General features: G+C 38.0%; 1 protein-coding gene across 2 annotated transcripts; it reads left to right on the top strand.

Annotated features, from left to right (window-relative positions):
- Nucleotides 1-115731: 115731 nt before the first annotated feature.
- ATPCL (ATP-citrate synthase) lies at nt 115732-279618 on the top strand. 2 transcript variants are annotated; one of them, XM_083136053.1, is made up of 22 exons: nt 115732-115938; nt 215741-215916; nt 218919-219041; nt 219667-219729; nt 225268-225458; nt 229549-229807; nt 232590-232802; nt 233774-233931; nt 235549-235717; nt 239655-239837; nt 242029-242152; nt 244050-244165; nt 246275-246471; nt 247430-247589; nt 260405-260525; nt 261354-261592; nt 263032-263127; nt 264723-264932; nt 269164-269307; nt 272977-273173; nt 276858-276934; nt 278459-279618. In XM_083136053.1, the coding sequence occupies exons 2-22, from the start codon at nt 215764-215766 to the stop codon at nt 278551-278553; spliced, it is 3288 nt and encodes a 1095-aa protein (XP_082992179.1). In that variant the 5' UTR covers nt 115732-115938; nt 215741-215763; the 3' UTR covers nt 278554-279618. The 2 variants fall into 2 exon arrangements, with proteins under 2 accessions (XP_082992179.1, XP_082992181.1); XM_083136055.1 differs by lacking the exon at nt 115732-115938 and adding an exon at nt 204034-204255.
- Nucleotides 279619-288358: the final 8740 nt, after the last annotated feature.

The raw sequence follows: 288358 nt of genomic DNA, 5'->3' as shown, positions 1-288358 counted from the left end.
TGTGTCTCCGGTATACCGAACTTTTACCTTTCGTTTTTTTTTCTTTTTTAATTTTGCTCGATCATAATCTGGTATAACAAAAACTATCGAGAACACAACTTTATGCTAGAATAGGTGCTTGAATTTAGAGCAACAGAAATACGGCAAACAAGTTCGACATCTTAGTGCAATAATCATACAACCTTAATATAGTTGTCACGTTCAGTGCTTCATGGTGTGTTCTGCTGACCGCTTTGACAAAGGAACCCATTAAACTTCAGTTCTTTTTGTTCTTTCTAGATGAATCGAAGGACTACATAATACATAATGACATGACAGTGACAGCCAACTTGGCTGAGCCAATTTATTTATTTACATTTTACTTGGGATGATCGCTAAGCAGTTTTTCCCATATCTATTTGGCTAAGCCTATGGGCTGAGCCAAGCCAAAATTCAAACCAAACTTCTTCTTCTTTTTCTTCTTCGTGACCCTTACCGCCGGGTATATGGCAGTTTTGGTCAAAGATCTGGGATGTAGAACACTGGTGAGTAGAGGTACCGTTGAATCGAAGTCATATTAATAGATGTGGTCGTAAAGAAATCGTAATATTACACTTCACTGTACTTTAACACTGATCAGAAGCTTGCACATGCACACAAATTTCAAAATTTAATACCACTCTGTCGGGCAAAACTATATATTAACATAGAATAGTTAGGGTATAGAAGATTACCCTACATTTAAACCTCGCTGCGCTTGGAAATTGCAGTTCCGTCGGTGGCCAATAGATGGCGAGGCCGTCTTCTTTTGCTGATCGCAGTAAATAGGGGGGACATTCATTGTCCCATTGGAGTTTCCTTCACCACAGAAAGAACAGGGGTGGGTTGTGAAACAGGTTTTCTGAAATCGAGGGGGGAATATATTTCTTTTTCTGATTTCATGCAGTTCGTGAATTTACGGAATGAGGACTTTGCCAGGCAGCTACATACCCTACCAGGGCGCGAAATCATTGAAGATTGATGTTTTTTTGGGGGGGCAAGAAGATTGTGGTCTACACAGACATACACAAACTATACATATATATTATGTATGTGCATGAAATTTTTCAAATTTCTACCAAGCAACTGAGAAGAAAGAGCCTATATGATTAATATTTATAATGTTATTAAATATAAAATTAAATTACTAAATATGTAAAAATACATTAGTATTAAATACATATAAGGGAATTTATTTGATATTTTTTTATGTATCAGAGATATTTATAATTGCCTTCTCGATTGCGCAGTGAATACGTTTTCGCCTTGTAATCAAGGAGTCCCGAGTTCCATACCTGGTTGAGGCACATAGTGGTTCGGATCCCACTTTAAACTATCGTTTGATTGACTTGTTATTGATTTTTAGTTTTGGTTATTATGTATAGGTTTTCTACCTACCTGTGGGTGATCGCAGCGATAGGGTTGAAATAAAACATTATCTCTTATGCCTTTAGAATCAGTTTGGATGGAAGGGGGAAGGGTGTGTGGTATTCACATTAACACAAGTCGAGCAACTGTGCAGATTAAGGTTGACTAACAATGGCAGTGAGAACGGGTCGCCAAAGGACAATTTTCAAGAAAAAAGTGTAGTGGCAGATCGCGAAAAAAACTGGGTCACCAAAAGACAGGTCTTTAAAAGAAGAAATCACCGTAGGACACACCGTTAAGAGAACGGGTCACCATAGGAAAGACTGTTAAAAGACTGGGTCGCAGAAGGACAAGTCTCACAAACACCTTGTTCTATATGGACAGGTCGTAAAAATAGTCTGTAGCATATCCAAAGGCCGAAAAAAGACCGGCCAGCATAAGGACAGGTCGCTAAAAGAACGGGTCGCCAAAGCACAAGTCTCAAAAACAAATTGTAAAGTCAACGGCAAAGAAAATGAAAGGCAAATTGTCCATTACAATTTTCATTGCGCTTTATACCACACCCTTTCTTGCTTTAAGGAATGAATTTATCATCATACATAGAAGATGTTGCCATTCTGGAAAATGGACTGAACGAAAATAGTGATGGAACATTTGCCTTTTTTTTCTTTCGCCATTGGGTATACCATATGGACAAGTCTTAAAAATAGCTTGTACCATATGGGTAGTTCGTAAAAATAGCTTGTAACATAAGAACATGTTGCAAAAAAAACTGGTCGCCAAAGGACAAGTCTCAAAAGCAATGAGTAGCATATGGGCAGGTTGAAAAGAGACTGCGTAGCATATAGAGAGATCGCTAAAAGAACGGGTCACCAAAGGACAAGTCTCAAAAATACTTTGTGCCATTTGGACAGTTCGTAAAAAGAGTGGGTAGCATGTGGACAGGTCACTAAAAGAACTGGTATCCAAAGTACAACTCTCAAAAACACTTTGTACCATATGGACAGGTCGTAAAAATAGTCTGTAGCATAAGTCATATTGCTAACAAAAACGGGTCGCCAAGGTCAAGTCTCAAAAACAATGAGTAGCATATGGACAGGTTGAAAAAAGACTAGTTGGAATAGCGAGAGATCGCTAAATGAACGGGTCGGCAAAGGACAAATATCAAAAAAACTGTGTAGCATATGAAAAGGCCGCAAAAAGACCGGGCAGCATAACGATAGGTCGCTGAGAGAACGGTTTGCCAGAGAACAAGTTTCAAGAAAACAGTGTTGTGGCAGGTCGCAAAAAAACTGAGTCAACGAAAGACAGGCCATAGGACAGACTGTTAAAACTGGTCGCCGTAGGACAGACCGTTAAAACAACAGTCGCTGTAATACAGGCCGTTAAAACAACGGTTGCCGTAAGACAGTCCGTTAAAACAACGGTCGCCGTAAGACAGGCCGTTAAAACAACGGTGCCGTAAGACAGACCGTTAAAAAAAGGTCGCCGTAAGACAGACCGTTAAAACAACGGTCGCCGTAAGACAGACCGTTAAAACAACAGTCGCCGTAAATCAGACCGTTAAAACAACGGTCGCTGTAGGACAGACCGTTAAACAATGGTCGCCGTAGGACAGACCGTTAAACAACGGTCGCCGATGGACAGACCGTTAAGAGAATGGTCGCCGTAGGCAGACCGTTAAAACAACGAGTCGCGATTTTGGCAGATCGTTAAAACAACGAGTCGCCGAGTATTCTCATAAAAACTGTAGCATAAAGGCAAATCGCTAAAGAAGGGTCGCCAAAGAACAAGACTCATAAAGACTGTGTAGAATACCGAAAGGCCACAAATAGACCAGGTAGCATAAGGACAGTTCCTAAAAGAACGGGTCAACAAAGGACAAGTCTCAAAAACTCTTTGTACGATATGGACAGTTCGTAAAAAGACTGGATATCATGTTGACAAGTCGCAAAACGAACAGCGGGCCAAAGAACAAGTCTCAATAACACTTCGTACCATATGGACGGGTTGTAGAAAGACTGGGTAGCATAGGGCCAGATCGCTAAAAGAACGACTGCCCAAAGGACAAGTCTGAAAAACACATTGTACCATATGGACATATCATTAAAAGAACGGGTCGCCAAGGAACAAGTCTCAGAAAGACTGTCTAGAATACGGAAAGGTCACAAATAGATCAGGTAGGATAAGGACAATTCCAAAAAAAAAAAGGGTCACCAAAGGACAAGTCTCAAAAATACTTTGTACGATATGAACAGATCGCTAAAAGGAAGGGTCACCAAAGGACAAGTCTCATGAATACTCTGTACTATATGAACAGATCGCTAAAAGAAAGCGTCACCAAAGGACAAGTCTCAAAAGCAGTTTGTATGATATGGACAAATCGATAAAAGAACAGGTGGCAAAAGTACAAGTCACAAAAACACTTTGTACCATATGGGCAGGTCGTAAAAATAGCTTGTAGCATAAGAATATGTTGCAAAAAAATCTGGTCGATAAAGGACAAGTCTCAAAAACAATGAGTAGCATATGGACAGGTTGAAAAAAAAACTGGGTATCATATGGACACATCGCTAAAAAAATTGGTCGCCAAAGGACAAATCTCAAAAATACTGTGTAGTATACAAAAAGGCCGCAAAGAGACTGGGTTCCAGAAGGACAAGTCTCACAAATAATTTGTACCATATGGACAATCGTAAAGATAGTCTAATACATAAGGACACGTTGCTAAAACAATGGGTTGCCAAGGGACAAGTATCAAAAATACTTTGTAACATATGGACTGTTCGTAAAAACACTGAATAGCATGTGGACAGGTCGCTAAAGAACGGATCGTCAAAGTACAAGTCTCAAAAAGACTGTGTAGCATAAGAACAGGTCACTTAAAGAACGGGTCGTTAAAGGATAAGTCTCAAAATTAAATTGAACAGTCAACGGCAAAGAAAATGAAAAGCAAATTGTACATTATAAATTTTCAATGCGCTTTATACCACACCCTTTTTTGTTTTATGCTAAAACAAGGGGTTGCCAAAGGACAAGTCACGAAAAATACCTTGCACCATATGGACTTTTCGTAAAAAAGACTAAATAGCATGTGGACAGGTCGCTAAAAGAACGGGTGGTCAGAGTACAAGTCTCAAGAACACTTTGTACCATATGGACAATATCAAACATAGTCTGTAGCATAAAGTCACCTTGCTAAAAGTCCAGGTTTCCGAACAACAAGTCTCAAAAACACTTTTTACCAGATGGACAATCGTAAAAATAGTCTGTAGAATAAAAACACATTGCCAAAAGACGGGTTTTCTAAAGGACAAGTCTCAAAAACACATTGTACCATATGGACAGATCGGTAAAAGAATGGGTCGCCAAAGAACAAGTCTCAAAAACACTTTGTACCACATGGGCAGGTCTTAAAAATAGGTTGTACCATATGGACAGATTGGTAAAAGAACGGGTCGCCAAAGGACAAATCTCAAAAATACTGTGTAGCATATAGAAATGCCGCAAAGAGACTGGGTTGCACAAGGACAAGTCTCACAAACACTTTGTACCATATGGACAATCGTAAAGATAGTCGAAAGCATAAGGACACATTGCTAAAACAACCTGTTGCCAAAGGACAAGTCTCAAAAATACTTTGTACCATATGGACAGGTCGTAAAAATAGTTTGTAGCATAAGGACATGTTGATAAAAGAACGGGTCGCCAAAGGACAAGTCTCGAAAATAACTTGTACCACATAGACAGGTCGTAAAACTAGTCGGTAGTATAAGCAAACGTTGCTAAAAGAATGGGAAAGCAAAGGACAAGTCTCAAAAACAATGAATAGCATTTGGACATGTAGAAAACAGATTGGGTAGCATAAAGATAGGTTGCTAAGAGAACGGTCACCAAAGGACAATTTTCAAGAAAAAAGTGTAGTGGCAGATCGCGAAAAAACTGGGTCACCAAAAGACAGGTCTTTAAACGAAGAAGTCACCGTAGGACACACCGTTAAGAGAACGGGTCACCATAGGAAAGACCGTTAAAAGACTGGGTCGCAGAAGGACAAGTCTCACAAACATTTTGTTCTATATGGACAGGTCGTAAAAATAGTCTGTAGCATATCCAAAGGCCGAAAAAAGACCGGACAGCATAAGGACAGGTCGCTAAAAGAACGGGTCGCCAAAGCACAAGTCTCAAAAACAAATTGTAAAGTCAATGGCAAAGAAAATGAAAGGCAAATTGTCCATTACAATTTTCATTGCGCTTTATACCACACCCTTTCTTGCTTTAAGGAATGAATTTATCATCATTCATAGCAGATGTTGCCTTCTGCCTAATGATATTTTCATGATCATCACATTCTGGAAAATGGACTGAACGAAAATAGTGATGGAACATTTGCCTTTTTTTTCTTTCGCCATTGGGTATACCATATGGACAGGGCGTAAAAATAGTTTGTACCATATGGGCAGGTCGTAAAAATAGCTTGTAACATAAGAACATGTTGCAAAAAAAACTGGTCGCCAAAGGACAAGTCTCAAAAGCAATGAGTAGCATATGGGCAGGTTGAAAAGAGACTGGGTATCATATGGAGAGATCGCTATAAAAATGGGTCGCCAAAGGACAAATCTCAAAAATACAGTGTAGCATATAGAAATTCCGCAAAGAGACTGGGTCGCATAAGGACAAGTCTCACAAACACATTGTACCATATGGACAATTGTAAAAAGAGTAGGAAGCATAATTACATTTGCTAAAACAACAGGTTGCCAAAGGACAAGCCTCACAAACACCTCGTACCATAAAGACAGTTTATAGAAAGACTGAATAGCATGTGGACAGGTTGTTAAAACAACGGGTCGCCAAAGGACAAGTCTAGAAAACACTTTGTACCACATAGACAGGTCGTAAAACTAAACGGTAGAATAAGCAAACTTTGCTAAAAGAACAGGTAGCCAGAAACAAGTCTCAAAAAGATTTTGTAGCATAAGGATAGGTCGCTAAGAGAACGGGTCGCAAAAGGACAAATATCAAGAAAACAGTGTAGTGGCAGGTCGCGAAAGAACTGCGTCTCCGAAAGACAGGCCGCTAAAAGATGAGATCGCTGTAGGACAGGCCTTTAAAAGACTGAGTCGCAGTAGGACAATTCTCACAAACACCTTGAACCATATGGACAATCGCAAAAATAGTCGGAAGCATAAGGACATGTTGCTAAAACGAGTTGCCAAAGGACAAGTTTCAAAAATACTTTGTGCCATATGGACAGTTCGTAAAAAGACTGCATAGCATGTGGACAGGTCGCTAAAAGAACGGGTGGCCTAAGAACAAGTCTAAAAAACACTCTGTACCATATGGAAATGTAAAAATAGTCTGTAGCATAATGACATGTTGCTAAAATAACTGGACGCCAAGGGAAAAATCTCAAAAATACTCCGTAGCATATGGAATGGTCGCCAAAGTACAAGTCACGAAAAGACTGTACGGCATAAGAACATGTCACTAAAAGAATGGGTCACCAGAAGACAAATCTCAAAAACACTGTGTATCATATGGAAGGCTCCAAAAAGACTGCATCGCAGAAGAACTGGTTGATAAAAGTACGGGTCGCCAAAGGACAAGTCTCATAAACACATTGTACCATATCGACAGATCGCAAAAATACTGTGTAACATGAGGAAAGGCCACAAAAACAATGAGTAGCATAAGGACAGGTAGCTAAAGGAGAAGTTTTAAAAACACTTTCTACCATATGGTCAATCGTAAAAATAGTCTGTAGCATAGAGACACCTTGTTAAAAGACAAAGTTTCCTAAAAAAACAGTCTCAAAAACACTTTGAACAATATGGACAGTTTGTAAAAATAGTCCGTAGCGTAAGGACATGTTGCTAAAAAAAAGGGTCGCCAAAGGACAAATCTCAAAAACAAAGAATTGCATCTGGACAGGTTGAAAAAAAGACTAGGCAGCATATTGAGTCATCGCTAAAAGAACGGGTCACCAAAGAACAAGTCTCGAAAACACTTTGTAATACATGGACAGGTCATAAAACTAGTCGGAAGCATAAGCACACGTTGCTAGAAGAACGGGTCGCCAAAGGACAAGTCTCAAAAATCATGAATAGCATTTGGACAGGAAGAAAAGAGACTGGGTAGCATATGAAGAGATCGCTAAAAGAAAGGGTCGCCAAAGGACAAGTCTCAAAAATGCTTTGTGCCATACAGACAGTTCGTAAAAAGACTGGGTAGCATGTGGACAGGTCGCTAAAAGAACGGGAGGCCAAAGTACAAGTCTCAAAAACACTTTGCGCTATATGGACAGGTCGTAAACATAGTCTCTAGCATAAGGTCAAGTTGCTAAAAGAACGGGTCACCAAAGCACAAGATTCAAAAACAATGAGTACCATATGGACAGGTTGAAAACAGACTGGGTAGCATACGAAGAGATCGCTAAAAGAACGGGTCGCCAAAGGACAAGTCTCAAAAATACTTTGTGCCATATGGACAGTTCGTAAAAAGACTGGGTAGCATGCGGACAGTTCGAAAAGAGACTGGGTAGCTTGTGGACAGGTCACTAAACAAACGGGTGGCTAAAGTACAAGTCTCAAAAACACTTTGTACTATATGCACAAGTCGTGAAAATAGTCTGTAACATAAGGACGTGTTGCTAAAGAAACGGGTCGCCAAAGGACAGGTCTCAAAAAATAATGAGTATCATATCGACAGGGTGAAAAGAGGCTGGGTAGCATATGGAGAGATCGGTAAAAGAATGGGTCGCCAAAGGACAAGACTCGAAAACAACTTGTACCACATAGGCAAGTCGTAAAACTAGTCGGTAGCATAAGCACACGTTACTAAAAGAATGGGAAAGCAAAGGACAAGTCTCAAAAACAATTAATAGCATTTCGACATGTAGAAAAAAGATTGGCTGGCATAAGGATAGGTCGCTAAGAGAACGGGTCGCCAAAGGACAATTTTCAAGAAAAAAGTGTAGTGGCAGATCGCGAAAAAAACTGGGTCACCAAAAGTCAGGTCTTTAAAAGAAGAAGTCACCGTAGGACACACCGTTAAGAGAACGGGTCACCATAGGAAAGACTGTTAAAAGACTGGGTCGCAGAAGGACAAGTCTCACAAACACCTTGTTCTATATGGACAGGTCGTAAAAATAGTCTGTAGCATATCCAAAGGCCGAAAAAAGACCGGCCAGCATAAGGACAGGTCGCTAAAAGAACGGGTCGCCAAAGCACAAGTCTCAAAAACAAATTGTAAAGTCAACGGCAAAGAAAATGAAAGGCAAATTGTCCATTACAATTTTCATTGCGCTTTATACCACACCCTTTCTTGCTTTAAGGAATGAATTTATCATCATACATAGAAGATGTTGCCATTCTGGAAAATGGACTGAACGAAAATAGTGATGGAACATTTGCCTTTTTTTTCTTTCGCCATTGGGTATACCATATGGACAAGTCTTAAAAATAGCTTGTACCATATGGGTAGTTCGTAAAAATAGCTTGTAACATAAGAACATGTTGCAAAAAAAACTGGTCGCCAAAGGACAAGTCTCAAAAGCAATGAGTAGCATATGCGCAGGTTCAAAAGAGACTGGGTAGCATATGGAAAGATCGCTATAAAAATGGGTCGCCAAAGGACAAATCTTAAAAATACAGTGTAGCATATAAAAAGGCCGCAAAGAGACTGGGTCGCAGAAGGACAAGTCTCACAAACACTTTGTACCATATGGACAATCGTAAAAAGAGTAGGAAGCATAATTACATTTGCTAAAACAACAGGTTGCCAAAGGACAAGTCTCACGAACACCTCGTATAGACAGTTCGCAGAAAGACTGAATAGCATGTGGACAAGGTTGCTAAAACAACGAGTCTCCAAAGGACAAGTCTAGAAAACACTTTGTACCACATAGACAGGTCGTAACACTAGGCGATAGGATAAGCAAACTTTGCTAAATGAACAGGTAGCCAAAAACAATTCTCAAAAAGACTTTGTAGCATAAGGATAGGTCGCTAAGAGAACGGGTCGCAAAAGGACAAATATCAAGAAAACATTGTAGTGGCAGGTCGCGAAAGAACTGCGTCTCCGAAAGACAGGCCGCTAAAAGATGAGATCGCTGTAGGACAGGCCTTTAAAAGACTGGGTCGCAGTAGGACAATTCTCACAAACACCTTGAACCATATGGACAATAGTAAAAATAGTCGGAAGCATAAGGACATGTTCCTAAAACGAGTTGCCAAAGGACAAGTTTCAAAAATACTTTGTGCCATATGGACAGTTCGTAAAAAGACTGCATAGCATGTGGACAGGTCGCTAAAAGAACGGGTGGCCTAAGAACAAGTCTCAAAAACACTCTGTACCATATGGACATGTAAAAATAGTCTGAAGCATAATGACATGTTGCTAAAATAACTGGACGCCAAGGGAAAAATCTCAAAAATACTCCGTAGCATATGGAAAGGCCGCAAAAAAACCGGGCAGAATAAGGACAGGTCACTAAAAGAACGGGTCGCCAAAGTACAAGTCACGAAAAGATTGTGCGACATAAGAACATGTCACTAAAAGAATGGGTCACCAAGGGACAAATCTCAAAAACACTGTGTATCATATGGAAGGCTGCAAAAAGACTGCATCGCCGAAGAACAGGTTGCTAAAAGTACGGGTCGCCAAAGGACAAGTCTCACAAACACATTGCACCATATGGACAATCGTAAAAATAGTCTATAGCATAAAGACACCTTGTTAAAAGACAAAGTTTCCTAAAAGAACAAAGAATAGCATATGGACAGGTTGAAAAAAGACTAGGCAGCATATGGAGTCATCGCTAAAAGAACGGGTCACCAAAGAACAAGTCTCGAAAACACGTTGTAATACATGGACAGGTCATAAAACTAGTCGGAAGCATAAGCACACGTTGCTAGAAGAACGGGTCGCCAAAGGACAAGTCTCAAAAACCATGAATAGCATTTGGACAGGAAGAAAAGAGACTGGGTAGCATATGAAGAGATCGCAAAATGAACGGGTCGCCAAAGGACAAGTCTCAAAAATACTTTGTGCCATATGGAATGTTCGTAAAAAGACTGGGTAGCATGTGGACAGGTCGCTAAAAGAACGGGAGGCCAAAGTACAACTTTCAAAAACACTTTGCACTATATGGACAGGTCGTAAACATAGTATCTAGCATAAGGTCATGTTGCTAAAAGAACGGGTCACCAAAGCACAAGATTCAAAAACAATGAGTAGCATATGGACAGGTTGAAAACAGACTGGGTAGCATATGGAGAGATCGCTAAAAGAACGGGTCGCCAAAGGACAAGTCTCAAAAATACTTTGTGCCATATGGACAGTTCGTAAAAAGACTGGGTAGCATGCGGACAGTTCGAAAGAAGACTGGGTAGCTGGTGGAAAGGTCACTAAAAAAACGGGTGGCTAAAGTACAAGTCTAAAAAACACTTTGTACTATATGGACAGGTCGTGAAAATAGTCTGTAGCATAAGGACATGTTGCTAAAGGAAAGAGTCGCCAAAGGACAAGTCTCAAAAACAATGAATAGCATATGGACAGGTTGAAAAAAGACTGGGTAGCATATGGAGAGATTGCTAAAAGAATGGATCGCCAAAGGACAATTCTCGAAAGCACTTTGTACCACATTGACAGGTCGTAAAACTAGTCTGTAGCATAAGCACATGATGCTAAAAAAGGGGTGGTCAAAGTACAAGTCTTAAAAATAATGAATATCATATGGACAGGTTGAAAAAAGACTGGGTAGCATATGGAGAGATCGCTAAAAAGATGGGTCGCCAAAGGACAAATCGCAAAAATTCTGTTTAGCATATAGAAAGGATGCAAGAAAACAGGGTCGCAGAGGGCCAAGTCTCACAAACACATTGTACCAAATGGACAATCATAAAAATAGTCGGAAGCATAAGGACACATTGCTAAAACAACAGATTGCAATAGAACAAGTCTCAAAAATACTTTGTACCATAAGGCAGTAAGTTACAAAAAATAATTGCATGTGGAGAGATCGCTATAAGGTCCAGTGGCCAGAGTACAAGTCTCAAAACGCATTGTACCAAATATCAGGTCATAAAAATAGTCTGTAGCATAAGGACATGTTGCTAAAAGAACGGGTCGCCAAAGGACAAGTCTCAAAAACAATGAATAGCATATCGACAGGTTGAAAAAATCTGGGTTGCATATGCAGAGATCGCTAAAAGAATCGGTCGCCAAAGGACAAGTCTCAGAAACAATTTGTAAGACATAGACAGGTCGTAAAACTAGTCTGTAGCATAAGCACACTTTGCTAAAAGAACATGTAGCCAAAAACAAGTCTCAAAAAGACGTAGCATAAGGAGAGGTCGCTAAGAGAACTGGTCGCCAAAGTACAAGTCTCGTAAAGAATGTGCACAATACGGAAAGGGCACAAATAGACCAGGTAGCATAAGGACAGTTGCTAAAAGAGCGGTTCAACAAAAGACAAATGTCAAAGACAATGAATAGCATATCGACAGGTTGAAAAAATCTGGGTAGCATATGGAGAGATCACTGAAAAAAATGGGTCGCCAAAGGAAAGATCTCAAAAATACTGTGTAGCATATAGAGAGGCCGCAAAGAGACTAGGTCGCAGAAGGGCAAGTCTCAAAAATAAATTGTACCATATGGACAGTTCGTAAAAAGACTGAATAGCAAGGGCAGGTCACTAAAAGAAGGGTGGCCAGAGTACAAGTCTCAAAAACACTTTGTACCATATGGACAGGTCGAAAAAATAGTCTGTAGCATAAGGACATGTTGCTAAAAGAACGGGTCGCCAAAGGACAAATCTCAAAAACAAAGAATAGCATATGGACAGATTGAAAAAAGACTAGGTAGCGTATGGAGACATTGCTAAAAGAACGGCTTTCCAAAGACTGTATAGAATATTGAAAGGCCACACATAGACCAGGTAGCATAAGGACAGTTGCTAAAAGAACGGGTCACCAAAGGACAAGTCTCAAAAACACATTGTACGATATGGACAGATCGCTAGAAGAACAGGTGGCCAAACTACAAGACTTAAAAACACACTGTACCATATTGACAGGTCAAGATGTCACATTAAAAGATAGTCCTCAAATAACAGGACCCCAGTGTTGTCGCTGGAATTTGGAAATGTGACTCACATCCCTGAAAGGTTATTGGTTAGTGAAATGGTGGGTACTCTCTATCTTAGCAAACAGTAAACCTACAACGATATGACCAGACGAAGTAGGCTATTTTTTAATGCTGACACAAAGAATGGGGAAAATGAAGCATACAACTTGAGACGAACAACTACATCGAAAATATGCCTTTATGTCCAATATAAAACTTTACCAAAAGAACTCACATCAAGCAAAATGGATAAATCCGTTGAGAGCATATGAATTCTCCTTAAAGAAAAGAACATGCAAATATGCAAAAATCCGCCCCATAATCATCACAATAAGTGTAAATGACAATTAAAGCAAATGTCATCTGTTAAGTGACCAGGAACTGAACCACAACCTTTCAACTAACTTTAATCTCTCACAGCATCCTAAATTATCAAGCAAGCAACCTTACAACTATAACACATTATAATCTAATCAATAAATGCAGTGACCACCATACATGAAATTTGGCATTTCTAGTCCCAAGCCACCAAAAGCCTTCCTCAAAACTCCCGAAAAGCTGTAGATGTCATTTGAAACTTCCATCTACTGAGGACATCTGCACATGGTTATCAAAATCTATGAATGAAACAGGAAGTTCACCATTTCACCTGAAATGAAAATAAGAATTGCTTAATATTCTTACAATAATGTGTATTTATATTTAAAAATATATAAAAATATATCCAGTCAATTTCCATTTTTCGAAAAGTAAAATTGCCGCATTGTTATTTCTATTAATTTTACGTAGCTTCTCTACTTGCTGTGTTGATCACAATAATGACGAAATGGATGGTGGAATAAACATTGACTAGATTTCAAACTTACCATTCTACCATGGACATAAGCAGTTAATATTTTAAACTGTCTAAGCTGAGAAATATAATAATAATAATAATAAGGTTATCATTGTATAAAACTAAGAGAAAAGGTCCGATACTAAAGCTCTACTAAAGATGCAGCAATTAAAACATCTCCAGTAGGTTTACATATTCCATCATGTACTAATTTCGAACATACAAACTGCTGAAGCCTTAACTGTAATTAAAACAGAAGCTCTGAACATAAAGCATTTCAAAATTTTATCAAAATTAATGTCACAAACCCTGTCAGATTATCCTTTTTGGTATGCAATACCTTGCCATAACACCGTGCTATTCCATCTTCGCAACACACAAGAGAGCTCCAGTGAAGAATTCTTTGCATCGTCATTGAACATACATATGTCCTAGAAAAATAATTGCACTTGTTGACAAGCTTCAGAATAAACAATTTAATGTGTACATAATCAAGTTTTGTAAAAAAAACTGATTTGGATGAAATTATTAATTACTAAACAACGGGTCGCCAAAGGATAAATCTCAAAAACACTCTCTACCATATGGACAGGTCGCAAAAACACTGGGTCGCTGGAGAACAGGCTGCTAAAAGAACGGGTCGCCAAAGAACAAGTGTCGTAAACACTGTGTAGAATACGGAAAGGCCACAAATAGACCAGGTATCATAAGGACAGTTCCTAAAAGAACGGGTCAACAAAGGACAAGTCTCAAAAACACTTTGTACGATATGGACAAATCGCTAAAGGAAGAGGTGGCCAAAGTACAAGTCTCAAAAACACTTTGTACCAAATGGACAGGATGTCTAAATAGTCTGTAGCATAAGGACATGTTGCTAAAAGAACGGGTCGCCAAAGGACAAATCTCAAAAACAATGAATAGCATATCGACAGGTTGAAAAAAGACTGGGTAGAATATGGACAGATTGTTAAAAGAATGGTTCGTCAAAGAATAAGTCTCGAGAACCCTTTGTGCCACATAGACAGGTTGCAAAACTAGTCGGTAGCATAAGTACAGTTTGCTAAAAGAACAGGTGGCCAAAGACAAGTCTCAAAAAGGCTGTGTAGCTTACGGGCAGGTCGCTAAAGGAACGGGCCCACAAAGACGAAGTCTCAAAAAATATGGGAGTGACAAGTCGCTAAAAGAACGGATCACCAAAAAACAAGTGTCAGAAATATTGTTTTGCATAAAGACAGGTCGCTTAAAGAACGGGTTGAAAAAGGACAATATGTGAGACGCAATCACAGGTTGCTAAAGGAACGGTTGGCAAAAGGTCAAAACTCAAAAACACTTTCTACCATATGGACAATCGTAAACAAAGTCTGTAGCATAACGACACCTTACTAAAAGACAAGGTTTCCAAAGAACAAGTCTTAAAAACACTTTGTACCATACGGACAGGTTGTAAAAAGATGTTTTCATGATCATCACATTGTGGAAAACGGACTGGGTGAAAATGGTGATGGACAATTTGCTTACTATTTCCTTCGCCGTTGGGAATAGCATATGAGCACGTCGTGAAAATAGCTTATAGAATAAGATCATGTTACAAAATAAACTGGTCGATAAAGGACAAGTCTCAAAAACACTGTGTAGCATGTAGAAAGGAAAGAAAGAGACTGGTCGCAGGAGAACAAGTCTCACAAGCACTTTATACCTTATGGAAAATCGTAAAAATAGTCTGAAGCATAAGGACACAATGCTAAAAAACGGGTTGCCAAAGGATTAAGTCTCGAAAACACTTTGTAATACATCGACAGGTCGTGAAAACAGTCAGTAGCATACGGACACATTGCTAAAAGAAGCAAAGGACATGTCTCAGGTTGAAAAAAGACTGGGTAGCATATGGAGAGATCACTAAAAAAATGGGTCGCCAAAGGACAAATCTCAAAACTACTGTGTAGCATATAGAAAGGATGCAAAAAAACAGGGTCGCAGAGGGACAAGTCTCAAAAATACTGCGTAGCATATGGAAAGGCTGCAAAAAGAATGGGCAGCATAAGAAGACGTCGCTAAAAGAAAGGGTCGCCAAAGTACAAGTCTCAAAAACACTGTGTAGCATATAACAAGGCTACGGGTCACCAAAGGACAAGTCTCAAAAACAAAGAGTAGCATATGGACAGGTTGAAAAACGACTGCGTAGCATATAGAGAGATCGCTAAAAGAACCAAAGGGTCGCCAAAGAACAAGTCTCAAAAAAATTTGTGCCATATGGACAGTTCGTAAAAAGAGTGGGTAGCATGTGAACAGGTCACTAAAAGAACTGGTGGCCAAAGTACAACTCTCAAAAACACTTTGTATCATATAGACAGGTCGTAAAAACAGTCTGTAGCATAAGGTCATATTGCTAACAAAAACGGGTCGCCAAAGTCAAGTCTCAAAAACAATGAGTAGCATATGGACAGGTTGAAAAAAGACTGGTTGGAATAGCGAGAGATCGCTAAAAGAACTGGTCGGCAAAGGACAAATATCAAAAATACTGTGTAGCATATGAAAAGGCCGCAAAAAGACCGGGCAGCATAACGATAGGTCGCTAAGACAACGGTTAGCCAGAGAACAAGTTTCAAGAAAAGAGTGTTGTGGCAGGTCGCAAAAAAACTGAGTCAACGAAAGACAGGCCATAGGGCAGACTGTTAAAACTGGTCGCCGTAGGACAGACCGTTAAAACAACAGTCGCTGTAATACAGGCCGTTAAAACAACGGTTGCCGTAAGACAGGCCGTTAAAACAACGGTCGCCGTAAGACAGGCCGTTAACACAACGGTCGCCATAAGACAGACCGTTAAAAAAACGGTCGCCGTAAGACAGACCGTTAAAACAACGGTCGCCGTAAGACAGACCGTTAAAACAACAGTCGCCGTAAATCAGACCGTTAAAACAACGGTCGCTGTAGGACAGACCGTTAAACAACGGTCGCCGTTGGACAGACCGTTAAGAGAATGGTCGCCGTAGGGCAGACCGTCAAAACAACGAGTCGCCATTTTGGCAGACCGTTAAAACAACGAGTCGCCGAGTATTCTCATAAAGACTGTAGCATAAAGGCAAATCGCTAAAGAAGGGTCGCCAAAGAACAAGACTCATAAAGACTGTGTAGAATACGGAAAGGCCACAAATAGACCACGTAGAATAAGAACAGTTCCTAAAAGAACGGGTCAACAAGGGACAAGTCTCAAAAACTCTTTGTACGATATGGACAGTTCGTAAAAAGACTGGATATCATGTTGACAGGTCGCAAAAAGAACAGCGGGCCAAAGAACAAGTCTCAATAACACTTCGTACCATATGGACGGGTTGTAGAAAGACTGGGTAGCATAGGGCCAGATCGCTAAAAGAACAACTGCCCAAAGGACAAGACTGAAAAACACATTGTACCATATGGACAGATCATTAAAAGAACGGGTCGCCAAGGAACAAGTCTCAGAAAGACTGTCTAGAATACGGAAAGGTCACAAATAGATCAGGTAGCATAAGGACAATTCAAAAAAAAACGGGTCACCAAAGGACAAGTCTCAAAAATACTTTGTACGATATGAACAGATCGCTAAAAGGAAGGGTCACCAAAGGACAAGTCTCAAGAATACTTTGTACGATATGAACAGATCGATAAAAGAAAGGGTCACCAAAGGACAAGTCTCAAAAGCAGTTTGTATGATATGGACAAACCGTTAAAAGAACAGGTGGCAAAAGTACAAGTCTCAAAAACACTTTGTACCATATGGGCAGGTCGTAAAAATAGCTTGTAGCATAAGAATATGTTGCAAAAAAAACTGGTCGATAAAGGAAAAGTCTCAAAAACAATGAGTAGCATATGGACAGGTTGAAAAAAAAACTGGGTATCAATGGACACATCGCTAAAAAAATTGGTCGCCAAAGGACAAATCTCAAAAATACTGTGTAGTATACAAAAAGGCCGCAAAGAGACTGGGTAGCAGAAGGACAAGTCTCACAAACAATTTGTACCATATAGACAATCGTAAAGATAGTCTAATACATAAGGACACGTTGCTAAAACAATGGGTTGCCAAAGAGCAAGTATCAAAAATACTTTGTAACATATGGACTGTTCGTAAAAACACTGAATAGCATGTGGACAGGTCGCTAAAAGAACGGATCGTCAAAGTACAAATCTCAAAAAGACTGTGTAGCATAAGAACAGGTCACTTAAAGAACGGGTCGTTAAAGGATAAGTCTCAAAATTAAATTGAACGGTCAACGGCAAAGAAAATGAAAAGCAAATTGTACATTATAAATTTTCAATGCGCTTTATACCACACCCTTTTTTGTTTTATGCTAAAACAAGGGATTGCCAAAGGACAAGTCACGAAAAATACCTTGTACCATATGGACTTTTCGTAAAAAGACTAAATAGCATGTGGACAGGTCGCTAAAAGAACGGGTGGTCAGAGTACAAGTCTCAAGAACACTTTGTACCATATGGACAATATTAAACATAGTCTGTAGCATAAAGTCACCTTGCTAAACGTCCAGGTTTCAGAACAACAAGTCTAAAAACACTTTTTACCAGATGGACAATCGTAAAAATAGTCTGTAGAATAAAAACACATTGCCAAAAGACGGGTTTTCTAAAGGACAGTCTCAAAAACACATTGTACCATATGGACAGATCGGTAAAAGAATGGGTCGCCAAAGAACAAGTCTCAAAAACACTTTGTACCACATGGGCAGGTCGTAAAAATAGCTTGTACCTTATGGACAGATTGTTAAAAGAACGGGTCGCCAAAGTACAAATCTCAAAAATACTGTGTAGCATATAGAAATGCCGCAAAGAGACTGGGTTGCACAAGGACAAGTCTCACAAACACTTTGTACCATATGGACAATCGTAAAGATAGTCGGAAGCATAAGGACACATTGCTAAAACAACCTGTTGCCAAAGGACAAGTCTCGAAAACAACTTGTACCACATAGACAGGTCGTAAAACTAGTCGGTAGCATAAGCACACGTTACTAAAAGAATGGGAAAGCAAAGGACAAGTCTCAAAAACAATGAATAGCATTTGGACATGTAGAAAACAGATTGGGTAGCATAACGATAGGTCGCTAAGAGAACGGGTCACCAAAGGACAATTTTCAAGAAAAAAGTGTAGTGGCAGATCTCGAAAAAACTGGGTCACCAAAAGACAGGCCTTTAGAAGAAGAAGTCACCGTAGGACACACCGTTAAGAGAACGGGTCACCATAGGAAAGACCGTTAAAAGACTGGGTCGCAGAAGGACAAGTCTCACAAACATTTTGTTCTATATGGACAGGTCGTAAAAATAGTCTGTAGCATATCCAAAGGCCGAAAAAAGACCGGACAGCATAAGGACAGGTCGCTAGAAGAACGGTTCGCCAAAGCACAAGTCTCAAAAACAAATTGTAAAATGAAAGGCAAATTGTCCATTACAATTTTCATTGCGCTTGATACCACACCCTTTCTTGCTTTAAGGAATGAATTTATCTTCATACATAGCAGATGTTGCCTTCTGCCTAATGATGTTTTTCATGATCATCACATTCTGGAAAATGGACTGAACGAAAATAGTGATGGAAAATTTGCCTTTTATTTCTTTCGCCATTGGGTATACCATATGGACAAGTCTTTAAAATAGCTTGTACCATATGGGCAGGTCGTAAAAATAGCTTGTAACATAAGAACATGTTGCAAAAAAAACTGGTCGCCAAAGGACAAGTCTCAAAGCAATGAGTAGCATATGGGCAGGTTGAAAAGAGACTGGGTATTATATGGAGAGATCGCTATAAAAATGGGTCGCCAAAGGACAAATCTCAAAAATACAGTGTAGCATATAGAAAGGCCGAAAAGAGACTGGGTCGCATAAGGACAAGTCTCACAAACTCTTTGTACCATATGGACAATCGTTAAAAGAGTAGGAAGCATAATTACATTTGCTAAAACAACAGGTTGCCAAAGGACAAGCCTCACGAACACCTCGTATAGACAGTTCGCAGAAAGACTGAATAGCATGTGGACAGGTTGCTAAAACAACGGGTCGCCAAAGGACAAGTCTAGAAAACACTTTGTACTACATAGACAGGTCGTAAAACTAAACGGTAGAATAAGCAAACTTTGCTAAAAGAACAGGTAGCCAAAAACAAGTCTCAAAAAGACTTTGTAGCATAAGGATAGGTCGCTAAGAGAACGGGTCGCAAAAGGACAAATATCAAGAAAACAGTGTAGTGGCAGGTCGAAAAAGAACTGCGTCTCCGAAAGACAGGCCGCTAAAAGATGAGATCGCTGTAGGACAGGCCTTTAAAAGACTGGGTCGCAGTAGGACAATTCTCACAAACACCTTGAACCATATGGACAATCGTAAAAATAGTCGGAAGCATAAGGACATGTTGCTAAAACGAGTTGCCAAAGGACAAGTTTCAAAAATACTTTGTGCCATATGGACAGTTCGTAAAAAGACTGCATAGCATGTGGACAGGTCGCTAAAAGAACGGGTGGCCTAAGAACAAGTCTCAAAAACACTCTGTACCATATGGACATGTAAAAATAGTCTGTAGCATAATGACATGTTGCTAAAATAACGGGACGCCAAGGGAAAAATCTCAAAAATACTCCGTAGCATATGGAAAAAAACCGGGCAGAATAAGGACAGGTCACTAAAAGAACGGGTCGCCAAAGTACAAGTCACGAAAAGACTGTGCGGCATAAGAACATGTCACTAAGAGAATGGGTCACCAAAGGACAAACCTCAAAAACACTGTGTATCATATGGAAGGCTGCAAAAAGACTGCATCGCAGAAGAACAGGTTCCTAAAAGTACGGGTCGCCAAAGGACAAGTCTCACAAACACATTGTACCATACGGACAATCGTAAAAAGTCTGTAGCATAAAGACACCTTGTTAAAAGACAAAGTTTCTTTAAAAAAACAAAGTATAGCATATGGAGAGATCGCTATAAAAATGGGTCACCAAAGAACAAGTCTCGAAAACACTTTGTAATACATGGACACGTCATAAAACTAGTCGGAAGCATAAGCATACGTTACTAGAAGAACGGGTCGCCAAATTAAAAGTCTCAAAAACCATGAAGAGCATTTGGACAGGAAGAAAGAGACTGGGTAGGATATGAAGAGATCGCTAAAAGAACTGGTCGCCAAACGACAAGTCTCAAAAATACTTTGTGCAATATGGAAATTTCGTAAAAAGACTGGGTAGCATGTGGACAGGTCGCTAAAAGAACGGGAGGCCAAAGTACAAGTTTCAAAAACACTTTGCACTATATGGACAGGTCGTAAACATAGTCTCTAGCATAAGGTCATGTTGCTAAAAGAACGGGTCATCAAAGCACAAGATTCAAATCAATGAGTAGCATATGGACAGGTTGAAAACAGACTGGGTAGCATATGGAGAGATCGCTAAAAGAACGGGTCGCCAAAGGACAATATGTGAGTCACAATCACAGGTTGCTAAAAGAACGGTTGGCCAAAGGTCAAGATTCAAAAACACTTTCTACCATATGGACAATCATAAACATAGTCTGTAGCATAACGATACCCTGCTAAATGACCAGGTTTCCAAAGAACAAGTCTCAAAAACACTTTGTACCATATGGACAGGTTGTAAAAAGACTGGATAGCATGTGGACAAGTTCCTAAAAGAACGTGTGGCCAAAGAACAAGTCTCAAAAACACTTTGTACCATAAGGACATGTCGTAAAAATAGTCTGTAGCATAACGACATGTTGCTAAAATAACGGGTCGCCAAGGGACAAATATCAAAAATACTGTGTAGCATATGGAAAGGCTGCAAAAAGACCGGGCAGCATAAGGAGAGTTCGGTAAAAGAATGGGTCCCCAAAGTACAAGTCTCAAAAACACTGTGCAGGATAAGAACATGTCGTTCAAAGAATGGGTCACGAAAGGAGATGTCTCGAAAACACTGTAGCATATGTAAAGGCTGCAAAAAGACTGCATAGCAGAAGGACAGGTTGCTGAAAGAATTGGTCGGCAAAGGACAAGTCTCAAAAACACTTTGTACCATTTGGACATGTCGTACAATGGTCTGTAGCATAAGAACACGAAGCTAAAACAACGGGTCGCCAAAGGACAAATCTCAAAAACACTCTGTACCATATGGACAGGTCGCAAAAACACTGGGTCTCCGGAGAACAGGCAGCTAAAAGAACGGGTCGCTAAAAAACTAGTCTCAAAAATACTGTGTAGCATGAGAAAATGCCACAAAAAGACTGGGTAGCATAAGGATTGTTAGCTAAAGGAAAAGTCTTAAAAACACTTTCTACCATATGGACAATCATCAAAACAGTCTGTAGCATAAAGACACCTTGTTAAAAGCCCGGGTATCCAAAGAAAAAATCTCAAAAACACCTTGTACCATATGGACAGGTTGTCAAAAGATTGTATAGCATTAGCACATATCGCTAAAAGAAAGGGTCGTTAAAGTGCAAGTCTCAAAAACAATTTGTACAGTCAACAACAAAGAAAATGAAAGCAAATTCTCCATTACAATTTTCATTGCGCTTTATACAACACCACTTCTTGTTTTAAGCATTGAATTTATGTTCATACATAGCAGATGTTGCCCTCTGCCTATTAATGTTTTTCATGATCATCGCATTCTGGAAAACGGACTGAATGAAAATAGTGATGGACAACTTGTCAATTATTTCTTTCGCCGTTGGGTATACCATATGGACAGGTCGTAGAAATAGCTTGTAAAAATAAGGACATGTTGCTAAAAAAAACTGGTCACCAAAGAACAAGTCTCAAAAACAATGAATAGTGTATGGACAGGTTGAAACGAGAATGGCAGACATATGGAGAGATCGCTAAAAACACGGGTCCCAAAGGACAATTCTCAAAAATACTTTGTGCCATATGGAGAGTTCGTAAAAATACCGGGTTACATCTGGACAGTTCGAAAAAAGACTGGGTAGCATGTGGACAGGTTGCTAAAAGAACGGGTGGCCAAAGAACAAGTCTCAAAAACACCTTGTACAATATGGACATGTTGAAAAAATACTCTTTAACATAAGGACATGTTGCTAAAATAACGGGTCGCCAAGGGACAAATCTCAAAAATACTGCATAGCATATGGAAAGGCCGCAAAAAGAGCGGGCAGCATAAGGTCAGGTTGCTAAAAGAACGGGTCGCCAAAGGACGAAATTGAAGAAAACAGTGTAGGGGCAGGTCGCGAAAAACTGGGTCACCAAAAGACAGGCCATTAAAAGAAGAAGTCGCCGTGGGACACGCCCTTAAAACACTGGGTTGCAGAAAGACCCCTCTCACAAACACATTGTATAATATGGACAATCGTAAAAATACTGGGAAGCATAAGGACACATTGCTAAAACAACGGGTTGTCAAAGGACAAGTCTCAAAAATAATTTGTATCATATGGAGCAGGTCACTAAAAGAATGGGTGGCCAAAGAACAAATCTCAAAAGCACCATGTACATGCACATGTTGAAATAATAGTCTGTAGCATAAGGACAACTTGCTAAAACAACGGGTCGCCAAGGGACAAATCTTAAAAATACTGCGTAGCATATGGAAAGGCCACAAAAAGACCGTGCAGCATAAGGACAGGTCGCTAAAAGAATGGGTCGCCAAACACCAAGTCTAAAAAAATATGGGAGTCACAATCACAGGTCGCTAAAAGAACGGGTGACCAAAGGACAAGACTCAAAAACACTTTCTACCATATGGACAATTGTAAACATAGTCTGTAGTATAGCGATACCTTACTAAAAGACCAGGTTTCCGAAGAACAAGTTTTAAAAACACTTTGTACCATATGGACAGGATGTAAAAAGTTGTTTTTCATGATCATCACATTGTGGAAAACTGACTGAGTGGAAATGGTGATGGACAATTTGCCTACTATTACCTTCGCCGTTGGGTAGAGCATATCAGCACGTCGTGAAAATAGCTTGTAGGATAAGGGCATGTTGCCATATGTAGCATATGGACAGATCGGTAAAAGAATGGGTCACCAAAGGACAAGTCTCAAAAACACTCTGTACGATATGGACAGATCGCTAAAAGAACAGGTGGCCAAAGTACAAGTTTAAAAACACTTTCTACCATATGGGCAGTTCGTAAAAATAGCTTGTAACATAAGACCATGTTGCGAAAAAAACTGGTCGGCAAACGACAAGTCTCAAAAACACTTTGTACTATATGGACAGGTCTTAAACTAGTCGGAAGCATAAAAACACGTTGCTAAAATAACAGGTCGCCAAAGGACATGTCTCAAAAACCATGAATAGCATTTGGACAGGCAGAAAAGAAACTGGGTAACAGATGGAGACATCGCTAAAAGAACGGGGCGAAAAAGGACAAGTCTCAAAAATACTATGTGCCATATGGACAGTTCGTAAACAGACTGGGTAGCATGTGGACAGGTCACTAAAATAACAGGTGGCCAAAGTACAAGTCTCAAAAACGCTTTGTACCATATGGACAGGTCGTGAAAACAGTCGGTAGCATAAGGACCCTTTGCTAAAAGAAGCAAAGGACATGTCTCAAAAACACTTTGGACAATATGGACAGGTCGCAAAAAAACTGGGTCGCCGAAGGAGAAGTATCAAAAATACTGTGTAGCATATGGAAAGGCTGCCAAAACAATGGGCCGCCAAATGAGAAGTCTCAAAAATACTGTGTAGCATATGGAAAAGCTGCAAAAACAGTGGGTTTGCCAAAGGACAGTCCGCCAAAAGAATGAGTCACCAAAGGAAAAGTCTCAGAATGATTGTGTAGCATATGGACACCGCTAAAAGAACGGGTCATTAAAAGACAAGTCTCAAAAACAAATTGTACAGTCAATGGCAAAGAAAATTAAAGGCAAATTGTCCATTACAATTTTCATTCCGCTTTATACTACACATTTTGTTGTTATAAGGAATGAATTTATGTTCATACATAGCAGATGTTGTCCTCTGCCAATTGATGTTTTCATGATCACCACATTCTGAAAATGGACTGAATGAAAATGGTGATGGACAATTTGACTATTATATCTTTCGGCGTTGGGTATACTATATGGACAGGTTGTAAAAATAGCTTCTAACATAAGGACATGTTGCTAAAAAAAAATTGTGGCCAGAGGACAAGTCTCAAAAACAATGAGTAGAATATGGACAGGTTGAAAAAAGACTGGGTAGCATATGGAGAGATCGCTAAAAGAACGGGTGGCCAAAGAACAGATCTCAAAAATACTGTGTAGCATATGGAAAGGCCACAAAAAGACCAGGCAGCATATGGATAAGTCGCTAAAAGAACGGGTCGCCAGAGGACAAGTTTCAAGAAAACAGTGTAGCGGCAGGTTGCGAAAAAGCTGGGTCACCGAAAGACAGGCCGTAAGACAGCCCGTTAACAGAACGGTAACTGTAGGACAGCCCATTAAAAAAACTGTAACCGTGGGAAAGCCCGTTAAAGAACTGTCACCGTGGGACAGCCCGTTAAAAACTGTCACCGTGGAACAGCCCGTTAAAAAACTGTCACAGTGGGACAGCCCGTTAAAAAAGTGTCACCGTGGGACAGCCCGTTCAAAAAAACGGTCACCGTGGGACAGCCCATTTAAAAAACGGTCGCCGTAGCGCAGGCCGTTAAAAAAACGGTCGCCGATGGACAGGCCGTTAAAACGGTCGCCGTAGGGCAAGCCGTTAAAACAACGGTCGCCGATGGACAGGCCGTTAAAACGGTCGCCGTAGGGCAAGCCGTTAAAACAACGGTCGCCGTAGGGCAGACCAATAAAAGAATGGTGGCCTTAGGGCAGACCGTTAAAACCTAACCATGTGGACAATCGTAAACATAGTCTATGGCATAACGACACCTTGCTAAAAACCGAGAAATTATAGATGTCCGGGAGGTACTAGTTTACTATCCTTCGGACACATTTATTTATTTTTACAGAAGAAACTACTTACCGTAATAAGTTCCTGTAGCATTGTCGAACATTGGGAAGGTGTTTTGTGTGATGTGGGAATGTTTCATAGCTGAAATTCATGTTGTTTGTTGAAAATTAATTCTCTGACGGAGAATAGCTAGCCCCACGAACCATTGGCGCGTGAATAGGTTAGTTCTGTTAGGTTAGGAAACATAGTTAAAATTTGGTGTCGTGTTAGTATCAGGATCTAGAAATTTGAAATAATTGCGAACCATTGACGCTAGCCCCACGAACCATTGGCGCTAGCCCCACGAACCATTGGCGCTAGCCCCACGAACCATTGACGCTAGCCCCACGAACCATTGGCGCTAGCCCCACGAACCATTGACGCTAGCCCCACGAACCATTGGCGCTAGCCCCACGAACCAATGGTGCTAGCCCCACGAACCATTGACGCTAGCCCCACGAACCATTGACGCTAGCCCGACGAACCATTGGCACGTGGTTAGGTTAGGCAAACATAGTTAAAATTTGGTGTCGTGGTAGTATCAGGAATATACAGGGTGTATCAAAAAGAATCATCCGATTTCAAAAGGCTATAATTAGGAAACCAATGAACATAGAACCTTTCTGTAAATTGTAAAATACATGTTGGAATATAAAGTTTTATTTACATAATGTTTACAATTGCTCTATATGTCTACCTCTGGATGCACAGCATACAACCACACAATAGTGAAATTCATCCCATACTTGAGGGGGCATGTCTGGTGTTATTGCAGTCACTGCTGTTGTTATGTGATTTCACAGCTCATCCACAGTTCTTAAAGGGAGGGGGGAGACATATACGGGGTCTTTCATGAATCCCCCACAAGAAAAAATCACAGACAGTGAGATCTGGCGACCTCGGTGGCCAATGGTGTGAAGCCAAATTGGTAAGCTCCCTTTCATATTCCAACAGGATGGAGCACCACCACTGCCCCCTGGATGTTCATTCATTTCTTAACAATGAGCTAGCTTCCTCAACGATGGATAGGACGTAGGGAGCCTACCAATTTGGCTTCACACCATTGGCCACCGAGGTCGCCAGATCTCACTGTCTGTGATTTTTTCTTGTGGGGGATTCATGAAAGACCCCGTATATGTCCCCCCCCTCCCTTTAAGAACTGTGGATGAGCTGTGAAACCACATAACAACAGCAGTGACTGCAGTAACACCAGACATGCCCCCTCAAGTATGGGATGGATTTCACCATTGTGTGGTTGTATGCTGTGCATCCAGAGGTAGACATATAGAGCAATTGTAAACATTATGTAAATAAAACTTTATATTCCAACATGTATTTTACAATTTACAGCAAGGTTCTATGTTCATTGGTTTCCTAAATATAGCCTTTTGAAATCGGATGATTCTTTTTGATACACCCTGTATATATTTGGTTGTGAATCCAAAAAAAAATCGCGAAAATCGACAGTTTCCATTCCGAAAACTAACGCCTTATTTTCGCTTATTTTGCAATTTCTAGATGTTCTACTCCTTCAGGAATGTTCCGCGAAGCAGATACGTAAGCACGAATGTCAAAAATTGACGAAACGGAAAAATTAGAGGTGTCCGAAGGATAGTAAATTTTTACCGAACTATGTTCCGCAATACACACTTGGTAAGTACGAACCATGCGAAACACAAAATATCAGATTTTAATGTGTCTCCGGTATACCGAACTTTTACCTTTCGTTTTTTTTTCTTTTTTAATTTTGCTCGATCATAATCTGGTATAACAAAAACTATCGAGAACACAACTTTATGCTAGAATAGGTGCTTGAATTTAGAGCAACAGAAATACGGCAAACAAGTTCGACATCTTAGTGCAATAATCATACAACCTTAATATAGTTGTCACGTTCAGTGCTTCATGGTGTGTTCTGCTGACCGCTTTGACAAAGGAACCCATTAAACTTCAGTTCTTTTTGTTCTTTCTAGATGAATCGAAGGACTACATAATACATAATGACATGACAGTGACAGCCAACTTGGCTGAGCCAATTTATTTATTTACATTTTACTTGGGATGATCGCTAAGCAGTTTTTCCCATATCTATTTGGCTAAGCCTATGGGCTGAGCCAAGCCAAAATTCAAACCAAACTTCTTCTTCTTTTTCTTCTTCGTGACCCTTACCGCCGGGTATATGGCAGTTTTGGTCAAAGATCTGGGATGTAGAACACTGGTGAGTAGAGGTACCGTTGAATCGAAGTCATATTAATAGATGTGGTCGTAAAGAAATCGTAATATTACACTTCACTGTACTTTAACACTGATCAGAAGCTTGCACATGCACACAAATTTCAAAATTTAATACCACTCTGTCGGGCAAAACTATATATTAACATAGAATAGTTAGGGTATAGAAGATTACCCTACATTTAAAGCTCGCTGCGCTTGGAAATTGCAGTTCCGTCGGTGGCCAATAGATGGCGAGGCCGTCTTCTTTTGCTGATCGCAGTAAATAGGGGGGACATTCATTGTCCCACTGGAGTTTCCTTCACCACAGAAAGAACAGGGGTGGGTTGTGAAACAGGTTTTCTGAAATCGAGGAGGGAATATATTTCTTTTTCTGATTTCATGCAGTTCGTGAATTTACGGAATGAGGACTTTGCCAGGCAGCTACATACCCTACCAGGGCGCGAAATCATTGAAGATTGATGTTTTTTTGGGGGGGCAAGAAGATTGTGGTCTACACAGACATACACAAAAGTAGTGTCAATATGTACCTCTGACCGCAACTCTGATTTCTTGACCAAACGACCACAAAAAGTTGAAAAACTCACTTTCTCTCCCTGTTCCGCGCCTCATTTAGTGCACTGACGATGTTTCACGGGCGCAAAAAGGCAGTGATGAGTGAAAGATGAGCTCTCATTCTCTCATCCTTCTCATCCCTCTCATTCTTCTTATTCTCCTCTCATCCTCTTTTTATCCTCTTCTCATTCTCTCATCTTCCTCTGATCCTCTGATCCTCTGATCCTCTCATCCTCTCTATTTTTAGAATATTGTCGTCAATATTAGAGATGAAGTTGGAGTGCTGGAATCAACGGGACCAAATGTTTATATATATCGTGATCTTCCTAAACCTCTCCTCTCATCTTCTCATCCTCTTATTCTCTCATTCTCTCATCTTTTGAAAGATGAGTGCACCTTATCGTAATTTTCCAAGTCCGGGACCCAAATGTTTATATATATCGTGACCTTCGTAAACCTCTCTCTCGGGGGAAGGATGTGGCATATACACACACACATACATACACACACACACACACACACACACACACACACACACACACACACACGCACGCACACACACGCGCGCGCGCGCGCGTATGCCTCTTATTATTTCCGTATTGTAACACAAACAAACAAAATAATAATTGTTGTTTTTTAGGATACCTGGCCCCTATAACCTCGCCAGGGTGCGTGGTAACGGCGAAATCATCACGAGTTTAGATTTGTACTGCGAATGTTGTCAAAAATTCAATCAACGTTGTTTATTCTCGATGCTAGAATCTTACATAGATTATTCTCTAAAACGAAAATCGATAATCCTATGCAAAGCCCCCCCCCAAAGCATTCAGGCAATTTCTAATGTTTGCGTGGATAGCGACGCTCGGTAGAATTTTTCCTGTCCCTGTGGAGAAATTGTGTTTCGTCGCCCAATGTAACATTTTCATCACGGACCAAACTATCCACAGCAACCCCTCCCCGAACCCATTCACCTTGCATCCTCTTTCGCCCGAAGAGATTCTATTTTTTTTCAGCTTTCCCACGGTTCTGAATGAAGAATCCATCACATCCCCGATAACAATAGAATCAGAGGGGGATGTGGCGGAAGCAAACACAGCAGCATCTTCCGCTTTTTGAGTTTTATACTGGGAATTGTTTGTTTCACACACCACACCCTGACGGGGCGTGGAATAGAGGCCGAGGGGAAATGATCGACAATACATACATGGGTGGAACTATCAACGTCCCGTTTATTGTTATTTGTCCCCCACAGGATATTGTGCGCATCACAAAAATCTTTTGTTGAAAAAAAATATAGCATGAGTAAAATCAGTCAACAAGAGTTTTATTTGCTAGGACATTGACTATAGCGCTCATTGTGTTTTCACCAAAGAGAGTCGCGTGGAGTAGGAAGGAGAGAAGGAGAAAAAGGAGAGGAGTTCCTATATAACCTACCAGTTTCTTTTTGTACATTATTATCATAGTGAACGTCAATCGTGGCAGTTCAGTATTTTTTAATTTGTTTGTCTGGCAGTATACATATATATCATCGTGGAAGTTTTAGTGAGCTACAAGTTTTATTTTGAAGTTTCTCTATCTCTCTTGAAAGGTGAACGTCAATCGTGGCAGTTCAGTATTCTTAATTGTTTATCTGGCAGTATACATATATATCATCGTGGAAGTTTTAGTGAGCTACAAGTTTTTATTTTGAAGTCTCTCTCTATCTCTGTTGAAAGGTAAGTTTTTATTTTTTCATGATATATTAATATTTTTTGTTTTTGCGTCTGACACACACATATTCAGAGGAGTCATAAAAAATTGACACACACTTACATGTCGTATATTTTTAACCTCCTACAACAGTGCACACACACACACACATACATACATACATACATACATACATACATACTGTTTGCGTCTAATATATATATGTGGAAGGAAAAAATGTTTAACATTTTTCAACTTTTTTTCCTTCTGTTTCAGTGTGCTTTCTCCTACCACCACCGCCATCACCACAACCCCCCAAAAAATTTCTCTGTATATATATATAAATAACAGAAGGAAAAAATGGAATCGCAACCAGGTCCCTCCGGTCTTTGCGGGAAAGTGGCATGTCGCAACTGTGGAATATTAATTTCTAAACCTAACATTGCTAGGCATTTGAAAAAATGTCGTCTACCGGATCATGATGTCCTAGTCCCGCCGGCAAAGAAATCTCGCATTGATGCGCATGAAGACGGTGCTTTGAATAAAAGTGCACGCATCATGACCTATAAATCTGGAAGCGATGAAAAGTGTGACTCGAGCATCTTCCTCAACAATGTGAAATCTCTGGTAGTCGATAAATTACGTGATTGCCTCGTCAATGTTGCAATTAAAATTCATCTCGTCTTGACTCTGCTGTATGAGAAAGTTGTCTCGTCCGAGTCAAGCACTTTCAGCTTTTACGTAGGGTGTGAAAGCTTACACGATGACAATAACGAGGATCTTGACGAGATAGTGACACGGCTATTTGAGCACTTGACACAAAAACAAGAAGAGTTTGAAGGTAGAGGAAGTGGGTGGACTCTTTGCGGTCGCAGCCACATGTTAGAACTTCGAGTCTGCAATTTCAAACCATTACGCAGCGCTCAAAAAAAAACAAAAAAACAAAAAAAGCAAAATGCAGTGTTGAACATATAAAGTAATGATCAGAAGAGTTTCCTATGGTCTGTCATCGCTGCATTACACCCAGCAAATAATAATGACCCCCAACGCCTGTCCAATTACAGAGGATACGAGGGAAGATACGAGAATATGATGAGAGGAATTTCCTATCCTGTGCCCCCGAATAAGATCAATCAATTTTTAAAAAACTATAGAGAGGAAAAAGGAGAAGATATCGATATTTCTGTGTTTGGGGTTGGCGATTCCGACAATATTCGTGTGTTAAGACCTGCTAGAAGCCAGAATAATGTAATTCGACTCTTGCTTGTAGATGGGCGTTACAGTTTAATTCGGAATTTCTCAGGATTAGTAGGAAGACAGATCACCAAGCATCACGATAAGATCGAAATTTGCGATCGATGCTTGAGAATTTTTCGCGGGGGTAAGAAGATGAAAGAACAGCACAAGTGTTTTGGCTCCGTGAATGCAGAACCCGAAGATGTCATGCCGGAACCCGGAACCAAGATGAAATTTCAGAAACACCAGGCTCTTCTCCACCACCCCGTCGTCCTTTATGCCGACTTTGAAAGCTTCCAAGTTCCCATGACGTCTTGCAACCCTGATCCCTCTACCTCAAGCACGATCCAAATTTTTCACCACGAGCCTTGCAGTTTCTCCATCTACGGAGAAAAATTGAATGATGTCATCTTGTATTGCGGACCCGATGCGGCAAAACATTTTGTTGAGAAGATAGCGGAATGCGCGAGAGAACTTGCACCCGGCTTGAAAGGCTCTTACGTTTCTCCACCTGCTCTCACAACAGAACAACAACAGAGACATGACGCGGCGACAAGATGCGAGGAGTGTAACCAGGCTTTCACCCCCGAAAATTACAAGGTCGTCCACCATAACCACCAGAATGGATTATTTCTAAGCACCATCTGTAATTCGTGCAATCTTAAAATTAAGGAGTCGCATTTTGTTGCCGTGTTTCTGCACTACACGGAGAAGTACGACACACATCTCTTCGTCAAAGAGCTCCACAACATAACTTCTCGAATCAGCATCATTCCGAGAACGAGTGAGAAGTATATTACAGTGAGAGTGTGGATCCCTCTCGAAGAAGGAGGAAGTGTGGAAGTGCGAATCCTGGACTCTTACAATTTCCTGTCCTCCAGCCTCGCAAGCCTTGCATCTCAACTTGGCGACGAAGATCTTGTGGCCACCAAGCAAAAATGTTTTTCGGGGAGAGATGAGAATTTGAATCTGTTGCGTCGCAAGGGCGACTACCCCTACGAGTACGTCAACGATTTCGAGAAATTTGACGAGACGGAACTTCCACCCCGGGGGGTATTTTATTCTCATCTCATGGAGGACGTCTGTTCCGAAGAGGACTACGAACACGCTCGTAGTGTATGGACGGCATTCAATTGCCAAACTTTTCGCGATTATCACGATCTCTATCTCAAATTGGACGTAACACTTCTGATGGATATTTTCGAATCGTTTCGTAAGAGATGCATCGCGATATACAAGTTGGATCCTGCGTATTTCTTCACCACGCCGGGATTGACTTGGGAATCGATGATGAAATACACCAACGTGGAACTGGGCCTCATCGCAGAGAAGGAACAGTATGCTTTCATGGAGAGTGCGATACGGGGTGGCATCGTCCAATGTCCCCGACGCCATGCTCAGGCAAACAATCCTCATACGCCTGGTTACGATGCATCGAAGCCCAACACCTACATTGTCTACTGGGATGTCAACAACCTGTACGGCCACTCCATGTCCCAGTGTCTTCCCATCAGCGACTACGGGTGGATGACCGAAGAGGAACTCTCCTGCGAAGATTTTCTCAACTGGAGGGAAGATAATGAATGGGGTTGTTTCTTGGAAGTGGATCTCGATTATCCCGAAACGCTTCACGAGAAACATCACGGATTGGCCCTGGCCCCCACCAAGGAGAAGCCACCTGGAGGATCGGAGCCAAAACTCATACTAAGCATGGAGAACAAGCGGAATTACGTTCTGCACTACCGACTCCTCCAATTTTACATAAGTCACGGCTTGCAGTTGAAGAAAGTTCATAGAGGATTGAAGTTCCGACAGAGCAAGTGGCTCGAACCGTACATAGCCGAGAACACGCGACGCAGAGCGCAATCGACATCGCCTGCAGACAAGGATCTGTACAAACTGTTCAATAACGCCATCTACGGCAAGACGATGGAGAACGTGCGTAATTACATCGATGCAATGTTGGTCACGGACGAAAAGCAATTTGAGAAGATCGTCGCGTCACCCTACTTCAAAAACTTCACTATTTTCGACGAGAATCTAGTATTTGTTGAGAGGAACAAGAAGCAAGTGATGCTCAACAAGCCGATTGCCATAGGTGCCACTGTTCTTGAACTATCAAAATTGCACATGTACCAATCGTACTACGATCAGTTTCAACCCTTTTATGGAGATAACATCCAAATATGTTACATTGATACGGATAGCTTCATTTTTCTAATCCAAACACCAAGCCTCGAACATGATCTGACTAAGATGAAGCATCTGTTTGATTTTAGCAACTTACCATCAGGCCATCACTTGCATTCGACAGAAAACAAAATGACGATTGGAAAGTTCAAAGATGAAGTTGGAGGGGAGTACATCAGCGAATTTGCGGGGCTTCGTGCCAAAATGTACTGTGTAAAGATTGCAGAAGAAAAAGAGATCAAGAAAGCGAAGGGGGTGGGAAAAATAAGTACCAGCAAATTTAGCATGCAAGACTACAAGGAATGTCTTTTTCATGGTAAAAGGCAACTCAGCACCGATTATCGCATTGCAAGTAAATTGCATGATTTGTACACGACGCGCGTAACCAAGGTCGCATTGGATGCAACGGACAACAAGTTACGTGTTCTCGATTGTCAAATCCACACGCGAGAGTGGGGCCACTACAATGGAAGCGATAAATGTGACGTGTGTTAACCGTAACCTCATAGCCATGAAGTCCGCTGTGTTTTTGCCATTCTTCTTCAAAAAGCAGACGGAGGAAAAGAATGAAAGAGGGAGCCCTCGGGCGATGAAAAATAAGAGTTGAATTTAATGAGCCTCGGTTTGGAGCGGGCTTAACAACATAATAACAGGTTGCAACTTTTCATCGCCCGAGGGCTCCCCCTTTCATTCTTTTCCTCCGTATGTATGTTAAATAACTAACAAGGACAATGAATCTCTTTGGTTTTCGCAAACAAAGCAACATGGAGACTCCATCACCAAATTCCAATAACCTCTTACCTTCCGTGTTATCTAAACTCAATGGTCTACTAATTGTACATCTTAATAGTATATGGACGGAAATAAATAACGATGTGGGCAAGATGTTTTATGTTTTTAATAACAATTTACATTTCTATGAAATTCCGATCGACGGGAAACTTCAAATCACCGTGAATCCGGAGAACACAGGCGAAATCAAAATTTCTACCGGCAAGAACATTTTTCGAATGAAGCACGACAAGATACTTTCTAACATTACGTACGATGTGTCTGCAGGAGATTACCTGTACGTGGAACTCCTTGGAGACTACGACAAACTTATTCCTCTCTTCGTAGAATTACGAATCGTCTATCCTATTATAAATAACCGTTAACCAAAAATGCCTAACGACATTTTCGGCAACACCAAGCGTGTAGACCATGCAGAAGAGATTCTCATGTTGGACGTTCGTGTTAAGAAGTTGAGGACTGATTTGATCGCTTTGCAGGAAACCTTAAACAAAAGTTTAGAGTCGGAAATCGCTACGCTCCAAACGCAATGTCTCGACCCCATTCTGAAAATCGATTCCGAACTGAAAACGCTGATAAAAAATTATGTCGACGTACCTTCTTACGACAGCGTTCAAAATATACAGTTGAACGTGGATTCGCTTCAAAATGATTTGGCCAAATTACAGCAATTTCAATCGAAAAATGAAGATTTGGAAAAATTGAAACTCGAAATCGAAGAACGAACTTCCGCAATAGAAAAGAATTTCTCTGAACTTCAAACCGTGGTGAACGATATTGATGTAGAACGCTTGCATGTCGTCGTTTCCAAATTACAAGAAGAATTCACCGGCACGTTGGAAGAAATTAAATCCAAGTTGCAGACTTTGGAAGATACAATAACGAACCTACCATCGTCGGACGAACTGCAGGTCATCGGTAAAAGCGTCGCGAACATAAAAATTCAACTGGAGGCTTATCAAGATTTCGAACACATTCAAACCACCATCGCTACGCTTCAGGCGTCTCTGGAGTTGATCAACGAAGAAATTAAAAATATTCACGCTGAAGCAAGTGTATTGACGAGTATTCAGGACACGTTAATCACAGTTCAGCAGAAGATCCAATATTTGGAAAATTTGAACGTCGAATCCAATCTTGCTCATTTTCATCACGTACTGGACAACATACAGGGTGACTTGGAATCGTTACGAACGAGCGTGCCTTCGAGCGAAGATTTGGAAAAATTGAAAACGGCGGTGACGGCACTATCCGATTCGAGTGACATCAAAAGTTCGTTGAGCGATCTCGAGAGTAAAGTGGCCAATCTCCCCACCTCCAAAGAATTACATGCTTTGAAAAGGAACATATCACGTATGCTGAAACGACTGGAAACGGAAACGGCGAACGTGGAACAGATTCGAGACGAACTTGCTTCGCTGGTGTCGATGCTGCCCACTTCGCAGAGCGTCGCCGACCTTCACACGCAGTTTACAGACATGCGAATCATCGTGAACGATCTTACCGAGAAGAGCTCGAAATTGAATCAAATCGAGAACCTTCAGAACATTGTCGTCAACATCAGAGATCAAGTTGGAGTGCTGGAATCAACGCAGGAATCGACGCTGGCCTCTTTCGGTGCCAAGTTGCAAGAACTCAACGAAAGCTACAAGCAGTTGAACGTGGAAGTGAAAATCAAACCGTCATTTTCTACCGTAACGGATACCATAGTCGAACATTTGTTGCCCGTACAAAACACACTGGGTCAGCTTCACAGCAACCTCGTTAGCGTCGACACTATATTCGCTAAACTGCATTCTCTGCAAGCCATCGAAATCAACAGCGTACCCAATCAACAGAGAATCTCCACCTTCGTCGAAGGTAACAAACTGTACATGCTACATCCTTATCATCCGTACTACAAGTTTCTCCTCGATGGCACGATTCAGATAAACGAATTTTCGTACTGGTCTCACGGCAGAAAAGCTAGCGTTCCCACCATGACTTTGATATCGAATCGTGGTGTCCAGAAAGCAGGAAACATTCCTCTGGCGCGTTGGAACGAAACGCGCAACATATATGAAATACACGAAGACGAAGATCTTACTGTTTTCGACGTGAGTGCCGGCGATAAGCTGATCATTCAAAACACGAGCGAAGTGCCACCCTCTTTGAATCCCATCACGCTGGTGCTTCTCTTCAAACGTAATCTCTAAAAATAATAAAAATGTCTAGGCAAGCCATCGTCCAAGAATTGCATAAACCTGCACGCCGCAACTACAAACGTTTGGCTGTGGTAACCAAGGGAATCGACGACCTCTGGGAAAGTGACCTCGTGGAGACGAGTAGCGGCAAGTTAAAAAACGTACATAAATTGAACAAGGGCAACAAGTACCTCCTCACCGTCATAGACACATTTTCGAAATTCGCATGGGCTCTACCTTTGAAGGCAAAAACAGGAACGTGCGTCACGGAAGCATTCAAGACAATTTTTCGCGAAAGCGGCGGCAGACGACCTCGGTTTCTGCACACGGACAAAGGGAAGGAATTTTACAATGCCGTATTCCAAAAGTTTATTCGGAAACACAACGTTCAACATTACTCGACCTTCAGTGACGTCAAGGCCAGCATCGTGGAAAGATTCAATCGCACTCTGAAATCGCGCATGTGGTCACGCTTCACGCTTCAGGGAAGCTACAAGTGGGTCACTATTCTTCCGGAACTTGTTAACGACTATAATCACACACGGCACGCAACGATAGGCATGAAGCCAGCTGACGTTACCAGGTCTGACGAGCAACGTTTAATTTCTAGCGTTTACTGTCCAAAGTACACGCCCACGACAAAAAAAGCTAAATACAAAATTGGAGAACAGGTGAGGGTTAGTAAATTGAAGCGAACGTTCGACAGGGGTTTTACACGAAACTGGAGTACTGAACTTTTTACCGTGGTTCGAGTTCTACCCGGGAACCGTCACACGTATATAATAAAAGACAGTGGCGGTGAAATTTTATTGGGGCGCTTCTACGAGGAGGAACTCTCTAAAACTAAATACCCCGACACGTACCTTATCGAAAAAGTTTTGCGCAAGAGAGGCAACAAACTTTTGGTGAAATGGCTGGGACTTCCGGAAACAAGTTGGATCGATTCAAACGAAGTGATTCTATGAGTACGTGGAATGTTGTGAAACGTTTACCTAATTCGGAAAGTCAAACGAAGAAAAAGAACGGCGAATTGCTTCCCGACAGCATCCGCTGTCTGATCGTAGGTCCTTCGGGGTGTGGAAAAACGACACTGCTCGTGGACAATTTTCTCCTTGCACCGAATTGGTTAGATTGGAAGAACAGGCACCTGTACGTGTTCTCGAAAAGTTTAGAGCAATCCAAATACCAGCAACTGATGAAACTGTACGATGGTCTGGACATTGCAACGTTCGCCTCGGAAATAAAACCACTCGACGATTGTCGTGAAAATTCAGTTGTTGTGTTCGACGACGCCATCCTGGAAAATCAAAATGAAATTCGCAACTTTTTCACGCAAGGTCGTCACAAAGGAATGGATTGCTTCTACCTAGCTCAAACGTTTTCCAAAATTCCAAAACAGTTAGTACGCGACAACGCTAATTTCATATGTTTGTTTCGTCAAGATCACACCAACCTCAAGCATGCGTACGATGACTACGTAGGCGGAGACATGAACTACAATCAATTTTCGGAAGGCTGCTGCTCTACTTGCTGGAACGGTGACGATTTCGGATTCGCTACGATCGACATGACGAGGAAACCCAACAACGGAAAATACAGAAACAAAATCAACGACTTTCTAAACGTTGCAACGTTGTGAGAAACGACGTATATAAATAACGTCATGACGAAACGAAAAATCGAAGACGAAAATCTCAAGCTTCGCGATTACCTCGCGAAACGCTTCAAAGGTTGGAAATCCGAAAATCGCGGATTCTACGAAGAGAAGAAACGTCAGGATCAACCTGTGATCGATGCCATCAGCGGTCTAGGTAAAGAAATTAAAAGTGTCACGGAACAAAATAAAAATTTGATCAACGAACTCGTACCGCTCGCAGCTAAAAGTTACGCCGTACCCACGCCCATTTCAAGCATTCCTTCAACGCCGTTCGAACTGAAGGATGCACCGACACGACGTCGAGCCATAGGCAGCACGTCTTCGGATAAAATTGAGTTGGGACCTTTGGCACGAGACTACCTGAGCACGGGGAAATTCGACAAGGATGAAGTGTTCGGATTGTATCCCAGCATGGAAACCAACGAAGGCGGCGGTGTGGTGTGGAAGATTGGGAAATCGAAGGTGACCTTCGAAGGCAACGACATTAAAGTCAATTTAGGCGACAAGGATAGCTGGAACAGGTATCCGGGTACGGTGGGACTGTGGGAACTCGTTGCCAAAAAGCAGCCGAAAGATTACACCGACGAAGATTACCAGAGTTACAAGGAAATTCTGATCATGACGGATGCCTTGTACCAAAACAACGACGCCTCGCAGAATAGGGTGAAATCGAGCAGCGGCGAGAAGTACAGGAATCTCATCAAACCGATTTGGAACCAGGTCAAAACAGGCAGCGGGGTCAAACGCTACAACACGTTACCCAAAGAATTCGTTTGGGTGGACGACGTGAGGAAGCTCGTGGACCGATTGTTGGTGATAGCCGGCGAAGAGAATGCAGGCAACCGTAATTTCTACAACGAGAAGGTTGGCATCGTGGACATGATCAGCACGAAACTTTCCAACTTCATCGTGAACGACGACATGGGCATAGGTTACCTCATCAAAATCATCAACACGCTGCCTCCGAAATTCTGGAACGTGGCCGAAGGAAAGGGACTCGTAAACGACATCATCAACAAGTTACCTTTCGAGATGCATCTACCTGGCTACCAGTACTGCGGACCGGGTACCAAACTCGAGAAAAGATTGGAGAGAGGAGACAAGGGTGTGAATCCGTTGGACGCCGCATGCAAAGATCACGACATCGCTTACAACACCACGCAGACGGATCTGGATGCACGTCACGAAGCAGACAGAAAGTTAGAGCACGCAGCTTTCGAAAGGTTCGTGAGCAGAGACGCATCGCTGGGTGAACGGGTCGCCGCACTGGGTACCACCATCGCCATGAACACAAAACAAAAATTGGGGTGGGGTATATAAATAACATCCAGTAAAAAAAACAACATGGCTTGCATAACTGATTTGCCGCACGAACTACTATCTAAAATATTCAAAAAGGTAGTTAACGGAGATGTTAATAAACTAGTAATCATGGCAAGAACGACGCCGGAATTTCGCATCCCTTGTAAAATGGTTCTCAAGGACCATCTTCGGGAGATCAGCGGCCTGAGGTGTGGTGATCTCAACATTCTGCTTTCGGCTGCAGGGGAAAAATTAAACGATAGGTTGGACGAACTGCACGAGGCAATGCAGGGAAGAAGACGGTATACTGATGATTGGTACAAATCTATGCAGGAGAGGGAAGATATCATTACGCACATCATCGCGTTTTCCGAAGCACGAACTTTCTTCCTCTGTTAAAAAAATAATAATATATATACGTGTCAAAAAAACTTGATAACACACATCGTGAAAAAAATAATCTTCGGTATATATAAATAACACACATCGTGAAAAAAAAACAATTAAATTTCTCTAACACACACACTGAAAATTTTCTCTTCTTCGATATGACAACTGAAAAAATAAGTGATCTCCAAGCATTAAAACAAATGCTAAATTTGTCAGTCGAGTATGTAAAAATTCGGGAATTGGAAGTCGACAAATCTTACACGATAACTTCCGGTTCAATTGTTTCTACCCAGTATGGTCCCAAGGTACGCCTGTTGCTCAACGCACAATACAGTCTATTTTTACCAGATCGATACGCTAACATGTTATCCGACGAGAAGCTATCTATTTTAATCGAGAACAAAACTCGAATCGTGTACAAGGGGACAAAGGAACTTCTTGGCAAGAAAACGAAGCACGTAATAGAATTTGTGTAGCGACTGCGAGGCCTTGAAAATATATAAATAACATACCGTAAAAAAACTACACAAGAAAAAATCTCAGAATATATATAAATAACATACCGTGAAAATAACACATAGAGCATCAACATGAAGCCCAAGGGTGTCGTGTACCAGATACCATACTCCAATCTTAAAAATCTAGGTGCTCTCGATGGGTTACTCACCAAGAAACAACGCGAGAAGAAACGTTCTTGCTTGTCGAAAGGACATGGAATGAAATTACTGCTCAGCACACCTCAATTGAGACGGTTGCAGCGTTCGCGGAAACAGCAAAAGATCGGAGGTTTCATATTCAGCATCCCGGCCATCCAAGCAGCATTGGGGGCCGTTGGAAGTTTGGCTGGCGGAAGTGCCGCCATCGCGAAAACCGTCATCGACTCGAAGAAGAACAAAGCGGAATTGGAAGAACAGAAACGTCACAACCTGGCCATGGAGAAGAAAAAGGGGAAGGGCGTGATGAAGAAGTTTAAAAAAAAGAAACAGAAGCACTCACCAACCGAGACATTGAATCTCTGATCGAACCGTTACAAATCAAACACTTCAGAGGAGTTTTTATGTCCGACTCGTTACCTTCAAGCGTGAAAAGAAGAGAATGTGGAGTAGTCAACTTGGACGGTCAAGAAAATCCAGGCACGCATTGGATATGTTACCACAAAAATGATGATAAAGCATTCGTTTTCGATTCTTTCGGAGGTGTTCCACCTACAAATTTAATTCATTATCTGAAAACGAGCGAAACCTCTATATACTACAACGACGAACGCATTCAAGATTTCGGAGACGTGAACTGCGGTCATCTCTGCCTCTCCGTGCTCGCGTTTCTCTCTAAAATAAATAACCCTACGATCGAAGATTTCCAGAAAGTACTGTGGAACCTGAAACAGCATCACTAGGATGGGCGTGTTCCATCTCACGAGCGAATCTTCAATCTTGAAACTCACGCTGCACGACGACATTGTCTATCCTAAATCCGTGGCTCTGCGTGCATTCTACAGCATGTACCTCATACCTAATGTTACGCAGCACAACAACAAAATTAGCGTCGGAAGCGAACACATCGTCGTCACGCCAGGACAATACAATCTTTCCACTTTGCAAGCTCAGTTACCCAAAGGCACATACTTTTCTCAAAATTCGGTCACTCACAGAGTGGAAATCCTATCCGCGACGGAGACCGTGGACCTGGGCACCATAGGAGAACTTTTAGGTTTCGAGAACGACACCAAACTCGAAGCTGGCATCAAGCACGTAGCAACCAACATTCCTAAATTCTTGGCCATAGAGACTTTGAACGTACACTGTAACGTGGCGGAAGGAATGATCACGAAATCCTCGGACGGATTGTTAGGAAGTCACAAGCAGACGGGAATCATAGCCACTTTCAAACCAAGTTCCGAATTCATGGAACCGATCATCTACACGCCCTCTTCGCCGATCTATTTTCCAGTATGTCGCAACCGCATAGACGACATAGAGTTGGTGGTGACGAACGAGAAAGGAGACGTGGTGGATTTCGCAGGTGCCACTACGACGGCCATCGTGGAGATCAACGTATAATAAATAACCATACATGTAAAATGGAGCAAATCGAAAGTTACGAATTGCAATCTTTCCCTCCCAACCGTCGCACGTTCGCCAATCTGAACGAGGCGAACAGGGAGATCGAATACGACGTGGACGTAGGCGATGGGTTCATTCATCCTCACAGAGCGGACCTCTACCTTCAATTCGACGTGGTGAAGAAAGAAAGCGGAGACGCGTTTCCTGCAGCAGCAAACTTGATACTCGTGGACAACTTCGTGCCTCACCTGTTCTCGCAGGTGGAGGTGAGGAAACACAACACCGTCATCGACAGAATAGACTATCCAGGCATCACGTCGACGGCAGTGGGAACATTGAAATTATCCAAAACAGACGCAGCGTACTATCAGGCAGGAGGATTCGAAGCCGGGACCAAAATATCGACGAGAAGTCACACGGTGCTCTTTCCCATGCGTCTGCTTCCAGGATTCTTCTCGGACTACAAGGAGATCATGTGGAAGGGAGGACTAAGAGTCACGTTTCGAAGAGCGGCCAACGACAACGACGCACTGATGCGATACGCTACTTTGGGTCCGGACGGCACCACGCCGATAGCCAACACTCTACCCGAAGCAGCGAAATGCGTCATCCGAAGCATGGAATTGAGAATGCCGGTGGTGGAATACGAAACGAACTACGCCCTCAAGTACAAAGCGGAGATCTTGAAAAGTCCGCAGGTGCCGATTCACTTTCACGGTTACCAGTGCGTGCAGAAGATGGCGTCCGGAAGTCACATGGAATTCGACGTGACGACGCAGTTCAACAACATACAGTTCGACATGCCAGATTTCGTCGTAGTGCTTTTTCAGACCGGGAGGGACAAGAATCAGGAAAAAGATTCCAGCAAATTCGACGACTGCAAGATCAAGAACGTTTATCTGAAGAATGGCAGGAACGAAGTGTTCCCGCGCGAGAATTACAACCTCGACATGACCAAAAACAATTACCTCAAACTTTACGAAGCGTATTCGGCTTACAAACGCGTGACCGAGGGAAGTGTGGACATGTACTACACGCCCAGCGAGTTCAAAGCACGGAGACCCATGACCGTCATCAACACATGTAAGAGAAAAAAGGTTGTGGTCAACGATCGAACCAACATCAAGGTCGTCTGCGAGTTCCACGATGCCTTGCCCGAGGATACCCTATGCAGTGTCATCCTGATTGCAGAGAAGTCCTTCGCCTACGACGTGAAGAACGAGAGGGTCACAGAGCAGTTTTAACAAGTTTTTAACATCTATTTTCTTGCACAATAAGAAATTTTTAGTATTAGCACAATCAGTTATAATGGCACAATACGAATTTCACTAGTTCAGATCAGTTACAATGTTAATTTCATTAGTTATCAGTTACAATATCTTTTTCATCACTATAGCACGAGACAATCAGAAAATTTGCACAAAAAAATTTGTTGTTGTTTTTACACAAGAAAATTAACAATAAAATTCTTTCTTTTTTATCGTTTCAGATGCTGTCGAAACATCAAAAACACATACACACACACTAGAAAAAGCATGCAACTTTATTTGTAACACACACACACATACATTCTCCATTTTCATCAAGAAAATATTAATAATAAACATAATTATTTTTATCTATATCTCACAATAAAACTCTATATCCAAAAATATCACAACATCAAAATAACACTAGAGTCGTTAGTACACGTTGCATGCATTACGGAGGTCCTCTGTAGGGTTTCATGGAAGTTTGGGGGAAAAAAAAAACACGTGAAACTCTACAGAGGTGCGGTAATCTATAACCGCAGCCATTAGAAAACTTTTACATTTTTGGTTGGGCACCACGCACCCTGGCGAGGTTATAGGGGCCAGGTATCCTAAAAAACAACAATTATTATTTTGTTTGTTTGTTTGTGTTACAATACGGAAATAATAAGAGGCATACGCGCGCGTGTGTGTGTGTGTGTGTGTGTGTGTGTGTGTGTGTGTATGTATGTGTGTGTGTGTATATGCCACATCCTTCCCCCGAGAGAGAGGTTTACGAAGGTCACGATATATATAAACATTTGGGTCCCGGACTTGGAAAATTACGATAAGGTGCACTCATCTTTCAAAAGATGAGAGAATGAGAGAATAAGAGGATGAGAAGATGAGAGGAGAGGTTTAGGAAGATCACGATATATATAAACATTTGGTCCCGTTGATTCCAGCACTCCAACTTCATCTCTAATATTGACGACAATATTCTAAAAATAGAGAGGATGAGAGGATCAGAGGATCAGAGGATCAGAGGAAGATGAGAGAATGAGAAGAGGATAAAAAGAGGATGAGAGGAGAATAAGAAGAATGAGAGGGATGAGAAGGATGAGAGAATGAGAGCTCATCTTTCACTCATCACTGCCTTTTTGCGCCCGTGAAACATCGTCAGTGCACTAAATGAGGCGCGGAACAGGGAGAGAAAGTGAGTTTTTCAACTTTTTGTGGTCGTTTGGTCAAGAAATCAGAGTTGCGGTCAGAGGTACATATTGACACTACTCACAAACTATACATATATATTATGTATGTGCATGAAATTTTTCAAATTTCTACCAAGCAACTGAGAAGAAAGAGCCTATATGATTAATATTTATAATGTTATTAAATATAAAATTAAATTACTAAATATGTAAAAATACATTAGTATTAAATACATATAAGGGAATTTATTTGATATTTTTTTATGTATCAGAGATATTTATAATTGCCTTCTCGATTGCGCAGTGAATACGTTTTCGCCTTGTAATCAAGGAGTCCCGAGTTCCATACCTGGTGGAGGCACATAGTGGTTCGGATCCCACTTTAAACTATCGTTTGATTGACTTGTTATTGATTTTTAGTTTTGGTTATTATGTATAGGTTTTCTACCTACCTGTGGGTGATCGCAGCGATAGGGTTGAAATAAAACATTATCTCTTATGCCTTTAGAATCAGTTTGGATGGAAGGGGGAAGGGTGTGTGGTATTCACATTAACACAAGTCGAGCAACTGTGCAGATTAAGGTTGACTAACAATGGCAGTGAGCCTAAAGTATCCAAAGTAAACATATATTGCTTAAATATGTCTGCATTATACAGTGACTCAACTACAGGGGGGACAGGGGATCATTACGAGCAATTACCCCTTCGATTTCAAATTTTATGCAAATAAAAATTCATTTTGTAAAATTTTCTTGCTTGTTTCGCTCGCATTATCTGCTATTCTTGTCTTCATCAAGTTCAGAGGGGCGGCGGGAGTCAGCCATTGGGGCCGAATGATCTAAAAAAAGTTGTAAAAGAGAGAATGCCATAGCGTCCAGGGAAATTAATTGCGCACTATTAATTCATTGTTGTTTTCAATTGCACAAATTGGATCTAAAAATTTTTGAGGTATCTATCTGCATTTTTCCGGACCTTCTCATCGGACTAAAATGTATGATATAAAGTAATCCCCTCACATTAGCCTTCTAATACTAATAGTAACTAATGTATTCAACAAAGTGCTCATTTCTGTTTTGGGGGTTGAACTGGACCTCTAGATTTCCAGTGTTAACCCAGCATCACAAGATCAATTGGAATCTAGTAGACGGAAATATGGCGGACTCCAGCTTTGAAAGACGGGTAATAGGGCAGTGATGGGATTCATTCACTGAAAATCCGTCACTCAATGAAAGTCGATCGGAAAGACTGAATTCCGAAAAGGATTTCAATTTTTAATAATAGTGGACATTATTAATAATAATTTCAACAATAGCATTTTTTTTCGACATATTTCATGAAACAAGACCTTTTTATATTAATAGATCATCAGTGCTGGAGTTGTGGGTGTGGAGAAGGAGTGCAGAGGGGTGCTTTTCCCCCAGTTATGTAAATTTCCATTAACCATCCCCTCCTGCTAGGATAATTTGCATAAACATCCCCCACTTCTTCATTGTCTCCATGCTGATCTACACAAAGACCCTCCTCGACCAAGCATACCAGCTATACGAGTTTCCACTTCGAGCACTGTAGATCATAAAATAAAAACACACTGGAAAGAAGGAAATGCCCACAGAATTTCAATATGGAAGGAAAATGAACTTCATAAAATGCCCCCAAATAATGGTAACATTTAACCCATACGCTGTGAACCCTTAGGGCAAAGGGATAATTCGACTCCACATCCTACTGAGTTTTGGGACCACTTTGAAGTAACATGGAACAGGTGTAAACTATTTGAGAATTTTTTCAGCTCTTATTTGAATATAAAAAGGCTTAGAGCCATCTTGAAAGTATTTGATGTGAAGTTACATTCAAATACCACACGTAAAATTAAAATTAGTGATAAAAGTTCATGATTTATCAAATTTAATTCTTTATATTGTGCAGCAACAAAGCAACGACTGGTTGAGTAACTGAATCTTTCTATACTGGATTCATAACTGTAGACATTTTATGCATACGCTCACCACAAACTGAGTAGCTGCAAAGTTATAAGTAGACCTCGGATTTTAGGTTTATAACCTATTTTTCCTTCACAGGTATGCAAGAAATAATAAGTTATGTCAGCGTTTCGTTAAAAAACGCAACAACTGATGAAGTTTTATAGTGCCTAAAAAAACTATTTTGCTTGTTAGAACCTATTTTAGGTTCCACTGTTACCTGTGCAATACAAAGTGGTCTGATCTGTGTGGTCTTGCTCACTTTCGCGTCACTTCCATGCTTTGTGGCATTCACGCCTTGCAAACTAACATTTCAGCATTGAAGTTTGCACCACTCTCTATATTTTTGTTGAAAGATTTTCAGAATATAAGATGATCCTCACAGGCAAAACTGCAGAGTTTTACTGTGGATAACATGAAAACAGATTGGTGCGTAACTATACGGCGATAAGTGGATTTTAGTAGCAAATTTCCAATGTTAAGTTCTGCCATCGCCGTAGGGTTAGGCAACACACATAACGTTATGCAAGATAGTGCATATTTCAGGATATATGTGTCCCATTTTCATTGCCGGTGACTATACCTAATCAGCAGTATTCAGAAATTTTGAACTATTTTAAGTTTTTTTTAACCTACTTCAGGATTTTTAGAACCTATTTTAAGGTTTTTCGAACCTATTTTAGGATTTTTAGAGCCTATTTTAGGAACCTAAAAGCACAATTTTTAGAATCTAAAAATCCGAGGTCTACTTATGAGATATGGGATGTTTCCTATAGATGTCCATCTGCGAGCAAGGAAGTTAATTCTGCATTTCGGAGGGGACACATATGTTAAGTTAGCCGGGCCCCTCTGGCCGAACCAGAACGCCCCTGCTTATTATCGAAGATGTCGTATCATATGTTACTGGAAACCAGATTTCTGTCTCGTAAATTAAATTATTTCATAAGCGACACTTCCTGTTGAATTTCTAAGCTATATAAAATTTCAGAAGCAGAGAGAGAGAAAGAATATTGCGGCGCTGGTTCTACACCTTGCCACACCCTGCATTGCCGGGCGGCCACTACGCCACTGTCTCTAATTATCACGATCAATTGAGCTTTCGTGGCTCACTTCAGTAGCTGTTATGTCAATTTTCGCAGGTTTCAGTTTCAAATCTTCTGTGGAAAAATAGCGACGCATTGGCTTCGAGGAGGAGGAGGGGGGGGTAACCTTGAGTTAGGACTCACTCACTGTCATAATGTTCCCAAGTTTACGACCGCAACCATTACTCCGATGCCCAAACTGCTCGGGGATCTGATTAAGGTTTGGCCCGCTTTTGAAGGTCCTACAGGCCTTTCCCCCCCCCCCTCTCGTGTTTACAACACCGCCAGAGCCAGTTTCTCTGTGACGCAGGCCCGTAGCCAGGAATTTTTAGTAGGGGGGCGAAGTCAATCCTAGAGGGGGCAAATTTTTAATATATTGTGTTGCATTGGAAGATGCCCCCCTCCCCCTCCTCCAAAAGTGATAAGTAACAGGAAAGGGATGATATCTTGAAACTCCAACGAACAAAAAAAGTTCGAGCAACATCAAATAACAATATTTCGATAATGACCTTTCCGGACTACCAAAGAATACAAAGATAAAGTTTAACATAAATAGGCTAATCGGGACTGTATCTACTTTATATTTACAGGTCAATAATGTTAATAGACGATTAATATGTACCAACAGCTTTGGGCTTCTCTGCAGAACTGATTAAGGTAGACGTTTATAAATCGTGCTTCATAATGTTTCCCTCTAGTTCCCAGTATGCAAGATTTTTACGCACAAAGGAATCTAACGAGAATCCAAGAACACCATTCTGTTGTGTTAGGCAAGAAAAATAGAATTAATTAAATAATAATGATTACATATTATCTAGACTTTGATGAATTGTGTAAAAATATGTAATACATTTGTTGTAGGCCTACTTGCTAAAACATTAAAACATGGGTCCCTTACTCCACCATGGATTCCATTTGCTTCAAATGAAAGACTCTTGCATCACTTCAGACAATCTTTGCCTACGTTAACGATTTTGCAAAATATTGTGTTGACACCTGACAAACAAATAGGAATCGCTTGATTGATCAGCGACTTCTTGGATTACAGTGTCATCATTAATATTTCAAGTTTTATCAAGTTTTATAGAGGGAAATGCTGTATCCTCTTTACATTATGAAAAATACCTTCCTTAATGACTATGGTACGAAACCGAACGATATAAGGGGCCTCCTTCGTCTTACCCCATTTCCGCGGCACGAGGTCTTTGATTTGATTTGATTTGAAATTAAAATTTTGGGAGCGTCAGCACTTAGGCTATTTTGCTCCCGTCACATGATACGGGGGCCAGCCCCTTACCATTACAAATAACAACTCTAACGTTGCATAACTAAAAAATTTAAAATGTTCTGACTTCTGTTAAAAGCTGACGCTGTAAAGGGGCACTCAGCACACATAAGGACAACAGGACAATACAAACAAAATTATACTGGCCATGGGGCCAGTCGCCAGAGCCTCGTTAGTCTTCAGTCCAGGGTGCACTAACGTGGAAGTGAGGTTAACATTTGGGTGTACTACGTGGAAGGTCACCCCTTACACCCCGCGGCACGAGGTCTCTGGGCCGCTTATCGTCACCACTTTTTGAGCAGAAGAGTACAAATCCCAAATATCAGGGATTTTTATTCTGATACTAATTTCTGCCAGTCACACAATGGCTTAAGATATATGAATAAAATTAGGAGAATCCACTCCATAGCAGAAGAGTTGACATAATTATTTGTCAAAAAATTAGGTTGTGCCTGAGGTACTGTAACAGACAACGTCTGCTACAGACACAATGTAATATTATAAATATAAGAAAATAAATAGAACATAATTTGAGAGATTTTTAATCGTATTTATTTCACTGCAGCCTTTCTCCACTTGTCATTTTCTTGAACCTATATTCATAAGGTGCCTCCTGATAACATCGACAACTTTCACAGTGTGTGCAGGACATCAAGGCAAGCAACTTTTCTCAGTCACTATTTGCGCCTCTAATTCATCTTTCGATGTTACAAGCAATCAAAATAGGCATCTTCTGTCCTTAATGTATGCAATCCCATTGTAAGCTTCGTAGTTGCAAATGTCATTTATTTTTACTGCCGTTTAAAATTCTGAGAGCAATATATAACATGCTATTGAAACGATATCATTCAAACTTTTCTTTATAAAATGGATATCATAACACACACCTATGTTGCTTACCATATTTGATGCGTTTGCATAGAGAAATGATTCATAAGATTTGAAATTGATATTTACACTCCATAAGATGCTTAGTGTAACCCTATCGAACTACAAATTTTATCGCTTTCTAACCGAAATAATAATTGTGAAACACTATCACAATTTCATCGTGTTTGATAATAATTTGAGCCAGTAAGCTGTACTACATCTTTCACTAGCCGACCTACATGGTGGGATGGTTACATAACACACTACGAAGCCAGGCATTCCAGGTTCGAGCCTGGGCATGAGTCTTCTTTGTGAGCAGAGGCGAAACCACAATTATTTTTTATCTGAAGAGGGGGGGTCAAGTACCAGGACAAACGTGCCAATAATAATAATAGTAATATAGTGGTGGTAGTGGTAGTAATAATAGTAGCATTACAAGACGTTATTATCGACGTAAATCATGCAAAAGGGGGTAGAAGTCGGTGCTAAAGCATTTGTGTTTGAACAAATTATTTGAAATATTTTTCCAACACGTTCAATTTCATATTAGCTAATAATGGAAAACAGCACACAAACTGTATTTTTCAAGGACAGAATAAGGTCAAACATTATTATTTTGTACATATGCAACGTATAACTTTCATGTATACAACATATATTTTAAACATATGTAACATAGAGTGACATAAAATAAGAAAATACATATGCAACATGTTAACGCTAAATTGTGTACGTATTCAAAGTTTCTTTAATATATATATATGTGTATATATATATTATTTAAATACATTACATGATCAATTCATCCGCCAAATTGTCTCTCAAATGTGAACGCTCCATTTCCTCAAAATAATTGTTCATGCATTTAAGCAGCAACAGTCCGAAGTATATATCTGGCCTTACCTCTCTCTCGGGTAATTTAGAATGCATTACAGAAAATAATCATATTGGGATCGAAGCGAGCAGGAAAATCTTTAGAACCAAATATTTGCAAACTGAAAACAATATTTATTTAATAGGGCGCAACAAACATGGCATTTTCTTTAACATTTTTTTTTTTATTTAGATCGTTTTGGCTCCCAGGGCTGACTCCCGCCGCCCCCTAGCTATAGCTCTGAACTTGGGACTATAGGAATAGCAGATATTGCCCTTGCGAGCAAGAAAATTTTACGAAATGTACTTTTATTTGTAAAAAAAATTGAAATCGAGGGAGCAATTGCCCCTCTTTGTCCCCTGCAAGTGCCCTTAGCCGTCTGGAAGAAAATAGCAAGAAACACTTGAAAACTAATTCCATCTTGAGTATCCATTTTGTTCTACTATTCTTAGATTCTGCTAGTCATGTTTCTTTACTTCAATGTTTGGCCCCCTCCCAGATTGGACTTCCGTTCAAGATTGGGGCGAACAATGCCCCTGCCCCCTGTGGTTGCAGCACTGTTTGTGAGTATCTCTTCATCAATTTCACGTCACTCCCTCTCTCTATCACATGAATCGCTATTACCAAAAGGTAGACTTGTGAAACAAAAATTATGCTGTTCAAACTTCATAGCAACACATCCAAGAAAAACATCCAAATACATTAGGCACTCTCCTACCCCGGCGAAGGTTTGAGCAATTTTCCATGTAAGCTTATGGGCGTAACTTTAGTCACGATTATCTCGAGAACCAGTAGACAGATAATTTTCAAATTTTAACTGAACGCTGAGAAAGGATGTTTCTAGAGAACCACTGATCGATATTTTCATTTTCTGCATCAACGTCCCCATAATTAATTAATTCATTTTATTTGTGAAATATCAGACTTTTTTTCACTTTTCTTGACAGGGCAACCCTGTTGCCGGCCGGCAGATTCACTGCAGCTGCTCGCGGTCGCCTAATGACCTTGTAGAAAGAGGGTTTGGAACACGGTGGGTGGTTTCGCCCCAACACACAACAGGTTTAGAAGATGAAAAGAAAGCAACATGTCTTTTGGCTTTTAACTGGGTAGCTTTTAAATTATGGACTGGAAGTGGTGGCATGAAATTGGTGAAGTGTGTTCCGGACCAAGAAAAATATGAAGTTGGAATTTGGTCCGAGAGTTTGAGTCTGAGAGACAAATATGTTTCTAAAGCAGTGGCGTTTCCGTAACAGGGCTGGTTACTACATTATTTTTATTATTGTAAAACACACTATTCTTCCATTATAAAGGTAGATAACGGACCATATAGAGTTTGTTTTTAAATTTGTTTTATGCACAGAAAGGCTAGCCAGGGCTGGACCTACAGTTTAAAGTGGAGTCCGAACCACAATGTGCCTGCACCGGGTATCGACCTCGGGATTCCTTGATTACAAGACGACGACGTAACCACTACGGCATCGGGAAGATCCGCGTATAAATAATACATGATTACATACGTATATACTAGAGATGGCAAACAATATAAAGTTCGAATTAACCGGAACCGGGTACCTGGATCTGATCCTAGAACCGAGTGTCCGTTGATTGACTGATTAATTTTGTTATTATTCGTCGCTTTCTGATACTTGGATAATTGCAACAATAATGAAGAATGCGTATTAGATGAAATTGTTGAACGGCAACTCACAAAAAAAACTTCTAGGCCGTGGCCGGGATTCGAAACCAGGACACCCGGCGTTTTAGCACGCTATGCTAATCACTTCGCACGCAGGTCGGCCCGACTGTCCGGATTTCGGGTTGTGGATGTATGAATTTTACATAATGGCTACATTAGAACCAATTAACTATTAAATCAATCATTTCGAAAGCTCTTATCACTAATGCAATGAAACATTTCATGAACAAAATACAAGTAGCCTATTTATGCCAGTATAATATTTTAATATTTCAATTCCATTGCAAACACTATAAAAAGATAAAGTTACCTGTGCGTACCACTGTGGCATGAAGGCACATTTAGAGGATGTGGGGATAGGGCCCCACACATTCTCGAACTGGACCATTTTGAAGGTGGTGATCAGCCCCATACTACTGCAGCTTTTAGCCCCCCCCCCCCCAGGTACCCATTGATTTGAGGCTGGGGCAGCCCCAGAGCCGCTTTATACGGGTACAAGGCCGGAAAAACTGCAACCTTAGATCACCTACCCGGAAATCAAACCCGGGTCTTTCGCATGGCAGTCAGATCCTTTTTATTTTCTTTTTATTAAAGTGAAGCCCCTAAGGGGCAGCTTTCCTCACACAAAACTCATCTCAATTGATGTCAAATCTCGACTTGTTCATTGAGGACAAACAATCACAAACATCCATGTCCGAACTGGGATTTGAACCCGGGACTCTGGCGTCACAGCGCGCTGCATTCACAGGTTCGCGACGGGGGTAGACAAAATAGACCACTTTGGCTCTTGCAAGACTATAAAACATCAGAAATCCTTTTTCTCAACCTCGATCTGTTTTCTGCAGCTATTATTGTTTACTTCTGGCATTTTCCCTCCTACCACCAGATCGCCGGTTTCCAGCGGTGGAGAAACTGGAAGGGCCTGCCAGCTGGGGTCAAATTCCGAGAATCACCACCGAAGTATCATGTTTCTCCCGCCGAGTGCTTTCCAAAGGTTTGGAAGATGAATAAACGTAATCCGACACACACACAGAAACTAAAACTACAGACATATGTAAACTCGATGGTGCGACAGCTATGGGCCAGGGCCTGCCACATTGCCTTTTTAATTGGGTGACACATGATCAGCCAGACCATCAAATTCATCGCCTCTGTTTTCTGGTTCCGACACCCATAAATATCTGTGTGTGTCACAGCCTACATGACATAGTTCGGTTGGAATTGAACAGTTTGTGTAATCTATAAAATTCATTTTCAATTATTTACTTCATATAAATGTTCGTAAAACACACTATAACATGAAATAAACACAAGTATACATATTGAAGACTAGATGTCATAGTTCTGATGGAATTTAACAGTTTGTGTAGTCTATAAAATTCATTTTGAATTATTCACTTGACATAAAGGTTCCTAAAATAGGAAGAACTGAAAACTTGCAAGGTTCAGCTATTTTCTTGTCTCTTCTCAGTTTGTACTACATTCGTTTTTAGTTCGCGGATTTGTAATCCTCGTTCTACACGAGAATCTACAATTTCCGGCAGCAAGCATTCATTGTAGAATCTTTGCAACTTGTACATAATCTGTCGCATGAAATCTCTATCTCTAGTTATGGTCAGAACTTTCAAATCACTAGGGATATACAGCACTAAATCACATCTTTCCATGTTGCAACACTGTAACTGTGTTTGAATTCGGTAAAAATATTGATGGTTTCTGGGAAGATATAAATCACCACTGTTGTTAACAGATAGTGGAAAACTCTTGATGTTTTGGGCGGCCTCAGCAATGGTCTTACAATAACGGGCTGCATATGGACATTTTATTTCTATGAGATAGGAATTTTGATTGCATGTGACTACTCCATCGGGGGATGCTGCAAGAAATGGATGGAATTCGTCGATGCATAGGCCACAATTTTTTATGGAGACTGAAAACTTTTGTTCATATTGCTCTTTGGCAATTGGTTCGTTGGCTTTACCCCAAGCTATAGCATTACCAGAGAGGAATAGTGGATATAATAAATTTCTGACGAGTGGCGATGTTGAAGTGCCTGCTCGTCTACAAGCTATTTTCTTTACGTTTGAGGCAGTTACTCTGATCCGTCTTTCTGCTTTCCATTGTTTGCAAGTTGATTGTTCTCTGGTAAGTCGTTCAATATCCGTAATCTTGTCCTTTCCAATGTCAACCTTATTATTGTAATATTCTTCGCAAAGATTCCGTAACTGTTGTTCTGGAATGTCCGAGGCACCGTAATCTAAATCTCTCTCTGTGTTCTTTTTTAGCAAATTTTGTCTTGCACTAAAGTTACTGACAATGTCACTGGTGCCCTTCTGAAATAATGATCTTCTTGATGTGAAATGTTCCTTATTTCTCAAGAGCTTTTTTGCTTCTTTTAATAATAAGTCTCGCCATTGGAGATGAAGGGTTTTTCTTGTGCATTCTCTTGTACTGTTTTCTTTGCCATTCATTGCCCGGTGAACTGTGGGATAAGACAGCTGCCGATACTCTTCTGGTGTAGCTTTGACCTCGAGAAAAGTCAATTCTCTTTCCCCCGGTAAATTTTATAACTGTTGACATGAAGTTTTCGGCCGCATTGTTTGTGTTGTTATATATTAGCAAATCGCTTAATGCAATAAGTCGGATTATTGCTTCTTCAATTATTGTAAACATCCCAGCCTTCTCCAAAACTGGCACTGTGTGATCACCAAATACGTGATAAGGGAGAGCTTTCACAGAATTCTTGAAATTTTGCTGAATTTCATCCTCAGTCTTTTCTCCTTTCAGAACTTCTGAACCGGACTCGGTGATGATTTGACGTGCCTGAGATGATAAGTGTTCTATTTTTGATTTCAGTAATATCCTTCCCTTCAAGCCCTCTTTCCCCGGAAACATTTTCGTGTTGTCTGCAAATGCGTGCAACGTCCTTCGAAAATTTCTAATAGCATGATTTGAACACTCTATTTTCCTCAAATTTTCCAGTCTGGCGTATGGAACATTTTCTTGTATTTTAGTCATTACAGACGAATCTCCGTCTCCAATGATTCTATCGCATATTATGCCATGCTCCTTATGCAACCACGTCAAGCCTTCAACAATAATATCAGCTTCCATTGCTGACGAGGAAGAACTCCAATTAGCATTGCATGCGTGTTCCCTTGGCGACTCATTTTTCGTTTTTGCCAATTGGCAAATAACACAGTATTTGTTCCGTACGCTGGCAAAGAGCACTTTCTTCGTCTTCGCTCCAATCACCACAGCTACACCGCTCCGAGCATCGAATCCATGACCATAAGATCGTTTGGACCAACCACCATCAACAATAACGCTAATTTTTGGTTCACCCAACTCTGTGATGTCTTGACTCATTTTTGCTGCATTCTTTTCCTGTTCAATGTTTTTTATTATAGTTTCTAGTTTTAAATCACATATGAAATCACCTACTCGTTTTTCATATTTTCGATATGTTGCATTGGACATGTAGGGTGACTGCAGTACGGCGAGAAATTCTTCTGTTTGAGAAAATCCCATTCCCACACTAAGGCCTGCCCACACGGCGTCCATATTTACATCTGTTGGTTGTGCTGTAAAAATGATCGTACTCTTTCTTTTTACAAACAAATTTGAGCTCACTTGCCAGCCCCAAATTTTTCGTTGCACAGTGCACAAAGTAACCACCAAACTGACACTCCATGCTATGACGTTCCACTTTCCTAATATCTTCAACAAATGTCGCAAGATCCACTATTCTCCGGCTGCTAACTATTGGAACCTCCATCCGATTGTCTTCATGTTGTACAACCAATTGAGGAAGTTCTTCATCTTGCCCTTGAATTTCTGTTTGTCCCGTAGCAGAGGGCCTGAAACATTTATACATTTATATAACCCATAATACATATATATATTTTTTTCATAGAAACTGAGATTAATGCATATCTAATAAGATCGCCCTTTAGTGCAATTCTATTCTTTAATTATTATATTTATTTAATTAATAATAATTTTATGAATATCTGGTTTTTAAGTGCAATGTTTACACAAAAAGTCATTATTTTCAGTGCAATTTTATTCTTTGATTATTGCAAAGATACAATTTGTCAAATACAAAAACTTCTCATATTTTGAAAATCTCCACCAGCATATGTTTTTCTTTGTTCTGCGTGGTGAATTCTTTCGATTGTCTGGGCTTCCAGATCCAGAGTCAAGACTATTTTATTTGTGGCCAAGCACTCAACGCGCTGGGCAGTAGTTTCCAATGGCAGTAGATTATTCCAGAAGTTTACCAATAATTAATATATTCTATACAAATCGTTTTGCGTTTCCTGAGATAGATCTACAAATTCTTACCAAAGAGATATACGCTAGTCGATCGAGGATTAATTACACCAGAGGTGACGGAAAACATTTCGGTTCCGGATTACCCAGTTCCGAAAATAGCCGGATCCGAAACCTTAGAGAACCAGGTACTCAGAACGAAGTATCCCGATTTCGGATTGTGAACCTTGACAAATAATAGTCCCTTAGATCAATAGTTTCGCGTTTCGGTCTTATCATTTATCACTATTGAAATAAATCATTATACACAGGAAATGTTGTATTTACTCTAATATCATATTTCAATTAAATAAAACCTGTATTAGCCAAAAGAAAAGCTGTGGTGGTCTAGTCGGCCGGTCCAGTTTTCTCGTCTTCCGTGGCTTAGTGGTCAGCGCAGCGCGCTACGAAGCCAGAGGTACCGGGTTCGAATCCCAGACATGGATGTTTGTGTTTGTAAAAATGACTAAACAGAGAATTTGTTAAAATATGACATGTGTAAAACTGAGGAAAAAGTCAATAATGGTGTATTCTACCGCTTAGAGGTATGTATACCCTTTGAAAAAAAGTCTAATGTGCGTGTCACGTGGGAGACCCGGGTTCTATTGATCTATGGTCGAAATTTTTCGGGCCTATTCCGACAATGTCTTCGCAAAGAGAGACTCTGGTGATCTGGGTACCTGGTGGCAACACTGAGTAGGTGTAGGCGACCGGATCGTGATGCTGATCACATCACCCCCAAAATGGCCGAGATCAGGAATGTGTAGGCCCTACCCCCACATCCCCTACATGTGCCTTCACGGCACGGTACTATATGCAGGAGGAACTTTACCTGCTAGCCAAAATTGTTAGAAAATCCAATTACAAGAAAACAAATCAATCAATAACATTTGCATTCAACTACTGTCCATCTGTTCTCCGCCCAAGATTATTTTATTTTCTTGAAGTATTCCCGCGGCAATTTTCATGGGCACTTCGTGACATTTCTTCCTCCTGCCAGAAGCGCTTCCTCTCGCGGCTGCCTTTTAGACAGATTTCCACGAGTGGGAGGCGGGTGAGAGGAAGAAATGGGGGGTGTGGATGGAGTATGGCCGTGGGGTCAAGTTCCAGGAATCATCTGTGAAATATCAGGTTACGCGTAAGCAGTGGGTCACTTTCCTTACTCTAATTTGTTTACGAAAACGTTTTCACCATGCGAAATGTATGTATTGCACCAAGTTTTTCAGAGGACGAATCACGTAATTCGGTGTTTATGCTAAAACCAGAAAAAAGTTGTCGAGAAAAGTAGAATGAGGGGGGGGGGGGGTTACCAAGGACGTATTTAGAGAGGGAGTCCTGGGGGTCGGACCACCCAGAAAGATTTACTAAGTACTAGAATGAAACAACTAAGATTAAATAATGTAAATTTACTTGTTGTTTAATCAAGGTTTATTTATTTTCACCGAACTTGTTGGAAGGTAAGGATTATATTGGGATTACGATTTTGACAATACCAAAAGAGATTTATGCAAAATGTATCAATACTTATGTTAATTGCATAAAATATTACCAGGAACTTTATTTTTCGTCAACTGGATCTAACATCCTTTTTTGATAAATATTTTTATCTACTTGACATTAATTTTCTTAACAGGGCAGTTGTTTCTCTTTCAAATATTGCAGAGCTTAACTATCCGTAAGCTACATAATGAATACAAGCTGATATAAAAATATAGTATTAGTTAATTTGAATATTTTAATTATTACTATTTTTATTAATTTAATATAATTATAATTATTTTTGTTTTAATTCATTATTATTTTTAGGAACTTGGTTCAACCCCCTTCCCCCGAAATACATTTCTAGATACGTGCTCGGCCAGAACCTGGTTTCCAATGGTAGGTATCCGGATCCATTATTACCCGTGGTCTGGATCTGGTCATCCTTAGTTAATACTTGTGGTGATGATGATGTTCTTTTGGAACATTCCGAAAATTATAACGAAAAGGGGGCTTTTGTAAGAATAGTCAGAAGGTAGGTGATATGAGATTTACGACATTTTCCGCCGTAAACGAGTCCAAAAAACAGGGGGGAAAGTAGTCGACAGCACGGCGAAAACACTCTAATCTATTGTTAATTGTGTAATCCCGTCTGTTACTTCCCACGTTTTAATAATGCATGACAATTTGTTTTAGTCTTTCTGCAAATTAAAAAGTATTTGTAATAACATCGGACTTACATAAACTAATAACAATTTGCGCAAGGAACAGCGAAAAATAAACCTACAAATTGAACAGAAAATCATATATTTCGACTTATTTATACAAAGCAGTGATCGGCTGAGTACGTCCTTCTTGACCTTCAAAGCAGAAATGATCCCAATATAATCCTAAACACAAACAGCTAAAAGAATATTTTTTTTCATTATTTAATTTTAGTACTTCATAAATCTTTCGGGGGGTCCGGACCCCCTGGACCCCCCCCCCTAAATACGTCCTTGACAGGTAAGTCAAACGCTTTCCTAGATAAAATGGACTATGCTCTTTCTTTTTACCTCCCATCGCATGTCAACCTCTTTAGATTAATTGCAACCAGTGGCGAACATTCCCTTCGGAAGAGAGAGCTACAAAACACCCGCCCACCCCTTTCTATTCCAAGTATACATGTATGTATCTTCCTTTTTCACACTCGCTATTTTGACAAAAAATGTTCAATACCAAAAAATGTTCAAAATGTTGGCCTCCCACCCCTTGATTAGGTATATGGAGTGTTCGTCTTGATCGCAACAGTCGTAATAAATGGTGATGGTGAATTAAAGAATTAGATGAGGGACGAACACATAGAATCAAATCCCAGGATTTCTCAATTTTCATCCTGTTACACGTTCCATCAAGGAATTCAGTTTTATTGTAAATATTCTGTTCTTTAATTGCTGGGAATTCTTGCGGTGACTGTATATTCTCCGAATGAATTTAGTATAATTGTAATTCTGATACGTGATTGCACCATGCCATATTCTTAAAATGCTACAATTATAATAAATAAAAGTTTAACAATGTTCACTTACCTGTGGGTTTGCCAATATGCCCGAAGTAAAGAAGCTTGTCGGGATTTCTTTCTCGGGAGCCGGGAGTAGCACCGTTTCCTCTTTCTGCTGATATCGTCGCCACTTTTCATTTTACAAATCTTCGACAGACACTGCTTTCCGAAACACTTGTCTCAAAGGAAGATCACACACATTTGAACTGACACGAGGTGAAAGAACGCAGTGGACCATGCCGTGAAATATGATCGCTCAACAGGACAGCGCATCTGGTATGGCCTCTAGACCTAAACTATTTTTGGCGTGAATGACCGGCCGGGAATAAATGGTAGATGTCGATCTTTCCAAGAGAAAAAGCTCGGATTATCCTCATAAATTTTGTAGTATCAAATGAAAATATCGGTAGCAGTTGCTATATTGAGAGCGGCATGTTTGTCATGAACGTGGAAGACTAGGAAAGTGTTACATGGAATCTCGGTACATATCATAGTCACACGGAAAATCAGACCGAAGAGCGATCAATAGAGGGAAATCGTGATGAAAAGATTAGTATTAAAAGGGCTTTCAATTTGCATTTCAATACTAGATCTTTTCATCACAATTGCAGAACTATTATACCTATGCAGAATTAATCACTACGAAAATCTGTTTCAAATTTAAATCCTTCGAAATCATTCTTGCTACTTGTAATCAAATTCTACTATTCTTGAACCATATGACCTTTTCTACTACAATCTAATAGTGTGTTTCTGTCGTACACGTATATTCAAGGTTCCAAGAGAAAATTGATAGCTGAGGGGGTGTTGGTTGTGCCTTACGATAGCTGGTGCTATGTTTTAGCATAGGGACAACCGGACAGACATAACCCTGGCCATAACGGTTAGATACGTTACGTACATCGCTGTTATATATGTATTTCATGCGCAATAGGACATTCTGCTTGTCTTGGCAGGCCAGAAAGCGCAATAAAAACAAATGGTACGACTTTTGGCGAGTAAAAATCATGTTGTACGACAGTTTGTTCGGACATAGTGAGATGTGTAAGAAGATTTAAATGTACGTACTCCAGATTAGCTACTCGACGGAAGAACAGTGCTTCACGGAAAAACAACAACATGAAAACCCAATTTTACATCTTCTGAGAGAAGAAAATCTCGTAAATAATGATATTTCCTCGGGGTATATTGTATAATGCCTTACGTAATAAATAGAATTGTCGTATTCGTAGATAAACGTATTCTTGCATAGACATGGACTAGGGCAAAAAAACTTCCAGGTGGTGAAAAATGAAGGTTACCAGTACGTCCTGAAGCATGAAACATATTTACGGATCATTTTGATTTCTTGTTATTTCGCGTCGCTTTTAATCCAGTTTTGGCTAATCGCGAAAATGAGGATGAGTGATGATATTGTGAAATTGATGAAGGCACAATCACAAAGAACATCCATGCTCAGGCCGGGATTCGAACCCAGGACCCATGGCGTCGTAGAGCGCTGTGCCAACCACTCCGCCACGGTTGCAGGTCAATAACAGAAATATAAGTTAACACAGACATGCAGATACATAATACATAACACACTTATGGAGGTGCATGTATGTATGTGGAGTTAAAATAAATACAATTTTCGTATTTTATTTTCCACTTTACTGCTATTGTGTGATTATGCATACACGCGTATGTAATATTATTGTTAGTATGATATTTGGGGCATGAAAATCTGCTTTTAAACAAATTTTTCCGTGTTCCTCTTTTGAGAGTATTTTTTTTTTAATTTAGTAAAACTATTTAGGTTTTGGCCTAAAGTTGGAATGTGTAACGAAACCATGCATATGCCATTTCTATTTAAATGCTTTGAGAAGGTAACACTGTTAATTCAAGCTAAACGTTATATTTTATGTGACTCAGATGTTTTACACTCTTGCGACCATGAAACATTGATTTAATTGCATTTTATGCATAGTAAAGCTAATCGGGACTGGGCCTACAGCTTAAAGTGGGATCCGAACTACTATGTGTCTCCACCGGTTATTAAACCAGGGACGCCTTGATTACAAGGCGATGAAGCTAACAATGTGCCATCGGGCAGAATCCTCCACCACCGAACAAAACAATATATTGGTCGTTGTTAAAATATTTTTGAAATTTAAATTGATTTAGCGCAATTGATCTGTATTCTTGGGAATATGCCGCCGCCCGCAGCCCCTCCTTGCCGGAAGCACTGTTTGCAGCACAGTAATTTCATATTCCACACTAAACGAATATACACTATCTGCGATTATTCTGTTTCTATTCATCAAACGTTTGCTCCGAAACTTCCCGTCCACAATTTAGAAAAAGAAATACCAAGATTGATCTTGAGGGGTCTTTCCCCTGTTACATATACCCGAAACCGGTTGCATGCAGGTCGAGTGCATCTGGGTTTTATTCTCTTGGGTCTCCCCCTCCTCCCGGATTATTAGGCGCTTCGCGCGTGAGGGGATAATGACGCAGACCGCCCCATCTAAATTCTTGGTGAGGAATATTTTTCCTTTCACTATCATAAAATTCAATATATTTTTCTAAAATATATGTATAAAAAGGACATCGTTGTGCAATGTGTGCGATGAGGCGGAGAGGAACATACTTGATTAGTAATTAATTCAACTCACTATAATTGGTTCCAAGATGAAGAAAAGGAATAATTTGGAGAAGGGGCAGATCAAGTAAATCATTCAGTAAATCTTAAAAAATGACTTTCAGTAATAGGAGAGTGTCGCAATAAAATACTTTATGGGAATTATGGCATGATCTAAGGGGGGACACGCTATTGGTCATAGATGGGGTGGGAGACTGATCTATACAATTGTTAGAAGTTCATTATCCAGATATTCATGAACTACTTAACCTGCGCTTTATTTTTGCCGAAATATTCTTGAAATGGACATTGTGTAATTTATTTCTCTTCTTGACATCTGAGATACTGGGGAATATGCTGCCCTCAACCCCTCCTTGAGAACAGCAATGCTTTACAGCATACTTTCGCCATCCCGGTACTTCGAGAAATTTCATACTCCAGACTAAGTGAATATACAGGGTGTCATTTTAATGGCGCCCACGGACAACGGAAACGTATAGAGGACATAAAAACAAACAACTTTTCTCACTAACATTTTTCTCGTTGGTGCGTCGTTTCGACGCTACAGTCGTTCGAAAAAGCCTGTTTTGCCGCCTGAATGCTGGCAACCACACACAACATTTAATAGCATTTGTGACGTCATATCCCGTCGTGAAGCGATGCGTTCCAGGGTTGCCAGGAACACACATACTCTGTGAAAAAATGACATAGCTACAATCAGCCACATTATGTACCGTAACACAAAACGAGAAAACACGTTCTGTAACCTAACAGGAAGTAAACAAACGATACGAAAAATAGTAGAAAGAAAATAGAATTCAAGTGGAAGTGGTCATATCGAATTTTGTCTCAGCTTCCATGTCAAATATTTGCAAATCTAGTTACCAAGTTGGCATCTACAATTTAGTCTATCCACTTCGTCCTTCTGATACTAGTTGTCTGTGACACACTGAACAGATGACAAAATACAAATGAAAGAACTCAAAATTCCAAAGGTAAGCAACAGATAATATATTGTATATTCAGAGCATTATGAGGCAAGTGGCAAAAATGATTGAAAATACAGGGATATAAGTAGTAGTAATACAAGCTCTAAGACGACTATGTGCTTATCTATGCACCGGATACACATGTAATAGTTTGCAACTGTGAACAGCGCAGTATATTTGCTACTGATTCATCATTACATTGTTACTGTGGTTGTACGTGTTCTAGCCGTAATGTAACAACGTGAACCTCGGATACTTCCGTTATCAGCACAAAAGTACCGCATGGCATCTGGACACAAACCTGTAGATATCAACCTTGCAACGAGATTTGCGAATATTTGGCATGTAGTTGGGCGTAAACAGCCACGTGTAAGCTCTAAGTCCAATAAAATTTATTGTTGTTGATATTTTAGATGTAGGCTGAGACAAAATCCGACATTGACATTTCATTTTGAATACGTTTTTTACCATTTCTCATATCATTGGTTCACTTCGCCCTTCCCCTGAGATGATTGCTGATCTTCTGACTGGTAGGCTATGATGTTCGGTTTACTGGACGCGTTTCTCGCTTCGTTTTACAGCTAATAATGTGGTTGGTAGTTTGTAATTTTTCACAAAATTTGTGTGTTCCTTGCAACCCTCCCGTGCGCTGTTTCGCCGCAGGATATGACGTCACAGGTACGATCAAATGTTGTGTTGGGTTGCCAGCATCCAGGCGGCAAAATTGTCTTTTTTGAACGGCTGTAACATCGAATCGACGCACCAACGAGAAAAATGTTACTGGGAAAAGTTATTTGTTTTGATGTCCTCTATACGAATCTGTGGTCCGTTGGCGCCATTAAAATGACACCCTGTATATCTGTGCTGATTCTATTAACATTCCTGAACACTTTCTTTTGTCCATTTTCAAGTTAGCCCTATAATTTCAAAAATACTCAGTTAAATCGTCCGAGAGCTTTCCTCCCCGGATATTTATACCTGAAGCAGATTTCTACAGCTCGAAAACATCTGGTGAGTTATCCTCGGGCCTCCCTCCCTTCTCCTCCCGGCTCATTAGTCGTGAACGAGGGTCCGTGAAGAGCCAGGCGACTGGGCTCTGCAGGGTTGCTGTGTCAAGAAAAGTGAAAATAGAGTAAAATTAATTAATTAATTTTCGGGACGTTGATGCAAAAAATGAAAATATTAATCAGTGGGTCTCTAGAAACATCCTTTCTCAGTGTTCAATCAAAATTTGGAAAATGTTTGTCGACTGGTTCTCGAGATAATCGTGACCAAAATACCGAAAACATCCCATAAGCTTACATAGAAAATGCTCAGACCTTCGCCGGGGTAGGAGATCGCCTTAATACAAGACTACTCAAAATATCACAACTGTTCTACATACTGAAAATTGATAAATCATTTCCCGAAGTTTGAATCTGGAAGAGATTTTTCCCCCCCAAATCCTGATCCGACATTATACGGAATCCCACACACCTTCATAAATCACAAAATCAATAAATGTCTTTGTTATGTTGCTAGAGTAATACAGGATCAAATTGTAAAGATTAGTGAGAATTCCAGGTAGATATGTATTCTGTATTTTGTACAGGGGGGGCAAAGCAGGCTCTCAGGCGGGCAGTTGCCCCTCTGCCCCCCCTATAGCTACGGGCCTACTGTGACGTCACCTACGTAGGTGAAACTTCTTCCGAGGTCGCCATTTCAGCACTGAAAAACATGTTGATTTGAAGAAGGGGGGCCGTATGTCAGGCTCACACAAAGCATTTTGGGGGGGAGCAGATTCGAAAGTGTTGAATGCTCAATTGATTGAATTAGGTTATTTACGTCGTTTTCTGCCACTTTGGCTAATCACGGCGATGAGGATGAGTGATGATATGATGAAATTGATATGAGAACATTCACAATGAACATCCATGCCCAGGCCGGGCTTCGAAATACACGTACAACGAAACAATTTAATAATGATTGACTACTATAAATGAATGTGCAGCTGAAAAAAAGGAAGGGATGGGCTGACATCTGATTGGTGTCGTACTGTCCGAGTCACCAAATAGCTATCCAGGTTATTTACTCTGGTAGTGAGAAATTGGAATTTCAATAATATTACATCCGTTGTAATGTGATAACTAGGGCTAGGATTTTGATGCAAATGCATATTTTTTTTGGTAAGGCAGAAACATTGCATAAGTAGATAGGAACGTATTTTACACGTAAGTGAATAAATTGGGACGCCTTTGTTTGGGCATTTTTTTGCAATTCTTTGAACCTTTTTGGAATAAATGTCATTTTTTAGACTTTTTAAACCGTTTAAGTCATTTTTCGGCCTTTTTAAAGTCATTTTATGAATTTTCTACATTTTGGTGAAAGAAGGGATATTTTACATGCAAATGTAACCCTTTGAAGGAGAGAGGTTCCCGACTCTCGTCTCATTGTCTTCAGTGCAGTTCTGAAGGACTGTGTTTGAAGAAACAAATAAATTCTGTGCAGGATTGTTGACACAAGGTGTTGTATAACAATTCAGCTCAAACAATGTGATTTCCCCTCTATCATTAAATATATTGTCGCCAGAAAAAAAAAAAAGGTACAAAGTTTTGTGCTCTGTATCGGATACTTTGTCAGGGAGCAATTTGCACTCTATGGAATTGAAAGTGACTTAACAGCAAGTGATATTTTTCATTTCAAGTAAGCTACTCTTGTGTAGGTGGAAGACGAGAAAAAAATTTCCGTGTACAAGGCTCTCTTGTCCGAAAACCGACAATCATTCACTTTTGAAAATTTGCATATGATTTTCGTTGTGTACTGAAACTCAGTACTTAAAGTGTAAAAGATGACAAAAAGTGAACTTTCTTACTTGTACTACCACCATACGCAATGAGCATGTGATAGATACTGTAACGTTGATTTGTAATTTGAATTTCTCTTGGTAGTTTATAAATTTGTTTTACAAATCTTTCGGAATTTTTAGGTCATTTTTCTAAGTTTATAGGGCATTTTCTTGCATGTATTAGGTCATAAATGCATTTACAATGTACTTAAACCTGAGTTGAAGAAATAAAGATGAATAAAAAATAATAGAAAAATTGGTATTTTAGGCAATATTATATAATATGGGCCGGCCCGTACCCAGGGGAGGGGCCACGGGGGACATGCCCCTCCTCGAACTATGAAATATTTAAATGTGAACTTACAAAAAGCTACGAAAATAACATCGACGAGTTTTCAAATTTGTAAAATTCCAATTTTCTTCTTGCATAAATGAATGTGTTTGTTGTGTAGAGAGGCAGACATCAGAAGTTTGCAGTCTGCAATATTGTGTATTTTTAGTTCTATTTTACAATCATTGATGCAAGAGGGATTCTCTTCGAGATTCAGACTTCGGGAAATGATTTCGCAATTTTCAGTATCTAGAACAGTTGTGGCATTTTGAGTAGTGTCGTATTAAAGTTCCCTAATGTGTTCGGATGTTTTTCTTTGATGAGTTGGTATGAACTTGGAACTGCTTAAATTTTTGATTCCCAAGTCTACCTTTTGGTAATATTGATTCATATGGTAGAGAGTAGGGATGGCCAAACGGATCCGGATCCGAAAGTTTTGGATTTGGATCCGGATCCGGATCCGAGAGTTTCGTATCTCAAACCCATTATAATATTACCACACCTTAAAATGTATTATGATCTTCGATTACAAAGAAATTTTTCATTAGTTAGTACTACAAGAATTTTTTTCAACTGTTGTTCCTAAAATACTTTGCTACGCATCGGCTAACACACTCGTGCACAAAAATAATCTTACTTGTTTAACATAAAATGTCAGAGGTAATTTTGTAAATGCCATTGACACGAATATGTATTCATTCGAATGTATTGGAAATGAAAACACACATATATGTGAGACATTCCATTCCAGGATGAAACCTTTAACACATATAACAAGATAGAAATGTTATACAAAAATTACACAATTGTTCTACAGTTACAGTTTTACAAATTAAAATAAAACATTATAATATATCCAGTGTTATATAATTACAAAGTGTAAGACTAACAAGCGAGGTTATCTAAGTGTCCCTCTCCGATTTCCATGAAACTTGGCAGGTGTATAGTGGGGCCCAATGGAAGAAATACGTGTTTTTTTGTTTCAGCTAAAAAACTGTTTTAGGGGGCAAAACCACCTCAAATGTCAAGATGAGGACAAATTGAAGTGAGGATCTGACTCCTGTGTCCCCCTCCGATTTCCATGATACTTGGCAGGTGTGTGTATAAACGGGCCCAAAGGAAGAAATACGTGTTTTTTTGTTTCGGCTAAAAAAATGTTTTAGGGAGCAACCCCCCCTCAAATGTCAATATGAGGACAAATTTAAGTGGGCATTTGACCTCTGTGTCCCCCTCCGATTTCCATGACACTTGGCAGGTATATAGTGGGGCCTATAGGAAGAAATACGTGTTTTTTTGTTTCAGCTAAAAAACTGTTTTACGGGGCAAAACCCACTCAAATGTCAAGATGAGTAAAAATTGTAGTGGGGATCTGACCCCTGTGTCCCCCTCCGATTTCCATGAAACTTGGCAGGTGTGTGTATAAACGGGCCCAAATGAAGAAATGCGTGTTTTTTTTTGTTTCGGCTAAAAAACTGTTTTGGGGGCAACCCCCCTCAAATGTCAAGATGAGGACAAATTTAAGTAGGCATTTGACCCCTTTGTCCCCCTCCGATTTCCATGAAACTTGGCAGATTTATAGAGGGGCCCAAAGGAAGAAATATGTGTTTTTTGTTTTTTTGTTTCGGCTAAAAATCTGTTCTAGGGGGCAACCTCGCCTCAAATGTCAAGATGAGGACAAATTGAAGTAGGGATCTGACCCCTGTGTTCCCTTCCGATTTCCATGAAACGTGGCAGGTGTATAGAGGGGACCAAAGGAAGAAATACGTGTTTTCTTGTTTCAGCTAAAAACTGTTTTAGGGGCCAAAATCCCCTCAAATGTCAAGATGAGGACAAATTGAAGTAAAGATCAGACCCCTGTGTCCCCCTCCGATTTTCATGAAACTTCGCAGGTGTCTAGAGGGGCCCAAAGGAAGAAATACGTGTTTTTTTTTGTTTCGGCTAAAAAACTGTTTTAGGGGGCAAAACCCTCCTCAAATGTCAAGATGAGGACAAATTGAAGTAAAGATCTGACCCCTGTGTGCCCCTCCGATTTTCATGAAACTTCGCAGGTGTCTAGAGGGGCCCAAAGGAAGAAATACGTGTTTTTTCTTTGTTTCGGCTAAAAAACTGTTTTAGGGGGCAAAACCCTCCTCAATGTCAAGATGAGGAAAAATTGACGTGGGGATCATCTGACCACTGTGTTCCCCTCCGATTTCCATGAAATTTGGCAGGTGTATAGAGAGGCCCTATGCCCCCTGTTTCTTCCTATGCCATATTTACGTGGTTTCGGGGTCAGATCCCCACTTCAATTTCTCCTCATCTTGACATTTGAGGGGGGACCTCTATAAACCTGCCAAGATTCATGGAAATCGGAGGGGGAGATTTAGACCTCCCATGTAAGTGTATTAATCAATTACAAATCGCGCACGCGCGCGCACACACACACTATATATATATATATATATATAAAAGGGTTGGATAAAAAGTAATGACAACACTGCTGTCCCGTGAAAGGGGTGAGTCACAGCGCCACAAGCGTTTCGTGGCTGATAAAGGAATGTCAGACGAGGAAGTATAGTGAGTGGGAGAGATTGTATGTTATTCAGTCAAAAACAGCAGTGCTCTGAAGCAGAGGACGAGAGTGCAAGCGCCCTAACAATATGTTTAGGCAAGAAGAACAACGTCTCTCAGCCAGACGGTCAACGCAGCCTATTTCTGCACCTTCTTGCAACACCAACTTCGTCTCGCATTAAGAAGGAAGCGACGGCACGGTGTCCCATCATCCTGCTTGACAATGCAAGGTGTCACACTGCGAACAATGTGACGGCGCTCCTGCATAACTGGTAGTGGGAGGTACTGGAACATCCGCCGTATTCACCGGTATGAGACCGTGTGATTACGACTGTTTTGTCAAAATGAAGGAACCACTGGGCGGGAAGCACTATGACACGCACGAAGCCATCATACGTGCTATAGGGCGGTCACTGCGGGACATCGACAGAGATGGACGCGCTGACGGTGTACGACGCCTTCCATACGTGTGACAGAAGGTTGTAGAGATGAGGGGCGATTACTTTGAAGGAATGTAACACGTGCTCCTCTGCCAATACAGTCAAGTACCAATTATACCAGTGTTGCCATTACTTTTTATATATTAGCAGGTAACAATATGTTATAAACACATTCTTACTTTCCAAAGAAGCGCATGTGGGATGGCAAAACAGATCCGGATCCCGATCCAAAAGTACCGGATCCGGATCCGAAAGTTCTGGCCGGATCTGGCCATCCCTAGTAGAGAGAGGGAGTGGATATTTAATTTTTGTTACGTAGCTTTGCTTTTGTGCAACTTCTAGCTAATCGCAAAAATGAGTGATGACGTGAAATTGATAAAGAGACACTCACAAACAGTGCCACAACTACAGGGGCGAAGGGGGCATTGCCCCCCGCACCTCCCCGACCTTGGATTGTGTTCATTCTAGGGGAAGCAAACATTGAAGAAGAAAGAAAAACAAGGACAAATGGATACTCAAGATGGAATTAGTTTTCACGTGTTCCATGCATTTATCTTTCAGACGGCCAAGGGTACTTGCAGGAGGGCACAGAGGGGAAATTGCCCCCCTGGATTTCAAATATTATACAAATAAGAATGCATCTCGTAAAATTTTCTTGATCGCTTCGCTCGCAATATCTTCGCACTTATAGTCCAAATTCAGAGCCATACCAGTGGCGATTTCTCTGGGTGTGTAAGTCGTGTGTCAACGGCCAAAGGAAAATGAAATAAAGAAGAAAGTATCTGTACTTTTATAAATTACGATTTTGAGCGTTTTTCTTCAATTGTCAGTCTCGAGCGCCCGGTAGTTTTCGAACGCGGCGCAGCGCGCAGTGGTTGTCAGGCAGGCAGATCGGTCCCGCACTGCCAGGGCGTTGGAGAGCCACTGCCAAAACATAGGATGACCGCGCATGCGCACCCTGCCACCCACCAGCATCGTTACCTTCTCAAGGCGTTGTATTTGTTACCAACGATTTGGCTTTCATTCGCCCCGCGTTCCGCGTTGTTTTGCTCGTGATTGTTGTGCATTATTTTTTAAACGTGTGGTGTGAAGTGATGTGATTATTTTAGGATGGAGAATAGTGAAAGTGTCGTGCAAGAGTATTTAAATAATTCATTTTCTTCGCTTTCGTATTCAGAGAAGAAACAAGTGATTGACAATGGTCGACCATGTCCGAATCTCACGATGTCAACATGTGTTAAAGGAAAAAGTGGTGCTGGAAAAGGTTTTGAGAGACATTTTCGAAAAGAACTCTATGAAATTTCAGACTGGCTTTGCGGGTGTGATGTGGTGAATAAATTTTACTGTTGGACATGTTTATTATTCTAGACTAAAAAAGGTGTTGGGAATTATCAAGGGTATGCGGATTTGAATCATCTCAATACTGCAGTGAGAAAACACAGCGAGTCTGAATTGCATCTTTTTAGTTTCTTTAAATTTAGTAGTTTTGTTGCCACCCCTACTAGAATTGACGTTCTTTTGGATACTCAACGAAAACCTGAAATAGAGCTACACAATGAAAAAGTAAAAGAGAACAGGGAAATATTAAAGAGGTTGATTAACGCCGTCTGCTGTTTAGCAAAGCAAGAACTGCCGTTCCGAGGTCATGAGGAAAATGTAGCATCTCTAAATAAGGGCAATTACATGGAATTCCTTATTGCAAGTGCTGAGTTTGATCCCTCACTAAAAGAACATTTATTAAATTCTACAGTTTTTCGCGGTACTTCGGCAGGCATTCAAAATGATTTAATACATTCAGTTTCGGATGTTCTGAGAGATGAAATCTACAATGAAATTCAAAACACAGACGTTGTGGCTATCATGGTCGATGAAACATCAGACATTAGCAAAAAATCTCAGGTGTCAACAGTGTTACTTTTTTTTCGGCCTCACAGAGAAAAGTCATTGAAAGATTTCTTGGATTTCATGACATGAGCGCCGATAAAACTGCAGGAGCTCTTTTTAGTCACGTGTTACGTACCCAATAGGAACAAGTAATGTGAATAGTTTGCCAAAGACGAATAGAGATGGCAGCACCAGGCGTGCAAGGTTAAGAATTGGCATAATATATGTGAATAATTTTATAAATAAGAACAAAGCAAATTGGAAAGATGAAAAACAATAGAATATATTATAAGAAGACAAAGAATAAATATGAAAGAAGTAAATTAATATATATATTTTATAAATCAAATCAGTGATAACATGTAAGTTAATATGAAAATTAAGGAAGTCAAAGCACTGATACAAGTTTGTGTCTTTGAACAGATATTGCATCTGTCTGATTGATTTACCATTCCCATAGGGGAAATTTTGTTTACATCAGTGGCGAGCGCGTTCTGATCGACGCCCCACAGCACTTTTTGGTTGCGCGGTTTAACCGTAGCACCTACTTGGATGCGCGTGTAAATCGTTTGCACCAAGTATACACTCTGTTGTACCTAGTTAGTGGTGGCGCGTTCCAATTGCAGCCCTAAGGGAGGATATTAGTATTATTCCCAAAGCATAAAAGAAAAAGTTGGAAAAGGATAAAGGAATTCGTTAAGTAGTCAAAACCTAAATAAATTGAAATCCAGAGGGAAGTTCACAAAGAAGACAAGAAGGAAGTCCAGATCCAGAACGTCCATTAAGGGAAGTCCAGATCCTACATATTGAGAAGGAAGTCCAGATCCAGACCGTCCATTGAGAAGGAAGTCCCGATCCAGACCGTCCATTAAGAAGGAAGTCCAGATCCAGATCTGTCCATTGAGAAGGAAGTCCAGATAGAAGAATACACAAATAGAGAAAATAAAATAATAAAAAGCATAGAAGAAAGTAGCTTATCATGTAAATATTCTTACTCCATGTATCCTGTTTTTAAATAATATATTCGTTTAAACGTCTCCATTGGAAGGCATCCTGTCTAGTTTCGTTGTCTACAAAGAACCCTACCCTGTAGATAAGCTAGCTGAGTTTTAAGTTTAAGGTTTATGTACCTTTGCATCAAATGAAGGTAGCATAAATAAATGGCGACCAACTTTTGGGGCTAGAGAATTAGGAACCAGACAGCGAAGAGAGAAAGAATAATTGAAAATGGAGGAAAAGAATAAAGATGGAAATGAGAATGGAGAAGCTACAATGAAGGAACACGGGGAAAAAAGGGAAACTTTCATTTGTTGCGGAGAGGAAGGAAACAAGGAAGAAATTATTTTCTGTGTCACATGTAAGGAAATGAAATATTGGACGTGCGAAGGAATAAGAAAGGAGAAATATATATCAATAAGTAAAAGGGAAGAAGATTATACATGTAAGGAATGCAAGAAGGAAAAGCTAAAAGAAAAGCAGAAGAAGACAGAAGAAATAAACTTGATGGAAATGTTCCAAAAGCTGTCAATGCAGATAAATGAAAATAACAGAGAATTGAAGGAGAATATTGATGAGAGTAATAGAACAGTAGAAGAAAAGTTATAAGAAAGTAATAGAAAGGTAGAAGAAAAGTTAGAAGAAAATAACAAGGAAGTAAAAGAAAGGCTCGATGAAAATAGTAGAAAATTAGAAGCAGTAAGAAATGAAAGCAAGAAAATGTACGAGAAAATAACCGAGACATGTGAAGAAAATAGACGATCATTGGAAAGGAAGATAGAAGAAACAACACTGCTAATTGAAAACAAAAGCGTGGATATAAATAGGACGATCGAGGAAGAAGTTTCAAAACTTAGAGAGGAGAATATACACAGAAACAACAGTAGGAAAGAAAAATTGTTGAAAATAAATCGCAAATAGAAGCAGTATCTTCTAGAGTAGATGCAAATGAAAGCAAGATAGAGGAAGCAAAGGTCCTAATGGAAGATAGAAGCTGGGAAACACGCAATAGAATTGAAAAGGAAGTTCTAAAACTGAGAGAAGTAAGTACGCGGGAACTGCAAGAAGTTCAAGAAAAAACTAGCAGTATGGAGAAGGACATTGCGGAAAATCAAAATAAAATTAATGCAGCAGATAAGAAAGGAAAGGAATTAGACAGAAAATTAAATGGGGCAGTGTGAAAAATAGAGAAGACAGAAAAGAAAGTAGAAGAAGTGGAAAGAAAGTTAGGAAAGCTATTCATCAAAGAATGAAACATAAATCCTAAGTTTCGAGAAAGTGAAGAAACGAAGGTTAAGAAAGAGCTGAGAGAAGAGAGTTCAAGAGATGAATCGACGACGGAGGAAGAAGAGAAGCATAAGAGATATAGAATAGCGGGAGGTCACAAGAAAAGGAAATGGAAGAATAGCGAAAATGGAAGTAATAATGAAAGGCTCTTAGACATATTGGAAAATGAATTCCCAAGAGACGAGAACTATAGGACCAGGATACCTAGGCCACAAGAATTGCAGCATCTTCCAAAATTCAATGGGAATATATCTGATTAATGTCCCAGAAAGTTTTTAAGGGAACTAACAACAAATGTCAGACTTATGAGGATCCCCGAAGGAATGATTTTGAACGTCATAGAGACATGTTTTGAACAGTCGGCAGCAGGATGGTATCAACTAAATGAGCACAAATTTAGAAATTTTAAGGAGTTCAGCCGAAAATTCCTGAATTACTACTGCAGTGTACACATAAAGGAAAGGCAGCTAGAAGCATTAAAAAGAAGATATGTAGATTGGTCAAAAGTCGATAGCCTGGAAGAACATACATGGGAGACTCTTAGAAGCTTCAAAAACCTAAAGACAGGATGCAGTGAAGAGGAGCTGGTTAAACAAGTTGTCCAAACATTGCCATTAAGAATACAGAGAGCTATAGCAGCGGTTAAGATAAAAGCAGTTGATGATTTGTTTGAATATCTAAGAACCGAAGATGTGATAACAAAAACTCAGAATTCATGGAACGATAAGGAAGGAAGATTCTATGGAAAGAGGCAACATTCAGAAGAAGAAGGGCGCTCAAAACCAAAGTTCCGGAGACAAGAATTTGATGTAAGAAGAATAGAAGTTAGAAACCAGAGACCAAGTGCAGAAAGAAGAGACGCAGGAAGAAACAATGCAAGATATGAAAGAAACATAGACTCTGTGGAAGAAAGAGAGAGAAACGATGATAGATATCGAGGAAATTGGAGAAACTTGAGAGGCCGAAATAATTTCCGAAGATACGGAAGAGGAGGAAATCAGCGATGGAGGAACATGTATGAACAGAACGAAAGAAGATATCGAGTAAGTGTGCCCAATGAAGAAATGGAACGAAGAAATGCACTTCCGGATGTAGAAAGAGACGAAGCCATAGAATTAGCCAGAAATTATTGTAATGACGCAAGAAGATTCCAAGAGGGAATTACAGCAGATGAAGATTCAAGGAATGCAGAAGAGAATAGAGGGTCAAACATATAATGGTCTTGCAGCATCTCCCAGGTGTGAGAGCAAAAACAGAGAGAAATGTAAGGCAGGGAGAAATTGTAAATAGAAATGTACATAGTGAAAGGGAAAGTCTTGAATTATGTTTAATAGAAGAGCCGAATTTCAATGACCTGAAGCCAGGGAGAACTTTTTATGTAAAGGCAAAAATTATAGAATTAGAAGTAAAGTGCCTAATAGATTGTGGTAGTGTGGTAGAAGTAATGAGTTATGATTGTTGGAAACGGATAAAAGGAAAATATCCACAAGCTCGTCTAGATGCATCAGAAAGGGATAAAATAAGATTGGTCATGGCAGCAGGGAAAGAAGAATATAAAATACAGAGAACCGTCGGCGTAATGATGAACCTTCAAGGGTTAAATTTTCCTCTCAAATTCCTCGTAGTAAAAGGTCTGAGAAATGATATGATATTAGGAATACCATTATTGGAAAAATATGATGGTCATATTTATATCAAAGATAGAAGATTGAATCTACAGTCATTGGAAGAAGAAAGACTAGATGTTCCTATGGAAACTGTAAACAACGAAATGGAGAGAAAAGAATGCATTGGCAACCTCAATTTAATGTACGGACAGATGAAGGCAGTACCAAATGATATATGTGAAGAAATTGAAAGTGAAATGAATAAAGAAAATGATGAATACACTGCATCTGTTGAAGAGATAAAGAATAAGGTTGATGAGTGCAAAGATATCTCCAAAGAAGAGAGGAAGCAATTACAAGAAGTTTTGTTAGAGCATAGGAATTTGTTTAGCCAAAAGCCAGGACTCACCAGACGGTATTCCTACGAAATAGAAGTAGATACAGAAAGACTTATAGTATCTAAACAGTATCCGATACCTTTTGCGAAAAGAAAAGCTGTAGAAGAAGAACTTCAGAAATGGTTAAGATGGGAAATGATAGAAGATTCAAATAGCATACATGTAAGCCCGATGCATGTAGTTGACAAACCCAATGGAGGAGTTAGACCAGTCTTAGATCTGAGAGAACTAAACAAACACGTATCACTTCCAAGAAACCAGGTGGATAGAATAGATGAGATGCTACACTCATTTGCAGGAAGCAGACACTTTACTTCTTTTGATTTAACACTGGGATACTTTCAAGTTGAGATCGAGAAGAAGTCAAGAAAGTATACAGCATTCAGATATGGCTCAAGATTGTTTCAATTCAGAAGATTGCCATATGGTTTAAATTCATCTGTTTCGGCATTTATGACTGCGTTGAACAAGATATTTGGGATATAAACTAAGCATTGGTTAGCCATATATGTAGATGACATGTGCATTCACAGTAAAGACTGGGATTCACATATAAGAAGAATAGATTGGGTATTGAGCAAATTAGGAAAAGCAGGATTAACCGTCAAACTGGAGAAATGCTCTTTTGTCAGAAATTAAGTTTTTAGGCCATGTTATATCCGGTGGAGAAATTAAGCTATGTACAGATAAGGATGAAGCGATAAGACTTTTCCCTAAGCCAATTACCAAGAAACAATTACAGAGATTTCTTGGAATGTGTAATTGGAGAAGCAAGTTCATTAGAGATTTTGCACAAAAGGCAAGACCATTGTATGAGCTATTAAAGAAAACTAACAAGTGGAATTGGGGAGAAGTAGAAGATAAAGCTTTCGGTGTACTGAAAATCGATCTCATATCATCGCCTGCCATAAGCCAACCGAATTTTGAGAAAACATTTTGCTTGGGAACCGATGCATCTAATATAGGACTAGGGGCGTATCTATTCCAGAAGGACGGGAATGGAGAAGACCATGTCATCCAGTATGCCAGCCGTTCTCTCAAGACTTTTGAGAAATCCTATACTATAAGTGAACTCGAATGCCTAGCCATCCTATTTGGAATACAAAAGTTCTCACCATACCTCAAAGGATGGAGATTTAAGGTATTCAGCGATCACAAAAGCTTGGTCTGGCTAAATTCGGCAAAGCAGTGGAATCCTAGACTTACCAGATGGGCCCTGTTAATACAAGACTATAGCTTTGAAGTGATTGATATAAAGGGCAGGGATAATCAAATTGCCGATGCATTAAGCAGAGCTCCAATAAGACCCCAACAAGAACCAGAAGAGATAATCAAATTGTCCATAAATGCGATTGTGGAGGAAGAAATGAAAAGTATAGTAAAAGAAGAATGAATAAAAGAGATGAAAGAAGATGAAGAACTCAGTACTATATTTATAATATTAGAAGGAGAAACCATTGTTGGAGAAAGGAAGATGAGAAAAGCCAGAATCAAAAGGAATTACAGAATTATAGAAGGCATGATTTTCAAAGTGAACATTGAAAATCCACACCAAGTAAGGTTATGTGTACCCAAAACAATGATCTATAAGATCTTAACAACAGTACATGAAGAGTCAGGACATTTTGGGACAGACAAAACTTTGAGGATGGCACGTCGTTTTTATTTTTGGAAGACTCTGAAAAAGGATGTTGTGGACCATGTTAGAAACTGCGTTGTATGCATACAGACTAAGCCATCTAAATGGAAATTAAAAAAGGAAGAACTACACGTTATAGCTCGAAGGCCATTGGATTTAATATCCATAGACTTAATTGGACCATTGCCGAGATCAAAAGGATTCCAATACATCCTTACATGCGTGGATATAAGTAGTAAATTTGTAATGTGTTACAACATAAAAAAAGCAACATCAAAAGAGATAGTTAAATGTTTCGAAGACGGTTTCACTAAACACTATGGAATTCCTAGAAAGGTGTTAACAGATAATGGTACACAGTTTGTATCGGAGTATTTCATGGACTATATGCAATTCAAAGGAGTCAAAGTAATAAATGTAACGCGATACCACCCCAGCTCGAATCCCATAGAACGATACAATGGAGAAATAGTCAGACTGTTAAGAACATACTGCCACGATAACCATACACGATGTTCAACTGTTGTTAATAAAATAACTAAATTGTTAAATAACGCATTGTCAGAAGAAACAGGAAGAAGCCCTGCTGAATTATTTCTCGGATACACGGAGGAACCATATGTGTTTGAAGAATTGGAGTGGCCAGATATGATGGAGCAAAAGAGCGAAATGAAGAAAGTGATATCAGAGCTGTATAAAAAGAGAAATAGAAGAAAAACAAAGGACGAGAAGAAGGTTAAGAAAATAGATATCAAGAAAGGAGATCTGGTGTTTTGTAAAACACATCCGGTGAGCAAAGCTTCAGAGAAAGCTATCAAAAAGCTATTTTTCATATATGAAGGCCCATATGAAGTGATAAGTACTTTTAGAAGTACAGTTCTTCTAAAGCACATAAAAACAGATGTAGAAAGGAGAGAGAATTTAGACAACATTAGAAGATATAATTGTACAGAAGAGAAGAAAGAAAGCGTCAAGAAGAAATAATAGACTTGTACATATATAATTTGAGAAGAAAAGAAAATTGTATCTGCATATATATATATATATATATATATATATATATATATATATATTTTACGACAATTTTTTTTATGCCCAACGGGGGGAATATTGTGTTACGTACCCAAAAGGAACAAGTAATGTGAATAGTTTGCCAAAGACGAAGATAGATGGCAGCACCAGGCGTGCAAGGTTAAAAATTGGCATAATATGTGTGAATAATTTTATAAATAAGAACAAAGCAAATTGGAAAGATGAAAAACAATAGAATATATTATAAGAAAGTAGTGTAAAATACAATAATATAAACTCGATAAATGATGAGCCCCCTCAGGCAGATTTGGCTACACTTAAAACTAGCTCAAGATGTGCATATGAGCTTATTGCTCAAGTGTGGTACTCTGTCTAACCCAAGATTTTTGTAAAACTGCCCTCGGGAATTTCCCGTGAAATGATGAGCCCCCTCAGGCAGATTTGGCTACACTTACAAAAGCTACATCTGTAAGATTATTGTCCATAAGCTTGTCAAAAATATGCCCCTCTTGATATTTTTTTGGCTACACCTAAAACTAAGCCAAGATGCTCATTAGAGCTACCCACATACACCCACACCCACACATATTTACTTCCGGTCCACTTCCGGTCCACTTCCGGTTATACAGTATAACTTAGAATAGACAAGATTGGACAAGACAGGACAAGAATAGACAAGATTCAACAAGGCAGGACACAATATTACAGGTTAGGACCAGTCCAGACAAGATTCAACAAGACAGGACAAGAATAGACAAGATTGGACAAGACAGGACAAGAATATACAAGATTGGACAAGACAGGACAAGAATAGACAAGATTGGACAAGAATAGACAAGATTCAACAAGACAGGACAAGAATAGACAAGATTCAACAAGGCAGGACACAATATTACAGGTTAGGACCAGTCCAGACAAGATTGGACAAGACAGGACAAGAATAGACAAGATTCAACAAGACAGGACAAGAATAGGCAAGATTGGACAAGACAGGACAAGAATAGACAAGATTGGACAAGACAGGACAAGAATAGACAAGATTCAACAAGACAGGACAAGAATAGACAAGATTCAACAAGGCAGGACACAATATTACAGGTTAGGACCAGTCCAGACAAGATTGGACAAGACAGGACAAGAATAGACAAGATTCAACAAGACAGGACACAATATTACAGGTTAGGACCAGTCCAGACAAGATTGGACAAGACAGGACAAGAATAGACAAGATTGGACAGTTAATAAACAGAGGTTTTGATTGGCTAAAGCAAGCAAGGTTTTGATTGGTCCGACAAGACTATATAAGTCAGTGCACAGTGCTGTTTGTTACCATTGCTGGATCGGCAGTGGAACCCACAAGTGGGGGGCAGAATCTGAACAGGCTCTACCAGACTGTAGGAGACTTGAAGCATACAGTCTGGTAGAATAACCCAAGTAAGATCATAGGGACAGTATACACTGGTGCAGTAAAAGCCAATTTTTGGCAGGGGGGCCAAAGACCAAAGTGGTTCCTAAATATAAAATAATTAATATCTCAAGAACTAATTGACATAGAGCTATGCAGTTTTTTTCTCTGCATAAGAAACTGGGCAAGAGTAGTGCTGTTTTTACATGATATGCTGTTCAATCAGGTTCCTAGGCATGTAGTTGAAGGCAGAGCTATACCGGTGAATGACAGGTTTACAAATTTTTGGGATTTTATAGATACAAGACCTGTGCTCTCTGCAAAAGTTGCATGTTTTATAAGATCCTCAAGATTTACTAGGGAAACACTTACAGAATTTATAAATATGTGGTATCATATCCTATACAAGGATATATTTGAATCCCAAGAAATTTTATATAATAAACCAACAACAAAAATACCAAAGCCAAACATATTTACACACTAAGTATACACACTAGGTATACAAAGCACACTGCTGAACCCAACTGATATTTTTTATTAAGTATAGAATTTTGATTTGAACCCCAAGAAATTTTATATAATAAACCAACAACAAAAATGCCAAATCAAAAATATTGTAATCAATGCAATAAGAATATATCCAGCACCAATTGGGCTAGGCCAAAGGAATTGTGATCCAGAAAAATGCAGAACTCCCACAAAAATATGCCCAAAATGCCATAGAAAATATAGCATGGAATATTTCACATATACGTGTTCTGCACAGTCATCAACATTGCCCACCACAACCATCTTCATCTGGTCTGAAAAGGAAGCATGAAACACCTGTTAATTCTAGAGCAGCAAAGCAGCCACGCTATGAACCCATCCATAGCAGTTTTGCTGGCCAACTTAGGGATCACCGTTTTATATCAGAGCCAAGATGTGACATTAAGAATTTCTTGAACAGTATAAATCCTGATGTGCAGGCAATTCTAAATGCACAAAATGGCTCTTATAAGCTGTCCCTCAAATTGTTTACACAATATAAGAAACCAAATGGCACAAAATTTACACAGCCCCACATAACAGAAACTGTAGCTGTATATTCAAATGCAAATTTAGACAAAATAATAAGCAGTTTGATAGAGCAATTGAATATTAAACACTCTGAATTTGCAGCAAAAGAATCAGGATGGAGCCTATGCGGATCTCCACACAAGTTATATATTAATATTTCTGAATTCAGCCCATTACAAGGATCTACATATCTGCTATTACCTGCCAATATTAAAAAGAAAAGAGCCGTGGTTAACATAGAAAATAATGATGAGAAATGCTTTCTGTGGTGTATTTTAGCTGCTTTGTATCCAGTTTTAAGGAATCCTCAGAGATTAACTTATTATAAACAACTTGAACATGATTTTGATGATGCAATGGAGGGCTTAGAATATCCAATGTCTGTTCAGAATATTGATAAATTTGAAAAAAAGGCCAGAGATATCAATGGTAAACAATTATCTATTAATGTATTTATTTGTTCTACTGGCCATGGCAATTGCTTGATAGCACCTCTCAGAATCAGTACACTTGATGATGATTCTGCTGTCCCGATTGATCTGCTCTTAATTGAAGAGGAAGGCACACACCATTACACTCTGATACATAATCTTGAAGCTTTAGTTAGAACACAACTAGACAAATCTAAGACAATATTCAAGTTGTGTAGAAGATGTTTAACTGTATTTGATGGTCAAAAAATAATAAATGGGGTTCGTGAAGTGAATACAGAAATTGCTAAAAACAAGTTAATTGAGCATCTGAAATACTGTGGCAACCATAAACCTGTTCATATGGTGATGCCTAATCCAAGTGAAAATGCCAAATTCAAAAAATTTGAAGCCTTGTAGGAACACCCAGCATATATAGTCTGTGATTTTGAATCAAACCTCAAACCCCTTGCATTCTGCAGCCCAGATCCTGATGAATCTTCAATTACATCATACCAGTTACATGAACCTTCTAGTTTTTATTATGTTGTTGTACAGGATGGTGTGGTTAGTAAAGGATATTTATACATGGGAGCAGATGCCATCAAAAAATTTGCACATAGAATAGAAAATGAGTGCCTTGACATTGCATCTAATATCTTATTAAAATCAAAACCCATGTTGCCTTTAACAGAGGATCAGATTGAAAATTTCAACAATGCAGAAAAATGCCCGGTATGTGATTCTGAATTTTCAGATACAAATATCAAGATAAAACACCATTCTCATACAGATGGTAAATTCAAAATGGCCCTGTGTAATAGCTGTAATATTAAGATCCAGAGACCAAAATTTGTCCCTATGTTTTGCCATGGTGCATCCAATTATGATTTTCATCATCTGATCAGGTACGAGGGGTTTGACAAGCAGAATTTAAATATTTTAGCAGAAAATAATGAGAAATATATTGCCATTAGCAAGATAATTAAAGTTAATGGTGTTCCCATTCACTTAAGATTTCTTGATTCCTACAGAATTCTGTCCGCTAGCCTGGCTACACTGGCCAGTCAATTATCTGATGATCAATTCAAAATCACATGTGCTATGTTTCCAAATCAGGACCTGAAATTAATTAGGCGGAAGGGTGTATGTTACAGGTTTTTCTAAATTTGATGAGTGTTCTCTGCCACCACAACAAGAGTTCTACAGCAAACTCAGAGCATCTGGAATCACTGATGAAGATTATCACCATGCCCAGTTGATGTGGAACAATTTAAAATGCCAGACATTTGGTGATTATCACAAGGCATATTTAAAACTTGATGTCACTCTCTTAGCTGATATACTTCAGGCATTTAGAAAATCTTCCATGGAAAATTATAAACTGGATCCAATGTATTTCTACAGTGCTCCATGGTCTGCAATGTTTTTAAATACTAAAATGCAATTGGATCTGATCCAGGATCAGGACATGTATCTGTTTATGGAACAATGTATAAGAGTAGGCATGGTGCAATGTTCTCAGAGATATGCCAGAGCAAATAACAAGTATATTCTCAATTATGATCCAGCACTGCAATCAAATTATATACTGTATGTGGATGCCAACAGCCTGTATGGTTATGCTATGATGGATAAATTGCCATAGGCAGGGCTTGAGTGGGTTGAAGATTTCAATATTGAAGATCTTCAGGATTTTGATGACAGTAACTATGGCCTGTTCTTAGAGGTTGATCTGACAATTCCTGATGGTTTACACAAGACATTTTCTGATCTGCCCCCAATTCCTGAGGTTAAGTGTTCACCTGGCTCTAAACAGAAGAAGCTCATGATGACTCTAGAGCCAAAACAGGATTATGTCATATATTACAAAAACCTCCAGTTCCTAATGAATCATGGTGTTCAAGTGACCAAAGTTGGCAAAGTTTTGAGGTTCAGGCACTCAAGATGGTTGAAGCCATATATTGATACAAACACAGAGCTTCGAACATCTGCAATGAGCCAATTTGATAAGATCTTGTTTAAATTGATGGTAAATTCAGTGTATGGCAAAACCATAGAAAATGTCAGAAAATATACTGATGTTAAATTAATTACTGACCCCAGCCTGAGCAAAAAATTGATAGCAAAGCCTAATTTCAACTACAGAAGAATTTATGATGAGCATATGGCACTCTTCAACATGAAAAAAACAAAGATTAAGTTTGATAAGCCTATTTATGTAGGGGCTGTGATATTAGAATTGGCCAAATTACACATGCTGGAGCTCTATTATGATGTGCTCAAGCCTTTTTATTGTCATTGTGTAAAACTGATGTACATGGACACAGATAGTTTTATCCTTGATATTCAGACAGAAGATGTTTATCAAGATATATCACAACCTGAATTGTTTAAATATTTTGATACCAGTGAACATTCAAAAATTCAGCCCCACAACAAAAAGGTGCCTGGCAAGTTAAAAGATGAGACACTTGGTGATGTTATTGTGGCATTTGCTGGGTTAAGGGCCAAGATGTACAGTTTTGAAACATGTAGTGGTGCTGTTGCAAAAAAAGCCAAGGGCATTGGCAGAGTAACTGTAGACAAAGAGCTCCAATTTAAAGATTACAAAAATTGTCTCAAATCACAGAGTTCAATCAGAACTTCAGAATGCAGAATTCAGAGTGAGGATCACTTGTTGACTACAAATGTTGTAAGAAAAGTGGCTCTGGACCCACATGATGATAAGAGATGCATTTTTTCATGTTGTAATGGTATAGTGGGGTTAAGCCACGACCGCGCGAGATGTTTAAGAGGAAGCGGCTGTGCGACGATCGTAACTTCAAGGATAGAGCAAAAACCCACACTATATATTACAAATACCTTTTTTGTGTCGCCCTTCTCGCCCGACAACGCAGGAGTCTACAAGCAGCGTCGACGAGAAGCGCGAGACAAAGCCCTGTAATAAATGTACACCCTATATATATATGTATATAATGCACACACAAAATTAGAGGGTCCGTCAACGAATAGCACTCTGTGCCTTCTCCGTTGAATTCATTCACAATCTCAATTACTACGTATCATCCAATCTTATCTTTTGGTCTTGCCCTCATGTAAATACAATATTACTCAATAGTACCCTTGGTACAGATCTATCGTTACCTCGTGATGCGTATCTCGTGCGAGTTTATATCCGTTGGCGCGCGATAGTTTTGTGGTAAGACAAAATTTGCTATTTGCTACATTCAATCATCGACAACGTATTGCATTGCACAAATATCATGTATTTCAAAAAACGACAATCAAACAGCTAAAAATTGCCCAATATCAACAGGGCAAACATAAGCCCAATGCTAGTTTCACAACAGACGTGCGTCCACGTCGAAATTCCAAAAAATACGTCCTGCGTGTATAAATGTAATTGACTTCAACCATTCACTTCATTAACAACACGTATTCAGTATACTGACCTTTCCCTCGGCCCATTCAAACATTAAAGATTTAACAATTACAATACATCATAGCCCGTATGTTCACTACAAGCAAGTTTTCCTTTTGCATCACACTGTTTTTACTTTTACATTAACAAGTTTTTACATTGTAACAACATTACCCCCAATTCTCCTGATTCTTAATGCTACCGTGGAAAAGGGTGCAAAAGAGCAATTGGAACAAACATCCCGAATCAATTAACGAAGGGGGGGCAAAACGAAGGTTCGTAATTTAGCGTTAGCGACGAGGACTTCAACTCGACGCCCCTTTGTGACTTCCAGCCTACTATCAAGTAAGAATCAATCTGTTCTCTTCCCACTGGTTTTGACGTATAATTATATTTCATTAATTCACTTAAAGCGTTCAAGACGTCCAAAAGGCGACGCGCAACAAAAATGTGAGAAAGGGTGAGGACAACCAGAATGCAATAAAAGTTTTATGCGCAATGCTTACGCGTGGTTAAAGAGAAATACGACGTGGAACTTCGGCACAAAGATGTTAAGTTCATTATCACAGCAGAGAGAATTTACGTACCTACGCCAAACAAACTTCGACCTCAGAGTCCTCGTAAGGCCGCTGCCCTATTTAAGTCCTTGTCCTCTTTGATATCGACCCATTCCTCAAAAGGCAAACTGGGAGAACTTCCTTCCGTAGGTGCAGCACGCTGGGCACGTCTCTCGCTGGCTAAGTTGTGCAAAAGGAGTTTGACCTTCGCGTTCCCGTCGATTCAGAAGTCGTTGAAGCAACTGCCGAGGTGTTTTACGTCCTCAGCGCTTGTACCAAGTCTGCCGCAAGAGGCAGCACTGGTCACTGAGCCATCGAGGACGAACGGCCTCTGATGGCGGAAAATTAAACTAATATTATTACTTGAAATTTTCCCAATATGTAGCGTTTGTGATATGTGGATATAAAAACGTTACAATGTGGCATACATACTCTACCATGGGGTCATTGTGATTTGAAAAATGGTAATCAATGCCCAATTACAGAGAATGATTTGAAATAAATAAACATGCCTATGAACTTATTTGGGTTCAAAAAGCAAGCTATTATGGACCTGCCAACACCAGCACCCTCTTCTGATATAATATCTAAACTAAGTGCTTTGTTAATAGTAGATGTATTTACGGTAGGGACAGCGCGAGAAAGTACGAACCCCCCTCCAGCAGATTTGCTATACTTAAAACAGGCTCAACATGGCCATATGAGCTTTTTGCTCAAGTGTGGAACTCTGCATAATTCAAGATTTTTGTAAAAAATGCCCTCGGGAATTTTTCAGAAAGTACGAACCCCCTCAGAAAGTACGAAGCCCCTCAGATACCCATACCCACCCACACACACCCACACACACCCACCCACACCCACACATATTTACTTCCGGTCCACTTCCGGTCCACTTCCGGTCTACTTCCGGTCCACTTCCGGTTTACTTCCGGTCCACTTCCGGTTTACTTCCGGTTTACTTCCGGTCCACTTCCGGTCCACTTCCGGTTTACTTCCGGTTTAAGTTCAATTGGACACCAGCTTCAATTTGTATATCTAGTATTAAGATAATGTAATTCTTCTAGAATTGCTCCGTGACTCTCTCATTTCTTACATCATAAACATATGATTTTTCACCTATGAGAATGACACTGCATATGGTGTCATCTGGTAAAGCCTCGTGGAATTCACAGATAATTTTAATGTTTGTTCTGTCATTCACCACAACCTGTTTTCTTTTCGAAGTGTTAATTACAAACATGGGTCTCTGTGTCTTGAATTCATCTGGAGTGTAGTACATGTCAGTATTGCCAGTAGTGACACGCTTGAAAGCCGAAAAAGCTTCATATAATTTGAGAAAATCACCCTTGGACATGTCTAAATTATAATTTTCTCTAGGAAAAACCTTATTTCTGCCATTTTTAAGATATATGTTCTTGATGTTGCAGTTATCAAATTTGCTTGAATTTTTTTCCTGATTATTGTGTCTCCCAGTCTGAAACAGTACCACCACAAAATCAGGCATGTCAAATTGAATACTGGAGAATGAATTTGTGGCATCAAATTCATAATAAGTACCAGTGGCAACCTTCTGTACACATTGATATGTATAAAATTGTAAAGGAATCTGTGGATTTTTTATTATATCAGCTTTGTATTTAAGAGCATAGCCGGCCTCATATTCAACAACTGGGATTCTTAGCTCCATAGTCTGAATAATGCATTTGCCTGCATCAGGTAAGGTATTGGGCAGAGCTTCCCCTGCAGGGTTTATGGCACTGTACCTCATCAAAGCATTATCATCATTTGCAGCCCTTCTAAATGTAATTCTTAACCCCCCCTTCCACATAATTTCTTTGTAATCCGAGAAGAATCCTGGCAACAGGCGCATGGGGAACAGCACTGTGTGGCTCTTGGTTAATATCTTATCACCAGCTTCAAATCCACCGATTCTGTAGTATGAAGCCTCGGTTTTGGATAATTTTAATGTAGCCAAAGCCGTGGAGGTAATGCCTGGATAATCCACTCTGTTTATAACAACACCATGCTTTCTGATCTCGATTTCAGAGAACAGATGCGGCACAAAATTGTCCACCAATCTTATATTCGAATTTGCCGGATAATCTGTACCATCGAGCTTTACAACATCAAATTTGATGTATAGATCTGCTCTGTGGGGGTGTATAAAGCCATCCCCTACATCAAGATCAACCTCAATCTGTGTGTTGGGTTGATTTAAATTTGCAAATGTCCTCCTGTTTGGAGGGAACGATTGTAGCTCATAACTCTCAATATTTTCCATTGTATGTATTTTTATTTAAATGTTAATCTCTATGATTGCAGTTGTTGTGGCTCCAGCAAAATCAACTAATTCTTCTTTTTCATTAGTGACCATCAACTCAATGTAATCTATTCTATTATGGCACACAGGAAAATATAATGTTGGGGATGGAGTGTAGATGATTGGCTCCATAAATTCAGAATTAGGTTTAAATGTTGCAATGATGCCAGTTTGTTTGTGAGTGCCTATGCCATTTGATTTGGTGATCATACCCTCGGCCACATTACAGTGAATATTCAGAGTCTCTATGGCTAAGAATTTAGGTATATTCATAGCAGTGTGTTTGATGCCTGCTTCAAGTTTTGTGTTGTTCTCAAATCCTAACAGCTCTCCTATAGTACCCAGATCCACTGTTTCTGTAGCAGATACAATCTCTACTCTGTGAGTGACAGAATTTTGAGTTAACACTATACCTCTGGGTAATTGAGCATTTAGAGTGGACAGATTATACTGCCCTGGAGTGATGACAATTTTTTGATCCCCTACTGTAATTGTGTTGTTGTGGTGTGTAATATTAGGGATCAGGTACATGCCATAAAATGCTCTGAGAGCTATTGTTTTGGGATACACTATGTCATCATGCAATTTGAGTTTCAATATTGAATTTTGGCTGGTGAGATGGAATACCCCCATGATGTTTCAGATACCACAAGGCCTTTTGAAAATTTTCAATTGATGGTTTATTTATTTGAGACATATATCTGAGAACGGATAAACACAAATGTCCGCAATTAACATCTTTGAAGTTTTGAACACGGGCATTATTGTAATAAAGATTAGCTGAATTTAGATATTTTACTAAATTTTCAGGTGGAACACCTCCAAATGAATCAAACACAAATGCATCATCGTTTAAATATTTAAGATAACAGATCCAGTGAGTGCCCTGATTTTTGAACTCATCCAAATTAACAATGCCACACTCTTTGTTGAGTGGTTGTTCTGGCAAAGAATCAGACATGTACACACCCCTAAAATTTTTGATACCCAATGGCTTGATTAAAGCTTCAATATCTTGGTTTGTAAGCGGCTCTTGTTTTTTTTAAACTTATTCATGGCTCTCTTAACACCTTTGCCTTTTTTCTCCATGGCCAGGTTATGGCGCCTCTGCTCATCTAATTCTGCCCTATTCTTCTTGGCATCTATTACTGTTTTTGCTATGGCAGCTGATCCCCCGGCCAAGCTCCCAACAGCCCCGAGAGCAGCTAAGATGGCAGGGATGGTAAATATGAATCCCCCCACATGTGATTTTTTCCTGGATTGTTGTAATTTTTTTAATTGGGGGTACTAAGCAACAATTTCATACCATGTCCCTTTGCAAGACAAGAGCTTTTTTTCTTGCGCTGCTTTTTGGTTAAGAGACTGTCAATAGTTTTAAGAGATTTGAGACCTGCATAAGGTATTTGATACATAACACCCTTGGCCTTCATCGTAGGTTTATTATATACATGTTCACAGCCCCCACCCCAGTTTTTGTTTGGTGCTCATAGCTATGGTGGTTCCCAATGCTGCTATTTTTTCACTCAAAGAAGCATCTTTGCTTACAAATCTGCCAAATGCAGCCTCTTCTAATTTCTTGTCTGCAACATGTCTCTTGTCAAGATCAGAATGTGTGTTGTATGCTATGTCATGGTCTCTGCAAGCAGCATCTAGGGGATTAACACCAGGATCACCTCTGTTTAATCTATGATCCAATTTTGTACCGGGACCACAATACTGATAGCCTGGAATATGTAGTTCAAATGGCAGCTTGTTTATAATGTCATTAACCAAGCCCCGACCCTCAGAAATATTCCAAAATTTAGGTGGTAGAGTATTAATAATTTTTATGAGATATCCAATCCCCTTAGGGTCATTCACTATAAAATTAGACAATTTGGTGCTTATCATGTCCATAATTCCAACCTTTTCATTGTAAAAATTGTGGTTCCCAGCATTTTCCTCCCCAGCTATCACCAGCAACCTATCTACAAGTTTCCTGACATCATCAACCCACACAAATTCTTTAGGCAGGGTGTTGTATTGTTTGATTCCACTGCCTGTCTTGATCTGTGACCATATGGGCTTGATTAAATTGTTGTATTTTGCCCCACTGCTCGACTTGACTCTTTTTTGTGTGGGATCATTGTTCTGGTATAGAGCATCTGATTTTATTAATATTTCTTTGTAATGCTCATAATCTTGATCTGTATAGCTGCCAGGCCTTTTCCTAGTTATCAGTTCCCACAATCCAGGTGTTCCGGGGTACTTAACAAAAGCACCCTTTTCTCCGAGACGAGATTCTGAATAAACAATTATATCATCCCCCATAAAAGTTACTCTGAAATTACCAATTCTATGTATGATGCTACCATCAAGCTCTGTGTCGGCATATAAGCCAAAAACACCTCATCTTTGTTGTCTTTAGATGTGGTTAAATATTTTTGAGCAAGAAGACCCAATTCAATAGGATCCTGAGTAGCTTCAATTCTTCTAGGAGCAACAGGACTAGGTGTATGAATGCTGGAAAGTGGGGTGAATGGATAATCTAATATGTTCCTTGCAGCTACAGGCACAAGCTCTGTGATCAAATCTTGATTTTGCTCTGTAACAGTTTTGATATTCTTACCTAAATTATTAATAGCATCAATGACAGGCTGTTCTGTTTGTTTGTGTTTTTCATAAATTCCACGGTTCTCTGATTTCCATCCCTTAAATCTTTTTACAAGATAATCTCTTAACTTAAGATCATCAATGACTGGTCGTTTCATGGTTGTTTATTTATGTCTCAACGTCTAGAAAATCGTTGATTTTATTTCTGTATTTGCCAGTATTAGGTGTTCTTGTCATATCAATTGTGACAAACCCATAACTGTCCTGGCTCCAGCACTTGCTGCAAAACTTGGAAAAATCATTGTAGCTCAAGTCCCCACCTACATATTCATCATGTATGTGTTTGAGGTTGGTATGGTCTTGATGAAACACACATATAAAATTGCTGTTGTCTCGGATCAGTTGCTTCGGAATTTTAGAAAAAGTCTGTGCCAGGTAGAAGCAGTCAATGTTTTTGTGCCGGCCCTGTGTAAAGAAATTTCTAACCTTGTTTTGATTATCCAGTATAATGTCATCAAACACAACAACAGAATTATCGAGACATTCATCTAATGGCTTAACATCTGATTCAAAAGTGGCTATATCCAGTCCATCATATAGCTTCATCAGCTGCTGATATTTTAATTGTTCCAAGCTCTTAGAGAAGACATACAAGTGCCTGTTTTTCCAGTCTAACCAGTTGGGTGCCAATAAAAAATTATCAACCATTAGTGTAGTTTTACCACAAGCCGATAGCCCAACAATAAAACATCTAATATTTTCAGGCAGCAACTTGCCATTTCTCTTATTCTGTTGTTCAGGTTCTGGCAGCCTCTTTATAACATCCCAGGTGCTCATATTATCACTTTGTCTGCATCGATCCAGCTGTTTTCCGGATGACCCAGCCATTTGACAAATAACTTGTTGCCTTTTCTGCGGATGATTTTTTCTATGAGATATGTGTCAGGCTGTTTAGTTTTGCTGAGCTCTTGTTCATAGAATCGGCCTTTGAGAATTTCTCCTCGGTGATCTTTTATTATATATGTGTTAAGGGTCCCGGGTTTAACTTGAACCACTGTAAATAATTCAGTGCTCCAGTTTCTTGTAAAGCCTCTTTTGAATAAGTGCTTATATTTGCTGATTCTTACTTGATCGCCCACCCTGTATTTGGCCTTTCTTGTTGTTGGCTGGTATCTAGGATAATAAACAGTCCTGATCAATTTTTGCTCATCAGATGAAGTTACTTCAGAGGGTTTCATGTTGATTGTGGAATGGACCGAGTTGTTATATTTATGTAGAAGTTCTGGAAGAATATTAAGCCATTTATAATTACCTTGGAGGGTAAATTGTTTATACATAAGATTTTTTAAGGTTCTGTTGAATCTCTCTACAATTGAGGCCTTGAGATCACTGTAACTCGAGTAATGTTTTATTGCCTGGCTTTTAATAAATTGTTGAAACACAGAATTATAAAATTCTTTGCCATTATCTGTTTGCAAATAGCGCGGTGATCTTCCACTCTGATTGATGATTGTCCTGAAGGCTTCTGTAACACATTTTCCAGTCTTGGATTTGAGTGACACAGCCCAGGCAAATTTTGAAAATGTATCTATGACAGTGAGTAGATACTTGTAGCCCTTGTTGATTTTGTCTAAGTTTTTCAGCTCTCCACTTGCCAACTCAATCAAGTCGCTCTGCCATAAATCATCTATGCCTTTTGTAACCACTGGCAGTCTCTTATAATTATGTCTGGCTTGTCTGTGTAATTCATCAACAATAATTTGTCTAGACATAATATGTAAACAAGAATATTGCAACTATGGGGTGTTCAGCAGCTGAGACTGCAGGATTTTCTAAATATAATTTGTCCCCTATTTGTATTTTAAATTCCAAAGTGCCATCATCTTCAGCATAGGCTGTTTCTAATGTATTGGGATCTGTAAAATCCTCCAACTCCACACTGGTGATTTTTGGTTTGTTGTCAGCATTTGTTATTGATAAGGTAGGGTAGTGGTGTGCCTGTGGCTGATGCCAATATTTGATCTTGATTGGTCTCAGTGTGCCTCCAACAAAAAACTGGTAATAAAATTGTGCAGGGGACAGCATATATATTTTGCCACCTGGTGTAAATGGTGAATCATTTTCTTTGTTGGGGATGCTGTACAATTCAAGAATTACTGTATGTTTTGGATTCTCGATTATGCCTGTTATTTCCTTTTCTGCTGTAAGCAATCTGCTTGTTACAGATTCAAGGTGCTCATTGATGGTCCTAACAACATCATCGTGGCCTGGCTTGATTTTTATGTCCACAATGAGTTTCTTGTATTGTTGCACAATCTCTTGTAGCTGGGTGGCAAAAACAGACAGAGCATTTGCTTGATTGGATTCCATGGTCCCTAGCTGTTGCTTGATATTAGCTACAATTTGTTGCAAATTTTCAACAACTGCCAATTTTGAATTTTGAGCAGTAAGATCATGGACCTGTCTTCTGATATCCTCAAACAGGGCATGCAGTTCATTAATATGTTGATTGGTTGGAAGAGTGGCCACTGTCTGAGTGAGTTGTTTGATCTCTGCTTGGATATTCTTGATATCTTCTGATTTCAATATCCTATTCACAGCTCTCTTAATATTTTTAAGTTCCTGTGATGTGGGAAGATTTGATACTGTATTCTGCAAAAATTCAAGTGCCAATTTCACATTATTTAATTCAGATGCATCAGCCACATTTTGCATGGCATTTTGGAGCAGGGCTATATCTGCCTGAGAGGGTGTTGATTGTTGTAAAATTTCAAGCTTTGTTTGGATATCATCGATCAAGTGATGAAAATGAGATAGCTCAGATTCAGTGTTGAGGTTTTCAAGCTTTGTGATTTGTTGTTGGACACTAACAAGGGTATCTACAATCCCGGGCAGGCGAGATTCTAGTACATTTGCCAAATCATTTTGCACTGCTGCTATTGTACCTTCAAGATGGGTTATGGAACTTTGAATTTTTCCAAAATCTTCATATGTTTCAAGTTGCAGCTTAATATTTGCAACACTCCGAGTTATTGCACTCAAAGCATCAGAAGATGGCAAGTTGTTCATAAAATTTTCAAGTGTCTCAATTTTTTCTTTAACCTCGGCTATGGCATTGTTCAGAGGGTCCAGATTAGGTATTTGGAGTGACTGAATCTGTTCTTTTAGAGTGGAAATCACTAGATCAAAATCTTCTTGTGATTTTATGCTTTTGACAATTGTTTGGAGCTGTGTCTGGACATTATTTATCTGCTCTTCCAATTGCTGTTTCAATTGCTCAGAGTTGGTAGCCTGGGTCTTAAATTTGGCTTGAAGAGCTGCTACAGCCTCTTCTAAACTTTGAAAATTATCCAATGTTGCAAGGTCAGTATATTTCTGAAGCAGCAATTTGAGTTCAGAATCAATTTTAAGAAGAGGGTCCATGCATTGTGATTGTAAATTTGTAATTTCTAATTGAAGACTGGCATTGAGTGTGGTTTGTAAAGCTTGTAAATCACTTCTTAATTTCTTGACTCTGACATCAAGCATCAGAATCTCGTCACTGTGATCTTCATGTCTTGTATGGCCAAATATATCATTAGGCATTTTTGTTTTACTGGTTATTTATTATAGAGTATCTGATTCTTAATTCTATAAAAAAGGGTATAAGCTTGTCATATGACCCAGGGACCTCAATATATAAGCAGTCACCAGCAGAAACAGTATATACAGTGCCAGAAACCATGTTTGAGTGCTTAATTCTATAAATATTTCTCCCTACTGAAATTTTAACATCACCCTCAGGGGTTGTAATAAATTGCAATTGACCACCTACAGGTAATTGGTAATGATTTAAATTATTGTTAAATATGTACAATGTTTTGCCTGTTTCATCATCATTATCTGTAAGTATGCTGTTCAGATGAATAATTAACAAGCCACTCAGTTTAGACAGCATATCAGGAGAGGGTTGTGGTGTTGGCAGCTCCATAATAGCCTGTTTTTTGAACCCAAATAAGTTCATAGGCATGTTTATTTATTTCAAATCATGCTCTGTAATTGGGCATTGTTTGCCATTTTTCAAATCACAATGCCCCCAAGGTAAAGTATGTATGTCACATGATAAAATGCATCTCTTATCATCATGTGGGTCCAGGGCCACTTTTCTTACAATATTGCTAGTCAACAAGTGATCCTCACTCTGAATTCTATTTTCTGATGTTCTGATTGAACTCTGGGATTTGATGCAATTTTTATAATCTTCAAATACAAGATCTTTTTCCACAGTAACTCTGCCAATACCCTTGGCCTTTTTGACAACAGCACCACTACATGTCTCAAAAGTGTACATCTTGGCTCTTAACCCAGCAAATTCCACAATAACATCACCAAGCGTCTCATCTTTTAACTTGCCAGGCACCTTTTTGTTGTGGGGTTGAATTATTGTATGTTCACTGGTATCAAAGTATTGAAACAATTCAGACTGTGCAATATCTTGATAAACATCTTCTGTTTGAATATCAAGAATAAAACTATCCGTGTCCATGTACAATAATTTTACACGATCACCATAAAAAGGTTTCAGCACATCATAATACAATGTTAACATATGTAATTTGGACAATTCCAATATCACAGCCCCTACATAAATAGGTTTATCAAACTTGATCTTTGTTTTCGTCATGTTGAAAAGTGCCATGTGCTCATCATAAATTCTTCTGTAATTGAAGTTGGGCTTTGCAACCAATTTTTTGCTCAGGCTGGGGTCAGTAATTATTTTAACATCGGTATGTTTCCTGACATTTTCAATTGTTTTGCCATACACTGAATTCACCATCAATTTAAACAAGGCCTTATCAAATTGGCTCTTTGCAGATGTTCGAAGCTCCGTGTTTGTATCAATGTATGGTTTCAACCATCTTGAGTGCCTGAACCTTAAGACTTTGCCAATTTTGGTCACTTGAACACCATGTTTCATCAGGAACTGGAGGTTTTTGTAATATATAACATAACCCTGTTTTGGCTCCAGAGTCATCATGAGCTTCTTCTGTTTAGAGCCAGGTGAGCACTGAACCTCGGGAATTGGGGACAGATCAGAAAATTTGTTGTGCAAATGATCTGGAATTATCAGATCAACCTCTAAGAAGAGGCAATATTCACTGTCATCAAAATCCTGAAGATCCTCAATATTGAAATCTTCGACCCATTCAAGCCCTGCATATGGCAATTTATCCATCATAGCGTGACCATAGAGGTTGTTGGCATCTACATACAGTATATAATTTGATGGCCGTGCTGGATCATAATCAGGCATATGCTTGTTATTTGCTCTGGCATATCTCTGGGAACATTGCACCATCCCTCCTCTTATACCTTTCTCCATAAACAGATACATATCTTGATCGTGGATCAGATCCAATTGCATTTTGGTATTCAAAAACGTTGCGGCCCATGCTAGGCCCAGGGCACTGTAAAAATACACTGGGTCCAGTTTATAATTTTGCATGGAAGATTTTCTGAATGCTTGCAATATATCAGCTAAGAGAGTGACATCAAGTTTCAAATATGCCATGTGATAATCACCAAATGTCTTGCATTTTAAATTGTTCCACATCAACTGAGCATGGTGATAATCTTCATCAGTGATTCCAGATCCTCTGATTCTGCTGTAAAACTCTTCTTGTGGTGGCAGGGAACACTCATCAAATTTAGAAAAATCTGTAACATAGTCATATGGATATACACCCTTCCGCCTAATTAATTTCAGGTCCTGATTTGGAAACAATGCACGTGTGATTTTGAATTGATCATCAGATAATTGAGTGGCCAGTGTATCCAGGCTAGCTGATAAAAATCTGTAAGAATCAAGAAATCTTATGTGAATAGGAACACCATCAACTTTAATTATCTTGCTAATAGATATATATTTCTCATCATTTTCAGCTAAAATATTTAAATTCTGCTTCTCAAACCCCTCGTACCTGATCAGATGATGAAAATCATAATTGGATGCTCCATGGCAAAATATGGGGATAAATCTTGGTCTCTTGATCTTAATATTACAGCTATTACACAGGGCCATTAAGAATTTACCATCTGTATGAGAATGGTGATGAACCTTGATATTTGTATCTGAAAATTCACAATCACATACCGGGCATTTTTCTGCATTGTTGAAATCCTCAATCTGTTCCTCTGTTAAAGGCAACATAGGCTTTGATTTTAATAAGATGTTATATGCTATGTCACGGCACTCATTTTCTATTCTATGTGCAAATATTTTGATGGCATTTGGTCCCTTGTATGAATATTCTTTAATAACAACACCATCCTGTACAACCACATAACAAAAGCTGGAAGGTTCATGTTGCTGGTATGGTGTAATTGAAGATTCTTCTGGATCTGGATTGCAGGATGCAAGAGATTTGAGATTTGATTCAGAATCCCAGACAATATATGCTGGGTGTTCCAACAAGGCTTCAGACTTTTTGAATTTGCAATTTTCACTTGGATTGGGCATCACCATATGAACAGGTTTATGGTTGCCACAGTATTTCAGATGCTCAATTAACTTGTTTTTGGCAATTTCTGCACTCTCTTCCCGAACCCCCTTCACCATTTTTTGACCATCAAATACAGTTAAACATCTTCTGCACAACTTAAATATTTTATTGGATTTGTCTAGTTGTGTTCTCACCAAAGCTTCAAGATTATGTATCAGAGTGTAATGATATGTGCCATCCCCTTCAATTAAGAGCAGATCAATCGGAATAGCAGATTCATCATCAATTGTACTGATTCTGAGAGGTGCTATCGGGCAATTGCCAGTGGAACAAATAAATACATTAATAGATAATTGTTTGCCATTGATGTGCCTGGCCCTTTTTTCAAATTTATCAATATTCTGAACAGACATTGGATATTCTAAACCCTCCATTGCCTCGTCAAAATCGTGTTCATGCTGTTTGTAATAACTTATTCTCTGAGGATCCCTTGAAACTGGATACAGAGCAGCTAAAATACACCACAAAAAGCATTTCTGGTCATTATTTTTTATATTGACCACGGCTCTTTTGTTTTTGATATTAGCAGGTAATGGCAGATATGTAGAACCTTTTAATGGGCTGAATTCAGAAATATTAACATATAGCTTGTGCGGAGAGCCGCATAGGCTCCATCCTGACTCTTTTGCCGCAAATTCAGAGTGTTTCATATTCAATTGATCCATCAATCTGCTTATTATTTTGTCTAAATTTGCGTTTGAATATACCGATACAGTTTCTGTTAAGTGGGGATGTATAAATTTTGTGCCATTTGGTTTCTTATATTGTACAAACAATTTGAGGGAGAGCTTATAAGAGCCATTTTGTGCATTAAGAATTGCCTGCAGATTAGGATTTATACTGTTCAAGAAATTCTCAATGCCACATCTTGGCTCCGATACAAACCGATAATCCCTAAGTTGGGTATTAAAACTGCTACGGATGGGTGCATGGCATGGTTGCTTTGCTGCTCTGGCATTAACAGGTACTTCGTGCCTTCTTTTCAGGCCAGATGTGGATGGTTGAGGGGGCAATGTTGATGACTGTACAGAGCAAGTATCTTTATGTTTATATGTGAAATATTCCATGTTATATTTTCTATTGCATTTGGGGCAAATTTTTGTGGGAGTTTTGTATTTGTCTGGATTACAAATTTTTTGATGCTTGGCCCAATTAGAGCTGGATATATTCTTATTGCACTGATTACAATATTTTTGATTCGGCATTTTTGTTGTTGTTTATTATATACAATTTCCTGGGTTTCAATTCAAAACTTTATACTGAATAAAAAATATCAGTTGGGTTCAGCTGTGTGATTTGTATGTGTGTATATGTGTGTATGTGTGTATACACTTAATATTTTTGGCTTTGGTATTTATATACAATTTCTTGGGATTCAGATCAAAACTTTATGCTGGATAAAAATATCAGTTGGGTTCAACACTGTCCTTTGTGTGTGTGTGTGTAAGTGTATGTGTGTATACACTTAATATTTTTGGCTTTGGTATTTATATACAATTTCTTGGGATTCAGATCAAAACTTTATGCTGGATAAAAATATCAGAAATAGACCACAACTTGGCCACAAGTAGACCGGAAGTAGACCGGAAGTAGACAAACCGGAAGTAGACCGGAAGTGGACCGGAAGTAAACCGGAAGTGGACCGGAAGTAAACCGGAAGTGGACCGGAAGTAGACCGGAAGTGGACCGGAAGTGGACCGGAAGTAAATATGTGTGGGTGTGGGTGGGTGGGTGTGGGTGTGTGTGGGTGGGTATGGGTATCTGAGGGGCTTCGTACTTTCTGAGGGGGTTCGTACTTTCTGAAAAATTCCCGAGGGCATTTTTTACAAAAATCTTGAATTATGCAGAGTTCCACACTTGAGCAAAAAGCTCATATGGCCATGTTGAGCCTGTTTTAAGTATAGCAAATCTGCTGGAGGGGGGTTCGTACTTTCTCGCGCTGTCCCTACCGTAAATACATCTACTGTTAATTATTCATCTGAACAGCATACTTACAGATGTTGATGATGAAACAGGTAAAACATTGTACATATTTAACAATAATTTAAATTATTACCAATTACCTGTAGGTGGTCAATTACAATTTATTACAACCCCCGAGGGTAATGTCAAGGTTTCAATAGGCAAAAATATTTACAGGATAAAGCACTCAAACATGATTTCTGGCACTGTATATACTGTTTCTGCTGGTGATTGTTTATATATTGAGGTCCCGGGATCCTATGACAAGCTTATACCTTTTTTTATAGAATTAAGAATTAGATATTCAAAAATAAATAACCACTAAAAAAAAAATGCCTAATGATATATTTGGCCATACAAGACATGAAGATCACAGTGATGAGATTCTGATGCTTGATGTCAGAGTAAAAAAATTAAGAAGTGATTTACAAGCTTTACAAACCACACTCAATGCCAGTCTTCAACTAGAAATTACAAATTTACAATCACAAGGCATGGAACCTCTTCTTAAAATTGGCTCAGAACTCAAATTGCTGCTTCAAAAATATACTGATTTGGCCACATTGGATAATTTTCAAAGTTTAGAGGAGGCTGTAGCAGCTCTTCAAGCCAAATTTAAGACCCAGGCCACCAACTCTGAGCAATTGAAACAACAATTGGAAGAGCAGATTAATAATGTCCAGGCACAGCTCCAAACAATTGTCAAAAGCATAAAATCACAAGAAGATTTTGATCTAGTGATTTCCACTCTAAAAGAACAGATTCAATCACTGGTGATTCCTAATCTGGGCCCTCTAAACAATGCCATAGCCGAGGTTAAAGAAAAAATTGAGACACTTGAAAATTTTATGAACAACTTGCCATCTTCTGATGCTTTGAGTGCAATAACTCGGAGTGTTGCCAACATTAAGCTGCAACTTGAAACATATGAAGATTTTGGAAAAATTCAAAGTACCATACTTTGAGGGTACCATACCAATCTTGAGGGTACAATAGCAGCAGTGCAAAGTGATTTGACAAATGTACAAGAATCTCTAGAATCCCGCTTGCCTGGTATTGTAGACACCCTTGTCAGTGTCCAGCAACAGATCACAAAACTTGAAAACCTCAACACTGAATCTGAGCTATCTCATTTTCATCACTTGATCGATGATATCCAAACAAAGCTTGAAATTTTACAACAATCAACACCTACTCAGGCAGACATAACCCTGCTCCAAGATGCTATGCAAAGTGTGGCTGATGCTTCTGAATTAAATAATGTGAAATTGGCACTTGAATCTTTGCAGAATACTGTATCAAATCTGCCTACATCACAGGAACTTAAAAATATTAAGAGAGCTGTGAATCGCATATTGAAATCAGAAGATATCAAGAATATCCAGACAGAGATCAAACAACTTACTCAGACAGTGGCCACTCTACCAACTAATCAACATATTAATGAACTGCATGCCCTGTTTGAGGATATCAGAAGACAAGTCCATGATCTTACAGCCCAAATTCAAAATTGGCAGTTGTTGAAAATTTACAGCAAATTGTAGCCAACATCAAGCAACAGCTAGGGACCATGGAATCCAACCAAGCAAATGCTCTGTCTGTTTTTGCCACGCAGCTTCAAGAGATTGTGCAACAATACAAGAAACTTGTTGTGGACATAAAAATCAAGCCAGGCCATGATGATGTTGTTAGGACTATCAATGAGCACCTTGAATCTGTAACAAGTAGATTGCTTACAGCAGAAAAAGAAATAACTGGCATAATCGAGAATCCTAAACATACAGTAATTCTTGAATTGTACAGTATCCCCAACAAAGAATATGATTCACCATTTACACCAGGTGGCTAAATATATATGGTGTCCCCTGCACAATTTTATTACCAATTTTTTGTTGGGGGCACACTTAGACCAATCAAGATCAAATATTGGCTTCAACCACAGGCACACCACTACCCTACCTTATCAATAACAAATGCTGATAACAAAGCAAAAATCACCAGTGTAGAGTTAGAGGATTTTACAGACCCCAATACATTAGAAACATCTTATGCTGAAGATGATGGCTCTCTGGAATTTAATATACAAATAGGAGACAAACTGTATTTAGAAAATCCTGTAGTATCAGCTGCTGAACACCCCATAGTTGCAATATTCTTGTTTACATACTATGTCTAGACAAATTATTGTTGATGAATTACACAGACAAGCCAGACATAATTATAAGAGACTGCCAGTGGTTACAAAAGGCATAGATGATTTATGGCAGTGTGACTTGGTTGAGATGGCAAGTGGACAGCTGAAAAACTTAGACAAGATCAACAAGGGCTACAAGTATCTACTCACTGTCATAGATACATTTTCAAAATTTGCCTGGGCTGTGCCACTCAAATCCAAGACTGGAAAATGTGTTACAGAAGCCTTCAGGACAATCATCAATCAGAGTGGAAGATCACCGCGCTATTTGCAAACAGATAATGGCAAAGAATTCTATAATTCAGTGTTCCAACAATTTATTAAAAGCCAGTAAATACAACATTACTCGAGTTACAGTGATCTCAAGGCCTCTATTGTAGAAAGATTCAACAAAACCCTAAAAAATCATATGTATAAACAATTCACCATGCAAGGTAATTATAAATGGCTTACAATCCTACCAGAACTTTTAGATAAATATAACAACTCGGTCCATTCCACAATCAACATGAAGCCCTCTGAGGTAACTTCATCTGATGAGCAAAAATTGATCAGTACTGTTTATTATCCTAGATACCAGCCAACAACAAAAAAGCTAAATACAAGATTGGTGATCAAGTAAGAATCAGCAAATATAAGCACTTATTCAAAAGAGGCTTTACCAGAAACTGGAGCACTGAATTATTTATAGTGGTTCAAGTTAAACCTGGGACCCGATACACATATATAATAAAAGACCACCGAGGAGAAATTCTCAAAGGCAGGTTCTATGAAGAAGAACTCAGCAAAACTAAGCAGCCTGACACATATCTCATAGAAAAAATCATCCGTAGAAAAGTTAACAAGATACTTGTCAAATGGCTAGGACTTCCAGAACACAGCTGGATCGAGGCAGACAAAGTGATACTATGAACACCTGGGATGTTATAAAGAGACTGCCAGAGCCTGAACAGCAGATTAAGAGAAATGCAAGCTGCTGCCTGATAATATTAGATGTCTTATTGTTGGGCTATCGGCTTGTGGTAAAACTACACTAATGATTGATAATTTTTTATTGGCACCCAACTGGTTAGACTGGAAAAACAGGCATTTGTATGTTTTCTGTAAGAGCTTGGAACAATTAAAATATCAGCAGCTGATGAAGCTATATGATGGACTGGATATAGCCACTTTTGAACCAGATGTTAAGCCACTCCATGACAGTCTTGATAATTCTATTGTTGTGTTTGATGATATTATACTGGATAATCAAAACAAGGTTAGAAATTTCTTTACACAGGGCCGGCACAAAAACATTGATTGCTTCTACCTGGCACAGACTTTTTCTAAAATTCCGAAGCAGCTGATCCGAGACAACAGCAATTTTATATGTGTGTTTCATCAAGATCATACCAACCTCAAACACATACATGATGAATATGTAGGTGGTGACTTGAGCTACAATGATTTTTCCAAGTTTTTCAGTAGGTGCTGGAATCAGGACAGCTATGGGTTTGTCACAATTGATATTACAAGGAAACCCAATAGTGGTAAATACAGAAATAAAATCAACAATTTTCTAGACATTGAAACATATATAAATAACCATGAAATGGCCAATTATTGATGATCTTAAATTAAGAGATTATCTTGTAAAAAGATTTAAGGGATGGAAATCAGAGAACCGAGGAATCTATGAAAAACACAAGCAAACAGAACAGCCTATTATTGATGCTATTAGTGAATTAGGTAAAAATATCAAAACTGTTACAGAGCAAAATCAAAATTTGATCACAGAGCTTGTACCTGTAGCTGCTAGGAACATATTAGATTATCCAATCACCCCACTTTCTAGTATTCATACACCTAGTCCTGTTCCTCCTCGAAGAATTGAAGCTACTCAGGATCCTATTGAATTGGGTCTTCTTGCTCAAAAATATTTAAGCACACCTAATGACAACAAAGATGAGGATTTTGGCTTATATGCTGACACAGAGCGTGATGGTAGCATCATGCATAGAATTGGCAATTTTAGAGTAACATTTATGGGAGATGATATAATTGTATATTCAGAATCTCATCTTGGAGAAAGAGGTGGTTTTGTTAAGTATCTGGAACACCTGGATTGTGGGAACTGATGACTAGGAAAAGACCTGGCAGCTATACAGATCAAGATTATGAGCATTACAAAGAAATATTAATAAAATCAGATGCTCTATACCAGAACAATGATCCCACACAAAAAAGAGTCAAGTCTAGCAGTGGAGCAAAATACAACAACTTAATCAAGCCCATATGGTCACAGATCAAGACAGGTAGTGGAATCAAACATTACAACACCCTGCCTAAAGAATTTGTCTGGGTTGATGATGTCAGGAAACTTGTAGATAGGTTGCTGGTGATAGCTGGGGAGGAAAATGCTGGCAACCACAATTTTACAATGAAAAGGTTGGAATTATGGACATGATAAGCACAAAATTGTCTAATTTTATAGTGAATGACACTAAGGGGATTGGATATCTTATAAAAATTATTAATACTCTACCACCTAAATTTTGGAATATCTCTGAGGGTCGGGGGCTGGTTAATGACATCATAAACAAGCTGCCATTTGAACTACACATTCCAGGCTATCAGTATTGTGGTCCCGGTACAAAACTAGATCATAGACTAAACAGAGGTGATCCTGGTGTTAATCCTCTAGATGCTGCTTGTAGAGACCATGACATAGCATACAACACACATTCTGATCTTGATAGGCGACATGTTGCAGACAAGAAATTAGAAGAGGCTGCATTTGGTAGATTTGTAAGCAAAGATGCTTCTTTAAGTGAAAGAATAGCAGCATTGGGGACCACCATAGCTATGAACACCAAACAAAAACTGGGGTGGGGGTTGTGAATATATATATAATAAACCTAGGATGAAGGCCAAGGGTGTTATGTATCAGATACCTTATGCAGGTCTTAAATCTCTTAAAACTATTGATAGTCTTTTAACCAAAAAGCAGCGCAAGAAAAAAAGCTCTTGTCTTGCCAAGTGCCATGGTATGAAATTGTTACTTAGTACCCCCAATTAAAAAAAATTACAGCAATCTAGAAAAAAATTGCATACAGGTGGCTTTATATTTACTATCCCGGCCATCTTAGCAGCACTTGGGGCTGTGGGGAGCTTGGCTGGGGGATCAGCTGCCATAGCAAAAACAGTAATAGATGCTAAGAAGAATAGGGCAGAATTAGATGAATTGAAGCGCCATAATCTAGCTATGGAAAAACAAGGCAAAGGTGTTAAGAGAGCCATGAATAAGTTTAAAAAACAAGAGCCGCTTACAAACCAAGATATTGAAGCTTTAATCAAGCCACTGGGCATCAAAAATTTTAGAGGTGTGTACATGTCTGATTCTTTACCAGAACAACCACTCAACAAAGAGTGTGGCATAGTTAATTTGGATAAGTACAAAAATCAGGGCACTCACTGGATTTGTTATCTTAAATATTTAAACAATGAGGCATTTGTGTTTGATTCATTTGGAGGTGTTCCACCTGAAAATTTAGTAAAATATCTAAAATCAACTAATCTTTATTACAATAATGCCCGTGTTCAAAACTTCAAAGATGTTAATTGTGGACATCTGTGTTTATCTGTTCTTAGATATCTGTCTCAAATAAATAAACCATCAATTGAAGATTTTCAAAAGGCCCTGTGGTATCTGAAGCATCATGGGAGTATTCCATCTCACCAGCCAAAATTCAATATTGAAACTTAGATTACATGATGATATAGTGTATCCCAAAACAATAGCTCTCAGAGCATTTTATGGCATGTACTTGATCCCCAATATTACACACCACAACAACACAATTGCAGTTGGTGATCAAAAAATTGTCATCACTCCAGGGCAGTATAATCTATCTACTCTAAATGCTCAGTTACCCAGAGGTATAGTGTTAACTCAAAATTCTGTCACTCACAGAGTAGAAATTGTGTCTGCTACAGACAATAGAATTGGGTACTATAGGAGAGCTATTAGGCTTTGAGAACAACACAAAACTTGAACCAGCCATCAAACACACTGCTATTAATATACCTAAATTCTTAGCCATAGAGACTCTGAATATTCACTGTAATGTGGCCGAGGGTATGATCACCAAATCAGATGGCATAGGCACTCACAAACAAACTGGCATCATTGCAACATTCAAACCTAACTCTGAATTCATGGAGCCGATCATCTACACTCCATCACCAACATTATATTTTCCTGTGTGCCATAACAGAATAGATTACATTGAGTTGATGGTCACTAATGAAAAAGAAGAATTAGTTGATTTTGCTGGAGCCACAACAACTGCTATCATAGAAATTAATATTTAAATAAAAATACATACAAAAAAAATGGAAAATATTGAGAGTTATGAGCTACAATCATTCCCCCCAAACAGGAGGACATTTGCAAATTTAAATCAACCCAACACAGAGATTGAGGTTGATCTTGATGTAGGAGATGGCTTTATACACCCCCACAGAGCAGATCTATACATCAAATTTGATGTTGTAAAGCTCGATGGAACAGATTATCCGGCAAATTCAAATATAAGATTGGTAGACAATTTTGTGCCACATCTGTTCTCTGAAATTGAGATCAGAAAACATGGTGTTGTTATAAACAGAGTAGATTACCCTGGCATTACCTCTACAGCTTTGGCCACATTAAAATTATCCAAAACAGAGGCTTCTTACTACAAAATAGGTGGATTTGAGGCTGGTGATAAGACATTATCTAAGAACCACACAGTGTTGTTCCCTATGCGCCTGTTACCTGGATTCTTCTCAGATTACAAAGACATTATGTGGAAGGGTGGTTTAAGAATTACATTTAGAAGAGCTGCCAATGATAATAATGCTTTGATGAGGTAGAGTTCATTAAATTCTACAGGGGAAGCTCTGCCTAATACCCTACCTGATGAAGGCAAGTGCCTTATTCAGACTATGGAGCTAAGAATCCCGGTTGTTGAATATGAAGCCAGTTATGCTCTTAAATACAAAGCTGATATAATAAAAAATCCACAGGTGCCTTTACAATTTTATACATATCAATGTGTGCAGAAGCCTGCCACTGGTAGCTATTATGAGTTTGATGCTACAAATTCATTCTCCAGTATACAATATGACATGCCAGGTTTTGTGGTGGTACTGTTTCAGACTGGAAGACACAATAACCAAGAAAAAATTCAAGTAAGTTTGATAGCTGCAACATCAAAAACATATATCTTAAAAATGGCAGAAATGAGGTATTTCCTAGAGTAAATTATAATTTAAACATGTCCAAGGATGATTTCCTTAAATTATATGAAGCATTTACAGCATACAAAAGGGTCACTACTGGCAATATTGACATGTATTACTCACCAGATGAATTCAAAGCACAGAGACCCATGTTTGTCATCAACACCTCAAAATGGAAACAAGTTGTGGTTAATGACAGGACAAACATTAAAATTATCTGTGAATTCCATGATACACTCCCCGATGACACCATATGTAGTGTTATTCTTATAGGTGAAAAATCATATGTTTATGATGTAAGAAATGAGAGAGTCACAGAGCAATTCTAGAAGGCCTCTGCATATTACATTGTCTTTGTACTAGATATGCAAGTTGGGCCTGGTGTCCAATTAAAATATTCAGATTAACATATTAATTCTCTGAACTGACTGTCAAGTATTTAAGCACACTTGACAGAGTATTACACTAGAAGCAATAAGCTCTTATGAGCATTTTTGGCTTAGTTTTAAGTATGGCCAAAACAATATCAAGAGGGGCATATTTTTAACAAGCTTATGGACAACAATCTTACAGATGTGGCTTTTGTAATTGTAGGCAAATCAATCTGAGGGGGCTCATCATTTCACGGGAAATTCCCGAGGGCATTTTTACAAAAATCTTGGGTTAGACAGAGTACCACACTTGAGCAATAAGCTCATATGTACATCTTGAGTTAGTTTTAAGTGTAGCCAAATCTGCCTGAGGGGGGGCTCATCATTTCTCGAGTTTATATTATTGTATTTTACACTACTTAAGAAGACAAAGAATAAATATGAAAGAAGTAAATTAATATATATATTTTATAAATCAAATCAGTGATAACATGTAAGTTAATATGAAAATTAAGGAAGTCAAAGCACTGATACAAGTTTGTGTCTTTGAACAGATATTGCATCTGTCTGATTGATTTACCATTCCCATAGGGGAAATTTTGTTTACATCAGTGGCGAGCGCGTTCTGATCGACGCCCCACAGCACTTTTTGGTTGCGCGGTTTAACCGTAGCACCTACTTGGATGCGCGTGTAAATCGTTTGCACCAAGTATACACTCTGTTGTACCTAGTTAGTGGTGGCGCGTTCCAATTGCAGCCCCAAGGGAGGATATTAGTATTATTCCCAAAGCATAAAAGAAAAAGTTGGAAAAGGATAAGGGAATTCGTTAAGTAGTCAAAACCTAAATAAATTGAAATCCAGAGGGAAGTTCACAAAGAAGACAAGAAGGAAGTCCAGATCCAGAACGTCCATTAAGGGAAGTCCAGATCCTACATATTGAGAAGGAAGTCCAGATCCAGACCGTCCATTGAGAAGGAAGTCCCGATCCAGACCGTCCATTAAGAAGGAAGTCCAGATCCAGATCTGTCCATTGAGAAGGAAGTCCAGATAGAAGAATACACAAATAGAGAAAATAAAATAATAAAAAGCATAGAAGAAAGTAGCTTATCATGTAAATATTCTTACTCCATGTATCCTGTTTTTAAATAATATATTCGTTTAAACGTCTCCATTGGAAGGCATCCTGTCTGGTTTCGTTGTCTACAAAGAACCCTACCCTGTAGATAAGCTAGCTGAGTTTTAAGTTTAAGGTTTATGTACCTTTGCACCAAATGAAGGTAGCACACGTGACTGAAATAATGGATAAATATAAGTGTGGGGATAAATTAATTGCCCAGACATACGATGGATATTTTGTAATGAGTGGTCATTTGAATGGTCTTCAAAGTTTTGGAAAATTATCCGAAAGCTTTTTTTACGCATTGTTATGTTCATGTCATGAACTTGGTGCTGCAACAATCGTTAGAATGTAACAAAGAGCTTAAGGTGTTCTTTTGCGGTCTTAAATCACTTAAACCTCATTCTCCAAAGAGGTTACACGAACTTTCTGCTTTCATGTCCAGAAAGCTCCCGTCTTTAGCTCCTACCAGATGAAATTTTACCTCTAGGCTAGTGTGGACAGTCAATGACAACAGAGAAGCACTACTTATGTTTTTTGAACATGTTAGTGAAAGTGGAGACTTCGATCATTTGACGACAATGACTCCAAGAAGATTTTCTAGCTTCCTGAAGGATTTCGAAAATATATTTTTAAAAAAGGCTTTATCCAACTTGCTTGCCTTTTCAGACGTATTATTCAGTATATTGCAGTCTAAGAATGTTGATATTTTGTATTGCAGTAATAAAATAACTGAATTTCAGCAACAGCTGAAAAAGGAAAGTGAGAATTTCGAAACACTATGGTTCAGTAGAAGAGGAAGAGATTGTTGAAATGAAAAGGAGAAGACTGAAAAACGAATCACAGAAAGACCAACGGGGCTACTTGAATAAAAGAGAAAACTTTCCTCACCATCTCGTACATAAATTGCAGGAAATTTATGGCAGTGTGTTTAATTTAACCAAACTGCAGAATGAACTTTATGTTTGGTATGCTTCGACTGAAGGATCAGAGAAAACATCAATTGAGATTGTAAATTATCTACTGGACACGAATCTAGTGGGTGAGTTTACGGAAATATATAAATTAGCAGTGTTGATCGCAACAATTCCTTCCACGACGTCATCTGTCGAGAGATCGTTCTCATCACTGAAGAGGATCCACACATTCTGCCGATCTACTCAAACTCAGAACCGGATGACGAATTTAAGTCTTATCTCCATCCAGAAAGAATTACTTTCTAAGCTGCGAGAAGGGTATAAATCCAAATTTTATGAGGCGGTGATCAGCGCATTTCTCTCTAAAGAAAGAAGAATAGACTGGAATTCAAGTAACTAAAAGTAATGAGCAGTTGATTTTTCAAAATTTACTTTTTGGAAGGATAAATGAAGGGTAAGGGAAAAAACCGGGAATGTGCATATGCATTTTAGCGATTTTTCAATGAACGGGTCATTCTTATGTCCACGGTGATTTTTTATGGGTGATAGGTAGGAGTTCCACCAATCCCTCTGGTTGCAAACTCGTGCTTTAAAAATTAATTGTATGGCGAAGTATTGAACATATTAATTTTCTCCTTACCCTTCAAATATATTAATACTTTAAATGAAGTATTTACTTAATTTAAAATAATTTATGTAATTTAATGTTTTTCTAAATATTTATAAAATTACACCGAAAAGGTACGGAGAAAAATTGTAATATTGGTTCACAGAAATGAGAGGGGGGGGTTAACATTCCATCTTTGCCAACGCCTGGAGTTCAGGGTCAGGAGACGCCACTGAGCCATACCATGGGGCGGCGGGAGTCGGCCTTGGGAGCCAAATGATCTATGTGGGGGAAAAAATGTTAAAGAGAATGCCATGGAGCCCCGTAAAATTATTTGCACCCTATTAATTAAATTTCTCTCTATGAAACTTAATATGAAATATTAATGATGCCACTGTAATCCAAGAAGTAACTGATCAATCAAGGGATTCCAATTTGCTTGTTGGGTGTCAAACACATGTGTTTCAACAATAAAATAACGAAATTCACACAACATTTTGCAAAATTATTAACGTAACCAGGAGGCAAACATTGTCTGTTGTGATGCAAGAATCTCTGCCCTTTGAAGGAAATAGAAACCGTGATGGACTAAGGAATCCATGTTTTAGCAAGTACAAAAAAATATTACAAAGTTTTACACAATTTATCATCAAAGTGTAGATTAATATGTAACCATTATTATTTAATTAATTAGATTTTTCTTGCATAACACAACACAATGGTGTTGTTGGTTTCTCGTTAGATTCCTTTGTGAGTAAAGATCTTGCATACTGGAAACTAGTGGGAAACGTTATGAAGCACGATTTATAAAGGACTCCCTTAATCAGCTCTGCAGAGAGGCCCAAAGCTGGTGTTTTTCTGGCTTTGATTCTCGGGATGGGTTATCTAAGGTTGATACTTTTCCGGCCTTGTGCCTCCAACGTTCACCCACCCTTATATCAATGGGTACCCGAGAGTAAATCAGCGGGGTAAAGGCTGCAGGAGCGTAGTGATCACATCACCTCAAAATGGTCGAGATCGAGAATGTGTGGGCCCCACCCTTGCATATGCCTTTATGGCACGGTGTTATATGCACGGGGAAATTTACATTACTTTTACCTATGGAACTCACCAGAATACATGTTGCTAAATTCCACTGAGTCTATTTTTGCGTTCAAAAGTAAGTTTAAAAAATTCCAACGCATTAATCACTTCTAGGCTATTCAGAAAGCACTTCATCAACATTATTTAGTGATGTAGATGTAGATTCAGTACCACTTGAGAGTTCACAAGGGGATACGAAATCAATACCGGGAAGAACGTTCGCAATAACGCAAACCCAATGCGACGAGGCAAGGAATTTTCACAATTCTGGCAAGAGTCACCGCGTGACTTTGGGGTGGGGGGGGGGCGGGAATGCAAAATTTAATTTTGCGGTGGCGGTAGCTTACATGGTTTAGACATATCGAAAGTTCCTCACCTTTCGAGAAAACAGAATATTCAATTAAAATTTAACGACACTGTAAAGATTCGTGAGAAACCTCCAATACCGCTCTCAAAATTTTCCATTATATAATCAAAGCTCATTATATAATCAAGACTCTTCCTTGATTGTGATCGTTTACACCTGTTTGCAACGATGGCGATCAAGGAAGCTCGGCAATGTCTGACAAGACATTCTTTCCTTAGATGGTTCTAGCAATTTCCTGATTTGAAAGGTGATGGCTAAATGTCTGGGATTTTAGAGTTCGTTGTACGTTACATTTAAAAGATTCTACAGATCGTTACGATGCCCCTCTCCGGAAAATAATTCCTTTGAATTCGTCTTTATATGTGATCCAATCTTATAGGGGTATCGTTCATTACCAAAACATAAAATCCTACAGATCGTTACGCATTATTGAACAACGAAACATTACCTTTTCTTCAGTCTATCTAATGAGGATCAAAAGTTTAATAGAAAAATAGCTGCTTAGATATAAGCCAGTAACTAAGAGTCTGTGAATCCGATGCTTTGAGGGGAAGCACAGGGGAGAAGGGCGTGAACTTTTGAGATTATTTTCTTCTAGTAGAGGTCTAACAACTGACCAAAATCCATCTTTTACGGAATCATTCCCAACATTCGTCGTTTTCAACTTTTTTTTTTTTTTTTTTTGGCTAACACAGAAGTTTTCACAACACTCCCACATCTCGTCCCATGAACGCGGCTAAAAATATGAAATAAAATATATAAACTAGCAATAACAGCACAAAGTAAAGCCAATTATCAAGAGGAATATCATCTGTCCCTGAACAGTACGCATGTATATCCTCTAGCGCGACACAAATGAAAAGTCTCATTATAATAGCTCAGTTCATTGCTGATGCAGGACAAATTTCAAATTCATTTTTCTCTCTTATATAAAAAAAAAACACCTCGATAAAACTTTCTTAGTACGAAGAGGAAAGATCCTAGTTAAAAATATTCAAAAATGAAAAAAATCTATGGGGGATGTTTTGAGCTGTTCAAACTTGAAATTTGAACATTTGAACAGTGTGTTCAAATTTTATAACGTTTTAACATTTTATCATTGCATTTTAATATGCAACCGTTTTTCCTCTTTACAACGAGCTCAAGAACGCTTCTGTATCTTCGTTCGTTCCCGAGATATACTTAATTGAAAAGAGCATGTTGCTCAAAAATGACATTTTGAACAACCCTCATATAATTCGTAATAATCATATTTCAGCAAAATCCTTTCACAGGTTTTGGAGCAAAGCAAAGCTGTGTCCGAAATATCATCAACATCGTGACTATGAGGGTCAACTCTTGCCTGATTTGACGACAATTGTCACTCTTCAAAAAATAAAATAACATAACATAAAATAAAAAAGCAATAATTTTACAAGTGTTTAGGAGCATGGTGAATTAAAAATTTGTAGTGGTTGAGGAAAATACAAATATTGCTCGTAGGATTGCTCGTGGGTCGGGCCATTCATTCCATGTCAAATCAGGCAGGAGTTGACCCTCATAGTCACCGATTTTGATGATATTTCGTACACAACTTTGCTTTGCTCCAAAACCTGTGAAAGGTTTTTTTACTAATATTTATATATACATATATATATATATATATATATATATATATATATATAATGTCATTAAATGTCTCAAATTATTTTATAAAATATACAATATATTATATCGACTGTCTTTCATTCAAAATGTATAATTGAAAATAGATGAACAATGATTTGTATAAGGGAGGAGGGAAATGACAAGTCGGTCTAATTTCTGTGTTCTGGGGATTGCTGGGTTTAGTGTCCTTAGAGGTGAGGCTCTTTGTTGTCCGTTCTTTTTGTATGTTCTCGATATTATTCCAGTCATGTATATTCGAATCTCAAACTAATTGTTTATATTTGTTGTTAAAACAAAAACTCTCCCCCCCGGAAGAATTTTGTGGGGGGGAATTTCAAGATAAGATCGTTGGTGGGACGAATTCCCCCCGTCCCCCCGGGATTCCGCACCCTGGTTTGGAACATTTATGTTACATATTATGCTGTTCATTAGATCACATTTTTGTAATCTGTAATTTTAAGGCAGTATATTGTTTGAAATAAAATATTCCAAACCATTTCAAAGGTAGAATTACAAGTATTGTCAACTGACCCCGAACATATCGTCAACTCACTCCACATACAGGTTGAATTGACAATTGTCACTCTTCAAAAAATAAAATAACATAACATAAAATAAAAAAGCAATAATTTTACAAGTGTTTAGGAGCATGGTGAATTAAAAATTTGTAGTGGTTGAGGAAAATACAAATATTGCTCGTAGGATTTCATCAAGTATATCTTAATTTTTAAAAGCTGCAAAAATTTAAACATAAAAACATGGTCAAGTACGATTTGATGTTGCTCTTAAAATAGGGTGACCATAATATTTTGACCCAAAGGTCACTTTACTCCCCCCTGAAAAATTGGTTAGGCCTAATTAGCTATACAATTATTGTCATTAAGGTATTATTATTATTATTTATAGTAACCGCTGTAGCTCAGTCGGTGGTCGGCCTCCGTGGCGGAGTGGTTAGCATAGTGGTCCCGGGTTCGAATCCCGGCTAGGACTTGGATGTTTGTGTTGTCCGTAAATTTAGAAAACCGAGAATATAGAGAAAAACTAATATGTACGAATGTTGAGAAAATGTGTGTGAATGACGGGGGATACCACCGAATAGGGGTATTTCTTTATTTTATATATAAAAAAGTCGGTATGGCGTCTGACTACCATGCGAAAGGCCCGGGTTCGATCCCGGCGGAGAGAACCGGGACTTTTTTCACCTGTTTATGCGGCTCCGGCGTTCACCCAGCGTTGTATAAAGTGGATACCTGGAGGAAACTCTGGGAGGTAAATGCGGCCAGGGGCGTGGTGCTGATCACATCACTCCAAGCTTCGGCCGAGATACGCCTTCATGGCGTGGTGCAAAGCACAGGGGAGCACTTTACCTTTTTTTATTATTTATTATAGTATGGATAACATAAATGATACATCATGAACAATATCTATTTAAAATATGATCTCTCGTTGTCAAGAGCTATTAATTTTTATAATCTCGGTATGACTACATAGTGTTTCTGGCTTCTGATCAACCTTTGATGTTGGTCCTACGCTGAAGTTGACGAGTGCCAGAAGTATTTTGCAGAAGAACCAATCTTCTTGGGAACAACTTTATTCTTTACTAACCGTTAATAAAGCTCCCCGAAAAAGTTTCATCCCATATTAATATCTAACACAAAACGCGGGATTTGACATTTGAATTTCCGCCAAGACACAGAAATTCATTCTTTTTAAGAATCTCTCAAATTTAGACTTGGTTTTCAAGCTAATTCCTAGACTTTTAAAAAAGGGACAAATAGTGTTTCTGGTATAATATCGATGGGACAACTGGGACACGCCTATGAAACGGGACTCTCCCGGTCAAAACGAGACGAATGGTCACCCTATCTTAAAGAAACGATTTTATTTCGAGCAAAATGAAACAAAAATTATTTGAATTTCATGTTATTCACTTCATTTTCATTTCTTGTGCGGCGGGGTCGAGTAAAGATTGTTGCGCCGGTGCATGGAATTAGTCCTCCCCCAGTTTGTACTTCAGTTATGAGTTATTATTCTTTCTTTTTGCTCAGGCCAATCGGGACTAGACCTACAGTTTAAAGTGGGATCCGAACCACTTGTAGCTCCACCGGGTATCGAACCCGGAACCCCTTGATTACAAGGCGACGACGCTACCACTGTGCCATCGGGGAGGCCCACACACTGTACTCGTTATTTCAAAAGTGGTAATGGAAATTTCCACAAGCGAAGTTGAAATATTTTTATAAAAAAGTATTTTGAGAACTGAATTTGAAAATTCAGGCGCCAGTTGTAAATGCCTACATTTTACATTCCCAATTTCGCCTTCAAATAAACACTCAAAGAATCTGTTAACAATTGCATAGGAAAGGCAACCTTACTTTCGAGTAAAAGATTCCGAAGAACTTTGCGGTGGCGGAAACGCATCACCCATCCCATCTCTTCACCCCACCCCTAACAGCGATGCTTGGAAGGGAACCAGCGAAAAAGAAAGCCCTTGCCATTGGTAACAGCCTTACTGGGATACAAGAGGTCTGACCAATAAGGACGTTTGTGCTGGAAACAGCAAAAAGAAGACGGCCGCGCCATCTATTGGCCACCGATGGAACTGCAATTTCCAAGCGCAGCGAGGTTTAAATGTAGGGTAATCTTCTATGCCTTAACTATTCTATGGTAGTAGTAATTAATTTTACTTTCTTAGCAGGATTAAGGCAGTGTCTGCTGCCACGTTCTTTTTCTGCTGGAACCTCAAAAAAGATGCGCGTGGCAGTAGACTCGGTCTTTGTTTTATCGTGATTTCATGTATGCAATTATGTATGCAATTATGTCTGTAACACATACTGTAAAGTTGTAGCGATTAGTTTCACAAAAATGTTTTAAGATTAGGTCCGTGGCAGCAGCAAATTTGATGCTTATTCTTACTGCTGACACGTGCGTGGCAGCAGACTCGGCCCAGGATTAAACATCTTGTACAGTACGATCCACTAGTGTTGCTAGGCAAATTGTGTGCATGCCTATTTTCATCAATTTTCCTCTTACATCCCATGTTTTTTTTTTTGTTTTTTTTTTATACTGATGCAGAAGTTGTCAACAGCTTGTTTTGAGTTTTCTTTTAACTCTTGAAGCTCTCATTGGGTCAAATAAAGTGCACAAACATGGCGATGGACAATTTTCACGGTAATTCTCATGGATCCTACTGTACAATTAGTTGTAATGTACTGAGAAATCCATATTCAGGGCTTTTAACCGCCAGTTTTTCGCTTTTAGATGTCGGCGGCCGATAAGGGATGATCCAACCCGAAATGAAATTGTGGCTACAGGCGCCTGCCATCCCCAGTTTCGGCATCCAATAACCACTATTGACTTCCAATGTATGGGCATGGTATGGGCAATTTATTCTGCAAACACTTAGAGGTAACACAAGTAACGAATAAAGTAGCCTATGTGTGAGTGTTAATAACAAAATTAAAAGAAAATGCTAGAGAATGAAGTTGGGTAGTTCAATTATGTAGGAAATAATGCGCCCTTTCCGTAGCTGCTTGGAAGTTTCGACGGCTTCAAAATACTTATTTTTTTCAGAGCATAATATTATTTGACTACAGAGATTAGATTCATCTACACAAAATTTTTAAGTAAGAGTATGATGGGGGGCGACTGCCCCCTCTTGCACCCCCGTGCACACACCTATGGTTCGTTGCTATACCGATATCACTTGCAAAAGTTAGAACAAACTCTTCACCAGAACAATCCATCGTAAGTTGACTGGTAGGCGACAGAGCTACGCTGAAATGGGCAGCAGGTGCAGACGACAGAAATGCGCGGGAAACAAAATCCTCGCCTCTAATTGGATAATTCCGTAGATTCTCGCGTACGGGACAGAATTTTTTTGGTCGGGACGGGAAAATTTTTAATTCCCGACACTCTGGATGGGAAAATTAAAAAATCGAAATTTCCCGAATTTTATACGTCATTTTCACCTCAAGTGATTGCTTTCCATCTGGAATATACATTTCGGGATCCCGCACACCATAACACCCAGTTTGTTATGGCTAAGCGTTTATGAGCCGCTCTGGGCACCACGAAAAAGTAAAGACCCATGTGCAAAATGAACAGCGAGATTTGTCTAGTAGTCTTTTGGCCTTACCAAATGGAATTTCATAAAATTACTTGGTAACACTGAATAATTCGCATACAAATTGCTGAGTCTGTTCGCTGAGTCGTCGGTTTGTGCGAGATTTATGCATTTCTTCTGTCATCTGCTAGAGTAAAGTTGAAATTGTATGTGCATTATTTTTTCTTGGAACCAATAATATCGTGATCTTAAAACTAAAACTTGATGTGAATTGTGGAGCAGTCTTGTTTTCAATTGTTATTTTTCCTTTCAGGTAAGTACTTTTTTCTGTTTGTCAGATTTATTTTGCATTGCGGCCCAAGGTATTAATGAATTTTATTTGTTGTTGCCCCTTTTTATACAGTAGATAATCGATATATTCATTAAAAATGGGATAGTGAGTTTGTAAAAAGCCACGAGATAGTGTTGGTGATAAGCAGTGATCAGTGGCGTATGCTGGGTTTAAAACCTGTTCTATCTCTTTTTATCATAATGTTCCAATGGGAGGCTCTTTTTCGTTCAATTTATTGGATTTTAAGGTGATGTGACATTGCGATTAAGTTACATACATTACAATTTACTAATAATTATAAAAATATCACTTTCATTAATATAAAAACAATAAGAAAACATTTAAAATATTTCATGGTTATTTATAAAATATAGAGGCCCATATTGTGAAATATTTGGAACGAGTTGACAATACCGGAACACTCTCCAATTTCTTTGAAATTTCGCCTACTCACTAATTGTCAACTCGTAAGGAGCGATTTTACAATACCGGGAATTGCTCCATTTTGTTTGAAATTCGGCATACTCACTAATTGTGGCTCCCTTATCACGAATCTATTTACCCGAATCGGAAGTTAAAATTTGGCGCTCACGTGTCAAACTTGCAAAATAAGAGGGTCAGTCATCGCAACCGACAATGCACAATTGCTCATTATTTATCGCAAGATTTTCCGTTTCAAATACTTAAAGAACTAAATATATATATTCCTAATATTACTACGACCCTAAAATTTAACTATGTTTCCTAACCTAACCACACGCCAATGGTTTGTGGGGCTAGCGTCAATGGTTCGAAATTATTTTGCAATTTCTAAATCCTGATAATACCACGACACGAAATTTTAACTATGTTTGCCTAACCTAACTGAAACTAACCTAACCACGCGTCAATGGTTCGCAATTATTTTGCCATTTCTAGACGTTTCCGACAAATTTTAACTTTAGATTCGTTATTAGCAGGCCTCAATTAGTAAGTATGCCAAATATCAAGAAAATCAGAGAGGAAATGGCTTTTTCCAAAGCAAAACTTACGGAAAAATGGACATTACTTCCGTCCTTCAAAAGACACCATCTTCCTCACACGAACAACTGACGAACTGAAGGTCTCACTTATCGCACAACACTTTATCAACCTTCTTGTGTACTGGACGCTACATAGCGAATAATGGGTCTCACTTATCGCACTACACTTTAGCAACCTTCTGAATGTAGCGTAACGAGTTGCGAATGTCAGTTGTTCACGAGAAAAAATGGCTTCTTCGTTGTGTATGTATCGACAATCACCGTGGTAATTCACAATGCTATTTTACAACTTCTACACGTGACCACCAAATCTTAATTGCAGATACGTGATCAGGACTCCATAATTAGTGAGTATTAGAATTATTAACGAAATTATGCCTTTTTTTTGTGTTGTAAAATCACAACCTTCTACACGTTATTTTGAAAGTTCCACATGAGAGCGCCAAATTTTAACTGCAGATTCGTGATTAGGAGCCCTAAATTAGTCAGTATGCAAAATTTCAAACAAATCGGAGAAATTCCCTGTATTGTTAATTTATACCTTTTCTTAACGTAACACAACCGTACCATACGAACAGCAGCTCCACGGAACATGCCATTTTCCCCGAAAGGGTGTCACTTATTGCACAACACTTTAGCAACATTGTGTTCTGATGTCATGGGAGAGAGCTTTTTCATGTTAGGAAAGACATGGTAACGCGTCTCTTAGCGAAAATATTAATTTTTCTTTGTATTTATGCTAATGGAACCTAACCTAGCCTCGTAGCCATTCCTCATCTGACGTCAATATTCAAGGTAGCCAGATTGTTGTGCGTAAAGGAAAGATTGTTCCGAATTGCTGTGTATTATGGACAATCACCGTGGTAAATCGCAAGGTTATTTTACAAGTTCTACATGCAAATGTACAATTTTAACAAGTGACCGCCAAATATGAACTACAGATATGCAATCAGAACACCGAAATTAGTAAGTAGGCGAAATTTGATAGAAATTGGAGAGTGGTCCGATATTGTAAACTCATGCCAGATATTTATGTAGGCCTACGTGTGAGAATAAAATATATGCGTATAATAAACTTCTTACCTTGAATATTTAATTTGGACACTAACACCATTCTTCTCTTGGCAACCTCCATGGTAAAATGGCTATTAGCACAGTGCACTATGATGCCAGGGGTCCCGGGCTCAAATCCAGGCATGGACATGGGTATTCTTTGTGAATGACCCTTCATGAATTTCATCGTATCGTCACTCATTCTCATCGTCTCGATTAGCTAAAGTGGCAGAAGAGCAACACAAAATAACAAATCAAATCCATTCTTCTCTTCTTTGCGATGCCAGCGGCCTGCATATCTTCACGATTTGAAGTAGATTGTTTCAGAGTAAATTGTTTCGGCAATAGTTCGTTAATTATGTCATTCATTTTCGTTCACTACTTGACGCAGCACAGATCATTCAAACATATATACGTAATTCACTCACTCAATACACTTAAGAGACTCCACACAGTAAGAAACCTAATTTTCTTAAACTTCCTTCAATGCGATTTCCACTCGCAAAATGCCCTTTGTCATCTCGGGCCAGTCAGTCTACCCCAGCCAGTCATAAACAAAGCAGCAGAGGGGTTGAAAACATCGTAAAGCCTGCGAGTTCTGCATGTGTTCGATGGGACAGTGTTGTTTTGGCCTAGAGGACAAATTCCCTATCACATGTCAACCACTCTTTTCCCGTTTAGTTTCAAAATTTCCCTTACCTGTGAAAATCCCATGCTGGTTAGTGCATTGGCATCGCTGTAAGGTTTTACCGCCATTGTAAAATGAAGAGTTCCCTGTCTAAGAAGCCACTACAAATACGTCACCGACCGCCTCCAGGTGCTGGTCGAGGAAGAATTTAACCGCTGAAGTCTGGTGCTAGTTTTAAAGGAAACTAGTCCATCCCCATGTATAGAGCGAGCACAAGGAAAACAAACCTTGGGCGAAGACTCACCGTGCAGCCTCTTCTTTCCTCTCCTCGCGGGAGTACGGTGCACAGGAGTCACGGGTTTTATGCTATCATTTTTTCCCACGGTCGTTGTTTGAGAGTGAAGCATCAGTCACATTTGATAGTCTATTATTTTCTGTATTTAATCTGGGCTTCGGCGATCGCCTAGGTAGCCTAGAATATATGCACCTGGCAGTGATCAGAACACTGCATTTTAAAAGTAGTTTCGCTACAACTACTCTTTCAAAATTTAACTTAGCTGCAGCTATTAAAAAGCAGCTCAATATGCTACTCGCTACTTTTGCGCTACTTCTGCACAAAACAAACTTGAAACAACCACTTGGATATTCAAAAGAAGTCCCTAGTATGATAGTTGTACTTACTGGAACATTTAGATTTTGTTGTTATGAATCCCGTCATTCAATAATTTTGATAGCACTGTTACTTCAGTTACTTATTTTTACTGTAGTGCTCGAGATTAACATACCTATGTAAGTGGAATATCAGTTAAAGTTTGATATATATTATAATTTGCAATTAGGGTGTTACTGAAATTAATGATTACAGCTATCCACAAATAAAATTTGGTAGGATTATTTATGTTTATGTATCAAACATATTTTTCTTGAGAATAAATATATCATTTTTAGAAGACTGATATGAATGCATTATTTTGAATGAAAAATATATCTCTCTGTCTCTTTCAAGGATAATTATCGTGAACATGATGGATAACCAGATTCTCGGAATATCTAGATAATTATGACCAGTGGCCGCGATTTGGTTCCAAAACTGGGGGGGGGGGGGGGGGCAAGGGCAGTTTAATTTCCCTTGGTAGATAAGGTTTAAGTGCGGGAGCAAAAGTGGGAGGGGGGACAACTGCCCCTAATCGCCGCCAATGATTATGACTGATATCCATCTTTAAGGTAAAATAATTCTTCTATACCGGTAACTAACATTTCCACTAAAAGTTTGTGGAATAATTTTAACACTTTCGCTGCCACCTAAAAAATTGCATACCTTTGTCAGGAGCCAGTTTGTGCTGTTACGCAATTTTGCTCATATTAAGCATAAGTTGTATGGATTTTCATAAAATGCATTGTAAATTTACAATTTTCATGTAAATTTTACAATGACGCACATGTGCGTCCTCGGCATATAGTATGAGTTTGTGTTGCTCTGTGCCGCATGACGCACAAGTGCGTCATGTTTTATTCATATAGGTTATTTTTATTTTGCATTCTTCTCATTATTTTCACAATATTCATGTTCCTCATAACAAGAAAAATTATTATATTTCAATTTAATAACATTATTATTATTATACATACATGTTACAAATATTTATACATATTGTATTATTGTATAATGGAGCAAAATACAAAAATGGCTATATTGATTCTTTACTTTATAGATGTAATGTTACAAAATCGGTAATAAAATAAACATCACATTTGTACTTGTTACATTACGTTACTTGTAACGTATCACTAATACATTTCAAAAGGTCACATACTTTCATTTCACTTATGGTGCAGAGCGAAACAAGGTTCGATGCAGAGACCTGGTTTTCCTGGACATTCTAAACAACAAAAAGCAGTGTCTTTTCTCGTTCCCTTCTCATAGCAAATTTTGCATCTTTTCCTCAGGCACTTTCCCTTTTCATTAGTTGGCAGTTTTGATGGAAGATGGACATTCTCCTTCTTCTTCTTCCTGTTTGTTGGCTCATCATGTGCATCATTTACAGGTAGCAGTATCCTAATAATGTCCAGCCGAAAATCATAGACGCTCTTTCTGTCACCTGAGTACTTGTTGTACAACATGTGAGAATTGTGAACCATAATTTGGATCATGTGAATAGCTACTTTTTTGTACCATCTTATTGTTTTCCTTTCGCAGGGATAGTACGACAGCATTTGATCTTGAAAATCAACGCCATGCATGTATTGATTGTAGGATACAATAGCTTTAGGTTTACTTATAGTTCCTCCTTTTCCCTTCGGCACTTCAACCATTTCTTCCATAAATTCTGTGGAAATGTACATTACGTCTCTTTTGTCTCTCCACTTCCCAATTGCTACACCATCTGAATATTGGCATTTATGCTCATTCTTTTTTAGAGACAGCTGAACCACATTTTTGGGATTTTTTGTGGAACTTGATCGAATTGTTCCAGTGCAGTATGTACCTTCATCGAGAAGCTTTTTTGCCAGATCATAACTATTGTAAAAGTTGTCCATATAGAGAGAGTGACCTACATTTAATTTTCCTTCCATCAAGTTCAGAACAACTTTTCCTGCATGACCTTTCCCACCTGTAGCATCAGCCATCCCAGTGTAGACCAGCACTTTTAGGACAATTCCTGTTGAATCCGTCAGCATATAAATTTTTATCCCATATTTATGTCTTTTTCCTTTGATGTACTGGCGGAAAACAAGGCGGCCTCTCCACAACATCATTGATTCATCCAGTGCCAATTCCTTTTCTGGGTAATATATATTGTCCATGACATGGTTGAAGAAATCGATACGAGGTCTGACTTTGTATAGATGGTCAGTAGTGTCTGCAGTCTGATTGTGAGCCAGATGAAAGCACCTCAAGATAAGAAGGAAACGATTTCTACTCATATGGCACCTAAAGAAAGTCATTTCAAACAGGGGGTCAGTCTTCCAGTAATCTTGTAGTCGTGGCATTTTAACATTTCCCATGTGCAGCAGAATGAAGACTTAGAAAAATCTTCATTTCAGAATTAGTCACCGGTTTCCAATCCAAGATGCGTGTCATTGTACCCCGCGATACAATGGTTTCTGCATAAGAATTTGTTTCTTTTACCAATAAACTGAAGAAGTCGTCATTAGCAAATATATAAAAGAAATCAATAGGCTTCATTGAATGTAAATTTATTTGTAGTCCAGGGTTTCCAGTAAATGGTAATGTTTTCATGTTGGGAGGACCATCTGTCCACGGTGGATGTCCTGTCTTAGAAACTGCTACAGCGTTGTGATGAAGCAAATCGCCAATGATCACATCCTCACTTTCACTCTCACTATTACCACTTTCACTTTCTACTTCCCACTCACTGCAGCTGTCACTTAGTTCACTTAGTTGAAGTTCTTCTAATGACGCCAGAATATCATCTTGATTCGTATATGTTTTTTCTCTTCTTGGCCTTTTAGAGCGAGAAGGGCCAGCATTTATTCCTTCCGAGTCCTCCATTTCCCCTCAGATGAATAAAACACAACGAAATTGTAGCTCACTTTTCTTCTCTAGCCAATCGTGTCAGACCAAAGCTATTGGTGTAAACAATAACAATTGTGGTGCTGCATTTTAACAACCAAAAATGAAAAAGAAAACAACTTCTTTACCGCCAAACAATGTACCAACACACGAGTAAGAAAATAACAAAAATGAATTATGTTGTATTCCATTCAACAATGCAAAAAGAGAGACGCAAAAAAGAAACCAAGCTAAAGGTTATTTCAAACAATCCTTCAGCAATGTGCCATGAAAGAATTAAAAGCCTTCTTCGCAGTGCCACTGTTGGGCAAGCACTCGAAGAAGGATATGCAAATGACGCACATGTGCATCAAAGGCACACAGCTGCAGCCCCAAATGACGCACATGTGCGTCACCGGCAGCGAACGTGTTAAAAGCCACCATAGGAACATGACCCCTGCGCAATCTCACGTTTCTGTCTGTCCAATTTAAGGTAAAAACACGAGACATTCAAAGTTGCAAGGCCAGACTAAGAAAGACTCCTAGTTCGGAGGATAGGAACCTCCGTTCCCCACGCTGCTTATCATTCTTCCTCATTTTCACAATTAGCCAAAAGTGGCAGAAAGCGACTATAGGTAAAAGAATTACTAAATAAACCATTCATCCTCATTGTCATGATTAGCGAAATTTATAGTAAAGTGACGTAAAAGTAGGAAAATGCATAAACTTGGAAACTGTATATTAACTAATGAAAGTTGTTGTATCTGCACGAAAGTCAATAACTCGTACATACTTTTTACAATATCACAAAATATCTTGAGCAGACTGACGTGCAAACCTGAATGTTCTAAACGTGTTGTAGTTTTAAAATTTGTGAACAAATATTATGACGAAAATAATTGTAATACCAGAAAGTGTATGTCTATCATCCTGTAACAATAATTTCTTGCTGGTGAGATCGTTTTACACTGACAATGATCATTGCTGTTAACGTACTGAGCCATTGATTGCTGGCACTATTGCTTTGTCCTTGTAGTGGAAAATTGCTCGTTTTTGCACTTGAAGTTGCTTGATTGATTGATTGAGTTGGTGTTTTAAGTCCACTTTATGCACAGTAAGGTTAATCAGGACTGGAGCTACAGTTTAAAGTGGGGTCCGAACTACTGTGTGCCTCCACCGGGTATCAAACCTGGGACCCCTTCATTACAAGGCAACAACGCTACCGCTGAGCCATCAAGGAAGCCCACGCACTGCAAGTTGCATTTTACATAATAATTAATGACATTTTGCTGTCTTTTACACCATGGATGTCCACAGGATATATTTTTTCCCAGGGGTTCCACAAAAGAGGCATGTTTCTCCCCAAAATAGGGATACAGTTAAAAAAAATATAACATAGCTGTTAGCTGGAATATATTCATGTATGTCAGTTTGTTATGTGGATATTAGAATTGTTCAGATACTATTTAAATAAATTATGCAGATATCCATAATCTGCGATATCAAGATATTTAAAGTATAGATTATCCGTATTTCAATTAATAGAATTTATCTTTATGAACCTCCTGCAAAAGTAAGCGTTATTGTCGTTTTTTTTACACTGTTGCCACATTCAATGTTTACCTCAATATGCTGAGAAGAAAGGTAGCTGTAGCGAAATTTTCGCTACAACTACTGGACTTTTGTAACATCGCTAAGGCTAGAATTTTCAAAATGTAGCGCCACTACAGCTACAAATTTTGTAGCTAGCTACAGTAGCTACTTCCAAACACTGGGGAGGGGTATTATGAACAAAATTATTCAGAACCGAACTTATCCTGCAAATTTTTCAAGCATGTCATTATGTCTCTACATAATAAATGTATTGGGGGAGAAATGTGTTTTAGTAGTAAATGTATCGGAGGAGAACTGTTTGTTTTGGTAAGAAATATAATAAGTACCTTTTCGTATCAACGAATGGAGGGAGAGGGGATGAATTCTGAGAATGAGTGAATTCCAAGTATTTAGGGATGCATGATACATCTGTCCATCTTCGATTTACATGAAAAGTTCCTGCTAGAGACTTACTGATTTAGAATGACGAGACAGATAATAAGTTAGTCATATTTGTATTTCTACCAAAATAAGTAGTTATTCCTCTACAGTCTCCACCCCTTCATAATGAGCAATTCTAGGTCTGCTTCACGTAGTTGAAGTTGGTCATACATTACTAGGACATGGCACTACAGAAGCAATGCGTAACACATAATGCCACAGATTTAGTTCATCTCACATGGAGATGGCAACAATGAAAAAAATGTCATAAATAGTAGCATAAAAAGACTCTCATTACTCCACTATAATACATCTCTGTGAGCTAAAAACAACCGAAATCATTTGTATGGAACATAATCATCATAAATGACCCAGAAAATTATCACCTCGTGGGGATATGGGGGGGAGAGGGTAATGGCAATCATTGTCACACAAAATTTGAAACTTTCTTAAAGTAATGAGCACTATTTGGATTTCTGATAAAAGTTATTTATGTTGGAAATAAAACTTAAAAAATACTTAAAAATTACCTTACTCAAGCATGTGCGCTCCCCATGGACAAGGCATTCTCCATTGATAGAAGTGACAGCAAGTATAATAGAATAGTGGGAATGAATGTAGAAGTAATTTGGAACCTTCCTGAATCATATCAGCTCTGTGTTCATTTCGAGAAAGTCAATTTGTGGATGAAATAAGATGTTAGAGGTACCTTGCACAAAACTCCCTGTTTTGCAAGCTTGACGCATTGAATAGACTACCACCTAACCTAACTGCAAAAAGCATTTAAGGATATTAATGCTAACAGAACTAAACCTGACACTCATAACCTAACTACGAAAGCATGTATTGAACAAAATCTTCAAATATTTTGGCAGCAAGAATTATATGGAAGTGAAAAACCAGTGTCAAGGAAACATGCAGTATGTCAGGTGCCAGGAAACCACCTACTACAGTACGGACGCAATAAGAAGCGGCGTGCAATCAGAACGCAGAACGTGACCAAATTCTGTCTCCTCGTTGGCTGCCATGTGGCTGGGGGGTTTCTACGTTGCCACGTTCGCACAAACAGAAGGACAGGTTAGTCAGCTGTTGGCAAGCTCGGGAGAAAAACGTCACCCGAAATTAAGCATGTATGTATCAGTATGCTAATATATGTTATTTCCGTCGTAAAGTGATAATTTAACGAATCTAGAAGTTTGAATCTGAAGTTCCTTGTAGGTTGACGTTAACTTCCTGTGTGAATTTTACATTCTGGCAAGCATGAAACATTTTATCTTCCTGCTCGACACAGCAACCGAAAACCTTCACTGAAAGAACCTTTGTTGTGTTTTTATTATGGTACATTGCAAGCATCAGCTACCGGCATCTTTTTACTTATGTTGTATCGTATCACAATTACCAACAAAAGAAAATGCATCCTGTGTTATGAACAACACTGTGGCAAATCGTTCTCCTTTGATTTCATGCCGCCTCTCTTTGCCTTCTTTGTCACGCCGCGATTATTGAAGCTTCAGAACGTACAAATGAAATGTATTTCTTGAAAATTAGGGCAAATTACTTACAACTTCGTTTCGTTAACACGTTTCTAAATCATATTTTGAGGAACCTACAAATTTTCACCTCTAAAACAGAATTTTACAGAACTGAGTTACTGTATTACGGAGAAGAATTTATCAAGAACAAATCAATTGTGTGTGAATTGATTGATTGAGTTGGGTGTTTTAAAGTCCACTTTATGCACACTACGGCTAATCTGGAATGGACCTACAGTTGGAAGTGGGATCCGAACCACTATGTGCCTCGACAGGGTATCAAACCCAGGACTACTTGAGTACAAGGCGACAACACTTACCCTACCACTGTGCCATCGGGGATGCACATGTGGGTGTGTGAAGTGAGATAATTTGGGAAGCTATATGAGAATACAGGCTCTGGCAATACAGAGTTCAATAAATTACAACGAAACGCTTGGCAATTGCTCGATTTCCTTAACATTAATGATACATTTGGTACATGTGTTATTAATGCTTTGAGCTACCTGTATATAAAAACATAAAATGAATGAAAGAACAGAAGTAGTAATTAAAGAATCAGTTGTTTTTGCTTACCGGCTACCATTGCAGTGGCGCTATCCCAAGATCATCTTCATTGTTGGTTGGTAAAGGAACATCTTCATCTGAGCTACTACTGTCACTGCTGCCTTCCTGCCCAAGTGAAATTACAAAATCCTCCATTTGCTGCTCTTCAACTCCCTCCTTTTCCCATGCTTCGGAAATAATCTTCCTTGTGTGTTCTATACCTGAACGCCACCTATCTGCTGTCACATCCCCGATAGCTTGTTCTGTCAAATGCAAAATTTTAGACGGTGTAAAAGGTGGCAAAGTGTTTCTCTGTGCTACCAGCCCTTTGACCTGTGCCCAAATAAGTTCGATGAGAACAATGGAAGTGTCCCGTTGTTGACTGTTTAACCAGATGTTTAATCCTACACGTGTCTCTGTGGGCTCGCGAAAATCCTGAAGTAGGTCAATCCGGCAACAGCACGTCGCTACCAGAGTGGGTGGTTCCATGCCGCTTGCTAGCGCATCCCGACTGTAGCATTTGTGCATACTACAGAATGTTTCAAAAGTCGCGCAATCCAAACTTTGATAATGTATATCATGAAACCCGTAAGAGATATTTACACCTAGTTATCTGCTCTAAACTGATCAGGTAGGATATCACTGGGTTAATAAATTTATGTTAGCATTTATCCAAATAAAAGCAATTACATTATTTGAAAAAAAAAAACATTGTTGATTTGCTGAAAACATCTGAGACTTTATTTTCAATAATAAATACCAACTCTTAACAATTTGTGGAATCATTTGTTGGTGTTTGACTAGTCATAAAACAGTTGCTTTGTGTGGTACTGCAGAAGCAGGGTATCTTTCTTTGAAAACTTCTTGCACATGACTGTAAGAATTAGTACTATCGTACAATACTCTTCAGCAAAGCACACGTGCTGCTCCAATGTATACGCGATGCTGAATCAATTTAAAAGACAGGCACAGTAGGGGCGAAAGTGAGCGAAGAGAATTCAGGATAATCAGGGGCAGTCAAGGATTCTCTCAATAGTTCAATTTCGGCACAGAATCTTGAATTATGATTTTTCATGTAAATGTTTGGCCAATACTTAGGAAAATGTTGCGTGCATCTGTTGACAATATTTCGACCTGCTAGTGTTGCCATGTACGGTGATATGTCCCAAAAATGCAGGGTTCGCCAAGGTGAGCTTTTTCGAGTTGGGCCCACTTGGAAAAACCAATTTTAAAACCCAGTGGGTTTTTTCATTAACTTTATTATTTCAATGATTTCTGAAATGAAGGAAGGTCATAGAGGTGTATACTAATGAAGATTGCATTTTAGATTCTTAGAATGCAATCATGACTGTTATTATAACTCTAGATTAATTTTGCTATCTAAAATGCACAACACTTGTAATATTGTATGAAGTAGAAAGAAATATCAGAACTCAGTACACCAATACAAACGTTTAATCTTTATTAAGAAATTACATAGGCGTATATTAAGCTGTAGATTCTGCAGGTACTTGAGACAAAAGTTTCCAATATGTATGTTGAACAGCAACGTATTTATGTTTACCAAATAGCATAGAATTACATGATTACTACATTATTACAATAACAACTATTACATTCTACGTAACAGCGTATTTCTTTAAAAAAAAAACAGATCGATTACAAAATTTAGTATTAAAAAAAAAAACAATCAGTTCTGTTTCTGGCGGTCGCATATACCTTCCTTACCAATCAATATTTTGAGATTCTCTATCATTTGAACGTATAAACCTGTATACCTTCACCAACTTTACGGCCTTATCTACCCCGAGTCTATTGCGTACTTTATTCCAAAAGTTGAAAAAGATTCTTTCTGTTGAAGCTGGCGATGCTGGAACTAAATGAATGCAAGCAAAAAAAATTCACAGAACCCACTGGGCAATTTTGATGATTTCTCGGCTTTTACTTCCATGATTTTCCACCACTTTGCGGAAGAAAATTGCTGTATGATGCATCATTGACAATCGGAAGTATTCCGTATCCTTAATCCTGAAAGCCATAACACCGGGAAAGTATTCAGGGTGTCTTTCGGATATCCATTCTTCTGTTATTCTTTCTTGTTCAGGGCTTAGGCGACGTCCCATGTATTTCGGATCCATCATAGTGGCCAGTAAATGAAATGGTTGAACAGCCTGATCAAACCTCTTTTTGAAATGACTGTGGTAGGGTTGTAGCACTTCTTCATTTAACAAATCCAACCATACTTCAACAGCAAGTGATAATGAAGTACAGTCAAGTTGGAAAGTATGTAATGCAGAAGCAACAACAGATAGCTGTTTGTCCAAGTGCAAAGCTTCGGTGTAAATACCAACATTATTTAAAATTTTTGAAGTAGATTTATCAGTTTCATCTGTGTTCCAGAGCTATTTCCCTATATTTATGGTAATTAGCTAAAAACTTCTTCACACAATCAGGATGTGAATTCCATCGAGTGTCATTTGGAATTTTTTTCTTTTAATCACCCATGTGCTTGATGTGTATTTCGAAAATACTTCTGTACCTCAACAATGTAACTTAAAACCGATTGAGGTGAAAAATCTTTTTCAACCAAATTTAAGAGAAGAGATGAGATGAGCATTCATACATTAGTATATGAGGGTATTTTTCTTTTAAAAGTTGCCACATTTTTGTCATTTTGTTTTCATTGTCTGTTACCACTGCACAAATCTTACTTCCAAATTGCACTTCACACTCTGTAATTGCAGACTCGACTATAGCCGCACATTTTTGTGCTGTCTTTTTTTTTTTTTCAGATGATTCACACGCACTTAGTTAAAAACTTTTAGATCCTGTATGTATACTAACTGCCTGTATTTGATAATTTTGAAGACTGGACCAACCATCTAGTGTTAGGGTAATACTGCTGGACTTCAGTGATTCCTTCAATTGCTCTTCTGTTCTTTCTGCAGCACGATCTAACAGTTTCCCGCTAATAGCTTTTGCAGTAGGAGGTTTGTAACCGGGTCTCAATAGTTCTATCATTATCTTAAACTGATTTAATTCCGTAACATAGAAGGGAATGTTTGCAGCGTAAAAAAAAATTGCTATTGTTTGGTCTAATATGTGCTTTTGACTTTCGGTGGCCTTTACGACAAATTCAGCCATTGATTTTCGTACTTTGCTTGAAGAAAGAACTGATACACTAGAGAGAGTGGGGGGAGAAGCACTAGAACCAGATACTGTAGATACAGATGATGCCACTTCAAAGAATTCATCACTGGGTTCAGGTTCATCATTTGATGTTTCATTATTTCTTCTTCAAGCTTCACATTTACTCAGGTGGGATTTTATTCTCTCTATTTTACAACTGATTTCGCTGTTACAGTGTTTACATTTACACTTCGAGCTCCCTTCCACGTTTTATCACTTCAGTCCATTCACTGCAGGTTTTTCTACCACTTCCCACCACTTTCGGCATGCTGGATTACTTATTTACAGTGACTGAAATAACAAACATGAAATTATTACTATACTATAATTATTACAATATAAAATAAAATCACCTTCAAAATTAACTTCTAGATCCTAATAAATAATAGTCACTGAACTCGGATCTGAAGTCAGTTTCTTTGTAACTACTATTGTTGAGGTGCTAGCGTGAATTGTTAAATGAAGAAAGCTACGCAAATGAAAATATGGTGCTTTCAGTCGCCATATGAAATATATTCTAATAAATGAAAGTCACTGAAGTCAGTTTCTTTCGATCTACTATCGGGGAATACTGTGTATACTATTTATACTATCGCTATTTTATTATGCTTGTGACTGAAGATAATAGTACACACCTACAAATGATCTCTTGATGAGTCTGACAAAAGTCGTAATGTATCCATTATTGATACAACATCTGCTAATATCAATTCAAACATGCAAACTTGCTATCCACAAAGGCACAGAGGTAACCAGGAAATCGTAAGAGAATAAAGGATAAAAAAATAAACATTACTATGGTTTAGCAGTTTGTTGTGGCCTGCTGGTTGGTGCGCCAGGCAGCGAAGTGCAGTGGGTAGGTTGAGCGGCAATTACAAATGTGAATTACGAGCATATTACATGTATTCACATTTAATTTTAAAAGCTCAACAAAATCCGAAAAGAATCTATTAAACCTGAAAAAAAAACTGATTAGTGGGTTGGTTTTTTTCAAACCCTGCAAAAGTGTCACTTTTTCACTCAAACCATAAAATCGTCAGTCAAAAATCCATCGAATATTGCACATGACCAATATTGGTCGTAAATGACAGATTGACATGGCATCAGACATCTATATTATTTAAATACATTACATAATTAATTCATCCAACTCGTAACAAACCAACATTAATAGCAAATAATATCATTTCGAGAATGCATAACCTGCTTCGAATGTCATAATCGGTTTTCTTTTAAAGTCACCTGGCCAGGTTATATAAAAGCTATTTGGTCGACGATCCTCATTTACAAGTCTACATAGTTTCAGGAGAATTAAATAAAATTTTGCCAACTTTCTGTATCCTTCACAGTGGCGTGCCCAAGGGGGTGGGTTTATAGGGGTTATAATCCCCCTTTGGCCCAGTATTCCTAAAAAAGAAGAGCATCAAAAAGAGGAAAAGATGGCAAAATGAGGGCCGACTACCCAAAAAAAAGTGTACGTAACCCCTCCCTTTTGAAAATCCTGGGCACGCCACTGATCCTTCATGCCATTATTTATTAGTGGATGTTCTTTTTTTAAGATTTTGTTTCATTCAGATCTAGTTTACTGACAGAAATGGTAATTCTCTTAGTTAAAAAAGTTAATTTATCCTTAGACCTACATAGAGAACAAGAAAAGCGCACCTTTCGCAATAATTCAGTAATTTGCAAAGTTCTCAATTTTGTAATGGACCGTAATTCTTCGTTTCCTTAATTCACTTCTTCAATAGACAATTTCTTAATATCCGAAAGCATCATAATATTTAGAGCATTCCAGTTTAGTACACTTAATTTTTTAGAGTCCACATTATTTTGTTAAGAAGCATTTTTTGAGATATGTCGCAGCTCATTAAATGTTGGCAAAACTTATACGTTGCTGTTCATTTTTCTGAATCAACGAAACTTGAATGACTTTGATGTCTGTTAGATTAGATATTAAGCAATTAACGTCCAATTATAAGCATGCATAGTATATTGGTAAAATAGATCTGCGTGCTAGGTTTAAATGAATGGAAACTTATTAGAGCCTACTAAATAGTATTCTGTGGGAGATCTTTGCGAACATCTACAAGATTATTAAGATAGCAAAAACAAACTAAGTTCAACCCTTATCTCCCCTCTGATAAAATCATAAATCGCACCCTGGGTAGGTGTTCATTTTCAGTTGACATAGATTTATTACATACCTACGGAAGACTGCCAGTGTCTTCGGCTACAGCTGCAATGAGCATGGCCAAAGTCAACCAGGGGCAAGACAAATTTTCTTCCATATCACTGTTAAATATAGAAAGGGAAATTGCAGTTGACTGACAAGGATGTTTTCAGGAATTTATACAGATGAGCAAAAAAACAGTGCACTTCTATTGAAGTTTGAGATAAGACAAATACGTAATTTGAGTAATATCAAAGTTTTCTTCACAAATTTAGTGGCAAGTGGTTCTCAGTTGCAGTAAATTAGGATAAAGCGAAGTTTCATTGAATAGAAATTAACGGGAATTTAAATTTTTACTCTTCCATTACCTATGTAGATTGCTTTTAAATGCCTTGCAGCATTATAATTTGCTCAGTACCATGAACACAGGAGTACCCATTAATATTATCACACTGTAAAATTATGCATTCTTTATTCTAAAGAAGTAATGTGTTCTTTAATAAATTTACAACCATCTATAATAGCATATTTATTCCTTTTAACAATTCCATTTCTTTTGAATAAGATGATGTGGGATCACCTGTCTCCCAAGGAGAATGGCCGTCATGATTTTTGTAATGGATAAAAGCTTGAACAAAGTTAGTCCCAGCTAGCCCTCCCATGCGGACGGGCACAACTACGCCTATGTTGATTGATTGATTTGTTCTTGAAGTCCACTTTATGCACAGTAAGGCTAATCAGGACTGGACCTACAGTTTAAAGTGGGATCTGAACCACTATGTTCCTCCACCGGGTATCGAACCTGGGACCCCTTGATTACAAGGCAACAGGAGGCATACGTTGTAGTTACAGTAACCATTGGTAGTGGACTTGTTTGCCTTTGTTAAATAATCCTAGTCTTCTTTAAACATTGTTCTAGATTGTTACATTATTTGGATTAGAAATAAAACTTCATTTATATATGCCCAAGAAAATATACAATTTCACTGCAACATCAGTAGGGGTGAGAATTCTCAGTGTACAGTGGTGCCTAACATACAGGGGCGTAACTGGACTCACTGATGCCCCGGAGCAGACTACTCTAGTGGGACTCCCTAGTTACTGCTATTGTAGTGTTAGATCTACGAATAGAAAAATGCGTAATCTTAGCATATCGAATGGTAAACTAATATAATTCTCTTTATTATGATTAAAGTTGTGTTTGTTTTCGATAAATGCTAGAGACAAATAGTACAATATAACTAATAAAATAGATACTGTGAAATACATTCTTTACTCATTAACAAATTAAGATTATTAAATATTAATTATAATTACAATGCTTACATTATACATTAATTTATTTTTATTTATGCAAAAGCATCCATTACTTTGTTAAACTTGATTTTTTTGATTCTGTCATTTTCAGTAAAGCCAGACCACTGGTTACAAGTGCGCTGTAGAGACATTCTACAGCCGAATAGACAGTCCTTCGTGTATATTGTTTAGTTATTGTATAGTCCTTCGTATATGTGTATTGTAGATATTAAATGTATGTGTATATCGTCTTTGTGCGTCTGTTACTTAACCAGACACCGTGCAGGAACCAACGAATTTAGGATAATTCAGGCCAGGGTGGAGTTCAGCCAATAAAAATTGTACACCTAGATACTGAAATACTGGCTTCCCTGCAACGCGTTGTGTTGCCTAACTCTACGATGATAACAGAATTTTCTATGAAGAAGCTGCTATTGAAGTGACTGATCGCCGTAGAATTGGGCAAAACACACAATGCATTGCCAGTATTCCAGGATCTAGGTTTCCCATTTTTATTGCCGGTCACTCTACATGAAACAAGCCGTGCACACATCAGGATAACTGGAAATCAATTAACTATGTTGTATCACAAGATGACCAAGCTTTTTTACCTTATTCATGTCATTTATCTTATGAATATATTTGTGACTGAAATAAAGGTTTGGATATTTTCTGCAATATTTTCAGGTTCCTTGCGAAGCTCAGTGTCTATAGATTTTGACAAATAGGAGGTTGCAGTTTGGCAGGGGCGGGATTGGTGGGCGATCGTAACCCTCCTTTAGCTGATTAATCCTAATAAAAAATGATGTCAACAGCAAGAAAAGATAGCAAAATACAGGCTGAATACTGAAAAATATTTATATCGCCCCTTTCGAAAATCCTAGGCATTCCACTTGAAGGTTGTATAACTTTCTGTGAGGGTTTGAAAAAACCCAACCCACCTGGACCCAGATGGGTTTTTTCAGGTTTAATTGGGTTTTGTCGAGCTTTTATAAATAAAATGTGAATGCATTTAATAATTCACATTTGTAATTGCCACTCAACCTACCCACTGCAATGCGTGGGTTCTGTGAATTTTTTGCATGCCTTCATTCAGTTCCAGCCTTGTCAGCTTCAATAGAAAGAATCTTTTCAACTTTTGGAGTAATTTGGAATAAAGTAAGCAATAGACTTGGGGTAGATAAGGCCGTAAAGTTGGTGAAGGTATACAGGTTTATACGTTCAAATGATAGAGAATCTCAAAATATTGATTGGTAAGGTAGGTATACGTGACTGCCAGAAACAGAACTGATTGTTTTTTGTATTCCAAATTTTGTAATTGATAAATCGATCTGTTGTGTTTTGTTTTTGGTAGTTTTTTTCCAAGAAATATGCTGTTACGTAGAACGTAACAGCAAGTTTTTTCATGTTGGACCCACCTTGGTGAACCCTGCTTTCTGTGTCTACAGCTGCTTTCATGCTTTTAAAATGATTGTCCAGTTGTGAGCAAATTGTGTCTATAATCAGATAAAATACGTTGAATCAGCTCTCTCGGTTGACAAGTATTTGGACAGAGTTTGTCTACGTGATTCTTTATGTTTTTGATTCTTTTGCCAGATAATTCACATATTTTCATTTCAACAAGTGATTCAAATGATCCCCAAAGCTCAGTCAGTTCTGAAAGAGCGTTCGGTAAGATATCATTTGCAGCCATATCAAGGGATTATGCTTGTAATAACTTAGAACTGATATTCATTTGTTCCAAGACTTAACATAGAACAGTCAAACATGAAACTGAAAGATTCAAGACCCACTTTTTTTCATTTGGCTTCCTGCTTTTTAATATAATAGCTTGCAAAACATCAAAAAGTCTCTCTTTAAGAGCATACACAACTTCTTATCTTCCTGCCTGTCATGTAGGATTAAGTGTTCTGAGAGTTTGGTTCAGCTTATTTCTTGTTCTAGATTTCAATTCTTGACATCGCAGAATACTGTTATCAAAATATTATAGACATTCTGATCTTACAGAATGTCTATAATATTACCTCTTACCTCCCATCGGTGGATTGTTGAGATGGGTGATGCAACAAGATGTAGATATTAAAAACTAGAATAATTTGTCATCACTTTAAAGTTAACGGTAATAGCAGCCCCTCCCAACTTAACATTACCCTAGGAGGCACTTAATGGAGCCTTTGAAAATCTTAGCTCCTTGAAAGTCAGTTTTAACTCCATTTAATATGAAATTTAGCTCTTTTTATGTGCATCAGGTTTGGCAGTGCTGCTGCAGAGAGGAGTTGTGTGCTGGAGAAATACATTACGCTTATGGAAGTATTATTTTATTTGTTCTCTTGTGAATATCAAACTTCTGATTATGTAACAAAACACATGTATGGAAAGAGAGTAGGCTTAAGATTTTGTCACCAGTTGGAAAAGTCAAAATGTCCATTTGATTAGATGTACCGGTAACTTGAAGTTGCCTCTCCATAAGTAATATATGGGATCCTGTAAATACTTATGGCTGAATCCATCTCCAGACAGGCAGTGAAACTGAAAATGGGGAAATCATAGTCTCTTATTTTCCTGAAATTTTAATATGTGAAGCTGTGAGATAATCTGAGAATTACGTATTTTTTAAATTTTTTTATTTTATTTTAATTTTCACTCGAAATATAGCTGTTCAAATTTGACTGTGCAGCAGCCACTTTGGATCTGTCAAATTTTTTAAATTGCAATATCTTCTCAATAGATAGAGATAAATGGATGAATATTTTTTTTTGTTTTAAAATATTTATGTTTCTACATGTTATGAACAAATAATATCTGGAAAACCAACATTGGAACAGCTATTAAAAAATAAAACTTTTTTTTTTAATTGTTTATCTCAAAAACACTAATCTCAAAAATTCTAAAAATATTACAGGAGTTGTACAGGGTGTCCATAAATTATCTTTACAACTTTAGACTTGAATAACTTGAAAACTATACTAGATAATGACAAACAGTTTTCAACATGTGACAAGAAAACTCATAAAGTTTTTTTTAATTTTCCAGGTGATGCAGATTCGACGAAAAATGATGCCAAAGAAAAAAGCTCATGTGTAGCCTGGTTTATAGAGACGAAGTCCGATACCCAAGTGCAACGAAACTTTCGGACACAGTATGGAAGGGAACCACCATCCCGACCCAGCATTCGGGCTTGGCATACGTTAATCATGGAAATGGGTAGTGTTATCCATGAACAGGGGGCAGGTCGGCCGACAAAATCAGTGTGTACGGCAGCCAGAGAGTTGGCAATGCCACGAGCAACAGTACACAAAGTCTTGCATAAGAGATTATGTCTGTATGCTACAAGGTCCAGCTGCTTCAGGCACTTGGGTATCGGACTTTGTCTATAAACCAGGCTACACACTCAGATTTTTCCTGTGGCGTTCAAATTTTTCGTCAAATCTGCGTCACGTGGAAAATAAAAGAACTTTACGAGTTTTCTTGTCAAATGTTGACAACCGTTTGTCATTATCTAGTATAGTTTTCAAGTTATTAAAGTTTAAAGTTGTAAAGATAATTTATGGACACCCTGTATATCTAAGGGTACTACATATCCTGAAAAGGGGAGCATGCCATTTTGCTTCTCGAATTTTTAATGATTTTCTTCAGACAATTTTGGAACCAGGGAAATGTTCTGGAACAATCTCGAACCTTCCAGAATGTAACAGAACCTTCTAGAACTGTCTGGAACCTTCCAGATAACTGCAGAATGTAACAGAACTTTCTAGAACATTCTGCAACCTTCCAGATTGTAGCAGAACCTTCTTGAATTTTTCAGATAATTGTGGATGTTTGGCCTAGCATATAAAAGGGAGGATATATGAAATTCACAGTTCAGTTGTCAACAGGGAAACAAAGAGAGAGTAGTTCACCAAATTTGTGGGCCAGCAGTACTTGAATGCTTTTGTGCAAGGATTGCTCATTGTAGGTGATTACATAGGATCCCAATTCATAAGTTTTTGTAACTGGTCTGCTGAGAGGACAAAATGGCTTCACAATGGGGACAGGACAGAATTATATGTGCAGATTACAGTCATGTGCCCAAGAAAGTGTATTACAAAACAAGCAAAAGACCAGACTTGATTGTGCTTGGTGATCTAACCGATGTGTTTTCTGAGAGGTTTCCTATTCTGTTTCCAGCTTTAAAAGGAAGTAGGTGTGGCCAATAAGTTACCGAAATTTGTATCAATGCACGCGGTGCCCACTTTCTATTCGCCAGCACTTGCCCCTCCCTCCCAGCGCACGTGTTAGCTTCAGTGTCACTATTTTCCACAACGTTTCGAAACTAGAGTGGCTTTTAAAAATGTGCAAATATTAGTTTTTAAAATGAACACTGTTGTAAATGCGAGAGATGAAGAAAATATAATAAAATAGAGGTAAAAACTTACCAACGATGTCAGTTCTCGTCAGTGGTAATATACCATGTAAGAAGAATTCACACATCTGTCCGTTGTAGCGGAGTGGTTATCACTGTGCGCTACGATGCCAGGAGTCCCGAGTTTGAATCTTGGCATGGGCATGGATGTTCTTTGTGAGTGTTATTTCATCAATTTCACCATATCGTCACTCATCCTCGCGATTAACCAAGTGTGGCAGAAATGCGAAGTAAAATAAACCAAATGAATCATGCAATAATTCAACCAGCGTAGACAAACTCATATCCATGAAAAAAAACTTCCACTTTCCTGCTAACGGCAGCAAGTGCAAAATGGGCTAAAATGTGCCATCCACGTTTTTGTTCGGCTGAATTTCCTTGCGGACCGCATAAATGCTTGTTTTTATGACACCTGTTCAGAAGTTAACGATTCAACACAATACTCTGGATCCACCGCAATTTTGGTATCGCCACTTGTTCAAAGTTTCAAATGTAGATGTTTTGTAACACTTGCTGTTGAAGCCACATCAACATTCAATGATATTTACAACCTATAAACACTACGCAAAATCTCGAGAACCACCACTGGTTGTATTAGCACCAACCACTTTGGCTTTCTCAAAGGTTTCCCTACAACCTTTTGCAGTGTGTTGATTTTACCATTCTAGATAAAATGCATTAAGTTGAAAGTAGTGTGTGCGTGTTTGTGGTATATACATCAACACCTGTGTAATCTAGAGATTCCCATGTCAGTCACTGTCAGTCTAAATCATGTTTTCTGATTCTGTCTAGTCCGGTGTTTCAAGATTATAGACTTTACTTAATATTGCGAATTTGCAACACTGCACAACACAGAGTGACGGACAAGTAGCGGGAATTTCGTTAATTTGAATGAGTGAATGTCACCGTAGGTGCTTTACTAAATAATGGTTATGAATTCATAAGCAAGGATAAGGCTAGTAAATGCTTTGAACAGCATACAATGCTGTATTACTCTAGTTTCAAGACTGCATTGAATGGACTATCTATCAGGGTGCATAAGGTCTGCGGACGGACTACTGCCAGAATCCACCAATAGGGCTGCACTGGTTTTCTCTAGAACACGTGCTTTTGTTTACATCCACTTCGTAGTGGAAAAAAATGGACTATAATAACTGAGTGAAACTAAACCATCACTCGTGCTCCAAATGCTACAATAGATTACGTAATGAAGAATACGAGCCACCTACTACAATTGCAACCAGGGTTGGCCCAGGTGGGCCATGCCCAGTTTTAAAAACCTACCAAAAACCCACTCAAAATGTGTGAATTATTGCTTTAAATAATTCTGAGATTCTAGAATTCTCAACAGTTTGAGAAAACTTGTAAAGTAAAGGCTTAGCCAAGCTTATAATACTCAAAATAATTAATGTGGTACAAGTCACAGTGGTTTTTTTTCAGGATATTTTTCTCAAATCATGTTAGAAATAGACTTTTAACAAGAAATAATACAAACATACATCCAAGAAACAAAAAATCAAAAGGGTCTAAAATATTTAGATAAAACATTGAACGAACAAAGCTTATAATTTTGAAATGTGGTAGCACTTTAGATATCAGTCACTTCCGTATGTGGGCAAGCCACATAGTTTCAACTGCAACGATCAACTTTTACAATCAATTTTTCCATGTATAAAACATTACAAAGGAGAATTGAGTAGATTTTATTGAAATGTCATGAAAGTAGTATAAAGTTAACTGTGGTATAATTAACTCAAATACTTTTCAAATGATTCATTTCATTTCTCAAAATTTTAAAGGTGTGCATGTGTTCTGTTTTCTTCCAATGCCTTGCATTGAGACAGTGACCCATCCAGTCCAGTGCATTGATTGAAAATAATGGGTTGCTTGCCCATGTAGGATAAATGTTATTTGTGGTTAGGAGCTCTATACCCAAGAAGTTGAGCACTCTCATAATCTACCACAATTTCTTTCTTTTTTTTTCCTTAAAAATAGGAGGTGTGGTGTACTCAAGAAAATACAATGCATACATATACTTTCACATTTTTACCTTTTTTGACATTTGCAAACCTTTTTAGAGACTACAATTTCGAGCTTTGTGCATAAAACTTTCAGGAGTATTGTGACAATACTTGCACTGTAAATTCACAATAAAATTATTGAAACATAATGCACGATTTAGGAGGAGCATGGGTGGGGTGGATGGGCAAAGAAAGACAAGTCATCTATTTGGTGACCATGATAACATGTTTCTGCAACTAGAAAACTTGACAGACTGCAGTGGTATTGCATGTGAGTGAAATTGAACAATGTGCTTCAAGATGATGAATGAAAAACTGATTTTCCACATGTTGCACGCACGCTCTATAATACCATGCTCTCTTTTTCCCCAAAACTGTCTACAATACATTTTCGGAGTATAAGGAACTAAAGTCAGTCGTTGTAGATAATCCATCGGTCCGCAATTTTGCAGTAAAACCTTTAACATTATATTTCATAGTTTAAGAGAGGAGTGGTGGTAAAATTGTAAATATACATTTTGCCATAAATGTAAAGCTTTTGAGTTGCAATTCTTAGAGTTACAAGATAACTTAAAGGATTGTTGTCATATTGTATTTGAGAAAAATTTGTCACCATGTTTAAAGATGGTGGACAATTTAACATGCCTTCAGAGAGCTTTAAGTTTGAGGTTAGAATTTCATAGATTAAAAAAACCAAGTCTCAGCTACGTTAGGACATTACTTGAGCTTGATTTTTTTAGTAAAAAATGTAATATAGTGTGTGGTTTAGGAAGGATGGGGAAAGTCACCAATTTTGAGACCACGATATCTGTAGCAAATTAGAGTTTTTAAGCTGAAATTCATGTCGCAAATAGGTACACCCAGGGAATGATTTTATTTTGCATTTGCTGAAAGCATTTCGACCTATTCTTGATCTCTGCCATTTTGGAGATGATGTGATCACAACCAAACTCCAGCCGTCTTTGCCCCCCAGGACACATTGATTTGAGGCTGGGTGAGTTCCAGAGCTGATTTATGCAGGGACAAGACCGGAAAATTTCCAACCTTAGATCACGCACCCAAAGATTCGAACCTGGGTCTTCTGCATGGCAGTCAGCCAGCCTGTCTACTTTTTTTTTTACATTTGTAATGAAAGTAATACCCCTAAGCAGTAGTATCCCCCTTTTTCTCTCTATTTTCTCAATTTTCTCCATTTTCTCTGTATTCTTATTCAGACAAACACAAACATCGACGTCCAGGATTCGAACCTGGCATTGCAGCGTGCTGTACTAACCACTGCATCACGGAGGTTGATTAAACCACCACAGCTATCATGTATTAGTAGTTAGTATAGTATATTGCAATGCGCAACCCTGGGAACTGATCACAGATCTAACTGTTACGCCATCCAGGAAGAGTAGAATCAAACTCTTGGTTAAATATTTCAGAACATGGAATTTTAGATAATCATTTGTCCTGCACTGTGGCTGTGCGGTCATGCTTTGGGCTCTGGCTATGGGATGTGTGCAGGTTTGAGTCTCCTGAGATTTTGGCCTGTGTATGAGACTGGTGAACACTCACATCATGATTAAATTGGGGAACTACGATTGAGTAGCGTAACCCCATCATGAAAACCTACAACAACAACTGGGGGTTCGTCGTGCTGACCACACGTCACGCCGTAACTAGTTGGATGTTCTCCCACCTCAGAGTAGAATAAGGTGGGTGTGTAGCCAACAGTTCATAGGTAGGCCTGGGCCCTCAATGGCCTGCTGCAGTACGGGTTATGTATATTTTTAGTTTAATCATTTCAAGGTGTGAGACCTTCATTGTCAATTCTTAACTATGTTAACAGAAATTATTAAATAGTTTTTGACTCGGTGAACTAAAACAATAAAAGTTGAATGTTCCAATATATTACTATCAGAGAAAAATGTATTTCATTTTTAAAATATATATATTTACAAACATAACCTGAAAAACCAATAAAACCCAGTTTTACCTGGGTTTTATCTGAAGACCCAAAGAAACCCACCCGGGTTGGGTTCTTTCAAAAAAAAAAAACAGGCAAAATGCCAACCCTGATTGCAACTGAACATAGCAGTGACATACCCTTTATCTCTGAAAATGAAGAGTTGCTGCAGCTAAATACAACAGCATCAGCAGTTTGAGTGTCACATGTTAGAAAGCATGGTTACCTGAAAGGCAATCCACAATCATATGTAAGAAGAAAACGAAAAGAGCTTGTAACAGCAGTAGATGTGTCAACTGGAAGGAGTCTGTCTAGAATTTTTTAAGCTGAATCGACCTTCCCTTTGGCGGAACATAATGTTATTCCACAATGTGAGTGTTGTGAATTATGGTTAAAAAATATAAATACAGCTGTTGAGTCATGCACAACTTACAACCAAAAGGCTCAAGTTATGTCTATTGTTCCCAGATCTGTTACTAAACAGCAGATATTAGAACACATCCCAAATTCTACCAATCACATGATTGACAAATCAAGAAGACTGGTGGTGGAGAATATTTTTATTTTTTTTGGCATGCCAGACCCTTACTGTGGACATCCCATTATGGACAAGGACTTACAGACAGCAGTATCATTTTACACAGATGATAAATGGGACTGTACAAGGCAGAGTGCTAAAGGATGCTGTTACTGTGCTAGAAAATGGTGAAAGAATTCCCAAAATAAAACACTATATAACGAGGAGTATTAGTGGAACATACAGCCTTTTTAAACATGAGTATCCAGAAATAAAGATAGGTAGAACAATTTTTTTCTCTTTGCATCCTAAGTGGGTAATACCACATTCAAAAAAGAGAAGTGTATGTGTGTGTGCTGTTCAAACTTCAATATCTGTGTAGTTACCCTGAAAAACCTGTTGCAAGAAAATGATTGTTCGGACAGTCTTGTAAGGTGTTGTCATTAGTTGTGTGTCCTATGGAGAGTGAATCATTCTTATTACAAGAATGTCACAAATGTCCAGGACAACCTTACGACTTGAAGAAGCAGCAGAAGAGGATGATGAAGTAAGCTACGCAACATAGGAAGGCTGTCAACTTGTAAAAAAGACAGTGGCAATCAATTATTTTCTTAAAGATTTTTCCAAATGGACTGTGAAGGCCGTAACCCATATTTATATGAAAAATGTGCAAAGAAAACACATCTCCCATACTAAAGATGAATCAAAAACATCTGCCCAACATTTAGTCATTCATTGGGATTTTGCAGAGAATTGGTCTGTTGTTCTACCAGGAGAAGTACAGGACTACCACTGGCAGAATTACCTAATATTGATTTTTACAGCAGTGACCTATTTCAACAATGAGACAAGTTTTGCAATTATTAGTGATGACACAGGACACGATTCTTCTCATGCTTTATTAGTACTTCAGAAGATCAAAGAAAACCTTGGTGTTAAACCAACCAGAACTAGCATAATCTCAGATGAGGCTGCTAGTCACTTTAAAAACCGATTTCAACTTTATGAACTTTCAAAATCACCAGCTCCCTCAGAATGGATTTTTAGTGCAATTGAACATGGAAAAGGGCCATGTGAGGGGTCTGAGGTCTAGTGAAACATCCTGCCACTAAACACAATCTATCTAAGCCTGTAATACAGGCCATTCAGAGTGCAACAGACTTTGTCCAGACAGTTACACAGTACACTACTGCAATCAGGTTGATACTTTTACGCAAAGGTGATGTGGAAGATTTTCGAGCTAGAAAACTGGCAGATTAGGAAATAATTGGACCAGTGAAAGGAATCCAAAAATCTTATGTGTGGGCTTATGATGGAAACAAGCTCTCCATTTCAAGAATAGCAGGATGCATCGTGGAATATGGTTCATTTGGCAACTGAGGATATAACAGCTGTTAAACTGCATGATCTCCAAAGTTTAAAGACTGGAATGTTTGTGGCCTGTGTGTATGAAGGTGAATGGTGAGTGGCAGAAGTTACACAGGTCAGCAATGCGTTACAGGAAGTTATTGTTAACTTCATGCTGCCTCATGGCCCATCCAGTGGGTACCGCTTTCCTGACAAGAAACAGCAAGCTTATCACACATGTTCTATCCAGTTGCATGATATTCTAAAGACAATTGATCCTCCTGTCCCTGTTGGTGCATCAGCAAGAGTTCATTCCATACTAGATGCTGACACTAAATCTGTTCAGCAACTGTTCAGTGCTTATAATGGACTAGGATAATAGGTGCATTGTCTTTGTTATATTAGAACTGTTTTTTTTTATTGCTTCAGCAAACCGTCTTATAGCATGGATGCATAATTTCCAATTTTTTCCGAAAATGGATTAAATTAAAAATTCGAGAAGCAAAATGGCATGCTCCCCTTTTCAGGATATGTAGTACCCTTAGATATACAACTCCTGTAATATTTTTAGAATTTTCGAGATTGGTGTTTTTGAGATAAACAATTTTTTTAAAAAAATGTTTATTTTTAATTGCTGTTCCAATGTTGGTTTTGGAGATATTTGTTTATAACATGTAGAAACACAAATACTTCAAAACAAAAAAAAGATTCATCCATTTATCTCTGTTGAGAAGATATTACAATTTTAAAAAATTGACAGATCCAAAGTGGCTGCCGCACAGTCAACTTTGAACAGCTATATCTAGAGTGAAAATTAAAATAATAATAATAAAAAAATACATATTTCTCAGATTCTCTCACAGTTTCACATATTAAAATTTCAGGAAAATCAGAGACAATGATTTTTCCTCATTTTCAGTTTCACTCCCTGTCTGGAGATGGATTCAGCCTTATTTGTCATATTTTTCACAATTCATATCTGGCTTAATAATCAACTTGAAAAACAGCTTCCACTTCCAATATGGGGAGAAATCCATGCTCTCATTTGCCTGTCATTTTTTTCAGTAGCTGTTCACATTTTGATGTTATTGAAATAAATGTCCAGCTGGTGTGAAACTGTCCCTCATAGCTTTAAGATAAGAAAAAGAACGTGCTGCAGTTGTTTGTTAACCCAAAATGGCTTGTTTGTGTGGCCAGTTCAATTATTGTTTCACGAGACACATTCAGAACCCTAGCTGGAAATTCCAGAGGTCCTCAAAAAAAAAAACTCCTCTGCTTCGAGTAAATATAATTATTTTATATATGTGTAAATATTTAATCCATAGCCATAATTACATGGATTTATCTTAACACTAGCTGCCATGGGCAATTTATTGAATTGTCTATAGCACGCACAGTTGTACAGCCAGCGGTTCAATTGTGTGTATTCCCAGGAGGCCAATTGACCCAGCAGCAGTCAAGTGGCCGTTATATTTGAATTTGTCATGTTTTGTAAGGCTCTCTGGGCAGATATTTGTAGAGTCCATGTGGCCTGCTGGGAATAGCATTTTCGTTCTAAAAGTGCAATATTTATATTATTATTTTATTTATTATATTTTCAATATTATTGATTAATGTTTCCTTTAGTACTAGCTAAAACATTTTTGCGTAAATGAATTATTTCTATTTTTTCTTACAAGAGAACCGCTGTGATCTAGTCATTGTTGACATCTGTTGGAGAGTAATTAGCACAACGCGCTACAATGGCAGGGGTCCGGGTTCAAATCCCGGTTCAGACATGGTTATTAGGGTTTGTCCCAATGAGAATCCATAGAATTTAGAGAAAATTGATGTGTGTGAAACTTGATAGAAGCTTGAAAACAAGAGATACTACTGGTTAGGGGTATTCCTTTTACCCAAGAAAGTTGGTAAGGCATCTGACTGCCACGTAGGAGACCCGGGTTTGATTCTCGAGATGGGTGATCCAAGGTCGGAATTTTTCAGACTGCAGCAAAGTGAGATAGTAGCTGCAGCTGTTTGGTGCTATTTTGACAAAATGAACCATGGACGTCGTTGGCGATTTAAAAAAAGAAGTTCTGAAAAGGTTTACACACTTTTTTTCACGAGATATGAATAAAATAATGCACGAGGACATGTTGGGAAAGAAAACTAATTTCCTTGATTTTTTTTTTACTTTCCATTGTACTTGGTTGTACGTAGAACGTAAATTCTTTATTTTTAATTTTACTTCAAATACATCAAGTTCAACACTTATTGCCTCATAAGCCCGTAGTTTGGTTTGTTTTGTTCCTGTAAGTGATACAAATTCCATGGAGACACACACAACACAAACTCTATACTGCCCTCAGAAAGTGTTTACATTGTTCGAGTGGTCTGTCTAGTATGCGCGAGTGAAAAAATCGATGGGAGAGGAGGCAACTCGGTCGAGTTGCTGTCCTCCATGGACAGCCACTCGACTATCCTGACTACTGGAGCAAGTACTGGCTCCAGTATTCTTCCCAGTTGTTTACTCAGGGAGAGTAGCTCGCTTTACCCTACTCACTCCAGCTACTCTCCTGTCTACTCGACCAATGTAAACCAGGCTTTATATAGATCGACCACAAGGAAAAAAAACTTGAATGAAAAGTTCCCGTGCAGCTTTCCTTCTTCCGTTCAGCTCGGACCATAAGGAAGCATGGTCCACTCTCCCCCTCCCCCCTTGCGGGAGTATGGTGCACAGGAGTCGCGGGTCTGCGCAGGTTGTTTTGCTTGTGGTTCCACTATACCAGCGCCATTGAAAAGTCATGATAATGTTTAGAAAATAATATATTTATAAATTAAATGTTGCGTATTAGCAATTATTATTACAATAAAAACATGTATAAATGTGAGTTAACAAAAAAATAATAGATATATTTTTGCATCACGTTCGCTTCAGTTTGAAACAGTCCGGGACAGGGATTAAAAGTAATGCACTGTCCTAACTAAATCAGTGAATCGGACGTCTGGTAGCCTTGCATTAATGATTATAAAATTAAAACTACACAATAGTGAAGAGTGCTGACTTCTACACAACTATTCATTTATGCAAGAACAAAATTGAAATTTTGACAAATTTGAAAAATCGTCGATGTTATTTTCGTAGCTTTTGATAGGTTCACATTTAAATATTTCATGGTTCGAGGTGGGGGGGGCATGGCTCCCATATATAGACAATTAATAATACAATAATATTGCTAATAGTACTATATCATCGAAATGATTGTGCTATAAATTAAACAGTATACCAACAACAACAATATCGATACCATTATTTATGTCTTTATAATGCAGCTATGGTATAATTCTTCACAATCACCTCATTAAAACTCCAAGCATGCATTTTTGTAATGCATTTTTGCAAACAAAGCAAGCAAAAAAATTCTTACATATCCATTTATTTGCAGGCTTTCAAGATCATTAATTTAAGGAGTGTCAGTACTTCCATAACTGCGATATTTACTCTTTTCCAGCTTCTTTTTTCTCACGTTTGCTGATGGTAATATGTGCATACCATATCGCTAAATATTCCCCAAAATATAATGTTTGAACTGTCTCTCCCACCACAGAAATCCCTTGATAATCTAGGATTTAACACTATCAAGAGCTTCATATCTCCCACCTCATATTTAATACTCAATCCTCTCACCAAAATTGCCATGCCAATTTTAGACTTAGTGTTGATATAAAAGAGTTTATATTTATTATCCCCTCCAGAAACAATAAATCTCAGTCCCCACACCAGAATTTTGGCAACAGTACAAGAGGTAATAGTAATTCACAGGAGTTGGAGATATTGTCCTCCCAACATTTAATTCTCAATCCCCCACCAGAATTCACGTGTCTATTTAAGGTCTAGTATGTAAGAGTTCGTTCGATATCCCTTCATAATACATATTACCCATTGCAATTCCCTTGGCAGTGTACTTCTATTTATATTGCAGCAATAGTTAATTTATAACCTAATTCAACTTGTGTTCAATCCTGTACTTTTCACTCCACCAAATTTCAATCACAAAAATCACCCCCCATAATAGTTGGGTGGATGCAACCCCTCATGTGGCCAGCCCTGCCCTAAATACTTCCTTTTGTTTACTTAATGGATTAAATATAGTGTACCTGAGTTGTAAACTTTTCTTATGAATTTCGATGGTGCAGTCTTCACCAAAATCCCCCCATCCTTGTGGGCACTCCTGTCCATGACAAGGTGAAAGAAAGACAGTTGTGTTGTTAGATTGTTATCTTGAGTTTAGATTGATGTGATGGCTTCCCTATTGTGAAGCATTGTTAATGGTAACACTGTTAAGCCTTGTTTCCATGTTAGTAAAACATTAAAATTCTGACCAAGGCAAACTTTTATAGTATTAAAAATATACATAAAAACTTAACGTTTCCATTCTCTAACAGGGTCTTCACAGTAAATGTATTCTGTACTATAAAAGTTTGCCTTGGTCAGCATTTTAATGTTTTATTAGCATTGTTAAATAGATATACCTACTTATTTTAATGTTGTTGATGTGTTACCACTGTCATAGTTAATTTTTAGCACAAAATTCTGAAGGCAACTGATTTTATTTGAATACTTGGAATTTCATCACATGGTGTTTCTTTATGAGATGATATTATTATTTTAATTTAAAAGATAATGAAATGGCTAATATGAGTTATATGCCTGGGTTCGTGTCTGTGGAATAATTTATGCACAGCACAGCATCCTATCTGTGTTGCATTGCTCTCTCTTGCGTATTGTGTTAATTCTTTTAGAATTGGCTTGGCAAGGGTGGTTTAATTTTTTTCCTTTTACTGAGGTGTAGTGATGAGTTATCTTTGCACATGCTGAATATTATTCTTTTTTGTAAATTTTAAAGAAAATGTTATGCAATAATGAAAAATTGCATTTTAAGGATCTGATTGAATAGAGGATATGCATAGAAAGAAAGGGATAAAACGCAAGATGTAAACTACATACACAAACTTCAACTTAACATTTTCATTTCACCAGAATGCCACAGTACATTGATCCTAAAAAATTAAACTGTCACCCAATCAGATACCCCCAGCTGTTAAAATAATTCCGTAAAGTAGCAGTTTTTTTTTTAAAAAAAATAGATTGAATAGATTTTTTATTATTGCAAGAAGGAGGGGGTCAGTCAAATAGTAGTCCATAATGCTAGTAACCTGTGTGTTAGTTGCAAAATTGGTATTTCACGTGTGCAGATAGACTGATAACGTGTGGGTAACCACTGGCAAAAAGCCGGACTCTGTGGCCGATGGTTAGCACATCGCGCTGCAACGCCAAGGGTCCCGGGTTCGAATCCCGCTCGGGCTTGGTTGGTTGTGAATGTCCATTCATCAATTTCATCACTCATCCCCATCTTTGCAAATTAGCCAAGAGGCACAAAACGCAAAGTAAAATAAACTAAGTCAATCAATCAATCGACCAGTGGCAACAAGAAAGAGAGCAACTACTTATCTCTCTAGATATTGCTTTACAGATAGTACTGGTTTAATTGGAACGAGGCTCACACTCTGATGTGATAGATGTAAAGTGTGATTATTTCCATGGAAATGTAGAATGCAGACTCCGGTAACCTTGAACCCATAATGTTAGATAATTTGGAAATTGCATTTGGTTCCAAAGTCCAATATTATCTGTGTCTGCTTATTAAAGAAACAATGTGTGATACTACCAATTCTTCACATTATTAAGTTGAGAGTTTTACTCCTGGTGAAGCTTAAATATTTGTATTTTTTAAAAAAAGTTTTTACATCACTTTATTGTCTCTTTAAGCTAAAGGTGATTAGATGATGAAGTGGCACAAAGGAATACCCATGCTAGGACTCCCAAGTCGAAACATTTGGTGGCAAATTCATGAGTCCAGCACTCAATGCACAATCGGGCACACACACTTACCTACATACATACAAATACAAATTTGTACCATGTAATAAATTTCAGAATATTGTACACATGGAATAAATACATACCATGTGTCAGAAATATCTGCAGTATATTGGGGGATAGGCTGACCCACAAACCTGTTGCTTTTCAAGTGATGTACCAAAAAAAATAGTTGAAGGGAAACTATTTGCCGTAGAGAGTTGAAGCTGATTTGGTTTTCTCGACGAAAAACCACGCTCTTGTAGAAGTGAAATATTTTCATCCTTCCTCCCAACAAATGTAGTTAGAAGAAGAAGAATAATGGAAATTTTATCCTAATATTCAGCCAAACTTAATTCCATTTGTATGAGATGGGATGTCACAATTTTTAATTGCTGTGAAAGTTCTTGACGTTCTGACGATAATAAATCAACCTTCTATGACAAACAGTTTGTTTGTGTAATCTTTTTTTGTATGTATGCTCATATTTTAAAAACCCACCCTTTTGAATTCAAATAGATTTTTTCGATAAATCTACAAAACTCGTATTGCATTGAAATTCAACTATGTCGTACCTCAATATATATGCAAACGAAAAAATAAAACAGAAATGAAATACCAGGAGCTGTTCCAGAGAGAGAAAAAAAAACATAGTGATCTACTTCTGGTCCCTTGGAACCAGCCAGCATAGGAGGCTTACAGGGCTGGTTCTGAGTGGGACAAGCTGGTGTTCGTTATTGAATGTATCTTACCCGCATTAACTCTCGCATACAGGAAATCAGGGGTAGCTTAAGGGCGGGGGACTGCCCAGGATGTTCCCTTGAGTAATGCCAAAATTTTCTTGAACCGTAATCTTTCCATAAAGGACAGTGTATAAATCATATTGAAACTATTTTTAAATACATAATCTGATCGCTTTGATTCTTCTCTGCCTACAGAAAAGTATTACTTTCAGAGCACGAAACCCGAGCCAATTGCACATTTAAATACCCTTGAACCTTAACCCTAATTATCATTACATAAGCAGACCTTTAGTCTACAAGTAGGGAATGTCAGCTTCAGTAACCTTGTTCTATCTTCAGAAACAACTTGAAGAAAACTCACGTCCGTATCATGTTTTTCTCAGTCTGTCTTGTCTTCCATCTGATCGCCGAGCAGTGGTGCTGTTAAAAGGCCACACGTATCTTTTTTTTTCCTTCGGATTTTCCAGTCGTAAGATTTTTTTTGTATTTTTGTAAAACAATATACATAAGATCCATCGATTTGTTAAGCCTGATGACCAAGGAACGGGTCTATGTGTTATAAAAATGTGCTAAATACGTAAATACATATTTAGATATTTTCACCAAAATATGGAGTTAAATATGGACTTAAAATTGTAAAAAATTACCTTTTTAATAACATAAGACACTACATAAAATACAGTACGCTTACATTGACATTAATTCTAAAACAACACAAATAGTGTTTTCATTTTCTGTTTCCAAAATAATGAATAACAAAATCTTGTTGTAAGTGTTCGAACATGAATTTCCTTCTGTTGTATCTTAAGATGTATTTATATTGACTAAAACTGCGTTCCATATCCCAAGAAGTAATGGGAGTGTATTTCAAGAAATTCACCCAACTCTTTTGGTCACACGGAGACATCCTTGTTATTGCGTGAATGTGGAGTTTATGTTGAGAAATGTTCTGAGATATGGAATAATATGCAAAGTAAGTAAACTATGTAAAATACGAGCCAAAACCTAATACAATGTATGTTCAAATATAGAACATAAAAACTGAATTTTTCGAGTCTACGTGCCATGATGCGCTAGGATAATACAAAATATAACTGATTTCAGCTTCATACATAAATATGTATTTACATAGAAATCCGTTCCCTGTTGATGACTATTAGGCAGTGAAATCTGTTACAACAAAAGTCACCATCACCAGACATGATTTTGTTGAACAATGTGTTGCAAACGTCAACAGTTCCAGGGTATCTCATTGTTACAGATATACACAGGATTTACTTATATCCTCGACTTCTATGCCGCTAGGTTACCAATATAAATATAGGGTGGCTACTCACCGGGAATTATGCATGAATAACCTACTACGTGAATGTTTCTTCGTAGACGTGAAAAATTGCAACTTTTATTCGCATTGAATTTATACATATTTATAAATGCGTGAGTCAAGTTTTTCACAGTTAAGCTTTTATTTCTTATCGAGGATGGAAAACAAAGTTGCGTGGAAAATAAAACATAATTATCTCAATCCGTTTACTTTGTCAGTGTTCTTTGCAGAACGATGTATCTGGCAGACGGAAGATTATTGCAAGATATCTTGAAGTTCATTAGGTAAATTTGAGTTTGAAAACTCTTACATAATTAGCAATTATTCGTAGATTAGTATATTCCTTAAAATGTTTGACTTGTGCTTGTAGATGTATTTCAAGTCTGAGTATGTGAAATGGTATATGTAAACTCCTCACCTTAAATTAAATATTTGAAATACCGTTTAATTGAAATTAATTTGAATTTTTTATAGTTTCATTAACACACTCAACAAACATTTCCAAAGTAGGTTCATATAAACACGCTTCCGAAAGTTAAGCACGCGATGGTAAAATCAACAAAAGTGAAAAAGTAAAGCTTTGATTAACACAAATTGCACAAATGTGTTTATGCATTAAAGAACACAAGAATTGCGTACAAAGATGAAAAAAAAAATTTTACTTAAGTTATATGATGACGTCACATTTGGGTGATTAACATAATGATGTTTAAAGGCAAACAAATCAAACAAAACTTACAGTAATATGGTATGTGACCAAAACAAAATTTACATTCATATGGCATGTGACCACCCCGGACCTTCACACAAACTTTACAACGATTTTCCATGCTTTCAATGACGTGATCAACCAACGCAGATGCGAGCAATGGCCATTCCTCCATTAGGGCAGTTTGCAACTCTGAGACAGTCTGAAGGAGGTAAACGTGCAGAGACAGCACGACCGAGGGTATCCCAAAGGTTTTTAATGGGATTAAGGTCGGGAGAATACGCCGGCCACTCCATACGAGAAATGCCCTCACTTTCCAGGTATTTGTCAACGATGTTGGCTCGATAGGGACGGGCATTATCGTCTATAAGGAGGAAATCAGGACCAACTGCTGCAGCGTAGAGTCTCACAATGGGGTCTAGGACTTCATCCCGATACCGCGCAGCCGTCAGAGAACCGCCTTTAAAGATGTGCAGCTCGGTGCGATATCCCATTGATATTCCAGCCCATACCATGACGCTGCCACCTCTTAAGAGGGCGGTGGAGTTTGGCGAAGGTCGCCGTGGAAAGCGCTTAAATTTAACATGGGCTTTTTTGCATTTTGTTGAATATAACGTTTTAGGACAAAAATTTGCCGGAAAACACGCAGTGGATGTGAACTTACTTTATGAAACTTTAAGTACATGACACATTTATGCAATTTCAGTTCGATAAATGTGCACAAATACCATTATTTTTTTTCAATTTCCCATAAGGAAATACGTAAATAAGCACAGAATGGTTATAGGATTTGTGGGTAGCACCAACGAAAATGGCCATTATGATGCATACTAACGTAATGCTCAATCCTTTTATGACTAAGCCAGGGAGGGCTTTTTTTTCAAAAGTCACTTGCACAGCCCAAAATGATTGTTTAAAAATGTCATGTATTATCGACGGCGAAAGATACGGCCGCTTCAGCCGAATTTCATTCATCATAGTTCGCCACTTGGCCACTAGATGTCTCTGTTCGAAAATTGCCCCAGGCTGAAGGGAGGGCTGTTTCGCGCGGGTGTTTGAATCCTCTGCACAGCTGGGTTCCGTCCCCTCGTCAGAAGGTCCCGTAGCTGTCACAGCTTGATTTATTGCCTCCTTCCCAGGCAAGAAAGCAGGAAGGCCATGAGTTTGTGTATGTTTGAGTGTAGAGAAGCAGAGCATATTTACCGTGAATTGGAACCAGTGACACAGTAACTTTATCTCGATTCCTACCGCGAAGAACGTATTCAGGGGGGTCCAGGAGTCCCAACCTCCCCGCGAAAGACTTACCAAGTACAAAAATTAAATAATGAGATCATAAAATAACTTCAATTAAGTAATGAAAATAAGGTTGTTGTTTAGTCGCAATTTGTTTATTTCCGCAAAAATATTGGAAAGCAATACGACTTTGAATGACGTACCAAAGAAGATTTATGCAAGAATTATTACTACTTATAATAACATGCAAAATATTACCAGGCATTTTACTTTCGTCAACTGGATCTAACATCATTTTTTCATACTCAATAAATATTATATTCTTTATCTATTTGACATTAATTTCCTTGCCAGGGCAGTTTCTATTTATTTACAAATTTTGCCGACCTTAACTACACGTAAGGTAGATAATGATTACGTGATGTTATACTGTATCACTGTTGTTATATCGCCTTCTTATCTATTAATGTAATAAAAATAGATTAATTATTTTAATATAATTATACTTATTTTAATTTAACATTATTAATATTATTATTTTGAGACATTACGTTAGGACGCCCCTCCGAAATATATATCTCGATACGTGCCTGGTGTTCGATTTGAATGAAATGTAGAAAAGGCGGGGAGGGTGGTAGCGTTTCCTCTTTTTACATTTCGATAGTTTTACCTCACATGTAGTACTTTGTGAGTCAACGATGCAGGTAGGAAATACGTGTACACACACACACACACACATAATTGATGATTCGCAAAGGAACTTCGTTAAATTCCCATGCTTGTTCCGCTCACAAATCACATCCTCTCCAAATTACAATAGCCTACTATCGTTGTTGCTTACATATGTGTGTGTGTGTGTGTGGTTCCTAGAACTTCACTATTTCCAAACATAAACTTGATGTGACTCTTACAAAACATTTGTTTTTGGAGTGGAAGGATCATGAAAAGATCTACTGTTTCTTTGCAAATCTTCAATTAATCTAAAATTTAGTATAAAAACATAATTTTGGCTGACTTGCTAACTTGAGATTTAAAGACAAATTATTAATTTGAATTCTTCATTAACAATAACAAAAGTGACATAAAATGTAGAAGGACAAGACTCCTGGGGAGGTGGGTATTATCAATTGAAATAAAGGGGAGGTGGGTATTATTAATTGAAAGTAATGGAGAGGTGCGTATTATCAATTGAAAGTAATGGGGAGGTGGGTATTATCAATTGAAAGTAATGGTAGGGTGGGGATTATCAATTGAAAGTAATGGGGAGGTGGGTATTATCAATTGAAGTAATGGGGAGGTGGGTATTATCAATTGAAAGTAATGGTGAGGTGCGTATTATCAATTGAAATTAATGGTAGGGTGGGGATTATAAGTTGCCAGGGCACGGATGTTCTTTGCGAGTATCCCTTCATCAATTCCATGTAATCACCATTTTATGTCGTGATTAGCCAAAAGTGACAGAAAGCGACGAAAAATAATCAACCAATCAATCAATGTATCTACACTCTCGGTGGTGTTACATTTCAATTGTTCGGTTTCCAGTAAACATTCCATCTTGACGTCATCCGTAAGACTGCCATTGTGACCGTAATACTTGTAGTTATTTCGGAGCAAGATGACCAGATATGATACGTGACTTATCCTGAGGGGTGCGAAAGCGAAAGCTAAAAACTAAACACAGTCCATAATTACCATAGCATCAGGTCTTACAAGATATATACATACAGGTGAGTCACTATTCTGTGACATCATCAGTAATAGGTCTTAATATTAAATAACACAAAAATCACGCAGCAAATTAAAGGTATTACGAATAACATTAAAAATATTTCTAGAATTGGAAAGAGCAATAAACATTTGTGCAACGACAAAGGAAATTAACAACAATAAATATTAGTTCGAGGGGAAGCACGTGTCATAATGATACAAAATGATAACATGTAGAAAGTTTCAAATACGTTTGAGCTGTTTTTAAGATGGGTAATACATAAAGTGTAAGTTCAATGTTTACCTATTCGTTACCTTACATCATTGCTACTACTGTAGTTGTACATTTTGTTCCATTGGTTTGTCTTTCGCCTCTTCTGATTATCCCTAGGTCATTCCACATATCCAAGACTTTTTCCTTTAAATTCGAAATAGTCTCGCTCCCGTCCATCTCGAATTATTATCAGCACTGTTCGTAGTAGTTAAAATAATAACTGTTACTATTGTTTGTGCTTATTACTATTAGATACAAATTTTGTATCAACACGAAACCCCCTACAAAAAAAAGAAAGTAAATGGCGACTAGTATGCCTCTGCCTTGTTATCACTGGTATGCTATACATTTACACAGCGTACTTTCAATTAGTTATTCTTACTTGATTCGTCGTTACTTTCAACTGATAATCTCTACCACCTTCTTTACTCTCAATTTATAATCTCAACCGCACAAAGAGAAATTCTACATAATTATAGCAGCCACTGTAATCAACAAAATTTATTCAGTCCAAATCTTATTTGTGAAGGTCCTGACTGTCTGCTGTGGCCAGCCAGCAGTGAATATTTTGCCAGTGGAGAAATCTTGAAAGAAGCCGAAACCAGAATGAAATGAAACAGGTGGTGTCCTTTCGCAGCGGTCACGAAGGGGAAGGGGGGTGAAGGCAGGGGGGAAACATGGTGGCAAGTCTTTCCACCATGGGGGGGAGGTCCTCTGCCCTCCGGCCTGTGCTCTTCCTCTAGTTTAGGACACAACAGAGAAAAATTGCTAGTTCACTGATATGTCGCTAGGTGTCTCTGTATCGCATCGGGCCAGGAAACTACTTTCATGCCAACCTCCAGCCCACTCTTAATGCGTGATGTTCTTGTCCTGATTGCGTGTGCCTCGTTCTCTCCAGACCCATACACGCTTATCATCTGATTCCAGGGCAAATCTGGACTCTTCCGTGAACAGGACGTTGCACCAATCTGAGACAGTCCAATTGACAAGTTGACGATACCACTTTAATCTTGTCCCTCTGGCTTGGACTGTTAGTGCAACGCAAACACGTGGTACTCGGGCGTACGATCCCTTCATGTGGAGCCTTCGGCGCACAGTACTGGCAGATATTGTCTTACCAAGTGCCGCTGCAACCATGGATGTATCAGTTGTAGAGGTCGCTCGTCGATTCCGCTTGGCTACTATAGCAATATATCGATCATCAGAGGGGGCGGTAACCCTTGGACGACCGGGCACATAATCGATAAATTACCGAATGATCAACGCCAAAGAAAATAGCGACATCTTTGATTGACTGTCCTGCTTCAATGCGTCCGACAGCACGCCAGCGCTCACTATCTTTCATTCGTCTTCTTTCAGCCATAGAAACATGAATATTATCAAAAATAATCCTACAAAAGTTATAAACACTTCGTATCAGTTTTTAAATGCACCTCAAATCCTTTAGAATTCTAGCGTCTTCAACGAAAGTGTGATGATTCTTGCACGAAATCCTCGCTTTTGTTCTATTTCAAGAGCACAGATTAAGCACCTAGATACAGATGATTCACTCTCTACTTACAAAAAGGAAGCTACACATGAAAACTGACATCTATATCCGCAGCGATTTTCAGCCACTCAAATTCAAATACGCTTTGAAAAATTTGCATTGCGTGCTTAACTTTTGGAAAGCAGGGTGTATATACAGTATCAGAAGCAGAAAAATGAATATTTACATATTTTTTTTATTTGCTTTAATCAAACTGGTGAAATATTTTACAGGGCCGTTTACTAGTAAAAGCATTTCTATTTATGCGGCGAAAAACCATACAAGCAATTTTAAGCATGTTTTTTAGAAAATCCAAAAAATCTATTTAAATAAAAAAATCCTATTTTCATTTTAAAAATAATCAAAAATGATTTTTTTAATAATAAAAATCATGAATTTTTTATCCATCTTGGAACGTAATATTGCAAATGATAGGTAATTTGTATTTCTTTCACGGTGGGGAAAAATCCATATAGATATTACAAAGATAACTTATGTCCCATTTCCGTCAGAAATACATATCAGCCAGAAACTATACGATTTAAGAGATCTTTCCTTCTTGCAGAGTAATAACAAGAGAGCGGAATAGGTATATTTGTCGTTCTCCCAAGGCAAACAACATTTTTTGGGATAAAGTGGCAATGCAAGATGAATGAGATCCGGCTGGAAGAAAATATGGTCCTAAGTTCAACTCATAAATTCCCGAGCTCTCAAGTAATTTGCTTGCGTTGGTATTCACTGGAACTGTCATTGCTTGTCCAGCCTCAATTCGTGATGGCGACCGATAAAGTTTGTTTTGTCGGTATCTGCGCAAACAGTTCATTATGTGCTTCTGCAAACTTTCCAAGCGACATTACCCCAGGGAAACTTTCGATTTGCTCTTCGAGTGGTGCAGAACTTGACTAAACAACGTCGGATTTGCGTCTCGTTGATTCAGTGGTTATCTATCCCTGAACAGACAAGACAAGATCGAATAATATCATAAGTAACCAAAAGCGGTTGGGCGAACGTACTGAAAAGGGGCAACGTTAATTTTGGCTTCAGTTCCAACTTTGGGCCAACGCGTGGTTTTTACGTCGGACCAACGTACTGAAAACTAAAATATAAATAGATTTGTGTTCTGATACATACGTAATTTATTGTGAGGCCAAATGTAAACAATAGTACAAATTATTTGTGAAAACAAAAATGCACAGCACTTTCTCAGTCACATGGTATAATTGTTTCCAAGGTACCGTATCTTCAAGTGGTAGCACAAAAATCTTTCTAGAGTTTACTTAGGTTTCCACCTTTCATGGAATTTAGTCTGCACATAATATTGTTTAAGCACCTTCACAATAATACCTGTAAGAATTTTCTTGTTCTGCCGCAACTAAAGAGACAATAAGCAACACATCTTTCATCCATATCGGCTGACAAAGGACTGGCGAGTGACTGCAAGTTAAAAATAGCTTCTGTTTTCATTAAAAAATACGTGGGTTGGAAATTTAATAGTGGCAACACTGCTGTATATACGCCATGAAACGGAATTGGTGCTTCTCACTTATACCACATGTTAGTTTGATACCTAACCTACCTCCCAGTAAATTGACTCTTTCTTCCAACACTAGGCGCATTCGCAGTGACGAGAGGAACAGACTATCGTTGGAGTTGGCGGTCTAAAGTTGTGTAGTCAGAACCCAACTAATTTAAAGTTCTTGTGATTCTCGCCGTGCCTCGAGGAAAGGTTCAATTTTGTAACATGATCTGCATTGCGAAAGAAGTCCCCATTCTGCTGAATCCTCCCATCATTTTGCAGGACAATGATCGGGCGCATGTATCGCAACCTGTGGCTGATTTGTCAGCTCGATGGGGCTGGCACATGCGCTACCAGCCCATGTGACTTTGATTTGATCCCTAAGATTAAGCTTCCGAAGTGTTCCAGAGATTCTTCAAACAAACCATGAACATAACAGACACTGCTACAGAAATACTACGACTTCGCTGGCAACGGTTGTACACACTTTCGTATCTTTTGTAAATTAATAGTTGCCACTATTAAATTTCCAACTCACGTAGGCCTATTATATTTCCAGTATGAGCTGTGACTGAAATATTCGAAAAGCAACACTGTTACATGTCATACTCTTGAAAGTTGTTTGTAGAACTGATTTTGACTTTTCCATGGTTGGGCAAATGTTAGCAACCACCGTTGGCCCAACATAAGACCAACATCAATTTGCCAATTAACGTAAAGCCAACCTTTCCCACGTAAAAACTGGCGATGGCCCAACGGTTGTGGTTACTTGGGATACTGAAAACAGCGACTTAAAGAATCATAGCTACACTAGAGAGAAATTGAAATTATTACTTTTTTGGAAAAGAAACCGTGAAGAAACATGCGATGAAAGTACTGTAGTGAGGTGCCCAGGAATTTACTAAGATGGGAAGCCTCCCTGATGGCTTAGTGGTAACGTCTTCGCCTTGTAATCAAGGGACCCCGGCTTCGAGGCCAAGTAGAGGCATATAGTGGTTCGGATCCCACTTTAGTCCCTATTAGTCTTCCAGTGCATAAAGTGGACCTAAAACAAAAACTCACTAAGTTAGGTAAAGTTCCCCGTGCATATAGCTCCGTGCCATGAAGGCACATTTAGGGGATGTGAAGGTAGGGCCCCACACATTCTCTATCTCGGCAATTTTCGAAGTGGTGATCGGCACCACGCTCCGGTCACCTTTGTCCCCCCAGGGCTATCCCCAGGTATCCATTTATTGGAGGCTGGGTGACCCCCAGAGCCGCTTTGTGCGGGGACAAGGCAGGAAAAATTACGACCGGGAATTGAACCGGGGTCTCCCGCGTGGCAGTTAGACGCCATATCGACTAGACCACCGCGGCTCTACTCCCTAAGTTAGAGTGCGACATTGTTTTTCAACGTATCGGTGCTTATTTTCCTATGTTCAATATTTTGTTTGGGAATACGGATGGGACCAAGGCGACACGCGACAGAAACTGTGTATATTACGTACAGTCGCACACACGTCTGGGTTGTAACAACCTCATTGACTTTCAGTTGGATCATGGAAACCCAGAAGTGTCCGTGACTGTACATGCTAGGTGGAAGTGAAGTACTAATATACACGTCACCGTGACCGTATTCAAGGGTAAGATTTAATACCTCCTCCCAATGATTTAGAAACCTTTTTGCATTAATAATATAACAAATAAACGAGAGACAAGAGTCGAACATTGTTTATTTAGCAGGTTGTGTTGAACATTGTTTATTTAGCAGGTTGTACAGTGGGATCCATGAGTATTACCGTGCAAATTGTCCATCACCATGTTCGTGCACTTTATTTGGCCCAATAAGAGGTTCAAGAATTAAAAGAAAACTCAAAACAAGCTGTTGATAACTTCTGTACCAGTATACATAAAAATCCATCGTTTGAAAACCCATAGGATGTAAGAGAAAAATTAATGAAAATAGTCATGGACAATTTGCAAGGTAATTCTCATGGATCCCACTGTACGACTGCGTGGCAAATTTTTTCAATGGCAATACTTTTTTCATTTTTTCATAATCTGAGTATAGTTTATTCATTGTACATTATGTCGTCCATATCATTGTTCATGTTTTAAAATAGCCAATATTACTGTATTACTGTATAATAGATTACTGCATTCGACCACTTTCGCTCGAAAATACTCGATCGAATCGCCCACGCTCCAGCTTGATATGGTCGATCGTACCGCACTCTTAGTGGAATGATTGACAACGTCCCGTATTTCAGAGCCTAATAAGCAGCACTGTCAACCTAAAACCTATACATGGAAGGAAACCACTCCATGCAATTACAATTCTAAAAAATAATTCCGTATATTATTATGTAAGACTCAAATACAGCGCGTATGAAAGTATGCAATATCTACAGACCGAAAAGTAAAATGGATACACATGCTGACAGACCTGACTAAGCAATTACAAATATCGTATCACAGAGCAACAAATACGTGTACATCATTGTTCACTTACCGAAAAGGATAATCATATTCGGCGAAATAATAAAATGCAGTTATAACATTCAATCGAACATCATTTTAATGTGACAATAATCGTAGAAACATAAAATGTCAGCCTCGGTAGTTTCAGCCCATAATCATCTATTTCATTTTCACATATCTCGGTAAGATATACAAAACTGCATTTTAACATGGAGATGATGACTATGTTAACTTATTTTTCAATTTCACTTCGTCTTTACTTCACGATCCATATTTGAGGACCCATTACCATAGACAAATGACTGAAATACGTGTGCTAATAGGGTTCCAGAGTTCGAGTGTATTCCTCTCGTTCGAGCATAAAATCGTTCAATTCTGCATGCCATCTAGCGTTTCCCGAGCGACTTTGCTGCTCGAGCAAAAAACGCTCATTGCAGCACTCTACCAAGGATTATATATATACTGTATAAAATAGATCCGACATATTTATGTATTAACTAATAATATACATTTTCGAAAAACCGCAAATAAGCATTAACATTTTGATAATTTCCATATTTAAAAATAAGACTTAAAGTATCTTAAAATTGAATGCAGAATATTATTTTTTATGGATATATGCATGCACACTGAAATGTATAGTTAACATTTACAGAAATAAAAAAATGTTCAATTGCAATCTGTTTGAAAAATAATAGTTTAGTTAGTAAAATCCAGTAAAATGTTAATATGTTTGGACAAGTAAAGGATTAACCCTGGCAATAATGACCTGTATATGACCTACGGCCTTGTACGTGACTATGAAAGTGTGGCCGATGGCCATGTAGAATGCAGAAGGCTGAATCGATATCAGGCGCTTGACACGGTGTCCTCAGTGACCCATTTCCAGAAGAGACCTGCGGAGCTCGAGGTTCCTGGAAATGTCCTCAAACCGTTTCAAATATTTTATTTTTCACTTGAGTGCAGACACATCCTCTTTAATATGTCAAAATATGAAATTATTATTAAATGTCTTTTAAAGGCATATTTTCACATTATACCTTAATATAATAAGTCACTCGTGAAGTATCCGAAGATAGTTATTGCTTAACCAACGTGTTGCATTATTTTGTTCCATCTCAAGCGGCAGTGCAGTGGTTACAGTTTCTGTTTGAAGGTTTCTTTATTATTTTCTTATATTGATAGATAAGGTAAAGCTAACACTTGAAACTCCAAATTTGGTGAGTATTCACTACGTGTCCGTTAAATGTGTGTTCCTGGGTGGTACAAAAAATTATCTCTGCAGGATACTGTCATGACCAACAAGATATCCAATTTACATAGATAGAAACGACCAGGGCCCGAATTTGATGACCTAAAAATAACTTAAAAATCATGTATAAAATGACCTAAAATATCATTAAAATGACTTTAAAATTTGTCTACTTAAGGGTATGACAGTTAGTATGGCATAGTTCTTACTTGTGTAACGTTAGAACCAGGCACGTATCTAGAAATCTAGAAATATGTTTCGGTGGGGGGTCCGAACCAAGTGTGTCAGGAATAATAATAATGTTTAAATTAAAATAATTATATTAAATCAAATTAATACTAATTACAATACATAAATTAATATTATACAGTTAAAAAAGACTGTATAAGAATATAGATATAACAGCGCATATTCATTACGTAGCTTACCTGTAGTTAAGATCGGAATAATTTACATAAAAACAAGTGCCCTGGCAATTAATTAATATCAAATAGATGAATAACTGAATATTTATCGAATAAGAAAAATGATGTTACATGTAGTTGGAGAGAAATTTCTTTGTAATGTAATTCAAAGCCCTATGATCCCAATATAATCCTTGCCTTCTAAAAAGTTCAGAGGAAATTAATAACCATCGATTATGCAACAAATGCTAATATTTTAATTACTTAATTTTAGTACTTGGTAAGTCTTTCGGGGGGTCCAGAACCCTGAACCCCCCTAAATACGTCCTTCCTGTCCTTCAAAGCCGTATGATCCCAATATAATCCTTTTCTTCCAATAAGTTCAGAGGAAATTATATAACACATGCTAAACGAGTATTTTCATCATTTAATTTTCGTACTTAATAAGTCTTCCGTGTGTGTGTGTGTGTGTGTGTGTGTGTGTGTGTGTGTGTGTGTGTGTGTGTGTTTGTGTTTGGGGGGGTCCGGACCCCCTAAATACGCCCTTCCTTTGTATCAAAGCCGTATTATCCCAATATAAATCCTTGTATTCCAATAAGTTCAGAGGAAATTATACAACAAATGCTAAACGAATATATTTTCATTATTTAATTTTCGTACCTAATAAGCCTTTCGGGTAAGGGGAGGGGGGTCCGGACCCCCGAAATACGTCCTTCGTGTCCTGCGAAGCCGTATGATCCCAATATAATCCTTGTCTTACAATAAGTTCAGAGGAAATTAGATAACAACGGCTAAACAAATACATTTTTCATTATTTAATTTTAATACTTTATAAAATCTTTCGGGGGGGGGGGGGGTCCGGACCCCTGGACCCCCTAAATACGTCCTTGGTTAGAACTGAAATTTCAAGGTGTGTGAATTTTATGTATAAAAATTTGTAAAAAAATCTCACCTTATTCAGAATTATTGCAGTTAGGCAGTGTCAGGGGGCAAATTGCTTTGTTCTTACAATCGCGTGGCGATAGAATTTTTGTTTTCATTGTTACAGACATGAAGGCGATAAATTTCAGTTCCTGGCTAAAAGTGAGTGAGTGAAACTTAATGCAATTACATTACTTTTTTTTTTAGAATTACGCAAGAAAAAAGACCAGAAAAGGAAGTAAAACGCGAAAATGACGTAAAACTTGAAAAATGACCTAAAACTTAATAAATAGAAAATGAGTAAAAAGTGCACAATAAAATTGACATTGTTATAATCAGAGGTTCGTATTCAGGATTTTAATATTGAAGAGCAATTCATACTTCATAAGGATAAAGAATGACGTCATCAAAATCCGCTTCTTGAAAACTACTATAATAATTAAATGATTTTGCCGGTCTCGTGGTGCAGTGATCAGCGTAACGCTCGAGGTCCCAGATTCAAACCGTGGTCAGGCATGGGCATGCCATTGTGTTTGTCCCAGGAAAAATTTCATCAGTTCATCCATTCTCATCGTCTGGATTAACTCACGACACATGAAAGTGACGTAAAATAACCGAAATTGTCCAAGTCTACCGTCTAGGCAAGTTTGCAAGTGGACAGTAAGAAAAGCATCAAGCGTGTAAAATATCTGAAAAATAGAAAGAAAAGTTGGCAACCCGTAATGAGATCGTAAATGCGCCATTGGTCCTTTTACTCTATAACAATTGTGTCTGATGCAAAATGTTTATTACCATGTGTGTATTCTCCTTTTACCTAGAGCAGATCAAGATTACTGTCTTATTTTCGATGGAAAAGCCTTTACACTTTTTGCGTGATGAACGACGATCCACATAAGTAGCCAAAATGCAAAAGTTTCGACACACTTTCATTTAATATTTATATTTGAGTACTTCGACCATCCTAGCCACTATTAAAATTCGTACAACTTTGTGCAAATTGGGTTCTGTATCTCTCCGTCTTAATCGTTTTGCTTCAGTGTAACTCTTCCGCACAGATAAAAATTCCAGAGTTGCAAAACCAAGCTAAACGGAATTAAAATATATTAGTTTATGTTGGAGAAAGAAATAGTGAGCGAAAACGTTGAACGGATGAAGAATAAAGGTTGAATGGTACCAGTTGATTGCTCCTAGTACTCATCTCCATCGTCGTGGTTAACCTGGCAGTGTAAATATGGGACGTAGAGTTTTATCGGGGGTATGGCCACATGGGATCCGGTTTCGGCCGAACTTATACACTGGTAAACCGAAAACGGTAAAATGAACTGCAGACTGTCACAAATTCACGACCATGTTTAAACGATTCGATCCAAATAATAATATTTTTCCCCCTGCCGAATTCGCCAGAAGTCTAGTGCCGTACACTTTTTATGCAAGACTTCTTGCGTTGATTGCGCGACAGAAGTGGGAAGGGCTGAAATGAGGGGGAACGTGGGAGCATGCTAACCTCCCAGTTAATAAAAAAATGCATAAAGGATCCCCCAACTATACTGCTCAAGTCAGACCCATAGCCAGGGGGGCTCAGCCCCCCCCCCTGGCACTGCCATCAGCCCCCCTTGACATTAGGTAAGCTATTTTGCATAATTTGTTTGCAGTGAAGAGTGAAAATGTAGACAAGTAACAATTTTAAGGATAAATCCACAGAATATGGACAGCATCTATTACATTCACTCATTTTTGTTTATGAGCAGAAGTAGCTGCAAGTATTTAGAATATTCTCTAGACTTCAGAAAGTTCTTTCATAGGGAGCTTCTTTATCTGTATCTTCACTGTCCCTGTTGCGACCTCCCGTTTAGACAGAAATCTGTGCCTTTGATGTCATCATGCAAATTCCTTCCGCATCTGCTTCAAAGGTCAACAGCTTCCAAGTTTTGGGAAGGAAGGGGAGTTTAATTGCTTCGGCCAGGGCTGGAATATACTGTAGGCACTGTGATTGAATATTGTGCATTTTTTTGTGTGTGATATAAATATCTGTATAATCTATAGTAGTATGGAGTGTGTAAGGGATGATTTCAGTACCAGTCAATTAACACTTCAAGAGATGTTTTAAAAGATGTAGAAAAATGTAGTATTTGTGTAGTATGTGATATTTATAAATTAATGAGCCCCCCACACACAATTTACCTTCATTTAATACTGTTAATTCTTTTAAAAGATAAACTTGTTTTACAAAGCCCCCCGGATAACCCGTGAGCCCCCCCCCCCCGCGGAGATCAATTCTAGCTACGGGCCTGGCTCAAGTACCCCCCCAACCCCCTCCCCACTTCTCCATAAACTCGATTAAGCATCACCTCAGCTAGAAATTTCCTCTTCTGGCAATAAAATGTTTATGGACTTGGTTTACGAACGTAAACCATTAGAGAGACGACGATCAAGAAATGTTGCAATTGAGAGCCAGGAAACTGTGACTGAAAAGTACAGGGAAATTGCGCAGCACTAACATGCAAATACAATTTTTCGTTATTAAAATATACTCTATTTTTTTTTTTTTTAAAAAAAATCCAAAATCTAATCAGCCCGCTCCGTTCCCTTTGTTATATTTATTTTCTACAGAGGATTTGCCAATAGTGGCATTTCGATACATTTTACACATGAAACTACCAGCACAGTGACGTTGCGAATGTGACATAAAGGACATAAAGAGCTAACGTACTCAAAGGTGAATTAAAATAATAAAGTTTAATTTACGTACATATGGGCTAGCTTTTATCATATATTTTACGATGTCACTTTCGTAGGGAAAATCAGGCGTGCGTAGACATACATATTTGGTGGTGTCAGTTTTATTTATTAAATTGATTTATTATTTTCATGATCATGCTTTGAGGAGATGTCCGTCGCCAGGAATTAGTCCGTCGGGCTGCCCTAGGGGGTAGGGTTATAGCCAAGGAACGGATCTATATGTAAATACATATTTATGTATGAAGCTGAAATCAGTTATATTTTGTATTATTTTTGTGCATCGCAGCATGTAGACTCGAAAAATTCTGTTTTTATTTTCTATATTTTTACATATATTAAGTTATGGATCATATTTTAGTTATTTTTACATATTATTTGCATATTTCAGAACATTTCTCAACATATACTCCATACTCGTGCAATAACTACATGTCCCCGTGTGACCGAAAGAGTTCGGTGAATTTATTGCGAATTATCTGACAAATTTGAAGTACACTCCAATTACTTCTTGCGATATTGATTGCAGTTTCAGTACATCTTAAGAGACAACAGAAGGAAATTCACGTTCGAACACTTACAACAAAATATTGTTAATCATTGTTTTGGAAACAGAAAATGTAAACCCATTTTGTGTTAATAAAACATTAAAATGCTGACCAAGGCAAACTTTTATAGTAACGTTTCCACCCTCTAACAGGGTCTTCTTCAGACGAAACTTCATAATAAATTTATTTATTGTGAATAAATTTATTGTGAAGAAGACCCTGTTAGAGGGTGGAAACGTTACGTTTTTAGGTATATTTTTTTATACTATAAAAGTTTGCCTTGGTCGGCATTTTAATGTTTTATTAACATTGAAACAAGGCTTAACAGTGTTAACATTTTGTATTTTGTGTTGTTTTACAATTTATATCAGTGTAAGCGTACTGCATTTTATGTAATTCGTGTAGTGTCTTATGTTATTAAAAAGTTAAATTGTTACAATTTTAAGTCCATATTTAACTCCATATTTTGGTGAAAATAACTAAATTACATATTTATCACATTTTTACTACATAAAGTACACTTTCTGATGTTTCTAGCACGCCACTGAAAGAGCCTCAAATTTTTATACGCATCGCACTTCTTTTTGGGTAATGAAAGGAAGTATAGACAAGCGTCATCGCAATTTTGTCATAGTTTTAAGAAGGAATTTTTCGTGTGTGAAACTTTGTAACAGGGATAAATGAAAATTCCTTCAACGCTGTGTGAAATCGATGGAACTCATTAAAACGTGTTTCCTGTGTTTATATGGGTCATGCACGGTAATAAATAAACGTTAGATACAGTTAGAGAGATTTCAAATCGAAGTGACAGTCGCCACGTGGAAACGAAGCTTCAGAAATAAATGCAACTTTTCATATCGAAGTGACAGGACAAACTGCTCACGTCGCTTGCCTGCCACTCCGACTCGGCCGTTCTCTCAGTCGCTTCGGTCTGTTGATCGCGCAGGCACAGTCAATACCTTAGAGTAGCTGTTCTTCAACTGTGATCCGCGGAACCCTCCCAGTGTTCCACAAAGGTTCGGAAAAATACTAAGACAAGAGCATCTACTCTTTAATGCTACAGATGAATTATGAAAGAACGAAAATTATACAAATTTACGGTGTTTATTTGAGGTAAAAGAAATTGAAGTAGATAAGCCGAAAACGTAGACATGACTAAAAATCGCCAGTTCCTACAGGTTGTTATTAGAAAGAGTTCGCATGTCCCCCTATTTTGCTTTGCAACTGGATGAAAGCACAGACATTACAAACAAAGCAACACTGATGTGCTACGTTAAAAATGAGCATCTCAAAAGTGTTTACGAGGACTTACTCTTAATCTCCTATTTGACGCACACTTCAGCTGAAGAAGTATTTGGCACTTTAAACGCGTTTATAATATCTCGTAATATGGACTGGTTGAAATGCGTTGGAGTTGGCACAGATGGAGCACGAGTAATGTAAGGAGGACTTACTGGACTTGCAGCACGAATAAAAGAAATCGCCCCGTCGGCAACATGGTTCCATTGCTGCTTACACAGGGATGCACTAGTGGCCAAGAAGATACATACCAGAAGAGCTTCTACAGACCTTAAATGAATCGTGAAAATTGTTAATTTCGAAAAAAGCAAATCACTGTATTCAAGACTTCTTGAGCAGCTCTGCAAAGAAATGGACAGTGAATATCATCAACTTTTGCTTCACTGTGAAGTTCGCTGGCTGTCACGAGGTAAAGTTTTGAGAGACGAAATAAGAATATTTCTCTTGGATAAGCAATTTCATCTCAGCGATCGTTTGAATGATTTTTCCTGGTTAGTCAAGTTCGCATACTTATCAGATATCTTCTTCCTTTTAAATAATCTGAACTTAAGCCTTCAAGGACAAAAAGTAACAGTCTTTTTACTTAAAGACAAGATCGAAGCAATGATCAAAAAGTTGGGAATTGTGGCGTCAGCGTATACTATACGAGGAGACCTTTCCAAACTTCTCAAATTTCCTTCCTTCCACGGAAGAAGAGTTGTCAAGAGAACGACAAGTCACTCTTCGCACAACATTTGAAACACTTGCAGCAGTCGTTCAGAGAATATTTTTCTGTGCCTGATGCAAGCAAAAATTGGATCATGGATCCATTTTCAGTTAGCGTGCATGAAGTAGAAGAGCTTACAGAAGCAGAAGAAGACCAACTCATGGAGGTTGGTGCTCTGAAAATGCAGTTCAAAGAAACGACACTTGCAAACTTTTGGGCTTACTTACAGGATGATTTTCCTGGACTATCAAAGAAGGCCATGAAAGTATTAATGCCTTTTGTAACAACCTACTTATGTGAAAAATCATTCTCTGCTCCCATCTATCTTAAAACAAGTACAGGAACCGTTTGGAAAATGTAGAATCAGAACTTAGGATTCAGGTTTCTACCATTAAACTCGATATATCACGACTTGTCAGTGAAATGCAGCATCATCCCTTTCACAGGAAATAAGATTAACAAGTAGTGTTGTCATCTCTTGTTAGTATTCATTATTGTATTTTATATACTTTTAATTAATTGAATGTAATTGCTACAATTAACATTACAATAAAATGCAAATAAAAATAAAATGTGTGCGTTCATTTAATTTTCCCTTCCTTAAATGGTGAAAATCAGTGATGAAACACTAGACATAAATATGTATAATGCAAATTCCAGGCTTTAAACTTTGAGTTAATTCTTGGGGTCCGCGAGGGCGAGTGATATCTGAAGGGGGTCCGCGGTGTAGGAAAGTTCAAGAACCGCTGCCTTAGAGTATAGGTCAATTCTGTACACGCGCGCTTATGGAAGCTTGCTACCACTGAAATGCACATGAAGGTGAGGGGGCTTTCAGTCCGAAGCAACAAGTGACCCGCGACACGAGAGTTTCACTCCACCGAAATGGCAAACAACAAGACGCTGCCGGTTTGTAAAAAATATTTCTCTGCGAATGTGCGAACAACAGACCAAGGCGACATGTGCAGCTTGTCTTGTCACTTCGGTACGAAAGGTTGAACTTTTTTTTCTGTTAGTTTCCGAGCCACGCATGTTGCTTGTGGCCGGTCGTGTGTCACTTCGGTGTGAAAGCTCTCTCACATTCATGTGAATTTCAATGGGAGCAAGCTTCCATAAGCGCATCATGGCATGTACGAGTACATTATTCAATCAGTTTTCTGCACAACGGTTTCCAAAAGCAGGTTCAAATCCAGGGATAAGTATTATTGATTTTGTAGCCTTGTTCTCATTAGTTTTATGGATTGATAAACTACAGGGTAATTAAAAAATGGTACAAAAAGAAACCATACCTGTGACTGCTGTAATGAATGTAATTCACAATTATCGATTTAACATGAAAGGTCAACTCATCAAGTTATTTGGTACACAAACTACACGTTTCTACGGACATTCACAGATGAATTTCGTCCTGAAATATGTCTGAACAACGGTTACCGATTAAATTTTTGTGTATTCTAGCACGCAATAAGCCTTTTCTTTAGCTGATGTCGCCATTTTGGATGACAAGTTTGTTTTGTTTCAGTGTTGCCAGATGAAGCCTGGAAAGGAAAACTATCATGTTATATCAATAATTGTGATTTAAATTCATTACAGCAGTCACAGGCACGGTTTCTTTTTTGTACCATTCATTTTGAATTACCCTGTATTATCGTTCTCGCCAACAACTAGAGAAGTGACGTAAACAAGAAATAAAATACAAATAAGTTTTTCCTAACTGGGTTTGTTCGTTGTAAGAAATCAGGTCTGCAAACGTGAAACACCGCGAGATTTCGCGTCGTCTGACGTCACTAAAAGGTCGATCAGTGACCTTGCCTAGCAGTTGTGTGGCGTGATGAATTAACTTACGTAACATTCAAACTCTGGCGCAAGTGGGGGAATGTGCAAATTCTGAAAGATAGGGGTCTCGTGATTTTACTCTTTTCATCCTGGGCGATAGTTTTTGAAGGTGTGGGAAGTTTGTTTGACATTCAAACAGTGGTAACTACGTTTTCATTTGTAATGTTGAATTCATGGTGCAAATTTCAAAGGTATTACATTTGGCAAGAAAGATTTGGGAGGAACAATTTTAGCAACTTAACTCAACCTTCGGTAAATTCTTCTTTTAAAAAGTTGATGTACTTGTCCCAACAATGGACAACTCCACTCCAACCTAAAATATGATTTTAATTGTATCACTGCATGCCATTCATTTTATACTGTATTAACGTTGTGCAAAATAGTTTGTGTTAATTCGACATAGTTTGCGAAAAATTGACCTTAGAAGTTGTACCAGATTTGATGATATACGTCACAAAAACCGAAACGGCCTCTGATTGGATATTCCAGTTATGACGTTCTCGTTCGGCAGTGGAAGCAGTCGTCTGCTTCGCGCTCTGCAAGAAGGCGCTGCTCCTCGTGCTTGTAACGTTGAACACTGACTGAAAATTCTCTGTGATTTTCATAATTAACGTTTCTATTATAACAGGCGAGAGATATACGAAAACCAATTCCGGTAATCTAACATGTGTACATGCATTCACGGTAGCTTCATGTTGTGTAGAAATGATATTGGAGCAGAAATGAGAGGAGCGAAAGCAGGAGCGAAAGCAGCGAGTTAAGTTTTGCAAAGGAAATTTCACGTTTTACTTTTAATTTTATCGACAGCATATTCAAAATCAATCAATATTATTCTGTTGCAAGACTTTTCTGAGTAGCAATCGTTCCTAATCTTCAGTTATTATTATTAGGCTATTAGTAATGGTGATATTACTGCAGTGCAATACCTGGAGAAAAAAAATGTTACAATGTCTTTTTGCACGACGGTACAAACCAGTGTTTTTTTTTCTTTTTTCTGCGTAGCCGAAGATAAATGAATGCAATGCAAATGAGCGTCGGGAGGGGCGGGGAGTTCAAACCGATCCGTTGACCAGCTCCTAGAAGTTGGCATCGTTCGTTTCAAGTTACAAAAAACAGAAAGTATGTTATTTTTATTGTTAATAATAACAAATTAATTTCATTTAGGCATTATTCCAGCCGAGGGCGTTGCCAGAAGTTTTTGCAGGAACTCGGCACAATGATAAAACTTGAATAGTAAAAGTAAACATTAATAAATATTGATAAAAAATAAAATTGTTATTATACAATGATAAATATTATAAACTAATAAAATAAACCAATCTTATTATTATTATTATATAAACGGGGACAATTCACTACACGATTCAACAGATGAGTGAGTATCTAGAACAAATTTTATTTCACATATTTTTTGTTCACATTTCACCCAGTTAGTGTACTGAAATTCACGGTCATTGTAATGTTATAAATATGCATATCTTTCGCGAAAAGGCTGTAAAAGTTAGGGGGAAATTTTACTCACAATGTTTATGTTGTGACCTCTCGCCTAAAACTATAATTTCTGGAATTTTGAAAACTCTGGAACCATGTATTTCTTGGATTAAATGGTGGAACATGGAAATACAACATGTACAACCTGGTTCCTGTATTTTACATTATTTTTTTTTTTAACACGGTTTCTGCTGTCGCTATTCTGTTCGAATACTAACTAATGTGTATGCACCAATGCCCCTCAGGGGTACTTTCGATGTGGAAAATTCTCAATATACACAATAAACTTGACATAGCCACATAATATTTCGATCATAACGTTTTACGCAACCTCGCACCAACTGAAAGGTATATAGGTAATTTTTCATAAAAAAGAGTTGGATTTGCACCGTTTCAACGTTAATTCAATTACTTTTAGGCAGCGTTAGGGGATCTTGTGGGCGTTTAGGCAAACAGCATCCTTTTCCTACATCCAGTTCCAATAGAATCAAGGTTAGAATTTTGTTTGTCAGAAAAGCTGTCACAGATAAACTGCTACGATAAGAAGAAGCAACAACAGCGATAAAAGTGTTTATCTAATCTTCGGGGTATCTCTGTAGGCCACTCTGTCAATTATTTGGTGCACTCAGTTGATTTAATTATTCAGCCCTCTCTTTTACTATCTCTAAAGTATTTGATATAGCACTGCTCTGTGGAGGAAGGTTTTGTTGTGATTCTCTTTTTTGAAGTTACTGGAGAGTTGTTGACTAGCACTACTTTTGTGTGCGGGTGATGGCATTGAATGTAGCTTCGTATCCAAATATTACAAACGTACATAGCTATTTAAGACATTCCTCTTTTACTCTAACCATTGTCAGTTAATATCTCAACAACCTCGTGTAACAATCATTTCTCAAGTCTACGTTCATTTCAATGTTATTGGAAGCGTAAGTATGATCGGCCATGTAAAAATTATAAAAATATACTACTGTTGGAAACGTTCAGTGATTTCTGACTGAATTCATCCATGCATTCTGGAATGATATTTCGGGTACCCAATGGAGATAATTTTGCCTTGGGAAATTCATTCTTCTGAAAGTGTTGTGTATAGTTAATTGGGTCGGAAGGTCTAGAATTCTCTTTTGGCTTAGTGTGTTTTTTCTTGCGTGGATTTTATTATCACAGTTTAATTAGGAGATTTCTTACAGACGATCTATTATTAAGAAAATTAACGAGCAAGATATAATGTGAATACATTTCATATTTATTTATATATTTATTTCGTCTTGTACATTGCGAATTTATGGCTGTGGAGACTTTTCTTCCACATGGCCATGTTTACACACAATTTTTTGAATATGCAATGTGTATATATAAAGGGTGTTTCATAAATAATTGAGGGGTTACAAAAATTTATTGCAAGTAAAATATTGACCTTACGTTAATGAAACCAGTCGAGAACGAACGATTAACTCAGTTTTTTATATACCTACAAATATTCAATGTTGAAACCCCACAAAAAGAAGTCACACGGTGTAAGGTCCGGTAATCTTGGGAACGAAGACATTACACAGAAATCTGTGAGTAATGTGGGTGATTTGAGTGTCGCCTAGCGGCAGGGATGTGAACTCTCAGCTGAACAAAACATACACGCACAAACTGTTTGCCTTCCTCGATCGTTCTGGACCGGTTTCATTATCGTAAGTTCAATAGTTGCAATAAATTTTTGTAACTTCTCTATTTATGAAACACCCGGTATATACGAGGGCCACTCTGAAAGTTTTGAGAATCGACAACAATAAGCCAACGGAACACGCTGCTAGTGTTTCTGTATTTAGATTGACATTTCAATAGCAAATTCTGCAAGTTTCAACTTGCTCCAACAACGGGCTGAGTCAGCATGATAGTTTACATAGCAGCAGTTGAGGTTTCGTTTCTAGCAAGGATGGATCTGATACGAGAACATTTCCGCGCTATGATTTTTGACTTCAAAGTTGGTTTAGGCAAGAGTGAGTGTCGTGAAAGATTGCACCGTGTATTTGGGGATCTTTGCCCTTCACAAGCCACCATCTATTGATGGTTTGCAGAATTTAAGAGAGGGAACGACTCCCTTGAAGATGAAGATCGTTCAGGGCGGCCTGCAACAGCCACAACAGATGAAAATGTGGCGAAAGTTAAAGAAATGTTGAGAGACGATCAACGATGTACATATGTGCAGATTCAGACAAGCCTAAATATTGGATCGGCAGAAGTTAGACAGATTCTGGATGAAAAACTTCATGCCAGGAAGATTTGCAGTCGCTGGATCCCCCACAGCGTAACAAATGAGCAGAAAAGGGCACGAGTGGATTGGTGCCAGGAAATGTTGGACAGATTCAGTGGAGGAAGATCAAAAAACATGTTTAACATCATAACAGGTGACGAAAGCTGGATATACCAATATGATCCTGAAACGAAGTGGCAGTCATCAGTGTGGGTCTTCCCTCAACAAAAGTGAAAAGATCAAGAAGTGTTGGCAAAAATATGATGATCTGTCCTTTTTTCTCTGCTAGTGTGCACATTGTGACAGTTCCACTTGAAAAACAAAAAACAGTCACTGGCAGATGGTACACGACAAAATGTCTACCCAAAGTGTTTGGTGCGTTGAGGAGGAACCGTCCATAAACAGGCCTGCGCGGAATCATGCTGCATCATGACAATGCCTCTGCTCACACCGCAAGGGAAACAACAGATTTTCTGAACGAGTCACGAGTCAAAACATTACACCATCCCCCTTACAGCCCAGATATGGCCCCAGTGATTTTTGTATTTTTCCTAAAATGAAAGAAAACATTCGTGGTCGTCGATTTGACTCACCTGAAGCTGCGGTGGATGCATATGAACAGTGTGTTTGTAGCATGCCGCATAACGCATGGCGTTCAGCATTCAAAAAGTGGTTTGAACGGATGACACTTTGTATAGTGTGTGGTGGAGTGTACTTTGAGAAGATGTAATGGTAAGATTTTTTTTTTATCTTAAGGCTTCCATTCTCAACTTTCAGAGTGACCCTCGTAGCCACACACAAACATGCTGCACAGTACACAACACACATACGCCTTGTGTCAGATACCGTACGTTGGGCACGTGAAAATATTGGTAAAACGAGCACAGAATCAAAAGTGGCCAACCCCGAGTGTATGAGCGTGCCAGTCATGTTCATCTTTTACGAAATATCTGGGCACGCACTGCAATTGAGTTACGAGTTCACAACGTTCATCTGGCGCACGTGAAATTTCAAGGTCTTCCATATACATCGCGCTCTCGTAACGTAGACCTTTCTCAATGGTCTGACCCGAACGTATAATTTAAATGCAATCGCAACAGCTGGGACTGTGTGCCTGACAATCTCGTGCTTTCAACTGAGAGACAGTTGTGTATTGAGGCAAATATCATGTGTAATATTTCCATGTATTTATTAAATTTGTCAAATTCTTCACAGGACTATACAAACTTTGTGCAACTGAAAGTACACAAATTGATAAAACTAAATAAGGCCAAGAAGTTGCATCACCTTATTCTGTGAACTTAGTTTTCATTCGATTCGATTAATGGAATAGGCGGAGTGGTTAGCACGGCGCGCTTCGATGTTGCGAGTCCAGGGTTCGAATCTCGGTCTAGAAATGGGCGTTCTTTGTGATTGTCCTTTCGAATAAAATTTTCGTTACCGAGATATTTTTAGGAGAGTGCAGAACGGAACATTTTCTGATCGGAGTGGGAAAGTATAAAGTCGTGACATTCAGGATGAGGAATTGTTCGAGATTGTCAGCCATTCACGAGGCATACACACGGTATGCACGAAAATGGTCATTTCTGTAAATTTTCCTCGTAGTCGTAGCGCGGAACACCTTGACAAATAAACATTTCAGGCCTCTGATTTCAAGAACATTCGAAATTTCTCTACCGATCGAGAATCCTGAAAATGTCCAAGCATTTACCCAAATCCAAAATGTGGTTGGGAAATTTTTATCAATCCCAATATGAATTTAGGGTGCCTACTCATCGGGAATTCTGCGTGAATTTTTCTCCGTAGACGGGAGAAATTGCAACTTTTATTTTAAATGCCCTGAGACAAGTTTTTGACAGTTTAGATTTTATTTTTATCGAGAGAAGGAAAACAAAGCTGCGTGGAAAATGAGACAGAATTATCTGTCTATTTACTTTGTTAGTGTCCTTTGCAGAACTATCTATCTGACAAACGGAAGATTATTGCAAGATATCTTGACATTGATTTGGTAAATTTGAGTTTGAAATTCTTATACAGTTAACAATTCCTCGTAGCTTCGTATATCCCGTAACATTTGTGACTTGCGTATGTAGGACTCTGAATATGTGAAGTGGCAAACTCCGTGCCTTAAATATACGTGTATAACTATTATTTTTCTTGTAGTCTACGTTTATTACAAACATAAAAAGGCAGTTTTTCGTTGTGACATTTCAGGAGAACACACGTTCCCTTCATCAGACATTTATTTTTAGTTTGATTAAAGATACAGTTATAACTAGGGAACGGAACTTTATGTGCTAAAAAACTCAGAAATATTTATTTTTTATGTGTCATAAATGTTGAAAATATGTGATAAAAACAGGAAAATATGTGACAAAAATAAAAACATTTGGTAACAAAAACAAACTATAACATGCATTTTAAACACCTGAAATTAGTTTCTAAATGATTACCTCTTAGCGAGCTATTTTTTTGGAAGAGTTGCAGTGGATCCCCATAGTTTTTTCCAAATTCTCCATTGTAAATCTGTGACGATTATCTCTAAAAAGCATCTTATATTGTGAGAAAGATCGCTCCGCGTCACAAGAAACAGTTCTTGCATATTTGAAGCACGAAATGTCACTAACGCTGAAGTTTTCCAAAGCTTCCTCTTCCTCTACTTCACTTTCCAAAACACGTGCAATTTGGCACAAAGTTTGAAAACCTTGGTTTTTTCCAAAAAATTCTGTACAAGTTAGGTGGACATATGATCTCAACCAAGTGTTCGCGGACGATTCAAGCTTTCATATGGAATTAGAAGGAATGGACAGGTTTGTTGAGATGTATGCCAATTCGACTTTTAAGGAGGGCTCCATCAACAGTTCTTGCAGAATTCTTCTTTGTCGAGATCATTTACAACAGATACAATTTTTTCAAAGTTCTGGGCATAACATCTGCATCCAACCAAGTGCCCCATTGCGTAACTAGTGTTGCCCACGAGACGAGACTTTGGCCTGTCTCGTCTCGTGGAGCCTCGTGGAAATGCTGTCTCGTCTCGAAAATATTCGTTTGTCTTATGACACATGGTCAATCTCGTCTCGTCTCGAATTTTTAAAAGCCTGTCCCGTCTCGTCCCGTGGACAACACTATGCGTAACTACAGGTGTAGGGGGAAGGGGAACCTCAGGACATTTTTGTTTAAAAATGTCTATTCTTCTAGGCGACTTGATCTAACTTTCTTCCCATTTGAAACCAGTTTATCGACATTGTGATAAAGAGCACTTATCTTTTCACATATTCTATGCAACGCATGAGCCACACATTTAACGTGCACCATTTTGGAGTAGCTAACGGCAAGGCCTACTGCATGTAAGCTGCAGCATCTGTCAAGAGAAGAACATTGTCAAATTTTATGCCTTCCGGCCACAATAGCTGCATTGCTTCATTAAAAAGCCTTGCTATCGTTACGTGTAGCCAGCCCCAGCTACTTACAGCTATTTTCTCCCAATAGGATCGTACGCGAGGTGCCAGAAGTCTGCCAGCGAGGTTGTTCAAAGACAAAACAAACCTAGTACTCTCGATATGAAAGAGGTGCGGAGAATAAACATTTTTCCTTCGAGGATTTCGAGGTAGATGAAGTCAATGAGCGATTTTATGTATTTAAAATGAAAATTCGCAAAATATGTATTTACATACGGAAAACTGGAAAATATGTGTTTTTATGTAAAATAAAATTTGCTGTGTTGACATATAAGGCTATGATCAGAATTTTGGCAAAAATGAGGGTCTCTATCTTATCACAGAAAAAACATTTATTTACCTAAAGTTCCTTTCCCTAGTTATAACAATGGTTATTATTATTATTATTATTTTTTACAAAAAGGAATAGTTATAGAATGGATGTTGTCAATGTTACATTGCTGTAATATAGCAACTTAACTGTGAAATAAGCAGTCTGTTATTTCAGATAAGAAAAATTGATTACGTGTATACCGTTTAATTGAAGGCCTTCGAGGCCGCGGTGGCTCAGTGGTAACGCGTCTGAGTACGAGGCCGCGGTGGCTCAGTGGTAACGCGTCTGAGTACCATGCTACCGGGTTCGATCCCCGGCCGGTTCAAATCCGGAAACTGTTCTAACGTTGGAAGCAACCCCGGCACCCACCCAGCGTCGAATAACATGGGTACCTGGGGAAAACCCTGGGAGGTAAAGGCGGTCAGGGGCGTGATGCTGATCACATCATCCCCACTCACGACCGGATCAAGAAAGTGTGGGGCGTTACCCCCACACCTCTATACGCCTTCATGGCGTGGTGCTAAGCACAAGGGAGCACTTTACCTTTATCTTTTTACCGTTTAATTGAATTCAATTTGGATTTTTTTGATACATTGGGTGGTGAGAGGCGGTAATACGTAAGGTTGAAATTGAGAAAACGTCAGCTTGTCCATCAGCTATTCATTGATTTTAAAAAAGCATATGATTCAGTCAAAAGAGATAAACTATATAATATATTAGTAGAGTTTGGAATACCTAAGAAGCTTGTTAGCATGATAAAAGTATGCACCAGTGAAACAGAAAGTAAAATTCGTGTGGGTATTAATATGTCTGACAAATTTACAATTCATGATGGGTTAAAACAAGGAGATGCATTATCTCCATTGCTCTTTAATTTTGCCTTAGAATATGCTCTTAGGAAGGTAAAAGAAACTAAAGAAGGACTAAAATTAAATGGTATGACTCAGTTGTTAGCATGTGCAGATGATGTAGACTTACTGGGGGATGATGTGAATACAATTAAGAATAATGCTAAAATATTTTTCAAAACTGCTAAAGAGATAGGTTTGGAAGTTAACAAAGAGAAAACTAAATATATGCTTACAGGCCGAAACCAAGTGTTAGGTAATAATCAAAATCTAATTATTGATAACAACTTGTTTGAACCAGTTTCCAAATTCAAATACTTAGGAGTAATATTAACAAATGAAAATTATATTAAAGAGGAAATAAAAAGTAGGCTTAATTCAGGAAATGCATGTTACTTCTCTCTTCATAAACTTTTGTCTTCTCGTTTAATATCTAAGAAGCTAAAAGTTAAAATATACAAAACCGTAATTTTGCCTGTAGTATTATATGGATGTGAAACTGGTCCCTTACATTGAAAGAGGAACATAAATTGAGAGTATTTGAAAATAAGATCCTTAGGAAAATCTTTGGACCTAAAAGGGATGAGGAGACAGGTGAGTGGAGAAGGTTACATAATTTAGAGCTACATAATTTGTATTCATGTCCAGATATTATTAGAATAATTAAATCAAGAAGACTTAGGTGGGCAGGCCATGTGGCACGAATGGGAGAGGAAAGAAGAGTTTACAGGATTCTTGTTGGGAAACCTGATGGTAAGAGACCTGTAGGAAGGCCAAGACGAAGATGGAGGGACAACGTTGAGATGGACCTAAGGGAAATCGGTAGGGATGGAAAAGAGTATATAGATCTTGCTCAAGATAGGGAAACATGGAAGGCCTGTGTTGCTGCAGCCATGAACCTTCGGGTTTAAGAAGGCTAGAGAGTTAGTTAGTTAGTTAGTTAGTCAGCTTGTACCCTTCAATTTTTTGGAAAGTTCGCCTTGAAATCCGAGAATTATACTTGAATTTTATCATAGCCACGTCATTATCAGAAGCTCGCACACTTCCCAACCGGCTATGTCATACATAGAGATTAATCAATGGAACAATCGATGTAATAATTTTCGAGGATGCAAATTTGAGAAAAAATGTACAAGTTATAGCTGTATGACATCTGAAACACTAACTGCCTCAGTAGACGATTAGTCAGTCATCTAGCCTCCGAAGTTTCATTGTTAAAGTCCTGACCTAGTTATCCGTGTCTCTTAGCAAATGTCCCTTCATTAATTTAATCTAATCACCATTTTCCTTCGTTTTCTCAATAAGCAAACATGGGAAGGAAAATATGAAGAATGCAAAATGCAGAAACGAGAAACTGTTTTTCGACAAAGTAGACTCGTACAAAGCACTTGGTGGGCGTGCATAGCGATTATGTAGACCAAAAGATATATATTTGGGTGTATATTGCAGACTTTATCAGTCCACGCACATAGGTGCATGCAACAAGTGCCTAAGTATTGGGCAAGAAATCACAAAAGTAGTGTTGTGTCCACCTGGCAACATTGGTAAATCGTGGTTTATCTCGGGTATCACATTGCCCTTAGCCATTGCAGCTAGTTCCACATCCTTTATGGTAGTGTTGCCAACTGCAATAAAATTTGCAATTAAAATTCTAGTGTAGACAAAACAGGAGATGAATGAATAATTTTTCAAATTGTACTTGAAGATAAAGTTTTGCATCAACTTCTGTATAATACACGTAAACCCTTCACTAGAAACCCTCGGCACGGTAACCATCTTAATGTATCAAATTCACTGGTGTGATACAGGAGATGAAAATTGACTCCATCGATGTAAAAATGAAGTTGGAACGTGGTATTTTTTGAGCTAATAGGATCAAGCGACGTGTTGGTAACACAGGGTGTACATAAAGTCCGGCAACAGTTTCAAAAATTTATTGTATAGAAATGGAACAACTGCAACACAAAAGATACTTACGACTTTCCTGTTTGAACTAATGTGCTGTTCCATTTAGTAATGCTAATAGTTTACAATATTTTTTTGAAAGTGTTACCGGACTTCATGTACACCCTGTATAATCTGACAGTCTGAGATAGAACATTAGCGTAATTCAAGCCAAGTTCAAAAAGAACCATGAGAGAACATCTGTTACGTTTGTTTCGTTTACTTTACTTCGCTTTTCTTCCACTTTTGATTAATCGCGAAAATGAAGATGAATGCTGATATGATGAACCTAATGAAGGGACACTCACAAAGAACACCTATGCAAATGCCGGGATTCGAACCCAGGACACCTGGCGTCGTAGCGCACTGTGTTATCCACTTAGGTTAAGGTCAAGACAATATTCTTATTTATCCATGGTTGCCCACGCATTAGAAAACACGATTGCTGAATATCGGGAAATTCCAATTGGTATGTCATGCCCTGCGTTCACAGGATCTAACCTTGCAACTTTGGCTTTTTTTCTCAACCAATTTCATTGTGACACCTGCAGCGGCATTCACTCCTCAGCTTGCCAAACAACGTGGCTTTGAAATCCACGAGATGCGACAAAGAACGATAAAACATCATTAGGCTATATTGAGAGACGAATTCGTTCCTCTATCCTCGAAATTCTTGTCTCCATCTAAAATTCTGTAGACTTTACAAGTTCGAAATGTATTTACTTCTCGACGATAATACAGGTAATTTACTAACGAAGTTCTTAGTTGTACAGGGTGTCCGGATCGTTACTGACAGTTTTTAAATAGTTTCAACAAACCGAACGTTTTCTTACCCCTCTGGACTTATTTCTTTGGGGGTACATCAAAGACATGGTGTATTCTGGTTAAAAGGTAGATTCTGTACAAGAACTGGAGGTACGTATTCGGAATTCTCTTGCTTCTCTAACCCCTCACTCAGATGCTACTGAACACGTGGAGGGAGATTGAATGCAGGCTGGAAATTCTAAGTGCAACAAACGGAGCTCATATGCAGCTATACTGAGCAGTAACTGCTTCCTATAAAACTTGGCGAGTTTGCATTCAAAGTGTATGTTTTTGTTTCTAGCTACTCCTTACCATATTAAAAAAAAAAAAAAAAACACTTTTGAAAACTGTCAGTCCTACTCCGGACACCCTGTCCCAATCCACGTTTCAAAGACCTATGATTGACCTTGTAATCTTATTTTTACGCATGTAACATTTAGCATGTATTCCGACAGCCTTGTCCAAAAATAGAAGATATCGAGCGTATCGATTGTCCGCGTGGGCGAAATTTGCCTCTTCCCTTTTGCTATCCACGGTGAAGAGCGTAGAAGCCAAGGCTGTTTTCTGCCACACAATTGGCAATGTTGATGACATTATAATTAGGAAACCGGGTATTGTCTATTTACGAGACACGTATGGAGCTTCCGGGAATAGCCCCGTTAGTAGAGAAACTGCATAGGTAGGAAGAAAGGAAGTGAAAGTCGAACTTCACCAAACGAACCAACGGAAACCGCTTCTCGGAATACGTCATCTTCTGACTCTAATTTTTCCTACAATAGGAAGAGAGAACGCCAAAATTAACGTTTTGTTTTTCCTTTGCAAAATATGCTGATTCGATCCGTTCCATGCTGCTACAAAATCGTGATGTTGCAACGTATTCGTGGACTGAAATTTATTCATTTCGTGAATATAATATTTAATATTAACATTTCATTTTTGAACGTAAGGTTTCTAGAAATAGTAATGTAACATTCTGATTTGCTGCTATTTTGTTATTTGCTGGGAAGTGTTTTTCCAACAATGTGGGCTAATGATTAACGTAAGATGTGATGCTAAGGTGTTATCTTCTGATACCGCTTAAACACGAACATTTCTGTTTGTTATTTTGTGGTAGCAGGTATGTGGGCAATATGCAGAGAGCAGCATTACAGTAATATTTGTCTTTATTTTACATAATCACGATTATAATGAAAATTGACAACAACAAAATCTTATTCACTTTCAAACATCAACTATTGGGAAAACGTATAATGTAAAGAAAAACGAGACAAAGTAGTACTTTTCCAGCAATCACGAGAATATTTCATACAATAATGTCAGTAATTTAAAAAAGAGTACAAGGCACGTCTCGCACTTGTTCAAATATTCAAACGCAGAATATTTCTATTTCATCCTGCCGCCATGTTGTTTACATAAATTTAACTGTCTACGTGCATTAGATAGTGTATATTGTCCGTGCAAAATATAAACTATCGTTGTTTAGACGTAGATGCACATCATTGGGTGTGGATACATTGGTGTCTGGAGGGGGAGGGTCGATCGAACCTGTCTGTCGACCCCCTCCCCCCTTGCGAATTGACAAAGTTATTTTCATGTTACAAAAAAGCAGAAAACTTATTTTTATACTTAATAAATAATAAAAATGAGCAAAAGTAAAAAAAAATGAATTATATCGAAAAAATCTAGTGTTAAAATGCAGGAACATTTTCATATTCGACCATTTAATCCAATTTTAATTAATTTTCAGAACTCAAAAGTAAGATTTTTATGTGCGAGTTCACACAACGTAAACTTTGACTAAATTTTTCCCTTAACCTTTAGAGCTTTTCCTTGAATGCGGTGTGTACAAAGTTTATATCTGTGTCTTTTTCCTTTCTTATTCAGTGTACTGAAATGCAAACAGGTGACTCTTAGTAGAAGTCTCCACAATGATATAATAACATTATTATTATTATTATTATTGAAGTTGTGTCTAACCTCTCCCCTACAAAAGTTCCTGGCGACACGCATGTGTGGACACATGTAGAGTCCTTGCCACAAGATCTTGAAGTATATGCCATGGAAGCTATTGAAAACTTTCCCAGGATGTGAACACTAGGGAAAGGATTTTAAGGTGCAAAATTATGGTTGGGAAAGGGAGAAGATGTTCTAAAAATGTTTTCAAAAAGGTGCAAAAAAAAAAAAAAAAAAAAAGGTCCTGATAAAATTGCCTACATTCGATGCTCTCTTTTCTGCGCCTTATGTATGTATGTATGTATACGCGTGAACCGTATATAGAACTGTGTTTCTGCCGAATAGGTTTTGTTGAAGTTTGTGTTTTCTCTCGCGGGTTTTGCTACATTATTTTGGGAACTATGGGACTGCAATGATTATACCATTTTATAGCTCTCGTTGTGCTCTACAAAATTGGACTATAATTTTATGTAACTGCTCAAGAAAAGTGAAAATCGTTAATTTTTCCGTCGCAATTATTTTAACAAAACATGAAAGAAAAGGAAGGAAAAAGGTGTTGAAGCATCAAAGAGGGGCTAAATGTGCTAATCTCACGAGAAGATGCAAAGAGGTGCAACAAAGTGTGTTCATTTTACTTGATTTCATGTCCTAAATTACATATCTCAAACGATCGGTATGAAAACGGCTATATCTTTGGAAAGGTGCTGCACCTTAAAATCCGTTCCCTAGTTATCACTTACTGTTACTTTTTACCAATACTTTTTGGAAAAAGAAATATTAAAATAATCGGAAAGTGGGTTATTTTCTGACTTGCAATCCAAAGAAAACGAGTCTTATCTGTCAATTGGAACCAGCGGCAGGTGGCCAGTGTGTACAGTTCTCGCTCCAGGATGACCCCACAATGCGCCTGTTCCTTCCGAAAATAGTCGATAACTACCTCCGTATGAGTGGTGGGAGTTCATCCAATCTCCGTTCGAGCGCGTCACAGGTTCACGGGTGTGTTTGCAATATAGATGAGTTTTCGCTCATTCTGAAATGACTGCGAGAAAGACATGTTTGTCCGCATTCAAGAAGAAAGAAATGTGGAAAGCATGCCTTGTTAAATAATTTTGCAGTTTTGTACACAGCGCGAGAGAGGGCATTAGTGAAGATCAAAAAAGAATTTACTGGAAATAGGTTCCAAAATATTTTGTCCGTGGCCGAGCACGTTAAGTTGTCGACTTTCGATCTTGTCTCCTAGTGCATTATCCCAGTCTGCGATCTAATAACACGAATAGTATCAGAGTACCTAAATGTAACAGCCCCGTAGCCCAGGGGCGGGGGGGGGGGCTTTGGAAACCAAATCCATGTTTTTTTTAAAAAAATAACTATTAAATAAAGGTAAATTATGTGTGTGTGGGGGGGGGTCATTAAGTATATAAAAGTTATAAATATCATACGAATACATATTTTCACGTCTTTTAAAACATCTCTTGGTACTGAAATCATCCCTTACACACTCCATACTACTTTCGATGATACAAATATTTATATCACACACAAAAAAATGCACAGGATTCAATCACAGTGCCTACAGTACATTCCACCCCCGGCCGAAGCAATGAAACTCTCCATCGTTCCCAAAACTTGGTAGCTGTTGACCTTTGATGCAGATGCGAAGGGAATTTGCATGATGACATCAAAGTCACAGATTTCTGTCTAAACGGGAGGTCGCAATAGGGTCAGTGAAGGTACATATAAAGAAGCTTCCCTATGAAAGAACTTACAAAGTCTAGATAATCTTCTAAATACTTGCAGCTACTTAGACTTCAGCTCATAAACAAGATGAGCGAATGTAATAGCTGCTGTTCGTGTTCTGTGGATTTATCCTTAAAGTTGTGAGCTGTCTACATTTTCACTTTTCACTGCAAACAAATTATACAAAATAGTTTTACCTAATGTTAAGGGGGCTGAGCCCCCCCTGGCCCCTGCTTGGCCACGGGCCTGAAATGTAATAAGGCAAGATATGGTTCAAAATCCCTATAATCGCTGGCAAGTAATGCGTGTAATCAACTGCCTGTAGCCCTGGAGAAAGGAGAAAAAATTGGCCAAATTTAAACAACAAATTAGGACATTGATCTATGAATTCTGACTACGTGCCTCATTTACCTCATTGACTCTTTCACATATACTAGTTATAAAAAACTGTTTATACTTACTAACTTGTGGTGTTGGGGATTTGTGTTTCATTGATGTACAATGCACCACACACGTTACATAAACATTTTTAAGGCGCACCTATCCAACTCAGTAAACACTATGGGGCTTACTGGTGACTACATGTTCACCCAGGACAATGACCCGAAACATTCAGCCCTCAACACCAAGCTCTGGTTATTGTACAACACCCCACGCTGGATGAAAACAGCTCCCCAATCACAAGACATTAATCCTATCGAGAATGTCTGGCATATTTTCGAAGAAAGAATTAAAAAAACACCACATTTTCAACAAAAATGACCTCAAGCGTGTTTTGTTGGACGAATGGAGGCAGATTACCCGACAAACAACAGATACCCTGGTGAAATCAGTCCCACAACGGTTGCAGGAAGTCATCAAGAGTTAAGGGGGTCCAAGCAGGTATTAAGAATGTCGCACACACACCTAATATTGTATGCCGCAAGTATTACAGTTGAATACTTTTTTGAGCTCCAATTACGCATCTTGTCTTTGGTTTTTCTGTACTACTCCTCTCAACTACTAAAAGTGTTTTTCTGTGTAGTTTGTAGCTCAATAGTATGAACTAAACTTCTGTTCACATGTACTTCCATCTTCGTTCCTTTACTGCTTGTTGTACATGTTTCCATGTGAAGCCTGTGGTGAGTTGAATACTTTTTTGAGTCGCTGTATGTGTGTGTGGACATACGAAAAACGAGTATGTTCTTTGTGTTTATTTAATCTTATTAACTTTTTCGATATCCGGTGGAGGCACATAGTGGTTCGGATCCCACTTTAAACTGTAAGTCCAGTCCCAATTAGCCTTGCTGTGCATAAAGTGGACTTAAAACACCAAATCAACCAACCAACCAATCTTATTAACTCATAATATCATGTAGTGGAAGAAAAGGCCTTGTACAGCCTTAACTCCACCATTTAAAATAAGACGGTAATAAATAAATAAATAAATAGAAATACAAATACTAAATATTCTACGTGTAAACAACCCACGTGAACGTAGACTTAGTCAGCGTTCTCATTTACGAGTTAGCCGTGTTATACAGAAATTGAGACTTATTCAGTGACAGACCGATAACGAGATAACGTTCACTATTGATCCATAGCTACGACACTTGTTTTCACCTAGACTTCAGGACATTTCGGATGCATTAAACCTATCCTTTATTGGAAATAATTTCACCCCGTACATTCATATAATAAACATAGCCAGTTCTCTTATTTTAATTATGTAGGGACACACTTAAAATTCAAGAAGTTCGTTAGAACTGGATGCATTACTTAAAGTTGCGGAAAATCATCCTATAAACATGTGACCGGAATTGGATGTTGACTGACTAATTGATTTGGTTCATTTTACTTCGCTTTTCTTACACTTTTGCCTAATTGCGAAGATAAGGATGAGTTTTGTTATGATGAAGATGATCACGGGACACTAAAAAAACACCCAGGCTGGATTCGATCCCAGGACCTCTGGTGTCGTAGCGATAACCACTCCGGATATTGACTCAGTTACAGGAGATATACTATATTAGCTCATTTCATAGTGTAAGGTAAAGTTCCCTGTGCATGTTGCATCGTTCCGTGAAGGCACATTTACGGGATATAGGGGTAGGGCCCCACACATTCCATTTCATAGTATACTCCGACATATTATGTTACACCCTGTATGTAGTGGGTAACTTACATGGTCAATAATCTGTTTGTGATAGCGATAAAGGAGTTCTTACAAAAATGGCGAGAAATGCCTCATCACTGATATTAGGACTGCCATTGAGACCAGTGTTTGAAAATCAAATCAACACCAAGACTTACTCTGAGTCACGTTTCGTTTAGTAAATTAAAATGTCTATAAATAGGTTGCTACGTGCAACCAAATGCAAGCCTTCCTGCTTCTTTTCTGTATTTGCTCCTATATTTCCGTTGGGCATCTGTCTGTAGCAGTCTTTGTTTATTAAAATGTAGCGCGCGCGCACAAAAAAAAAATCAGCTCCAAAAAGCACCATCTTCAATTTGCCACCATCTAGCGGCAAAAAATGGAACTACAGGGAACAACCTCAATACAAAAAATGAACACGACTTTACTCGTTCAACTAGCTTGCCGTGTCACCTAGTAATGCTAATAGTTTCTTTACAATATTTTTTTGAAATTGTTACCGGACTTCATGTACATCCTGTATTTCTTTACATTTAATTTTTGTAATTATTATGTTGAGACTCCAGATATGAGCAAGAATGATAGATATTCTTCCGAGACTGTGCCGAGTCATATCTCATCTCAGCATGGGCACCCGCAAAGAGGGGCGGGGCAATTTGCCCCCCCCCCCCTTTGAGATTTTGAAAACAGTTAATGTAATTCGAATGGTAAAATGCTAGAGATATTTTATAACGAAAAGTATTGTTTCCTGTGACTTACAGGCCAGGCCGTATTATTATTATTATTATTATTATTTGAAATAGGGTTACATTTAAGCTTACAGTCTATTTTACACTGATTATCTAACTATTAAAGACAGCTTTTTGTCCTACATGAGTTAATGTTAAGTATACAGTTGTATATAGATATACAAAATATGGAAATTACAAATGTATGTAATTTTAAAAAAATCATAACTAGTAGTTGGTTGGTTGATTTGGTGTTTTAAGTCCACTTTATGCACAGTAAGGCTAATCGGGACTGGACCTACAGTTTAAAGTGGGATCCGAACCACTTGTACCTCCACCGGGTATCGAACCCGGGACCCCTTGATTACAAGGCGACGACGCTAATAACTAGTAGTAGTAGTAATAGTAATGTAATTAATAATATTAACAACAAAAATAATAAAGCAGCAGCAGTAGTAGTAGTAATAATAATAATAATGAAAGTTTCTGTGACTGTCCCCCTTGAGAAAAAACCGTGCGGGCGCCCTCGCGTCTCAGGACGTACCTTGCGGCGCTTCATTGCGAACCCACTTGATATTCGAGCAGGCATTGCATATCGGTAATTGTTTGAATGCATCTATTTTGATGCAGCGTAGCACTCGAATCATACCGAGATAATTTGGTCAAGGCTGAATCATGTTCAAGAACGCCTGCCCTTATCTACAAAAACACATTTTCAACTGATAGAAATCGCCCAGGAAGTTGATTCAACCAACTTGACTTCCTAACTTGTTTTCGAATTTTGCCCCAGATAGGGATGATGATTCAGGTAGGTTGTGCTTCCCCGTTTATCGCAACAGTTTCATTATAATTTGTATCTATAATAGGAAGAAAGGCCTTACTCTTCAGTCCTGATATGATAATTGCTTCATGCTTGTAGCTCGAAAAGGCCGAGAGAGGTGAAAGTAAACCTTCCTTCTTTCTACCCGACTGTATGTTTTGAATTCGAGATTTCATTGTCGGGAAAATCCATAGATCTTGAAAATGGTGAGCTAAAATGTCTGTTGTCGTTCTTTCTGCTTAGGAAGCGTCAAAAATAGATTTTTCCATTTCAACATTAAGCAAGCAATGAACTACAACATAACCAATAGAGAATACTATGTCTAAACGACCAATTACTTCTCTCTCAAGCAGGGTTGGCATTTTGCCCGGGTGTTGTTGTTTTTTTGTTGGTTTTTTTTTTTTTTCAGATAAAACCCGGGCAAAACTGTGTTGTATTTTTTTTCAGGTTATGTTTATAAATATATAGTATATTTTAAAAATGAAATACATTTTTCCTTGATAGTAATATATTGGAACATTCAATTTGTATTGTTTTAGTTCACTGAATCATAAACTATTTAATATTTTCTGTTAACATTGTTAAGAATGGACAATCAAGATCACACCTTGAAATGATTAAACTACGAGGGTGGATCATTATTGTGGCAGGGACGTTGAAATTTTACAGATGTATAGTTTGAAGTTCGCGCTAGAGACGGCATTTGTTCGATCAGGTATAACTCTTGCGGCAGAAGCGTGAACTACTTAGCAAAGATGGAGCGCATGTTATTGTCGTCAACGAGTGAAAAGCAAAGAGCTGTAGTTCTTTTTTTGTGGACGAAAGGACAAAACCCTAGTGAAATTCTCAGGGAAATGTTGGGCGTGTATGGGGAAGACTGTTTGGACCGTAGCAACACTTCCAGGTGGTGCACATTCTTTCAAGGAGGTCGTGTGAACCTTGTTGACTCGTCACGTTCCAGGCGACCAGTAACAGCTGTAACGGAACGGAATGTTACAGCCATTGAGCAGGCAATTCTCAACGACCGCGGATCCATCTCAGCACCTTGTCAGGGCGGTTCAACATTTCAGACTTCCATCTGTTTGGCCCAATGAAGAAATTCCTAGGTGGTCAACGCTTCAATTCCGATGAAGAAGTGCAATCGGTTGTGAACAGATGGCTGTATTCCCAATTGACGGAGTTCTATGAACAGGGTATATTGAAACTAGTGTCACGATGGGGAAAATGTGTTGAAAGACTATGTCGAAATGTAGCTATAAGATTTGGTTTCATTGTGTATAATTTATGTTGTCTTACCTATTAAACTTCTTTTTTTAAAAAAATGTTGTGCGATACTTAATGATCCACCCTCGTAAAAACATACATAACGCGTGCCGCAACAGACCATTTAGGGTCCAGGCCTACCTACCGACTACCGACAGCACTCCCACCTGATCCTACTCTTATGGGGTGATGTGTTGTCAGCACGACGAACTACCAGTCGTCGTTGTAGATTTTCATAACCGGGTTATGCTACTCATTCATAGCGCCCCAATTTAATCATGATGGTGAGTGTTTAGCAGTCTCATACGCAGTCCGAAATCTCGGGAGAAAAGCGGTTACATTTCCCCAAGGAGACTCAAACCTGCACACGTCCCATAGTCGGAACCCAAAGCATGACCTCACAGTCACAGTGTGGGACATATCATTAAATTATCTAAAATACTATGTTCTGAAAAATTTGACCAACAGTTTGATTCTACTCTTGCTGGATGGCATAATAGTTAATATATCTATGATCAGTTTTCAGGTTTGCGTATTGCAATACTATACTAATACTTGATAGCTGTTGTGGTTTAGTCAACCTCCGTGGTGGAGTGGTTTGCACAGCATACTGCAATGCCAGGGGTCCCTGGTTCGAATCCTGGTTCGGATGTGGATGTTATAATATTAACATTATTATTATTAGCATTATTATTAAAATTATCATTATTATTAATATTATTATTGGTACGTTTATTCTGGTACTTGCCTCCCCTCCAGACAAAAATTCGTGGTTTCGCCTCTGCCTACTATACAACATACTTAAATCTGCTTCACAGTTGTGTTTTCCCATTATTTTTGTGGATGTTTCAAGTTTAAATATCTCCTCCTTCAGGGTGGCGACAAACCGGGAAAAGTCAGGGAATTTGAGGTGTCAAAAAAGTCAGGGAAATGTCAGGGAATTTCCTCTTCATTGACTTTTTTTATTTTTATTTTATTTGACACCTCAAATTCGAACATTCTTTAGAGGAAAATTGTTATAACTCGGGCACTATGGGAGCAATCTACTTCGGATAACTTTTTTTTTTTTTTGCAGCTAAAACATCAGCGCATGTAACCATGTACAATTCAGAACGCCGGACCAAAGAAGGGGGCTTGGGCACGACCCTTGAATTTCAATGGAAAAAACAAAAATCTGGAGTTTGCCCCCTCTTCTCCCGCTATTTTGTGGAAAAGGCGCAAACTTTAGTATTCCTTTCAAAGAATGTACATTTCTCAAGAGAATGAAACATGTTTCATGTTCTTACGTGCGATACAAGTTGAATAATAAGCCAAAATGTGATTTTTTAATTTATTTTACGAAAAATAGGTAATTTGCATTTTTTGAGGAAAATTGTTATAACTCGGGCACTATGGGAGCAATCTACTTCGGATAAGTTTTGTTTTGCAGCTAAAACATCAGAGCATGCAACCGTGTACAATTCAGAACGCCGAACCGAGGAAAAGGGGTTTGGGGGGCGCGACCCCCGAATTTCAATGGGAAAAACATAAAAATCTGGAGTTTGCCCTTCTTCTCCCACTATTTTGGGGAGAAGCCGCGAACTTTAGTATTCTTTTCAAAGAATGGATATTCCTCAAGAGAACGTAACATTTATCATGTTCTTGGGTGCCATACAAGTTGAATTTGTCGAATATCGCCACCCGACAAAGTATCTCACTACTACATGCGACAGAAATTGCATGGACTGCAACATCCAATAAAAATCGCATGCATAAACAAGAAGAGCTATAGACTGCAAATATGCTGCTGGAATTTTATTACTCTTCTGGCTCACTTCACCTTATTTAATGGAGCAGTGTTTACGAAGGTTTTCTTTCATCATCCTGACGTATTACTGGTTTCGCACAAGTTAACATACGTTTACAATGACATTGCACTATTCTTAGATATCAAGAGAATCCAACCAAATGGGATATATATTGAATACTATCACGAAAAAGTGAAACATAAATCTGCATTGGTGAACGTTATAAAAATTGGCAATTGCTTGCTCCCAACCTCAAATTTACTGCAACACTAGTATTGCAATGAAATTAACACCACTCTCTGTCCGGTCTGTTTAAACTCATGATAAATGGTCATTAATCTCTCACTGAGTAATGTTAATGTCCAGTATTATAAAATAAAATACTAATATTAAATACGTCAATATTTTAATATATTTACTCGAATCATTCAATCATAAAAGCAAATCACTTTCTTCAAGAATTGACTTTTCTCTGCCAGCTCTGCTAAATTTTAACTTTCCATCTACTGATTTATACGACGGGTGGCCAGAAAGTAATTTCCAATTAGTAGGGACAGTGATTTTTCGCAAACCCCCAAACCGTGAAAAATGGTAATTGCTGCGAAATTATGTTTAGGAATATGCAGTGATGTCTGGACACATTTTTCGCCCGTTCGAAATATCGAAATAATGCGAATTTGGCATAAAATGCGAATTGTTGGCATTTTTAGCGATTTTTTTTTAAAAAATGTTCTAAAACAACGAAATATTCCATGAAATCCAACATTCTTGTCTTTTCTAGGCCATGTTTGTGTACATAGAACATGCAAGTTTTCCAACATTTTACTCAAGAGTAAACTATAGAGTTATACGTGCATGGAATAATTCCGACAGGCACATTAAATCATGTATTTCCCACGATTTTTTCAACTTCTATCAAAACCATTTGCATCACAGAGCAAAGTGGCAGGGTTCTAACAGGAGATCGAGTGTGTATATACAGTCACACGGGAGCCACATCTTAAGTATTTGTCGCGTGAGATGTGTTTTGAATTACCAAGCTAAGTGTGCACCATTGGCATTTGTCGAGCGAGAAATAATGCTCAGTCGTTAGGGCATCTGACTACCATGTTAGAGACCCGGGGTCGATCCCCTGCGGGGGAAACCGGGATCTTTTCCACCTATTCAAACTCCTCCGGCGCCCACCCAGCATCATATCAAGTGGGTACCTTGAGTAAACTTTGAGGTATAAAGGTAGCCAGGAGTGTGGTGCTGATCACATCACCCCTACCTTTAGCTTTGACCAAGAAAGTGTGGGGCCCTAACTCCACACCCCTACTATACACCTTCATGGAAAAGTGCAGGGGAACACTTTACTTCCTCAAAAATCTGTTCCAACATATCAAACTGTCACCAAAATCCGTAGACCATGTGACCTACAATTTAAAATAATAGTTTAAAAGCACAATGGAGTATTACGTTTCTGTATATTTGGCAGATAAATTTTCTAAAACAAAATCGCGAGTTTCGGGAAATGTAACACTAACAAGTCAAAAAAGATAATGCCAATTTTTGGTGCCGTAATATATCGGTACCTGTCACGTGAGAATGATTGGTTTTAATTTTTTGGGTGCAGCGCCACTTATGGTCATTATGCACCCTTCAGTATATACGGGGAAAATTCCATTACCTAAAATTAAAAAAAGTGGTATGGAAAATAACTTCCAAGATATCAAACTCTCACGAAGAGGCGTAAGCCATGTGACTTACAATAGTAGTTTAAAAACACCATGAAGGTATAATTTCAGATATTTGCCAGAAAATGCGCTAAAATGAAAATGTGAATTTTGGGAAAAATAACACCGTATAGTAAAAAATAAGAAAATACACCAATTTAAAAAAAAAATAAGAAAATATCAAGGTCCCTACCGATTAGACATAAATAAAACAAGAATACCAGTTGTAATTTATTGCATTAGTAACAGTGAGTCCTATCCTAATTTTCGGCATAATCACCACCATTGTTCTGGCATTTGTCGTAGCACGGCACTAAATTTTGTATGCCCATGGTACATGTGTCTGACAGCAAAGACTGGAACTATCTCTACCGCAGTGTAGCTGTCAAATCCTTGCCCTGCCAGAACCTCTTCAGTTAAACAAAGAGATGAAAGTCGGTAGATTCAAGGCCAGGGTTGTACAGGGATTGGTCCAAGATCTCTCACCTGAAGTGATGCAAAGGGCCCGTGTGTACTCAGCTGTATGGGGTTGTGCACATTCGATTGGCCTTCCGTGAATTGTCTGCACCATCATCTGACCATACTATCACCCACGACGTCTGCCAAATTTTGAGCGTGCAATGTAGGCTACATCGCAGTCGGTGGGAGACTGTATGAGAGCTGCAATCTTTAACCTAGAACTGTCCTAAAGCGGCTGCGTTGCAACTGTACCAGATTACAGCTATATGCCACTCACTTCATCCTGCCTGCATGTGTGTGTGTCGCTCTTCGACCACTAGTGCTGCGTATAGGCACCATTGGAGCTTTTTTCAGAATGCCCCTCGTATATGAACTTTCAGAAGCTTTTATTATTAGTGTGTTCCTGTTTTAATGTGTGGTTATCTAAATCAGGTACCTATACAATGCAATTCTATAAATTCCTTGCGTTAAATTTCTAATACCTACATACCCTTTTCGTCAGCATTAATGGTATAACTGCACGTTGTCAGTTTCACGGTACTTCACTTGGATATACTGTACTGAAGCAGAAATCCCATTGATAATGTAAGGAAATGTGACACTTTATTTTGTTCGATTCAATTGTTTCACTTATATGCAAGAGTTAAGTTGTTTGCTTTACAGACAAGAGAGAAGTAGCTTTATGCATTGAAAAATTAGTCCGCACTCATGGTTCTTGCAAGCAGAGGGTTCCAAACCTCAGTGGAAATATCAACATATAATACCTAGAATATATAAGGAGACTGATAAATTACAAATTGTATTTCTTAATCATTCACTCTTATCTCATTTAGTCGTAACTTTAAAAATAATCAAGTATTTTATTTTAAACTTACTGCGTATGACAAAATTCCGTAATCCTTCCCTAGCTTGTGAATTGTAATAATTTTCCAAATTCATTATTTTGCAGTTTGAATTCAAATCATAGAGAATAGAGAAATTAAGTCAATTTCATGGAAGATAATATTGGTACTTAACAAATCCATACCTGGATCTGTATGAGTTTATTATTTCCATTTGCAAAAACATCGATTTAGTTTAGTTTGTAATTGTCAAGGGAAACATGTAAAGTTTGTCCTGGAAAACCTGGAAAAGTCAGGGAATTTCATTTCTGCTTGTTTGTAGCCACCCTGTCCTTGTATTAACCATGCCAAAATTATATGGCTGACATATTTGTCTTGACTGTTATCCAAACTGGCCGCGGTGGCTCAGTCGGTAACGCGTCTGACTGCCATGCTCAAGGTCCCGGGTTCGATCCCCGGCCGGTTCAAATCCGGGAACTTTTCTAACGGTGGAAGCGGCCCCGGCGCCTACCCAGCGTCGAATAACATGGGTACCTGGGGGAAACCCTGGGGGGTAAAGGCGGTCAGGGGCGTGATGCTGATCACATCACCCCCACTCACGACCGGATCAAGAAAGTGTGGGGCGTTACCCCCACACCCCCTATACGCCTTCATGGCGTGGTGCTATGCACAGGGGAACACTTTACTTTACTGTTATCCAAATGGAATACCGTATTCATCCTCCAAAATATCTGATTGCTATGAAACTAACAGTTCCCATTGACAAAACATTAGTGGCCCCCATTTGGATCCCAACATACAGATGCACTATATTGTTAAAAAAAATTATTTGTCACACCATAGCTTAAGAAATAACCTAAAATATTTTAGTCTCTTTTCTAAATGTCCAAAAATGTAGTTTAGGCAGATATTTGAAAGTGGCATCAGAATTTGGAGCTACCTCAGAATATGAAAAATCAATTTTTCATCCACCATCTTGAAATGCTTTCGACAAATGCAAATGCAAAATAAAATCATTCCCTGCGTATATCTATTTGCGACATGAATTTCAGCTTAAAGACTCTAAATTTGCTACAGATATCGTGGTCTCAAGATTGGTGACTTTCCCCCACCCTTCCTAAACCACACACTATAATACAGAGTTTTTATTAAAAACTTGAAGCTCAAGTAATGTCCTAACGTAACTGAGACTTGGTTTTCTTAATCTACGAAAATCTAACTTCAAATATTTGCATAACATAAAGCTCTCGCAAGGCATGTTAAATCAGTCTGTCGTCTACCATCTTTAAACATGGTGACAATTTTTTCTCAAATACAATATGAGACCAATCCTTTAAGTTATCTTGTAACTCTAAAAATTGCAACTCAAAAGCTTTACATTTATGGGAAAATGTATGTTTGCGATTTTACCACCACTCCTCTCCTAAACTATGAAATATAATTTTAAAAGTTTTACTGCAAATTGAGGACCGACGGGTTATCTACAATGACTGACTTTAGTTCCTTATACTCGGAAATGGATTGTAGACAGTTTTGGGGGAAAATGCAGTATGGTATTATAGAGCGTGCGTGCAACATGTGGAAAATCAGTTTTTCATTCATCATCTTGAAGCACATTGTTCAATTTCACGCACATGCAATACCACTGCAGTCTGTCAAGTTTTCTAGTTGCAGAAACATGTTATCATGGTCACAAAGTACATGACTTGTCTTTCTTTGCCCATCCACCCCACCCATGCTCCTCCTCAATCGTGCATTATGTTTCAATAATTTTGTTGTGAATTTACAGTGCAGGTATTGTCACAATGCTCCTGAAAGTTTTATGCACAAAGCTCGAAATTGTAGTCTAAAAAGGTTTGAAAATGTCAAAAATTGTAAAAATGTGAAAGTATATGTATGCATTGTATTGACTTTAGTACACCACACCCCCTATTTTTAAGGAAAAGAGAAATTGTGGTAGATTATGAGAGTGCTCGATATCCTGGGTATAGATCTCCTAACCACAAATAACATTTATCCTACATGGGCAAGCAACCCATTATGTTCAATCAATGCACTGGACTGGAGAGAGGGAGCGGGCACTATCTCAGTGCAAGGCATTGGAAAGAAAACAGAACATGTGCACACGTGCTAAATTTTGAGAAATGAAATGAATCATTTGAAAAGTGTTTGATTTAATTATATGAGTACCACAATTAACTTTATTCCACTTTCATGATATTTCAATAAATTGCACTCAATTCTCCTTTGTAACGTTTTATACATGGAAAAACTTATTGTAAAAGTTTATCATCACAGGTGACACTATGTGGCATGTTCACATACGGTAGTGACTGATATCTAAAATGCTACCACATTTCAAAATTATAAGCTTTTTTCGTTCAATGTTTTATCTAAATATTTCAGACCCTTTCGGTTTTTGTTTCTTGGATATATGTTTATTATTTCTGTTAAAAGTCTATTTCTAGCATGATTTCAGAAAAATTCCGAAAAACCCACTGTGACTTGTACCACATTAATTATTTTGAGTATTATAAGCTTGGCTAAGCCTTTATTTTGCAAGTTTTCTCAAACCGTTGACAATTCTAGAACCTCACAATTATTTAAAGCAATAATTTACAACATTTTCTGAAAAAAAAAAAAAAAACATTTTGAGTGTTTTTTTGGTGGGTTTTTCTGAGCAAAAAAAACTGGGCTGGGCCCACCCGGGCCAACCCTGCTCTCTAGACATACGTAGATGCAGCAGAAAATAGAGGACCATGTAAAGATATTCCCTGCACATTTGCAACATTGCAGGGTGTCTACCAGCCAAGAAAGTCAAGAAATTATACTTCTGGTCAAGAATGTTTGCTATCACAAATATATAGGGACGACAACACGAGACCAACATACGATTATACTGGCTGAGAGTCCAGACGCCAGAGCCTCGTTAATCTACCAAATGCAGTCCAGGATCCATTAATAGATAAAGCAAGTCTACTCTTGTTAAGTACAGCTTCTGTTTTCATCTTATCTAGCCTTTTGGTATTTTCTTAATTGTTAATTTCCAACTTTACGTAAGTAGGGGTCGAATAAATAAAGGTTAAGGAAAACGAAAAAAGAAAAGGTCATGAAAACGTCAAGGATTTTCGATTTTTTGTTTTGATAGAGATCCTGTATCATCACAATTTTTAGGGGGTTTGTTCTTCGATATGTTCCAAGATATTCGCAGGGAGAACTTTAACATGAAATATTCACACGAAAGCATAATGCTGATTATCTGCTTCTTGAGCAACAGCTCTTGAAGAACAGAAATCGCCTTTAACCTGCTCTGAAGAAAAAAAATATTTGTGAAACAAGCAACGTCATTAAAGTGTAAATAACCAGTAATCTGAAGACACGTTTTATACGGGAAAATTGCTTCTTTGGTATGATTACATTGATATTACGGTAATGCAAAATGGCAATACTATACGATGTAGAAATCAGGGATCGAATGTTATACTCATGATTTCGCCTCCGAAGGTTGTGGGTTTGAGTCCCGACAAGAGCTAACTTATTTGAAACAGTGGCTGTGAAACGAGTTCGTTTCGTGATTCCAATGTGACATGGGGGTGTAAGGGCCGACCTAAGTTAGGCACCCAAAAATGAACCTCACTTCCACGTAGAGCACAACGGTAACTGCTGAGTGCCTCTTTACAGCCTCAGCTTTTAACTTAGGTAAGGATAATTTTTTCAGAGACAGTATATTTTAGTTCTTATTAAGTATTGGATGAATGGATAAGTTTTAAAAATGAAGTAAAGAAGTTTTTAACATATTTTATTTTCTATTGGAGGCTTGTCTTCAATTTTGTTTTGAGTTAAGGAGCTTATCCCCGTGTTGCGTGAGGAGCAAAAATAGCATATGTGCTGATGTGCCCATTACATAAAAATCAGTCAGTCAATCAAACAATGAATCAATTCAGCGTGACATCAATGTGACTGGGAGACAGAGGACGTATACGACCTCCACAAGAGAGAAAATAATCTACTAGAAACACACGCGATTCTCCACCACAGTCGGACAAGTGGCTCTTGCCACAGAAATTGAACGTTCATCGAATTTTGAGGCAAGTCGCACGAATCGGTCATTCCATGTAACAGACAAGTTTGGAGATGAAGATTTTCATTTCCAGTGAGATGTAGTAAAGGTGAAGTCCTGATTCGAATGCCACTTCCAAGAAAGTTCCGGAAGATCAGTTGCCCTCTGACAACAACATGTCAAGTCGACGTGGAGCCCAGTAAATCCTCTCCTCAAAGCTTTCCCACCAATAGCGTCTGTTTTAGGAGCTGACAGTACTTGTCAAGTCCACGTGGAGTTTCTTTAATGATTTCTGAACGTGAGATTGCTGTTATTTTTGCTAGGTTTTGTTATTGTGTTGTGCTATTTAATAAATTAAAAATAAATAAATTAATAAAAAGAAGAAAAAAAACAATGTGAATATCTTGAAAGTATAACGTCATAGTGAATGAATGGTTGCCTAAACACTGCAGGTAAAAGTAAGAACAGCGCTTCTCAGAAAATCATGTGCTGGCCCGAAACCAGCGGTCGGCTTTCTCTCGAGCTGTGTCGAAGAAACCGAACTAACGTTCGAATCAGGACTTAAACTTTACTTCTCCTTGATGAAAGTTAGTTGACGAGATTAATTTTGTGAAGAGTATTCAGTTACACTGAATACGTCCTACTTGCACCAGAGTAAATACCATTGAACTTTTTTATGGAGGCATACAAGATTATGTGGATTTTACAAAACCAACATAAATCACTGAATGCGCCAAAATAACTAAGCGAAATCATTCGTGATGCCTGTAATTTCACTGATCATTGATCATTGGCAGCATGGACCAGAGTGGCCATTACTGCGACCACGTGCGATAACTTTAAAAATTGTACATTTGTTTTTGTTATATAACCAGTAACATTATCATGGATTTTCAGAAAACTTGATTAACTTTCTGCTATTTATATCTTCCTCAAAAGCTAAAAAGTAAAATGCTTCCTCAGAATAAGATAAAGCTTCTTATATAATTTTCTCAGAACAGAAAAAGTTTATGAAACGCAGTGTTTGTTACGTGGCTATCTTATTCCTATTATGTACATGTAGGTTAATCACATAGTAATGATGCGGAGGCTAGAGTCGCGAATTGAAATTACAAATACACGTAGCTCTAGAAGCCAATTAGTTACTCCTTCCCCTGCCCCCTCCTTATAAGCTGATTTGCGGACATGGCAAATGGGAATGGTTCGAGACAGTCCTTGGATATTTTTGTGTCGAGCATAATCCCTAGAGTCTGCAGAGATCCCTTCGAGAGCCCATTACGATAAACTATTTCTCGGTAGTGAAATAAGCCAAATGAATTCCGCTCGACTGACCAAAAGCGCTTTAAATAAGTTTATGCGCTCAGAAATAAAGTGTACGTACATGTCCCATATGTGGCTGGTTTTTATATTATCCGCAAGCGTTGTAGAGGGTTTTTTTTTTTACCTGCGTTTGCCACCCCATTATTATTATTATTATTATTATTATTATTATAATATTAGAATTATGTCTAACCTTGTTCAAAATAGTTTCGTCAGGCCAACGTCATTACAACTAATTAGTTAAGTGCTGATTTCCAATGGCATGTTGCTTACCTTCGTGACATAGCGTGCACGACCCCAGGGGTTCCAGATTCGAATCCCGGCATGGGTGTTCTGTATGAATGTCCATTCAACAATTATATAATATCACTCATCCTCATCGTCGCGATTAGCCAAAACAAATAACCTCAATCAATCATTTGACATGTTGCATTTTGAACACCGAAAAAAATATGAAGGGCCAGGGGGAAAAACGATGAATGTTCATTCGAGACGATTTGCCAGGAAATTAAAAACAAAGTATTTCTTTCCATAAGTACGTTAATATATGCCAAAACAATAATGCGTTTTTCGGGCACTTCTCATCGTTTCCCAACCAAGGCCGTTCTCATTCTTATAGTACAGCTTCTGAACTATCAGATGGCGCTGCGATCTCAAAATGGGCGAAAAATCGACATTCATCGTTTTTCCCTCTGGCCCTTCATATATTAATCAGAATATTTGTACGACAGATTTGTCAATGAAAATTGCTGCTCAAACTAAATGACAAATTTTAGGTGAACCTCTCGTGGCCCGGTGTAATTGATACCAGGCCCCGCCAGTTGAGAAACACCAATATGTACGCTTCTGTATGTGAAGGGTTGAAATGTGGCCACTTTTTTAAAACGTCCCCTCCGACAAAATCGCAACCATTTATATAGCGATGTCACCCAAATTGTCCTTACCCTGGTAGGGTATACTAACAGGCTAAGGTGCCCATACGAATCAGTTCTGACTTTTCCATCAGCTACAGAACTAATACCTGGGTATGCAAATATCAGGGGGGGAAACGACACATGCAGATCCTGAAATACTCTCTTCCCTGCATGGCGTTGTACAGTGCGTTCGTTTTGGCTCTGGGCCGAGATAGCGCCTGACGTGGCGCATTTTCGTCTCGCAACGTCTCGCTTATTTACGCACATATCTTTAGCATGTAGACAATGATATTTATATTGCATATCGAGTACTAACCTGTGTTATAAGTGGACCTCGAATTTTAGGTTTTTAACCTATTGTTTCCTTTGCAGGTAAATAAGAAATAACAAGTTATGTCAGCGTTTCATTAAAAAAAGAAACAACTGACGAAGTTTTATAGCGCGTAAAATAACCTTTTTTGCTTGTTAGAACCTATTTTAGGTTTATGTGCCTAAATTAAACCTTTTTTTAGGTTTTTATATTTTTTTAGGTTTTACAGGATTTTTATATCACACGGAGGTATTTACTAGGTTTGGTGGCGAAATAATTCAATGACTGGCGTGTCTGAAACATGTTTTCTGTCGATTTCCCTCCCTCCAAGTATATGATGTTTTTTTATCAAAGCTTTAAACAAAACAAAAAATGTCTGACTTCACTGTTACCTGCAGACAGTGGCAGCGAAAGCGGACAGTTCCCCCCTACCTTTTACCCCTGCACTATAGACTCTTAATGCTAAGCCTTGCCTACTAAGGTAAAGTAAACTGCCCCCCCTCCTCCCCATTCTCAGTTTTGGCACCCAACGTCTCTACTGCCTACACAGTTCCAAGTGCAAACTTCTGATCTGTGTGGCCTTGCTCACTCTCGTGTCAGTTTGGTTCTTTTTGGCATTCACGTCTCGCGAAGTAATGTTTCAGCATTCAAATTTGCACTACTGACTATGTTTCTTTTGAAAGATAATTTTGAGCACATGAAATGATCCTCACAGACAAAAGGTGGAGTTTGAGTGTGGATAACGCAAAAAGATTTATGGTGCTCACTAGGACCATGATAAAATTCAAGTATAATTCCTGGTTTTCAAGGTGAACTTTCCAAAAATTCAAGGATACAAGCAGATGTTTTCTCTATTCCAACCTTACATATTACCGACTCTCACCCTCCCTTCTACACACCAAAATATTAACAATATAAAGGATTTGTATGATTCCAATGAATCAAAATATTTACCTAATCAACTTCAAGATATATTATTTTGTAATAATCTTTCGTCTGTCAGATAGATTGTTCTGGAAAAGGCACTAACAAAGTAAACGGATTCAGAAAATTTTGTTTTATTTCCCATGAAGCTTTCTTTTTCTTCCTAAAAAAAAGTAAAAAAAATAATAAAAGCTAAACTGAGAGAAACTTGCCTCAGGGCATTTATAAACATGTATTAATTTAATGTGATTTGGATTAATAAAAGTTGCAATTTTTCATGTCCACGGAGAAAAAATTGGAATAGAGAAAACATCCGCTTGTACCTTTTTCATGTTTTGCCAAAATTCATCAATAATTTCCAGAGCCAATAATTCACGTGTATCTCCCGGAATTCAAGGAATTCCAAGTGAGTAGCCACTCGGATATTTTGCAGCAAATTATACATACGTAATTCATTTTTCATATCAACAAGTAACTTTTTCTAACAGCACAAGTGCAGTATTATAATATTTGTAGATAATTTTGAAAATGATATAAAGAAATGAAAATTTGTTTAGAAAATTAATATTTGGTTCTTGTGAAATTTTGTTTTTAACGATTGTATCTATTCAGTATTTTTCAGGAATTTTGTACCAAATTAAGTCTTTTTGCAACCGATTTCATGATTTTTGTAGCCTAATTTAAGGTTTTTAGAACCTATTTTAGAGCCTATTTTAGGAACATAAAAGCACACTTTTTAGAACATAAAATCTGAGATCTAGAGTAGTTATAAGAGTTATTTATTCAAAGTTGTTCACGCACTCTCTCGGCCCAGAGCTAAAACGAACGCGCTGTATTTGTTGGCTACACACTATCTCTGGAATCTGCGGTGCAAGACCGCTCATAAGTGAAGAGAAGGGAAGAAAGCAAGGTGGCGGAGAAAAGCAGTGTATGCGCTGCTGCAAACGGCTTGTAGCTGCAATCCTTTTATCTCTCACGCTGTCATTGGTCGAGACCCTCTCGAGTCGCTGAGACTTGTTTTCGTTCGCTTGCCCCAGAGATTTCCGAAACAGATGGGAATGTGCGAACTTTCCATTGAAGACGTGCTTAGGCAACACACACAATGCCACGAGTAGTTCAGGATAAGCGTCTCATTTTTATTGCGCGCGTGTGTGTACAGTCATGGAAAAAAATACTTCCCCCATAGAGCCTTAACACCAATAACCATATGGGGGAAGTATTTCTTTCCACGACTGTATACACCAATGATTTTCTCCATTTATTCCCAGGTATTAGTTCTTTTCGCTGGCCGGATTGCAATGGAAAAGCCACGTGAGAATGGTACACCTTCTCCAATACATAACCAAAGTCATAAGGAGCTATTTTTTCTACTTGTTTGATCTATTTCGTGAGTTCGTAATCTATTTTCATATCTGATGAAATACAAAATTAAAATTTATATCGTCGACCCCCCACCCTGTGGCGTGATTTTTAAGATCTTGTTATGCAACGGATACGTTCTCTAAAGCCCCATATGCTTCCACTTTAACCGTACTTATCGCTTGACACTAAACCCGAAGGATTTCGCGGCCGTGCTCGCTTGCACAACCTGAGGCGGAATCAGCGTGTGCTCGACTCATGTCTCCGTCAATTCGAGATATCGTGGCTTGCGAGTGCGCGCGCCGTGACGGGGCTCTCGTCGCAGTCGTGCTTCGAGTGAGATCAGTGTCACGTTAGCAGTGGCTATCGCGAGAGCAGGTTCTGCGCCTATAAACGCTGACCGAGTGCCGTGGTTTCCGCTTACTTCCTCGTCGGTTCCCGCACCGAACAGTTACGCAGGTGATTGACTGACCTCCCGCGAAGGTCACGCTGATTTGCATTGTGTGGATTTCATTCAGGAAGTGGAGGCCCATAATTATTAATCGGAACTTGCGTTTCAGGTATAGTAACCGAGTCTCGACCTATCCAACGGTACGGACGTGCCTTCTGGAAATTAATTTTGTGCACGTCATTGTTGAGAAATTTTTGTGCTGTGTGGTTCGTGTCGTCGCGTGTGGATGGTGTGAAACGTATTCGGATCGAAGTTTCGGAAAGTTGTGGGATAATTGCAGTGATTTGGTGCGAATGCATAAAAAATGATGTTCACGTTTTAATGTACGGCAGTGAGTAGCAGTCTTAACACCGTGGTACCGATAGTCGTCCGCCCCGTTGCAAGAATATGCACCTTGATCCAGGGAGTCCTGGATTCAAATCCCGTAATACATGGATTGTTATTATTTAATCAGTTGTTCCCCGTTGCATTTTTCATACCAATTCACAGCGTCGAGTTGAACCAGCAATTGTAATGCATCTTTGCGTTTTTTGTTGTTTTTTTATTTTACCCGATCTGGCAAGACAACCTTTTCTGTCTTCACAGGTTCTGGATTCCAACGACTGTCCCGTTGTGAACTCTCTCCATACGGTTTGACATATTTACTTTCCCTCCCTATCCAGTCAAGCAGGCCAATATTTATTCTCTCACTTTTTCTATCCATCCTTTGTTATTCCATGTAGTATACCTCTTTTATTTGGAATATCTCTGCCAATTGAACACGTCAGTGACGTATTCATTAACAATGGTATGTAACTATTCCACTCAAATTATATGCATCAATTGATCAAGATTTGTGCTTTAAAATATACAAAAATTACATTAGAATAACATGTCATGTCATCAAAAATTTAAGTTTCTTCACCCAAAACTTGTGCAAAATAAGGAGAAACTTTTAATTTTGCATAATTTCCAGGATAATTAGACTCCGCGAAAGTGTTGACAGGCATTTTTGAGGAGCCTCTGAAAGACCAAAATGCCGGAAAAGTATCGGGGAAAAAATTCCAACCGATACTTTCCCATACCGATACATCGGTATAGGTTCAGCCCTAGTTTCTAACCATCCTCCACACACTACTGTCATCACAAGGCAAGAATTACTTTTCGAAGTAATGTACAAATAAAATGTAAATTCATTACCTATATTCTCGGAACGGGAATGGATTACAGAAATTTTGCATTCTATTCAGGGCCTTCTCAGTGCACTTCCGGAAACACTCATTCCGCCGCCCCCCCCCCCCCCCCGCCAACTTCTCAAAATCAGTCGCCCTGTGAGGAAGATTGCCACCGCCCTCTTGGCAGACCCAGTCCGGACCTGATTCTATTTCCATTATCTAACTTGTCTAAACAATTATTTTGGGAGTCGAATATAAATTGCCCGACTTGTTATTTGTTCTCCATTTCTCATCGCCTTTCGTTAGCTACTGCAAAGTGTGTGTGTGTGTGTGTGTGTGTGTGTGTATATATATATATATATATATATATATATATATTAATAAGACGCATAATAGCATTAGAAGTTAATTTTACACGTATGTATTAACTACGTATTATCTTCTTAATGTCTCTTAATTTTTGCCCCTCCCTCCCTTAGTCACGCAAATCATTGTTCATTCATAGCATCCATGTGCATTAAAATCTTCAATTTGAGATCGAATTTTAAATGAAGGGCAGTCGATATAATATATTGTATATTTTGATTATTTAATAATTTACATATATATTTAATGACATTATATACACATATATGTATTTGTGTTTCTCTGTCTGCTTCTCCCCCCCCCCCCATTTCCCACCAATCTGCACCCTGATCGGGAACTTAACGTGTGATGGTTTCTTGTTATCGACAGAAACGAAGCCGGGATCGGAAGAAACTATTTGCTGACTCAGGTTCATTGCAAGGCCTTGGTCAACGAGAGGAGAAACTGATATGCTGAAGAAAGTAGAAAGTTTCGGCGACACTATATATTTCTTTACGCGACTCTTAGCGGAACCTGTTTGAGAACAACTTCTGTGCAGGAAGTCCGCCGGTATCCAGTTGCATAATAATAATGAGGAAAAGTTTTTTTTTAAAAAAAATCTTCATCAAACATTTTGCATCCGATTCATTTCATAGCGTAAATTCCGTATTCCAGGTCGGCGTCATCCGCAAGGCAACAACTTCCGCGACCAAAGAATTGCACTTGTGTTGTACTCTCTATTATCACCTATGACCAGTGTGCGAAGGAAGTTTTTTGCTTTATTCGTGATTTCATTCCGGGGGGGGGGGGGGGGGGCAGTTTTCTTTTCTTGTTATGAAAATTTGTACATGTTACCAATTGGTGAACTAAACGATTGCCTTGCAGTTGAAAGTACCTTACAACAGTGGTTCTCATCTAGAACATTAAATCTTATATCTTATGATAAATTTTACACGTAATTTAGAAACATTTAGGGAGCAAATACAGAATACCGGAAGTATCTTCAATTGCTTGCAAATTCGGTATAGTCACTAATTTTGACCTCGTAATCACGAATCTGCAGTTAAAAATTGACGGTCACATCTAGAAATTGCGAAATAAGTCGAAAAAGTTGGTTCTGTGAACAGAGTAAACACCATTGCTTTATGAAGAAAACAACTATTTTTGCAATGATTAGCGTTTCAAAACTATGTTTACGATCACCATAAATTTTTATTATGCTCGCCTAACCTAACCTTACGTTAATGGTTCGTGGGGTAAACATATTTTTCAACTTTACGCAAGACGCCATTTTCTCACATGCTTTTCCATGTTATTGCATAGCAGTAATTGACAAGCTTATTTGGCAATTTGTAGACGTGACCGCCAATTTTTAACTGCAGATTCGTGATTACGAGGCCAAAATTAGTGAATATACCGAATTTTAAAGTAATCGGAGATGCTTCCGGTATTCCTAATATATACCACGTTTAGTATATTTACATTCTAAGAAAACCCGAACTCGTACACAAAAAGAGCTATATTCAACTAGTAATACTGAGAAAGAAAAACGAAAAATTTATATTGCCCGTTCAACTCAATGACGATGTGCGGCGAAAAAAGCTGACGAAATTAACTGTACTTGCCATTGCTTCAGATTTTCATAGTTTTGTAACAATGGGCAGAGGAAAGGTGCTAGTCTGGAAGCTTTTTCTAAAACTTCTGCACCCGACGACGATACGAACAAGTCAACAATGGGCTATTTAAAAATTGAACTTTGAACGAGAAGTATAATACATACAATTGTTTTAAAGGTTAAATAACTGTTCCCGAATAATTTTTCAGTGCCGTTGGTTCCATAGTCAAGAAATTACCTATATATAATTTATGCTTTCAGTTCCATTTTCTTTGAATCCCGGCCTGGGCATGGATGTTTGTGAGTGTCCATTCATCAATTTCATCATATCATCACTCATCCCCAGCTTTGCAAATTAGTCAAAAGTGGCACAAAAAGCTAAGTAAAATAAAGCAAACCAATCGATCAATGAACCATTTTCTTTGAGGGGGGATAAAAACAAATTCTTCTGCGGGGGACAAAACTATTGCGGGTTGGAAATGCCCGGCATAATTAATTCGCACACGGCCTGCGACTATTTGTTCCCAATGCCACTGTCCAAGGACGTATTTAGGGGGTCCAGGGGGTTCGCCCCTCCGAAAGATTTATCAAGTATTAAAATTAAATAATGAAAAATTTATTCGTTTAGCCGTTGTTATATAATTTCCTCTGAACTTATTGTAAGACAAGGATTTAATTGGTATCATACGGCTTTGAAGAACACGGAGGACGTATTTCGGGTGTCCGGAGGGCCCCCCCATCCTACCCGAAAGACTTATTAGGTACGAAAATTAAATAATGAAAATTACTCGTTTAGCATTTGTTGCATAATTTCCTCTGAACTTATTGGAAGACAAGAATTATATTGGGATAGTACGGCTTTGAACAACGGAAAGGACGTATTTAGGGGGTCCGGATCCCCTCCCCACCCGAAAGACTTATTAGGTACGAAAATTAAATAATGAAAATATACTCGTTTAGCATTTGTTGTATAATTTCCTCTGAACTTACTGGAAGACAAGAATTACATTGGGATCATACGGCTTTGAAGGACAGGGGGGTTCAGGGGTCCGAACCCTCCGAAAGACTTACCAAGTACTAAAATTAAGTAATTAAAATATTAGCATTGGTTGCATAATCGAAGACTTATTAGGTACGAAAATTAAATAATGAAAATATACTCGTTTAGCATTTGTTGTATAATTTCCTCTGAACTTTTTAGAAGGCAAGGATTATATTAGGATCATACGGCTTTGAATGACATTACAAATAAGATTTATGTACACTACTACTCAAAATAATATGCGTAAGATATTAATCAGAAACTTACTTTTCTCCAACTACATGTAACATCATTTTTGCTATTCGATAAATATTCAATTATTTATCTATTTGACAATAATTCATTGCCAGGGCACTTGTTTTTATGTAAATTATTCCGATCTTAACTACAGGTAAGCTACGTAATGAATATGTGCTGCTATATCTATATTATTGTGGCCGCGGTGGCTCAGTCGGTAACGCGTCTGACTACCATGCTCAAGGTCCCCGGTTCGATCCCCGACCGGTTCAAATGTGGGAACTTTTCTAACGTTGGATCCCGGCGCCCACCACACGCCCACCACGCGTCGAAACCCTGACGGTGATCACATCACCCCCACTCACGACCGGATCAAGAAAGTGTGGGGCGTTACCCCCACACCCCCTATACGTCTTCATGGCGTGGTGCTATGCACAGGGGAGCACTTTACCTTTTACCTTTTTATATCTATATTGTTATACAGTCTTTTTACCTATCCGTGTAATAATAAAATAATATTAATTTATGTATTGTAATTAGTATTAATTTGATTTATAATTATTTTAATTTAAACATTATTATTATTCCTGAGACACTTGGTACGGACCCCCCCCCCCCCCCCGAAACATATTTCTAGATACGTGCCTGCCACTGTGCTATTCGAATGCCTCTTCACTGCTCCATTTTTTTTTAAATCTTGGGATCACGTCCATGGCAGTGGATGAAATGGAGTAAACCTTGTACCTTTGCAACGTATTGACGCTACCTTGCCACCATAGAATAGTTTTGGTTTTTATATTTTTTTATCGAAGGGAAATAAATATAAGGTGCTCGCTCTCAGGCGTATTTCCAGGCCGACTCTATATCCGTTCTATCTCGCCGTAGTTCCCGGTTCAAATCCCGGTATGGGTATTATTTATGGACGTCCATTCATATTCTCATATCATTCTCACCGTTCGAATCAACCAGAAGTGGCTGAATAGCCATGCTTTGACAAAAATAGAATAGGTATATTTGCGGAAGATTCATGGAGGTTCCCATGCTGACGTGTCTCTACCAACGCTACTTTAACTCGACCTTGGGAATTTCCAAGTGAAGTCTATTGGTGGGATATTCTTTCGACGCTATAACGTATTGTTTCAATACGTAGCACTTTTTTTTAATTGTCGTATATACTCCAGTCATGAAATATAAATAGCGTAAAGAAACGAGTGGAAACTTACAAGAACTAAAAGTTTCTCCATCTGCATCTGAATCAACCAATTGAAATTACTAGTGCACGACTGTACAGTCACGGACACTTCTGGGTTGTAATGGTCCTATTGAAAGTCAATGGGGGTTGTTGCAAAGCAGAAGTGTCCGTGACTGTGCAGTCAAAAGTGTCTTGCCGTTGTTCAAGTCTCCTGAAAAACAGTCATGCCTTGTGTATTGTCATTTCATTTTTACCATTACCTGGCATGTCTGCCCAAAAGGGTTACGAATTATAGGAATGAGAGGTGTTTTTTTCTTCATAATTCCACAACAAACGCACTTTTACCCTAGCTGCACATAATACTGCGAAAATCAGTGATTCCACGCGAGCATTCCACGATTATCGTTCATTCATCCTCGCAATTTCTGTTAACCTGAGGGTAAAATAGGCAACGTTAAATAACCCAATTCATTGCTGTTACAACTCCAAACCTGCAAAAGGAACGGTGTGTGAAAAAGAAAAGGTTAGTTCTAGTTGTGTTTGGCCCTTCTTTTATTTGGGTGTGACGTAATGTACAGTCACGGACAGTGCCGGCTTGGAATGAATACATTGACTTTCAATGGAATCGTTACAAGCCGGCAGTGTCCGTGACTGTACGTGATGCGAGTGTTAAATGATTCTGCGAACATCTCCTAGAACTTTAACCTCTTGATGGCATGGAGAGCAAATAACTAAGCAGATTATGCTGCGATCGAAAACAAATATTACTAGTGTTGAACTCTAGAAGCAAATTTCGTGGATTTCGTTTAGCACACATCGAAATATGCTTTGTTCTGTAATTTCCCACATGCGTCCTAGTTGAATCAACCACGTAGGTGCAAGTATGCAATATACCATCCCATGAAAGGGGGGGGGGGGGCAAAACCTTATTTCAGATTACATAAGCGTGGCTATTTGTTGTTTTAAGTCCACTTTATGCACAGAAAGGCTAATCAGGACTGGACCTACAGTTTAATGTTGGATCCGAATCACTATGTGCCTCCACTGGGTGCGTGGCTGTTTGTGTTAAAAAGAGTTGGATTTATTGTTGACAGGAATTAAAGTTTCTGTTGCATAACATAAGTATATTGCAAAATCGTGTATCAATTTAAGCCAGGGGATTACCGTCAATTTGATGTCCTTATTAGGTATGAAGTAAACACATACAATATACTTCCTTTTTTTTTGTTTAACAGTAACACTTGAAGTACACAGTGCGGCAATTTGAAATCAAGACTGGTGCTGTAAAAAATAAACATGTCTTCATAGAAAGTTAGTTACCTTGGATCATTCAAAGTAGGACCCTCCTGCAGCATCCACACATCCTAGCGCAATGCCTACCAGTGCATGGAAAGATTGCTGGAATTCGCCTTCCTGTTTTGTGTATGGACCCTGTACTGGGAGCGTATATATAAGATGATGGTTGTATCTTTCATCAATTTATTGTGACACTTCGTCTGATGAAGCCTCTGTTAGAGGGTGGAAACGTTACATTTTTAGTGTATCTTTTTATACTATAAATTTTGCCTTGGTCAGCATTTTAATGTTTTATTAACATGGAAACAAGGCTTAACAGTGTTACTCGTTGTAGATGCACGTACATTCATCGGCAAAAATAATAATAGGTAAATTGCCCTTCACTTTTTCATTATTTTTTATTGTACATCCTATATTGTTTTAAGGAATGTAATTATGTTGATGCAAGCAATGTCATCTGATTATTGGCGTTTTTATTTCAATTCATTATCATCACATTGCAGAAAACAGATTAAATGAAAATGGTGATGAACTATTCGCCTTCAACTTTTGCCGTTGATTGTACGTTTCCGAATACATGACTACATGAGAGGCAAGAAGGGTGGGTGGGAATTCTTCAGTTGTGCGACTTCCCAGAATTTGAACCTTAGAGCTCATCTAGATGAGCGCTTAAAATGCAGTAGCTCCGATGCCGCGTTTTCTTCAATCGACCTGGGTAATGGTCAGTTGGCGGGCGTTTTAACGTCTCCATTGACTTATTCTTACTGACGTTGACGTGGCGTTAGAACTGATGTGCTTCAAGAGTACATGTAGATGCCTCAAAGTGGAAAATTTTTAATTTGCTTGTGGCAACACTGACACGTGATCTTCAGCAGGCTTTTTCATGTGTGTTTATTTGTTCACGTCTATGCTCGCACCACTGCCAGTCTTAGAATTGGCATTTGGATCAGTTACCCTGTGAGATTTCTGATGTTACTATAAAATATAGGTCTTTTATCAAACCTAAAATCATTATTTTTTGTTTTTGTTCCCACTTGTTTGTTTTGTTTTGTTTTCATACAAAATATTTGTATTGATATTAGTAATAGAGAAATTGGCTATCATTGGCAGAAGAATTTGTATAGACTTATAATCTCAGTGCACTGTAGTGACATAAGTTTGTGTTTGGATGAGAATAAGTAAATAATCGAAGTATGAGACTTGGGAGGCAAGTCTGGAACTTTCATTTAAACTCTAACTGAAACTTTTCTTCTCATTTGCCCTGTGAGATATTTGAGAAATTTCTAGTGGGGAGAAATTCTAGCAGCACTGGAATAGCATATGTGTGTATGTGTGTGTGTGTGTGTGTGTAGAGAGAGAGGGATGGAGGGACATATGGGAATTCCCCTCATTCCCCTTCAGATACCACTCTCCCTTTATTATTTTTAAAGTACTAATATTACCAATACAGGATACTGGTGATACATCTCCACGTATAGTTAATATTTCCAATACATTGTCTACACAGGGTCCATCTTACCTGAAGAGCAGAGTAGTGATCAGACCTCACCTTCAGATTTGCTATATTTAAATTTTCGTCTCCCCTCAAAAAAAGTCACATAGAATGTGATATATACGTTTTATGCAGTGATCATGCACCAGACATAGTGCAGCCCCAACTTGTTTTATGAATGTAACTGATTACTACTTCATGATTACCACAGCAATCCCCAGTTTGTTCTATAATAATAATAATAATAATAATAATAATAATAAAAATAAAAAACTAACTTTTGAATACTGTTAGCTAGGTGTTCAAAGCATTTAGGACTACCAGTGTTTGGAAATAATTGTATCTTACTGAGAACTGCTTACTAATCCCAGTAAAAGTTAAGTCATGGCAAACAGTGTAAGAGTTTCATCTTGAGGAAAAGATTTCAAGATTGAAGGAAGGTGGTAAACATGAACTTCATGGACTGACTGAACAAGCATATCCTTGATTTAACCTATTGCTATCAAGAACTCCCCTGCTTTAACACTAGAATGGCAGGAGGGGTCAAAATGACCCCCTACTTTCACCCTTTCTTTAATAACTATTCCGGTTTTCTTATTATTCCTCGAAATTGTGTGGCTTTTCAATTATTATTATTATTATTATTATTTTTCATTTTTAAGATGGTGTATTGAAGTCTACAAAACATAATTTAATTCTGTGTAGCATGTTCCCACTTGTCACAGTTTATATGTCGCCATGTATGTAGTCTTCTTGGACCGGGAAGGACGTCTGAACATGTTGCATCAAGTAGCAGTTTCTCATGGTGAAATGTTGTGTATTCTGAGGTGTTCAGTTGTTGATGATCATAATTTTTATTTGTAATCAATATGTATCACAAACCACCTAAACACTTTGATTATGATACATAAAGCACAGAAAATAATGTAAATTAAAAATATGTTCCCATTCTAAAATAATTAGAATTTTAAATGCATTTCTCATGAGGGGTCAAAATGACCTCTTTCCGCTGTTCTAGCGGGTATCAGATCCTAGTGTTAACAAACCTTTCTTTATTGTATCTTGCTTGAAGACTTGGATCGTGATGTGCTTGTGGAATGCCAAATATGCACACTTGGATAATGATATATGCTGAACAGAGTGAACATAAAAGTATCATTACATTCTTCTCTCCTTACAAGTTACTCAAATTCATGCAAAATGATATTGTAACTGAACTGCATGAAAAGAGAGGAAGAAAAGAGCAAATAAAGCAATTTGCAACATATATTCCAGATGTATCAGTCATTTTCATAGCAGAGAATTATTTCTCTAATTTATATGGCAATAAAGGGACTAGACTTCCTGTTGACCCTGCAGTGCATACGTAACCAACCACTGATGCAAGGATTCAAAGCTACTAATTTCAAGAGAAGATAACATAATAAGCAGCTTGCCTCCCTTCCTTATAAGTATACTGTGCAAATGGCATTGTAATGGCATTGTTGTATGCTTGTGGCACTTGGACTCACGGTCAGGGTTTATGCTCAAAGATTTATGTGTTGTTCTGTCGTCATGTGTGCTCTATGCCCCCGTGCAGTCTTGGCTTCTATCAAGGCTTTCACCATAGAAACCTAGCAAGAAGTTCAGGCTCAACCAGGACTCAAGCCTACCAGTGAGTCATTTCTACTCTGCTTCATTGTTCACTTCTGCTGTTGAACGCATGTGAATTTTTTTTGTAGAGAAATAACATGATATGTGAAGGGCATGGATTTGAATCCTGGTCGAGCCTAATTTTTCTGCTAGGTTTCTTCACTACTACACCACATGTGCACACCAAAATGTAATGTGTTTCATGTTTGAAATTTGTTTTAAGAGATATACTGTATCATGTGCTAACTAACTAACTCTGTAGCCTTCTTAAATGCAAAGGTTTATGGCTGCAGCAACACAAGCCTCCCATCTGTCCCTATCCTGGGTAAGATCAATCCATTTTTTCCCATCCTTACCGATTTCCTTTAGCTCCATCTCAATGTTATCCCTCCATCTTCGTCTTGGCCTTCTGACAGGTCTCTTACCATCAGGCTTCCCAACAAGAATCCTGTAAACTCTTCTTTCCTCTCCCATTCATGCATATGGCCTGCCTGCCTAAGTCTTCTTGATTTAATGATTCTAATAATATCTGGACATAAATACAACTTATGCAGTTCTAAATTATATAACCTTCTCCACTCGCCTGGCTCCTCAGCTCTTTTAGATCCAAATATTTTTCTAAGGATTTTATTTTCAAATACTCGTAATTTATGTTCTTTTTTTAATGTAAGGATCAAAGTTTCACATCCAAATAATACAGCAAGCAGAATTTAGTTTATTTTATCATATATCATGTGCTATTCAGATTTACAGGAATGCAAGGCAAATTTCACATGTGAGAACAACGAATTTTTACTTCCACATTATTAATAACTTGAATTGATTTTCTAAATTTGTATCCTAATGACAGTTTGTTCATATGTGTAAATTTTAAAATTCTTTGTAAGTAACATTGTAAAATTATAATTGAGATCACTGGCTATTGCCAACACATATGATATAGTTTAATTACTGTAATGCACTATTAATAAAAGTGTAACATATATGTATGTACATGCAGTGGCATGCCCAAGAGGGTGTGTGTGGGTTATAATCCTCATCTTTGGCCCAGTATTAAAGAAAAAGTCAAAGGTAGAAAAATGTGACAAAATGAGAGCTGACTACCAAGAAAAAGTATACGTAATCCTTTCCTTTAGAAAATACTGGACACACCACTGGGTACATGGATAATATAGCCTAGGTGAATTATTGTAATCTAGCTTAGTGACATCATTCCAGCCAGTGCACATAATTGTATTTTGTCAAGTCAGTTTTCCTAAAAGTGCTTCATTATACTTTTTGAAATAATAATATATGTAAGCCATTAATGATATCTGTGGATGGACATGGAGCAAGTTAATCGGAAGCCAGGGGGGGAAGTGCCCCACTTCTACCTCCTCTTCAAAAGACGAGATATTGGATAACATTAACCTTTTTCAGAAGTAAACATTCTTTGGGATCTATTCATGATATTCCATTCCTTCCCACAATTCATTGTTGAACTAGTGTCATCTAAGACTTTACCCTTATTAGAGAACCTGTAGTAATCTATAAATATTCTCTGATATTTATATTACTTCATTGGCATGTTTTTTTTTTTATTTTTTCAGGTTGTAAATTGTGAGAGAGAACCATGTCTGCGAAAGCAATTCGTGAGGCAACAGGGAAGGACATAATCAACCGAAATTTGGCAGCAACACAAGCTGTGAAGTGCCAGTTTGCTGTTGTAACAGAAAATACCAAATGGTCAGATGTAATTGCAGCCAATCCATGGCTGAATACAGAGGTAAATTGTCATTCAATGTGCTTATAGTTAATAAATGTATTTGCTCTTAATAGCTAAATGTGACAAAGTAAGAACCAGAAAATTAGCATTCTGTGTATTGTCTTAGTTTTAACCCCTTAAGTGGGGATGGCGTATATAAACGCCCTCCACATTGTGCTGCTGTAGTGCAGAAGGCGTATGTATAGGCTTTGTTTGTTTCAGCTATATTTGATTTACTGTGACGTATATAGTCACACACAGACGTTTGGTGAGAGTTCTAGCTGTAGTAGAAAGAAAAAATAGTAGCAAGAGAGGAAAAAGTAGAAGACAAAACTAATTTCTCTCTTCTTTCTTTTCATCTTCTTCTTTTTAGTCTTTTTCCTCACTTGCTACTATTTTTTCTTTCTACTACAGCTTAGAACTACCTCACCAAACGTCTGTGTGACTATATACGCCACAGTAAATCGAATATGGTTTAAACAAACATAAAGTGTATATATACGTCTTCCGCACTACAGCAGCACAATACGGAGGGCGTATACTGAATTTGACGAAAAACCTACATTTTCCAGTAGCAACTTGTTCAACAAATTCCACACTTAAGGGGTAAATGTAGTTAGGTATTTTACTAGTCAGAGAGTTTGTACAACCTGGAAAAGTCAGGGAAATTATTAATCATTCTGTTTGCCAGGATTTTCCTCCTGCAACTGATTTCTTTTTTGGTAATATCTTGTATTTTGTATTTTTTAAATCTATTTTCAAGAATAATTTTGAGTAAATTTCATTTGTTTGATTATACATGCAAAGTTGAAGATATAACATTATCATTATAGAGTAGTCTGGAAAGTTATTTAAAAATACCTGGAAAATGTGGAAAAGTTGGGTAATTTTGTTCTGCAAAATGATTGGGAACCCTGTGTTATCTTTAGAATATCAGATTGATATAGACATCACAGGTGCAATATGTACTTGTCCCATTCTTTGTAGTTTTCTTTTCTTTGATTTTTTGTTTTCATATATTGTGATTAGGTGTGAATACATAACAAAATTGGTTCCCTAGATTCCCACAATTTAGAATAATTATGTTAATATATTTTCAAGAGTTTTGCTTAGAATATTCATGATTCACATGCGAGATAATCAGAACATTAAAATAACTGGAATTTAGTCAGTGAATTCACTTTTGACATACAGTCATGCACTTCTTAACACCACTTTTCTGGAATGATTTCTCAAGCTGTATCAGTGATTCCATGCACCATCAAAATTCCCAGCTAGCTGTTGGGTTCAAATTTGTCTTCATCAGTTGGGAAGAATTGGTGTGTTTCCACTGTTTTGGCAGCTTTTAGGATTTTTGATGTGTAATGATAAACCCAAGTCTCTTTAATAATGAATCTGTGCTGAACATGTGTTGATTTGCACTTGAAATGTCAGAGACACTCAGATGAAACATTGGTTGCATTGTTTTTGGTCTATTGTGAGTACTTGTAGCATCATTTCTCTGTGCTCACATGTTTGTGTAATATATTGTGCACACATTGAGAAGAGATAACCTCTGCTTTCTCATGCAATTCCAGTTGTCCATCGTACATGGTGTTTAAAAAAAAAGTTGCTAAATTTTTGGAGTCTTCTCATTTCTATGTCCACTGTAATATGCATATTCACAGCTTGTCTGACCACATGTAAAGACATCCTTCAGTGCCATCTTGACTAATCACTTAAACTCTGGCACAGGGCACTTATCTGAAATGAAGAAATGAAGTTTCAAGTTTAATATACCATTCACCATTTGAAGTAAATGTAGTGTGTTACACAAAAAATAGCATCAAGATCAATGTATGCTACAAGTGAATACAGGGTGAGTCATAAATATGGCTACACATTTGTTGTACGTACTTCTGAAGAATGAAGCTTGTCAGTGACAACATAAATTTGTTAATATTCTTGGCAACAATAAATTATTTTGGGTAGGGAACATTTTACTGTCTTGCTATTTCGGCATGTAAGAATTTGTAAATATGTTGGTGTTAGTCCAGAGTGGAGTAGGCCTGACTCTAAAATTAATTTAATTATTTAATATTGACATAAGTTGAAAAAAAAAAGCTAATAAAGCTTAATTCATGGATGCAGCTCACTTCATGTTGGTAGACCATTTCACGGTAGTCTAAGAAGGAAATCACCATTACCTTATTCGCCGACGGAACAGCTTTGGCATCTGAGAACTGGGTGATTTCCAGACTGTGCTTGCCTGTTTGCTTTCGGAATCGTAGTGGTGAAGCCAACTCTTGTCACCAGTTAGATGGAATATACACACCTCCACTCTCACCTGCTTCTGTTCAGGCGTTAGCAATCTCTGTACACATCTTGCACATGTGCACATTCATGTGCAAGCGATTGTGCAGAATGGTGAACGCACTATGATGGGAAATGTGTAACATATCTACCAGTTCATGTATTGTTATTCGGCAAACTTCCTGAACAATGACGGCAGCTGTGTTAACCATGATCTCGTTCACTGTGATGGCCGGAGTACCCTCCTTAAATTGTTTGAACCACCGAAATGCATTTGATTGTGGAAGACATGACGATCTTTCGTAAGCAAGCATTCCTGCACTCTTCGAGGGATATCCTGCATAGCTCGACGTAACATGTTGACAGGAATCTGAGTATTTTCCTCACAGATCCTTTCTACTCTGCCTGCTACAACTGAAGAATTGCTCAGATTCCTGTGGATATGTTATGTCAAACCATGCAGGATGTCCCTCAATGACTGCAGGAATGGTTGCTTAGAAAAGATCATAATCTACTGGACGTCATCATCAAGTCATAAATCTACCCATCTCTTCAGCAGTATGCAATTATGTAATTGCATCCTGTGCACTACTCATTTCCATGATTAAATCTCTTGTAACTATTTATTGTCTTTTCAATACCTCTGTTTCAAAATGCCCCTTTTGAGACACCCTTTGTATGATTAAATACAGTATATTAATGTAGATTATAATTTTCTTTTTCAATTGCAGAAACTTGTTGTGAAGCCAGATCAGCTCATCAAACGAAGAGGGAAGCTTGGTTTGATCAAGGTCAATGTTAATCTGCTTGGTGTCCAGTCATGGGTTAATGAGAGGATGGAAAAGGAAATCCAGGTATAATTATATTTGAAATTTTAATCTTAACTGATGTGCCATGTTCCTTATTTTATTCTATGAAAAAGAACACAATATTTTGGTGGAAGACTTTGTCACCTCAATTTCATTACCGCATTTCCATTCGCAGTAACAGCTGTGATGGTGATAGATTATAACCTTTGTTGAATGCAGTTAGCAATTCGAAGTTCACTTGATTAACAAAATGGTGCATAAAACAGACTCATGTTAAGGAAACTGGAATATGATGGATTAGTTTTATACATGTTTATACATGATTTATTGCCACTGGTTTTTTAAACACGTTAGTTCATTTTTTATTTATGCACATATCACAATGAATTTTTGTCTATAGTTGAATCGATCAGTTCTAACAATTATTAACAAGTTTTTCAGTCACCAATTACTCATTTTAAAATTGACTTTTTTCAGGTATATGATAGATTGTATTTACTATCCTTTGTCATAATCATTGTAATAAATTTTACTTGAGAGTGTTATAGAAGTGACACCTCCTTAAACTAATTGTAATTGAACCTTAGCAATGTAATGATTTTACACTCATTTATTGTTATCTGAATTGAAGAATAATTAAGGCACACTGAAGTATTTTGTTTTGTTTCAGGTTGGGAGAGCAAGAGGAAAGCTAAGGAATTTCATCATCGAGCCTTTTGTGCCACACAAACAGGTATGGAATTCACCAATATCTCATCAGAAGTTGTTAGCTGTAAACAGTGGAAAGTGATGCCATATCTATGTACCTCAACTGAACAAAACCTCTCAGCTGACTTGCACTCTGTTTCATACCCTTTTCCACCCACCCTTTCCTTACAATGCTGGCAAGAAATAAATTTAATACTAGCTTTAGGTATTTTATTGTGTAATACAGTTGAGACTACTTTATACATAACTCAGTTCTGCGTAATTCTATTTTATACATAAATTAATCTATGTCCCGGCAAAATATAATTTAAAAACTTGTTAATTAAGCCTTATTTGCATGTAGTGCATTTATGGGTAAGTCGATGTTATATGTACCAATAAAGTAACAAGTATAGTGCTCCCTTGTGCTTTGCACCATGCCATGAGGGTGTATAGGAGCACTTTATATGTACGAATAGAAGTATAAACTTTTTGTCGGCGCACGGCATAAAATCAGACGAGAAAGATTTGCCACAGTTGTTCAGAACATGAGGTGCATTTTCTTTTGTATGTAATTGCAATACGAAAGAACACATGTTAGAAAGGAGCCGATAGCTGATGCTTGCCGTGTTCCATAATAAAAACAGAACAGCGGTTCATTCAGTGAAGGTTTTCAGTTGTTACTGGTCGGCCATGGAGAACAGAAAGAGGAAAAGTTACACACTTGCAGAAAGTAATTTTGTTGCACAAAGTGGACTCTAATCCACACAATACTTAAGAATCATACTTTTAAATTCGTTAATATTCCACTTTGACAGAGAGAGCCTGTATTACGTATATCTTGTTTCTCAAAATGATACAATTAAATTATATGACATAATATCTGAATCTGATTTGCAAGTAATTCTCAATTGGACATATTTTCTGTTCACCTTGACATATGTGTAACTCAGGTTCAACTGTATATCATTTGTTTTTATCTTTGATGGAAGATAGAACATGTTCTAACAACAGGTGTTGAATGGCGTATGAAAATTGTTGCATCATCGAATGCTGTAGTTTCTAAATGGTTTACTCATATTATCATATCACACAAGAATCTATAGGCATATAACATTACTGACTGAAAGAAGGCAATGCTGTTGTGAAAAAATAGTTTGTTATGTGGACATAATGCAACACAACAATAATGAAATTTTATTTGTTTATGAATGAAAACAAACCAGCATTATCAAAATAAATACAGGACAGCAGCTGAAACACCCAAGATTTCATTAACTAACTAACTCTCTAGCCTTCTTAAACCCGAAGGTTCATGGCTGCAGCAACACAGGCCTTCCATCTGTCCCTATCTTGAGCAAGATCTATATACTCTTTTCCATCCCTACCGATTTCCTTTAGGTCCATCTCAACGTTGTCCCTCCATCTTCGTCTTGGCCTTCCTACAGGTCTCTTACCATCAGGTTTCCCAACAAGAACCTTGTAAACTCCTCTTTCCTCTCCCATTCGTGCCACATGGCCTGCCCACCTAAGTCTTCTTGATTTAATTATTCTAATAATATCTGGACATGAATACAAATTATGTAGTTCTAAATTATGTAACCTTCTCCACTCACCTGTCTCCTCATCCCTTTTAGGTCCAAAGATTTTCCTAAGGATCTTATTTTCAAATACTCTCAATTTATGTTCCTCTTTTAATGTAAGGGACCAAGTTTCACACCCATATACTACTACAGGCAAAATTACTGTTTTGTATATTTTAACTTTTAGTTTCTTAGATATTAAACGAGAAGACAAAAGTTTATGAAGAGAGAAGTAACATGCATTTCCTGAATTAAGCCTACTTTTTATTTCCTCTTTAATATCATTTTCATTTGTTAATATTACTCCTAAGTATTTGAATTTGGAAACTGGTTCAAACGAGTTGTTATCAATAATTAGATTTTGATTATTACCTAACACTTGGTTTCGGCCTGTAAGCATATATTTAGTTTTCTCTTTGTTAACTTCCAAACCTATCTCTTTAGCAGTTTTGAAAAATATTTTAGCATTATTCTTAATCGTATTTATATCATCCCCCAGTAAGTCTACATCATCTGCATATGCTAACAACTGAGTCACACCATTTAATTTCAGTCCTTCTTTAGTTTCTTTTACCTTCCTTACAGCATATTCTAAGGCAAAATTAAAGAGCAATGGAGATAATGCATCTCCTTGTTTTAACCCATCATGAATTATAAATTTGTCAGACATATTATTACTCACACGAATTTTACTTTCTGTTTCACTGGTGCATATTTTTATCATACTAACAAGCTTCTTAGGTATTCCAAACTCTACTAATATATTATATAATTTATCTCTTTTGACCGAATCATATGCTTTTTTGAAATCAATGAATAGCTGATGGTTACACTAACTAATATTTACAGATAAAACTAGAAATCTGTAAAAGGTTATAAACTATCTGAGAAGATCTGCAGCTGTATTGGCTGTCAGGAAAATTCTAGACAGAAAAAATATTTGTGACATGTATGTCAAATATAAGTGGTATTTTCATCTCGGAGAGCAGGTTTATTGACTGTGTTACTTGAAATTTATTGTGAACATGTACTGAAAACACTATAATCATTCACCTGCTCTTAAGAGGCACTATTTTCATGACCGATTGCAAATCTACAATTAGTTCTTAAAATGATAACCTGGTGTGGAAAAGTGGTAACGGAAAATAGTGAGTACTATTGTGCTGCTTGTAATTAGAAATTAACTGCTGCTGTTTTCCATTAGCAACATCAAAATTAATTCTGCATTACTTAAGTACTTGAACCAGAAACTTAATAAACTGATATTTTATTTATACATGTTTCATTATCTTTAAAAAATTAAATGTTACACTCTCAAGGTATTACATATACATAAACAATATGAAAATTATGAGAAAATTAGAAGAAAAAAGAAAATTGAAAAACAACTGTACACATCTCATCTGATAAAGACTGAAGCAGTTTAAATTTTGTGTTAAAATGTTGGCAAAAAGTATAAGCTGTGCTTGAACTGATATTTAATGTCAATGATAGGGCATAAATTCATTTTAAGGTTACAAATTATTTGTATGGATGCTCATTGGTAGATATATCTTCTGTCCTTGCTTAATCAGGATTGCTACTCAATAGTCCAGGGGCATATATATCAATATTTCTATAGTCCGTGGGTTTTCTAATGAAGGGAATATATGACTACCGGTGATGCGTTGCTAGTGTGGTACACAATCGTGTACTACCAGGTGGTTTGGCCGCAATTGTGGCATAGGGTCTTCGTGACGACATAAATCCAAGATGGCTGCTGCTTCATGCACAAATAAAATTGATCTTGACTCCTTTAAGAGTGGGTTTTGAGAAATTTTTATAGAGACATTTTTAATTCAGAATTGAAAAAGGAACAAAATTGATTGTTACAGTTTTTTTATAACTCGCAATGTTGTGGAGATATATCCAGTGAAACTATTTCGTGCCCTTTTCTGCAAGGATTCCATGCATATTTTACACTTTACTTGACATTCTGGGATATAAAGGGGGAAAATTACTGCCTGTGATATTTTGTTGATACGTACTATTGTGGCGTATGGCATGTGTGACATCATACATCCGAGATGGCTGCCTCTGCACCATATCTCCTTAACACCTTTAGGAGTCATTTTGACCATTTGTAAGTTTGTTGGGTTTTTGCACGAAGGAAAGACATGTGTATGGAGGATGCTTTCATTTGGAGGCATGCAATTATGTATTACTGCAGGTGTTTTGCTGGAAAATGTGCCAGAGACCATACATGACATCCAAAATCCAAGATGGCAACCATCGAGGTTTTGCACATAAAATACTGTCCATATCCTGATTTATAGTTCGTTTATCAGATTTTTCCAGAGGCATTTTCTGTTAATAATTAAGAAGTGAAGAAATATCATTAATTTTTATAACTACAGTAGTATCCAAAAGTTAAGCATGACTAAGATATGAGAAAATGTTCTATTAATGAAGTGTCAGAACTGCATAAAACATAGTGAAAATTAATCAAAACGTCATATGGTATACAATAGAGTAGAATGCATGAAATTAACAATTTTTTTGTGCAAAGACACAAAGGTAAATTTGTGTGGATTTCGGACATCATGTATGATCTCTGACACATTTTCCAGCAAAACACCTGTAGTAATACATGATTGCATGCCTCCAAATGAAAGCATCCTCTATACACATGTCTTCCCTTCGTGCAAAAACCCAACAAACTTACAAATGTCAAAATGACTCCTATAGATGTTAAGGAGATATGGTCGTTTTAGTTTGTTAATGTCAGCAGAGGCAGCCATCTTGGATGTATGACGTCACACATGCCATACGCCACAATAGTAGGCTCCAACAAAATATCACAGGCAGTAATTTTTCCTCTTTATATGCCAGAATGTCAAGTAAAGTGTAAATAACGCTTAGAATCCTTGCAGAAAAGGGCACAAAATAGTTTCACTAGATGTATCTCCATAACATTGCGAGTTATAGAAAAACTGTAAGAATCAATTATTTTTTTCCTTTTTCAATTCTGAACAAAAAATGTATGTTTATAAAATTGTCAAAACCAACTCTTAAAGGAGTTATGACTGATTTTCTTTGTTAGTGAATGAAGTGGCAGCCATGTTGGTTTTATGACATCACAAAGGCCATATGCCACAATTGCGGGCAAAACACCTGGTAGTACCACACTAGCAACGCATCACCGGTAGTCATATATTCCCTTCATTCAAAAATCCACGGGATTACAAATGCACCTGGACTACATCTTGAATTCTGCGTAAATTTTTCTCCTTAGACGTGAAAAATTGCGATTTTTATTGATCTAAATCCCATTGAATTGAAACATGTTTGTAAATGCCTTGAGGCGAGTTTTTCACAGTTTAGCTTTTATTTTTATCAAGAAATAGAACAAAGCTGTGTGGAAAATGAGACAGAATTCTCTCAGTCTGTATAGTTCACTTTAAGTGTCCTTTGCAGAACAATCCATCTGACAGACAGAAGATTATTGCAAGATAAGATATCTGAAGTTGGTTAGTTAAATTTGAGTTTGAAATTATTATACAATTAACATTTTGTGGATTAGTATATCTTGTAACATTTGTGACTTGTGTTTGGAAATGTATTTTGAGTCTGAGTATGTGAAATGGTAAATGTAAACTCCGCACCTTAAATTAAATATTTTACATCTTGTATATACCGCTTAATTGAATTAGAATTAGAATTTTTGGATACATTGGAATCACACAGATCCTGTATATTGTTAATACATCTGTGTGTGGATGTGTAATGAGAGGGGTAATATGTAAGGTTGAAGACTGGGAATTATACAAGAATTTTAACATGGTCCTAGAGTGGCCACCCTGTTAATGTATTTTTATATATGGATACCTGTTTACCTGTTTTGTGTGGGACACTTTATGACATGGAGAATTCGTATTTGTATATTCTCAAATAAGAAACAGGAGTTACAACTTATGTTGTGAAAACATTCAAATGAATGTTACCAATGTATAATTTTGCAGGATGAAGAATCTTACGTCTGCATATATTCACACCGGTATGGAGACACTATCCTGTTCCACCATGAAGGTGGTGTAGACGTTGGTGATGTAGATGCGAAGGCCTTGAAATTAAATGTGCCTGTTGGAACTTCAACTGATGCCACTACCATCCAGAAAATATTACTTAAGAATATGCCTGCTGAGAAGCAAGTGTAAGTATTGTGTGAATTATTCTATGATTGATTTCAGTTTGAATTTTGTTCATCCATAACATTTGTAGGTAGTTGCAGCATTTGGTGGCAGCATTTGAAGACTACATGCACAAAGACGTGTTCTGGGGTGGGTCCAAAATCCCCCCCTCCTCATTTTTCAAAAACACATTGTACTAAATCTTGCGTTGTGGTCTTATATGCATCAGCTGGTATATCACTGTTTAGAGGCCTTTCATGTGTCTATTGAAGATCTCCATATCTTCTCACCTGCTATACACCAAAATACTTTTACATACTAACATTCACTGAGGACACTTGATACTACATTTCTGACCACCTTAGATGGGAATTTTGGTTTTCATCACAAAAGAGGGATTGAATCTTTCATAATCAACAGACAAATTGTGCCATCCTCATACACTTTCTAAATACATTTTCAGTACAATAAGTACAAAATATCACACAAAAATAGTTTTATTATAATTGAAGGAAGAAATAAGTGTGAAAATATTGGTTTCCTTTAAATATTCGGCTGTATGTCAAAAACTAATTTAGACTGTTCATTATGCTTTAACATATAATGCAACTTTTTAGCTAAGTGTTTTTGTAAGTTAAAGAAAAAAGTGACAAACACCTAATGAAGGAGGCAGTCTGACCTCCGAAACGTTGTCCTAATAAGACTCCATACTTACTCATGTAAGTAGTTAAATTAGTCAATACTATTTAACGTATTTATTTCCTTTAACCTTTAGGTGCCCAAGCGTCTCGATCGAGATACCCAAAAGTAACCCTCAATTGCCCAAGTGTCTCGATCGAGACACTGTGTCAAGGTCGTTTTGAGAGTTAGCCCCCTCCCCCCGCCACATACAGGAAAACCTCGTTAATACGATATTGGTTAATACGAAGTACCCTTTAATCCGAAGTTCTTCCCATTCCCCAGCCAATAAGATAGGATTTATAATGTATTTCAGTACGGATAAATCGAAATACGGATAATTTTTAATACGAAGTTGTTTACAAGACCCTTCCGCAAAACTGGTTTCGCTTAATTCGAAGTAGACACCTGCGTAAGTCGACAAGAGAAGATCGAATGTGGAAAGAGCTTGGACGTTATTTTAACTTGACCTTGACATGTTTCCTTGTCGTAAGAACTGCTGACAACTCGAGGGAAGCAGCCCGAAATGCCCGCTGGACATTGACATTCTTTGTCAATGTGCATGGGAGGTCAAACTCTTTCCCCGCTGAATGCGCCACCTTGGAAATATTCACCAGTGCCAGATGAGAAATGCGAGATAAGATCTCACGAATGTTCCAAAATACAAGATGCGTGGCGCCTGGAAGTCTCACCAATCTGTCTAGCTCCGAGCTCGAGATACAGCAATTTCCCTGAGCGAGCAACTTTTGGCTTTGTAGCAGACAACTTCCCGTAACCACTTTAATTAAAAGCGTGTTCTTTGTGCCCTGTAGAACCTCATAAAAAAAGGGAAACTGTTACAGGTAATCAAAGCCGCATAGGCCAACTAAAGATCGTCAACCCGCTTAATGCGTTGTCATCTAGGTTTCCCGCAAAAGTTGACATCGATCTTACGTATGTTGCAACTCCAGTTTCCCGCTTCATACGTTTCCCAACTGTGCCGGTCATAAAATTTGCCAAAACAGTGTTTGTTGTCTGCGTGACTTCTCCCCTTTATCTATCAGCAAACAGAGGGGGGGGGGGTCCGTTGCTAATTGTTTCGGCCACGATATTCTTGCTTGCTCGTGTGCGAACACCGGCTCCTTTGGCGTCTTAAAAAAAGCAAACAGTTCTGAAAACCTTTTTAAAACGAACAAGAACCGCATGATAAGTAAAAGAAAAGTGACCCCCTTCCTTCTCCTACAACAGCTCATTATCCGCAACTGGTGTGCATGGTAATGTGATTTTTCACACTGCTGATAAAAGTTTGGTCTTCAGACAACTGCGTTATCTTTAAAATGCCGATGATTTCCCTTCTGCCACCTGCTGCTCGAACTTCCGGCCAGTCTCGTTGTGTTTACGTTGCAGCTGGCGCCAGTGTTTAGTCTAGCGTCTGGAAACCTCTGGCTTGCTGATAACTGCAATGATTCATCCAGTGGGAAGGAATAAGCTTCAATGCTTCATTGTTTTGAATCTCGCAAAGCCATATAATCCCCGCTTTTCTTCAGAACCATTAGCGTGCTGCTGTTAAAAAAAAAAAAAAAACACGCGATGCTCAATGTAGGAATACGAGAGGAAAAGTTTTGGCGGAGCGAGTGTTTGACCTCCAGAATACTCCTGAAACCTACAATAAATTGTAGATTAATCTGAAAATACGCAAGTTTCGTAAAACTTGTTTTTAGTTCATTTTATACTGCCGAACTAAGCGGGACTAAATATACAGTTTAAAGTGGGATCCAAACCAGAGTGATTATCGAGTGCGGCACTGTTTAATGTGTCCTAGGATACACATTGGGTGCAAATATCGCAAGTTGTGTGTTTACTTTTTCAGAGTTGATTACAGTGCAAGTTGAGGAAGAGTTTGGACTGCTCCCTGAAAAAGGGGAGGGGGGGGGCAAATATGAAGTTAACTGAAGCAAAGAATACGTGACTTTTTTTTACGATGTGTTTTAGACAGCCGAACCAGAATGAAATTTACAGGCCCGATTTTTTTGTTTTGTGCCAGGAAAAGGTTGCGTTAATCCTGTAACGGACAATGTTCTAGTACATAAAATCCAATATTCATTCTGTCCGATTATCTCCCGTCTCTTGCTCGCGTGTGACTACTGTCAAGATTCACTTCTTGCAATAAACGAGATTGTTTTCTTTTCCATAGGTCTCCGTGCAAACTGGTTTCTTATGAACTAAAATTGTAAGAATTTCGTGGAAGAGCAACAACTTTGCACAATTAAAAGAAAATACCGTTTTTTTATAAGACTTTTTGCCACAACATGCATCCCGTGCATAACCGGTTGTATAACTAGGCAGGATAAATGGTGTTAACCGACTCCTTGTAATCTTTGTGTCCGCGTTAAGCTCAGTGTTCTCATTTTATGTAACATTTTTTACACTTCCTTTAAAACGTACATTATTATTATATAGTACATATAAAGCTTATTTTCTGAGCTACCACCAAGTATAAAATATCCTTTGTGGGGCTAATTTATACTCTACTTTATTTACACCTGAAAACAGGCGCCATCTTGAAAAGTTTGGATAACTCGAAGTCGTTTAATACGAAGTTGACATTTTTTGGTCCCTTGAACTTCGTATTAACGAGATTTTCCTGTATACGCCGAATTTGCAAAAGTTTCATATAGTCTGAATCTCTGGTTCATTCCGCGTACATGGTATATCACTCATCTCTCTAGGGCAATTAGCTTCCGAACTACACTCATTTAATTGAAACTCTACATTTTGCTCAAAATCGGCTTGGGCAACCGAGGCTTACTATTGAAAAAGGGCTTGGGCGTCAAAAGGTTAATAGTGAGTAACATGCACAGACCTACAATATGTTATAGAATAGCCAAAAGCTGCTAAAATAGGCACAATAAAAAGACTTGTGAGGGAATGGCAACAACATTAACAACACATATGTAGAAAATTCTATCAAAATGTAGCTGATATGAAGAGGGGACATTTTGTTGAGAATCTGAACCCTTAGTCATAGTTATGTTTGTTTATGAAGAATTGTTTCATGTCATTGCCTTAGTGAGAATGAAGTAGTGTGTCAGACTATGGGACATTAGTATTATATATATATATATATATATATATATATATATATCTGTTTGCAAGATACAACTGTGGCTAACATACTGTCCAATGATGACTGTGTGTATGTACAGTCTGTCACAAAATGGAAATCTCTCTATCTCTCTCTCTCTCTCTCTCTCTCTCTCTCTCTCTCTCTCTCTCTCTCTCTGTCTCTGTCTCTCTCTCTCTGTGTCTCTCTCTATATATCTATCTATGTGTGTGAGAGAGACAAACTGACTGAGACTCTCTGCAGGGTGTGCAGAGTTCTTTCAAAATTATCAAATTATGTTGAAATTTTACAAAGTAGTGATTGCTATTTCTAGTTCTCTTTTCTGTTTACAGGTTTGTATCCAAATTTGTGGATGCTTTGTACAACCTCTATGTAGATCTGCATTTTACTTACTTGGAAATCAACCCTCTAGTTGTGACAAATGGAAATATATACATCCTGGATTTAGCAGCAAAGCTAGATTCGACTGCAGATTTTATTTGTCGAACCAAGTGGGGTGAAATAGACTACCCCCCTCCATTTGGGCGAGATGCCTATCCTGAAGAGGCGTACATTGCAGATCTGGATGCCAAAAGTGGAGCATCACTAAAAGTAAGTTAAGGTTTTTTTTATAGTAGTTTGACATGTTGTTACATCATGTGTGCATTTACATAACTATTTGCTTATAAAAAAAGTTCTGTAGTCCTGATTTCTCTTGATTGTTGGATAATGTTTACTTCATTTTTCAACTCTCTGTCTAGCCATATTAGACAGAAACTAGGAGTCCCACTGACCTGTAAATTATTTTAAGAACTTTGAGAAGGATGGAAAAACAGCCTGAGTGAAGAAGTCAGGGAAAATCGTGTTTTTTTTGTTTTTTTTAAGAAAAAAAGAGAGAGGAATTTGAGCTTCTGTGAGCAATTAGCTGTACTGAGAAATCAACCAAGACAAAATTGAACAAGCAGACACATTAATCGCAGCACTAATGAAAATTATGAATTTAAATCTAAATTAAAATGCAACTGAAAGGTTTTGGGGCATTTATTGTTAATTGGCACCTTCAATACATAACTTAATAGTTCTCTTCTTACATAAATATATAATAATATAATTTTGTGTGCCTTTTGCGAAAAAATTACTTTATTTGCCTATTGAACATAAACAACTTATATTTCTCTAAGAAACCTGTACTTAAAAATGTGGTTATTACTATTGCCTTATTATTGCACAGTTTATAAACAAAGGGTTTTGCAGGAACCACCGACAAAATTTCACGCTGTGTAGAGAACATCAAGGCAACTTTTCTTGGTAACTGTTTGGCTAGTTGAGACCTTGTTTCAGTGCTAGAAGCACTTGAAAAACTCTACTTCTAAAATTTTTATTCAAAATCTTTCCCAGTTTCCACTTCTCATCTTTGGAACTCCCTGCCCCTCGAAATCCGGAACTCATCTTCAGCATATGTCTTTAAGACACAATTAAACCATTTTTATTGGGCACAAATAGTTAGCACATTAGTGACATTAGTGACAGTTAAGTGCAGAAAAACAGTGAAAACCCGTATTTACCTTAATATTTCAAACCTCTGACTACTGTCATGAATATGAGAGTGAGTGTGTGTGTGTTGTTCTGTGTGCTCGTGAGTATAGGTTCGACTTTTATTCCCGTATGTATTTTTTTTCCTTGTAATTTTTCTTTGTTTTCAATATTTACCTTTTTTTATGGTTTAAACGTTGTTTTCTAATTTTCATACACTAAAATTTCGATGTAAACATGGTTAAGTGGTAGAAAAGGCTATGAAGCCTTAACTTCGTCATAATAAACAAGACATAATAAATAAATAAATATTTTCTCATGCACAACATATTCAGACATTTATCTTTCTTGTCAGAAAACATGACATTAATATTCTTAGAAATAGGATCATGTTAACTGGCAGGATGACATCCTTTTGCTCAATTCATTTCTAAGATTTATGCACTGTTAGTAGTATACAATAAAAGAGTCCATTCTATCTCATTAAAAGTGAATGCACTCACAAAAAAACTATCATTTACTATAGGTAAATTAAAAAGTAAAAGCAAACAAAACACAATAAAAGGAAAAAATATTGAACAACAATGTATGAACATTTAACTTTTTTCAACATAGTCACCAAGATATACCAAGCACTTTTTGGATCGGGTGATCAGTTTTTAGATTTCTTGTCTGTAAAAATTCCTTCCAATTTCAATTGAGTTAACTTTTGTGGTCATCGGTTAACAATCGCAGCACCCAGTGAGAGCACAGTTTATGATGCAACCAACTGGTCATGAATCAGGATAGGCACACTATCATAGGATATGTTCAGTTTACTTGCAATCGTTAATTTTCACGAGGTGGTTGGCAAGAATGATTGAATTCACATGCTCCGCTTTGTCGATAGTGTTCACAGTTGCAGGCTGCCCGACACACGGTTTGTCATCCTTCCCTCTTCAAATGCCTTGCACAATTTCCCAACCATGGGACGTGACATTGCATTCTCACCATACACCTCGACAATTTGGTGTTGGATTTCACTCTGATTATGCCTTTGTGCCTACAAAAATTGGACGACAGAGCGCACCTCAATGTTGGACACCTCCTGAATACGATGTGCCATACTCACATGGTGACTACTCACATACTAAACCAGCTGCAGTACTGTTGATTTGGGTGTGTGGAGAATACATTCCAGACAGTGTTGCCACCAAGTGTGGTTATTTTGAACATGGCTCAGGTGTAACTTACTCTTTGATTTGCCCACATATATCATCAGACCCAACCTTCTTTCAATTCAAGTTATAGTTATACAATGGTAAGTTACACCACTTGTGACAAAGAATATGCTGTTCAGAATATTAATTAGTGAATAAAATGTATTTTCCAGCATAAGGTTTCTTCATCGAACCTGTTTATTATGCAAATAATGAATATTGTTTACAAAAGTACACAGATTTAAGATAGAATAGTTATTTCCTAATAAACACTAAAATTCCCCTTCCAATATCTTCAGATATAGCAGATGCCACAAAGAAATGATATAGCCAAGTAAAGCAAGAGGTCCAGATTTGATTCCTGGTGGAGTAATTCGGATCCTACTTTAAACTGTAGGTTCCGTCCCGATTAGCCTATCTTAGCATAAAGGGGACTCAAAAGCAAACTTTATTTTTTGTATTTGTAGTGTTTAGAACCAATCAGAGACTAAATTACTTGTGCAACAAATTTCCTAAAATTGAAAAGTTCAGAATTACATTTTTATAGCAACCCTTAAATAATAATTGTAAAAAAATTGAAATTATGCATAAATTTGGTTTTGTCATTGGAGCTACCAGTATATATTTATATACTTACATCACCAAATACTTATTTTTGGCAGCTAACTATCTTGAATAAAAATGGCCGAATTTGGACAATGGTGGCAGGAGGGGGAGCATCTGTTATCTACAGTGACACCATTTGTGATTTGGGAGGAGCGACCGAGTTGGCAAACTATGGAGAATACTCAGGAGCTCCATCCGAACAGCAGACTTACGAATATGCCAAAACCATCCTTTCGTTAATGACACAGCAGAAACACCCAAAGGGAAAGGTTAGTAATGAATTCTGTGCATTTTTTGACACAAATGTAATTAAAGGTTACAAGCTTAACAAGATTTTGTTAAGCAATAGCATAATATTGCATTAAAACTATATTTCTTTGCCTAATTTTCTTATATTTAGTTTGTCATAAGTCTATTTGTTGTTATGTACAATGACAAATCTCAATGAATCCATAGTGTATTTTGCACAAATAAATAAAAAATGTAAACCATATTCTAATTTATACATTAACATAAGTGAATCTCATGAAGTAGCCTGAAAATGCATCATTTATAGTCAAAATTTACCATGAAACAAAAGTTCACAGGTTCAGATCGCATCTTCTTCAGGTTTCTTTAATTGTATGTGTGTGTGAACCATTGGTATTTGCTCAGCAAGAATTATATCATTGTAAGAATTAATTCTATTTATTGTTGCAACAGCACAAGTCATTGGTGTAGTACTTTCACAAGTGAAATAAGTTTTACGTTAACCTTGTGAATTTTACTGAAAGTTCAGTCTAATGTTATCCTCCCACTTTCTGCTAGACTTGTAGAAGGGTCTTTTTACCATTCTTATACCTACAACATATTCTTTACTTTATACTCTCGTGCACGAATGATGTGCTGATCAAAATTTGATCAGATATTCTTATAATATTAGATGCATATTGATTGAATTCATTTGTATATAGTCTTCTCATTTGACCTTTTTCTTCATAAACAATTTAATTAAGAACAAGAGTTGATGATCAGCATGCACACACGCACCTATATATATTCTCAGTGTGACGTGCAGCTGGATGCATGATATTCATGGACTTCTAGTGTAATGACAGTGTTTGAAATGTTTTGTTTGGCAATGAAAGTAATAATTAAATCATCTTAAATCCTTTTGCACTTGATTATGATCAAAAGTTACTTCTACTTCCTTGCACTTATAATACAGTGTAATGATTCAAACAAACTTATTTAATTTCAGGTTTTGATAGTCGGAGGAGGAATTGCCAATTTCACTAATGTTGCTGCAACATTCAAGGGAATTGTCACAGCACTTCAAGAATTTCAACCAAAGTTGGTAGAACACAATATTTCAATTTTTGTACGAAGAGCGGGACCTAATTATCAAGAAGGTTTGAGGTAAGTTAACAAAGTTTAACACTTAGAGTGCTAATCACGTATATATCGGAGTTGAATTCGAAATTTATTTCAATTGTCATTTGCCATACGTTTACGGAGTTAGCAATCCTGAGTAATGTTTGGACATCGTACTTCGTCACACTGCCACTAGATGGTGGGCAAATGCTCATAACGGTTCTGTTCGCGTCGTTGTCTGATAGTGATATGCTTGCTTCCCTTTTCTACAGTGCCAGCGATTAGGGGGGCAGTTGCCCCCTCCCCCCCAATTTTCACCACTTTTGCCCCCGCACGATGCTAAATCTTATCTACAAAGGGAAATATACTGTCTTTGCCCCCCTAGTTTTGGCACCTTGCCCCCCCCCCCTTCCCCAGTTTTGGGACCCAATCGCCGCCACTGCATGTTATATCTTGTCAACTTTTTATTTTTAGTACATTTCATATAATTTATGATGAAACGTCCAAGGTAGCCATGTGGTTATAATGTAACATGTATATCAAAATAAAGAGCAAGAATTAAACTTTTCAACAGTGCATGATACATATATTTTACTTGTTTTTGAGATGATTTTTTTAAAAAGTAGTGAAAATGGTCAGCATTGTTGGGACGGAAGGCGACTTAGAGGTCAGCACTCTAAGTGTTAATTATCATGTAAATCTCTGCATGATTAAATATGTGGCAGTGTTAAGTCACACCTGCTTGTGTGACTTAATACATGAACAAAAGTGGATGATTAAGTTTTGGTTTGATAGAGTTTATTGGTCCAAAATCAATGCTTTTTCAGGTTCATTTATGTAGCTTTTTGTATGTTCAAGTAAAGAGGTCAGTGTACAATAAAGTTAGTAATCTTTATCTTTGTTTATCCACTTATTAATTCACACACAACCCTGAAAAGAATATTGCTTCAGTTTTTAATTGTAAGAAGATACCTCATGTACATGTGAATAAACAATATTACACAAACAATTGAATGTTACCTATTTGTGAATTTTGTGTAAATAAATGCATTAAAACTATTAAGAGCAAAGACACTAAGTTGCAATGAGCAGCCTAACTTTGTGTCAGAATTAACTGATTTGTAATTAGAACTTATATTACATATTTCTTTAATTTCAATTAAAAATAGTTTCAATGTTAACATGATAGATGTTAAATGCCAAATAATCTAACACAGTTATTTTTAGTGGTTTTTATTTTATCTGCGACGTTAACCATGTTAGATTATTTTGCCTAATGTATAGTAAGATCAAACTACATCTAACATGTTTGCATTGAAACTGTTTGAAAATTGAAATTTATGAAATATGTAAGTTCAAATTGCAAATCAGTTAATTCTTATACAAAGTTAGACTACTTGTTGCAACTTTTGACATCATTCAGTATCTTTGTTCTTAATAATTGTAATTCAATTATTTACACAAATTCATGAATATGAACCTTAAATTGTTTGTTTGATATTGGAATGTGCAGAATTGCTATCACAGTCTTCTGAAGATTTATCAAAGTTTCAGATTTGTATTCCATATAAATCACATATTTAATGATGGTGATTGTATTAGGAGTAGATATTCTGATATATTTATTTTATTGTAGTGATAAACTTTTTCTTTATATTATAGAATTATACGTGAAGTTGGACAGAGCCTGGGGATACCATTGTTTGTTTTTGGGCCTGAAACGCACATGACTGCTATTGTTGGGATGGCCCTTGGTAAGAAGCCGATTCCTAAAGAACCTGAGGTTGAGTTCAGCACAGCTAATTTCCTTCTCCCTGGTGGACAAAATAAAGTAAGTTTTCCTTCATTACTTGGAATGCTGATAATTTCTTAGGAAAATGTGAATAGGTTCTGTTCTTACAAGTGGTTCACTTCACAGCTTATAACACAGACAGGACCTCATCACATGGTTGCTCTCTTTTTAAGTTCAGCATGATCCTGTCTTCGTATTTTACCTTCCTCCAACTGTTTTAACTAGTAAAAGGATCCAGGAATGGGTCTGAAACATAGATGATTGATTTAAATCCATTAAATGATTATGAGAGTAATGTACGTTCACCAAAAGTGCTTATGATATCTATAAAATCCTTATGCACATTATTCTATAATTGATTTAAATGTGCCAATAGCATTAGTTAAACTGTAAATAAACATGGCAGCTGATATTTTTCAAACCATCATTAAAAAAATTGCCAAAATTCAACTACAAAGACTATGAATATATTTTAAGTTGCAATTATAGATTACATCCAGAATGTTTTATTTTCACTCGAAGGAAAGTTACTGAAATTATTATAGTTTCATTAACACACTAAACAAACATTTCCATATTAGGTTCATATACGAGGGGGGCTGGAAAGTTCATGAAATCACCCAGAAGAAATACAGCTGAAACAACTATTTTAATACATTATTCAACGTATCCCCCCCAAGCTCAATGCACTTTTTACAACGATGTTTCAACATTTGTAACCCTTTCAAATAGAAGGTTTTGTCCTGCCGTGCAAACCAGTGCCTCTTTGGACGGAAAATGTGTGCCCTTGAGATGTTTTTTGAGGTTTAGAAGGAGATAGTCAGATGGGACCAGATCAGATGAATAGGGTGGGTGGGGTACATAGGTAAAGCCCAAGTCAGATGGGACCAGATCAGATGAATAGGGTGGGTGGGGTACACAGGTAAAGCCCAGATCCACCGGCAATTGCATGGTTTGATGGGCTTTGTGCGAGGGTGCATTGTCCTGGAGATATTGCACACCATGGCTCACTTTTCCCCAACGTTTTTCCTTCAGAGCCACATTCAGTTCAATCAAATATTGGGAATAAACAGCAGCATTGATGGTTTCACCCTGTTCAAGATATTTTATGAGGATGACACCATCCTTATCCCAAAAGACCGATGCCAGAACCTTCCCCACTGACCTTCGACTTCGGAACTTTTTCGGTCAAGGAGACCCACTGTGGTGCCACTCCATGGATTGCTGTTTAGTCTCTGGGTCATAATGGTGAATCCATGTTTCTACTTCAGTCACCAGGCAGTGCAAAAAATCATCAGGGTGTTGAAACTTGCGCACGATCTCCTGTGACGTCTGCACCTGTGTTCTCTTCTTGTCAGCATTCAGACATTTTGGAATCCATTTTGCACTGTGCTTCCGCATGTCCAGATACTCTGATATTATGACACCTACAGGGTGGGAAATAACCTTTTGCTAGGGGTCCACAGTAAAAAGTAACAACAATTAAGAAATTATGGTAATACCAAATGTTTACTACGACAATTGTGGTTACAAAAACAAAATTAAAAGTTAGTATGTCCGCCGTTTGCTTCTCTCACAGCACGAAGACGATCGGGGTAGGAGCTCAGAAGATTCGAAAACAAGTCCGTATTCCATTCCATGTCACGGAGGACTTTTTCCAGATGTGCAAGGAGTGTTGGCCGGGAATAAGCGGTCCGGTCCGCGTTCCACTATCATCAAGGACTCAACTGCGTCCTTCAGAATAGCCAAAAGGTGCTCTGCTGCATTCAGGTCCGGTGATGCACCCGGCCATTCAGAACTGCTGAAGAAGTCAATGCCACTTCGCCGAAGAGGGTCTTGGTTTTAGCATTTGCCTTGAAGCAAAGTGGTTTGTCGTGAACTAACTTTTAATTTTGTTTTTGTAACCACAATTGTCGTAGTAAACATTTGGTATTACCATAATTTCTTAATTGTTGTTACTTTTTCCTGCAGACCCCTAGCAAAAGGTTATTTCCCACCCTATACATGCTCATGCTATATCCCCAGATACGCATCAATGGTTTTGGTGGATATGCACCTATCCTCCATGATCAGTTTTCCATGGTCAGGATTCATCTTCAGTCTCACCATATCCAGTCTTAAAATGCCTCACCCACTTGGCTACTCTTGTGCAAAGTTTTATGGATATCCATGGGGGATTTGTCTTGCAACGCGAAAAACTTGATGACACTGCGAAGCTCATTCTTCTCAAAGTTCCTTAAGTCCTCCGCCATCTCTTCTTACTGAACCTGAAAAAAAAAATGACAAAAGGATCATATGCATTATAAGAGGTTTACAATATATGCTCTTTCTAATGACTGCAACGATTTGTTTCAATTTTTATTTCTTCTGGGTGATTTCATGAACTTTCCAGCCCCCCCCCCCCCTCATATACAGTATCAGAAACAGAAAAATGCATATTTACAAATATATTTTTTATTTGCTTTAATCAAACTGTTCGAATATTTTACAGGGCCGTTTACTAGAAAAAAGCCTTTCTATAAAGATCATATATCTAGTATATCATTGTTTCTCAACGTATGGGTCGCAACCCACTGCTGGGTTCCAAGCGGGTGTTTGGTGGGTTGCAAAGTCTAGCTCAAAAATGTATCTACTGTGTCTTAAAAACGTATTATATTTAAATTGCTAAGTCTTTTAATTTACATATTTACATTTCTAGAATGAAGTATGTGTAATTTTTTGAAGCAAGCGTAAAAGAGGGCTTCTTAAAGGGCTTGATGTTAGCAAAAGCATGATTATAAACTGGGTGCACACTCCTACAAGTAATTCTGCCGGCCATATTGACCATAAAATTAGTCATTGAATGCTATAAACCTTAGTCATTTTTATGGTCCCAACATAGCAAAATGCTGTAAAATATTCCTCGATTTTAATTTTTCCTGCATTTTAGGTTTTTCTGGCTTGGTCCATGAAAAACGTAAAAGCGAGGTTCCACTGTATGTGCAGTTATTTATGAATTATAATAATTATAAAAATTACCATAATTAATAAAAGATAATAACCAATTATTGCACAAGTGTCTCACATATATTTCATCGTTCACTAAAACCATGATAATTTTATATTAATAATTTTCTGTTTATAGAGGTGCAGTTGTTTATTAAATATAATAATTACCATAATTATCAATCAATGGTATACTGTCACTGGCATGAGTGTCTCGAATGTCATGCATTCAAAGATGGCACCTGATAGGCCCATCAAGTGCATTTTGCCTCCTATTTACATTACATTTATGTTTTTATGAACAAAAGTAACACAGAAATATTGTGAACTCCCTGGGGAACAATGTAATTCTTTTTCAATTTTTTTATAAAAATTTTCACAGTTGGTAAACCGAAAAAATTGATGTGGTGGGCTTGACAGGCCTCTGCCTCGGGTAAGTTAGGATTAATTTGTAAGTATCACTGAGTGTACACCAAGTAGCATTTGTGCATTTTCTATTGGAGAAGTAAGATCACTGTGTCCAACCCACGTGAGGTTCATGGTGACGTGGCACTTATTACTGTGCGTCAGAACCTGAAATTGTATAATTAGATTGTGTGTGAATGGGCTAAAATTGGTATTTTTCAAGTATTTGTGAAATTGCAAGCAGACTTCAGAGAGAAAGTGCTTATTAGGAGAGTACTTTTCCATGTTGCTGTAATGGGAGAATATCATGGTCTCTATAATGCATAGATATTAGAATCTGCAAGAGCCCAAGTGTTAACTGTTTTAACAAGGAACAATTGAAAACTGGTTTAAAAAACAATAGTTGCCTAATTTTGAGCATGCATATTGATGTGGAAAATATGTCCAAAACTAGGTAATTAACTTTATTGTACACACATTATGGAAATTTGTAAAGGTCCACACTAGCAAACGTTACTGAGAGAATAGTATGTTTGTTTCTGGTGTGTATACTGTAATTCCTGTGACATTTATATTTTCTTTACAGCAAAGTCCACATTCGTCTAGAAAAAGCTCACTATCAGCAGCTGCACAAGCAGGAATTGCTGAAAATGATCTTGTAGTATCCAGTCATGATACGGGAGATCATGCATCTGTTGGAGCAGTAGATACCCTTCTGACGAATAAGACAAAGGCTATAGTTTGGGGTATGCAGACACGAGCAGTTCAGGTATTTACATTTACATACTTTGTGGTTCTTGCAAATCTATTAATTATGTTTATTGATATACATGTAAAAGTTTGTGTAAGATAAGAGTTATATCCTAATGATTTGTGTTAAACTTCTCTCCTGGAAATGAGAAATGATCCTCCATGTGTTTTTTTTTAAAAAAAATTTCACATCTGAAATGAGGAATCACGTTATGTGTATCAACAGTAGTTGCAGTAGCCATTGGAAAAGTGAAGCGTAATCCATGATGCTAACGCTAGGGGGCTAGAGTAGACAACATGGCGGACAAAGGAAGACTTACGACTGACTCAACAGCTATCAGCAACTGTGCTACTTTTTGCTGATACAAATAGAATTGTGGTGACTCGGGCATTTACATGCATATTTCCATACTCGGTGGGCCCCCTCTTGGAAAACCATCCACAAACTGCATGAAAAGTTTCGAATGGAAGGAACAGTATTGGAATCGAAGCGTGATCATCCCAAACCTGTGCGTTCGCCTGAGAATATTGAAGCTGTTAGAGTCAGTATGCAGAGGAGTCCCGGCAAATCGGCTAGAAAAGCAGCAATACAACTAGAGATATCAAGACGCTCTGTTCAACTAATTCTTAAAAGTGATTTCCATGTGTATCTGTGCAAGATTAACGTGGTGCAAAAACTCACAAATGAACACAAACAGCAGAGAATGGCCTTCGTTCACTGGGCTGAGGATAACAATGCAATACTGAAGAATGTTTGTTTTCTGATAAGGCACACTTTCATTTGGATGGTGTGTGAAAGATTTTCCAAAAAAGGCTGCAATATTTATAAGAACTGAGAAGAGTTAGGGTTCAAGCTTGCAGTGAAATTACGGAACTCGTGTGCCATAGGGTAATTGGTAACGTTGGTGTTCGTTTGACTGACAACGGTGGTCATATTGAACATGTATTGCAGTAGTACATTTTTACAAAGTGTAACCTTCTTTGTGATATATGTTTCACTAAAAGATTTTTTTATAGTATAGTTTTTATTCAAGAACAAAATGGGAGATCATCTCGTGCACCCCCCTGTAACTGAAGTGTGGCAAATTCCATAAAATTTTGTAAGCTTCTCTAATGATCCAAACGTATATAAAAGTGTTATAGTCTTGGTACAGTAAACATTAAGGTTACAAAGATAATTGGAACTGTATATTGAATGATGTTCCCAATTCACTTTCTTCACTGAATTACTACTACTTTGATTTCCATGCCCTTGTGGTTGGTTAATACAACAGAATCACATAGCCATGGAATTGTAATGATCAAACAAAAGATCTCTATATCTTTCAATATGACACATCACAGGATGGTGCTTTAACGTGAGTCTATCCACGGTAATTCTACTGATCTCTTCAAACAATGACAAAATGAAGGAAGCATTTTGAATTTCTCCATGTATACTGTCTTTTTAACTCTATGGTAACCTGTACATAATAAATCACCAGGTAACAGATTTATATGTAGTAAAAATGTGCTAAGTATGTAAATACATTATTAGTTATTTTCACCAAAATATGGACTTAAAGTTGTAAAAATTTATATTTTTAATAACATAAGACACTACGTGAGCTTCATAAAATACAGTATGCTTACATTGACATTCATTGTAAAACAACACAAAATGTGTTTTTATTTTTTGTTTCCAAAACAATGAATAACAAAATTTTGTTGTAATTTTTTTAACGTGAATTTTCTTCTGTTGTCTCTTAAAATGGATTTATGACTAAAACTGCATTCAGTATCGCAACAAGTATTAGAAGTATATTTCATATGTGTCAGCTATTCGCAAGAAATTCACTCAACTCTTTCGGTCACACAGGAACATGTAGTTATTGATCGAATATGGAGTATATGTTGAGAAATGTTCTGAAATATTGAAATAGTATGTAAAAATAACTAAAATATGAGCCAAAACCTAATATATGGAAAATAAAAACAGACTTTTTTGAGTCTGCATGCCATGGTGTGCAAAGATAGTACAAAATATAACTGATTTTAGCTTCATACATAAATATGTATTTACATATAAATTCGTTGCCTGTAAATCACCCTGTTTTCCCCTCTGCCACCCTCTCCTTTTTTTCTTCTTGTGGAAGGGTAAGTTCTAGCTGATATGCTTGTCTTTAAAATTTGCCAGGAAAGCAATGAATTTTGAAAGTTGCATTTTTCAGGGTATGCTGGATTTTGATTTTGTCTGCAGAAGAAGAGAACCATCTGTGGTTGCCATGATGTACCCATTCACTGGCGATCATAAACAGAAGTTCTACTGGGGACACAAGGAAATCCTCATTCCAGGTATGTTCATAATTGTATGCATAAGTTAAAAAATCAGTTTGCAGGTTATACATTTCACTTTATATCTAACCTTTACACGTGTCACTTTATTCTGGCATTGGTCAACATGTTAGCGCTGCACTAACATTGAAATTTGTCTGTTTATACAGTGCCTTTCACAGCAGAGTCTTCCACAGAGCGGCGGCTATTCTACCGGGCAGTGAGAGTGCTTCTGCTGGCAAAGTGGATGCTACATCAGCGTAAATGGAAGTGCTAGCTATGTAATGAAAGAAGGTCGTACAATTACATTGGCAGTTAAAATTTAAATGAGCACGTACCTTGTTACAAGAGGTGTTGGTAATGTTGTCCTCCTGCTTCCACACATTTACAACATTTTTAAGGAAATTTTTACTAACACGTATCAGTTCCGAAATTGCTTCAATTACTCTACTTATATTTTCTTTCAATTCTTCTAATGTATGGCTTCAGGTTAAAAGCATGGTAGCTCACCATGCAGATGTCATGCAAATGTCTGTTTCTTGTGTAAGGCGCCGAACGGATTTTTTAAAAAAATGTTCCAATCATGCTCCAACGTAGTCTAGTTTCTCCCCAGTAAGCACACTCCGCATCCCCTTCACTTCTTATCAAGAACAGACCCTGTTTCCCTAAATTTGCTCCCAAGTTCTTGAACATTGTCTGTGTGTGGAACAGGAACATCTGAGAATTCTGCTGTCAAACACCTTCTGACTTCCCTACAAGAATTCGTCATGACGTAAGAGTCATACATAAAAATGTGTTGTTTTAAATTGTACATGGCATTATTAGACTGCAGGAAAGCACCAGCAATACATAAACTAAAACAAAATCTAAAACACTTGTTAACACCTTAACAATACAAACACTTGCAAACTGGACACCAGCCATCAGGATACTGAAGCACCGACACTTCCAGTGCCAAGGTCAGCATACAGCTACGGGTCTAAATGCCAGCAGACTCCCTCGCACCGCCCAGCGTATTTGCTGCAGCTACACGGAAGACTCAACAGTGAAGGGCACTGTATATATGTTGTAAAATGCAAATGCTCTTTCAGACACAGTGTATCTGTCTCCCTGTCTTTTGTTTTGTTACAGTTGAGAAAATATAATAGGAGTGCATTCCCTTCCGTTAGTAAGAGCTGTGCCGTGATCCTGTCAACACATTGTCAGATGTTAGCATGATGCTCTCATGTCAACCAACTGCCTGACATTTTTTATTTTTTTTATTTTTTGTTTTCATGTTTTTAGTGACTTTTAAATTATAGACTATACTCGTATAGTGTAATGGTTAGTGGTACAGACTGAAAGCATATGTGAGGAGCAGAGCGATATTGTTTATTCAGAAGATAGTAATGTGAAGCAGCCTGGCATAAGTGATCATGATAGCAACAGTGAAGTATCGGCCGGCGAAGATGACAAACCAATAAAAATTAGTTTAGCTGATATTTCCAATATTTTTTTATATATTTAATTACATAGTACTTATTGTATTCTATTATTTATGATCTGCTCTGTTGAAGTATGTTTCTGTATAACACTGTATTCCTTACGCAAGTTAACTTGATATGGTTTGTATAAATATGTTTAAATAAAACAAAAAAATAATATAATGAACAAAAAATAATAGTGAGAACCAAAAAAGATCAACGAAATTTTAAAGAAATGGAGGTGTTAGCATCTTGCTAACCATTGGCATTACTCCGATATCAGTTGACCAACGCTGAGTTATATTACACTAAGTTGTTATAGTCTTGTAGGAATTTGAGTACAAAAGGTAATTACCAATTTTGTGTTTCAACATTTTGGTCTTGAATTAGAAAGTTAGTGCTAGTTCATGCAAATTAATTCAGACTGTAATAAAGCAAGCTATATTATTTTGCAGTGTACAAGAAAATGGCTGATGCAATGGATAAGCATAAGGATGCTGACGTTCTTGTGAATTTTGCTTCCCTCCGCTCAGCATATGACAGCACAGTTGAAGCTTTGCAGTACCCTCAGGTATGGCATGCTTAACATTATTTCTGTGACATGAAGAAAATACTATGTATACTGTAGGGATGGGATGAAGTCAATTGATTTCCATTGTAAGATGATCAGGCTGAACGTGGTATTTTGGGACAGTATCAGAACCAGTAAAATTCCAATATTCAATTTCTTACGTTACAATTTGATTGCAGAGGACATGTCAATATGTTTTTGGCGAATGTGAAAACTGTTTCTGTACAAATGTATTACTCAGGTTGTTTTAAAAAAAGGTAAGTGAACATAGTTTTTGAGTGCTGAGTTTGTTACCTATCTTTAAACACCCTATATCTAAGGATATTTATTAGGGCTGAGCTGGTGCCACTTTGAACTGATACCAGCACCAATTCCCACCAATACTTGTGGGAAAGTTATGGCAATTCAGAGCCATTCAAAATATTTATAAATTTTAATATGTTTTGTATTGAAACTGTACAATATCAGTATACCAGAGTTCTACTTTAAAATTTTTATAATTTCATATGAGAGAATAATTTAATCACAAAATCAGTTTCTCTCCACAATGTGTTGCAAAAATAATGAAAATTGTGCATTTTGCATAATTCCCAGGATATTTACACTCCATGATAGTGTTGCATGGTATTTCTGCAGACCCTTAAACATCTGAACTAAGGAAAGTATCGGTATATACAGTTCATGTCACGGTCGAGTCATCCACGGAGCAGCGAGAACCTGCACCATCAACACAATCCGCTCCACCATCGCAACGAGATGCCAGTAGCAAAACCAAGTGGTTTGCCTTTCCCTACCATCCTACCACATCCAACCACCTTACCAAAGCCCTCCGCCCCTACAACATCCAAATAGCACACAAACCAACCTCCAAAATAGCTGACCAACTAAACAAACATAAACGGTACTTCCTCTCCCCCCTCAACAATCCAGGCATCTATGATGCTGAATGCGAGTGCAAGGCTCATTACATCAGCAGATCTATCAGGCCCATCAATGAGAGAATTCAGCAGCACCTATGAAATGCAAAAACTGCCCAACCCACCACCGAACTTGCCAAGCATATCAAATTCCACAACCATAAAATCGAGAAAGTACATGTCAAATACAAAGCACACACTCTCATAGACAAAAATCAAAGAAACACACGCCATTATGCACTACAACCATGAACTGAACATAGATAGTGGTCAGGCACACCATGCGTGGCTTCCGTTATTGCAGCAATTAGCACCGGTGAACAGCAGAGGACATATACGCACACATACAGGCGACAGCAGCACACCTAGCGGTGATTTAGGAAAAAACAACAAACGTGCCAAGCAACAACACAACGAATTCCAATGAGGATGGTGGCAGTGGCTACCGAAATTAATAGAAAATAATGTAAAACAGCTTCGCGGAAAACGTGAGTACCTTAATTATCTATTACCGCGTCTCTAATTCCCATAGTATGAATAATAACAACTAAACCAAACTACACCCTGTCTGCAAATCCAGAGGATTGTGCAGGTAAAAGTAGCAGGACCGTAAGTGCAACTGATTACAATATCAGCATCACAAATATCATAGTACAGCAGGGCTGTTGCAATCAGTGGCGGGTGGTGGGTCCAAATTTCGTGAAGATAACATTTGATCAATACGTAGTTACATGAACTTATTAGAACCCCTATTTTCTAATAACTAATAAGTATGTATAACTATTCATCTAATTTTCTCTATTACTCCATTTTTTCCTACTAGCCCTTCACCTAGTGCTAACATGTCACAAAAATTGGTTGCTAAAACATGCTGATAGCACCAAACTTAACCTTTCTAACCAACTTACATGCATTATGTTCACAATTACAATTCTAGTAATGCCTATGTTGTTAGATTATGAGGCTAGGTTTTGGGCTCTTAGCAACTGATTTTCATGATGTGTTAGCAGCTGGATGTGTCTGGCAGTGGACCCTTATCACAGTAACCCATTTGTCGAAGGGCTATTCCAACTGAATACTAGGTTGATATCTCCAAGAAAGTGAACATTCAGTGTATTTAAGAAAGTAATAGTAATGTAAGGTGTACTATGTTTGAGTAGGCACAAAAATAATGTAATTGTCTCCATTTCAGATTCGTTCCATTGCAATTATTGCTGAAGGGATCCCAGAAAACTTGACCCGGAAGTTAATTCTGATGGCAAAACAGAAGGGAGTAGTGATAATTGGTCCTGCCACAGTGGGTGGCGTAAAGCCAGGTTGTTTCAAAATAGGCAACACTGGTGGCATGATGGATAACATTCTTCACTCGAAACTGTATAGACCAGGAAGGTCAGTTCCATGCATTATTTTATATAATTTGGTAATCAACATATTTTGAGACTCAAAATATATATATTTCCATTCAGTCTTTTTTTAATACTGGAACACTACAGAAAATTGGGTTTTCTGTGTGTATCAAAACCTTGACTTCATGTTCCCAAATTTAGTTTTCCTGCTTTATACATTTTAGCTTGTGGTTTCATTGGATCCAGGCACATAGCTAGCAGGAGGGCTTGGGGCTGAAGCCCTCCCCCCTGAAATTCTTCAAATATCTAATTTAAATAGTGGTAATTAATTTTACTTAGCAGGATTAAACAGCTTGTAAAATAAGTTGCAATAAACTGAGAAATTCATCATGAGGCCTTCTGGCCCTTACTTTTGTGCCTTGCACGGAGTATCCTTGAAATATTCTGTGAAATAGTTTTGCATGAGAAGGCTAAGTAAAAGGAATTAAATTTGCAGGGAAAGTAAATTTCAGTTAAGATACAAATGATAAAACAAACTGATTACTGATTTCCTTTAGCTGACCATTAATTTCTTGAATTTTGAAAATGATAAAGGAATTAATGACAACTGGGAATTATATGCTTGAACTATTTTTTTTTTTGCTCACTTAGAAAGAAACAATAATAGTGAACAGTCAGTCATCTGTAGCAATGGAAATTTAACATTCATAAACATTGTTCACAAAGGTTCACAGTCATTGGGATCAAGTTATTTCAGCTAGCATGAGCAACTTTTTGTTTTGAGCTGCTACAAAACAATTATTTTCAAGTAATTGATTGGATAATACTTAAATGTAGCAGACATGGAAGTATATTTTGTGAATGATAATTGGATTTTTTTCTGTAGCCTGTTTCTTTCGCCTGTTTCTATCATTTAAAAAAAAATCGTCACAAAATATATGTATTATTTTTTAATTTTAATATCCATATCCAGTTTTAATGACGTTTTTCTATTTCTCTAGTGTGGCCTATGTTTCAAGATCTGGTGGTATGTCAAACGAACTGAACAACATAATATCCAAAGCAACAAATGGAGTGCATGAAGGAGTAGCTATTGGTGGTGACCGGTACCCAGGAACAACATTCATGGATCATATTATGCGATACCAAGCTGACTCTCATGTAAGCATTTTCAAAAAAATAAATTGTAAATGCAGTCGCAATTGTGCTTAAACTTTAAAAACTCAAATTTAGACATTGACACAAATCTACATATTTTCACACCTTCAGTACTACATTGTGTCAGGTAGAATAGTGTAACGTTCTGCTTCGTTGCGCGAGGGGAAAACAGTGGATGTTAATTTTAATGGATCGCAGAACATAGTACAAAATCTTTGGTTGAAGTATACGTACCGAGGTTATGGTACACTTCTAGGTTCTACGGAACCTCCTTGACAAGTCTCTCGAGATTGCCAATACTCAAATTCAAAAACAATATTACGTAAACAACAATTCTTTGAAACCCATTTTCCAAGAATAACAATAATGCGATATTATACCTGCCGCAAAATTAGTTTGGTATTGACGCTTGGGAAGCACGTGTTGAAATCGGGTCTACGGCACTGCGGGAGGGTGGGTTGCTGGCATGCGAGCCAATCAAAATCTTCCCAGTGCTTCACCCAAGCCCTGGTTACCTAGCAACAGACAACGTTTATCTCGGTGTTGCCGCTTATCGAGTGATTCTTCCTGCGATCAGATTTCATGTTGTTGGGAGAGGACGTGTTGTTTGTTTGTTGCGTTGCTGTGATATTTTAACCGGTCCGTTGTTTAGTGTTTATTGAATTTAGAGTATTCTTTGTTGTATATAGCATGTTGTTTTAGTTGTTATTTTTTGTACATAATTTTCTGTGTTGTTGAGTGTGTCGTGAGCTCGTGTGAAGAATGTCAAGCACAGGAGGCAATACTCGAGATGACAATGTACCAAAGAGGCCATGCACTAAAAGAAAAAGGAATTCTTCTCAAAGGACAAACGCGGGAGATGGTTTGTTCTGAGCGCAAATAATTTGAGCAAGAGAAAAACAATGGGGCTCCAATCATTTCTGTAAATAAAGTTCTGGACAGGACTGCTGCTGCTTTCGGCGTGTCTAAGAACACTATTGTTACCATAGGAAAGAAAAATATAATGTGGTAGAAATAAATAAATAAATGCGAGGCTTCAAAATTGGAAACCCCAGGAAAGAAGAGGAATATCAATAAACGCGTGACAAATTTAGATACCTTTCAGCAAGATGCTATTCGTCGCCATATTTACTCTTATTATAGGAGGAAAGATTATCCCACTGTTGGGAAACTGCGAGTTTCGTTGAAAGATTCGGCATTTTTTCAAGGTGGGGAAACATCTTTAAGCACAGTCATAAAATATCTGGGATTCTCATACAAAAAAAAAATAATGGACGCAAAATAAAGTAAAGTATGTTGGCATATGGGGATGTGGAGGTAAAGCTCCACACATTCTCGACCTCAACCTAGGCCATATTATGGAGGTGATGTGGTTCACCAACCGCCTTTACCGCAGGTTTGCCCCAGGTACTCACTTGGGCTGAGTCGACCCCAGAGCCGCTCGGGATATTTGAAAAAGTTCCACAAACCACCGCGGGTCTCACACGTGAAAGTCAGACGCCCCACCAACTCAGTTGCGGTATAATTGAAAGATGGGCAGACTTTAACGGGGACTTCGGAAAGAAATGATTATTGAAAGTGTATATACAGAATGGATTGAAAAGGTAACCTGTAAACAATGCTCGTTTCGTTAATTCGTTCATGTTGTAAGGGAGATGGAAATGAAGAGAGAAAACAATAACACATTCATCATTGTTGTCATCATTGTTATTCCGTTTTCCTCGAAAAACAATAACACATTTCATCATTGTTCCTTTTCATAACACGTTTTCCTCGACACAGCGTCAGACAGCTGCACTGCGTACCGTACTGTACCGCATGATATGGCAACACCGTGACGCGTGTTCCTTCAGCTCTCAATACCAAACTAATTTTGCGGCAGGTATAGAGATTGCAGTTCAAGTACCTAGAGAAAGGAATTATTAACTCTACAATAATGCACTGTAATGCAAACACAATACACACATCAAACAATAATCAATCACACCTTCACTTCAAAAAGGTGTACCAGAAATATGCATCATAACTGTATTACTCTGAATACTCTTGTAGTTTTCCAATTGTTAAGAAACAGGAATTTAGAAAATAACGTATTGTCTAGAATTTCAAATTTCCAACAATGATTTTATTTCCTCTTAAGCTTTTTCACAACTAGATACATATTACTAAGCAACAATTATTTTTACAAGCAGGAACTACCTTGAAACATTAACATGTAACTACTTTCATCAAATATTACAGGATTACACATTAGCTCAATAATTTATATCTTCTCGTGCTTTTGTGACTAAACACAAAATTTCAATAATTTAATAATTAGCATTAATATTTCGACCAGCGAAAATGCAATTAACTTCAATCAAACAATTACATAAACTTCTATCAAGGATAAAGTCATTATCATTAATCTTACAGGCAATCCTTTTAATCCGAATCGTGGTACTCATTCAAAATGCTCTGGTACATCAATTTTAATTGAATGTTGGGTATTAAGGAAGTGGGGGGAGATTTTCCCAAAATATTGCTCTTTTTTAATGTCGTCAATTTCAAACATGAATTTGACTTAAAATTTGCTTTGCAACAAAAAGGTCGTCTCCAATTTAACTAGGTCATTCTCGCAATATTTTTACTTATTATGACGCCGGGAAGTAATAAGTATCAGTTTCCTTGACTTACTATTTATTCAATACAAACACGTAATTGCAGGTATTACACCCCATACAAACGTCAAGCCACTGCTCGATACCCAGTCCGACGTCAAGCAATCTGCCGTTTCAACTGCTAGCACTGCCCCCTTTCCACCTCGCTCGAGCCGCGAGGCATGAGGAGCTCTGAGGTTGTTCACCACGTCACAGCGACATTCCTACCTCTATACACTCTAGTACAAATTTATTCACATGATACAACTGTCATAACTCCCCTCTGTTGGGAGAAAAATTTCCTTCAAGTGAAATTTTTACAAAATAAAATACCCATTTATAATTTATACATTGTTATCATATCTACACTCATACTTTGTGTAGTTACAGTTAAACTGGTATACATCATGGTCAAATACACTGGGTATAATCAATACAACAACATTTATGATAAAGAAAATATAAAAATAGCAATTAAGTATAAATAATTTTAAACAAAATCTAAATCTTTCTTAGATCTACCCAAAACAAATGTTTGTACAATTTTGGATTTAGTTTTTCCAATTGGCTTAAGTAACAACTTCTTTTTTGAATGGAACAATTCCAGATTTTTAGATTATCACTGATGGTTACCACTGATATTGCCAGTTTTCAAATATATTACAATGTATACATTAGTTGCTTGTTTGTCAATTATTATACGGACCTTCATAGACCTCACAGTACTTTTTAGTGCGATTTTCTAGGAGGCTGCTAAGATAATGGGTTTTTACAAATACCAGGTCTTTTATTTTAACTTCAGGTCTATTTTCTTGTTGCAAGTTGTATCTGTCATTTCTTTTCTTCCTTGAGTTAAGATCTCTATTTAGTTGTAACTCTGAGGGAGCAAATCCTAGCTGTGTGTGTACACTATCATTTAATAAGCTTACAACTACATCTATATGTTTCGGCCAATCTTTGTGGTTGTTTTTACAAAACACACGCATGAGCCGGTTGAGTTCAGAATGAATTCTCTCAACCAAATTAGAACTAGGGTGATATATTGGGGTATACGCCAATTTTATACCGAAGCTTGTTAAAGTGTCCACATATTTGTTAGAATGAAACACCCTGGCGTTATCACTGACCAACCTATGTGGAATGCCAAAATGCCTGACATATCCTTCTAGCAAGGCTTTTACAATACTGTTGGCTGTACCTGACCTCATTGGATAAGCGAACAGATATTTAATGTTAGCATCTTGTAAGGTTAGAAGAAACCATTCTCCTTGCGAGCCTTTAATTAATGGTCCTTGTATATCTAAAAACAAAATAGTTTCACCCTGGTTACAATGTTGTTGGAATATGCCCTTGGACGGATGTCTACTCGGCTTCGTTCTCATACATAGTTCACAATCTTTGATATAACTCAGATTACCTTTTCTCATACCAGGCCAAAAGTACAGTTTCCTAACTCTTCTGAGTACCTTTTCACAACCAAAGTGGCCCATAATGTCATGATAATTCCTCAGTATTACAGAAACTAAAGATTGAGGTATACATATTTTCCAGATGTTCTCAAAGTGAAAATCTCTTATCATCAAAATTCCATTGCATACTTTATAAAACTTTTTCCAATTTCTACACCTTTGAGGTAAACTTACATTTACACTTTCACAATCGTTCAAATAATCAATAATAGGTTGATATAGCTTATCATTGTACTGTTCTTGGACTAACAACTCTACAGGTATATCTAATACTTCATTTTTAAACCTTACATTATTGTTTATGTGCATCAAGATCGGCTGTGATTCTGAAAATTGTCTGGACAATAAGTCCGCTAGGCCATTGTCAGATCCTTTGCAGTATTCTACAATGAACTGGTATTTTTGAAGTTGAAGGGACCAACGCAATAAGCGAGGGTTCCAATTCTTCGAATGGTTCAGCCAAGTGAGACATTTATGATCACAAACTAAAGTAAATTATTTACCCAAAAGATATGGATTACATTTCTTAATACAAAATAAAAGACTTAAACATTCTATTGTATTGTTTCTCACAACCTTTCAGTGTACGACTTACATAACTACTTATTCTTTTCTCATCATCAATTATTTGATACAAATATCCTCCGATGCCAAGTAAGGAAGCATCTCCTTGGACATAAAACCTTTGATTAAGATCAGGATAAAATAGTTTAGCATCATTAGAAATTTCTTGCTTGAGCAAATCAAAAGTCTCTTGTTCCTTCTTAGTCCATATCCATTTCCTACCTTTCCTTAACAATTCATATAAAGGTGCACATATGGTAGCAAAGTTTGGAATGAATCTTCTCATCCAAGAGAAACAACCTATTATTTTTTTAAGTGTCTTTACATCCTTCGGAGTAGGAAGATTGAGAATAGCCTCTACTCTCTCTGGATTTACTCTTATACCTGTTTTGTCAATAATGTGACCCAAGTACAATAACTTTTCTATACAGAGGAATGTCTTCTTGAGACGTACAGTCATACCACTCTCTCTTAATTTAGAAAATACACTTCTTAAATGTTCTATGTGACTTTCTAAAGATTCACTTCTAATGCATAAATCATCAACATAAATGATAACATTCTCTGACAGAATGTCGCCTAATACCTTGGTCATTGCCATCGTAAATGCTTGTACTCCATTACATGTACCAAATACTAAACGTTTGTATTGGTATTGTCTACCTTCAAACAAAAATGCAGTATACTTTTTAGATGACTCTGACAACAAAATCTGGTGAAATCCAGATGACATATCGACCAGTGATACATGTGGTCTACCAACAAATCCTTGTAATGCCTCTTCAATATTAATAGGTCTAATTTGACTAACTTTTTGGTGTTGATTAATATTCCTGAAGTCAGTACATACCCTTACACTTCTATCAGACTGTAATGATAAGGTATTCGATATGGCTTAGAAACTGTAGGTTCTGTTGTATCTAATTCAATATGATGTTCATATTTAGTACATAAACTAGGTTTTTCATCAAATAGCATCCTAAATTCAAGTAACAAATCAAACAGTTGCTTCTTTTCATCTTCATCGAGTATTTCTTTTGACTTTTGGGTTACATTAAGACAACTACTCTCTGCCTCTTCACTCACATCAAAAGTTGGACAAGATATAGGTAATAATTTAACTAACCTTTCACCTTGTTTGGTGTGTAACAATAAAGAATTTTCCTTGAAGTTTACAAGAGCCTCTACATTATACAAAAAATCTAAACCTAAAAGAATGTCTACTGTCAAATCTTTGACGACAACAAACTGAACAAAAAACATAGTACCTTCAATTTCTATATCCACGCAAAATTTTCCAAGTACTTTCTGTTTTCTTTTTCCAGAATAGTCAACCAATATAATATCTTCTATTGGCTCTAATTTAGGTCTGGTGACTTCGCTAGTAATACTTTTCCATTTGTTCTCTGACATCAAACAAATGTCGCTACCACTATCTACTAAGCACTTACTCTCTATCCCATTAATATTTGCAAAGATAGAAGTTGTATTCTTGACTTTGTTCCTGAGGTTTACAGGTAACATTAAGTTATTAGAACTATATTTCGCTTCATCTTCTAACAAGTCTTCATAGAAATTAATATCTACCCTACATACATTTTTAAGGCATGATTCACAGTTTGCTTTATTAGAATTTTCATTACAAAGTTTGTTTTTAAAATCTTCAGTATTAAGATTGACTATTGACACAATATTCTCATCTTCGTCTATGCTATTCTGTGTCACAATAACAATAGACTCACTATCTAGTTTAAAGGTTGTTCAGGCACAAACCAGGGTGCATTCACCCTAAGTGAAGACCCACCATTACCATTTTCTATTTCTTCCCTAGTACTAGATCTAGGCTCACTTCGTTGAGGATTGTTTTGAATATCATCGTATTTCTATACCTAGGTCTACTATTATCTGAATTTATACGATTTTGGTTACTATAATTGTATCTACCTCGAAAGTTACTATTTCTATAGTTATTACCAGAATATGGAAAATGGTTTACTCTCCAAGACCTTTGACCAGATCTACTATCATTACTACTATTATTATCAGTGGCATATCTCCTGAAATTACCAGAATTCCTTACATTAGTCACATGGCTTGTATTAGAATTTTGCATATTGCTTACTCTAGATTGATTATTTCTTTTAGTTTCATTAACAACTTGTACTTGTCTATTACCAACAGGCCTTCCATCTCTCCTACTTTCACCTTCAGCACTTGCATACAAAGCTTCATGACGCGGAACCAATTCCGCAGCGGTACCAAGACTAATATTAGGTTGATTTAAGATTGCTTCTCTAACTCTATTTGGTAACTGTTGGGCTACTAAAATAGTTTTTTGCTGTTCTGGCATGTCTGGCTGAATGGAATTCAGTAAATTAATTTGTGACCAGAAATAATTTAACAGAGTTTGTCTACTTATTTTGCTGTATCTCTTGCACAAGACATTTGCAAGACATGTTGACTTCCACGATGCACTTTCAAAGGCATTAAGGAAAAGAACCTTAAAAGAACTATAATCTACAATGTGTAGTTTCTCCTGAGAGAACCAATTTTTAGCAACACCTTTCAAAAGCATTGGTACATACTTCATGTAATCTTTTTTTGGAACATTTAACATATCCAAGCGATCCTCAACCTCTTGAAGAAATTGTGACACCAAATAATCCATCCTAGTTGCAGTAAATTTAGGTAACCTATCTAGATCAGAGTACTTAAGTGTACTGGGTACAAACTTCCTTCTGTAACTACTACTTTTGTGATCAGTTCCACTTTCCAATCTACCATCATGAAATTTATCTCTTGACATGCTTTTCGCAACTGTACCTCTCTTATAGCTACTTGCAGATTTACGTTTAAACCCCCTTAACTGAACTTTAGTTTCAGAGCTAGAAGATTTTACATCTGAATCAGATTCTCCTTTACGTAATGGTCTTCGCTTTCTAAACGTGATATATTCAGTTTTTTTCAATGGGTAAAGAAGCGTTCTTTGCTTCCCTTTGAAATTCAGACAATCTAGAAACATCGGGACTAACTAAGCCTTGTACTCTAGTTTCTAATCCTAAAGAAGATTTTACCGGTTCAGCACTTACTCTTAACATGGAAAAATCATTTGTTAAATCTGTAACTTGATACCGAATATTCTCCAACTTATCATCTAGAACCTCATATTTGTTAGTAATCTCTGTAAGTTGTTGTAAGCAACCCTTAACAGTAATGTCATTACTAGATATTTTCTATTGAACGGTTTGAACGCTCAAGTTTAGATCTTGAATAGTTTGTCCAGACTTAACACTAATTTCGTTAAATTTACTATTCAACTCATCAATAGCAACTTCATGTCCACTAATGTTATTAAACAACTCCTTCATACTACTTTCATTTCCATGTACAAGGTTGACTGAACTTTCAAACTTCTCTTGATTCATTTCGAGTGCTTTCTTAATTTCTATGCATTCATTTTCTACCTGTTTTACATGAGAATCGAAAACCTCTCTCAATTTTTTATGTTGATGTACACACGTAACAGAAACCTCGTGTATCTTCTCTTCCAATTTCGTGCTCAAGTTGACCACTTGTTCCTTTAGTTCATGGGTGCATTCCTTTGTTTCGACCAAATTATCAGACACTTTCTTTTCGACTCGTGCTTCCAATAATTCGAAGTCTTGCCTTAAGAGACCTATACTGGTGCCTACATTACTTACACTGGCCTCAACACTATTAATACTTTCAACACTGTTAATATCAGCTTTGACATTAGCTTCAACACTACTGACTTGTTCCGCGAGTCCAGCTTCAAATTGTTTAAAGAGAAAGTCCAATTCCTTTTTTGTTGCCATTTTCAATTTCAGTTACTGCTAGCTAAGAATTTTAGTCGCCGTATTCAGTACAACTATTTTATAATTTCGGTGCTACAATCACAGCACGATAAAGTTATTCGTCACTCTTCTTTTCCACATAGAAAAAGTTCAGTACTTACGCTCCAACATCACAGACGGAAAAGTCGAATTCTTCCATCTAACAGCTACTACCAGATTCTAACGACGTAGACGGTCAAGTCCTCCTGTTTGTGCGCCATACTTATGACGCCGGGAAGTAATAAGTATCAGTTTCCTTGACTTACTATTTATTCGATACAAACACGTAATTGCAGGTATTACACCCCGTACAAACATCAAGCCACTGCTCGATACCCAGTCCGACGTCAAGCGATCTGCCGTTTCAACTGCTAGCACCGCCCCCTTTCCACCTCGCTCGAGCCACGAGGCATGAGGAGCTCTGAGGTCGTTCACCACGTCACAGTGACGTTCCTACCTCTATACACTCTAGTACAAAATTATTCACATGATACAATTGTCATATTATCATTCGACAATTTGCCGATCAAGTTTCATGTACTTGCCACTCTTTTAATTCAGTACGAAAACTAGTGAAAAACGACGCATTTTTTTTATACACCAACTATATTTGCAAGAATTCATGCACTTGTCACGTACCTGTATCTTTAGTTGCTCGTAACCACGTTGCCACATTTACTCTATGACATAATATTCCACCTTGAAGAAAGACACGATGATCTCAGCAATCCCTATTTTTACTGTAACGATGGGCAATGATGAATAGGGTAGAAGGCGTAAGAATTAACCCTTCAGAAACTTCTATCTCCTTCAACCACGGGCGGACTTCAGTGTGACGCCTGGCAACAATGTTCCGGTTATCTTCTAATCGTCTTCACACATCAAAAAAAGGCATCATCAAAACTTCCATGGAGTGCTTCACCTTGTCTATAGACGTACCTCGTTCCTGATTCTCGCACTTCTCAAAAATGTGACAACGTACTATTTTCCCTTTTGTCACGTATGCAGAATTGGAAATGTTCCCATTTTACCTCCTTTGGTTGCAACCAGAAAATATTCATCCACAGAGACGAATCTTGTAAGTACATATTCTCATGCAGGCCATTTAACTTGCTCACTCCATTGTCTTCTTCACCAACACGGCACTTCGTACAACATCAAGTGTTTTCCAAATCTTCCCACTTTGTAAAAATAAAGTAACTGGGTATTTGCTAATGTCCAGTAGGCATGTGCATCTCCGTATTCCTAAAGAGAACCTTCGATCTTGTTCCACAATCACATGTACCTCCATTTGTAGGTGCAGAGTTTCTCATCGTGGTAGTGCGATCTTTTGGGAATTCCAGGCGTTTCATCAACTGTCCTCGCCAGGCATCTGCACACGTTCACGAGCCATGTGCTTCCGTTCTCTCCAGAGAAGCGAAGTTCAACTCTCTCTGCTCACTGGAGTCCTGATGTGACTAACTGCTCCAAATATTTGACGTGACTGTTGCTGCTGTTCTGTGCTGAGCACTTTGCAAGCGAGACAAGTGGGTGGAACCATGTTGCCCTCTAGCGTACTGTCACTACAACATTTATCACTAAAAAAAAGGAGCATCAAGTGGCGTAAGCCAAAAAACAATGGCAGAGCAACTGGATTGTGCGAACGATAAATGTAATTTAATATAGATTACGTTGCGATTTTCGTCACAATAGCAAGAGAGCCCTTTTTTTTATCTTCCTGCATTATTTTACTCTCTATAAGTGAATATATGATGTATTTGTGTTTGAGGGTTTGGAGGGAGGGGTTCGTCCAGCAATCTGTCACACCTCCTTGGCAGCACCAATAAAAAACCTCTCAACCTTCTTTCCTCGACATGCAATTCTACTGAGAATTAAGAGATCAGTTCAATTTGCTATAAAACACTACGCCTACATGTGGGGCTCATCTTGCTCTTACTACGAAGCTTTACCCATAATGCTAACTTTTACAGCAGACATGGCATGAGACTGTTGCACACCAGTAGCATATTCTTCCATGTTATCAGGCTTATTCATGTTGCTGAACTTGAGATGTGGTAAGATATTATACTAAGAGTTCCAATGTGGATGGTGACAGTAGTCACCCAAATTAATTGAACAAAATAAATAGGTGTGTGGATACTTAAGCACATTTTGTGTGTATATTATTATCTGGTTTACCCCAGTAAACCAACTTTTTTCACATATACACGAATTGGGCCTCCCCGATGCCACAATGGCATCATCATTGCTTTTTAATCAAGGGGTCCCGGGTTCAATACCTGGTGGAGGAACATAGTGGTTTGGATCCCATTTTAAACTGTAGGTCCAGTACCAATTAGCCTTTCTGTGCATAAAGTGGACTTGAAACAAGATATACGCAAATTGTCTGATTTCTGTTTTTGTTTTACTTACATGCCTACATTGGTGTTTTATTTCGTTATATCTCATTAAAATAAAATAAGTAAGAATTGTGGTAAACGATGCCACTGTTACACACAAGGTTCAGGTGGAAGTGCTCTCTCCAAAGCAGAAATAGGAAGCTTTAATGACTTTTGCATATTACGCTTGTTCAAATTTTATCTAAAGATATCTTTTTGGCGGTTACGCGGAGATAAGTAATTAACTCTGATAAACTTACTTTTCATTTTTCCGCGTAAATTTTTTCTTGCGATCAATTTTGCCACCCATTTCACCTGGAAAAATGAAAAGTAAGTTTATCAGAGTTAATTACGCTTCTTCAGTTAACATTTACACTGTTAATGTGTTATTATGTTGCCTGCACATAATACGTTCCCATTTCATAAACAAACTATATATTTACATCCCATATTATACAAACATATTATACAACATGTATAAAGTTGTTGTGTAAATACAGAGAACATAAGTACTGCAGAAATTTCTCCCCTGAGTTCTTCAGAGGATTTATAAAGGAATCGAGGGCAAACCAATCCCCTATCTGTTCTATATGAGATAGACTGGGGTACCATAAACCAGAACCTTTCAACCATAGTAGCGGGGAATTCCATTCCGTGAGGGAATTTACGCAGTGTAACATTGTTGCTGATTTACTAAGGAAAAAGTATTTACGTTACAGTTGGCAACATTGTCACCGAGTGAAGAACCTCACAGAAACTTTCTTCATGCTCTTAAGGTAGGGATTAAGCTGTAAAGAGCAACTCTTGTTCTATCGGTTATTGTCCTATTTTGGACCCCAGTGTTAGAAATAGCAAGGTACTCAAATGTAAGTGGTTGCCAAGCAGCATGGTGCCAAAGCAAGGAATTGCTGGCTTGAGGATTAGTGATAGTCGAAGTTATGTGTTGTATCCAGTAGAGTCCACACTTCTTATCGTGCTTACAGTACAGAGCCAACTTAAAAGTTAAGCGAGGAAAATATATTCTACATCCACTTGAATAGTGTTTGTCCTTCCTACTGCTGCTTCACGGGTACTGTGACATCTCTACAACAGTGGATTGAACTGCTTGCATCAGGTAGCCAAGTGGGACTACATGCTGTAATGCTGACAGTTGTCACAATCAAAAGTGAATAATAATCACAAATAGCACACAGAAAGTAAATCAAACAATACAAATGGTGGTGATCTTGCAGGATTGATACAGGGTGTTTTGAGTTTTGAGCTAAATGTTTGACCTTTAATATAATAAACAAAATTTTTGCAACAAGTGTTACTATAGCACTGTAAATGTTGATTCATAAACATATAAAAATAAAGAGAATAACTGTAGCTCCTTAAATTTTGTTTTAACAATTACCATAAGGGCCTCCATAATGGCGTAGTGTTATCAAGGGGTCCCATGTTCGATATCCTGTGGTTTGATCCCACTTTAAACTGTAGGTTCAGTCCCGATTAGCCTTACTGTGTATACAGTGGACTTTAAAACAAATAAATAAATACAATAAACCTCAAATTCAAATAATTAGCATAAGCAAATTGAGTTTTGCATGAATTATTGGTTAGTTTCTATTCCCAGGGAAAGTAATAATTATGATCAAATAATGATCAATAAATAAAATCACTGTTCACTGGTATACTTATTTCAATCTCTGATTAAATGAATGCATAGTTCTTGTTGGCTATTGACCAGGAAATTTCTGGAACTGTGACTTGGAAACTGCACCATGAATTACCTGCCTGGTAAAAACTTGTTCTGTCTGTCACCAGAAAATCTTCAAATGAAATGCTAGATAATTTTAATGTTTGGACAACAACTGCTTAATTTCTGTGTACATTATAAATTTGTGACATTTGTGTCTTGTACTGTATTTGTAGGTGAAAATGATTGTTCTTCTGGGTGAGGTTGGAGGCGTTGAGGAGTATGAAGTCTGCAAAGCAATGAAAGATGGCAGAATCACCAAACCACTTGTAGCATGGTGCATTGGAACATGTGCAGGTAAGAACAAATACCCAAAGTAAATGTTTGTCTAGGTGACAGATCACATCATGTCACTGGAATGTTCAAAATTTCTTAGACATTTCTGCATTAAATTTCTCCATTTCATGTTCACTTGTCCAAGTCTTTCATTCAAATTTAGGGGAAACTCCCACAACCACATTGTACTTTTGATATATATTAGAAGATTGCAGCTTGCAGCAATAAGAAATGCTTGGATAATGTAATTTTCGTAGAATTAGCATACACTAATCAAATGCATTTGAAGTATGACATTCCTTGTGCCAACCTGAGTTGTAATAAATATACAAGGTAGTCCATAAGTGCAGAGACATCCATTTAAAACACAATCAAACATTTTCAAGAAAAGGCCATCCTACCAATATGGTGGCCATCTTAGTGTCAACTTCATTTTCTTAGTGAAAACTGTGGGAAACATTATTATGGTTTCAACAGCACAAGGGTTAACCTTAAGTTGAAATTCTGCACATCAATATTTTTTGGTGAAATTCATTGTAATATGACCCATACCCACCTTTCCATTTAAGAGAATTGATCTTGGTAACATCCTAAAAAGTTTTTCCTATTTCCTGTATCATGCATGAGGATGTTTGATTTGTGTTTCCCTGTACATAATTGTCTTAAGCAGGTGTTTCCATGCTCATGGAGCACCCTGTATATGAACACATACTGTGCTCTACAGTTTTGGCAGATATTTCTTGTATACACGGCAGTGACTGTGCTTCTTCCTTTCTACTTTGCATGAAGACAGTTTCATAGATCCATTGTGTATAAAGGAAATAAATACTATTTTGTGGCACATTTCAGGCATGTTTACATCCGAAGTGCAGTTTGGCCATGCAGGAGCCTGCGCTAACGCCGATGAGGAAACAGCCGTTGCCAAGAACAAGGCCCTGGCTGAAGCTGGAGCTGCCGTCCCCCAGTCCTTCGATGATCTTGGAGATGTCATCCACATCACATATGAGAAACTTGTTCTGAAGGGAATCATTGTTCCTGAACCCGAAGTGCCCCCTCCAACTGTGCCTATGGACTATTCATGGGCAAGGGTAAGTGTCAATATGGATCTGGGTGATAGTTTCTGTTAGTGCTGAAAAATTTGAAATTCAAGGGAGCCAAGAATGTTAGCTTGAATTACCCTAACTTTTTAATACAGTACATATTTTACAGTAGTACTAACTTTTCCTTGAAGCTGTTTTTTTGTAGTTCTATTAATTTCAGTAGTCATTGGAACTTGTTGCACTGTTGCTTGGCCAAGGTTCTCTGTATTTAGTCTTATTTATTTACTGCCACGTGTCTCATTTTCCAAATATGAATTAACACATTACTTACAAGCTTGAAATTAAAACATATTGATTGATTCAATTTATTTAACTTCACTTTTTGTGCCACTTTTGGCTAATTTGCAAAGATGAGATGAGTGATTATATGATAAAATTGATGAATGGACACTGACAAACATCCATGCTCAGGCCAGGACTCGAACCCGGGATCCCTGGCATCGTAGCACGGTGGGCTAATCCCTCTGCCACAGGGGCCGGCGAAAGTAGAACAGATGATTGCAATAACATGGACACTTGCCAAGAATTACAAACTTGAAAGATTACACTAAACATCATAATGAATATAAACTGCACAGGTAAATGACTGCTTTTTCTGTACATGTTGTTGCAGTAATGAATCAGGACAATAATGGAACAGGAGTTCATAAATAGCACTGGAAGTGATGAACAATATTTTACTTTCTCCGAGAAAAGTTGATCAATATCTTATTCGTGTTGCAGCAATCTCTATGTAGATTCAAGGCAGGGGCACCTTGAAGACACCTTGGAACACACACAGTATTCTTATGGGTGGGACACACAAACTTTTTCTTTATGGGGAATTTCATGATTCAGTAACACTGTATTCTTAGCAAGGGGTGTGAAGTGTTTCAGCTGATATTTCTGTGCTTATGTGTGCTTCCATTGGCAGATGGGGTAATTGCCCTTTTTGTTAACATTTAATATTTAGTAATAGCTCCAGATGTCCAACATCTAGAGTGCTGTCATATTTGCATGACAGGGAGTCCTATCATATTATGGATCTCAAACAAAAAATACTTTTTGATTACATTTGTCATTGGGACAATAAATGTGGATTGGTTTGTAGCTAAAGTGGGGGAAGTTGCATGCTTTCTTCCAGAAACATGCACTTTCTCCAAAAAAATATCTTATCGACCATACTATAACTGCTAATGTAGTATTTCAATATAAAATGACAAACATTTCTTGAAATAGAGTACTGATTTATTGTTTCCCATTCCTACTAATTGTGAAAAAAAAACTGTTTATTCATCATTCATTAAGCAACTATTTAGGTAATGTAGGCTGTATTATAGGATTGTAAAATGGACTTTCGTAACATGTGTTTCGTTATAAAAGGAATTTTAAAATTTTACATTTATGGAATGAACTTAAACATGTTTAAAATTGTGAATTGTTTGCAGGAATTAGGCTTAATTCGAAAACCAGCATCCTTCATGACCAGCATTAGTGATGAAAGAGGACAAGAGCTGCTCTATGCTGGGATGCCAATAAGTGATGTGAGTATTGTTTTCATGTGTTCTGGTGCGTTTCTATAATTCAGGATGGAAGAACCACCAAAAACCTCTACAGTTTGGCCCCTCTGATTGAAATGTGTCTACATAACCAAAAAGTATATTCTTATGACTAGAGCCCGGGATTGTATGTCATAACATATTTTTAATTTGGTATCGCATAGAATACTGGGGTGAGATCTTTATGTATCTGATGAAAATCAGCTGAAATAGATGAACTTGATAAGGCATATTTTGACATATTTTACCAATTTTGCTTTTTTACAACAAATTTCTTCAATTTTTTTTGTGATAAGAAATTTTTCTGTATAATTTCATATTGTCTTGCATATAATAGGTTATTTTATAATTTATTCTTCGTACCTTTAGCGCAACGGATAGTTTTTATTATCGATGGCAGAATAAGGAAATTATGGATGAAGAAATTAAAAGCAGATGCCTTCTTTTCTTACCAACTAGCACAGAACAATAACATCCCCCTTTTCTTATCCCGCCAACAATTGATAGCCATGGGAATATTATTGAGGAAAAATGTTCTCAGTCATTCTTGTGCAGGCACGAGAATCACTGTAACCAAGTTTCAATTGTTCTCATTTCTTTACCTTTTCCCGCTTCTCACAACAATCAGTCAAAAGTAAAAATAACATTCGGTGCATTACAGGCCTATTCTATCGACAGTTGAGTATAGGGGTTTGAAGATCACTTGTCGTTTGAGCCAGGCACATATCAGAGTGTGTAACAGTGCAAGTGAATAGAATGCCACAAACAGGATCTTCTGTGGCAAGAATGTGCATTGTGGAACGGAAACTTATTGAGTGTTTCGTTCTGACAAAAATTTTGTAGGCTGTTTTTCAAATTCTACATAGTTAAAATGTGCCTTAAAAAGTTGTATTTGTGTATTGATTGCCTAGATTTAACAGAGCTGTAGCATCCTGCAAATTATGGTTTAGTCTCCACAAAGGTGTAAATCTGACATAATAGTAAATTAAACTTAAGGTAATTGCATTTGTGTGTGTGCCCCACGTTTGACACAACAGATGTCCAGGCAGTACTCCCATGTTTGCCAAATCCTCTCAAGCACGTCTTGTGTGACATTCCCGATGACGGTGTTGCAATTCTGCCAGTGTCTGTGGAAGTTGAGGAATGTAAACATTGTCTTTGATGAAACTGCACAGGAAGAAATCGCTCACTGTGAGGTCCGGTGACCGAGGAGACTGCCATCGGAGACGTGCTTGAGATGGTTTGGTGAGAATGGAGTCCGCCTGGACATTTGCCCTGCCACACATTGGGAGCACATCAAATACATTTAAGGTCTGTGTAAAACTTCAAATATTCCACTTTCAAATTATGCTAATATCATGTATTTCTATTCATTATTGGTGAAAATATAGCCCCACAAATTAGACCAATAATTTGTGGATATGATGTGTTATGTGATTGAATGGAGTCAGGTGGAAAGTTTCAACAGATATAGAATAATTTTATTGATTAGTATTTGAAGTGCACTTAGATTTTAGAATTTAGAAATTAAGTTACTTGCCTGTAAAAAAGTGTACATATATAACTTTATCTTCCAACAGGTATTGAAACAAAACCTGGGTATTGGTGGAGTTGTGTCTCTGCTATGGTTCCAACGATGTTTACCTCCATACGTGTGCAAATTCTTCGAAATGTGCCTTATGGTCACAGCAGACCATGGTCCAGCCGTATCAGGAGCACATAACACAATCGTTTGTGCCAGAGCAGGGAAAGATCTCGTTTCGTCACTGGTGTCAGGGCTCCTCACAATAGTAAGTACAAATTAGGAAGAAAAAATGTGTGATATTTAGAGATAAGTTGGAACCTTACTTATGTTTTTCAGAGAAATGTAAAATCCAGGAAAATGTCATAACTTTTTGCTTCATTTGCACTGGGAAGGTAAAATTCATAAAGCAAGAAACTGTAAAATCCACGATCATAAAATTACACTCCCAGACTGACTGGGTCATTCCAGTAAATGTACATTAAAAGTAGAGCTCAAGGCGATAACCAGAGAACGGATGTATGTGTAAATACATATTTATGCTTGAAGCTGAAATCAGTTATATTTTGTATTACCGTATTTACTCATGTATAATGCGCACTTTTTTCCAAAATGTTTGCCCCTAAAAACTGTGGTGCGTATTATGCACGGAATAATTCAGACAGCCAACATGAAACCGTACAGGGTCATTCCATGATTTTGGGACACTTGCATTGATTTTTCATGTGTACGGAACCCTATCATGTTATATATCATTGTAAAGCTTGAATCCTGCAGTTTCTGAATATGGAAACAGTATTCCATACAAGAAATGCACTTCAAATAAGTTCATCAAAAAATAAAGAAACGTTCTAATTTTTATGGTACTTTGGATGAAAGAAAACATAAGGAAAAAGATAATAGAAATTAAAATGTATTACTGGCCAAATAATATGACATACATGGAGTATGTAAATTCCTTAATGGAAGAAATCTTGTGCTGCTAACTGCTATTTGGAAGGTCCTGAATGTGCCTCGTATAAATGTTACATTAGTCACAGAAAGAAAAAGTATATATTTTGAAAAAGAAGGAATGAGCAATTGAATAGGTATGACGTCATTCACTCTTGATCAGCATAGCAACAGATTTACAACCTACAACTAAGAAAGCAATTTCTTGAAACTGGATTGTACTGCGCATTATATACGAGATATAATTATTTGTAATTTTTACGCATCCAAAACCAGTGTGCATTATACAGGCACGCACACTATACACGCGTAAATACGGTGTATTTGTGCATCATGGCATGGAGACTCGAAAAATTCCATTTTTATTTTCCATATTTTCACATATATTAGGTTGTGGCTCATACATATTGTAGTTATTTTTTACATATTCTTTCCATAATTCAGAACATTTTTCAATATATACTCTATATTCATGTGACCGAAAGAGTTGGGTGAATATCTTGCGAATAACTGTCAAATTACTCCAATTACTTCTTGCGATATTGATTGCAGTTTCAGCCAATATAAATCCAATTTAAGAGACAATGCAAGGAAATTCACGTTCAAACACTTACAACAAAATTTTGTTATGCATTGTTTTGGAAACAGAAAATGAAAACACATTGTGTTGTTTTACAATGAATGTCAATGTAAGCGTAGGTTTTATGTAGCTTGTGTAGCGTCTTATATTATTACAAAAAGGTATTTTTATTTTTTTTTTACAATTTTAAGTCCGTATTTAACTCCATATTTTGGTGAAAATAAATAAATAGTATTTACATATTTAGCACATTTTTATTACATATAAATTCGTTCCCTGGCGATAACACATGTAACCAATACCCACGCCTGCCATGGTGGAGACCCAGGGTGGTTGATCTAAGGTCGGAATTTTTCCAGCCTTGTCCCCCTCATAAAGTGACTCTGGGACTTAACCCAGCCTCAAATCAATGGGTTCCTGGGAACAACCCTCAGGGGTAAAGGCTGATGGAGCATAGTATTAATCACATCACCTACAAAATTGCCAAGATTGAGAATGGGTGGGGCCCTACCCACACATACCCTAAATGTGCCTTCGTGTCATGGTGCTATATGCACGGGGAACTATACCTTACCTTTCTTACCCACACCGATACTCTTACCGATTCCGACACCTAAATTAATTGTTAGTGGGTGCGTACATTTACAGAAAAATATTCAAATATTACATCAGAATATAAAAATAAGTTACATTATCCCAAAATAACATGTTTTTTTCACATAATATTGGTACAAAATCAATTGAAACTTTGCTAACCTCTGTGGCAGAGTGGTTAGCACAGAATGCTGATTCTGGCCTGGGCATGGATGTTCTTTGAGAGTGTCCCTTCATCAATTTCATCATATCATCCCTCATCCTCATCGTTATGATTAGCCAAAAGTGACACTAAATAAAAATTTAATTGAATCAATGGAAACTTTTAATGTTGCGTAACTTCTAGGATAATTATACTCTGTGAAAGAGTCACGAGTTATTTTTCCTTATACTGCAAACAAGCAAAACATCAGTAAAGCAACCCAATCGATACTTTCAAATAACCGATACATCGGCTCAGCTGCGATTAAAATGTCAAAACATAAGATGAATTTTACAGTAAAATTGTATGGCAAGAAAGATTTTTGTAAAACAAAATATAGATAAAAAAAATAACAGCAATAGATTGGTACGATAAAATTTCAATAATAAAATATTTGTTTTCACGCACATGCACCTATTTGAAAAACTTTTATATTTGCTGTAACATCCATATCAGGATTTATTGGTGTCAGTAGTGGAATCTATTTCTTCAAAGTGCAATCTTCTCAACTTTGATTCTGATGTGAAACATACAAGGTGTGGCAGAAAAGTGATGACATCGATTTTCTTTTAACCATGAATATTATTATTTTTACAAATCAAGGTTATCCCTTGAAAATAGTTCCCTTGGTCAGCTACGCAGCGAAGGAGGTGTTGTTTCCATTGTTCGTAGCAGTGCTGAAAGGCTTCTGCTGGAATACTCTTCAGCTTGTCAGTTATGCTCTTCTGGATATTATCCAAAGTACCACAATGGCACCCTTTCAAGTGGTTTTTGAGCCAGAGGAATAAAAAGATGCCACAGGGACTGAGATCCAGCGAATACGCTTCCAATGATTGCGTAGCAACTGTAACAATTTCAAACTTCTACTGAATTCACGGCAGGGGTTAACCTAACTGCCATGTGAAGGGGAAGGCAGCAGTGTCATCGCAGTGTTGCCAGTCTCATTACTTTTCTGCCACACTCGTATGCATGCATTCATTAGTGGTGATTGGGTTCGAAAACTGAGGGGGAAAGGACATCCTTTGTAGATAAGGTTTAGCATACTGTGGGGGCAATGGTATCAACTGCCCACCCCCACCTAATCGCCACCACTTCTTGCATTTCTATGGGTAATGATTATAAGTAAAAGATCTACAACCTGGAACAGCAATCTTTTGTGCACATTAGAAATTTGAAAATTTGTCCAAGGATGTATTTAAATAGTTTTAAAATTACAAAATCATATCCACATCCGAGATATAACCTCCAAAATGAAAGTGTAATATTGTATTTGTTTTTTTCTAATTTCAAATTTGTGAAAGTATTTAATGGTAATTATCCAGTAATGGTTTAAAAGTTTACCTCAAAATTGTGATTACGCTCTTATGATTTGTAGGTAAATTGTAGGTTGTCCTCGTTCTATTAAGTCTGATTATTATTTCAGTACACCTTCTACATAACTGCACAAATTACTTATAACTTAAGATAAATTTTAAAATTGTTATACAGTATAATCTTTTTGCTAAATATGCAAACAGAATTGAATTTTGTATTAAAAATATTTTGGTGTATACTTTTCTTTAATCAACAAGAAAACTTGTATACTTCTGACAGTACATTAATTTTTGCTCTATTTTTTTTCATATTTAATTTAAGACAGTTAAAAAATAAGTTTTAGGTATTCATATTATATCCCCTCTTTTCAGTCAGAGCAGTCTTCCTTTGTTTTTCACTTGTGTTTGTAATTGTATGTATTGATCATGAAGACTAATGCATGTACGTACATGCAATTCAATTTTCTCACTAACTTTTTTTCCACAAAATTGCAAACTATCCTCGCAGCATGCTGTGTCATGTTTCTGTCTGTTTTATTCCTGTTTCACCATTCATAGATGTTTTCGATGGATGTTTCCATACTTATGGACCACCCTGTATTTCTTTTTATTAGTGTTTATATAATTGAGAAATTGTGTTCGCACAAGTACAAAGTTTTGCATTATTTGTAATTTTAATCCCTGACTTTTACCCACTCCTCCATTGTTATTGGTCTAGTACCAGCAGGTATATGCAATATGAACAATATTACAAAAAATAATGTGTTTGTGGAATAGACAAGACTATTTTTAATATTTCATCACCAGTCTTAGGATTTCTACTTGAATGAAAATGATTTTGTGTTGTTTTGTTATCCAGGGAGACAGATTTGGAGGAGCCCTGGATGGAGCTGCCAGGCAGTTCAGCGAAGCCTATGACTCCGGCCTCTCTCCCATGGAATTTGTCAACGCAATGAGGAAGAAGGGTCAGCTTATCATGGGTATAGGTCATCGTATCAAGTCGGTAAGTTATATAATGAGTCTGACAATATTAAACATTTCAAAATTAGTGTGATGTAAGTTTGAGTATTATTCTAGAGGAAACACAAATTAGCAGAAAGGTTCTGGCCAAGTGTGTGGAAATCCAACAAATTGTGGTCAGTTCTTCCCTGTTTATTGGAGAGGGAAATAAGAGTACTTGACTCGGTTTGCCATTTTTGTGGCAATATATTGGCCCACCTACAGTCCAGTCAACAAAATACTCAGCCAACTGCAGATGCAGGGGGAAAAGGTCCAAAATTCTAACTTTTCTGTAATTTTGCAATATTTCCGAATGTTGTTACATTATTTACGCATGTATAATGCACACCTTTTTCCCATATTTTTGCTCCTCAAAACTTTGGTGCGTATTGTGCACGAAATAATTCGGACAGCCAAAATGAAACCACGTATTTTTTTCACTATGTCACTGCATATAACATGTATATATCTACAGATTGTGTTTCTTTAGCAATAATACTTTTAAAAAATAACTTTTAAAACCGAAATAGGCATTTTCCATGAGTTTTCACTTAGTTTTTGGAAAGTTTTGCGACATTGAGAAAAGCAGCACCGTTCTGGTGTCATTCAAGCACGCACCTACCGTCACACGGGAGGCGTATCAAGCAGTATTTTTCGTGGAAGAAATAACTTCCACATAAACGGTTTTCGCCTTAGAAACTGTCATGACCATATGCGAGCGACTCCTAGTAACTCCATGTAACACGTATACATCAACATGCGTAAATAAAAATTATGCATGTCGGGGTTTCGAATGTTTGCAGGAAATCATCGAAAACAATTGCGTGAAGCCATGCATGTTTTCACTGTCACTGCATATATCACGTATATATCAACAGGCGCAAATACAGGGTGGCTCAATAAGTCACTTAACACCCTCAGTACAAGGCCACTGCAGCGTGCAACATGGAAATGGTGATGACCAATCGTTATCAGGCCAAGGGGGAACCACATTGACGCCACCCACACGGTCGGCGACCATCTTGATGTCCACCATCTTGAATTCAACTTCAGAATTTTAAATGGGAAGGGGGTTGTGCGACATATCAAAATGGGCTAGAATTTCACGAGAAATGCAATGGTGAAGGTTTTTTCGACGTATCTTTAACCAGTAAAAGGTTATGACTGAATTCTTGTACCAATTTGCTCCTTTTCGAGGTGTTAGAAAAATGCCTTAAAATTTGTTTAGCGCTTCGGTAATGCATCGAGATCAAAGTGACGTCTATGGAGAGACGTTCGCATGACATTGCACATTATTTTAATCGGATACATCCATGAAGAGCTGTGCATTATGAATGGTTGTCGCGAACAATTTACAGTGTGACGCTTCCATTGAATTAAAAGTCCTTCACAGTGACAAGGCTAATGTTTATGTTCAGAAGGAAGTTTATAAACAGAATATGTGACCCTTGTCATCTGATAACTAACTTTGGACAAAAACTGGTTCATAACGTTCCCATGAGTGTTCTGGTGTTCTTCCCTATTGAAAAACCTCTGTAAAAAGTACCTTCTTCCATAAGCAAGGATGAAAAAAACTGTTTATTTAACAAATCCAAGTAGCCCTAAGCATTTAAGGTTCCGTTGATGGAAAATTGACTAACCAATCGTGTTCCACACAGCACGCCACACCATTAACTTACCAACACTAACCATTCAGCTTTGATCTGTCGAAAATGGGTTATGAGATAAAAATCATCGAATATTCTGTTTATGAACTTCCTTATGAACATAAACATTAGCCTTGTCACTGTGAAGGACTTTTAATTCAATGCAAGCGTCACACTGTAAATTGTTCGCGACAACCATTCATAATGCACAGCTCTTCATGGATGTATCCGATTAAAATAATGTGCAATGTCATGCGAACGTCTCTCCATAGACGTCACTTTGATCTCGATGCATTACCGAAGCGCTAAACAAATTTTAAGGCATTTTTCTAACACCTCGAAAAGGAGCAAATTGGTACAAGAATTCAGTCATAACTTTTTACTGGTTAAAGATACGTTGAAAAAACCTTCACCATTGCATTTCTCGTGAAATTCTAGCCCATTTTGATATGTCGCACGACCCCCATCCCATTTAAAATTCTGAAGTTGAATTCAAGATGGCGGACATGAAGATGGCCGCCGACCATGTGGGTGGCGTCAATGTGGTTCCCCCTTGGCCAGGTAACGATTGGTCATCGCCAATTTCAAATTCCATGCCGCAGTGGCCTTGTACTGAGGGTGTTAAGTGACTTATTGAGCCACCCTGTACAAATCACGAGGTTGCAGTGGCATGCCAAGGGTTGTTCTTTCTATCGGAACGTTTTGACGCATCGAGAATAGCGGAATTCTGGCGGTATTTTTCGCAGGAGAAATAACAGAAAATAGCTTTCTCAAAAAACTTAACTGTGAACTGAAACTGTCACAAATATCTGCTAGCGACCCCTGCCAAAATGACCAAAAAAACCAAACGGAATATACATAGCATAACCTAAAATAACATAACCTAATAACAAATATAGGAAGGTAAAATAATTACGTCAACACTTACCAAATAGAAATAACTACAGTCAACTCTCGATACAACTACCTTTCGCAGTTCCCAGGAAAAGGGTTCTTATTGTAATTTGCACCAATTTTCAGCTTAAACGGAGCTCAAACTTACACAAAGATTCCTAGGAGACGGTAACACAATTTATCCTGGTAGTTATACAACCTGTTATGCACAGAACGCGTGTTGTGAGAACATGAAAACATCTTCACAAAAAAGGTTTTAAAATGTTATTTTCTCTTAATTGTGCACAGTCTTTGCTCTTTCACAAAATTCTTGCATTCTAGTTCATGAGAAACCCGTTTGCACTGAGATCTATGGAAAGGAAAACAATCTCTCGCTTATTGCAAGCGTAACTCAAAGAATCTTGACACCAGTCACACTGACACCAGCAAAAGTAAGAAGATTCAGGCAGAATGAATGTTGGGGCATTGTCTATTACATGATTAATTGGTAAGATAAGATCTCTCGGGAGAGACAACACAACCTTTCTAGGCACCAGACAAAAAAAATCAGGGCTGTAAATTTTGTTCTGGTTCGACTGTGTAAAATGCATCGTAAAAAAGTCATGTTTTCTTTGCTTCAACCACCTTCATATTCATCCCACTCTCCCATTACAGGGAGCAGTCCAAACTCTTCCTCGACTTGCATTGTAGTACAGCCTGAAAAAGGAAACAACGCAACCTGCAATCTGTTTGCACCCAATGCGTATTCTAGTCCACATTAAACAGTGTCGCACTCGATAATCATTCGTGTTTTAAATTGGATTTCACTTTAAACTGTATATTTAGTCCCGATTAGCCCATCAGCATAAAATGAATATTATTAGTGATAGTTATTATTATTTGTCACCTTGGAAGTAAGCAACTGTCTTACCTTGTGTCAACACTTACTTTATTTTTCTTTATTTGCCATCAAGGGGTGTGATAATTGCATTTATATGCATAGAAAACATGTAACTATGACAGTTATGATGCAAAGAATGGAATTCGGGCTGAGGATTTTGGGTCAAGTATTGTTCCATTGTCAGCATTAGAATGCATTTACATAATAATATATGCCTTTGAAAAAGTTAATTTTATGAATTTTCAATTTTCAGATTAATAATCCAGATATGAGAGTAAAAATTATCATGGACTTTGTTTTGGATAATTTCCCTGCAACACCACTCCTGAAGTATGCTTTGGAAGTGGAGAAAATCACGACATCGAAGAAGCCCAACCTCATTCTCAATGTAGATGGAGTAATCGCTGTCTCTTTTGTGGATCTTCTTCGACACAGCGGAAGTTTCACAAGGTTAGTGCATTATTTGCTACAGATCACAATTGTTATGAAAACTGGAACATCAGACCCAGGGGCATTGTCCAAAACCATTAAATATATATTGTATATTCAAAATGTTCTTGATTTGTAGATAGAATTAATTTTCCCCCACACATTCTGCATGTAATCAATGTATATTTTGTTATGTGTTATGTATAATTTTTACTTTTAACTTCAGCAGTTAGGCCAGTGGTTTCCAAAGTGTGCACTTTGGTGCCCTGGTGCGCCGTGGCTGGCTTACACCACGAAATGTTTCAATACAGTGAAACCCCAATATTACGTTCCCGCATTATACGTTCATCCAGTCGGGCCCCGGCAAAAGGCTATGTTAAATAATAGGACGTTCACCTCGATCTTACTTTCGCTCTAACTCCCGTTTCCCACTTTATACGTTCTCCGAGCCGTGACATTGTATTAAAATTTGCCAGAAATCTGTTCTGTTGACTTCTCCCTCCCTCCCTCCCTTCTGAGAGCAGCCAAATTTAGTGCACATCTAAATGCCATTGAAATGCGTATTTGGCCCAAAATAGCAAGGGGGCTGTCCAAGTGTGGTGCAGATCACATCACCTTCAAATTGGCCAAAAAAAATAGAAGAATATGTGGGGGTAAAGGTGCTGGAGCATGGTGCTGATCACACCATCTCTCACATCCCCCACACACACACACAAATGAAGAAGAAGAAAGTAAAGACTTACCACATTAAAGGAAAAAGTTTGATATTTCGTAGCCTAGACCACATTTTCCCATCTTTTACCCCCCCCCCCCCCCACTCAGACACGTCTTTTTCTGCAGGCAATGGGAAAGGACCTATATATCAGGCATGCATGCCACTATAACCCCCGGACTTAACCTAGCCAACCAATAACCTTTTTCCTTCTTCCCCGAAACCACCCACCCTATGCAGTAAACACTGGTGAAAGTACCTTATATTTGTTTCCTATTGTCTTTCTCTGGCAACATTCTACCAACGCTACAGTTAGTATTCTGTGCTCCTACTCTTTGTCATTCTGTGAATCTCTTTCTTCTCCGTTAAAAATGTGGCCTAGGCTATGAAATATCAAACTTTTTCCTTTAATGTGGTAAGTGTTTACTGTCTCCTTCATCATTTGTGTTTATCCACCCTTCTGGCACCTTTTCTCATCCTATTCCTGTGTTATATAAAATGCGTCACGGCATGGTGCAAAGTGCATGGGAAACTACCTTCACCTTTTTCTCATTTGCAGGGGGGGGGGGGCGTTTGCTTTCTCATGCCCTCTATGGTATCATCACCAGTCTTGTAATTACTGAAAATTGCCAAGTATTTCTGCCCCGATTTTCTTGCTCGTGTGGAAGTGAGAGCCCCTCACACAAGACATCTTAACCAATTAACATAATGGTGATAAGGGATCTCCCGTCTCCTTTCCTCTGATGTTTAAAATTACGTTGTTGCTTTTGAACCTGAATATGCACATTCAACGAACATAGCGTATGGCCAGTAAAAAGAAAAAAAGCCCATCTTCCCCCCACAGGAGCTCATTAATCTGCCACTGTGCACAGCTATGGAGTAATTGAAAGATTCAACCATTTTCTCTTTATTTAATGTCCAACGTCTGATATCTTGCTCATATGGGGGAAGCCTTGACATGAGAGTATGGGAAAGCATCTAATCAGTGATCTTTCTCCCCCCCCCCCCCCCCGCCTTCCTCCTTTCTTTCTGCAACTTGGCCAGAAATGAGCACACTTCTGATAAGACTTGTTCCGCGTGGCTCCACCACCTGTCTCTCCCTTCCCCCATTACAAACCGGTGGGAGGGGTGTCTCCAGGCAGCATTTGCTTTGACGCTAGGAAACACGAGCACCTAAGGAGTTAAAAAGAAGGAAAAAAAGGCAATCTATTTTTTTTTTCTTGTTCGTCCATCTGATCAACACCTTGAACAAACAGAGCAGTGCAGGAAGGAAATGCACATGATGCTAAGAGTAATATAATCGCCGCTTATTATTGGAAAGATTCATGTGCTGAAAATAAATCACGCAATATTAAACATTGACGGGAAGAAAATAAAAAGGAAACACGTTATTTACGGGAAAACTGTTGGTGGAAGGAGAATTTGCCCTCCGCAAGACTTCTAAATCCAATAATAAATCTTCGATTAACATGGATGTAAATAGCAATCAGTGGTGTGCCCAAAGGGGGTTAGGGGGTTGATGGGGGTCATTGCCCTCTGGCCAGTATTTCTTGAAATAAGAAAAGAAAAAACGTCAAAGGCAGGAAAAGATAGCAAAGTGAAGACTGACTACTATAAAAAGCATACGTAACCCCATCTCCCTTTCGAAAATCCTGCGTGCGTCACTGATAATTTATTTTTAGGTCTAAACTTGCGTAAGTTTGACAAAGCTTGTTTTGTTCCCTTCATGCTGTTGGGCTGATCGGGACTGGATACATATGCAGCTCAAAGTGGAATCTGAACCATTCTGCATATGTTTAGGACACTTTGATTGCAGTATATAAAGATGCTTTGCACCCAGCTATAAAGGATCACCTCCCTCCAATTACCAGGGACTTCTAAAAATAACAACTAATTACCAGTTTACAGAGTAAACAGAGATCTCACACAATCAGATGCACAAACTGAACCTAATAGGTCTGAGTGAGAAGAAGTCATCCACCGTCCCTACCCTCGAAAGTGGGTCCCGTTAATACGTCATTGACTTTCACAGCATGTCTTGCTTTTTTTTCCTTACAAATTCATTATCATATTTGTTTCCCATTGTTAAATAATTTTTGACACAATATATCCCCTAAAAAGTCGATTGTGTAGTCCTTTCTTACTGACACTTGAGTTTCACCCCTCCCTTATGCTTTCCCGCTTTTTACGTTTCCCGCATTTTACGTTTTTTTATTTACAAGTCCATGGAAAACGTAAATCGGGGTTTGACTACTTTCACTGAAAAGATATGATTGTTTCAAATATGTGCTTATTTAGTACTTTTACATGTAAAAAATGTTTCTGAATTTGAAATATGTGTTTATTTTTTAAGTTTAACTTAAGGCCAGCAACCTAACCATACTAACTGAGCATTGCAAGTGTTAGATAGGTGTACATTCTGACTTCCGTGCCATGGAAAAATCTTGAAGCGCTAAGGGCACCATGAAATGAAAGAGTTTGGGAACCCCTGGTTTGGGCTATATTTTCCAAACACACCATTCCTAATATTCAGAACAGATATGGTGTAAATTAATCAGTAGTCTGTCGGTATAGGCTAATGTATGCATATCAGCATGTCCTAAAAAGTTACAGTTTATACACTCTGATTTTTTTAAAAGCAAATTTCTAAGTATGTAAAGTTTCTTATTCTGAGGCAAACTAGACAAACTCCTATGCAGTCACCTCGTAACGTAAATTAAGGACATGCAATCAAGTTCTTCAAGGAACATTTGCAATTTTCTATCATATAAGTAGAATATCAGTTATCAATATTGGTTAATTTTATAAAATCAGTAGCAGCAAAAATTTCATCTTGTTTCATCCATAATGGTGAATATTACAGAATATGAATGTAGTTTGCCTTGCATGCAAAATTTATTATCACAATATATATTCAGATAATATTTGTATTTGAAAACTATTACCAAAGTAGCCATGGTGAAATGTTTGAGTTAATATGTGTTTTCTTTCAGGGAAGAGGCACAAGACTACATTGAAATGGGCTCCATAAACAGCCTGTTTGTTCTTGGCAGAAGTATTGGCTTCATTGGTAAGTTTTGCCTTTTTGTTGTAGATTGCATTATTAAACCAAAAAAAATATGAATAAACAGCCTATCTAAATTTATTCACTCTGGGTGCATGTACTAATAAAACATTGGTGCCTAAGTGGTTTTTTGCAGAAACAACCCATGCTGTGCCGGCAATACAACAGAGTTATGCCTGCTACTCTGTAGTGAGAAAAAGATCACATTGAAAATTATATGCAGCAACCAACCTAAAAAGTGGGGGAAAATTACATTCCTTCTTTTTTTCACAAAAAAAAACCATGGGCACTTACATTTGTATTTTGACATTTTAATGTCCCTTTTCTGCATCTTAGGTTCTATTACAATGATGAGGATGAATGTTAAGACAACACACTCAGCAACTGAAGTGACATGAACATTGGTGTTGGCAGGAAGTATCAAAATAACATTATCAAATGTAAACTATTGGATCAATTCAAGCAATTAAAGACATATGTACGAGGAGGTACCCAAAAAACCTGGAATTTTGTCACCTTGTTTTATTTTGACCATACATGTACATGTTGTAGGTACATTCAGGTAAGCATGTCTACTCTAGTCACCTTCAAAGTATTGCCCATGTGCTTTAATGCAATTGTCCCAACATTTTTCCCACTGTTGAATACAGTTTCGAAACTCCTCTGGCGCAATACTCTTCAAGGTTTTGTCCGTAATGTCTTTGACCTCATTGACGTCATGCAATCTCTTCCCTTTCACATTCCTCTTCATCTGAGGGAACAAAAAAAGTCACAGGATGCTAAATCGGGTGAGTACGGGGGATGGGGCACAAGCACCATGTTGTTCTTTGCCAAGAACTGTCACACTGACATGGCCATGTGGACTGGGGCATTGTCATGGTGCAGTAACCACATTAGCAGACACCCGTCTCATATTCAGATCGTCAGTTAAAATGCGCTGGCAGGTACTCCAGGACAACTCCACTTCTTCAAAAATTTGCTCGATGGTCTTTCGATGATCTTCATTAATGGCATCTCAAACTTTTCCAATGTTTTCTTCATTTCTGCCTGTCGAAGGACGGCCAGGCCATGGCAAGTCTTCAGTTGACATGTTGCCATCTTTGAACCGGGAAAACCACTCGTAGACTTGAGGCTTTCCTAAGGCAGTTTCATTAAAAGCTTGGCGAAGCATAACAACGGTCTTGGCAGCCGTTTTTCCCAACAAGAAACAAAATTTAACACAGGTCCTTTGCTCCTTGTAGTCCGCCATCTCAACAATCACTCAAAAATCATCAGAATCTTGCCACAACACCTGAAAAATGCAACACTACGAATGAACCGCTCAGCACATAATAATGCCAACTTGCAGATTGATGCAAGATATCCCATGCTAATGACACCTTGGGGCACAAGCTGTAAGTACATCGGTAATCCACGCAACATTATGAATCTTTTTTTTTTTTTTTTTTTTTTTTTTTGTACCTCCTCGTATGTGTGTAAACATTTTGCTCATTTCAGCACATACCCAAATTTTCTTTGCACTTGTTACAGGTCACTATTTGGATCAACGAAGATTGAAGCAAGGTCTTTATCGCCATCCATGGGATGATATCTCGTACGTACTTCCAGAGCAATATAACAACTAATGACTTCATGACACCGAGAGGAAAAACAAAACATCAAAAATGTAAATATCAATGCACATTGAAGCTTAACATTAAGAAACGACGCACTACAGGTGGACATAGTTTAAAGATATTTATTGTCTGTGTTTAGTAAGAGCTGTCTAGAACAACAAATTATGATGTAACAGCACAAAGCATAATAAGAAAAAAGGAGGCATTGTATGTCGAAGTAATGCACCAATTGTAATGTGGGCAGCACCATTAGATGTAGAATGTTTCAATCAAATATTTATCATTCCATACTTTTTTTTTCCATTTAGTGATTTTATCATCATTCATTTTTATGGTACATTTAACTTTAAAAATTGTGAGAGAAGTATGTTTTAGTCATAATGTTTTTAAGTTATCAATGTAGGGATGGAAGGTGAGTTTTCAGGATTATTTTATCACTCTGCCCTCCCTGTTATTATTAAATGACTGAGTAGAATATAAAGTCCTACCATTGTAGGGTCTGGTGCAATTGTGGAGTGGAGTGAATTTTGGTGAAAGGAAAAATGGTTGCATAATATAATATTTTATCGCTGGAAGGTTGCTCTTAAAAATGTAAACTGTTAAGACATGTTCTAAGAAAAAGAAAAGACTGCTTTTGTATGTTGTTTGAAAAGATACAGATGATGTTCGCAGTATTTTTATTTCTTGTTTTAATCAAAAACTAAGAGAGAGAGATGGAGTGTGAAATGTTAGTATGTAGCCAATGCAAAGAAACAATATAGTTAAGCATGCTATTTTGTTTAAATTGTGCTTTTTTGTTTTCATTCACTACCTGTCTTTTAATTATTATTAATTTAAAATAATGCCATTCTTCAGTTATTGTGGGAATATTGTGTTAAGCCAGCCATTCCTGTTGGGGATTTATTTTATGCGTTAATGACATATTATTTGTGCATTTATGTATATTGTTGTTGGTGTTCTAGTGTGATTGTTGTATTTTTTTATGCATGTATATATAGATTAATCTGTTTTCCTCTAAAAGAGGTCTATGATTCTTAATAGAATAGAAATATATAATTATTTGCTTCCCAATTAGATTATTTGTGGTTATTTTTGCGAATGAATTCAGAAATTATCACATCTTCACAGTTATCGAATTGACTCCTTGCAACGTGCTACCTATGCAATGTCTCGATGAACTTTTAAGGGGAGATTTTTACCAAAGTAACAGGCAGCTTTCACAACAAAGTCACAACCACCAGTTGTGGTCCTAATATTGATTCATGTTGATGCTGGTGCCTCCAAGTATGGTTGTTAATGGTACAGGAACCCATAAATTCTAATGTATTACATTTGGTTCTGCAACAGAACCGGAACCTATTTTTTTTGTTTTTGCACAATTTAAATTCAGTCCAAGTTGCATATTGTTTCATTTCAATATGGAACTTGGACCTGATTTAAATTCATCTCGAAAAAAGGTTCCTGGACCAAATTGAAAAACTTTAAACATAAAAAGGTTCTTTACGGTCTAGAACCCATTTACATTTGCTGATTTTCTCTCCCGGACGGGAATTGAATTTATTGGGATTGTTAATGATCCAGGAACCCCACACAAAAAACTAAATACATCATATCTATTGCTACACTGGTGTGCATTTTTTTTTCACATCATGCATGTTAGTTCATGAGTGATGATGTGATGAAATTGATGAAGGGGCGTAGAAATAACATCCGTGCCCAAGTAGGGATTCAAACCAGGCATCATAGGCATTTCTCTTGTTAAAATAAAATGTTATTAGTCATCTACTATAATAAGGTGCCAGTATGGAGTACCATTGTTGGCTGCCCCCCAAAAACACTGGTTATAACATATTTTATACACCACCCCCCCCCCCCCCCCCCCGCCTTCCCATTGTTGGATGCACTACTAAAGTATGTGCCTCCTCAGGGAATGCAACCCTGAAAACTGATCACATAGCAACAGCATTAACAGGGTGGCGACAGACCTGGAAAACCTGGCAAACTGGGAAAAGTCAGGGAATTTCGTCTTCATTGACTTTTTTTTATTTATTTATTTATTTATTTAAAGATATCATTATGGAACTCTGCACGGGAACAGAAAATCTCGTTCGTGATGGCAGGAGGGGAGGGAGAGAGAGAGAGAGAGAGAGAGAGAGACAAAATGTGTGAAACTCTGTTTTTTACGAAAAATAGGTAGTTTGCATATTGCTCAGAAAATTGTTACAACTCTGGCACTATGGGAGCAATCTACTTCGGATAAGTTTTGTTTTGCAGCTAAAGCATCAGAGCATGCAACCGTGTACAATTCAGAACGCCTAACCAAGGAAGGGGGGTTTGGGGGGCACGACACCAGAATTTCAATAAAAAACCATAAAAATCTGGAGTTTGCCTCCTCTTCTCCCGCTATTTGGGAAGAAGGTGAGAACTTTAGTATTATTTTTAAAGAATGGACATTTCTCAAGAGATTGAAACATTTTTCATGTAAGGGGACTTGTCAACAGATGGAGGGGATAAGAGCGGGTGGAGCCGTCCGATAGATGCCAACTTGCATTTTGTTGGGCAAACTGAAGGAACATGGAAACAAATAAGTTCCATTGATGCATACGATTTTTGTCTAATATCGCCACCCGACAAAGTAACTCACTACAACATGCGACAGAAATTGCATAGACTGCAACATCCAACAAAAATCTAATGCATATACAAGAAGAGCTTTAGACTGCAAATATGCTGCTGGAATTTTATTACTCTTCTGGCTCACTTCACCATATTTAATGTAGCAGTGCTTATGAAGGTTTTCTTTCATCATCCTGACGTATTACTGGTTTTGCACAAGTTAACATACGTTTACAATGACATTGCACTATTCTTAGATATCAAGAAGAATCCAACAAAATGGGATATTATATATGTTGAATACTATCACGAAAAAGTGAAACATAAACTGCATTGATGAACGTTATAAAAATTGGCAAGTGCATGCTCCCAACCTCAAATTTACTGCAACACTAGTATTGCAATGAAATTAACGCCACTCTCTGTCTGGTCTGTTTAAACTCATGATAGATGGTCATTAATCTTTCACTGAGTAAGGTTAATGTCCAATATTATGAAATAAAATACTAATAATAAACAAGTAAATATTTTAATATCATATTTACTCGAATCATTCAATTATAAAAGCAAATCACTTTCTTCAAGAATTGACTTTTCTCTGCCAGCCCTGGTAAATTTTCACATTCCATCTACTGATTTATATGAGGGGTGGCCAGAAAGTAATTTCCAATTAGTAGGGACATTCATTTTTCGCAAACGCCAAAACCGTGAAAAATGGTAATTGCTGCGAAGTTATGTTTAGGAATGTGCAGTGATGTCTGGACACATTTTTTGCCCGTTCAAAATATCGAAATAATGCGAATGTGGCATAAAATGCGAATTGTTGGCGTTTAGTTATCCTAAAACAATGTAAAATTCCATGAAATCCAACATGCTTGTATTTTCTAGGCCATGTTTGTGTATATAGAACATGCAAGTTTCCCAACATTTTACTCAAGAGTAAACTATAGAGTTATACGTACATGGAATAATTCCGACAGCCACATTAAATCAGGAATATCCCACGATTTTTTCAACTTCTATCAAAACCATTTGCATCACAGAGCAAAGTGGCAGGGTTCTAACAGGAGATCGAGTGCGTATCTATCGTCACACGGGAGTCACATCTTCGTATTTGTCGCACAGGATATGTTTTGGAATTACCAAGCTAAGTGCGCAATATCTGCATTTGTCGAGCGAGTAATAATGTAGCTCAGTCATTAGGGCGTCTGACTACTATGCGAGAGACCCGGGGTCGATCCCCTGCGGGGGAGAACCAGGATGTTTTCCACCTATTCAAACTCCTCCGGCACCCACCCAGCATCATATTAAACTGGTACCTTGAGGAAACTTTGAGGGATAAAAGGAGCCAGGAATGTGGTGCTGATCACATCACACCTACCTTCAGCCGTGATCAAGAAAGTGTGGGGCCATAATTCCACACCCCTACTATATGCACCTTCATGGAAAATTGCAGGGGAGCACTTTACTTTTACTTCCTCAAAAATCTGTTCCAACATATCAAACTGTCATGATAATACGTAGACCATGTGACCTACAATTTAAAATAATAGTTTAAAAGCACAATGGAGTATTACGTTTCGGTATATTTGGCAGATAAATGTTCTAAAATAAAAACGCGAATTTTGGGACACTTAACACTAACAAGTCAAAAAGAAAAGATGATGCCAATTCTTGGTCCCATAATATATCTGTATCTGTCACGTGAGATTGATTTTAATTTTTTGGGTGCATCGCCACTTATGGTCGTTATGCACCCTTCAGTATATATGGAGAAAATTCCATTATCTAAAATCCTTACCTTAAAATTAAAAAAGGGGTATGGAAAATAACTTCCCGAAATAACTTTCAAGATATCAAACACTCACGAAGAGGCGTAAGCCATGTGACTTACAATTTGAAACAGTAGTTTAAAAACACCATGAAGGTATAATTTCAGATATTTGCCAGAAAATGCGCTAAAATGAAAATGTGAATTTTGGGGAAAATAACACCGTATAGTAAAGATTTAAAAATATAAGAAAATACATCCATTTAAAAAAAAATAACAAAATATCAAGGTCAATACCGATTAGCCATAAATAAAACAAGAATATCAGTTGTAATTTATTGCATTAGTAACAGTGAGTCCTAACCTAATTTTTGGCATAATCACCACCGTTGTTCTGGCATTTGTCGTAGCATGGCAATAAATTTTGTATGCCCATTACATATGTGTGTGACAGCAAAGACTGGAACTATCTCTACCGCAGTGTAGCTGTCAAATCCTTGCCCTGCCAAAAACCTCTTCAGTTAAATAAAGAGATGAAAGTCTGTAGATTCAAGGCCAGGGCTGTACAGGGATTGGTCCAAGATCTCTCACCTGAAGTGATGCAAAGGGCCCGTGTGTACTCAGCTGTATGGGGTTGTGCACATTCGATTGGCCTTCCGTGAATTGTCTGCACCATCATCTGACCATCCCTCACAACGTCCGGTCTGCACAAGTCACACGATTGCTGGTGGCTCTGTGCCAAATTCTGAGCGTGCAAAAATGTGATTACTACATGTAGGCTACATCACAGTCGGTGGGAGACTGTATGAGAGCTGCAATCTTTAACCTAGAAAGGTCCTAAAACGGCTGCATTGCAAATGTACCAGATTACGGCTGCATGCCATTTCTTCCTGCCTGCATTTGTGTGTGTGTGTGTCGCTCTCCGACCACTTGTGCTGTGTATAGGCACCATTGGAGCTTTTTTCAGGATGCCCCTCATATATGAACTTTCTGAAGCTTTTATTATTAGTGTTCCTTTTTTAATGTGTGGTTAGCTAAATCAGGTATCTATACAATGCAATTCTATAAATTCCTTGCATTTAATTTCTAATATACAGGGTGTTTCTAAAGGTCGTTTACAACGCTTGGGAGGTGATTCCTCACACGAAAACAAGCAAAAAGTCTAAGTTCCATTTTTACGACTGAGGCTTCGTTTCCGAGATAGGAGCCTCGCAAAAGGTGACAAAGTAAACGTCACACCTGACTGGGACGAATACTGTAACAGATAGAGAGGCGGTTCCAAGGGAATCATAAAAGAATCGTATGTGCTCAGTCCGGAAGTCACTATGAAAAGTTCACTGCACGCATGCGCAATGGAGTCCTCAAAGGAATTGGGGATTTCCAGCAAGAACAATGCATGGAAAAGGTATGTAACGCAGCAAGAAGGACCGTGACAATGAGAAATGCGTTAAAGACAACACATCCTGACCTCAAACATCAAAACATGAGCACCGAACACAAAATCCGAAAAGTTGAGCACAGTTGCATACCCCAGTTACACGCGAGGAATGAACGAATCATGTCATGTGGCATACGAGAGACACATTACTCCACCAGGAGGAGGGAAAGAAAAACACAATATCAGATGATTGCGACAACGTGTATTTTTACACGCGACAACTACGTAATATCCCCCCCCCCCCCACACACAACAAACAACAAATGCTACAATGTCTTATGCACAGACAGTGTGTGTCACTGTACACCAACTGAAGATGTCACTTTCACCACACAAAGGGGGTGGGAGCAATACCAAAAGTGTTTGCACGCGATCATTGTGACGTAAAAGAGACCAGTTTTGGAAGCGCTGCACAGGCAAGTCTGGCTCTCGTAGTCTACGTTTGACCTTCATGACTGCTGTTCCCGCGAGAGGAGCTCGAAGGGTTGGTTCACAATTGGTCTGTGGTGTTCGTACGGTGATACGGCCAATTTGTGCAGTGTGCCAGTGTTAAACAAAAACAATACTTTGCAGTTCCAGCTCCCTATTACACAGATGGCTGCGTATACGACCCAGCAGCTAGCAGACATGCATCTCATGTATGGGGAGGCACGTGGTAATAGCCGTGAGGCAAGGCATCTTTATGGAGAACGCTTTCCTCATAGACGTTTACCGTCTCACACCTTCTTTCAGGTAGTGGGCAGTCGACTGCGTGAAACAGGGTCAGTGTTACCACCGCGGCAAGAAGTTGGAAGACCCCGAAGTGTACGTACACATCAGTTTGCAGAAGATGTGTTAACAGCGGTCGCAGAACATCCTGGCACCAGTACGCGAGTGCTCGCTCGGGCACGAAACACGTCTCATGTGTATGTTTGGCGAGTGTTGTCAGAGGAAGGAATGCACCCTTTTAAACTGCAGAAAGTACAAGAACTGTTACCTCGTGACTTTCGCCCTCGTATGGAGTTTTGCCAATGGTTGTTGCATCAGCTGGACACAAACCCTCACTTCGGGGCAAACGTATTGTGGACAGATGAAGCCATTTTCACCAGGATGGATGTCTTCAATAGTAGAAACAGTCATGTATGGGACTTTGACAACCCACATGCACTTTTTGTGGCCCATCACCAGCACAGGTTTTAAGTGAATGTGTGGTGCGGGATAGTACATGATCATTTAATTGGACCATACATTCTCCCTGTTCGCCTGAATGGTCTCACGTATCATGCATTTCTTAGTGAGGTTCTGCCTGAACTGTTGGAGACCGTACCTTTGGCACTGCGGCAAGAAATGTGGTACCAACACGATGGTGCACCAGCTCATTTCGATTGTAATGTACGACATTTCCTGCATGACGTGTTTCGCAATAGGTTCATTGGTAGGGATGAGCCTGTGCCTTGGCCACCGACGTCGCCAGATCTCAACCCTCTCGATTTTTTCTTCTGGGGAGAAATGAAAACCCTCGTATACGACACACCTGTCACATCAGCTGAGGACCTCGTTGCTCGCATCAACGTCGCCGCCGCGACGGTAGCAGATACACCTGACTTGTTTGCTCGTACTCGACAATCCTTGATTCGTCGCTGTCATATCTGCGTAGAAGTAAACGGCAGACATTTTGAAAACCGTCTGTGATTATTGCCCTCGGCAAATACCAGTGAGAACACTCTTGGTATTGCTCCCCACCCCCTTTGTGTGGTGAAAGTGACATCTTCAGTTGGTGTACAGTGACACGGGCTGTCTGTGCGTAAGATATTGTAGCGTTTGTTGTGTGTGTGTGTGGGGGGGATATTACGTAGTTGTCGCGTGTAAAAATACACGTTGTCGCAATCATCTGATATTGTGTTTTTCTTTCCCTCCTCCTGGTGGAGTAATGTGTCTCTCGTATGCCACATGACATGATTCGTTCATTCCTCGCGTGTAACTGGGGTATGCAACCGTGCTCAACTTTTCGGATTTTGTGTTCGGTGCTCATGTTTTGATGTTTGAGGTCAGGATGTGTTGTCTTTAACGCATTTCTCATTGTCACGGTCCTTCTTGCTGCGTTACATACCTTTTCCATGCATTGTTCTTGCTGGAAATCCCCAATTCCTTTGAGGACTCCATTGCGCATGCGTGCAGTGAACTTTTCATAGTGACTTCCGGACTGAGCACATACGATTCTTTTATGATTCCCTTGGAACCGCCTCTCTATCTGTTACAGTATTCGTCCCAGTCAGGTGTGACGTTTACTTTGTCACCTTTTGCGAGGCTCCTATCTCGGAAACGAAGCCTCAGTCGTAAAAATGGAACTTAGACTTTTTGCTTGTTTTCGTGTGAGGAATCACCTCCCAAGCGTTGTAAACGACCTTTAGAAACACCCTGTATATGTACCCTTTTCGTCAGCATTAATGGTATATCTGCATGTTGTCAGTTTCACAGTACTTCATTTGGATATACTGTACTGAAGCAGAAATCCCACTGATAATGTAAGGAAATACGACACTTTATTTTGTTCGATTCAATTGTTTCACTTATATGCAAGAGTTAAGTTGTTTGCTTTACAGAGAAGAGAGAAGTAGCTTTATGCATTGAAAAATGAGTCCGCACTCATGGTTCTTGCAAGCAAAGGTTTCCAAACCTCAGTGGAAATATCAACATATAATACCAAGAATGTATAAGGAGACTGATAAATTACAAATTGTATTTCTTAATCAATCACTCTTCACTCTTATCTCATTTAGTCGTAACTTTAAAAATAATCAAGTATTTTATTTTAAACTTACTGTGTATGACAGAATTCCGTAATCCTTCCTTAGCTTGTGAATTGTAATAATTTTCCAAATTCACTATTTTGCAGTTTGAATTCAAATCATAGAGAATAGAGAAATTAAGTCAATTTCATAGAAGATAATATTGATACTTAACAAAACCATACGTGGATCTGTATGAGTTTATTATTTCTATTTGCAAAAACATCGATTTGGTTTAGTTTGTAATTGTCCGGGAAAATGTAAATTTTGTCCTGGAAAACCTGGAAAAGTCAGGGAATTTCATTTCTGCTTGTTTGTAGCCACCCTGATTAAGTATTAAACCCTCCAGGAAGAGTAGAATCAAACTGTTGGACAAATATTTTAGAACAGATCATGTTAACAGAAAGGTTAAATAGTTTTTGATTCAGCCAACTATACCTGTCTCAGCTATCCCTGGACCAAGGCTGTGCATAGCATCAGAGAAGGGGAGGAAATAGAGTGCGCAGGGTGGTAGAAAAGTACACACTGTTGCCAAGGCTGGTAACTGCAGTCGCTTACACCCTTCTCCATGCAATCCAGTTCCCTCGACTTGCACAGAGACTTGTTTTCGTTTGCTTGCTTTAGAGACGGTTGGGACAGAGTACAGTATAAAGCAATACAAATTGAATGTTACGATATATTACTACCATAGGGAAAATGTACTTCATTTTTAAAATATACATTTTAAACATAACCTGAAAACCCCCAATAAAACCCAATTTTGTCCAGTTTTTGTTTTGGGTTTTAGCAGGAAAAAAACAACAAAAAACACCCAGGATGGGTTTTTCTAAAAAAAAAAAAAAAAATCTGGGCAAAATGCCAACCCTGGTTCCCACTGGATTCATCAGGTGTATAAGAAATGAAGGAAGAAAGGGGGAGAGATAATCAGTACCAATAGAAACATGTCTGTTTTTTGGTAATATTACCAAAAAATTTACAAATCTGGTATTTCTACAGGTGCAAGATCACTCAAAATTCCAAATTTCCGAAAAAATTGGGATTTCCCCCCTCCCTCCCCCCAAGAAAAAAGTACATGGAAATTATCGCTGACATGTAAGGAACACACAAATATTTGCATTTTAATTGTATGACCAATGTAACGCGAGTTGTACCCCCAAAGGAATAGTAGGCACGCCACTGATTCAAGCTTCAAAATGCGGCGGTACCTTGAAATGATTGTAG

The sequence above is a fragment of the Lepisma saccharinum genome, chromosome 14 (genome assembly GCF_977018435.1).
Source record: "Lepisma saccharinum chromosome 14, izLepSacc3.1, whole genome shotgun sequence".
NCBI lineage: Eukaryota > Metazoa > Arthropoda > Insecta > Zygentoma > Lepismatidae > Lepisma > Lepisma saccharinum.
This window is presented reverse-complemented; position numbering and strand designations above follow the sequence as displayed.

Coding starts and splice junctions, on each gene's coding strand:
- ATPCL (XM_083136053.1), top strand. CDS start 215,764: ATGTCTGCGAAAGCAATTCGTGAGGCAACAGGGAAGGACATAATCAAC. Junction 242,153..244,049: donor CAAGGAAATCCTCATTCCAG/GTATGTTCATAA, acceptor ATTATTTTGCAG/TGTACAAGAAAATGGCTGAT. Junction 261,593..263,031: donor TGGACTATTCATGGGCAAGG/GTAAGTGTCAAT, acceptor AATTGTTTGCAG/GAATTAGGCTTAATTCGAAA.